At 38.3% G+C, this 202,992-nt stretch overlaps 7 protein-coding genes across 28 annotated transcripts; 4 read left to right on the forward strand and 3 right to left on the reverse strand.

The window, feature by feature from the left end:
• Positions 1-17,520: 17,520 nt before the first annotated feature.
• Positions 17,521-29,041, reverse strand: NDUFB3 (NADH:ubiquinone oxidoreductase subunit B3). The gene is made up of 3 exons (XM_026667904.2): positions 28,895-29,041; positions 21,587-21,712; positions 17,521-17,765 (listed from the first exon to the last, which is right to left on the reverse strand). Exons 2-3 carry the CDS (start codon positions 21,706-21,708, stop codon positions 17,609-17,611), a joined length of 279 nt encoding a protein of 92 aa, XP_026523689.1. The 5' UTR covers positions 21,709-21,712; positions 28,895-29,041; the 3' UTR covers positions 17,521-17,608.
• On the forward strand, positions 29,038-95,271 carry HYCC2 (hyccin PI4KA lipid kinase complex subunit 2). 17 transcript variants are annotated; one of them, XM_087949955.1, is made up of 17 exons: positions 29,038-29,363; positions 40,718-40,821; positions 41,731-41,776; positions 47,584-47,680; positions 48,247-48,371; positions 55,141-55,240; positions 56,867-56,944; positions 57,300-57,401; positions 61,393-61,572; positions 62,317-62,397; positions 63,959-64,074; positions 67,166-67,261; positions 71,755-71,871; positions 77,762-77,849; positions 81,255-81,414; positions 82,612-82,779; positions 87,417-95,271. In XM_087949955.1, the coding sequence occupies exons 7-17, from the start codon at positions 56,888-56,890 to the stop codon at positions 88,013-88,015; spliced, it is 1,764 nt and encodes a 587-aa protein (XP_087806081.1). In that variant the 5' UTR covers positions 29,038-29,363; positions 40,718-40,821; positions 41,731-41,776; positions 47,584-47,680; positions 48,247-48,371; positions 55,141-55,240; positions 56,867-56,887; the 3' UTR covers positions 88,016-95,271. The 17 variants fall into 17 exon arrangements, with proteins under 17 accessions (XP_087806081.1, XP_087806094.1, XP_087806006.1 ...); XM_087949888.1 differs by lacking the exon at positions 29,038-29,363 and adding an exon at positions 29,484-29,959; XM_087949968.1 differs by lacking the exon at positions 82,612-82,779.
• A 2,738-nt stretch (positions 95,272-98,009) lies between these two features.
• On the forward strand, positions 98,010-140,854 carry ORC2 (origin recognition complex subunit 2). Of its 2 annotated transcripts, XM_087950247.1 has the most exons (19): positions 98,010-98,152; positions 99,162-99,205; positions 100,073-100,134; positions 100,577-100,677; positions 101,229-101,366; positions 101,601-101,687; positions 102,879-102,971; positions 104,225-104,253; positions 104,735-104,792; positions 111,474-111,658; positions 112,607-112,705; positions 114,657-114,766; positions 116,651-116,783; positions 117,951-118,047; positions 118,803-118,949; positions 121,662-121,833; positions 137,664-137,725; positions 139,305-139,423; positions 140,155-140,854. In XM_087950247.1, the coding sequence occupies exons 4-19, from the start codon at positions 100,587-100,589 to the stop codon at positions 140,236-140,238; spliced, it is 1,704 nt and encodes a 567-aa protein (XP_087806373.1). In that variant the 5' UTR covers positions 98,010-98,152; positions 99,162-99,205; positions 100,073-100,134; positions 100,577-100,586; the 3' UTR covers positions 140,239-140,854. The 2 variants fall into 2 exon arrangements, with proteins under 2 accessions (XP_087806373.1, XP_026523695.1); XM_026667910.2 differs by lacking the exon at positions 99,162-99,205 and having other exon boundaries at positions 98,012-98,152.
• Positions 123,389-159,701, reverse strand: NIF3L1 (NGG1 interacting factor 3 like 1). Of its 2 annotated transcripts, none has more exons than XM_026667918.2 (8): positions 159,554-159,692; positions 154,430-154,873; positions 151,752-151,917; positions 150,204-150,330; positions 148,829-148,967; positions 147,986-148,069; positions 147,297-147,505; positions 123,389-123,407 (listed from the first exon to the last, which is right to left on the reverse strand). In XM_026667918.2, the coding sequence occupies exons 2-7, from the start codon at positions 154,863-154,865 to the stop codon at positions 147,321-147,323; spliced, it is 1,137 nt and encodes a 378-aa protein (XP_026523703.1). In that variant the 5' UTR covers positions 154,866-154,873; positions 159,554-159,692; the 3' UTR covers positions 123,389-123,407; positions 147,297-147,320. The 2 variants fall into 2 exon arrangements, with proteins under 2 accessions (XP_026523703.1, XP_026523699.1); XM_026667914.2 differs by lacking the exon at positions 123,389-123,407 and adding an exon at positions 144,622-145,059 and having other exon boundaries at positions 159,554-159,701.
• Positions 159,702-159,980: 279 nt separating this feature from the next.
• On the forward strand, positions 159,981-167,685 carry PPIL3 (peptidylprolyl isomerase like 3). 2 transcript variants are annotated; one of them, XM_026667920.2, is made up of 6 exons: positions 159,981-160,141; positions 160,905-160,979; positions 161,669-161,762; positions 162,607-162,674; positions 166,358-166,476; positions 167,078-167,685. In XM_026667920.2, the coding sequence occupies exons 1-6, from the start codon at positions 160,139-160,141 to the stop codon at positions 167,202-167,204; spliced, it is 486 nt and encodes a 161-aa protein (XP_026523705.1). In that variant the 5' UTR covers positions 159,981-160,138; the 3' UTR covers positions 167,205-167,685. The 2 variants fall into 2 exon arrangements, with proteins under 2 accessions (XP_026523705.1, XP_087806533.1); XM_087950407.1 differs by lacking the exon at positions 162,607-162,674.
• A 1,646-nt stretch (positions 167,686-169,331) lies between these two features.
• On the forward strand, positions 169,332-178,939 carry CLK1 (CDC like kinase 1). Its single transcript, XM_087950350.1, has 13 exons — positions 169,332-169,913; positions 172,642-172,787; positions 173,048-173,273; positions 174,262-174,352; positions 174,691-174,757; positions 175,400-175,516; positions 175,728-175,894; positions 176,044-176,138; positions 176,224-176,353; positions 176,999-177,081; positions 177,531-177,610; positions 178,475-178,565; positions 178,649-178,939. The coding sequence occupies exons 2-13, from the start codon at positions 172,642-172,644 to the stop codon at positions 178,793-178,795; spliced, it is 1,440 nt and encodes a 479-aa protein (XP_087806476.1). The 5' UTR covers positions 169,332-169,913; the 3' UTR covers positions 178,796-178,939.
• Positions 178,940-182,987: 4,048 nt separating this feature from the next.
• On the reverse strand, positions 182,988-199,396 carry BZW1 (basic leucine zipper and W2 domains 1). 3 transcript variants are annotated; one of them, XM_026667927.2, is made up of 12 exons: positions 199,283-199,396; positions 196,092-196,165; positions 193,984-194,160; positions 193,521-193,615; positions 191,473-191,538; positions 191,026-191,161; positions 189,930-190,039; positions 189,022-189,192; positions 187,386-187,532; positions 186,950-187,088; positions 183,518-183,640; positions 182,988-183,431 (listed from the first exon to the last, which is right to left on the reverse strand). In XM_026667927.2, exons 2-12 carry the CDS (start codon positions 196,153-196,155, stop codon positions 183,400-183,402), a joined length of 1,260 nt encoding a protein of 419 aa, XP_026523712.1. In that variant the 5' UTR covers positions 196,156-196,165; positions 199,283-199,396; the 3' UTR covers positions 182,988-183,399. The 3 variants fall into 3 exon arrangements, with proteins under 3 accessions (XP_026523712.1, XP_026523710.1, XP_087806507.1); XM_026667925.2 differs by having other exon boundaries at positions 199,279-199,396; XM_087950381.1 differs by having other exon boundaries at positions 198,902-199,396.
• Positions 199,397-202,992: the final 3,596 nt, after the last annotated feature.

Raw genomic sequence — 202,992 nt, forward strand, 5'->3', positions numbered from 1 at the left:
TAGGACAGGGACGGTAGGCACGTTGGTGCGCTTATGCACGCCCCCTACAGACCTCTTAGGAAAGGGGTGAGGTCAACAGTAGACAGTCTAAGGTTAAAGTTTTTGGGGTTTGGGGAAGAGACTACAGAGTCGGGTAGAGTATTCCAGACATTGACCACTATTGCTGAAGTCGTATTTCCTGCAATCAAGTTTGGTGCGGTTTACTTTGAGTTTGTATCTATTGTGTGCTCTTGTGTTGTTATGGTTGAAGCTGAAGTATTCATTGACAGGTAGGACATTGCAATGTATGATTTTATATACTATCTTCATTTATATATTATCTTCACAAGAAGATACCTCTTGTCCTGCTTTTCCTATCGTGCATACACAGAAGTTAACAATCTACAGTATTATCAATGTATTTTATTACAAACTTCTAAAAAAGATATTTAAAAGAAACAAAAATAAAAGTCGCAAATCAAAGGTTCTCTAGTCATATTGGTAGAGATAGGTGACATTTAATTCTGTTATTTATTTTATTCATTTTAGTTTGTTATAAAATATTTGCATTACATTACACTACACAGTACTTTCTAGATTAAGTAATCTTATTTCAAGTCTTCGGAATGTTCTATGTGTCATAATGAGTACTCATTTTCTCAATTATGAAACAAAATTCTGTCCATTCCATAAAATAACAGTTCCCCACCTTCCTTGTTTAAACATTTTAATTTTTAGACTTTTATTAGGCAGAATGGTGATCAGATTTTAACTTTATCAAACTATTTTTCAAGAAAGATTATATACTTCAATTGTTAATTTTTTGTTGTAATACATATCGATTTTACAGAAGACAATGTTGAAAAAGCACTACGTAATCTAAAACCATCTCTATCTATTGGACCGGATGGAATATGTGCCTACTTCTTAAAAAAGCTATCCACTGCCATAGCCAAACCTCTAAGCATAATCTTTGAAAAATCTTTCAGGACCAGCTCCTTGCCTAACCTATGGTCACAAGCCACAGTCATCCCCATCTTCAAAAAGGGAGACCCAAGCCTAGTTGAAAATTACAGACCAATCTCCTTATGCTGCGTCACCTGTAAAGTCATGGAATCAATTATTAACCAATCCATCATCCTCCACTTAGAGACAAACAACCTACTCTCCAATAAACAATTTGGTTTCAGAAAAAAACTATCCTGTAATCTGCAACTCTTACACTGCAAAAACATATGGACGACACAACTCGACCAGGGCAAAGCAATAGACGCAATCTACATAGACTTCTGTAAAGCCTTTGATTCAGTGGTACACGACAAACTACTCCTAAAAAATAAAATCCTATGGTATCTCTGGACAACTGAATAACTGGATAGAAGCATTCCTGGCAAACAGACAACAAATGGTCAAAATTGGGAGCGTCCTATCAAAGTTCATCAGTCTGGTACCTGTCAATAGTGGTGTCCCCCAAGGCAGTGTTCTAGGACCAACTCTCTTCATACTCTACATAAATGACCTCTGTGATCATATTAAGAGCAATTGCGTTCTTTTCGCTGATGATGTAAAGCTGTTCAATACCACAGACAATACTGCTACCCTACAAAAAGATCTTGACTATGTATCAGAATGGTCAAACAAATGGCAACTTCAAATCTCAACAAATAAATGCTCTGTCTTACATATTGGCAAAAAAAATCAGAAAATAAAATACAAGCTGAATAGTCAAGATCTTGTTGATGACCCAAGCTCTGTAAAGGACCTTGGAATACTCACCTCTAATGATCTAAGTGCTAGAGCCCACTGCAACTACATAGCCAAAAAGGCATTAAGAGTTGTTAACCTAATCCTACGTAGCTTTTTCTCTGGTAATATCACACTACTAACCAGAGCATACAAAACATTTGCTAGACCAATACTCGAATACAGTTCATCAGTCTGGAACCCACATTACATATCTGATATTAGCACAATTGAGAAAGTCCAGAAATATTTCACAAGAAGAGTTCTCCACTCCTCTACTCATTGTAGAATACCTTATGCCACCAGACTTGAAATTCTAGAACTAGAAAACCTTGAATTACGCCGTCTTCGGTCTGATTTAAGCATGGTATATAAAATCATACATTGCAATGTCCTACCTGTCAATGAATACTTCAGCTTCAACCATAACAACACAAGAGCACACAATAGATACAAACTCAAAGTTAACCGCACCAAACTTGATTGCAGGAAATACGACTTCAGCAATGGAGTGGTCAATGTCTGGAATACTCTACCCGACTCTGTAGTTTCTTCCCCAAACCCCAAAAACTTTAACCTTAGACTGTCTACTATTGACCTCACCCCTTTCCTAAGAGGTCTGTAGGGGGCGTGCATAAGCGCACCAACGTGCCTACCGTCCCTGTCCTATTGTTTCTCTTATTCTTCTTTTATTTTTCTTATATGTACCCATTTCATGTATTCACAACTATGTATACACTTATACTTATTATCTTGTAAACAATTGGCAAATCAAATAAATAAATAAAAAATAAATAAATAATTATTTCTGATGGCATAGCTTTTAATACATGGTAAACTGAAACAACTGCCTGAAAAAATATTTGATTATAATATACAACATGTTTCAGGAAAAAAGTACAGGTCCTCCACTAAACAATAATGCATTTAGTGACCATTCAAAGTTACAACTGCACTGAAAAAAAGTGACATGTCCATTTTTCACAATTGTCTAGCATCTCCTTGGTCACATGATCAAAAATCAGATGCTTGGCAACTGGTTCATTGTGGTGGTCTCCCATGGAAAGAATGAGACACAAGCGTGTGTACTCGGGATGGGAGCCCAGAATAATTTCTAGTGCTTCCTTTTATTGAGATTTTTGTACATAGTCAGCATAATTACATTGGAGATTAATAATTAGATATAGTACAGGCTTGTTTGCAGTTGTTTAAGCTGCCTCCTTGTTTGTATTTGTCTTTATTGTTCTCTTTTCTTTGCATTACCTTAGTGACCTTTAAACAGGCATGTATGTATAAAGCATTATATTAATCATTACTCAAGCCTAGGCCAAAGTTTATTCCCACATCTCCCCTGTTTTAGTTTTTTGATGATCGCGGATGCCTCGGTAGCTTTTCGCCATCTGCAACAGCAATTCTTCCGTAGGCTTCACCTGACACATTCCTAAAAGTCCAGGGAGACATTGAATACAACAGCATACAAAGAGAGAAAATATAATAAGCAATATCGCTCCAACAATTAGGTGATGAATCCATGAACCATCTGGCAACCAGGACCAAAGTGCAGACCACACGTCCAGTCCCTCACCCTCCGATTGTAATGGATTCTCCTTCAGGGTTTGTTCCATATGCTGTATAGTAGCTGTAATGTTTGGAGAATAATCAGAGATATACATGCAACAATGCATATGAATCACAGCGCAAACTCCCCCTTGCGCAGCCAAAATAGTGTCCACCGCATATCTGGTTTGCAGGACAAAGTCAAGGATTTTTCCTTGCTCTTCTTCAAGCAGCTTTAGCGTTTTAATGGTATCTTTAAACATAGTAACTGTCCAATTATTTAAACGATGCAAATCTCTATAGTTCATTATGACTCCTAAAGGAGGAATAGCTCCCCTTGATATCTGTGTCCAGTAGTCATGAGTCAAAACAGAGTTTACTTCCGTTGCAGAACGCGCATTGCGGATATGAGCAGTCCCCAATGATTTTTGAATGAAATGAGATGGGATTACTTTCCCAAAGGTGCAGACTCCTTTCCATCGTGCTGGCATGCGATCATAGGCCATCCGTTCACACAGCAACCATAAATTTGCTCCCAGGAGATGACCAACCTTATTTGGTTCAGCATAGATTAATTGTGCAAAGGATTCCATTAACATAGCCAAATAAGTGGAAGATGGTGCGTATTTCCCATTCGCACATTTGGGCAACCGGTTGCTGTCCTCCGTGGTGGGACAACATGTGGCAGGAATATATGGGCACCCATTTTCATTGATCAAAGATGTGATAGAAAATTTAGTGATGTTATGCACAAAGTAAGTGAGATTTTTTGTTTTCATGTCATCCGGATAAACCCGACTTCCATTGCTAATAACAATTGTTTTGTTGCAAAATGGATATGTTCCCAAGTAAGTCATATTCTCTACTGTCTCATTGTGGGTCCAGCAGATACCTGCCACCTCTTGGATTCGGCTTCCAAGGTATAAGGTATTTATGTTACTTGTAGTCCAACTGTTAGACCACGTCCCTGAAAAACCATAGCATTCTCCCTTATACCAGTCACCTTCGGCCAGAGGTACTGCAACCATTGGAAGTCCTGATGTTTTGTGAGTTGGCATGTGCATACATACCCAACAATCAGTTTTATTATGAAGGTTTGCTAGCTTCTCCATGTCCTGGATCAACGTGTTTTTTTTCCATTCCCCCAAATCCATCCCCTTGCCCCTTTGGCTGATGATAAGGACGCACACAGTGAGCAGGAACCCAAACAACTGTCCCCTCATCTTCAACGGCAGCGTATCCTCGGCCCCAAGTTATCAGCGGGACAGGTCCTGTCTACGTTGGATCTGGTAGTCTCCTATACCGAACTTTCGGTCTTGACGTACCTGCAGAAGGGGAGGAAGCAAAATGCCTACTGGTTGCCGTAACAGCAGGAGATCCTGTCATGTTTAAAAAATTTAAAGTATATAAAGTAATATTAAGAATGTTTTGTATGTAAGGCAAACCATATCCATCCACTTCCCCCGTTTTTGTTTTTATGTGAAGGAGTGTTATACGGACTAGAAGTTGGCTCAATGTGTCCTAATTGTAGTTGCTCAGCTACCAATTGATGTAAAGCTATAAGCTTTTCCTTTGGAAGTGGCCATTGGTCAATCCAAACTGGTTGAGAGGTTAACAATTGTAATTTTTCCATTATCCAATAACAATTTTTGTGCGAAATTGTGACAGCAAATCTCTACCCCACAAGTTTATGTGCAGGGGCAACACAAGAGGTTGAATCCTTGCAGTCTCGCCAGTTTCTCTATGCAATGCCTTCAACCAATGTACACTACTTCTTGCAAACTGCATACCACCTACCCCACGAACAGCCGGAGAGTCCTCAAGTGCCCATTCATTTGGCCACTCCTTTTGGCGTATCACAGAGACATCTGCTCCGGAATCTATAAGGCCAGAAAATGATTTTCCCTGAATTTCAATTGTCATTTTTGGTTGGTCTGTAGTCAAATTTTTTGTCAGCGCTAGCAATTCTGCAGCAACTGGAGAACTGGCCATTTCAGTGGACCCAAAACCGCCAGTTTGTGGGATCCCAATTAAAGGATTCATAGGAATGTATGGAAGCAATAACTGGGCAATAGATTCACCGGCCATTAATGATGTAGGAGTGTCAGTGTACAATTGTATCTTAATGACCCCTCTATAATCTTGATCAATAACTCCTGGAATAACAAAAAAAAACCTTTTTCTGATGCAGAAGACCTGGGAAGAACCAATCCCACTGTTTTTTCTGGCAGTGGCCCATGCAAATGAGTGTCCTCAATGTACACTTGATTAGGAAAAGTCACATTAATTGAGTTCAACATTTTTAAACCCAAACCTGCACTCCTAGCAATTGCAGGCGATGCTTTTGTGACAGCCTTGGGAGTGGGGCTAGCTGCACGCCCCAAATTTAGTTTCCCGGATTTTGGTTTTGATCAGAGCGACATTGATTTGCCCAATGAAACCCTTTTTTGCATTTTGGACAGACTGACTTCGGGCGAATGTTCCTATTTTTATTTTTGTTAAATGCCATTCCCCCCCCAGGGGCACGGCACTGAGCTTTAAAATGGCCAGGCTTCCCACAATTAAAACAATTTTCCGTAGGCTTCATCCCTTTTTGCAATGCCATAGCCAAAGTCTCCATGTTGTAAGCCTGAGAACCCACCACTGCACATGCCTTTAACAGATCAGCCAGAGTAACCTCACCTCTAGCCACCAAAGGCTGTAAGATACGCTTGCAGTCAGCGTTTGCATTTTCAACTGCCAATTTCAGCAAAAGTTCCTTTGCTGCTTCCTCATTAGAAATTTGCCTGGTAATAGCCAATTGTAGCCTTTCCACAAAATCGTTGTAAGACTCAGATCCTGTTTGCTTAATTTGAGAAAAAGACTGTGCCGGGGTTCCCACATCCTGGATGCGGGACAACACCCCAAGGACAGCTGCCATAACTACGGGAAGTGCGTGATCAGGCAAATTAGTAGCTTGATCAGCAGTGGATTCAAACAAGCCTGCCCCATAGATTTGGTCTGGCGTATACAGCCCCCCTGAATTCCGTCCCCTAGTGATAGCTTCTCTTTGATATTCTGAATCAAAAACCACATACTGAGTAGAACTCAATATCATTCTCATTAAATCTTTCCAGTCATTAGGAATCATGCGTGAGGTAGCCAAACTTGTCAGGAGCCCCTTTGTAAAAGGACTTTGAATACCATAATCTTTAACTGCTTTTTTAATTTCCCTAAGAACTGCCAAAGGAATCGGAACCCATTCAGCCTGCAGATTACCTTGAGCATTCATTTGCCTATTAACTGGAAATAAATTCATCTGGGGAATCTCATCAGGCTCTAATTTCCCTTCATTGAAAGCCTGATGCATCATTGCTTGAACTTTCCCCGTTTGTGATTGGATTTTCTCCTCTACAGGCGTTGTTGGGGGTGAGAAAACACACTCCAGACTTCCGGTTTGTCGGCTTCGTGAGCGGCAGGGATTTGCGAAGCTGCGCGATCCCTGCCGCGCTAGCCGTTTTTGGGGCTCCGATCCGGACGGGTACGGAGCTAGGCTGCCCTGCAGGGGCAGCTGAAGGTAGGGGGGATCCGGAGAGAGGTTTGGGGGTGTTGCAGACCCCCTCCCCGGCCGGCAGAACCCCCTTTTCCCAGGACGGTGCAGCGGCGGTCCATAATGGCCGCCACAAAGAAGCTGGCAGCTGGGTAACAATGCGCAGGAGGAAGTGGAGAAAGTGCTTGAAAGGAGAAAGTTTTTCTTGGTTCCTAGGACTCTAAGACATATTTAACAAAATTCCTGAAAAGTATGACTTTCTGAATGATACCTTCAAGAAGAGGAAAAAAGCGGCAGTTTGATGGTGCTGAAAGGATAGCTTACCCTCTTTTTCTACGGAATAAAAAGTGAATATTAAGAAACCTATTTTTTTTTTTTAGGTGAAAACTGGCTCTAAGTGATGAGTGGGAAAAGAGAGGACTAAAAAAAAAATATTTGTATGCTAAGACTTTGTTGGAGGAGATGCCTTAAGGATTGAAAGACTAAAATATATTGCAATAAGATTTTAAGAAATAGATTTGGACTTTCTTTTTTTCTGATTGATACTACCCTAGGAGGAGAGAGTGGGAACTCTGTCTTGGTTTGGACTGATTGATAACTTTGGGATTGTTTTATTTTTCCTTTGGAATATTTTGGTTGTTGTAAGAGAAAAGAAAAGAAAAGATTTATAATGGCTCCTTCTATTGAGGAACTGAGAAGGGACTATGAGCAAGCAAAAAAAAAATGGTAAAGCTGGTTTGAAAGAAGCCTGCCTTTTTTTGGAAATGGCGCTCATTAACTATCAACAAACATTGCAACAGATGAAGACAGCAGAAGAAGAAGAAGGAGAGGAAGCCATCTTTAATAAATCTCAGAACTCGACCAAGAGGGAAGGAAGAGGGAAAGGAAGAGAAATAAAGGACTTAAGATTTAAAAAAACATTTAAGAAAGGGAAAAATAAGGTGCAAAATCAATATAATGATGGTAAACAAAAGGGAAGAGGAATACGACAGAGAAGGGAAGCCAGTAAGGCAGAGGCTAGAAGAAGGGGGGTAGAAAGGTTTGTTGGGAGAAGAAAGAAAGGGAAAAGGTGGAGAAAAGCTACAAAGTTTTGAAATTAAATGGGAAAAAAGGAATCTTTTTTAGGGATAAAGGATAAGTATAATTTCTGCAAAGAGATTTTGCAAGGTACATAAGATGATATTGTAGTATTGTATTAGAAATAGAAAACTTAAATGGCTTAAGAGTTGATAAGAGATTAAAATGTTGAAATGTTAATAATGATTGGTTTTAAAATTTAATAATATGAGGGGAGATTTAGAATATTGAGCTTTAATTAAAGAGTTTAATAAGATTATGGTATTGATGTTATTATAAAATTTTTATTATAGTATTTGTCTTTAATATTTAGATTTATTGTTTAACTATGTATTTAATTATTCTGGATGTATTATTCAGTTAGAATGTACCAAGCAAAATCAGATTGGGTATTGGGTGTTATTTTAAAGATTAACTTGATTAATTTAGTGGGGAGATAGAAAGGCATCATACTCTGATTAGTGATTTCAGGAGAAATTTCCTTTTTTTTATAAGGAATGAGACAAAGGTACAATAAAGAATGGACAAAAGATACAAATATAATGACTCAAATTAAGATGATTAATTAAGATAGAATTAAAAAGAGTGAAATATGGGGAGAAGTTAATATAGAAGACTTAGAATGGTAAATAAAATAAGTAATGATATGTAATATGAGCATGAATACAGTTGAAGTCCATGAAGAAAGAGATACCTGGGTCAAAGTTACTTTCCAAAAAGATTTTTTTTTATGTTTTGTGTGTTGTCTATGTATGTTTTTTTTGGGGGGGAGAATTAATGAAACCTTGCAGAAATATAGAATGAGAATAATGGTAACTAAGTCAGAAAGAAATAGATGAAATAATAATAATAAAATGGAATAAGAGTAAAGAGAAATAAAGAGAAAATGGATAAGAGGTTTTCGGATGTTTATATGGAAATGGTTTAAAACAGAATTATAGTTCATCTGACTTGTTAAATTTATAATGGAAAAAGGTTTAAATATGTAATGGATAATGATGATTTGTGTGTTTTGAAAATTAATAAAACTTGTTTTTTTTAAAAAAAGAAAACACACTCCAGTTTTGAAGTCGGAGGGTGCAACACAACTCCTTCATAAGGAGGAGGTTCTGCTAAAGGTTTTAAAAGAGGTTGTTGCTGGGTCTCTAAAGCAGTCATAACAACCTTCCAATATATCAAAATTTCAGCTGTTGCCCGTGGCTCTTCATGAAGGATAGTTCCAATTTTCCTCCACGTGTCTAATTTTAAAGATCCCTTCTCTGAGTACCAGGGACATTGTCGCCAGATCTCTTGCAGCAGCTCTTTCACATTACCTTTTGAAAGAACTATTTGCTCCCCCCCAGAGGGTTTAAAGATAAAGAAGTTTGTCCTGACTAACTTCAGCAGCTCACTAACATGCCGTTCCTGTGGCTGAGAGAGTTTTCCCCCCATGTTCCCTGAAAAAAATCCTATTGTTCAGCAATAGTTAAGTACGTACTTTACCTATTCCAGGCGAGGAAACACGGAGGTCCGGACACGTACCACCTGCAGTGGATCACGTCGGGGTCACCACTTGTGGTGGTCTCCCATGGAAAGAATGAGACACAAGCGTGTGTACTCGGGATGGGAGCCCAGAATAATTTCTAGTGCTTCCTTTTATTGAGATTTTTGTACATAGTCAGCATAATTACATTGGAGATTAATAATTAGATATAGTACAGGCTTGTTTGCAGTTGTTTAAGCTGCCTCCTTGTTTGTATTTGTCCTTATTGTTCTCTTTTCTTTGCATTACCTTAGTGACCTTTAAACAGGCATGTATGTATAAAGCATTATATTAATCATTACTCAAGCCTAGGCCAAAGTTTATTCCCACAGTTCATATTTATGACAGTTGCAGTGTCCAAGAATCAAGTGATCACTGTGTGACATGCAAAGTCAATGGGGAAGCCAGATTCATGTAACAACCCTTTTACTAACTTAACAACTGCAGTGATTCACTTCACAATTGTGGCAAGAAAGGTTGTAAAATGGGGCAAAAATCAAATTTCACTTAACATCATACATTTTGGGTTCAGTTGTGGTCGTAAGTTAAAGACTACCCGAAGGAATACTGATTAAAAAAGGGAAATCCAAAACTAGCCTTCACCTGTTTTATTTTGCTCCACTTTAGCAGTTTTAAATTTGAAAGCCTTGTTATTACTTCACCGTTGCTCAAAATACTGATTTGGGTTTATGTTCACTCAGTTCTCTCACCACTATGCTACTAATGCTGACTGTAAAATGTTTACACAAATTGGAAATCCTCACAGAAGCAGGTTATAAGAATTGGTAAGGGAATCCTACTTTGGAAGTACTATGGTAAATTTTAATACTTTATATCTTTCTAAAGAGAAAATGATTCTTTAGTATGGCTAATATACTGTATTTTTCCTCAAGGCTTTAACAAAAGCCAAGATAATTAATATACACTATGCTTTATTAATAATCAACATGCAACTATCTGAAATAGCCAGCATCTAGACAAAGCATTGAATACAGAATTACAGAATATATCTTTTTTTCTATCATAGAAAACATTATTTTGTCATTTGCACTAAACAATTTCAGTTACCGGTGTGCAGTTAGTTCTTGCTTATTATTTTATGTTTTTGTTTAGGCTAAGGAGAAGACTGCTCCAACAATGGCAAATATTTATTCTTGAGAAAGGCAAGTATTAATTAGATGGCTAATGCCATTGTTTTCTCAGAAGATGGCAGATGACCAATGTGTTTTGGGAAAGCAGACTTGATCTCAGATGATAGTACATATTTCTAATTAATACAATCCTGTAATACTGTCAGCCAGTCTGGTAATGATGATGCCAAATCCTAAAACTTGGAAGGAATTTGAAAAGAACAGCAAAGATGATCCCCATTTTTCTTTAGAAAGAGACATTAGAGCAAGGAATCTGAAAGGAATCAAATACGTCAGTTTTGATGCTACTAACAGTTCTAATATTTTGTCAAATATCTAGTTTTTCTTAAATTTTTGGATCCCTGGACTTATTTGATAGTTTATCTTGTAATCCTGTCCAACTCTCTGATTCACTAGAGTTTTAACTTTGTATCAGCTTACCTTGTAGCCATGGTTATCTACTTCCTTGCTTCTCTATTCAATGTGACTTTTAATTGGAGATTGACTTTCACAACAAATTACTTAAGTCTTTGCAGAACAGCAAGTATGAAGACTTACCCTTACCAACGCCATGTTAGTTTCTTTTCAAAACACTTGTTTCTTTATTATCCAATTGTATGTTTCATAATACTTTTACTATTTTATCCAGAACAATTATTAAAGCTGACTGACCTATATCCTGGGTCCTTTCTAAAAGCTTTTTTAAAAAGTGAAAGTGTTTTTGGTTATTTTCAAATTCTAAGGGGTAGGTGTTAATCTTAAGAAAACCAGCATTTTCATTAGGTTTGGTAAATTTTATCAATTTATCTCTAGTTTCAGCATTTGGCAACAGTAACTCTAGCAACCAATGAGAAAAAATAATCCAAAATAACAAAAGATAGAATTGCATATATTAGAATCTATAGAAAATGTTTTGATAAGATCATGTTAATCAATAGAGTTACAAAATGGCTTTAAGAAACCTATCAATCAGGTCAATTTAGATATTTAGGACTTTAAACATTATTTGCCTTAAATCAGAATGGATACTATACAGGTAGTCCTTGACTTACTGTCACAACTGAGCCCAAAATTTCCATTGCTAAGCAAGGTTAAGTGAGTTTTGTCCCATTTACAAACTTTTTGCAGTTGTTAAGCAAATCACTATCGTTAAGCGAACTATTTGGTGGTTAAGCAAATCTGGCTTCCCCCTTTGACTTTGCTTGTAAAAAGCCAACTGGAAAGGTTACAAATGGTGATCACATGACCTTGGGACAGTGTAACTGTTATAAATACATGCCAGTTGCCTGAATATTTATGTGACCATGGGGATGCTGCAAAACCAGTCATAAGTCATTTCTTCAGTTCTATTGTAACTTTAGTCTCTAAACAGTTAAGTCAAGGACTACCTGTGTTATGTAGTGGCCATCTGATGTTAAGCTGCTTAAAATAATCTTGATCCATTTGCCTGATGGATCTGAGTGTTGTTTTGAATATGCCTCAGCATGTTACCCGATTTGTCCCCCCCCCCGTTCCTGTTTGCCCTAATTGGCTCCATTTTGCCAATGCCCCAATATGGGTAATCCCATGAGAACAAGCAACTGTCATTAAGCATCAGTCATAAAATGAAAAGTCACATGATGTGCCTAATTTATGGTGTCATTCCTTCAGTTCCTGCTGCAGTTATTAAGCAAATCATTACAGGCCGTTAAGTCTGATATGTGATCATAACTTCCTATTGGTTTTAGTGTTGACATCTCAGAAGCAAACTATGAAGATTGCAAATGATACTTACATGACTGTGGGATGCTACAACCTTTATACATTATGCATCAATTCCAGGAACCAATCTGGGTCGGTCACTGGGACCGGAGTCCGAAAGCTCAAAAGACAAAACCTCTTGTCCCGGTGACCTACCCACCTTGGTTCCTGCAACATTATCTGGGCACACGTATATTCGCCTTCATATGCACCAATTGCCAAGCACCCAAATTGTAATCATGTGATTGTAGGGTCACTACAACAGCTGCAACATTAAGGACTGGCGCATATGTCTCCTTTTCAGTGTTTTCAGTAAGCAAGGACTGTCTGTATTTTGGTCAAGGCTAGGAGGCCAAAGATCTAAGAATCACTTTTTCAATAAAACTGTTCCAGCATTTTTTCAGTGTGTTAAATGAATTTTAGCAAAATAATGACACTTCAAAGGGAAGGATATTGCATTAAATGGCAATTCCTTCTGCCAAATAAGCAGATATTTTAGTAATTTTCATTCTTACTTGGAGGAAAAGCCATTAACCTTATCAGCCATGAACAGTATCATGAATATCCCCGCATCCAACTTTTATAATTTTCTACAAATATTTGTCATACTTCAAATGACTCAAAATGCTTTACAGAGTAATAGGAACAAAACTATCAAATAATTACAAAAGCAGATTCATCAGTTGCACCAAAGGCCCTTGGGAACAATTAGTTCAAATGGCTTTGCAAAAGCCAAGCAAGTTACAGACTGCAACCATTTTATGTTTTTCTTTTATTGATCAATGTTTTTGTATTTAATTCCATACTAGAAGCTCCCCCCACAACTATGCATTTTCTTTACCCTTCCCATGTTTCCAATTTGTCCTGTCTCTGCCCTCTTCATCCTTGATCCTTCCAAAATAATATATTCAAACACTGGAAATTTATCATGCTGATCAAATATTAATCAATCACAGTATAGCCCAAACAGAAACAAGTTACATTTTTCAGTGGAAAATATTCTTAGCAGCAGCCTGACTTTCTCTGTTGCAGTTACTCTATCGTAATCCTAGTTAGCCATACAAATGAATGACAATAGGATGGAACAACTTTGACCTAAATGTTTTTACTGCATGATGCCTATGTCTCAGCAACAAAGGTAAGCATCGGGTAGTTTTCACATATGTTGGGTAAAAGAAGCCTAGAGTTGAAAAGGAAACTCTATCTCAGTTTGGCAAAAGCACTGAGGAATCTTTTCCATGATTAAAACTTGAGCAACGGACTCCCACCAGAAATGTGGATTTCTTCCGATATTTTCCCCATCCCCCACCACAATCCATTTTCTGATTAATACTCTTCAATCAGCAGACATGGCTTGAAGGCAAGTAGTCCTCAAGTAAGATTAATGCTGGTATGAATCTTCTTTTTTAAGACAAAAGTTAAAGGTTATTTTTTAAAGTTTAACTTTAAAAAAATAAACTCAGAGACAATTTCTCTGATAATAAATGTAAACAAATCAGTTAAAGCTTGAGAATTTGGTACAAACTGAAATTACCAGTTTGATAAACTCAGTCTAATGTTGGAAAGTCTGCCTCTTATTGTTGTTCAATACAATGAGATGCAAATATAATGGATAGATACAGTGCTCTGATATCATAACCCATTTCATTATATTGGTGTCAATGTTGGGCTGTTAGAATACTTGTGCCAGTAAAACAATCTAAATTTAATGCTAAACAATCTTTTTGCTTTTTTGTCTCCCTCCACAGTTTAGGAAGACAAAATAAAATGCATATGTTTTTCCTATCTGATACAATATTGATAATTTCCCAAATCCTGTAATGAGCATTTGGTTTTGGATTTTTACAGCAATTTATGCATTGCCTTAATAGTGAGATTGGCAGCATATAAATTCAATAAATAAATAATTTCCTAAATCTCTTACTTACCCAAATTATAAAAATGCTCTTCTACCACTCAGTGAAGTCAGAAGAGAAGAAAATCAATTCCTGATCAGTGGGGCAAATGCTGTCTCTCTTCCCATTTTTGGCTTAGCCATTTTTTATCATATCAAACCAACAAAATTTTTTTTCTCACACTCTTTGTCTCTCCCTCCTCAATCAGAAGTCTGAACCACTTTATTTTCAAAAATTAAGCTGAACCCCACAACTTGTTCAAGTGTTCCACCTAACATATCTGAGAATATGCACATTTTATTTCTTAATTGCAATTTTACTGTAGTAACAAAGCTAAAGTCTTGTCCTTTGCTATGGCAGATTTGAATTTGCATATTTTAGTTTTATTTTGATGCTCTTTCCATAGCTATACAATTCAATCCACTGCTTCCCCTACACTTATTTGAACTCTTCTATCTCTGCCACTGAGAACATTACATTCCCCCATAGTTAACCCCGTGTAACTATTGAGTACCAAGGAAGTTTGATTGTCTTGAATGCTATGACTGTTGGCTATTATTTATAATAATTACCATGTTTCTCCAACAATACGGCCTCCACCAATAGGAAGCCCCACCATGTTTTATTGGCATAAAATCAAATTAAGCCCCTCCCCCCAAATTAAGGCCCATATTAAAAATGCAAAATGGGGGGGGGGGGAATGGCAGCGGGGGGCTTGCCCTTAGGAAGTACTTTTGTTGCATGCCCGGATATGGTGCTGCCTGCGTTGGTGGGGCACTTCATATCGGGAGACCTTCCACCATTGCTTTCCCTTCTCCCTTGCTGCCACGGCGTTAGGCATTTGGCGCAGCCACGTGCGGCCAGTCAGGGCTCCTCCCTGCAACCGGAGCCCTGAGGAGACACTTGGCTTCAGGCGCTCCCATCTTCCCTTTGCTTTTGAAGGTAAAGCGAATTATTTTACAAAGCCTCCCCTGCCTGAGAGGGCAGCCCAACCCCACGTGGGGAGGCTAATCTCCCGGGGCCTCTTCGGTTCCTCCCCGACCTCCCTACACTGTGCGCCTCTGACGCGCCTTCAGCCCAGCGAGCTCTTCCACCTCAAAGAAAGGACAGGCGGGCGGCTGCGGAGCAGCAGCAGCGGGTCCGAGCCGCTCGCAGCGGAAACAGCCACCACCCTTAGCCCAACGCGGGAGAACGACCGAGGTTAGCGCCCGCCAGCCCGCCCTTCCCGCCTTTGGAGGCACCTGCACTGAGCGCTCCACGGCCAGCCTAGCCACGCCGCTTCCGACCAACTCCTCCGGGCGAGATTTGGGAACGAGGGGCAGGAGGAGGCACGCACGCACCCACGGCTCGCTTTCACGGGTCTACCCAGCCCGCACGGCTCTGGCGCGGCCCTGGTGGGCAGCGAGCACCTCCCCACCAGACCCTCCGCTCATCCCACCAGGCCGCGCCAGAGCCGTGCGGGCTGGGTAGACCCGTGAAAGCGAGCCGCAGGTGCGTGCATGCCTCCTCCTGCCCTCGTTCCCAAATCTCGGCCGGAGTCGGTCGGAAGCGGCGTGGCTAGGCTGGCCGCGGAGGCGCTCGGTGCAGGTGCCTCCAAAGGCGGGAAGGACGGGCTGGCGGGCGCTAACCTCGGTCGTTCTCCCCGCGTCGGGCTAAGGGTGGTGGCTGTTTCGCTGTGAGCGGCTCGGACCCGCTGCGGCTGTCCTGCAGCCGCCCGCCTGTCCTTTCTTTGAGGTGGAAGAGCTCGCTGGGCTGAAGGGACCGGCGCCAGAGGCGCACAGTGTAGGGAGGTCGGGAGGAACCGAAGAGGCCCCGGGAGATTAGCCTCCCACGTGGGGTTGGGCCCCTCTCAGGCAGGGGAGGCTTTGTAAAATAATTCGCTTTACCTTCGAAAGCAAAGGGAAGATGGGAGCGCCTGAAGCTAAGTGTCTCCTCAGGGCTCCGGTTGCAGGGAGGAGCCCTGACTGGCCACACGTGGGTGCACCAAACGCCGCGGTGTTGCTCTAACGCCGCGGCAGCAAGGGAGAAGGGGCAGCAAGGGAGAAGGGAAAGCAACAGTGGCCCGAACCCGAAGGTCTCCCGAACATCCAAGATGTCGCCGTCGCCGCCCACCCACCCGAGGATGCACGGGGATTAGTCACCTCGAAAAGACGGCCTAGCCGTTTTTTCGGGGGTCAAAAAAAAAATAAGGCCCGGCCTTATTATGTGAGAAACACGGTATTACTGGTAGTATATTATTTTGGACTTACCGAAAACCTAAGCCTATTTGATAACCTATAGCAGCTGGCTGGAGAATTCTGGGAGTTGAAGTCCACAAGTCTTAAAGTTGCTAAGTTTGGGGACCCCTGACCTATAGCATTGATGGTCTGGACAGAATTGGTTCTGAAGGTAGCCACGGTTCTTAACAGGCAATATCTCACAACATTCGTTGCCAATTTGTCAATGTCCAACTGAACTGTTGAATGGAGAAAGCATGAGCAGTTGGCTCTGTTGCTCCTAAACTTCCTCTTTACTCTCTCAATGCCAAATCAGGCTATTGGTTTCCAAGGGAGAGAGAGTGATGATGGATGAGATGTCAAATAAGTTAGGTTTGGAAGGATGTTATGATATAGCGAGGGCCATTTGAACTTTGATGGAGAGCAGGGATTCATCCTATGCAACCAAGATGCTGGAGGGAGGGAGCTAAAACGTAACCCTCAGAGACTCATGGTGAGAATTTTCATTTTTTTTTTCAAACCAATCAATTGGATCCATTCTGACTGTACTCCAGTTACCTGGTCCACATCTATAGAGGTTGCTTAGCTACATCTGGATTTTATTGTGCTGGATTTATTAATTGGCATATTGGTATTTAAACCACACTTTTGGTCTAGATCAGGGGTGTCAAACTTGCACACGCCCACCCTGGTTAAGCGAAGGGGAAAAAGTTGTGATACGTCATGTGATGTGATGCTGCGAGTTTGACACCCGTGGTCTAGATCAAATGGCTCTCTCTCGATCTAACTTGCTTCATAGTGGTATTAATGGGATAAAATTGAGGGAAGATGGATTTAACAACATCCATATATTTCACTCTTAAATGTGTGGAGAAAAAAAGATATGATATAAATGCAAATCTTAATAAAAGTTACGCATCCATTTATAAAAAGGGATGAGGTCATGATGCATGGGAATCTGTTTAACTTAGGCTTATGGTGCTCTCCTAGATGTTCTAGCAGAACAGAAAAATATTCGGACAAAAATAAACAAATGGCGGCCTTTCCATTCTCTTTAAGTAATAATGGACTATTTTGATATATATCTACGTTTCTTCCCATAATTGTGGAGGAAAGAGAGACTACACATATATTCTTCTTTGAGGAACTTTAATGTGCTCCATTCCATGAAACGTCAGACTATACAATGGACTCAAGACCCAGAAGACACAAACAAATCTTCAGTGATGTCCCTTATTTTTTTCTGGGGGGAAAAATGTATATTCAACTGCAAGTGCCACAACAAAAGCGGCAAAACCCCATTTGAATCCTTTGGCGATTGTGTCCAGGAAAGTGACTGGTTTTGCAAAGCCACCTGAGAATCTCCATGCTTCATTGCTAGAGAAAGAACAGACATAAGATGAAAAATTACACAATTTTGCAACTTTACCTTTTAGCCCACCAGTTTAACTTACATATACAGAATTAAGTATACCTGAAAATTGAGTAAATTATTGCAATTATATACCCTTCTTCTCTTTAGATTCATCATCACTTAGTCAAAAGGTATCTGCAGGTGTTTATTGTTTCCTGGAAAAACATGGGTTGGAGTATGTGCGAACAGACGAGAGAGGGAGAATTGCCCCAAAGAGCCTTCCGTCTTAGAATAAAGTATGTTCAAAGAAAAACTATACAGTATTCCTATTTTTCCTCTAAGAACGATCATTTGTTTTTTATTTAATTTATATTCCATCTTTATTATTTTTATACATAACTCAAGGCACAAACATACTTAATATTCCCTCCTCCTATTTTCCTCCCCATAGCAATCCTGTGAGGTGAACTGGGCAGAAAGAGAGTGACTGGGCCAAAGTCATCTGGCCAATTTTTTCATGTCTAAGGCAGGACTAGAGCTCACCATCTCCCAATTTCCAGCCTGATGTCTTCACCACTTAACCACATGTTCTCTAACACCTGATGCTACTATTTATAGCTTGGGGCCTCTAATCAGAATCCTCATAGCTATATTCACAAGCCTTCATATAATTTTCCATTACTTCAGCTGTAATCACCAATTCATTTAATAGAGCTCTTTAATGAGGCAGCTACCAGAAAAAAACATGTTTTGAAGCTACAATGATTATCTTGCAATTTACTCCTTTACTAGAGATTCACTCCAAATGTTTTCAGTTCAAAATTAATCTTCACAGAACCAAACAGAGTTGCATAGGAAATGGGATTTATGAAATCGGCACTTATAATTAGGCAACAACTAAAATTCTTATGTTCCAACCACTATTACTTTTTTTCAAATGAGCACTTCATTAATTATGAAAGTCATACAGGCAGTACACAACTTACAACCATTTGTTTAGTCACTGTTCCAAGTTACAATGGCACTGAAAAAAATGACTTATAACTGATCCTCATACTTAGGACCATTGCAGCTTTCCTATGGTCATGTGTTCAAAATTTGGGTGCTGGGAACTGGCATTTATTTATGATGGCTGCACCATCGGAATCATATGATCGTTATATACGACCTTGCAGCCAGCTTCTGACAAGCAAAGACAATGGGGGAAGCCAGATTCACTTAACAACCGCATAATTCACTTAACACCTGCAGTGATTTGTTTAACCACCATGGCAAATAAGTTTAGTTTACTTTATTGCCATTGCACTTCATACAAGGAAATCAAACACCATCTTCAGTGCACATCATGACCATGAAAATAAACACAAACACACATCCTTCACCCTTCACACATTGAACCGAAAACCCCCGACACCACACCAACACTGCACTATACAGCAGAATTCAAAAGAGCTACTACCCTGGAAAAAGTTGTTTTTCAGCCCATTTTTCCTTGTTTTTATTATTGTGTACCATCTGCCAGATGGTAATAGTTCAGAAAAAGGGTTCCCAGGATGAGACGGATCTTTGAGAATGTTTTGAACTTTCTTAAGGCAGCGGGAGCTATAAAGCTGTTCCAAAGAGGGGAGAGGGCAACCAATGATCTTCTGAACAATGACATTAACCCTCTGGAGTGCTTTCCTATCTGCCACTGTAAAATTGGTAAATCATACAGAGGTGCAGTAAGTTAAGATACTCTCTATGGTGCAGTGGTAGAAGGTCACCAGCAGTTTTTCATTCAGTTGTTTTCTGAGAAGTCTCAGGTAGTATAATCTCTGCTGGGCCCTTTTGACCAGTGCTGCAATGTGAGCACCCCAGGTCAGGTCCTCTTTTAGAATAACACCCAGAAACTTAAAACTGGCCACTTGCTCCATTTGGTCTCCATTGAGAAGCAAGGGCTGGATGTCTGATCTGTTCCTCCTATAGTCCACTATAAGCTCCTTGGTCTTATTGGTGTTGAGGACCAAGTTATTGTCTCCACACCACCAAGGTCATAAATATTGGATATGATTCACTTAACAATCCTCTTGCTTAGTAATGTGAATTCTGGTCTCAGTTGTGGTTGTAAGTTGTGGACAACCTGTACTGTCCTGAAAGTTCATGTGTATAGATAAAAATATCTACATTCAAAATCAAAGGCTTTTGAACAGCACGTAGTGTCATCTGCATCTGGGTTACATTTCATAAAGATAACAATGAAAAAAATACCTGAAAACTACAGTTCCAATTTTAAAAATCTAACATTAGTATTAATGAATACAAAAGATTGCAAAATAATGTGCAGTGTATATGTCAGAAAACCATTTAAAGGATAATTTTAAACCATTTAAAGCAGCGGTCGCCAATCGGTGGGCCATGAGAAAATTTTGGTGGCCCGCAGAGAAATCTCACTCCCAAAGCAATTAATCCAGGCTGCGCAGAAACACAAGGCTGCACCGCCCACACTGCCTGCGGGTACCCTCCTCGCCCACTCACTCCTTACCCGGCAAACTTGCCTGCTAAATTTCTATTTTTTCTTTTTCCGACCATCATCTGTTCTGCTGTGCCAGGAGATTTAGATTAGCTAGGAAGCAGAAAACGGTTGGATTTCTTGCTTTCTAGCTAGTCTTTAGATCTTCGGCTCTGCTTCCCTTAGGACTGAAGGTTTGCTTGCAAGCAAATTCAGTGCACTCAAGGCAAGCAAATTTGAGAGACTGAGCTAGCCGATGGCAGATAGATAGATCACTGAATGATTCTGTAAGCAACTCAATCTGCCTGCTTTGCCTGATTTTGGGTAAAAGTTGCTCTTTTTTTTATAAAAAAATCAATATTTACATACATGGTGTGTTGTGAGTTTGCTTAAAAGCAAATTTTATGTGACAGACTGAGCTAGCCGATGGCAGATAGATAGATCTCTGAATGAATCTGTGATTCTGTGAGCAACTCAATTTGCCTGCCTGCTTTGCCTGATTTTGAGTAAAAGTTGCTCTTTTTTAATAAAAAATTCAATATTTATATAAATATTTATAATATTTACATACAAGCCATGCCCAGCCAGTCACATGACCACCAAGCCACACCCACAAATTAGGCCATGCCCACAGAACCAGTTAGTGGTCCCTGGGATCTAAAGTTATGAGTTTGGTGGTCCCTGAGGTCCAAAAGGTTACCGACCCTTGATTTAAAGGAGCTTCTGTGGCACAGTGGTTAGAGTGCAGTCCTGCAAGCTACTTCTGCTGCAGCCATTGCCTACAATTTGGCAGTTCAAATCCCACCCAGGCTCCAGGTTGACTCAGCCTTCCATCCTTCTGAGGTGAGTAAAATGAGGACCCAGATTGTTGAGGGCAATATGCTGAGTCTGTAAACCGCTTAGAGAGAGCTGAGAAGCACTATAAAGCGGTATATAAGTCTAAGTGCTATTGCTATTGCTATAATGTATTTTCTAGCAGAGCCTTAGCAAAACAAAATTTATGTTGAATTCAAATTGGATCTTATTCAAAGTATGAACTGCACAATTTTAAGAAACTCTTTTTAAATTTAAGGATGTAAATTTTCTGAAGAACTGATTCGACTTAATATAAGGAAATCTAGTTCTCTTGTGCAAGAATGTCCTCACAAATCTTATTATCAGCCTTTACATTTCTATTCTAAAATTTCAGAGTCAATCTACTCTGTATTTCCAAATATAGGACAAAAAATGCTTAGAAAACAAAATGCTTAATGACTTATGTATCTAGAATGTGAACTTTATTTTTGTTTTGTTTCATAAAATGTGTTTTGTGATTGACTTGAACAAAGTAAGGATTTCATATATGCCAACTCTTACCGAAGCCATGGATCCTTGAGACCAAGTTTAGCCAACCTTTCCTGAACATTTTGCAAGGGGGTACCTTCTATTTTCCATTGCCTGTAATCAGGAAGCTCACTGTTCCCATGACCATGGCCCATAATCCTGAGAAAAGATTTGTAAAAGTAAAACTCACAAAATATACAGTGCTTGTTCATTTGGAATATTGCAAAATCAATATTGTGGAGTCTTTGGTGCTCTTTCAGCTTGGTTGTTTGCTTGGAAATTGTTCATTATCCAACTAGGTAAGTTGGCTAATGAGTGCAAGTGAGTGTGAGATTTCCTCCCCGTTTATAGCAGCTTGCCCTGCCATGTTGGCAGGGATATGCTTTTCACCTTGGTAGTCCCCTGATTAGGTTGTTTACTGCTTGAATGTTTGTCTGGTGTTTTGTTCCTGTTTATCTGGGTGCTAGCTATGAGGGAGGATATGCCTGTTCTTTTTGTTCTCTCTTTTGTATAGTATGTTAATATGGTTTATTTCAGTATGTTAATATGGTCTATTTCTCTTCTAGGTTTATTTCTATTTCAGGTGATGGCTGATTTGTCTGAATACCCAACTTTCAGGCATTTTTCTTTCTTTTTTTTAAATAAAGTTTTATTGAATTTTAACAAAACAAATAAAACATCTTATTTGAGTACAACATGGTTCAGGGGTATCACATTTCCACACAGACACAATTTCATATGCATATTCATCTTATGTATTCAACTTCATATCTTATTACTCTTTTTCCAACTTCTTACTATTTCTCCCTTTACTTCTCTTAATTTTTTTTATGGTCATCTCATTTTCTTCTTATTCAATTGTATTTCTTTTACCTAAATTTCTATATCTTTTTATTCATTGTACTTATACTTTTGTCTGTCTTGTTTACAATTTCATATGTTCTCTTCCAACATTCTTAAGAAGCAAAATTCCCCCTATGATTGCCAATCAAAGTGCAACAACTTTAAATCTTATTGTTATTATCATATGAAATCTCATTAAACACTGAATTTGTGCATTCTAAAATTATAACATTCAAATTTCTAATATCTATTTTATATCATGTAGATCTCATCATTCAGACTCTGCTTGGTACTTCCCCTTGAAAATGTAAAAAGAAAAATTCTAAAAACATAGCAAAAACAATATATATATATATAAACATTAGTAAACAAAATAGTTATTCAAAATCATTCTAGTACTGGTATGAACCTTGTAAATCTTTCATGTTTCTTTTCAATATCTATCAATCTTTTGAGAACAACTGAAACGTTTCCCTCCCTTCTTCATTATTACTTAACTGTTAATAAACATACCATTGGATAGTCATACAGTTTTATCTTATAACTTATTTACCATTAATAAGCAAAATAATTATTCAAATTCATTCTAATAACTGGTATGAATTTCCTTATCTTTCACATTTCTTTTCAAGATTTTATCAATCTTTAAAAACAATTGCAATGTTTCCCTCTCTTCTTTATTATTGCATTAATTATAAATAAACATACCATTACATAACAATAGTTTTATCTCATAGATTATTTATTTATTTCATATCTAACTCATTACAGTATTCTACTGTCACAACACTATCTTTTGTACCTTTGCAGAATCCTCACTTTTAACTTAATTTAAATATTGTCTGTTTTCTAGCTGAGCAAATACCTTTAATCCTAGTACGTTTCCCCTTTTTCTTTATTTCCTGCTTTTGTCCCTCATAAGTTCTTTCCCTTTCTATCTTTCCCCCCCTTTTCTCATCCCTTTTTTTATACCCTTCTCTAATTTTCCCTTCTGTAGTTTTCTTTTCTGCTTCTCCTTGCTGTTACACTACTTTTTCAGACTATTTTTCTTTTTGGCTGTTCCCTTTGATCTCAAACTTTTAACTCCTTTCTCCCTTTTCCCCCTTTTTTCCACACTTTGCATTATTTGATCATTGAAAATGGCTTCTTCTTTGTCCTGCCCTTCTTCTTACTCTTGAAGCTTTTCCTTTTGGTTTTCATAGTTCAGGATCTCCATTTCAAAAAATTCAAATGCGAAGCCAAAGGATCTTCCTCCCCTTTCTGCATCTTCTTTCTGTTTTTTAAGACTCATCTTCAACTCCTCTAGGAGTGATGGCATTTTAAACACTTTTGAACAACCACCTGATTGACTTTAAGTAAAAACAGAAAAAGAAAAAAAATGCCAAAAACTTTTTTTAAAAAATCACCAAATGATCCCAGACTGTTCCTTCTTGTTTCTTTCCTTTACTTTTCCTTTCCGTGGGTTACTGTATCTTTTAATAAGATTTCAGTTACAATGTATCCTCTGGAGTCTTTTCAAAGTTTCACTGTTAATCCTCTTTATTTTTCCAGGTGGCACTCCATTTTTCCATTATTCCAAGTCCCACCCTTTTGCCTCCACTCTTCTCCTTTTTAGGACTTCAAAATGACCAAGAAAAAATCTTTATTCTCCTTTTGACACTTAGATTTCAGCTTAAGGTTGCCTATCAGTGTCAAAATAGATTAATATAAATTTCTTTCCATACCATTTGTAATTGCCAATATAAAGGTAAAAAAAGGGTTTTTAACCTCCTTTTCTCTCTCCTTCGCCGCTTAAAGATCTTCTTTCAGAAGTATCCCTCTAGGTACTTTTAGATTCAGGGTACCTTGCTTAGATGTTCTCTGTTGTTTAGCCCGGTCTGTCCTGCTTTCCTCTTTGTCTTCCTCCTGCACAATCTTATCCAGTCGGGTTCTTTGAGGTGGCCATTTCTGACCACCGCTGCAACCGCCTTCGAGGAAGGGAGTTTAGACCAGCCAAGGAGGAGAGATGCGGCTCCCCTCCACTCGGCTAGCAATCTCCCCCATCTTCACCACCTCTACGGGGTGGCTTCAGCCCCGAATCCAAAGGATTGGGGCACTCCAACGGCGAGCACAGATCAAAACCGTGCATGATTGCGGATTTCGGTTTGTCACTGAAGAGACCCAAACCGGAAGTCCCAATTCCAGGCATTTTTCAATGTTCACTGTTTCCCAGTTGAAACTGTGGTTGAATCTGTAAGATTAAAGAGTTTTCATAAGTCTTATGACTGCCGTTCATGTTCATGAATGTGTTCTGTATGATGGCTGCTACAGTCATTACACTCCATGTTGTAGATGATTGTGTTTTTTCCCCACTTGGGCTACTGTTCTTTTGGTTTAATTAAGATATTTCAGAGGATTTTAGTTAGTCTGTGTGCTATAGTAATGGCATGTAGTTGTAGTATATTGGTTGTTTTGACGTAATGTAGAGTTTTCTTTTCCATAGCTTGTGTTGGATTGTGCTATAGTGGTTTGAATGGTCACACACTTTTTGATAAAGTTGTGTGATTATCTATTTTCTTGGGAGATATTCAGGCAACCTGTTTCCTTTTTCTAATTTTCTAGGTGTCCATATTTTTGTTGAATGTGTTGAACTGCTATGATTTCTAGATGCCGCATTACAACCTCTGCTATGATTATGATGATCTCATGGATATTCCTCTGGTTTGTTAGAATATCTGTCCATCGGAATGAAAGTAGGTAAGTGTGGCAGAAGTTGATGAGGTCCATGATTCTGGGCATTCTGATCTTAAATTTACTTGGCATATTTACACACAGTCAAAGGACATGTGTAAATGTTGTAAGCCACCCAGAGTTGATAGGTATGAGATAGGTGGCAAATAAATTCAATAGATAGATAGATGACAGACAGCTAGATAAACAAAAATTCAATAAAAAAGCAAGGAATAACAAAAAGACCACAACATATCCTCTGCAGCAGCCAACACCCAGATAAGCAGGGATTAACACCAGACAAACTATCAAGTAGAAAACAACACTCTTATCAAGGAACTCCAAGGAGAAAATTATACTTCCATCAACACTGGCAGGGCAAGCTACTATATATAAAAAAGGAAAAAAATCCCACACTCACTAGTACTGATAATAAAATGCATGCAAGCACACAATCAAGCTCAGAGAGCACCAAGGATTCTACAGTTCAAACCTGAACTACATATATTGTCTTCTATTGAAAATCAAAATTTTCTATCATGTACATGGAAATGTATTACCTAACTTCCTATGGACCAGAAAAACTGCTGTTCCACATTAATAATTATCTACTGTAGTTATAACAGTAAGAAACTACATCTAACAGCATTTCAGAAATATTGACAATTGACATACTTTTATTTTATCATAAGGAGTAAAAGAAGTGTTCTATTTGCACTAGCATATGCAATAATTTAATTCACTTAATAGCCTCCAGTAAGTGACAAGGAAAAGTAATGTTTCTGTTTCTCTCTTTTTTGCAGGCATAGTTTTTTTATTCACATTATCTGATTAATTTGTCTGAGGTCCAACTGTCTTTTTCACTGAAAAAAAATTGCATCCATTATATAAATAGCTTTTGTTTTTGGAAAACACTTTCCTCCAAGACAACCAATCAATCAATCAAAATCTTATTAAAGTTACTGACCAAAATGTTATAAGAATCACCAGACATAAAGAAAAGTGAAATAAAATTAAACAAATTCTACATTAAGATAAAACAAGCAAAATAAAAATTGATGTAACTAGGTTAAAGAGAAGAGGGATCTAAAATGGCTACTGAAACTTCCAGATTATAAAAGTGACTTTAAATCATTCATTGTTAAGCAATAACAATGAATGATTTAAGCAATAATAAGCAATAAAGTTCAGCTATGTAGCTGAACAAATCTTCTACCACTATGTAAGGAATCTTATTGTGACTGAGATGTCTGTTTTAAACATGAAAAAACAGTATGTGAAATTAGCAGAGGTTTTTTAAAAGAACAATTTAATATGCTCATAATTTCTTATCCTCAAAATGTGGCATATGTCAGAACTGAGCAGTATGAGCAACCAGGAATCTATCTCAGGAACTCTAAAATGATAAAAAAAAAAGATTGCTTGTCATTATTTCCCCTCTTCTCTTTCAGAACCACAACATTCTGAAGGAACTGGTAGATGTGATCTCAGAACCGCTGACTTTCAAAGATGGAGCACCAAGGAACTACTATATGACTGGAAAAGGGCTGATGTAGTTTCCATCTTCAAAAAAGGAAAAAAATGGGTTTAAGAAAATGACATACCTATCAGTCTGACATCAATACATTGGAAGATTCTGGAAAGGATAATCAAGCAATGAATCTGTGAACAAACAAAATCATAACCAAAAGCCAATGAGTTTGTCAAAAACAGATCATGCCAGAGAAACTGCATTCTTTGGCAATGTGACAAAATTAAGAGGACCAGAGAAATGCTGTGAATATAATTTACTTGGACTTCAGTAATCTATTGATAAAATAGACCACAACCTACTACTTTATTAAATTATGGGTTAGACAGCATCACTACCAAATTGATTTTTAACTAGATTCAACTTTTTTCTGGATTTTCAACTGCATTCAACATGTAGTCCGTAATGGAACTGCATCTACATGGAGAGAAGTATGCAGTAGGGTACCCCAAGGTGTTGTCTTAGGCACAGTACTCTTCAACATTTTCATTAATGATTTAGATGAGGGGATAGAAGGGGAACTCATCTAATTTACAGATGACAGACACCAAGCTGACAGGAATAGGCAACACTCTAGAAGATAAGCTCAAGATACAGAAGGATCTTGACAGACTTGAACACTGGGCCTTATCTAACAAAATAAAATTCACTGTGACAAAAGTAAAGTTTAGGCAAGAAAAACCAAATGATCAGTTATAGAATAGGTGGAACCTAGCTGAAAAGTAGTAACTGAGAGAGGGATATTGAAGTCCTACTGGACAATCACTTAAATATGAGCCAGCAGTGTGCTGCAGTTGACAAAAACGGTAACACATTCCTAGGCTGCATTAACAGAAGTATAAATCAAGATCAAGCAAAGTGTTAATAACACCTTATAATGCTTTGATAAAACCACACTTGGAATATTGCATCCAGTTTTGGTTGCCACTATATAAAAAAGATTTTGAGACTCTAAAAAAAGTGTAGAGAAGAGCAACAAAGATAATTAGAGGACCGGAAGCTTAAAATATATGAAGAATGCTGCAGGAATTGGGTATGTCAAGTTTAATGAAAAGAAGGACTAGTGTGACATGACAGCAGTATTCCAATATCTAAGATGCTGCCACAAAGAAGTTGTGGGACCTGAAGGCAGGACAAGCAATGGATAGAAACTAATCAAGCAAACGTAAAACTAAAGAAAAATTTCTTAACAGAACAATTAACCAGTGGAACAACTTGCCTCAAGAAGTTGTGGATGATTCAACACTGAAGGTTTTTAAGAAGAGATTGGACAACAATTTGTCTGAAATGTTATGGGACAAGTGGTTAGACTATTAGAAGACCTCCAGATCCCTTCCAACTCTGTTATTCTGTCTGTCACAAACAATCTTCTTTGACATGAGCTGTTTTTAAAGTGGCTACTACAGGAAGGAGATAGAAAATGGAACATTCTTCCCATGCCCTTTCACTGAATCACCTTTGGAACCATCTTTTCTCCATTTTCCTCTTTTGTTATATGGTAACCAATGTCATGCCACCCATTCCTCCACCATGGATGTTGAGAGCACTTGCAGAGTGTTTTGTCTGATCTCAGGCTTTTTACTTGTCATCCTCAGCTCTTATTGCATCACAATAGTTGGACCACTGTCATTGATATGCAAAGGTTAAAGGTTATGATACATCACAGCAGTGCAATTTCTTCTCATCACCCAATTTTGTGATAAAAAACATTCCTGTATCTTTGAATTCACAATGGATGTTTCTGTACAACATACTTGTTTCCAATGGCAATTAAAGTGTCCATTTTCATTACTATTTAAGACATATTAAGTCAACAAATCCTGAATTAAAAACAGCATTTAAAACAATTCAGAAACCACTGCTACATTTGTCAATATAAATTTATCTTAGATGCATACTTGTTTAAAAGGCGCCTGTCAATATGTATAACTTTACACCCCAGTACATTAATTACAGAGCAATATTACCTTGCCTTTCCTGCAAGGGTTGTCCCGTGGAGCCTTATCTGTCTGATCAATCTGGAAAATCGGTTTATTAAAAGCGCAATAGGCCTACAGTAATCTATTTTTCTTTTAACGATATAGTCAGTGGCCATTCAAGAAGAGAGGAAACTGCAGTTACCCATTGCTTCAAAGACGTCATGACTCTCGCCTCTTCGATGAAATTTTTTTCCTAACAGAAGCAGGTATTTATGGAAAGAAAATACCGAGATTTGGGATTGAGAAAAGAAAGGAACCTGCATCCAAAATAGCTCATACCTGATATTCAGCGAGCCTTCTTCACAATGTCAAGAAATCAAAGCGGAAACGGAAACTGGAACGGTTCGCTGCCGCTAATCTACCCGGAGAAAAGAAGCCGCTTGAGGAGGTTCCATAGGAAAGTTTTTTCCGCCTTTTACTTGTCTCCGCCCACTTCGCGCGGACTCCGACCGGCTATTCCCAGCCGGCGGTGAGACCTCTTTTCGTCCTTCCCCCTCCCCCACACGTGTTTTCCCACGGGCGCGCGCAATCGGAGGAAGCCAATGAAGGCTGTCATTGTTAGGGGCGGGCTGCTGTCCAATGGGCGGCCTCCTTCTTTTCTTGCCGTGCTTGCTTACGGGCCGGAGGCGGCTGGAGGGGGAGGGATTGGCGGTAGCGCCGGTACCAATGGTGGTGAGTTGCTGTGGGGAAGAGACGCTCCTGAGTTGGCGGCCGGCTTTCTGCCGCCGCGAGCAGAGGAAGGACGTCGGTAGGTAGTCGCCTCCCGCTCTCCCCTCGCTCTCGGTAGAAGGGACGGGGCAGCAACTCTCAGGCAGCCGGGAACTCTGCCGCTTCTTCGCTGGACTCGCGAGCTGCAGTGACAGCTGCCCTTTGCACCCTGGAAGCCTCCCCCGCCCGCCCCGGGCACTTGTCGCTTTTTCCAGGCGGGTTCGGGTTCCCCTCTTCGCCCTTCCTGCTTCCCTGCTCCTCCTGAGCGGTCATTGCGCTACCTTCCTCCTTCCTTCCTTCCGCGCCAGAGCCAGCAGATTGCCACTATCCTCTCCAGCTCTTCCACGCACTTCTTGGATGTGACGAAGCTTTTCGCCCTCTTTCTTCTCCTGCCAAGACCGGTTGCCTTCCTCTTTTCCGTATAACACCGGTAGCAAAGTCCCGGTCCAGCTCCCGCCGATCCTGCTGCTTTCCCTCGTTTCCGGATAAATTACAACCGTCTCATAACCGTTTTCTGTTCATAAAGTGACGTTGTATTTTCCTGAGAGGATGAGGCCCCTTTGCTTCTTTACAATCAGAGCTTTTGCGAAGGAGTAGCAAGCAATACGTTTTTCTTCTTTCTTCTCAAGATAAAACGTAAGCCACCTTTCCAGCTACAGTTTGTTTTGATCTGGTCTGAACTCGTCCCGGAGTTGTTTAGTAGTCTCCCTCTCTAACCTTCAATGAAGTCCCTTTAACTAACATTTCTTTCTACCCTGATTGCTTCTTGGCAGTTGTTGTCTTATGGTTGTTAATAATAAGATAAAGAATATAGTAAATAGATATATGAATAAATCTGACAAAGAGATGTTATGTAACATTTTAGCTACATTGCTTATACAAATATTCACTTAGTCAATTAACTCAGGTAAGCAAATGAACACATTTGCACATTATCTACATGTAAAAACACCCTCCCCGCAATATTTATTACTTCTGCTTCAGTTTCACAACTTAAACAGGTAAAGTAGAAAAACTATATATATCCACATTATTGTATTTAGTTTCCATAAAAGCATAGGTTTAATGGTGGGCTTTAAAAATGTCAATTTCTTTGTCAATTATGACATTTTAATAAATTCTTAGAAATGGGAAATTTATGATAATTAGAGATTAAGGAAAGAATAGAAAAACAGCAAGGTTAAATTAATACCATTTATTTTTATTTTTTTTATTTTTTCATATTTGATTGCTTCTTTAAAATAAGATTTGACAGATGGTTGACCTTTCTATTTCCTGGGATATGGTAACAAGCTTGATGACAGTAAAATTGTTTTTATTCTCCAGACTTCCTTTCACATAGGAGGAAAAGCCAATCAGTAGTATTTCCATGGACAAAAGTAGAGTTTCAACTATAAAATATTTAATTGAGCTTATTTATATGTCATACAAATGGTGTTAGACATACAGTTTAATGTTACTGTTAAATGTACATATCATTTGCCACCATTTCAGAAACACTTTACTTCTGCTTGGTAATAACTGATTTTAAAGATACTTTTATTTAGTGTTTATTTTGATTTTAGTACTTCATAAATGGAAGATCTGACTATTATACAAATTGATCTTGGGGAGTGCAAGTTATTTTTATTTCTTGAAGTTGGACGAATTATGGTAATCAAGATATTGTACACCAGCTTGATGTGTCTCTGGACTCTAGTAAGGTTGAGCAAAAATATAGTTTTCTTAGCACAATAGTGCTAAAGAGCATTTTTTTTTTTACAAAGAAGATTTTACTATAAATCCCACATGAATTTAAGTATAGAGGTTTTAAGTGGAAAGGAAGCTACAATTCAATGCTATCAAAATTATAAAAATTAAGTGTTATAAAGAAGTAGCTACAGTGATAGATGAGCAGCTTGCTGGGTGCTATTAAGTGACCGCACCTTATAAGCTAGTGCCCATCAAACATTTTCCTCCATGACACAGCATAGCCTCTGCTATACCTGTATTTTGCCTGTCCATATTTCAGTAGGGGGTGGGGGTTAGTATGTAACAGTATGGTATATGCTTTGAGAAGCTTGGGGCAAATTCACAAAACATAGTTATATATGTATAGTTGCACGTGTCCTTTTGGGTTATGAACTTTAGTCTAGAAACAATGAACTCTGTGTACCCAAAGAGGCTTTAAACTTACTTGTCCTCAGATGCTGCCCCTGCATATCACAAGACAAACAATTTGTGAAATTCCTTCCAAGCATGAAAATTAGATTGATTCTGTTTCTTACGTATAGTTGAAGCAAAATGTTTCATAATATGCTTTCTGCCCTTATGCCATCTGTTCATTATTTTAGTGTTCCTATTTGTATATAATGTCTTCTTGAAGAACAGTTAGAATTCATATTTAAACATTTTAATGATGAAAACTCTGAATATCTTTGAAGATTAACTGTTATAGTGTCCAAAGACCTGCTAATAAGGGAACATTTTAGAGGAGAACAGTTTTATTTGTCTTATTATAACAGAATAACAGAGTTGGAAGGCTTTGGAGTTCTTTTAGTCCAACCCTCTGCACAAGCAGGAGACTATACTATTTCAGACAGGTGGCTGTCCAGTCTCTTCTTAAAAGGCTCCAGTGATGGAACACCCACAACTTCTGAAGGCAAGCTGTTCCACTGGTTGATTGTTCTCACTGTCAAGGAAATTTCTCCTTAGTTCTAGGTTGGATCTCTCTTTGATTAGTTTCCATTCATTGTTTCTTTTCTTGCCTTTGGGTGCTTTGGAAAATAGGTTGACCTCTTCTTTGTGGCAGCCCTTCAAATATTGGAACACTGCTATCATATCTCCTCTGGTCCTTCTTTTCACTAGACTAACCATACCCAATTCATGCAACTGTTCTTCATATGTTTTAGTTTTCAGCCCCTAATCATCTTTGTTGCTCTTCTTTGCATTTTTTCCAAAGTCTCAACATTTTTTTAATAATGTGGTGACCAAAACTGGATGCAGTTAGATTGTGCATGAATCTAACATAGGAAGGTTATAAATCTTCCTTTGTTAGTTTTCAGTACCCAGCCAGATATGTAGTTCAACACATTGATAAGTAATAGGCTAGTAAAGGTTCTCAAAGTATCTGATAAAATTTGTTTTGTTAAATCATAATGCCTTTTTGAAAATGTAACTTTTATTTGTTCTACAGATCTGTCAGTAAAAAAGTTTATATTAGGAAGAAATTCTGCAATATATGAATAAGAAAGTAACTATCTTATATACATGGAGTAATTGAGAATACTCTCAAACTGCCATCTAATTAAAAGTACAATGAGAGCTTACATCCTGAAGAGCCCAATGTTGTGTAATAGCTAAGAGTGATCAATTAAAGTTTCTATCTATCAGTGGAGTCTGCTGTACAATACAGGTAGTTCTTGATTTTGACCACAATTGAGCCCAAAATTTCTGTTGTAAAGTGAGAAATTTATTAAGTGAGTTTTGCTCCATTTTATAACCTTCCTTGCCTCAGTTGTTAAGTGAATCACTGCAATTGATAAGCTAATAACCTGGTTGTTAATTGAATCTGGCTTCCCCATTGACTTTGTCAAAAGGTTGCAAAAGGTGATCACATGACCTTGGGACAAAGTGACAGTCATAAATATGAATCAGTTGCCATGACCATGGGGATGCTGCAAAGGTGGTAACTGTGAAAAATGATCATATGTCACTTTTTTCAGTGTCATTGTAACTTTGAACAGTCACTAAATGAACTGTTGCAAGCCAAGGACTACCTGTATTGAGCCAGTCATTCACTCTCAGGCCTGTTTTTTGTAGGAATAGAATGAAGGAAATCCTCATGTAAAAACTAATGTAACTCAACCCTTAAAATTTCAGACAAAAAGTGAAATATAAATGCAGTAAAAATGTGTATTTTTAAAGCTGCTGTTTCTGTTTTTTATTTAATTGGATTTTAAAGTTTAAAGCAGGCTTTTCTTATGCAGATGTCAATACGGTGAAACCTGGATTCAATAAATGAAATCTCCGTTGCATTTCATTTTATATCATTTTATAACTTTTGCGTAATGACATAAGCATGGGTAGGCTCAATTTAAAGGACTGACACTTTCCCTGCCTCATTAATTCACTTAAATGAAATGTTATTGTACAAAGTATTATATTTTGTTCTCAGACTTAACTTAATTGATCTTCACAAGCAAATTTTTGTTTTTTTCCATACTTCTGACATTTAATTTGCTATATACTTGAAGATTCATAGACCCAATAATTTTGTGGTCCATTTGTTCAGACTGAGAAAAAGAACATTCGGATCCTGAGGAAAAGATCTAAAGGACTTATCTATCTCAGAACTATCAAATTTGGACTCAATGAAGTAATGTGCTTGCAGAAATTTGCTTTTGGGATCAGTCCCCCAAATCAACAAACTTCAGTTCAATCTATATTTTTTACAAGAGATAGTTCAGATAGTTAAATTTTGTATGATCCTGTGCGCTGGTGCACATTAACTCCCAAAATAAATTCTTGACTCTTACTTTGTACAAATAACAAAAATATGTTTTGCCGAACTTCCAAATAGTGTTACAGTTATGAATAGCCAGTAACTATAATGTGTTAATTTTTAAGTTGTAGTTTTATTCATTTTTATTATAGAAAGCATTAGTATGATTTCCTGGGAAAGAAAAGTGGATATAATTGGGCATGACTATCTGGAGAAAACAACTGTAGTGGATGTTACTTCATCCCTAGTTAATTCCACTCATCATTTAGATATATTTCTTGATTGGACTTAGTGACAAAAACTGCCAGCCCCAGTTAGCTTTCTTACTCTTTTACTCTGATACAGTACTGTCAACAGTATTATTGAAGTTGTTATGTTTTTAAAATTACCACAGCTGGTAAGTGTAATTATCAGACACTGAATCACCAAACATGTGTATACCTTCCTGAAAAAAGATGTTTTGTTGTTTCTATTTTAATTGGACTCTGATTTTTTGACAGAGTAGTTGCTAGGAATTAAGGTATAATAAGTAAAGAGATACTGCTTTAAATGTACTGTTTAGGTTCTGTTTGAATAAATATTATGATAAAACAAACAGTTTAGAAATATTTTGGTTCCAATTTTCTTTTCTGTTCAATTTAAGTGTAACTATAGAATTAAGTTATATGACATACTTTGTTTATTCATCCTTTGCTATGCCTTCCTGCGTTTACCATTTTTCTTCTTACAGGTAGTCCTTGCTTAATGATTGGTTGCTTAGTGATCAGTCAGAGTTATGATGGATCTACTGAGAGGTACTTATGACCCAATTCTGGAGCTCTGATGGCAGCAGTAACTCCCCCACAGTCATATGATTTCATTTTGGGTGCTTAGCAATCAGCTCACTTTCATAGCCTGTTGCAGCATTCTGTGGTCATGAGACTTCTTCAATTTACAGTTTTTACATCACCCATAGGAATGAACAGACTTGATTTAGTTACCGCCATATCTGCTTTACAACTGTGGTGTTGGCTTGATGGCTGCTGCAAAAAAAGTCATAAAATTGGCTCAATCACATGTGTTGCTTGACTTACCACTGTCATGACTTATGACAGAAATTCCAGCCTCCATTACTGTTATAAATCAGGAATTACCTGTACTCCTTTGCTGTCCTCTATCATCATGTTTGTATTTTATAGGGAAACTCTACCCTTATATTTGGTTTTGACTTTTATGGTAAATTTATACTTCAGTGTTTTGTTGCTAGATGTGTATTCAATCTCGTTTGAATTTAATGTGATGGAATCTTTATCTTGTATAAGATGGTAGGTAACAAATTTGGCAGGAATGTATCATAGTCAATCAAATTATTTTTTCAGAAATTCTTTCAGCTAAACTAATGTTATGGCTGTACCTAGGCATCATTCTAACACTTATAGTTTTTACTAATTGTAAATAAAGTACTTTTTATAAGATTCTTAGAACTATAATTTATTACTTGCCGAATGTGACTCAACAGCATGATGTGACTTTAAAAAAGGGCTGTAAGTATTAGGTTATATCAGTAAAAACATTTTTCTAGGGCAAAGAAAATATTTATTGCATTGTACCAGTGCCCTGCTCTGATTAATCCTACTTTGAGTATTTTGCCCAAATCTGGAGATCATACTTTTAGGAGGATTTGGACAAACTGGAACAGCTTCAGAGAACTTGTCTAGAATAGTTAAAACTAACCTGTAAAGGGGATTGAGAGAATTGAATGGACTTAGTGTTATGATGGGGATGTGATAGCATTAATCAGGCATGCACCAACTGCTCATACATTAAGACTTGGTCACCACAGTAGACACATTGAAACAGTGGCTGATTTCTTAAATTGAATGGGAATTGAATCAGTGACCTGAATCCCCTCTTCCTACTTCATTCTATATTTAGGCTCTATACTACATTTTTGTATTTCTTTTCTAAAACCGACAGGAACTCCATTGCTATATAACTGTAACTCTTGTTGAAACTCAGCAACACATCTGAAAATGACAAAAAGTGTGTGGGGCGGGGGGAAGAGTTATAAAGTGCCTATCTTTTGTCATAGGAGAATTTAAGTTTCCTACTACTTTTGCTCAAAACAATTGACCTACAAATTTTAGCAGACTTTTTGATTAGAGATGTATCTAATTGCAAATGTTTGAACAATCCTAGTATTTAAGCCTCAGGATGCTAGCTATGCCTATGCTGTAAGACTGAATTTGTGTGAAGCTGACATTCTTAGACTGGGATACTATTGTTAACATACATTTGCCTGAATTTATGTAAAGGTTGTATCTAGATTCTAGACAATGAAGGGAAATGTCAGAGAGCTTCACATTATTTTTAACAACTTAAGTTGGCAGGCAACACATTTGTGCTGTTATGTAATTAAGAATAAAAATAAGTGACAAGGTTTGGAAATCTAAAGTTATTTGCCATCTTGCTTATAGTGATTGCGCAGCAGTATTGAAAGTGATTGGTAAACAGGGTTCACCATGTCCAGCTGCAAACATCTAGCTGATAAATATTAGAGGGCAGCAAAGAGGTTGAACTATTGTGGTTCTTTAGTGGGATTAACTATTAACTATTGTGGGTTCTTTAGTGGGTTTTTGCGGCTCATGTATGACAAAGTTATCTTTAAGTAAGTTGCATGACTGATGTTGTAAAGATGAAATATATGCAATACCTACTGCTATATCATGATCTTTTTGAGTTCAGATCTTTATTCTTTTTCCATTTAAAAAAATTAAGTTCCCTTTTCTCTAAAAAGAATAAAACTGGATAGTATGCATAGAAATCACTTAGTTGACACAGGGAGCAGGTATATTTATTCCACTGCCCTATTCCATTGGTGATTTCATTGTAGTGACGCATTATTGCTGCTACCCATTTGCTGCTTCCTGTCTTGTTGCAGTGATTGTGTTTGAACAAAAAAAAAAAGATTAGTTGCAGGGTGTAATAGTATATACTGTTCAGTTTCTCTTCTGCATTTGTCCTTTTGAAGGAACTGTACCAAAACAATTCGGGAAATTTTGAAGTTAGAGGTAAAGTCTACTGATGTGACTGGATTTTCAAATGATAGTGTAATGGCTTTTATAAGTACATTTTTTAAAAATTCAAAGTTTGTGTTTGAAAAGAAAAAAAATAAATCAAAATTCTTAGAAAATTTAACATGTTAACTTTGTGGAACAGTAACTAAAATATTTTGCCATTTTGGAGAATAGAATTAAAGAACAATGAGCTCTGTATAAATATATCAGATAATTTAATATTAAATCTATAGTTTTAATTACAACAGAAATACTTGTTTACTGCTTGTGCTGATGAGTACTGGACACTACTAGCTCATTTATGTATGATATGTTTACATAAGTGCAAAGGTGGTATAATTTTTTTTATTTTCATTTTCTTCTGCTTTGAGTCAGTCTTGACTCCTGAACAAGTTCCTGCAGTTTTCTTGGCAAGATTTCAGAAGTGATTTGCCAGTGCCTTCTTCCTAAGGCTGGGACAAAGTGTCTGATCCAAGGTTACTCAGATGGCTTTGTGTCAAAAGCAGAACTAGAACTCGGGGTCTGCTGGGTACCAACCAGGTGCCTTATTATTTATTTATTTATTGAATTTATATTGCTGCCTATTCGCCCATGGTGACTCGAGGTGGCTTACAGAATGTAAAACCATATGTAAAATAAAAAACAATAAAAACTAACAAAAATAATCAAATAAATTAATAAAGTATAATATAACAAAATATGGAAAGAAAATAAATAAAAAATCACCCCCCAACTCCCACCCCCCCGCCCCGACGATAGCAGATCACACGAGCCATTTGATGGGCTCCATCCCGCTCTGGGTTCCCCAGGCCCACTGGCAGAACCAGGTCTTCAGTGCCTTCTGGAAGAGTATTAGAGAGTGGGACATTCTAATCTCTGGGAGAATGATGTTCCAGAGAGAGGGAGCCACCGCAGAGAAGGCCCTTCTTCTGGGTTCCACCAGGTGTATCTCCCTCAGGGATGGGACCCACAGCATTTCCTGCCTCCCTGCTCATGCTTAACAAGAATGTTAAAAATAAAAAAAAAATGTAATTCTTTCAAATTAGCTAATAGAAGAAAAATATTGTGAAGTGGGTCAGACAAGTTCTACTCAATAAAGGACTTTTTTGAAATAAGCAGCTTTGTTAAATGTTGGTCATATTTATTTTGTGATGCTCTGGCTAATTTCTAAGGGATGTGGTGGCTCAGTGGATAAGACACTGAGCTTGTCGATCAGAAAGGTTGGTAGTTCAGAAGTTTGGATCCCTAGCACCGCGTAACGGAGTGAGCTCCCGTTACTTGTCCCAGCTTCTGCCAACCTAGCAGTTCGAAAGTAGAAAAATAGGGACCACTTGGTGGGAAGGTAATAGCGTTATGTGCACCTTCGGTGTGGAGACGCCTTCAGACAGCGCTGACTCTGTGTTTACTGGAGATGAGCACCGCCCCCTAGATCCGGAAACGACTAGCACGTATGTGCGAGGGGAATCTTTACCATTACCTTAAGATAGGAACACTAAAACCAAGAGTTTAGTTACAATTACTGTGTTAATGTGAAGTTCAGAAAGCTCTGGTTGTAGCAGAAATAACTAAAGGCATAATTTGTGTGCAGCTCATATAAAGCTAAACAAATTTTTCTGACCACTCAGTTAACATGTCCTATTCTTCCTCTATTCCATCTTCCCAAGACAATGCGAGTTTGACACCCTGTTCTAGGCTACAACATTACTTAGTTTTGTACAAAAAATTGCATTATTGGTTTCAGTTATGAAGAATACTATAATTATAGTATATAAATATTACATAGTATTGTATTTAGCTCTTCAGTAATTCAGTAGACTATTAAAGACAGAAGTTTATCCTTTAACAAGAAATGTTTTTTTTTCTGCAGGAGATTCTGGTAATCTGGCAAGTCGTACAAATGATGATTTGTTTCTGGTGCTTTTTATATACATTATTTAAAATGGCTATACAATTTGTTGTTAGTTGTGAAATCATGTCTGACCCATCGCGGCCCCATGGACAATGTTCCTCCAGGCCTTCCTGTCCTCTACCATCCTCTGGATGGTAAAACCCTAAAAAAGGAAAACCTCTGCAGAAAGTACTGAAAATATTTCCCTAGCTGTAGATCCTCAGTAATGAATGAAGTCTTTGGCTAATGCTTATGGTGCTTAGTGATGATGTAGTCCTGCGATCATTCAAAGGCAAACGTGGGAAGGATCTCTGTAAAAGATTCTCAGTTAGTGTAAAGACAGATATTATAACAAAGTTAAAGTGTTTGTATAGCATTTGATAAGTCTTCTGTTATTCCTGTATGTTTTGTTCAGTTTTTGCAATTAGTTTAGGCCCCTTTAAAAATTCAGCAGGTAATAATTCCTTTATGGTGGAAAGGGTCCACAGTTTGATTGTAAAATAACAATGGCAAACATGAACTCATAAAATTGACCTTTGAAGAAATTATGACTTTGAAGTTCTTTTAAAAAAAGGAAGACATCTTTAAAGAGGTTGATACTTTTGATTAAGTTTATTTTATGCCAGTATTTTAAAATAAATGTACTAATTTTTAAACTCTTTTAAGTACTGTAGAGTAAGTAGATGCATAAGTTGATCATGGTTTAAACAAAAGTAAAGCCTGTACCACACTTACATAAAGCATGATAGTTTATGAATTACCAACCACAATAGGCACATTACAGTTAACAAATACAAACAAATAAAAAACTCCTATAATTTAGTGTCATAAGTAAATCTGCATCTTATATCTTATAAGAAGAAACTATAGTAGTTCAAACTACTAACAGCTTCATTGTTTCACAACATGTAGTAGAAACAGCAGAAGTGCTATTAATGTACTAATTTTTATTATACTGCATCTCTATCGCAAAGTTCATTTTTGGAGGCTTAGGTTGCTATTTTATAGATACTTTAAACAAACCCTTTGTTTTATGTATAGCTCAAAAAGCTGTGAATTTCTTCCATACTTCTGAGAGAGAATGTGTAAGCTTTGATCTAGCATGGGAAATAACATAGCATTAAGGAAAGTGATAACTTACAACACTACTAATTTTTGAATACAGATAGTCCTCTACTTATGACCGCAATTGAACCCAACATTTATGTGGCTAAGTGAGAAATTTGTTAAGTGAGTTTGTCCCATTTTATGACTTTTCTTGTCACATTTGTTAAGTGAATCGCTGCAGTTCTTAAATTAGTAACACGGTTGTTAAGTGAATCTGGTTTCCCTGTTGACTTTGCTTGTCAGAAGATCGCAAAAGGAGATCACATCACTCTGGGACACTGCAACCATCATAAACATGAGTCAGGTGCCAAGCATCCGAATGTAAATCATCTGACCATTTGGATGCTGCAGTGATCATAAGTGTGAAAAATGGTCATAAGTCACTTTTGTTCAGTGCTGCTGTAACTTTGAACAGTCTCTAAATGAACTGTTGTAACTGAAGGACTACCTGTATATTTTGTCTTATTGATTTTGCTTTATAATTTCTATTTGCATTTCCCTATTTCTTCATATTGGATTATCCACTTCAACTAATGCACTTAAGGATTTTTTTTTAAAGCTAGCCATTATGCTGTCAATACTTGTGGACCACTATTCACTTTTTATTTTTACACAGCTTTTGGTGCCATGTTTTTCTTTAAGAGGTTTCTGGGGATTATGCCCAAATATTAATATAAAAGAAGCATTATGAAAAGGTGCATGCTGTTCTTGCAATAATAACAGAGTTTCGGATGTTTGCTTCACTTGCTTTGTAAGTTTTCACTGTCTAGCCAAAGTGGACATCTGTCATATCCGTCTGAAATGAAAGGTGAATTTGTTACTCTGACAGATATTTGACAGCTATTCTGCTTTCTTTATAGATTACTGCTTATGCTGGAGCATTTATTATTTGTGGACCACTATACTTCACTTGATTCATAACACAGATCTGGATACCTGGATATATAAAACACTTATTTTAGAGGTAATCTCAAAGAGATCAAACATATTATATATTTCATTGTGTTTTTCTTTCAGTTTTAAAATAATTTTATTAATAGTATATTATTTTTTATGCTGCAATGTTAGCTACCAACAGTCATGAAATATTTTGTTTACATTATTCATACATACATGCCCATTTCTCTTTAATAATGTACAGAATGGCAGGCTTTCAGACTACTATCTTATTTTACTTGATCTTCAATATTAAACATTATCTGGCTAAATCTATTTTCAAGACAAAAAAAGGCTACATCATGTTGACTATCTAACTTTAATAGCCTTGACATTATACCTTCATGCAGGGCTGGGATCCAACTGGTATAACTACCGGTTCTGTTGCTCTGCCTCGCTCGCGCATGCGCGAGTTGCGTGAGTGCAATTTACAACCTGCTGAGCTGCCTGGACAGCTGAGCAGTGCTGCATGAGGGTGCACAGTGGTTGGAAAAGCCCTTTTTTCCTGCTTTTTCAACTGCAGCTATGCTGCACAAAGCAGCTGTGGTTGAAAATGCAGGAAATAAAGGACAGGTAAGAGCCAGGGCGGGCAGGTGGGCCAAAACAACAGCAGACATAGAACCCGTTTTATGTCTGCTGCTCTTCAGAACAACTGGATCTACAGAGGTGGACAGAACCGGTAGAATCCCACCCCTGCCTTCATGATATTTTATATGAAATTATGCAGCTATTTTGCTTCAGTTTATAAGTTTAAATTTGATCAATATCTGGACAGAGAACATAATATCATATACTACAATTCTATGATGGGAAAATTGTAGTATATAAATATGTTACATTAAAACTGTAGCTATTTTACAGTAATCTGAAGAGCATAATTTTACATTCACTTAAATAAAACAGCAATTTTATTCTATTTCTTCCCCATTTCTGTTAGGAGTTTCCCATAGAACCCTTGTCTTGGACAGACTCTGCTTTGGCAGGTCAGCAGTGTATCCATTTCACAAATATGTGGGTAACATGATACTTGACAAGTTTAATGTTTGGCTTTGTTCCATTATTGTTGTCTGAAGAAGAGCATTTCACTGTTCCTCTTGCTTTTGGCGAATCCTAAATCATCATTTTCATATGACCTACTTTGAAACTGATACCTAGGTGAGTTCTGTATTATAAATGGGTTCAGAGAGTGTTCCAACATTTCTACAAAGAGAAATTGGAGTGTAGATTGTGCTTCTCTTTTGAACATGCTTGCAGTCAATGCTGTCTTTTGAAAAATGTCTAAGGCCTACTGTTGCTGAATTCAAATGCCACTGTGAAAAGTTAGATATGTCCATAAGTTCTTTAAAGAGCTGTATATAATGAATGGCTTCTATATGAAGAACTGAAGAATAAAAGGACATATATGACATGTAGAATTTCTGAATATATTTTTTTGAGAACCAGAATTTGTCATGGCCAATGCAAACAGATTTGAGGGCCTGTAACTAATGAAATTGAAGAATCATAAATCTGTAGCCTGAAATACAGTGGAAGATTTTTATGGCTTTTGGTGCAAGCCCTTTGCAGGGAGAGGACTACAAAAGGAGACTGAGGATTCAGTAGGAATCCTCTCTTTCTCTCTTTTCCCCATCTGCAGCTATGTGAAGCTTTAGGAGACTAACAAGTACAGTATACAATTTTAAGATATGAAAAGGAGTGGCTGGAATTGGTTATTTATATCAGTGTACGTGTCTGAAAAAGAAACTGTACTATGATGGGGAAATTGGAGAAAAACCATCCATTTTTAGGTCCTTTTTAAAATAATTTTCTCAACAGATTTTATGTAACTGAGTAAATGAACTTGGGTGTGTAAAAATCCTTCTATCTGGAAATGAGAATAAATCTGGGGTAAAAGTATAAGTGTGAGAATCATAAAGCCTGCTGAGGCAATATTCAGCTGAATGTAAGTAGAGCTGACTCTGTTCTAGGAACTGATGAAAGATGGATTGGTAATTTGTCTTGTTTTGCGTTGGTTGAGTTATCGCTTAGTAGATGAGAGTGCTTCAGGTTTGGTGTTGGGTGACTACATAATGTTTCTAGGGAAACTGGTGGTGGGAACATCTAAAAAAGGTAAAGAAATCTGTTCTGAAGATGAACACTTAAAATTATTCTTGGATTGCATTGGGTTAATCTGTAAGTTGTTTCTTTTCTTTTGTATTTTGCTATGCCATCATACCTTATTTATTTTGTTCTGCTTTCCAGCATTACTATGCTTATCAACATGCTTGTATTAAATCTGGATATTTAGTTGATATCTAATCATCTGTACCATAAAGTTGGAAATAGTACTGAATTTGAACGTTTCTATTTAACTCAATGTAGCTACATCAAGTCACTTTGCATGCTATTGGGAGTGAGTAAATGGATTCATAACATAGAGTTATATAAAACTGTTTACACATCACCAATGAATTCCAATTGTGAAAGAAGAGTACCTCAAAATAAAGTAGTGGCTTGTTAATTTGATATCATTATAATATTATTAATCATGAGTTCATCAGAAATACAGTCCCATTTTATATATTTGAAGCAGGAGATATTTATTTATTTGTTTGTCAAACATGTACAAGATAACAAGTATAAGTATGAACATAAGCAAGAACAAAGGAAGTAAATACAGATAATAAATAAGTAAATACAGATAAATAATTGCCTCGTTGCGATTCGTGTGGCGAAGTGTAAATACTTCTCCACACTAATTGCGTCTGCAGATAATTGCCCAGCGACCCTCTTTAAGGTGAGCCTTATCCTCCTGGGGAAGGAGGAGATTGAGGTTGACCTCAAGGGATGCACTGAGGAATTTGCGGATTTTCTGGAAGACAAAATCGCTCAACTTTGTTCCCAGTTAGATGCTGGCATGGTTGCTGGTCCGGTGGAAGCTTCTGAGGCAGGTTCTTTCCCTGTTATCTGGGAACGGTTTGACTCTGTTGCTCCTGAGTAAGTGGACAGGATCCTAGGGAGTATGTGCGCAAGCACCTTGGCAACTCTAGAAATATTTTATGAGTTGACATGAGCTCAGCAACCTAAAGCATAGAGGGCGACCCATCAAGGAACGCATTCATGAATTCAGAAGAATCAGTGGGAAGCTACCCCTTTTGCCTGAGTGGAAGTTTGACTCGAGACTCATGATTTAATTGGGGTAACTGCTGGAAGCCTGACACACCTGTGTTTTAGACCCATGTCCCACTTGGCTTGTGAAAGCTTCCCAGGAGGTGACAGGCAGGTGGACTCTGGGGGTGATTAAGGAGGGGACAGTGCCCCAGAACTTTAAGGAGGCTGTGGTCCACCCCCTTCTTAAGAAGCCATCGCTGGAATCCACCTGGTTGAATAATTTCTGACCTATCTCCAATATTCCCTTTTTGGGAAAGGTTGTTGAGAAGTTGGTCGCATAGCAGCTCCAGAGGTTTCTGGATGAAATGGATTATCTCGACCCCTACCAATCAGGATTCAGGCCTGGAGTTGGGACAGAAATGGCATTGGTTGCACTTTTAGATGATCTCTGGCGGGAGCGGGATGAGAGTAGTGCGTGCATCCTTGCTCTACTTGACCTTTTGGCAGCTTTCAACACCGTTGACCATGGGATTCTCCTGGGATGGCTTCGGAGGATGGGAGTGGGAGGCTTTGTGCTGTTCTGGTTCACTTCCTTCCTCTGCAACTGCTCTTAGTCAGTGTTGATAAGAGGGGAGAGATCCAGCCCTCGCCCACTGCTTTATGGTTTACGGGATTCCGCAGGGCTTGGTACTCTCTCCACTCCTGTTCAACATTTATATGAAGCCAATGGGTGAGATCATCCGACACCATGAACTGAGGTATCACCAATATGCTGATGATACTCAGCTGTATCTCTTGGGCCATGCTGAGTTAAGTGTTGCTGTGTCCTCCCTCTCACAGTGCCTGGAGGCTGTTAGGGGCTGGATGGGGAGCAACAGGTTGAAACTAAATTCTTGCAAGACTGAGTGGCTCTGGGTTTGGGGTTCGTTGGCTCAGGGAGAATTCCCATTTTTGGTCTTGGATGGGATGGCACTACCCCAAACAGACCCTGTTCATAATCTAGTGGTTTTCCTGGACTCACAATTCCTACATGAAGATGGCGGCCGTGGCCAGGAGGGCCTTTGCACAACTGTGGGTTGTGCACCAATTATGCCCTTTACTGGACCAACGGTCCCTACTCACAGTCATTCATGCCCTAGACACTTCCCGTCTTGACTATTGCAACATGCTCTACATGGGGCTGCCCTTGAAGAACATCTGGAAGCTCCAGTTGGTGCAAAATGCAGCAGCCTGCATGGTTTTGTTCAAACCCCGATGTGCAGTTTCACCTCACCTCTCCTGCGGGAACTGCATTGGTTGCCAATTTGCTTCCAGGTGCAATTCAAAGTGCTGGTTGTCACCTTTAAAGCCCTTCATGGCTTGGGACCAGGTTATCTGAGGGAACGTCTCTTGCCAGTCACATCTACCTGACCCATTAGAGCGGGGAGGCAGAGAATGCTGTTTGTCCTATCCCTGAGGGAGATACACCTTGTGGGACCCAGAAGAAGGGCCTTCTCTGTGGTGGCTCCCTCTCTCTGGAACATCATTCCCCCAGAGATTAGAATGTCCCACTCTCTAATACTCTTCCGGAAGGCCCTGAAGACCTGGTTCTGCCAGCTGGCCTGGGAACCCAGACCAGGATGGAGCCCATCAAATGGCTCATGTGATCTGCTGTCATCGGGCAGGGGGTGGGAGTTAGGGGTGATTATTTTTTTTCAGATTTTGTTCTATTGTACTTTATTAATTTATTTGATTCTTTTTGTTAGTTTTTATTTTTTATTTTAAATATGGTTTTGCATTCTGTAAGCCACCTCGAGTCACCATGGGCGAATAGACCGCAATATAAACTAACTAACTAACTAACTAACTAAATAAATAAATAAATAAATAAATAAATAAATAGAGAAAATAAGACAGGGATGAGCTCACTGGTGCGCTTATGCACGCCCCCTTTTAGTACCTCATAAGAATGGGGTGAGGTACACGGGAAAGCAGTTTGAGGTTGAAGCTGTGAGGGTTTGAGGCTTTAACAACGGAGTCAGATAGGGCGTTCCAGTGTTGACCACTCTGTTGCTGAAGTATTTTCTGCAATCGAATTTGGAGCGGTTTACCTTGAATTTATATTGGCTGTTTGCCCGTGTATTATTGTGATTGAAGCTGAAGAAGTCGTTGACAGGCAAGTTGGTATAGAAGACAATTTTGTGAACTATGCTTAGTTCGGACCACAGGCGGTGCAGTTCCAGATTGTCCAGGCCCAAAATTTCAAGCCTGGAGGCATTGGGAATTCTATTGTGAGTGGAGGAGTGGAGTACTTTTCTCGAGAAATACCTCTGAACCTGCTCAATTCTGTTAATGTCCAATATACAGTGCAGGTTCCAGGTGGACAAGCTGTATTCAAGAATTGGTCTGGCAAAGGTTTTGTATGCCCTAGTTAACAATTCAATGTTGCCGGAGAAAAAGCTTCGCAAACTAAGGTTAACAATTCTTAAAGCCTTTTTGGCAATGCTGTTACAGTGAGCTCTGGGGTTTGCGATAAGTACTCCTAGGTCCTTGACAGAGTGAGGGTCATCTACGAGATCGCTTCCGCCTAACTTGTATTTGGTGTTCTGATTTTTTTTGCCAATGTGTAGGACAGAGATATTTAGATGTTGTTGTATTTAATGTGAAATATGCTATTGCAAATCAATTAATAGGATCCTCTCCCCTCTTTTTTGTATAGAACAGTTTTTTCTAACTTGGAGCCTTCCAAATGTTTTCGGTTGCAACTCCCATCATCCCTAGCAATAGGGTGGAGTTCAGGTTAGGGAAAGCTGATGTAGATAATAATCAAACAGAAGCTTCTGTAATAGTTATTATCTTATATGAACAAGACATGATAGAATAGATATACTAATTATGGATCTCTGTAGTTATTTTAATTTCAATTACATTGTGTCATGCCCCTGTTGGAATCTGATTCCAAGGGAGAGGTGGAACAGCTGACAGGGAGTGGAAGTGTGATTCCGGTGGCTGTGGAGGAAACTGGGGAAGGGCACAGTCTGGCTGGGCATTCAGAGGAAGACCTAGGCCCACCCCTCTTCATCCTAGGGCACGCAGGGAGGAACGGATAAGGGAGCAACGTGGGTTATGGGGGAGAAAAAGGCCCTGATTCCCTTAATTAAATGCAGCTGGGAAAACAGGATAAAGTGCTCCTTTGCTGGAAGCAAAGCGTGAATTATTTTGGTTTGTCAAGTCTTATCTGAGTTCTGGCATCCTCCCAACTGTGTGTGCTTTGTTATCTTTTGAAGTCTTCAATTCCTTATCCTGTCCTATCTCATTAATTGCTGCAGCATGGTTTGTGTTGATTTTTATTTATAATTTATATGTACTTTGGGTTCTGACGGAATTTCTTCCCTTTAAAAACTGTTCTTAGGAGAGTTTTTTGTCCAGCAGATGATAATTGGACACTGGGGGCCAAGTTGGAGGTATTAAAGGAACTTTACCTATTTTTGTGACTTTATTGCTTTTGTTCCATGCCCTGGGTCATCATACATTGTGGCATTTCCCTTCTGTCCAGTAGCTGTTCAAATTTTTTAAAACAAAAAATTCTTGTTTTTAAAAATGTTTTAAAACAAAAAAATCTTACTTTAAAATAAAATGTTAGAGGCATTCAATATAAATTCTGTACATACGGGATGCTGCTTACAATTACCATTACCTTTTGTCATTTATTATTTATAAGACAGTATTCTATGTCTTGGAGTGACTGGTGACACAATGGGACCTATCATATTCAGACATCTTTTCCTGTACATATTTTGTGATATTTAAATGACAAGGTAAGAAGGCAAAGAATGACTATTCTAGCTGGACTTATTCACAGAGCTATATATCATTACAGTGTTCCATATTGCTTGCATAAATGAGAATGATGCTTTATCATATTGCTGTTCCTAAAATAGGATATATTAGGACAACCTTCTCCAATTTAGTACTTCCAGATGTTTTTAAACTTTTATAATCTCTTGATGAACAACGTTGTTTGCTGTGTTGTATGAAGATGATAGAAGTTGCAGTCCAGCATATCTGGTTGATTCTGATTGAGGAAATCAGCGTTTTTTTTCAATCTGTAAGATACCCATAAAAATCAATAGCTAATAAGAAGAAAAAGTCAACAGACCAGTTTTATTTTTAAAGCTTAACCTATATATTCATATATTGTATTATTGGTGGAAACTTCATATAAGAGAGAAAAATTGGCATTCATGTACAAAATGTATCCACATTGCTTTGAGCAGAACCCAGTAAATGAATGACTCATTATCTAGCTGTAGTATATTATTAGCTAAATGTTTTGATAGAGGCCCTTTATAGGTGGCAAATGAATGGGAACAATTTCAAACAGGTTCGGCTTTCAAATACATTGGAATTGTTTTTCATGCTGCTGGGTCATGGAAGCCCCAATTTTAATCACTAGAAGAGAAGGTCAAAAAACAGTAGCCATCAACCTACATTTTAAAAAGCTATAAGGTAATCATATATCTGATAAAGTAAAAGTACTTGAGGCTAGAGTAGTAACAGCTGTGTTATGGCTTCTAAATATGTGCATATGAGAATTTAGAACCACGAGAAGATGTTCAGTCAAGCTTCTCAAGGAACTTGTTTTGGTTCCTTGTTCTGCCTCAAATTAACGTTAGAATGATTCCAATTAAAATTAATATTTCGGTAGCCTATGTTACTTACTGGCTCAGACTAATTCAAACTGCCTTGTGTATTTGGCTCTTCAAAAATACATTCCAGCCGTTTTGATGGAAATTTCTTGGTGACCGTAAGCCATTGCGGCTTTCAATGGAATTTCATCAGACCTAAGTTTTTTCAAACAATGTACCTTACAAAACAATCTTAGCCAGATGCTATCATAGGTTATCCCAGTGAATTTGGGAAAAAGTATTGTACCTGCTCATTCTTATATAATGTTGCTCATAAGAACTCTAGAAAAGCTTTTACATTTGCCCATTGTAATGCCCTCCATTCTATCTTTTGGAAGGAAGATTCTGTAAGATGTCTAAAGAACAATTATGTCTTTGTGATGAGGTGGAAATTGAAACTTGTGTTTCTGCACTTCATTTTTTATAGGGACCTGCAATATTTCCCCATTGATAATGTAATATCTAAGCAGGTTTATCATAGTGCCACCATGACAGCATTTCTTTTTGTATTTGCTAATATATCAACAGTATAAACAGCTTCACTAATGTAATTTCAGTTTACACAACTATTGTTTTGTAAGCGGATAACCTGTGAATAGGGACATATTAGATTAAAGAGATTTTCATTTTCTGCCCGATAAAGAATATGTTGGATGTTTTAAAAATTAAATTATCCTCAGTTATTTGTTAATACAAACTAGCCTCATAAATTAAAAGGGAAAACTTACTTTCTTTTGATTATTAGTTTTTAATGCTACAGATGTGGAGGTTTTATTTCCCATTATACTTTTATTTTCCATTCATCTCAGTTATGAAAATTTTTGAGAGATTTAATTTTCCATTATTTTTCAGTAGAAACTACATTTATATATCACTGATATAAATTTTGAAATAATTTAATACAGTCTATAACTAAATATAAATACCGTGTTTCTCCAACAATACGGCCTCCACCAATAGGAAGCCCCACCATGTTTTATTGGCATAAAATCAAATTAAGCCCCTCCCCCCAAATTAAGCCCCATATTAAACATGCGAAATGGGGGGGGGAGAGCGGGGGGGGGGGGCTTGCCGTTAGTAAGTACTTTTGTTGCATGCCCGGATATGGTGCTGCCTGCGTTGGTGGGGCACTTCATATTGGGAGACCTTCCACCGTTGCTTCTCCCTTCTCCCTTGCTGCCCCTTCTCCCTTGCTGCCGCGGCGTTTGGCGCAGCCACGTGCGGCCAGTCAGGGCTCCTCCCTGCAACCGGAGCCCTGAGGAGACACTTGGCTTCAGGCGCTCCGTCTTCCCTTTGCTTTCGAAGGTAAAGTGAATTATTTTACAAAGCCTCCCTGCCCGAGAGGGCAGCCCAACCCACGTGGAGAGGCTAATTTCCGGGGCCTCTTCCGTTCCTCCCGACCTCCCTACGCTGCGCGCCTCTGACGCGCCGCTCCCTTTAGCCCAGCGAGCTCTTCCACCTCAAAGAAAGGCCAGGCGGGTGGCTGCGGAGCAGCAGCAGCGGGTCTGAGCTGCTCGCAGCGGAAACAGCCACCACCCGTAGCCCGACGCGGGAGAACGAGCGAGGTTAGCGGCCGCCAGCCCGGGCGAGATTTGGGAACGAGGGGCAGGAGGAGGCACGCACACACCCGCGGCTCACTTTCCCAGCTTTGCCCAGCCCTTACAGCTCTGGCGCGGCCCTGGCGGGCAGCGAGCGCCTCCCCGCCGGACCCTCCGCTCATCCTGCCAGGGCCGCGCCATAGCCGTAAGGGCTGGGCAAAGCTGGGAAAGTGAGCGCGGTGTGTGCACGCTCCTCCTGCCCCTCGTTCCCAAATCTCACCCGGGCTGGCGGCGCTAACCTCGCCGTTCTCCCAGCGTCGGCTACGGGTGGTGGCTGTTTCGCTGCGAGCAGCTCAGACTCCGCTGCTGCTGCTCCGCAGCCACCCGCCTGGCCTTTCTTTGAGGTGGAAGAGCTCGCTGGGCTGAAGGAGCGGCGCGTCAGAGGCGCGCAGTGTAGGGAGGTCGGGAGGAACGGAAGAGGCCCCGGGAGATTAGCCTCCCACGTGGTGGGCTGCCCTCTCGGGCAGGGGAGACTTTGTAAAATAATTCGCTTTACCTTCAAAGCAAAGGGAAGACGGGAGCGCCAGCCAAGTGTCTCCTCAGGGCTCCGGTTGCAGGGAGGAGCCCTGACTGGCCGCACGTGGCTGCGCCAAATGCCACGGCAGCAAGGGAGAAGGGAAAGCAACGGTGGGCCGAACCCGAAGGTCTCCCGAATATCCAAGCTGTCGCCGCCCGCCCACCCACCCGAGGATGCAAGGGGGAGAATTAAGTCACCTCGAAAAGACGTCCTAGCCGTTTTTGGGTCAAAAAAAAAGGCCCGGCCTTATTATGTGAGAAACACGGTAATACAAATATAGTACATAGTATATATTATCTTTCTTGAATAAGTGCACAAATTTATCTTCAGTGCTAAATTTTCAAGTAAATAAAAGCTTTAAGGCAGTGATTATCAATGTTTCACACCTCTATTAAGCTATAAGATACATTGTTCTGCCTTGAATATTTCATGAAAACCTGCATAAAGCCCATAGGTGCAAATAATGTCCATTGAACAGAGTAGAATTTATAAAAAACATAGACTGAGCTTATGTTTGCTTAAAGTCCGTTTACTTAAATGTATCCTTGCATCATACTAAAAGATCACTTGTTTGTATGCAGTTGTATTGACAATCAGCATGTATTTATGATGGTTGTAGTCAGTGGTGATATTCTACCAGTTCTGCCCAGTTCTGGTGAGCCAGTAGCCGTGATGAGCAGTGGAGACGGAACCGGTTCTCTCCACCGCTCTGCTGTTGGGCCCACCCGGGCTCCCATACACACCTTTATCCACTGAATTTGAAGCGCAGCTGCTTTGCGTGGCACAGCAGAGTGCTGCGCAGCAGCTGCTGGAGCGACTGGGATCGTGCAGGCTTGCAGGAGGCGAGTTAGAATGCCACTGCGCCTGTGCAAAGTGCACATTTGGCGTGTGCGTGCATGCAAAGGGTGTGCATGCGCAAAGCGCACCCACCAAGGCATGCCCACCGAAGCGGTGGCAAAAATAATTGAATCCCACCACTGGTTGTAGTGTCCTGGGATCGTGTGATCACCATTTGCGATCTTCCCAGATGGCTTCTGACAAGCAAAGTCAATGGGGGAGGCAAGATTCACTTAACAACTCTAGTAAATTTGCTTAATAACCATGGCAAAAGAGGTCGTAAAATTGGGCTTGACTCACTTAACCGTTGTTAGTCACAGACATTCTCGTCCCAATTGTGATCATAAGTTGAGAACTACCTGTACATGCCAACTGGTATTTAGTTGTACTTTTATACTAACATGGAAAAATTTAAATGGCAATTTGACACTGATTGTAAAATATATTTTTTCACTGTGTTTGGAATAGGAAATTAAAATGTACTTCTTAGCTTTATGACAAATCAATATTCTGTGTTATCTTAGGTGTTCAGTAATGGGATTTCAGTCTCTAATGAATGCTACACCTCAACATCATTGGAATATAGGCCTCTTCTCTAAAGCACAGTTGAGTACAAATGTTACCAAGTGCTGATGCTTCCGTAGTATATGTGCTGGTTGAGAACAGAAGAGTACTACTAGTTCTAGCTTCACTGAAGCTGTAAGGGATGCTGATAAAATATAAAGTTAAGCAGAATGATATGAAATGAAACTCTTGAGATAGCCTGTTAGTATTCATGCTTCTGAGCATGGGTTTATTGTTTCACATCCAATAAAATATTTATCATTTTGTTAAATGATCCCCCCCCCACACCGTAATATGGGGAACTTGCTTCTGTAAATTCCTGTTAATGGATCCTATGTTTTAAATAGATAGAATAGAATAGAATTCTTTATTGACCAAGTGTGATTGGACACACAAGGAATTTGTCTTTGGTGCATATGCTCTCAGTGTACATAAAGGAAAAAAAGGATTGATATGTCGGAAGGATATTTTAAAAACAAAACAAAAGAGGAAGGGAGGATACTCTTCTTAGAAAAGTATTTTATTCTTGGAAAACAAACATTGTACTTGTTTTTACACTACAGTTTTTACACTGCATAAGGTCATTTTGGATGTTACAGTAAATTTTGATTATTGTTACAGGAGCAAGAGTTAGCAAATCTCAGATGACACACGCCTTATGGCATAGCTATAAAGAGAATATTACAAGTTTTTGTTCCTTTATTATCAATTACAGTTTAGTATAGTGATTGGATTTGATAAATTGGAGTTGATTAGGCAGCTTAAAACATGAAGCTGGTTCATTTCACCAAACTTTCCTTAAAATTAACCAAAATTTAGGGTTTGTTTGTAACTCTGAATTATAGCTAGAAAAAAAAAGAATTAGTTTTTCTTTAATGTGTGAAATCATTCATTCTCAGAATTGAGTACGAGCTTTGTATTTTATTATTACAATAAGTATGTTTTTTAACTGGTACATTCAAAGACTGAGGGTAGGGAGAACAACAGCCTTGGGCCTGTTGGTTCCCCTTGGATCAATGTCTCATTTATTTATTTATTTATTTATTTATTTATTCATTCATTCATTCATTCATTCATTCATTCATTCATTCATTCATTCATTTATTATTTATTTATTTATTTATTTATTTATTTATTTATTTATTTGATTTGTCAATCACTTACAAGATACAGGTATAAGAATAAACATAGTTTTGAATACATGAGATGGATACTTATAAGAAAAATAAAAAGAAACAATAGGACAGGGACGGTAGGCACGATTGGTGCACTTATGCACGCCCCCTACAGGCCTCTTAGGAAGGGGATGAGGTCAATATTAGACAGTTTAAGGTTAAAGTTTTTGGGGTTTGGGGAAGAGAGTCAGGTAGAGTATTCCAGACATTGAACACTCTGCCGCTGAAGTCATATTTTCTGCAATCAAGTTTTAATCTTGAGTTTGTATCTGTTGTGTGCTCTTGCATTGTTATGACTGAAGCTGAAGTATTCATTTGCAGGTAGGACATTGCGATGTATGATTTTATATACTATATTTAGATCGGACCGAAGGCGACATAGTTCTAGGTTTTCTAGGTCTAGAATTTCAAGTTTGGTGGCATAAGGTATTCTGCAATGAGTAGAGGAGCGGAGAACTCTTGTGAAATATTTCTGGATTTTCTCAATTGTGTTAATATCAGATACATGATATGGGTTACAGACTGATGAACTGTATTCAAGTACAGGTCTAGCAAATGTTTTGTATGCTCTAGTTAGTAGTGTGATATTACCAGAGAAGAAGCTACATAGGATTAGATTAACAACTCTTAATGCCTTTTTGGCTATGTAGTTACAGTGGGCTCTAGCACTTAGATCATTAGAGATGAGTACTCCAAGGTCCTTGACAGAGTTTGGATTCTCAACAAGGTCTTGACTATTTAGCTTGTATTTTATTTTCTGATTTTTTTGCCAATATGTAAGACAGAACATTTATTTGTTGAGATTTGAAGTTGCCATTTGATTCACCATTCTGATACATAGTCAAGGTCTTTTTGGAGAGTAGTAGTATTGTCTGCGGTGTTGAATAGCTTTACATCATCAGCGAAGAGAACACAGTTGCTCTTAATATGATCACAGAGGTCATTTATGTAGAGTATGAAGAGAGTAGGTCCTAGAACACTGCCTTGGGAGAGACCACTGTTGACAGTGCCTTTCACAAAACCTAAACTTGTAGATAAAGCCCTAATAGAGGCTGTAGAAAAGGAATAATACAGAAAGGAGGAGCATGAGAGAAATAGGAATTGTTGTCCTATTATATATCTTCTCCTCCAAAGTCAGATGTTATTGGAAAGTCAGATGTTATAGCACCACTGTTTTTGCCAGTTACCTCTTCAAATTCAGTGACTTGGAAGATGGGCAGAGAGTGGGTGAAACACACAAGGTCTCTTCTCCAGTGCTTGCTATTGAGCATTCTTTTGTTCCGTGGCCACAAAAGGTATTTAAAGGGTGAAGAAATGGTTGAAAACCACTGAGTTGAAGAGTTCTATTATTATATTATATTTATTATATTATATTATGTTGTGTTATGTTATGTTATGTTATATATATTTATTATATTATATTATATTTATTATATTATATTATATTATATTATATTATATTATATTATATTATATTATATTATATTATATTATATTATATTATATTATATTATATTATATTATATTATATTATATTATTATATTTATTATATTATATTATATTATATTATATTATATTATTATATTATATTATTATATTATATTATATTATATTATATTATATTATATTATATTATATTATATTATATTATATTATATTATATTATATTATATTAATTATATTATATTATATTATATTTATTATATTATATTATATTTATTATATTATATTATATTTATTATATTATATTATATTATATTTATTATATTATATTATATTATAATATATGCTTTAACTTCAAGTCTGTAGAATTTGAAAGCCAAAAGTATAGCAGCATAGTTTTGTTTATATTTTGTATTTTTAAAAATGTGTTTGTCTCATGTTTTTGTTTTTGACAGTTTCCATGATTTGATGAAGCACTATCAGATGTATTCCAGACTGGGAAATGGCAGCATTCACCCACCAGTTCAATTAGAAAACTAATTTATCCAAATAGAGGTAGATTGTAACATCTTGTTTACTGTTAAAATGTATTTTAAAGGGGAGCTAAATGATGACAACTTAGTACCAATAGAAGAAAATATATATAGCTTGAGGTTGAATTGTGGACTCCTTGATTCTTTCTAAGGTTGGGTTTTTCCCTGCAGATATTTCCCAATGAGGCAACATCTTCGGTACTAGAAGGGTTTGATGGGGTGATTGTTTTCTCCTTGGTAGTTCCTTGATTAGGCAGTTATTCATTGATTGATTGATTGTCTAATTTGGTAGGTCCTTGATTAAGGAATTGTTAATCTCGAGGATTAATACCAGACAAATAATCAGTCACTAAACAATATCTTAAATAACTAAGCTCAAGAAGCACCAAGGACTCCACAATGGCAATCTATTTGTGATAAGGCAAGTACTCTCCAACTTTCTTTTCTTAAAATGTATTCAAAACTAGGTGATCATATATTATTTGATTCCTCTCTACTGGATTTGACTAGCCAATGACATTAGATTATTGAATTAATAGCATTTAAGTTTTGCACGTAATTTATTGAGATGTTATTGCTAAGTGATGAGATGTATGCATAGACATTTATGGATCCAGGAGATTTGAGGGGAAATTGGCTTAGGGAAGTTAGATTAGGAGAAAGGGAAATTTTTCAATACCATACACTGCCATCATCATTTAACAGATCTTCATGTTAACTCCCTACAGCCAACAATATAGTCTCAAACAAAAAGGAAATGCCATGCAGTCTTTCAGTTATTACCAAACGAGAAGTTTACAAATATTGAGTTAGGCAAAGAGAAGTTTATCTTGCTAAAACTTTTATCTATTTGTGTAGCCTATTGCCTTAAATCTACTATTGTTTGATATTCTGGCAAGCAAAATAACAAGGAAAAAAACTACTAAAATGTTATTTTAAAAAGAGGATTTAAAATAAAGAAAATAAATAGAATGCAAATACAGTAGTTTATCAGGACAGAGCTGAGCAGCCTTTTCCAGTTACATTTACAGATACAGTACGTAAACAGAATGTTCTCTGGTGTTAATGCACTAATATTAATCTTTAGCATTCTATTTTAACCTCTAGCAATTATTTTTCATTTACATTACTGTTGAATTAATTTAAAGGCTCAGTTTCCAACAATTGTTCCACTTGTTCTAATCTTTTAAACTCATTCTAAGCTTATCTAACATTTACTTCTGCAAAAACTCAGAACATTTACATAACATAATTACAAAACTTTATAATTTGGTTCAAATTAAATATTGGATTGACTGGTGGTTAAATATAAAAATAAAATAAACAATGGATTTGAGAAGTCAGTATTATGACTTGAAACAGAACATTCTTATATTGTTTAATTTCCTTTCTAGTCTTTCTACATGTGTATTTTTCATTCTCATTATTTATTTAATAGATGTTTTATAATTGCTCATCAGCAAATAAAGTTTCTTGAATTCAAATGATACTACATTTATGAAACCTTTGTACCATCCTTTGTATGAATCCATTATACCATAGCCAGATTTATTATTAGAAGGGATGATGAACATATGGATTTTCAGAGATAAAATTACATAATTGAGACACTAACACTGTTCCCTTTTAATATTCTTCCTCCTCAAAGGTAATAAAAAATAGAAGTCTTATGAAAATGCTTGGATCAGAACGTGGTGTGGTAGAGGAATGGCTATCAGAATTCAAGGTGAGAATTTTAAAAGGTGAATATGTTTTAATAACTTCTATATTTGGCTGCTAAATCTGAAGAAATTTTGTGTGATATCACTGTCTCCCCTCCACCCAATTTTTCTTTTGCAATTGTTTGCTGAGGATTTATAGATAATATTTTCTTTCCTAGCTTACAGTGGTGATCCAGAATAGATAATAACACTAAGCCAAAATATGGATTGTTTGTTTTTGTTTTTTGTTTAGTGTAATGTATGAATCTCATCAATGTGATTTAGGTCACTATAGCTTGTTCAGTGAATGATAATGATAAGAAAATTCAAGCCAGTCTTGATGTGGAACACGTTCTTCTTGCTTCTGTTTTTTTTTCTTAGGCATTACCTGAAATGCAGATTTCCAATTATGCAGCAACACTTCATCGGAAGAAAATATTAGTGCCAGCTCTTTATAAAGTTATTCAAGATCCAAATAATGAGGTATGAAACAATCAAATCACTGTTAAAAGGGCAACAATATGTACATTATGTGTACAAGAGCTGCAGTGGCACAGTGGTTAGAATACAGTACTGCAGGCTACTACTGCTGCCTGCCAGCTGTCTGCAATTTGGCAGTTGGAATCTCAGCAGCTGCAAGGTTGACTCGGCCTTCCATTGTTCCGAGGTGGGTAAAATGAGGACCCAGACTGTTGGGGGCAATTTACTGACTCTGTAAACTGCTTAGAGAGGCTGTAAAAGCATTGTGAAGTGGTATATAACTAGTGCTATTGCTATTGCTGTTAATACAGTTCATATAGAAACTCCTTATGTATTGTTTCTTTGACAAATTAGTATGAATAACAGTTTGCTTCTATCTATTCTGTGTTGTTCTATTTCATTTGTCTTCATCAGGAAAATGTTTTCAAGTTAAACACTATATATTTGAAATATTATATTACACTCAAGATTTGCTGCTTGAATAAGATGGAGTAAAATATTAAATTTTTTGCATTGTAGAAAGTTTGTTGCAGATGGGACTATTGTGCTGGAGCTGATTATTAAATTTTCTGGATTCTCGAGAGCAGAGCACAGCTACAAATGCTGGCATGCTGATCAGCCATTTGCCAACTAGCTGCATGACAATGGCAATGGAGCTATCAGAGTTAATTGTTAAACATTTCCCACTTTAGTGCTCACTTGAACAAAGACTTTACTTGTATCTTCAGGTTAAATAAGCATGATTACCTTTTGTTTCTTAGTTGGTTATTTGAAAGAGAGCCTACGTGATAAAGAGTTTAGGGTGATGAAGTAGGATCAGAAAGTCCCAGACTTCTAGTCCATGCTAAGCCCTGGAAACTCACCGCATGTTTGTTAGGTAGTTGCTCTCTCTTAGCCCAAGCTATTTCAGAAATGCTATAAATGCCATCTGAGCACCTGGGAGAAGGGTAAGATAAAGGAAAGAAACTCGATAGGAAGATTATTAAAATGAATATATTTTTGTTTTTCTAAGAGATTAAATACAATATGAACCAACAGTTGAAATATTTTTTCCAAGGGGTGTTTGGAAATAAGAAAGATTAGAAAAATTGTATGATTGGATGGAAATATCTCATTAGATTATGGAACCTGCAAGAATATTATTTCAGAATAACTGCGGAAAATATGCCCTTGGCCCTTGGCACATTTTAAAAGACAAAATGCAACTTCTCCCTCCTAAGCATGTTTTTAAAATGCTCAGAGAGGGGAGGGTCTCAGTCCTATGCTGCCTGGTTATATGTGGTCCTGATTGAGTTTCTGGCACTGGACCAGGCCATGATCAGGATTCAGGTCCTGGGGCTCCCCTTTTGCTCTTAACAGTGGGTCCTGCAATAGTTCTAACCATCTATAGGGAATATCCAAGGCAATCTGGCAATAACTGAGATGCTTTTGTCTAGCCTTTTCTTGGTCTTCTATTTCCAAGGCTGTTTCTTTATGGGTTCCTTTTGTTGGATGGCATCGCTATGTCCTTAGTATCCCATACATCCTATTGGAACATTGGCCTGTCTCTTTTCATAAAGTATTATCTTCCTGTGAAAAATATAAGAGGTGGAATACCCAAGCTACCTAGAGCAGACATGTAATTATAACATTACATGATCCAAGTTCTTAAGAGTTCATGTGTGACTCATAGGAATCTTGTACTAACAAGTTAAACTTTTCTACAGCAGTCAATCTGATCTTTGTTCCATTGCTTTTTGGTGGGATGATTAACAAGATTTCTATGTTAAAACTCAGTTGAACTTGTGTCTTTGAAAGCAGACTTTTAAAATCTCTTTTAGCTTTTAAAATGAGCTAAGTATTGTACTATTTGGTTTTGTTGTATTTCTTAAGAAAATAAATGTGTGTGATGTGATCTGTTAGAATCTCTACAAGGTTGGAAGAAAGAAACACAATGTAAGTACAGTCAGAAATAAAAATAGATGTATTAGAAAAGATAGTTTAATTTCAAGTATGTTTACTGAACTGAGTTACAGAGATCATACTTTCTTTTGCTTCTTGTAAGACTTTGTAGATCTTAGCTTTCAGTCTATTTCCTTTTTTATTGGACTTTTAAAAGTGATTTTATAAAATAACATGGTAAAAACAATTTAATAAATAATTTGATAAAAATAAAATGCTAACAAGTAATAAACAAAGGGTCAAAATCTTTTCTGACAAAACTGTAGGCTGGCTGTTCTAGGCAATTTGAAGAGATATAATTTGAAGGGATACAATTGCAGCTTGAGGCTGGTAACAATATGATCAGGGAATACAGTACTGTATCTATTTTGAATGAGTGGGATAAATTGCATCCCAGAGTATAAAAAAAAAAACACGTGGTAGTGTTCCAGACAAGTACTGTTTATTGTCTTTGAGAAATCCTGGAGTATCAATAAAATGCCAAAGTACCAGGAGAAAACTTTTTTTTCTATCTTCAGAAGATTCCAACTCTTACAAGCTAGTTAATCAGATACTAATACCTAGGAATATTCCATAGTATATCATAAAGCAGTATATCTCTACACAATACAGTTTTAATTGGAAGATTTTTTTCCAGAAAGTTCTATTAAGTTAACACCTCATTTTTATTGGATTATGTATGTCATAAATGGTGGGAATACCATGAATAACTTAATTCTGGGTAATAATACGTTAAAGTATCCCTTAACATTCAGATAAATAATATAATAATATAATATTTAGGTTATATGGCAAGACAGTAAATTTTCTTTTCTTTTTTATTATATAATCATTAATAGTGTAGAAGAAACAAAATCAGAATACTTGTGATGGTTCAGAGAAGTAAGATGAAGAGACTGAAATTTAATAGAGACAGATGCAGAGTTATTTAATTAATGGAAATACTTGGCTTGATAATAATATTCTGAAGGCTTAGCATTATAGCTTACTATAAACTATATAGGTAGAAGCAAACTATATAAATGGTATAATGAGTCTGTCAGGTCCAAAGCCAAAAATGATACAGTGAAATCTAATCGAGTCAGTCCTTTATTGTGTACATCTAATGGACAATCTTGCAAAACTAAAGCTATAACCTCCTAATCTAGTAGATATATCCTAAGAGATTCTAAGGTATAGTTACCCTAAATTTTTTCTTTCCTTCATCATCCAATTGGGAATGTGCAGTCTCTTAATCTGAGCCTCTCTTTAATTAAATTTACTCCCTTCTTCCTGGGAAACCTCTATGTTGCCCAAACTCCTATCCATTGATTCTCCATGTGCACATTCCATCATAGAGACAAACAGTGTGGCATGACTGTAAAAGAAAGGAAACCACCATTTTAGATGGCTTCAACAGAAGTATAGGTTCAAAAGCACTGAAAACAGTGGTTCTATTCTCTTTTACATTGGCCAGATCTTGCTTTGATACTGTAATCATTCCTATTTACACTTTTAGGCACACTGAAAGAGATCAGAAAAAGGAATGATGAAGATGATGATGACAATGATAGTGAGAAATTAAATTTCCAGAAATTAAGTCTTCTAAGTGGGATGGAGGGAAATGCTGTGTTTAGCTTTGAGAAGACAAGACGTGAGGTTATAGGATATGCTAGAATAGTTCAGATACCTGAAAGGATGTAATTTCAGGTATCTGAACTATTCTGGTCAAGATTTGTCATTCCATAGTTGAAGACATCAAATGAAAAACTTCTTAAAAGAAGTTTATTTGAGGTGAAAGTTTAGCAAAACATGCTCATAAGAGCAGTTCAACAGTGAATTCACTTACTAAGATCTAAGATTGTTGGTAAACCATCTTTCATTAGATATGTTCAGATGAAAACAACATGGCTCTCTGTGTGGGAAACTTTAATTTAGATTCCTACACTTACTAATGGTTGAATTTGATGTCCTAAATGATACTTCCCATCGCTATGATTCTTTTGGCAATGTGTCATAGTTAACATTGATTGATATCAGTGTGTAAACCACAACAATCATTTGTCTCCTCCAGTTTCTGGAACCTGTCTGCCACCAACTCTTTGAACTTTACCGTAGTTCTGAGATTCGTCTCAAAAGATTCACCTTGCAGTTCTTGCCAGAACTCATCTGGGTTTATTTGCGTCTTACTGTCAGCAAAGATAGGCAGAGCAATGGTTGCATCGAAGCCCTACTTCTAGGAATTTACAACTTGGTAAGTAAGACTACAATGAAAATGTACTGACCTTCTGAATTGATGCAGCTCAAAAGTTGGACAGGCCATAGGCCACAGTCAGCATAAAGAATCCTGTAAAATAACATAGCCACTATTTGACAGCAGCCTACAAAAGACAAGAGTGTAATTTCTTGTTGATTTCAGCATTAAGCAAAATAGGAAGATGATAAGGCTAGGCTTCAGACTTCTTAGGACTAAAATGAAATTGAACCTTCCTTCTGAGCATTACTGCCTGAAAAATCCCAGGCCTTTGCATGATATCTTCTTCAGCAAGTTTATTTGCCTCTCTGTGAGAATTTTTAATATCTCACGGACAGTTCTCTTTTCTGACAGTTGTTTGGATTGCTAGACTGGTGGTTCTGATGAGTTTCCAAAGAATATTACTCTGCCTGTTAACTTATCAATTTCTGTATGTTATTTGTATGTTATCATTTCTTTAAGTCACATTATTTATTTTTTAAAATGTAAAGACAAAATAAAGTGCTTGAATAAACGGAATAATAGAGTTTGCAAGACTTTTGAGCAAAAGCAAAAAGGTTCTTGTCAATGAAGTTGTGGAAAGCCCTCTGCTCTACAAATTGTAGCCTGGTCTGTTGCTAAAACAAAGTCTTCATCTTTCATTAAAAGATTATTCTTTTACTTCATGGATGTTTATTTTGCTGGTATTAAAATGACATAATTATATATATTAACTTGTCTTTCCCAAATGTTTTTATATTATAGGAAATTGCTGACAAAGATGGGAATAATAAAATTTTATCTTTTACTATCCCTTCCTTATCAAAACCTTCAATTTACCATGAGGTAGGAATACAATCATATTCCTAGACTTCTGATAAGAAAGTACCGTGTTTCTCCAACAATACGGCCTCCACCAATAGGAAGGCCCAGGTTTTATCGGCATAAAATCAAATTAAGCCCCTCCCCCCAAATTAAGGCTTATATTAAACATGCGAAATGGGGGGGAATGATGGGGGGGGGGCTTGCCGTTAGGAAATAGTTTTGTTGCATACCCGGATATGGTGCTGCCTGCGTTGACTTTGGCATTGGTGGGGCACTTCGTACCAGGAGACCTTCCTCCACCATTGCTTTCCTTTCTCCCTTGCTGCCGCGGCGTTTAGAACAACGCTGCGGCGTTTGGCACAGCCAGGCGCAGCCAGCCAGGGAGGCAAGGCGACGGCCTGCGCCGCATCCTCCGAGCTGAGCCCCGCCGAGTCAGCGCCTCTGCCTGATGCCCGTTCCGCTGCAGTGTTTGGAGTTGCTGGCGCATTTGGAGATTCGTGGGGACGGGGATGGGCTGGGTGAGGGGTGGAAAGGATGGGCGGCTTCGGGCTCTCTCCGCCGGCCAGGGAAGCAGCGCTGCCATCACCTCACCTCCCTGTCTACGGATGGGTGGGCACTATCACTGCTTTGGGCAGCCTCTCCCGGTGGCCCCTTCGGGTTCGCGCTGGAGGGACTTGGGAAGGAAGCCAAGGTCAGGTCGGCCTGGCTCTTTTGCTTGGCAGGTGGGCGCGCACCTGTGGCTCGCTTTCCTGGCTCTGCCCAGCCCGCACGGCTCTGGCATGGCCCTGGCGGGATGAGCAGAGGGTCCGGCGGGGAGGCGCTCGCTGCCTTGATGAGAGCTCTGCTGCCGGGAAGGAGGGCCCGCCTGTCAGCTGCGCTGGGCGCTGCAGGTGAAGCTCTTCGCACTCTGCCCGGCACCAGGCAGGGATGGCGGCTGGGCGCTTCTCCCGAGGTGGGCCAATCCTGCGCTGCGGCCCCGGGAGATTCGCCTCCCCACATGGGGTTGGACTGCCCTCTCGGGCAGGGGAGTCTTTGTTGTAGTAGGGCGTCATTTTTAAAATAATTGGTTTTACCTTCGAAGGCAAAGGGAAGGCGGTGACAGGAGCGCCTGAAGCCGAGTGTCTCTGCCAGGCTCCGGTTGCAGGGAGGAGCCCTGGCTGGCTGCACGTGGCTGCGCCAAACACCACGGCGTTGCTCTAAACACCGCAGCAGCAAGGGAGAAGGGAAAGCAACAGTGGCAGAAGGTCTCCCGATACGAAGTGCCCCACCAATGCCTAGGTCAACATCCAAGCTGTCGCTGCCCGCCCACCTGAGGATGCAAGGGGGGGGGAATTAAGTCACCCCCGAAAAGACGGCTTAGCCGTTTTTTCGGGGGTCAAAAAAAAAAAAGGCCCGGCCTTATTTTGTGAGAAACACGGTAGGTTGAATCTAATAGTTGTTTCTAAAAGAAAGCTGTTATCTGATATTAAATTGGAGTTTCTAAACTTTGTATAATAATTAGACCTTCCTTCTTGTTAGACTTTATTTTTGGGATCTTGAAATTATCCCTAAATAATATTGTCACTATTTTATAATTCCCAAGCCATCTACAATTGGATCCATGGCTTTGACTGAGGGAGCCCTGTGTCAGCATGACCTCATCAGAGTAGTTTATAGTGACCTTCACCCTCAAAGAGAAACATTCACTGCACAAAACAGGTAAGCAAGTGATGTAGTAGGTCCTACCATAACAATCCAAATATCTTAAAAGAAAAATGCTCCTTGACTTTGAAATGTGAGATAATTGAATAGAGCAGAAAATATTAGATTCGTCTGTTAGGTAGATTCTAATGGGTGCCTTCCAATATATAAGTTTTGAAAGACTCTTTAATAATCTAGAGCTATAGGCACTTTTGAAATAGTCATGTTTTTGTTAAACTAAGGTTTCTGGTTTGTATATCATTGTGAATTCATTAACTCAACTCAAATTGTATTTTTTTTTTTGTATTTGTATAAAGGAATTGGAGACTATTTGTGTTTTTACTTTAATACTTTTTGCAATTTTAGTTATGTCCAGAGACAGATAACAGAAAAATATTGATTGCAAATGGTAAGGCAGGACAGAGAAGTAAAAAGATAGTGAAGTAAAATAAATCAACAAAAGATAAGCTGAAGAGTTAAAATATAGAACATTTAATATGTAGTACCAGAGAACTCTAAACCATTAACCTCCTGATAGCACTAACATTTATAAGAACCTGAATACCATCCTAAATACTTCAGGAGGCACATCAGCTAAATGAAAGCAAGTTTTCAGTACATCAGTTTATACAGTGGGGGGATTATTACGTTTGTGCACCAAACAATGTAAAAAGAACAGGGGAATTAATTAAATGTTAGTAATGAACTCAATATCCCTCATTTGACAGAGGCATAGTATGCCTTGAACTAAGGATTTTCCCCCTGTATTACCACAGAATGTAGAGAATTAAATCAACCCAAAGCTCTTTAATCAGAATCATTAGAATATTCAGTTCTGCACATCCCAGTTTAAAAAGGACGTTGATTAAACTGCAGCATATCCAGTGAAGAACTGGCAAGAAGGTGAAAGAATTGAAAACCAAGAAGAACTGTTAAAAGACCTAGGTACATGTTTAGTTTGCAGAAGAGAAGTTGAGAGGAAACATGATAGCTGTTTTTAAATATCTGAAAGGTTGATACATTGTATGGGGTTTGGACTTGTTCTGGGTTGTTCAAGAAGATATGATTATATCTAATATAGTATGAAAGTTTTAGGATGTAGATACAGATTAGACATTAAGAAAACATTTTGAGAGTAAGAGCTGTAAGCTGAAACATAGTATTCCACCTGGGCCAGCTCCATAACTGAAAGAAAAAGTGCCTAATCACTTTGAAGATTGATATGAAAAGCACACCATTTCAATTTTCTATTGGTTGTAATTAGTTTAGATTAAATAAAACCCTGTGAGGTTATGCTCTCTGGTCTGTTTTAGTGCTTTATTTCCAAGCTGAGAGAAAGTCATCCAAGATTTTTTTGTCTTAGAGTTAAGTGATGGTAAATCTTTCCACCAGACACCGTAAGGGTCATGTGTCTACCACTTGAATTGTGGAGAGAATAGTTATTTCATCAGCATAGGAGAACTGAGATTAAATTATGCAGAGAATTCAATGGAATTCATTGAATTCAGCTATGGTTCCTTCCTTTTTGACGCAAAGAGACAACTGAAGTGCATCTGACTTGCATTAATGTTTTTATGTAATTTCATAATCAGAAGCAGTAATCTTTGATCAGTAGAGAAGATTGCCGGGTTCACCTAAACTCTATTCTCAGAGATTGAATCAAATGAAGAGAGACAGTATATAGGGTGTCTCTTGGCTGACTCATTATCTTTCCATTAAGTGCTATAACTGTATACAGTGACTGAATGTGGATTGTCCTCAGTGGTGGTATTCAAAAAGTTTTATCACTGGTTCGGTGGGTGTGGCTTGGGTGCGCTTTGTGCGCGTGCACACACTTTGCCTGCACGTGCATGCCAAATGCACACTTTGCACAGGCGCGGAGGCTTTCCAATTCACCTCCTGCAAGCCTGCATTCTCCCGATCGCTTCAGCAGCTGCTGCGCAGCACTCTGCTGTGCCGTGCAAAGCAGCTGCACTTCAAAAGCAGAGGATAAAGGTGAGTATGGGAGCCCAGATGGGCAGGTGGGCCCAACAGCAGAGCGACGGAGAGAACCAGTTTGGTCTCCGCTGCTCATCGGCGCTACTGGCTCGGCAGAACTGGGCCAAACCAGTAGAATACCACCACTGATAATCCTAGCCTAGGCTAAATCCTGCTTGTTTATCAGCCAAAACCTACTTCTGGATCAACCAGTCCAACAACTTCAAGTTCAGGTGTCCTGTGTACAGTTTGCTAACTATACCTAAGAGACTAAATGACTGATTACCCAGATCAGAATTACTGGTTTCTTAAAAATAGTTACTAGTTGTAATCTTGATCTTTTGGGGTTTGACAAGCATGATTGATATGAGTGAATAAGGAAGTGTCAGGATTTATATTTAATAGGCACCTATTCTAGACCATACAAACCAAGAGAGATTAGGTTTTAGTAGTTTGCTTCATGACATTGGAAATTTACCAGTATGGCAGTCAGCATACTTGGGAGCCCACTTACTAGTAAAGTCCACAAGCACACAGAAGCTTGCCTGTAATCATTCTAACTCCCAGATAGTGAGTTGGAAAGCAAATCACACACTGCTTTGTTCACAGGGAAGGTCTAAAGTCAAAGTATTTCAGAAAGAAAGGGTTTTGAGGCATAAGTACAATGAGCCCAGATTGAATTTTTTGTTCCCAACAGAGGTTTGCTACTTAGTGATTACTCTCGTGTAACTTGGAATCCTCATTTTCTAATTGTTACACAGCTGTTCCACTGTAAGGACACCTCCTTACGGTGTCTGGTGGAAAGATGACTGCCGGCAGTAAGCCTCACATATTTGTTTGCCAGTTCCCAATGCTGACATTTATTTGGCACATCTGGAGCATACACCTTGACAATCCTCCAAGTCTGCTATGACTCTCAGCAAAGATCAGGTTCCATCCTGCTGCCTTGTTTATTTGAAAATATTTTGTGGTTGAACATTTAATTGTGCTATTGTATCTTCCAAGACTACTACATCAAATCTAGACAAAGTGAACTCAAAAGAGAACTATTTTGTTACTTTTTAAAACCCATCAGCCAAATGGTTGCAATAGAATATTAACTATTTCAATCTGTTCCACTTTGTCTCTCTAGGTTTGAAGTGTTGAGCTTTCTTATGCTGTGTTATAATTCTGCTATTGTATATATGCCTGCTTCTTCCTATCAGTCGCTTTGCAAGATGGGTTCTAGGTAAGAAATTATGCACTTTGTATCATTCAGGGGAATGTTTTTTAAATGATAATAAAAAGAAAAACATATGGGTTTTATGTACCTGTGAGACAATATTTGAATATTGATTATTTGCCATAATTTGATCCTGCTTTTTTATTTGAGTATGTTAATGTAATGAGTTGTTTTATTACAGATATAGAAATTTAGATTCTTCACATTGTCTAAATTAGATTTTAAAAAAATTCTCCTAATTTACTGGAGGAAGAAAAAAGGATCATGGCTTCTCATATGTATGGAACAGAGCTGGATTTTATGGGTATCATTCAAGAGATACATATGTTTGTAACTTGGACCTTCAGGCTGGTTGCAGATGTACAGTGAAATATGGTTAATCAGATGTAGTAGTGGAGGGTGACGTATAAAACATACTTTTTAAAACAAGATGATCCCAAATAACAAGACATGGATCATGATGATCATGATGCAAGTTGTGTCTTTTTGTATTAGTGCCACAACATTGAAGATATGTATGTACAAAATAGAGTTTGTACTTTCAACATCATGATGCAGGTTTTATCAATTAACCTTCCACTAAGGAGGGATTGAACCATGGAACCAACTTTCCTTATGGGGATTGGACCATGTATATTGTTTTATATACTTTTCATTGTGATTTTTTTTTCTATGTGATGCTTATGTGAATTAAGATAAACAGGAGAAAAGTCCAAGTCCCATTCTGAAAAACCATTTTTAATGAAGATTATCCAAAATGGATCTTATGGAGCATCATTTTTTCCCTTTTTAACCTGACTAGCAATAGAAATAACTAATAGGTAGCCTGTTTACTAAGCCTGACTCCAAATCAGGGGTCCCCAACCCTCAGGCCGCAGACTGCTACTGGTCCATGGCCTGTTGGGAACTGGGCTGCTCAAGTGGTGAGCGAACATGCAAAGCTTTATTTGTGCATGTGTGGGGTTAGGTTGCGCGCATAAAACCAGCCCCGCCAACAGTGATCCATGGAGGCAAAAAGGTTAGGGACTACTACTTTAAAGGATCTAAATAAATTTATGACAAGAACAGAAACAATATGAAAAAGGCCTATAAACTCATGTTTTTATTGTTATTAGTTTATTTGCTGTTTCATTTCACTTTTTATATTCTTTTCCAACTAATATGAATCAATAATTACCTTCTAGTTCTGCAATATCTGTGCCAACCGCATACTGGATCCGTGCCTTTAATTCATCCATTCTAAAAATCCAATAAGGGTTGCATTACAGGTGGAATATCCTCAGAAGAAAAAGACACTTCAGCGCCATGGTGCTGAAAATCTTTTCAGAGGAAAATTGATGTTTCAGTCCAAAACGTGCATTCTTACAGCTCTTCTCCCTTTAGAATCCTTTACGTGGGCAAATTTTAATTTCTTTGTTTTTAAAAGGATATTATTGATCTTGACCTTGCCTTTGACTGGATTTCAATTTTTTCTTGCTGCAGTTAAATGTTAAGTGGACATTGATGGTTGTTACCTGGATACTTTCCATAAGTGTGATTAGATGTAATTTGATTGATGTTGATACTGAACTGTAGAAATAATTTCAGAGAATTTCAGTGGGAATAGATCGGCAGCTTTTACAAAAATCAAGTTTGTGATGATAGGAAGTTTTCAGGCAAAATAAGAAATATTGTGAGTAATAATAGTTATTTTCTACTATATCATTAGTAATCGAATATAGTACTGCAGACTACTTCTGCTGACTGCTGGCTGCTTGCAGTTTGGCAGTTTGAATCTCACCAGGCTCAAGGTTGACTCAGCCTTCCATCCTTCCGAGGTGGGTAAAATGAGGACCCAGATTGTTGGGGGCAATAGGCTGACTCTGTAAAACCATTTAGAGAGGACTGTAAATCACTATGAAGCAGTATATACAGGGGTAGGATTCTACCGGTTTGGGCCGGTTCGCGTGAACCGGATGTTAATCTTACATCCAGTTTGGCAAACCGGTAGTTCTGAAGAACAGCTGGCCCTGCCCACCCCACCCTGCCCTGCAGTCCCTACGAGGCCCGTTTGGCTCCCAGGTAAGTGTAGGGTAGCCTCCTGGGAGCCAAAATGGGGCATTGGAGGGGTCCGGTGCTGCTCCCCCACCCTGTTTTTGCTCCCAAGAGACTCCAGGGAGGCTTGCTAGGCCCAAAATGCTTCCCCCCACCCTGCTTATGCTCCTAGGAGGCTCCAGGGAGGCTTGTAGGCCCCATTTTGGGCCAAGGAGGCCTCCCTGCAGCCTCCTGGGAGCATCCAGCCATCCAATATGCCTGAATTCAGTGTTTAGCCAAAAGAACATTTGGAGCTAATACAGTATTGATTACTGCCTTGGGAATATTCCATGTAATCAAAACTATGCAGTCTCCTAAAACTGTTGGAGCCAATCTTCTTTCTTTCTTCCATATCCTCCTCTTCAAAACTAGTAAGTTGCTCTGCTTTTTCATGCCAGGCGTAGTGTGGTAAGTTTAGAGTGGGTTTTGTAGAGAACAGCTTATCTTTAGATCTCATTCATTTGCTCAATTTCAGAGCATACATTACACAATTTCCAAAGCATAATTCAGACTATTCAGCAGTTTGCCTAGCTACTGCTTCATTACGTCTATTGCTGTCACAACCTTTATAAAGCCCAATGGCCTTTTAAATTTGACAAGCAAAAAACATAGTAAATATTTCTCACAAATATTTTCCCTCTTCCACTTTGTGGCTCGATATTTAACATACAAAATTATATGCTGTGTTACTATTCAGGCAGTTTGCAACTTGTGTTTTTTGTTGTTGGAAGGCAACTCTTAAAATTTGAAGATGGTGGTAAATTCTTGGTAATAAAATGGCAAGTAGAAAGGCTCACTTCTACTTGCCATTTAGAAAATATTAGAAAGAATGAGAAGGTTAAGCTTTGTTTTGTTTCCAATCTCCTTTTCTTGACTTGGTCTTCATAAAAAGTAGCTTTGGAATTGAAGCCATATGTGTTAAAACAAAATTCTTTCTGTTTAAGTACAAGTATGCAAAAAGTTTCAAGATTAATCCAAGATGTTTAATGGCTTTAAATATCTGGGTGTTGTACTAGGGTTTAAGTCAGAGCTCTTCAAACTTCCCAACTTTAAGACTTGTGGACTTCAACTCCCAGAATTCTCCAGCCAGCATAGCTTTCTTTCTTTCTTTCTTTCTTTCTTTCTTTCTTTCTTTCTTTCTTTCTTTCTTTCTTTCTTTCTTTCTTTCTTTCTTTCTTTCTTTCTTTCTTTCTTTCTTTCTTTCTTTCTCTTAAAAGGAAGAAGAAAAAGAAAGAGGGAAGGATGGGAGAAAGAAAGGGAGGGAAGGGAAAAAGGGAAGGGAAAGGAATGTGAATGATATGGATGGATGGATGGATAGATGGAGGGAGGGAGGTAAAGAAAAAGGAGAGGAAGGAAGGACCACAAACCTGGCACTAGATGCAGCTTCAGAGGATGCTTTGAAACAGCACAGCAATCCAGGGACCTCAGAGGTCATCTAGTCCAACCCCGCACCAAGAGCATTGTTAAAGTGAGTTTCTATCTTTTGACCCACCCAGTCACGTGACCACCAAGCCACACTCAGCCGATCATGTGACCACCAAGCCATACTCAGCCACCATATGACCACCAAGCCACGCCCAGCCAGTCACATAACCACCAAGCCACACCCACAAATTAGACCACGCCCACAGAACCGGTTGTTAAGAAATTTGAATCCTACCCCTGGATATATAAATCTAAGTGCTACTGGTAGTGCTATTATCCCATGATATTGTAACCATCTTTCATTGTGGTTTTATGTAGAGAAAGGATTGTTTTAATGGTGTGTCTTAATTGTTTATGTAGATATTACAGAATTAAATATATTAAAACATTTGCAGGTTGTTCCTGACTTAACAACCACATGAGACCAGAATTTATGTTGTTAAACAAGATTGTTGTTGTTGAATCATGCTCAATTTTATGAACTATTTTGCCACAGCTGTTAAGCAAATTACTGCAGTTGTTAAGTGAATCATTCAGTCAGTAAGTGAATTCAGCTTTTCCTATTGACTTTGCTTATCAGAAGCTGGCTGGAAAGATTGCCAACAGCAATTATATGATCCCAGCATGCTCCAGCCATCGTAAATATATGCCTCTTGCCAAGCACCCAAATTTTGATCACCTGACTGTGGGAATGCTGCATTGGTTGTCAGTATGAGGTCTGGTTGTAAGTCACCATGCAGCAGTGAATGGGTGCTAAACAAGAGTTACCTATACTGCATTGCATCACAAATACTTTGGTTTTTAATTTAAGTGAGTAATTTTCTCACAACAGTATATACTACCCACTACTATAAAAACACATAAATAAACTAAAAATGAATATTATTACTGAAATACCTTGGTTTGTAGTTTAGAATTTTGTATGCAAAATTTAAAATAAGAAAATGTGTTTACTCAAAAGATAAAGATGTAATTTTTAGAAATGTGTTTATATTTTGCAGGCTCTGTGTGAGTGGATTTCCACGACAGAATGAAAAATGCTGGAAGGAAGATGGCTGCAGAGTAGTATTGGATCCTGACTTCATGGTTCAGTTACTCACTGGAATCTATTATGCTATGTATGTATCTAAATTTTGGGTGTAACAGTTCTTGTTTTTGAGCAAATTATTAATATTTTTGCAGGAATAAAATATAACATAAATTATTAACCCTTAACCACAGACCTACTGTTTCGGCTATGCTATTACAGACATGAGGTCATAATGACTGCTCTAGCTGCTAGCTGTAGTCCAGGTAATTGCACTACAATATTGGATTTGTGGTTCTGGATCTATTGCTTCCAAAAGGTGCAGAAGACCATTTGAATTTGTTCTTGCCATATAAATTATTGCATGACATGGATTGTAGCTGGTCATCAATTTTATCGGGAGCTTTATCATCGCTGATGTCAGAACTGGCCCACTGGGTTCCTCATCGTCCATTATAAAATTTCCATTGCAATCTGATTCCACTTCACTCAGATCACTTTCTGCTTTTTCATACCACGTTAGAGCAGTTTCTTCGAAGTTTGGATCAGCAAATCACACTCTTTTTGGCAGAAAATGTGGCCCCAGCTTTATAAAAAAAATGTTAACAAAGATCTGCAGTTAAAATGACAGCAACTCAAATTCAAACGCCACTACAGAAAACACCAAATAACTCACGCAAGCGTGCTGCTGCATACACTCTTAATGGTGGGAAAACAAAAACTATTCGCAACTGGAACAGTCCATTTGTAAAAATAGGGGTTTTCTGAACATTTTGGGAAACTGTTGCAGTCACTATCACCGTGGGTCTGTGGTTATGTGTTAAAGTATTAACAGTGGACACTGGACTTCTGTCAGGCAATGTTTCTGCTTTATTAGTTAGCTGTAGTTTGAAAATACCGTATTTCATTGGCCTAAATACAAGTGAGCATACATATATTTTGTCTTGTTTAAAAAACAGCAGTGAATGGAAAAGAACCACTTGAATAACCCTCTAGCAGAGTACTTAACATGTTTTTCATTTTTTTCTTTCTAATAGTTGTACTATGTTCTGCTGTGAAAAATAGTAAGTTACATTTGCCATGAAGTTGATTTTTAACTCTGGAAAGCTTCTACTTGATTATTACCAGTTGCATGTTTCCTAGATTGAAGGGTCTTACTCATGATCACTCCTATCCTGGCCATCTCACATTTGAACTACTGTAATGCTCTTTACATAAAGCTGCCCATGAAGAGTATCCAGAAAATTCAATTGGTGCAAAATGCAGCGAACATACATTATATTTCTGCTTCACAAGCTGCATTAGTTACCAGTTTATTTCCAGGTCCAATTCAAGGTGTTGATGTTGATCTTTAAAGCCTTTCATGGCATGGTATTTGAGCCTCTTCCCCAGTTTAATTTACCTGCCATCTCTCCAGATCCAACAGAGAGGGCATACCAATAGCACTTCACAGTGCTTCACAACCCTCTCTAAGTGGTTTTACAGAGTCAGCATATTGTGCCCAACAATCTGGGTCCTTATTTTACTGACTTCAGAAGTATGGACGGCTCAGCTAAAATGCCGGGCTCATGGAGGGAGGCACTGATTTCGCTGATTCCAAAGGAGGATTTGGATCCCCGATTTATACAAAATTACAGACCAATTTCTTTGTTAAACACTGATTACAAACCATTAGCTACCATCATAGCAAACAGATTAAAAAGAATATTGAATGAGTATATACATAAAGATCAGAATGGATTTCTCCCTAACAGACAAATTAGGAACAATTTAAGAATAGTGTTAGATGTCTTGGAATATTATGAAGCCCACCCGGATAAACAAGTAGCCCTTGTGTTTCTGGACGCTCAGAAGGCCTTCGATAATTTAAATTGGCAATTTCTAATCCAACAAATCTATAATATGAATTTAGGCACTAAAGTGTTTAAAATGCCATCACTCTTGGAGGAGTTGAAGATGAGTCTTAAAAAACAGAAAGAAGATGCAGAAAGGGGAGGAAGATCCTTTGGCTTCGGATTTGAATTTTTTGAAATGGAGATCCTGAACTATGAAAAGCAAAAGGAAAAGCTTCAAGAGCAAGAAGGGCGGGACAAAGAAGAAGCCATTTTCAATGATCAAATAATGCAAAGTGTGGTAATAAGGGGAAAAAGGGGGAAAGGAGTTAAAAGTTTGAGATCAAAGGGAACAGCCAAAAGAAAAATAGTCTGAAAATTTATGTTGTTTATGCTGTTTATGTATATAACAGCAAGGAGAAGCAGAAAAGAAAACTACAGAAGGGAAAATTAGAGAAGGGTATAAAACAAAGGATGAGAAAAGGGGGGGAAAGATAGAAAGGGAAAGAACTTATGAGGGACAAAAGCAGGAAATAAAGAAAAAGGGGAAACTGTACTAGGATTAAAGGTATTTGCTCAGCTAGAAAACAGAGACAATAGTTAAATTAAGTTAAAAGTGAGGATTCTGCAAAGGTACAAAAGATAGTGTTGTGACAGTAGAATACTGTAATGAGTTAGACATGAAATAAGTAAATAATCTATGAGATAAAACTATTGTTATGTAATGGTATGTTTATTTATAATTAATGCAATAATAAAGAAGAGAGGGAAACATTGCAATTGTTTTTAAAGATTGATAAAATCTTGAAAAGAAATGTGAAAGATTTATAAGGAAATTTATTCCAGTTATTAGAATGAATTTGAATAATTATTTTGCTTATTAATGGTAAATAATTTATAAAACTGTATGACTATCCAATGGTATGCTTATTAACAGTTAAGTAATAATGAAGAAGGGAGGGAAACATTTCAGTTGTTCTCAAAGATTGATAGATATTGAAAAGAAACGTGAAAGATTTACAAGGTTCATACCAGTACTAGAATGATTTTGAATAACTATTTTGTTTACTAATGTTTATATATATATATTGTTTTTGCTATGTTTTTAGAATTTTTCTTTTTACATTTTCAAGGGGAAGTACCAAGCAGAGTCTGAATGATGAGATCTACATGATATAAAATAGATATTAGAAATTTGAATGTTATAATTTTAGAATGCACAAATTCAATGTTTAATGAGATTTCATATGATAACAATAAGATTTAAAGGTGTTGCACATCGATTGGCAATCATAGGGGGAATTTTGCTTCTTAAGAATGTTGGAAGAGAACATATGAAATTGTAAACAAGACAGACGAAAGTATAAGTATAATGAATAAAAAGATATAGAAATTTAGGTAAAAGAAATAAATTGAATAAGAAGAAAATGAGATAACCATAAAAGAAAATTAAGAGAAGTAAAGGGAGAAATAGTAAGAAGTTGGAAAAAGAGTAATAAGATATGAAGTTGAATACATAAGATGAATATGCATATGAAATTGTGTCTGTGTGGAAATGTGATAACCTGGAACCATGCTGTACTCAAATAAGATGTTTGTTTTATTTGTTTTGTTAAAACTCAATAAAACTTTATTAAAAAAAAGAAAAGAAAATAACTATGATAAATTATTACAAGTAAAGAAAGATCTAGGGATAACCAATACAGTTATAATCCAATAGTAATAGCAGAAAAATATATCATTTATTAATTAATAGGTAATTGATAAGGGATAAGGAATACTTGCCAATGATTACTTACTACTGTTTACTATGAGCTATCAATCTTAATATCAAATGTAACAGAAAGAGATATGTTTATTGTTCTATTTATATTCTTTTTATTAGTACATATTTGTATGTTTGTGTTTTAATCTTTTGTAAATAAAGTCTATTTTAAAACTAAAAAAAAAAGATCTAGGGATATGGGTTAAACTGCAACTCTCATTATTAGGGAGGATTGCTACTATCAAAATGTCTATTCTCCCTAAATTCATCTATTTATTTCAGACAATATCAATTAAAATACATAAAAACTACTTTGTGGAACTTAATAGGCCAATTGCAAATTTTATTTGGCAAGGGGAAAAAACGAGAATAAACCTAAAAGCAATGCAGGATATGAAGAGCAGGGGAGGTAATATTACTATGCAGATTCCTTAGTATGGCTGAAAGAATGGGTGAATCTATCTAATAAAAGAATACTTGTTTTAGAAGGCCATGATTTACAGAGAGGGTGGCACGCTTTCCTATGGGATATGGGGAAAACTAAACAAAAATATTTTCATAGACATTTAATTAGAGATTCTTTATTGGCCAGTTGAAATAAAATAAGGAAAAAAGGTCCCGATCTGGATTTCAACAATGGAGGTGAATAATTTGGATATTAATGAGATGTTAAAGTACAAAGACTTATTGGATATTCAAGGGAATTTGAAATTATGGCAAGACCTTCAGGAACAAGGGTTATGAATTGACCGGTGGGCATATCTCCAAGTCCAGAATAGATATAGACAGGATATGAAGGATTTCGGAATCTATAATAAACCACAACAATTAGATAAAATTCTATTAGGCCCAGACAAAAAAACAAAAAAACAGAATTTTATAACTATTTATTAGAGATAGAGTTAGAGGAAGAAATAGTTAAAGGTAATATGATAGCTTGGAGCAGGAAAATGTTTTATAGATGGCATCTACCCCCTTCGAGATTAGCGAAGATGTTTCTCAACATGAGCCCTAAATGCTGGAAGTGCAAAAAGAAAGAGGGAACATTCTACCACATGTGGTGGTCTTGCACAGAATCCCAAAAATATTGGCTGAGAATAAAAAAATGGATGGAGGAAATTACGACTGAGCAGATTGAACTTAAACCAGAATTCTTTCTACTAGGGATACTCAACAGACAATTCCCAGAAAAAGTTAAATATATAATATTACATATATTGACGGCAGCTAGATTAGCCTTCGCACAATGCTGGAAACAATCCTATATGCCACCAGAGGAAATGATCATTCAGAAAATATCAAGTTGTGCAGAAATGGATAAATTAACTCTTAACACTAAAAAATAATGAAGTATCACAGTACTATATGAGTTGGAACTGTTGGTATGAGTGGATAGACCGAAGATAGATTATATTTTTATTTTTATTTATTTATTTATTTGATTTGCCAATTGTTTACAAGATAATAAGTATAAGTGTATACATAGTTGTGAATACATGAAATGGGTACATATAAGAAAAATAAAAGAAGAATAAGAGAAACAATAGGACAGGGACAGTAGGCACGTTGGTGTGCTTATGCACGCCCCCTATATAATAATAATAATAATAATAATAATAATAATAATAATAATAATAATAATAATAATAATAAATAAATAAAAATTGTACATGAGGAGGAGCGACAATAGTAGTAATTAGATATTCACACTAAAGACTAATTGCAAATATGGCACAAAATAATGAGATAAATAAGGAACCACAAACTGTTGATGATGTAATTTTTTTTAAGCATTTGCCCTTTTTTCCTTTTTGTTTTTCTTCCCCTCCCTAAATTGTGTGTGTGTTATTTGTATATTTTAACTGCAAAATTTTATAAAGTTTATTAAAAAAAAAAAAAGAATTGAAGGCTGAGTCAACCTGGAGCCGGTAATACTTGAACTACCAAACTGCTGGCACCCGGCAGTCAGCAGAATCAGCCTGCAGTACTGCATTTTGAATTCACTGCGCCATTATGACATGTTATGGGTTCCGTCATCTAGGGATCTGCATTTGGTAGGCCCTAGGAATCAGGCCTTTTTTGTTGTGTGTCCAAGATGTGGAATCTTTCCCCCCCCCGAGGTGACGTTGGCCACATCATTTCTGAACTTTTGAAGGTTCCTTAAGATCTGGTTATGCCTGCAGAACTGGGGACTCCAGGGGATGGGTGAACTGGTGAGGTGGTTCAGTTATTATTAACATCTGCCTGCTATGTCAAAAATGTTAGTAATGAAATTATCCTGACTGAAATGTACAGATAGAGCAAGGAAGAATTGTACCCATGAGTTAGGTATTTATGATCACAAAAATAATGCACTGTGTTATTTCCTTTGCATCCATATATAGCTACAATGGACAATGGGAACTTGGTCAGGAAGCCCTGGATGATATAATATATCGAGCTCAGCTTGAACTCTATTCTCAGCCACTGCTGGTAAGGAGATAGGCTGTAATCTGTTCAATGAGATTTAAATTGTGCATATAATTGTAATATTAATAGTTACCTTTGAATGAATTATGTAATATTCTAAAATCTTCCAAAGGAACCTTCAGCAGAATAGTTTGTGCACATTGTAACAAAATCTCCTGATAAATTTACACTTTGATTTCATCCACTAGGCTACAATCCAGAGTTCCTCAGTCTGTTATAAAGCAAAGATTAGCAGAATATTGGTTAACAGGAATAATTAGAGTCATATTACTTGCAATCTTTGTTTGACTCTACTTGCAGTGTGCTTATTAAAAATGCTTTTTGGGAATCATGCAGGTGTACACTTGTATATTGTTTATGTATACAGTAGTCCTTAACTATTCGTTTAGGATCGTTTGAATCAATGGCACTGAAAAAAGTGACTTATGACTGTTTTTCACACTTACAATCGTTGCAGCATCCTCATGGTCACATGATCAAAATTTGGATTCTTGGCAACCGCTTCATATTTATGACTGTTGTGACTGTTGTGATCCCCTTTTGCAACTTTCTAACAAGAAAAGTCAATAGGGAAACCAATTCACTTAACAACCATATTACTAACTTAACAACTGCAATGATTCACTTAAAAACTGGGGCAAGAAAGTTGTAAAATGGAGCAGAACTCACTTAACAACTGTCTCGCTTAGCAGAAATTTTGGGTTCAATTATGGTTGTAAGTTGACGGTTACCTGTATGCTTGTTTATCTGCATTTTGCATGTCTGTTGAGAAGACTTTTACAGAATTATTTGACAAGCATATGGCTAGATGGTAACAGTCTAGAAGCTGTGGTACAACTTGAATTGAGCTTCTCTCTGAACTTGAACAGCTTGATAATTATTTTAAGAAGTGGCATAATCTTCCTTTTCCCCTTCGTCTTTTATGAATGTAGGTCACTGGCCTTTTACTAGATACATAAACAAAATCCTGAAAATAGAAAATGTCCACTTTCCTATATCATTTGTTTTTCTTTACTCACAATCATGTCCAGCAGATTGGTTTCTGTCTATTTAAGGAGACACTGAAAGAGCTAAAGTCTTCTCCTGGCAAGCTACTTCGTCCCAGTAATCATCCCCTTCATGAGCGCTCAGTTTATCTTTCTCTTCTAGATTGGTGGTGGGTAGAGGAATAGATTTGTTTTGGGATTACCAAGAAGTGATCATTGTAATATAAAAAGCAGAGGTTAAGTTCCTGAACATACTTTATGAAAACAAAACATAGGGTGTGAACTTCATACAATTTGGAAGAAAATATGTGTGTACTTTGCCCAGATTTAATTAAATGTTAAAATTTTTTGCAAGGGAATCACCTTGCCAAATGAGATGGCATTTTTTAAATCTTCCCTTTAGATTAGGTTAAATGCTTGTTTGATGAATTATTGCTGACTAGATAATAGTATCCTTCTGAAGACAACAATTTGAATTTTATTTTGTTACTAAATATTCCTTTAGTAAATAACTAAATGCTTTACTAAATCGATTTTTAATAAAAAATAAATTCTGCTGATAAGGTTCCTGTAATAGGAATGTTATCAGCCTAAAGACTGAATTCATTTGAATTCAGCTTTTGTTTTTGACTAAACTGAAAAAGCTGGGGCAAACAATAATCCAATGGAAAGTCCTTTTTTATTTATTCATATTGTAATAATATAATAATTGGATTATTATTAATATATAATAATAATGATTTTTTTCTTTCCAACCTTTTAAAAAGTTTATATTTGCTGTACTTCTCTCCATTCTATTCTGCATTTTATTTAAATCTTTCCTGCATACGGCTCCCAGAAAATCAAAAGCATTGCCTTTCATTTTTAATGAACCCTACATAGTTTATTATGGTAGACATTATGGTAGACATAGAGTTACCACCTAGCATGACCCTAAAAAGTGCTTTTAACCACTGAAAAGAATACATTTTTGTGATCATTTGTGCTAGAATTGGTATAAAATTGTTTTTTCAGTTAACATCAGAGGTGGTATTCAGCAGGTTCTGACCAGTTCTGGAGAACCGGTAGTGGAAATTTTGAATAGTTCGGAGAACCGGCAAATACCAGCTCTGACAGGAGATTTTACAGTATCCTTCTCCTACCACACCCACCAAGCCACGCCCACAGAACCAGTAGTAAAAAAAATTGAATCCCACCACTGGGTAGCATCTCTTAGATAAAACATAGTTAATATTTTTCTACTCATCTGATTTGACTGATGAAAATGGGAGAGTAAATAAAATAATATCCTGTTGTGAGGTTAACAAATCATGATTGGCAGCAAGAAGGGTGCATGTCAAGGAAGTCTGGGGAAATGGAAGGCCAGCTTCTCCATGTCTAATCCTTGAGTTGTGGCACTATTTGTGATTTTCCTAAATAGTGAGAAAACTATACTATTGATGTTCAGCAGTTATAACACTGAAAGTACAATAATGTCATTACCCAGAAGATCATTGGTTGCCCTCTCCCCTCTTTGGAAGAGCTTTATAGCTCCCGCTGCCTTAAGAAAGTTCAAAACATTCTCAAAGATCCATCTCATCCTGGGAACCCTTTTTTTGAACTATTACCATCTTGCAGATGATACAGAATAATAAAACAAGCACAAATAGGCTGAAAAACAGCTTCTGTCCCAGGGCAGTAGCTCTTTTGAATTCTGCTGTATAGTGCAGTGTTGGTGTGGTGTCGGGGGTTTTCGGTTCAATGTGTGAAAGGTGAAGGATGTGTTTTTGTATTTATTTTCATGGTCATGATGTGCACTGAAGATGGTGTTTGATTTCATTGTACGAGTGCAATGACAATAAAGAAAACTAAATTAAAAAGAGACTTTGATAATGGCTTTACATACATATCTAGAATTTTACAGTAGCAGAAGGGTTGGTTATAGCAAAATTAATACAGTACACTATTTGTCAACTCCATAGGTAAAATTTGAGAAAAGTAACACATATTTGGCAAAAGATAGGAGAGAGTATATATCCTGACATGGAACTGCAAAACTTAAAAATACAATGATTTATGTTAATAAACAAAGACTGTAGTTATTTAATATAAATCCTAAAATTTGGTTATTATTATTTTTTTCTTTAGTCCTTGTTTAATTTCTTTTTTGATTGCCAACTTACTGTAGCATGAGGAATAGAAGAATCTGGGGGTGGAGTTCAAAGAGGGTTCAGCCTAGAATCTCTATGTAGCCACAAGTGAGCTAAGTTCAACCCCCTTTGAATTCTGTTGACCTTATCTAACTCCTAGCAGGTGTTAACCCTTAGCTGAAAATATTCCTGTGCGTAGGCAGGAGCAGCAATATATCAGTTTAATTGGACCCTCACTTGTGGACTTGATATTTTGTCCCTGACACTTACACAGCATTTTACTGTTGTAATAGGTTGCAAATGCAATGAAGAATTCATTACCTTTTGATGCTCCTGATGTATCACAAGGAGGACAGAAGGTTTTGAAAGTAGAGGTTACTCCAACAGTGCCAAGAATTTCTCGGACAGCTATTACAACAGCTTCAATCCGCCGACATCGCTGGAGAAGAGAAGGTAAGTCTTTATAATGCAAAGTGGAAATTGTAATATGGTATCATTCCCCTCCACTGGCAAATGCTAGCTTCTAAGCCTGAATTTGATCATTACATTTCAGGTATATAGACGTACAGAAAATAATTATCTATGTATGTCAACTCTGTGTATGTCAGCTCAAACATGTAATTGTGACTGCATACTACAATGAAGCAAGAATTCTTCCTATTTTATATTTTGTGAAATCTAAACAAGCTTAAGTGATTTAAGTGGTATATTATGGTATGAAAATTAATAGTAATTACTATCTACTTTCAGTGGGTTGGATCTTTCTGCTTTTTAAAAAATTGTTGGAAGGTAATTATTTTGATGGTGTGACTGTATTTATAATTTTTGGGCAAATCCAACTAGACAGTAACACTAAAAATTTAGACTTTTTTTCCTTTTTCAAACTATTTCACAATTTACAATCTATATCTGTCTTTTGGGGATGTGTGTGTGTGTTTTAAATAATGGTATAGTATGTATATATAAACTTTCAAAATTCCAACAAAAGCTAGATAATATTGAAAATGTTATCTTTGTGTTTTTCATTAAATAATAACTGGTATTTTAATATACTTACTAATATTTTCAGGACCTGTGCTCTGCAAAGCTAATGATAAATCTCAAGTATTTTATGTGTAAGATAATTTAAGAATCTTTTAGTTTTCATAGGGAGCAACTTCAAATCTTTTAAATTCACTCCTGCCAACAAAAAGAAAAGCAAATGTTAAACTGGAAACAAATCTCAATTTCTGTTATAATAGTTTGTCCTGGGAGGTATGGTTTGATTTTTTTACCAATTATATTGGTAAATATATAGTAGACTGCAAAAACATAAAATTTGAACTTTTATTAAACTTTAAATTCCTTTTAAATATTTATGTACGTAGTACTGATTCACTTTTGTTTTCATTTTGAATTCTTCCTGATAAAAACAGTTAATCCCATTTTTACAAATCCTTCATCATGTACAGCTTCACTGCAGAAGTGTTGCATTCATGTCTTCTTGCATTCGGCACATCATATCCACTTATTTTTATGATGCTGTTCAACTTTCTTTGAGAAAAATACAGGTGTGGTTTTCTGTATTCCGTGTACACCTTCATTTCCCTGCCTGGGTTATGATTAGGAAAAGAGTAGAAAGACACTAAAATATTATATGTTGAATCCCAGATGGCTTTGACTTCTCAAATGATGCTGACATGAGCATTCCCGGATCTCCGATCCTGCACGGCTCCACAGACCTAGGGATCAAACGCAAGCAAGAGGGGGACGTACTGATGCTCAGGACCCCTGAGCATGGCTCACCGGAGCCCAACTTGACACCAGCCACAAAAGAGGGTAGGACAGAGATAAGGTGGCATAAGTCAGTAAAGCCATTGCTTGGGGAGGAGGATCCTGGATCTTTCTTCCGAAGCAGAATTCCCTTTTGCTTTAGAGTATATTCCATTGACCACAGGTATACTTTCTTCTCTTTCCTTCTTTCTGCGCATATCCCTTTATGCCTAGCTTTAGGCCTGGAGCTATTTATTCTAACATTTTGGACTTTGACTATCTGTATAATATCTAGCTTAGCATGGTTAAAATAATGTGATAACTTTGGATCATTTTGTAATGCAACGTGTGGATGATCTTGGGGGTATGAGGGAAAGATTCTGCTTAGAGAATGATCAGACAAGAGAGGCAGGAATTTTGTACCTTCAGATTTGCAAGATTGATGTCAACTCTTCTGAGTAAACCAGACAGGAAACCTGACTAGATGATTAAAATGTACTTTATTTTAAGATTACTTTAATAGAATCTTGCAAGTCTGAATGTACAGACTTTCCTCTGTTACTTTTAACCCTCTGATCAGTTAGGGCAGGTCTTCCTAAGTTTCTTCCTCTGACAGTTAAGCGTCTCTTGTTTGGCAATCTCTTTCTCTGATATCTCAAGATCATCCACTCATTCTTTTGCATCCTGGAACACCCTGCTAGTGAGCATGTTAAGTTTGCTAAATGTATACATATATACATTTGTAGCTATTTATATATATAGCTTATATATATATATATATATATAGCTTATATATATATATATATATATATATATATATATATATATATATATATATATATATATACAATAAAAATGTGTCAAGTAAAAATACTGATGCTGTTTTCACCACCTGGAGTGCTTTACAGCATATAAAATAATACTTTAACTGTAATTTAGTATTAGAAGGGGAGGGAGGAGCATTTCTTTTACTATTTTATATACCAAACTTCCGGTTCAATGGATGGTTTAATAACCTGTTCAGTGGATTGAAGTGGAATTAAATTGCCATTGTGATATTTATAAGATTGTGTCTCAAAGTAGGTAGTATAAACCTGAAGAGAGAAAAAAAATCTTATAGCCCTGTATAGTGGTATTCTTCATGTTAACTCTTTACTAAGGGATTCTCATTTTACTCAGTGCACGTCCTTAACCTACTGTCCCCTTGGTGCTGATGCAGAAGTATTCAGATAGCAATGCATTCTAAGTTATAGTTACAAATTTATTCTTTGCTAATCTGCATATCTCACTAATTTATTTCTATAGTGCTTCTTTTCTGTCTTTAGCGTAGTTTTTTTGGCATTGCTGATATTTTAAGACTTTAATAACATTTGCAAATTATGTGCTGTACATGCTTCACAGTTGCTTCAAGGAAAACTATGTAGGAGATGACCAAGCTGAGCCCGAGGGAGGGGTCAAGTACGTCATCATCAATCTTGAGTCCCTTCTCGCCCACAAGAGATCTAAATCCAGCCCACCTTGAATTCCATTGACTCTTATCTACTGCCAATTTTCCTTTGACTGTTAGTAGTTCAGAGTCTTGTAGAAAGCGTGCATTAAACCTGTATTCTTTTGAACTGTCTTGGCTCCTGATTTCTTGCACCTGATAAGCTAAATAGCAAAACAAAAAAGCAAACAAACCCTTTAGCGTTAGAATTAGGATTTCTTATTTATTGCATCTGAATCCATCATGTGCAATCAGAGTTCACAATATATGAAGAGGGGAGGCATTATTGGGAAACTATGGAAGCATGAAATTCAGAATTTACTCCTAGAACTGAGTGAATCTGAGCATGGCCAGTAAATGAGCCCTAACCACAATTTTTCTCCCACTGGTTTTATTTTATTGTACTAACCACATGTTGCATGTGCATGGGACCAGAACAAGGTACAGAAATTCTCACACAAATTCTCAAATCTTCTTTTCAAAGAGTTGCTTTGATGCCTTAGTACTTCTTTCTTTAATATGTTAGATATATTTAGATTAGGTGTTGTTGCCTAAATGTTTTCTAGATAAATAAAGTGAGCATAACTTACACAAAAAAGTATTTTAAAAATCATATTTTTTTGTGAACAAATATTTTTTTGGGGGTGATCTGGGATAGGAAAAGATTGGTTTTCTCTTAATCATAAAAAGAAATCATAGTTTGTTAAATTACTCTCTTTTGGTGATCTTGCTGATTTTACATGAAATTGATAAATATTGCTTCTTTTTAAAATTGGGTAAACAAAATGACACAATCTTATATTTCTTATGCTGGTCTATGATCATAATAAAATTGTTTTCATTTGAACTGTCTTATTTATCCTTGATTTTAAATATTCCAAGTATATAATAAATAATCAGTCTGTTTTGCAATATGCTTGGGTCAGTTTATGTAAATATTCTTTATAAGTTAATAAAAAGTAGAAGTATAATGCTGACAGGATTAATGTGCACGTACTCCTCTTACATTGATTATTTAAGAGAAGCTTTGAATATGAATAATAATGTTGGGAACATTGATGAATCATGTACCTGCAGAGGGCAGAGCTAGCATTGATTTAAAAAATATTTTTTAAAAAATGGTTGAAATATCCTTTTGAGATTATATTTTAGTTCTTTCTCTGACAAGCTTTATTGCCTAGAAGGACTTTGGTTCAGAATATACTTGAACTTTTTGTGAGAAAAATAACCTTTTCCCCAAATGACTATGTTCCCATTGAAGTCAAAAGAGTATATTTATAATCATTAGTAAATCTGTATATTGCTCAAATTGAACTTCTGAATACTTGATCACTTGAGAGATCCTACCTTGCATGTTATTTTCCTCCTTTTTCACTTTCAAGCACTGCTGAGTTGCCTTGGCCTCTGCATGGTGGTGGCATTCAGAAAATTTACACCGAGCCTCTCTGACTCTTTTCTTCGAACGGAAGGGATAATTTTATTAATTATACTAAATAATAATGTTGCAAGCATCATTGACAAACAACAATATTTCTTCCACTTTATGTCATTTTATCCTTGCAAACTTGATTGTAAGGCTTGAGATGTATCCATGGAAGTTGACTCGGAAACACCTCTGGATATTATGTTCCCTCCATTAAAGTAAGGAGGGGTTAAGAGAGGTGGTGGTGGGAAGGCAGCAGCTACTGCTGCTCAATCAAAAGCACTTTCACTTAGCTTTGCATGGTGGTCAAATAAAAGAAAGTCTAAAAGGCACATTTGCTTTCAGGACATTCTTTTATTTCAAATGGCTTTTTAACTTTTTGTGTGAAGAATACCATATGCAAAGTGGCTTGTTTTTTAAATATAATATTTTACAAGGCTCAGAGGTTTTTTTTAAATTTAAGGAGCCTTCTTATTTTACAGGGAACTGTTTTATTAATGTTTGAAATGTTAAAATGATGAAGTAAAAGAACATTGCTGAGAAAATGGGAAAAAATCCTTTCAGTCTGTAAAACTGACATTCTCTCAGCTGTCAGATTTAATTCTACATATTTACATTTGTCAATATGATTACTTTGCAGAAATTTTTGAAATGGGAGAGAAATTATGTTTGTCAGGATAATTGTAAGCTAAGGATTACTGTACAAAACAGAACAATATTAAGTTAGAACAATGGTGTCTAAATAATTGATTGGAAGACAGAATGCTCTGAGAGGCTGGTTAAGCACTTGGTTAGCTAAAGATAAATAATATTTTACAGTTACAGATATGGAGACTTGCTTCTGCTTTGTAAATAATCTGTTCTCTTCTTTATATTTCCACATTGTGCTAATTCCATGATAATGTGTCAGTATTTGAAACTGTCCAGAAAGAAAAAAAATAAAAACTATGTATATTTATTACATTTATATGCCATCCATTTTGGATCCAGTGCAACTTTGATAGGCAAAAACATTCTTACAAACCTCACAGTGACACATGCACCCACTGTTAAATACACACACACATAAAATAATACTCAGATGATGACATTCAGGAATACTTGCATGCATCAAAATCTCCATTTCATAGAACCCCTACAAATACTGAAGTAGAACTGCACCTTTGGCATTTAGAATAGGCAGAGGTACAATTTGAGTTAGAGTGAAAAAATAAAGTCAAACAAACCAAAAGTGGCAAAGAACCCATTATTTTCTATTTAAATGAATTCTGACTTAATTTTATATACCAGCACAACCATTCTAGGTTAATCTTTAGCACTGAGGATGGCAGGAAGATTTCCATAAGAATTTACTTCTGGAAGAATGTGCTTTTGGTTACATTCATTAAAAACAATCATAAACATTCCTCAGAAGTAAAAGTTCTCTAGTATTTAATATGCTTATTAATAAGTGCAGCTAGGATCATAGCCATGTATAAATTTATTGCAGTATTATAATTTACGTATTAGTAGATATGTAGTAAAACATGAGTGGTTTATGACTTTTTGAGAAAGGTTAATCTTATGGACATCTTTTAGAAAGTTAATCCATTTAAGCATTGTTAATAAATTCATTCTGTTCCAGACTGCAGTATAAAAACAATTATAATAAAAACACTGTAACTTGAAGTTTAGATTTCTCCAAAATGTTTGCAGCATAATTTTGCTTTAAAAAACCTATGTGCAATCCTATCCACTTTTAAAATTGAATCATAGTATTGTAATTTCTTCATCTGGGGTCTTTGGTATTTTCAGATGCTGAAGGAGTCAGTGGACGAGAAGAGTCTGTGAACTTCAATGATGCTGATGAAGGGTTTTCCTCTGGGGCATCACTTAGCAGCCAGCCACCAGGGACCAAACCTTCATCCACATCTCAGAGGGGCAGCTTAAGGAAAGGAGTTGCTGGGCTTTTGGCCAAGGATAAGGAGATCATCTTGGCTACCAAATCCACAGACAGCCCTCGAGAATCTGCCCGTAGGCAGTACCTGCACCAGTCAGTTGACCTCAGTACAGATGCAATTGAAATTACTCCCACAAAGAAACACTTGAGTTTGCCTGCTGGGCAGGTGGTACCAAAAGCCAGCAGTGTAAGCCTGATCCGAACTGCAAGTGCTTCTTCCAGTAAATCATTTGACTATGTGAATGGTAGTCAGACAAGTTCCAATGTTGGCATTGGCGGTGATGGTGTTACTAACTTAGCAGCTGGCAACTCCAATCGTTTTTCAACCATTAGTCTACAAGAGGACCGGTTAAGTCAAGCTGGAAATGGTAAAGATGTCCACTCACCAGGAGCTCCTCTGACTAAGCAGTCCCGATCCCCAAGTTTCAATATGCAACTAATATCCCAAGTTTAACTTTTTTTTTTTACCTTCTTATATTTTTTCAATTTGTCCAATTCTTTTTTGAGCAACATCTACAATCTTCATCCTATTGTTTGAAAATCCTGGCTTTGGTGATCTTGTTCGATTCATTTAGATACTATACTATATTTTGTACTGAAACAGCAATAAAACCTCATGTTTTCGCCCCCTCTCCCATAAATGTCATTGTGAAACAGTATAAAATATACTTTATGCCTTTTCCAAGCCTTTGGTTCTCCTTGGGTGATGTGCAATCCATTATAGGCAGATCAGTTCCCATTTCAACACTGTGAGTCTTGAGAAGATTGGAGGAAATGGAGAATATGATCCCTATCAAAACGAAGCTTCGGCTTTCCTGAGAAATAATAAACGGGTTAGTTTTCTCAGTCTAAAGTTCTGCAAAGACTAATGAATTGTGATTTTTTTTGTCTCTTGGAACCAAGAGTGCCTCAGAGATTCTAGTAGGACTTTGGACCTCTGAGTTAGTGCAATCAATTCTGTGGGAGAGGAATATTGTCATTGCTTCTGATGGCGGTTGAAATGCACTTTGTCATGAACATTAGAGTAGTCTTCCTCTTCCATCCATCCACTCTCGCCCTCCCAAGCTTAATGTTCAGCTACCGAGACATGTATATGTGACCAGGAAACTGCTGCTTCAGAATGAATGGGCTGTAAGTAGACAGCATAGGTTACAGTGCAGTTTTAAGGCCTGTGGAGCCATGTTTACATGTCTTCCTCACCCAGGAAACAGGGTTGTTTCTCTACATGGTAGAAATTTGATATATAAAATACATTTAAAACAAGATTAAGAAAATGGGACATGGGCTGTCCCAAGTATGACTACTCATCAATGCTCCTTTAAAAGTTACTTTTGTAAATTGATAATCTTTGGAACCTACAAGAACAATTGAAGTTTAGGCGAGGGAGTTTTTCAGGGTGCTTGCTGTGGAATGACTAAATTTTATCACTGAACAGACTCAGAAGCTTCAAAAAGGACAAGTGTTCTCCAGCGGGAAATGCCAAGAACAGAGGCAATGGCTGCTGAAAATACTGAGGCATCAGTTATCCTTAAAATCATTTCTCAAGCAGTGGGGTTTTTTGGCAGCTTTCTCTTTCCAAAGGAAACAATTCACTGCCTATATTTTGATCAATCCATTGCAGTCATATTTCATATAGTTAATGTAATGCGGGTGTATGTGGGGGAGCTAAAGATATTATCTCCTCCACTTTAATCTGGGAATGCATACTGTTGAATTTAACCTTGAATGCATGTGGTGTGTCAGCAATACGTGATATCTGTGCTGTAGATCACTGCTTTAAATTGCATTTCTTATTCTAAAGAAAGGGTTCATCATGTTTTGAAGAGTAATGTATACATGAAAAGCAAAAGGGGGCTGTTTTGCCTTCTTATATTTTTGCTGAACTTTGACCTGGAATTCTGTTGACAGTTAATGAAAGGAACAGATATAAGTTATATTCCTCTTCCCCCAAGTAACCTTTTGAATTAATTATAGGTTGAAGAGATTCAAAATAATAATACTTTATTTTCAAAAGGGTCAGAGGTTAAAATGTTCAGATTACTAAGTGCCATTATTCTGCTAAAGAAAAATTTAAGTTTAGTTGATAATTTCCAATTCTACTCTCTTTTGTCTTTCTTCCTTGACTTTTGATTTGAATCTGGAGTTTGTCAGAAGAATTGTAGCTAAAGTAATCCTCATTTTAAATTATTAGTATTACACTAAGTTGTAGTTACTTTGTATAGACACTCATTAAAGCAAAGCTAATGTCAAATTTAATTCCAATATTACTGAAACTCAGGAATGTTTCCAAGTGATTCACTGTAATTATTGAATATTCAGAATAATTTTGAATAATATGTATAATGTAGGTTAGACTTCTTGAGCTCTGAAGCCATCCATTACAGAAAACTTCAAAAAGTTTCTTTGTTCTGTAGAAAAAGTGAAAAGGGGCCTAGGTGTATGTCTTTATTTTTCTAGAGAACTAATATGATTCCCATATAATTCAGCAGTCTTTTTTAATAATAGAAATTATGACCATTATACAGAGAACTGCATGAATAGTTTTATAGCTAGGGACTTTGGGCTTTCAAGTGTTAAATAGTAGTTTATTGTGCAACATATTAAACTATGTTTGCATCCTTCTGATTTAATGGTGTGAAGATCACCAAAATGATTATGACCAAGGTGACAGGATTTTTTTAAAAAAACCATTGGTTACAAGCCTGTGGTTACACTTAGAGTAGCTTTTTAAGAACCAGATCCATGTATTCTACATAGCAAAAACATAGTTAAAAAGAAATATTGCTGTAATTAAGACCAGTTAATTAGACCAATTTGTTCTTTTTGAAAGAAATTTAACATGTTAAGCTTTTTTTATTTAAAAAAATCTGTATGTGGTTGTATACACATAATATGCAGAAAGCCTAATTTACATATTGATGATTGGTAGCCTGCTATCAAACTGGAATGTGTTTAATTGTGCAAATCTTCATCTTAAAGAGGTTATAGTTTATTTTTTTAAATATTGAATAAAATATATATTGTATCTTCTCAACGTATTAAAATTACAATGTGTACATATGTTGGGGTAATGACTTCCTTATAGAATTAGTAAAGTGATTGTTTTCTTATGTGCAGTACAATTTTCTGTATTTAGTTCTTTTGCTTTTAGTTATCATTTGACACATTATAACATATATGGGTTTTTAATTTTAGTTTGTTTTGTACATTGTTCAAATTCTGTTCCTATTTTAATATGCAACTTTCCCATACTGTGGACTCAAGTATGAAGCTTACCTTGTTTCTGTGTCTTTATGATGGAGAAAACACTGCTTCATATCTTTTCTTAAATATGTGTCTTACTTGAGAATATTAATTAGTCCTCTTAATAGGTCATGCTAGTACTGCTTCAACATTTGTTGATGTATTTGCTGCTAAACTGTCCCAAAGTTTTTGCTAAAAGCACTGTATTGATGTGTATTTGAAGGTTCAGACTCAGTGGGGATGTAACATCTTCCTTTGTTTGTTATTCGTGGTGAGATTGTTTCTTTCCTCTTAGCATCTTGGGTTTGCTTACTCTTGCCCCCCTCCCCCCAATCTGGATTGAATTGCACACTAGCTTTTATGATGTTGACCATGAACTATCCAAAAGTGTGTAAACTTGCCATGTATGCTTACCAAATATATAGACACTCAGTCACCACCTTTCATGTGTTACTCAGAAAGTATTCTGTGGTTCACAAGCTCATTGTAATCTAGAGAGAGTGAGAGTTAAAATACTCAATTATGAAAAGGAAGATGGGAAAGAATTAAAAAATGGTGGCACCTGAGTGAAGATACAACAGATCAATGCTTGGTGTAGCTTGTAAAATTCATTGATATGGAAATGAAATAGAATTAGATTGGCACAGAAGTCAGAACTTTCCATTGAACCTTGTAATTTACCATTACAAACTTTTTACTGGATTATAGGCAACAGTAATACTCAGAAGGATATGACAGATATTTGTATTTAAATATTGTTATACGTATATCCTGTTATATAATAGCTTCTGTAAAGTAGAAATGGCAGTTCTTACAATATTTTGTTCCAGTTTCACAGTGGAAAAGAACAAAGCATCTTTATATTTTGTGCATGTGTTGACCGAAATGCCTGTATAAAAATCTGAAAACATGATTACAAGATCTATGAACGAAACTGGGTAGGACAGTAGTCTGAAATAATATTTTTACTTGCCTTCTTCTCTGGAGAAATATGTAATCATTACCATATTGTAAAGACTATCCTGCCATTACTTTTGCTCTAGTTTTACATGTAAGAAGAGGAAAGGTATAGTTACATGGTTATTAACAAATGTTTGATTATTTTAGTTACACCATTTGACCTTGCTTGTTTTTTTTCATAATATAGACAATAATATGAGAATAAGATTAATCATCTCATTGATTACAAAACTATTTCAAACATTGCTAATGTGCAATTTATGGGCAGCTCTTTCAATGAATTCTTAATAAGTCTTTCATGTAAAAGTATGCATCATTCGATACCAGAATGATGAATTTGTATCACAGTGAGACGTTGCTTAAAATATAGTGTTTTTCAAACATATAAAGTATCTGATTCATAAACTGGGTGTCTTGTGTCTTGATGCTCTTTGTAGATTTAAAGTAGGCAAGTTCATATATTTTACAACTGAAATAAGGAAATCATAATATTTTCAGACTTTTGATTTGCACTATTTTATGGAAGTAGTTTTCTTTCTGTTGGGGAATGGATATGTGCATGTATATATGTGTGTATATATATGTGTGTATACCCACCCACATACATACATGCATATACATATATACATACACAGATGTGTACAATTTGTCAGTTGTTGACAATCAATTGCTGTTGTTTGCAAGATGTAATTATAATAGTAATGTAATATTCTGAAACATATATGTATATATTTCCAAATGTTTGTTTAATATTTTTTCATTATTATCAGTATTTATCTTCAGGGAATAGATTTTCATCATCTTGTTACAAATACATTTTGAAGGAGTAATTTGAGTGCTGGTAGTACCATCCAAATGCCACAGATTATTTTTTTAATTAGTACAAAAATTGCAGCTTTTAACAAATAATTAAGAAGATGAAATTGACAATTTTATTTTAGACTTTAAAGAACATAGGGGAAAAGACAAATCAATCTAAATACTATTTGCATGAATTATTTTAAAATTTGTTTTATAAATTTCTGGATAATTGCACATCATGCATTATAATTTTATTGCTTAAAATAAAACAAAGCTTCATATTCAACCAATTAAAATTAATAATTGCCAAATACTAGTAATTTGATTCATTGCTTAATACTAAATGCAATGTATAAATTCAATATTGGGACATTAGTAGTATACATGCAAAACCACTTAGATGAATCCAAAGTTGGTTCAGTCCAACTGTTGAACACTAATTTTTTTAACACAACAAAGTAGACATGTCTGTGACAAAAGTTTTTATTCATGGTTCATTAGGAATTAAACTTATTTCCTGTTGTTAGTGTTTCTGCATTATACCCATTATAATTATTCACATTCATTTGTACTGTTAAATCTTTTTAATATTGCATTCATTGATAATAATGAATGATAATATTGCATCCAAATATTCACGGAATCATTCAAATAAAAACCTTTAATTTCTTTTTAATTAAAGGTTTGATTCTCTTTCATTTAATTCTCTTTTATTTTTAATTTCTCAAATATGCTTTAGCAAAAATACATAATACCACTATTAACCTGAATATCCATCTTAATTTTATGCTAATACATCAAATACTATTTTGAATAAAAAATTAATTCTCCCTTTTAGTTTTCCCCAAATATTTTTGTATTGTGCTTTTGTAAAAAACCTTCACTTTATGTGCAGTAAGATTTTTAAAATAGTTTGCACTTAAAACATATAACTGCTTAATTTTGTGGAAAATAATATATTCAAACTCAAATCCCCTCAAAAAGCAAGTGGGATTTTAAAAATTGGTTATTTGTATGTATTTGTACACCCATTTCCATTATATGTAAAATTTAAATACAATAAAATATACAAGGGGTACAAGTTAGGATATCCTTTCTTAAATCTGTCAGAATTGTCAAGGCTGCAGTATTGAATTGCATAAACTGCCATATATGATTAGAGCACAACTTTTTAAAAAAACCATTGAATTGTTTTTGTAAATATATTCAAGCCTATAGTAAGTATAGTAAACTTGAAAATATATATTCAAAATTGGTTTGCTGTTCTTCCCAGAAATAAAATTTCAAATGTATAGTCATACCATAATTTGTAATAAGGAGCATCAATTTTATGCTGAGACATTTAATTTGCAAAGTAATAAATATTAGTGAGTACAAAAACATTTCTGTATAATTTTGAATTCTACTAATTTTAAAAGCCGATTACACTAAATATTAGAGAATTAAAATTTGCAGCATCCATTGGTACTAGAAAACAGAAACAGAATATTTTGGTGCTTTACTTCAAATGGGACCAAGATTATTTCTGGCATTAACAATATAATATCAATTCATGCAGTTAATCGTTTATCATGTTTAACCCAACCCAATGTCTTTATTCTACAAATAAAATACTTGAAATTAGTAGATAGTGGGGGAAAAAGCCTATTTAATTTACACTGGCTTATCAACGTTGATTTTGTTTTTACTTGAATTTTTACTTCCAATCAACATACATGGTTACTCATCTGTAATGTTTCTGTTTAAACAATTACAATAGGCATTCTGAAATATATTCATGAGTGTTTCAAATTTTACACAACTTAAATAGCCTTCATTTTGAAATTACTTTTTACAGTATTATCATTAGTATTTAGTATTAGTATTTCTGAATGTATTGTTTATAATTGGAAAGTAGAAGTAGAAACTTGAAATCAGCCTGTTTTTTGCAAGGTCATCTCAGACAAGATGATTAGCTTAACTTGGTCACATTAAAACATTACTCCTGGATTTGAATAAATTCTGACAAGCTACTGATGGTGAATGGAGATGTTAATTTTTAATGTTTGTAAACAGATATCCTGACTTACAATGTTTGATTCTAGCTTGTTTGACAATAGTTACATAAGCTCAACTTTCAAAAGCATTGTTTTCCCTTCACACCTTCCATCTGACCAATTATTATCTGTCATACAAAGGTTTATTATTAAACCGAGATTTCTGAAGGATTTACTGTTCTGGCATTATGTAACCTATTTTACCTCATTTACAAAAACCATAGCTAGCAAATAGCCCACTTATTTTATAGAAAATCTGTTTGATGAAAGGAGTTGATTTATGTTAATATTCCACCAGTATATTGGTATGATATTTGAAACAAATTAAAATTTGGTGCTGGTGAAATGTTAAACAAAATGAGTATGTAATATAAATGCAGTCTTTGTGGCCCTAACTTGGGACCTGTGAAAAACTATTAACAGAGCTCAGATGACATGTTTTTGAAGATCATTATACTGGTGCATGTAAGCCATTATTGTAACAGTCTTACTGAATCTGGTTAATGTTGAACTGTGTTAAGTGTTGAATTTGTAAATAACTGCCACAGATAGATAATATTTTGAATCATTGTAAATACAGGTGTATAAAATTAAAACTAATCTGGCAACACAGAATATATATGTATTTATAAAAGGTGTTTAAATAAATATTGTGCTGTTTCTGGAAAAATGGTCACATTGTCATATTTTCCCCAGTATACTTTTACATGAGCAGTATATGTTCTTCTCATAAAACATGTTTCTTCTGGGTAGGTATTTTATATAACAATCCAGAATACTTGTTTTGCACTGAAGTTAAGTTCTAAAAACTGGCTGATCATTAGTATTACTTGGCACAGATCATCAGTAGGTTTACATGTTACAAGCTGCAGTATTTTAATCTGTAAGGCATTGGAAGATTGTATATTGGTTCTCTTCCAAATGCTCCCATGTCTTGGGAATATAAAGACTAGAAGATTGTCAGCGCAACTACTGATTTGATTGTTAAAACTTTCACATTGGCTTCTATTCCATTCCATTCCACTCCATTCCAATACACAAACTCTTCAGATAGTATTTAATATACATCCTTAAACTGTTATAGTGGTAGAAATATTTACAGGTTTAGAACCATCTAAAATGTCACAATACAGAAAATGATATTATTTCCAAAAGTGTAGGGTGAGTATTGAAATGACTCTATGATAACTTCCAATCGGCCAGTGACTGGCCAGAAATTAATACCACCCTAAACCATTTAGGAGTAGGAAAAATAACCTTTCAGATGTTGACCGACATCTATTTTCTCCTGAACATTAGCCATACTGCATCTGAAGTCCAACATTACATGAAGTAGCTTAGGTTCCTCATTCTTGATTGGAGTCCATTGTACATTAAAAGATTTACTTGTTCTTCAGATACATTTCTTAGAATATTAGAAGTGTTTATTAAGTAATTACCAGGTTTTCAACTTTAATAAGTTGGTTTTATAGGCTGCAGACTGAAATTTGTGTTCTTAAGGCAGCCTGATGAAGACAGCCTAACATCATGTATTTGGTTTTGCCAAAACTATGGAAGTAAATGGGATCAGCAATAATTTAATGAAAAATAATGTCACTTTTGAAGAAATTCTTAAACTTAATTGTCCAACTCTATATTTTTTCTTCATACTGCTCCACAAGATACTACTGTTCTTCATCAATTTAAGATGTGATATTTCAGATTCGATGCATTGCCATTATCGTTGATCCAACATTGTATAATTTATCCAAATTAGTATTCTTCAGTGACTATAGTTACTTTGATTGGTATTCTTGGGCATTCCCTAGAGGTATGGTTTAATTTTGATTTATACACCTTAAAAATAAGCATAAAATAATTGTTGAACAGAATTTTATATTACTTTCATAACAATGCCACTTGTTCATATTGTGTAGGTACATTTATTGTTAATGTATAGTTTGGGCAACACAAATATGTAGGTTTGGATGATTTTCCTCAAATACATGAACTTAACACATTAGCTTAATTTTATTCTTTCTAATCTAGTTTCAGAATTTGTGCGGAAAACAGGTTTTAAGTCATATTTATACACAGGGGTGGGTTTCTACCGGTTCTGTCCACCTCTGTAGAACCAGTAGCTCTGAAGAGCAGCAGACATAGAACCGATTCTATGTCTGCGGATGTTTTTGCCCACCCGGGATCTTACCTGACCTTTATTTCCTGATTTTTTCAACTTCAGCTGCCCTGCGAGGCACAGCTGCAGTTAAAAAAGCAGGAGAAAAGGGCTTTTTGAAAGGCTGCTTCTCTGCTCGCAGCATCCTGATGACGATTTGACCGAACTGGTAGTTAACCCTGTCGGATCCCACCCGTTTATGCAGAAACATTGTAAATTCAAAACGGTTCACAAATTTTTAAGCACCTCTGCAGCTATCTTTTTTTTAAAAATGGCATAATTTGTCCTCAGGTTATTTGTAGAATTTGAAAGAAGCTTCATCTTTTTAAATAATAATAATCTTCTGCTAAATCACAAAATTGCAATTTTTCCCATGATTCCTGATGACTACAGATATATCCCTATCATTTCTTTGGTCACAATATGTGTATCCATTGCTATTGTTAACCATGGCAAGTGTTTGTTTTCTTCTTTTTATGACCATCTGTTTTCCCAGTGATTTCCCCTACAAGCATTTTGAGATAGGCAAATGGCAAGTTCGGTTTGTTCATCACAATCTATGGAGTGTGAAATAAGATGGCCTCGAGAAGCGTGCATCATCCAAAACACATTGAGATGCTGAAAATCTGGATTAATTCCATTCTTTCTTTACATTCCAGGCCTATCTGCTTCCTTTACTCCGTTGACTATAACCTCCAGACGCACAAAAAAGCTGTTTGTTTTAATCCAGCCTAATTTATTGGGGGAGGAGGGAGACTTTCAATGTATTTTTCTAAAAGGTGTTTGGAATCTCGGAGAAATTGGGTCGAAATTCCAGGTAGAAGTCCAAATCCTGGCAGCAGATCGGAGCTTAAACGGAAGGCGATTCAGCGCTTGTTTGTTTCAGGGTTTATTTACAGCCCTTGTATCCTATTTCGCTTTCAAGGATGGATCTGGGATACAGCTAAAACGAAGAATCCAGACTTGAGAAAGACGAATAAAGTAGCTGCATCACCCGACGCCCAGAGCTGCTTTCATATTCGTTGAACTTAGGTGGCTCAAATGCCCACGCAGCTTCTCGCGCCCGACTTCGCAGGGGCCAGAAAACAGATCGAGGGCTTCCACCTCCTCGCGCTCTCTTCCCTTCCCGGTGATTTTTTTTTAAAATAAATATTGTTAGTTTAAGAGCAGAATTGGGAGACGTCACCGCCGCGTATCTCGTCGCATTCCGGGGAGGAGTCCTTGCCCATTGGCCGTAGAGAGGGGCCAATCCCGAATCCGCGGAAGGAAGCCGAAGCTTCAACAGAAGGCTGGCTAGCTAGCTCCGCCCGTTGCCCCGCGATACCCTGAGAAAGAGGTTGGGTCGTAGCTCTGGTAGTTGGCGGGAAACTCGCGTTTATTCTGGTGCTGTGATCTGGTGAGCAGCGAGGGGGCTGGGTGGAGCGATCGACCGACCGAGTCAGGGCGGGGAGACAATTCGGAGCTCCACCGTCGGCTGAAGGGAAAGATGATTCAGCGTTGAGGGCGCGTGGTTGGGACTTCCGCGCGCGGGAGGTTGGGGAGCGAGCAAGCGAGCGCAAACGTCGCTTCCAAATAAATGCCCCGAAGATCAGTTGCCTCAGTTAAAGCAGGGCTCTGTAACCTTGGCAACTTTAAGCCTAGCGGACTTCAACTCCCAGAATTCCCCAGCCAGCTTACTGGGAGTTGAAGTCCGCCAGGCTTAACGTTGCCACGGTTGGAGAGCCCTGTATTCCAGAGTCGGAAAGCTAGATCGGTGAAAAGTGAGCTTTGGTTAAAATAGAAGGCGGCGGTTCTTGTCTAAGGAAGTGCGCTTTTTTCCTCGTTTGTCAAGCGAGTCCTTGTTCTGTGTGGTTTGGTGGCAATGAACAGAATACTGACTCTGCTAACTTAAAATAGAGAGAGTAGCCCGTTCAAGTGGAGCTCTTTCCTCCTCCGACCCGGCAACCGTGCGTGAAGGTGTTTACGGTTTGGTGTAGCTAGCAGCGTCAAGCAACTCGCAACGATGCGATCCGACATGACCGATAACGGGGCATGTTGGGAATTGTAGTTCGAATACGCGGGCAGTTGCAGGCTGCTCGTGTTAAATTGTTTTTCAGATTGCCTCTTCTTTTTTTAGGCCATACGTAATGCCTTTATTCAGATTAAATTCTTTTTATTTCTACCGGGGTACTATGACTGGGCTTGCTTAATTGAACACAACTTGTTGAAAAGTGGGATACCCACAATCCTGCTTTCTCTTCTTGGAAGTAAATCCCATTTAACACAGCAAGGTTTAGTTTTGAATAGATATTGTAGAGGATTGTATTACAGACAGTCCTCTCGATTTACAACTATTCGTTTAGTGACTGTTCAAAGTTGCAATGGCACTGAAAAAAGTGACTTATGACCGGTTTTCACACTTGCAGCATCCCTATTGTCACGTGATCAAAATTCAGAAACTTGGCAACAGGTATGTATTTATGATGGGGGTCATGTGATCACCTTTTGCAACCTTTTGACAAGCAAAGTCAATGGAGAAGCTGGATTCACTTAACAACCGTGGTACTGATTTAAAAACTGCATGGAATCACTCAACAACTGTGGCAAGAAAGGTTATAAAATAGGGGAAAAAATCACTTAATAGCTGTCTTGCTTAGCAGCAGAAATTTTGGGCTCAGTTGTGATTGTAAATCAAGGACTGGCTGTGATGGCTTTAGCACCATATTCTATTTCTTTAGTAAGAAATATAACTGCCTACCCTTGTTCCTTTCCAAGTAAATGTGCTTCAATCGATAACATTGGTTTGCATTCTTTTTACATTGATGTGCAAGCCAGTCGGAAGTTTTGTATTAACATTTGAACAAAATTTTGTAAGTTTGTGTATTGTATTGTAATTCCTAAATCGTTGCCATTTCATCTATAAAGTACCATGTAATTATAGACATTGTCTTTCTCTTATAGATATATATCTTTCTCTTTAGTGGTAGGCTATAATGTCAGATTGTTTTAACAATAGAATATGCTTACATATTCTGCATTTATCCTTAGCTGTCTCTATTTTGCAAGTATTTAATTGTGCAAAAACTTTAGGTGGAAAGGAAGAATCACTAGAGAGTTCTGCAAAAAGAAGTGTATATATAATTAATCTAATCCAATCATATCAATCTGTTATTGATATCAAATTACTGGAAAATATATAGATAAAATATAAAATAAGTTTACAAGCATTGCGTACCTTAGATAAGGAAACTCAATCCCTACTTTCAGTGCTGTGGCAAATCAGCCTTTTTGATCATTTGACGATATCTATTAATTGCTTCCCCCCTGTTTCCTCCAGATTACACAGGATGACAAATTGGGCCCTACCACCACAGGCTTACTATCTTAGTCTTCCCATATGTAAGTGAATCAAGTCATTATCCATTGTACTACACAAATTGTTTTATTGTGTTTTTAACTGCTGAAATTTAACTAGTTTTGAAACTGAGTTTTGTATATTTTGAGGTGCCAAATCTAAGTCTTGCCTTACTCCATTGGCATGTTATGAGGATATTATCTAGAATTCTACATGAGTGCCTTCTTGGATAGCAATATCCATCAAGGAAATTATCCAATGACTTGTTTAAACATATTTATTTTCTCTATTTGTGTTGAGGACCAAGCAAGCTTTTATAAAAATCCAAGCAAGCTTTTATACTACTTCTGGTAGTAATAATAATATATAATTTTTCCTGACTTAATATGCATTCTAGATTTAGGTGCTATTCATAATAATAAATTAAACTTATATGAGATTTGTACTTTGATAGGAATGTGTCAACTTATTTTCTTTTTGGCTTAGATATCTTGATATGAGTAATCCAAACATAAAGAGGATTAATGTCCTAGAGGTTAAATTTGTGGCTGATGAAGATGTTCTGAGGCATATCTCTGAGGATGCAGGTATCCTTAGTTGCTTTATTATTATTAGAATAAGGTGTCTAATTCTTAATTTTCCAAAAATATTAATAATTTTTGTTGTGCTTATATAATTACATCATTTAAAAGCAGTGGCTTTTTCTGTACTTGGAGAAATTAATTACCACGATCCTCTGAAAATATGATGTGAGAGCAAGATAATGCTGCTGAAGTATTTAGCAATCTTACAAATAGTAAATTAACTTGGATGAAATCTGTTTTGCCGTTAATGTCATCAGTATCGACAACATTATAACAAAAATACAACTTCACAACAGCACATTATCTTTTAGTGTAGATATATACTTTGCCTTCAGGAAGTTTTGACAACTGACTTTTCTTGTAATATCAACATTGTAATATTACTTCTTAAAGTAATTGTTTTGTTTTCTTTACATTCTTTTCAAAAATTATACAGTTTTATTTTTCTGGAATGTATAACTTCCTTGAAAATGATCGGTTTTCATAGACCTACGAAAATTATTTATTGTAACTGTTCATATATTTTTTCTTAAGCAGTCTTATTGCCTTTTCAGGTCTCAAAGTTCGTAAGTTAAGTGTTCCGCATACACTTGAGATTAAACAATGGATGAAAAATCTGGAGAATAGCTCCGATGATGAAGCCCAGGATATTTTAAAAGAACAGGATTATGTGACAGCCTTAGATGTCCAAGGTACTTTGGGAAACACAACATTTTCACAGCCATCATTATGTGGATATTTACTTCATATTATGCATGAAAATATTCAATATTTTGTACATAATTCCACCAAGAAATAAGACATATTAATTCTTAAAAATAAATGTTTATATTGCTAATTAGATTTAATCGGTTGTTGGTATAAATCTTTTATCAGTTCCCTTGAAAGCATTCTTCTAAGGGTTAATTGATATGTATACTTTTTAGAGTCAATGAGAAATGGTTCCAGTGCAAGCGGTGGTGATGTCTTTCCATTCCAAACTCCAAAACGCTCTAATAGGATGGCAGAGAGAGGCATGTATTGTGTTTCATGTTCTGTTTCTTTTACATACTGTACATAGGTACTTGTATACATCTGGATGACTTGCTTTCTCATGGATTCCTTTAAAAAAAACAATCTAAATCTGCTCTGAACACACAATCCAAGTCTGTCAGTCCTATGAGTAACAGATTCCATGGATATGTATAAAATACATGTAATTACTCCTGTAGTGTTCACCAGTTTTGTTGGACTGATGCGATTTCATAGCTCTACTTCACAACACTAGTCTTTTGTTAGTTTATATTGGAGAGCAACCATTTCATTCTGGAAGAGGGATCAAATGAGGGATTAGCACAGACTCTTTACATAAACACAAAAATGCCTTTGAATCTTATCTAGTCTTTCTCAGGTGAGTCTATCTGTCTGCAAAGAGTTCTGTGAAATTGGCATAGAACAATAAAGCACCTAGCTTGAACTCTACATGCGGGTCTGGTCGTTTGTGCCTGACAGCTTGATAGCTTGCTTCTAAAACTTTGCAAAATTCTAAATTTAGCATGTATCACAACATAGTTAATATTGAAACATTTTAAAATAAAAAGCTAAACCTGTGCATGCTGGTCATTATTTTATTTTTTTAAGCTGCCCAATAACCAAAAAATGCTGTGGGTAATTTACAATAAAAAACCAGGAAATTCTATCCAAGTTAAAACTTGTATGATAAAATCAAATAAAATAGCACAAAATTAACAAGATAAAAGCACAAGATAAATTAAGCAGCAGCACAAGTTAAAGCCAATTATATAGTTTTTGAAAAGATCTTCATTTGATGTCAGAGATATGTTAATGTGGATACCAATTCAGCGTCTTTGGGGAGAAAAATCCATAAATGGGTGACACCCCAGAAGAGGTGTTTGTAAAAGAATTATTTTGTTACTACTCCTAAAAGGTTTCTACAAGGTAAAGGACTGTTTAGGGAACCAAAGACTTTGAAAATCAAGATCAGTAAAATGTGTATAAATAAATAAATTGGTAGGTAACAAGTAGCAATATCCTTGCTGCCCTGGATATTTCTTGTGTTAGAATCATATTATTTATTGTTGCTATGGCAATAATTTTAGATACTGAATACATTTGTACATGGTACAGAGTCTATGCTGTCCTTTTGTGTATTTAAGTACTATTTGCAAGTTGCTTTAATTGGAGTTTTTTTTTAACTTTTAAAGTTTCTGAGCTAATTCAGAATTCAGCAAAGAATACAAAGCAAAACAGTTTGAAGAAGCTTGAGGAGAAAACAAACACTCCAAAAATCAGCAGTAGTAAGTTCTGTTAATAGTTTTTAAAATGTTAAATATTTGATTAAAATAGGGAATTACACAATTTGCTTTAAAAAAAGTCATTCTAATGAAATGAGGTAGACAAAAATATGTATTTTATGTTGCATGTATTTGTTGCTTAGCTGTTACAGAATTTGTCTTACAATTGTTCTAAAATGGAAAATAAATTGATTGCTGAGTAGAGAAGTACTATCCCTTAATGAATGAATGGCAAAATAAGGGTGTAATTTCCATCTGATCATGTCTCATATAATCATTTATTAAACTTGTATGCTGCCTGATTCTCAACAATTCTGGGTGTTGAGTAAAATACTAAGTATTGATATAAATTCAGTTTTGGTTATCAAGCCAGTATGATTTTGTGTCTATGAACATGGTGAACTTTTGCTACACTAAATCCTTTCATTGCATTAATGATTTAATCATCAATTGCTTTATTTTGCTCCGTCTGCTGTAGATTGTTGGGTATTATGGTGAGTGACCATAATAAAGATGTGTATGTATGTACGTGAGTGCCCAAATTCATTATGAATATTTAACAAAAATTGGGGAAATGTTCATAATAACTGCTTAAAAGGGCATTTGGGAATTCTGCATATATGATTATATACTTCCTACTATACTAATTATTCTATATTACTAAATGATTATCGATATGCTGATACCAAAGACTCCAGATTTTAGTCTCATTTCCATTATGTGGTTTCCAATTGCAGAGTGGTAATAGATTGCAGTGTTCATAATTAGATAACTATGGAACAAATGTTGAAGAAATGGCATAGATTAATAACCTCCTATCAGAAGAAGCTAGTATCAAATTCTACAGATATGCTTATTCTTATACTCCCAAATTCCTTTGTGAACTAGCAGCATATAAACCTAAATTTATTGAAACATTTACAAGGCTGGGTTATCTACAGTTCAGATAAACTATTAGTAGCATAGAATTTATATGGGGAAGACATTGGCAATAGACTTACTTATCAAGGCAAAAAACTCCAATAGTAAAAAATTACTATTGACAATTTTAGTTATAAAAAACACATGGTTTGGTTCTTACTTATTTACATGCACAGTGGGGACATATGTGTACATACTACATTTTAAATTAGGCTGAATCTCTGGCTTTAGCTGAAATATACACTAAAAAAATAACTGTGATGCACTTGAAACTGTGCCAAAACCTATGATATTTATATGTAATCATAATCTGTGATTCAATTTCTAATTTTCAGAATGTTCTTCAAGCAAAGATCAGGAAGACGTGAGTGAAATTTTTGGCTGTTAAAAATATCAATTGTGATTGATGTAAACTTGGAAAATTGAGCTGCTTATGCTGACAATGTATTATTTTCTATCTGAATAAATATATTTTCAAATAGTTTAAGTATGTATTCCAGAGTATAGACTTAAGATATCTTTCTGAAAATTATATACATCCCCTCTCCCATTTGCTACTACTGCCATCGCCACTGCCAGTCTGTAGAACCAAAAGGTTGGGGAACCACACTACCAAGGAAATCAGTTACATATGTGATTTCCATTCCGATGAACTGATAGTATTATATATAAACAGCATCCATATATTTGAAAAAAATTGATCAGTCTTTTGACTGAGAAAGGAAACTTTGCCCTTAAGAAGCATTTTTTTTTGCATGTAGATGGTTATTTTGTTAGGAAATAGAATATTTAGATGTGAGATGTTGTTTGAGAATGGGATTTAATATACTTGCTATTCCTTACAGACTAATAGAAATGATTTATTATCAAAATTATCTTACCGGACTCGGAAAAGAATGACAGGTAAGAAATACCATGTTTCTCAGAAAACACAACCCACCCCAACAATAAACCCAATCCTAATTTTGGGGGTGGGTGGGCCTAATATTACTTCTATCCCAAAAATAAGCCCTGGGGATGGACATGGCTGGCACGAGTGGCGGCACAGGCATGGGGGGGCAAGTGTCCGGCTGCAGAGAGGGGCGAAAGTCATTCTGCGCTGAAGCAGAGGCATTCTGAGCCTTCAGCATATCCCAGGATTGCAACGCCAAAGATTCGGAATGGAGCCTTCTGCGTTGCAATCCTGGGATACACTGAAGGCTCGGAGTGGAGCCATTTTCGTGAAAGGCAGGAAAATGGGGAGGGGAATTTTCCTGCCTGTTATCCATGCCTCTTAGAGCAGGACCCTGCAAGGCTTGTTGTGGCATTGCACTCATGAATGGCAGCACCTCCGTGAGCTTTATCGCACTGGTGCAGCTGGCATCCTACCATGAGCAACTGCGCCAATGTATCCAAACTCGCAGCGGTGCCGCCACTCGCATGCACAATGGCACAGCAATCCTTGCAGGGTCCTGTTCGAAGAGGCTACACCGATGTGACGAACCTCACAGCCGCTGCTCGCACGCACACTACAAAAAGCCTTGCAGGGTCCTGGGATATGCTGAAGACTCGGAGTGGAGCCGTTTTTGCGAAAGGCAGGAAAATAGGGAGGGAGAGGGAGCTTGAGGAATAGATGACAGGCAGGAAAAAAAACCCTCCCCATTTCCCTTCTGTTTGCCAAAAACCCTCCATTCCGAATGCTGAAGTTTTGGAACTGAGGCTTTTTGGTGAACAGGGAGGAAAATGGGGAGGGAGAATTTTCCTGCCTGCCATTCTTCCCTCATTCTGTGCTAAGCTTGTGGAATAGCTCCATTTGACTGCTACAGAAGCAGCCTGGTAGAGAGACAAGGGAGCAGATGGGGCGCTTTCAACTGCTAAAGAAGGGGCCCGTTGGAGAGGCAAGGCACGTGGGGCGTTCCTTTGGATAGAAGCAGCCCAGTGGCTGGGCGAGGCGCGTGCGGGAAAAATTAAAGACACCCCTCGAACAGACGACCTAGGTGTTTTTTCGGGAGTCTAAAAAAATAAGGCCCTGTCTTATTTTCTCAGAAACACGGTAGTAGTTGTAGCTAATATTTGTGACATTATGAGATATTTCTCCTATAATTTGCTTTCCAGTTCCAGTCTTTTGAGATTTCTAGTGAAGAAGCTTTCCACAGTCCTGGCTTAATGTTTTATTACTAAATCTAAAATATGAATACTGGTGGTCTCATGAGAAAATTAATGTGTTCTATTCTGCAATATCATACATCAAGGCTGGCTGTAAGAACAGCCTATGACAGTCATAGCTAAAATGTAGTTTACAACTGCATTGAGTTCCATGAAAACTAGGCCAAAAGTATATAAAATATAGCCACAAACTCACATGTGAGGAACAGAAGTAAAAACAGCTGAGAACACAAGAGCTCTGTTGAATCAAATTAAAAATCTATCTTGTCTAGCATTCTGTTCTTCTCTCCTCTCCACAAATTGATGAGAAGTCAATGGCCTTATTGTACTCTTGTTTTCCTAGCAAGTGCTACATGGGTTACAACCACTTGTTAAGCGACTGTTCAAAGTTACAACAGTGTGGAATGCGGAGAACTTATAACTGGTCCTGAAAGTTGTGGCCATTGCAATGTCCCCGCAGTAATAGGGTCATGATTTGGGTACTTGGCAACTGCTTTGCCATTATGACAATTGCAGTGTTCTCCAATCATATGATTGACATTTGCAATCTTCCTTGTTGGCTTCCCAAATGTAAGTGGGGAAACCAGCAGGAAGTTACAAGTTGCTTAAGTTCCCATTGCTTTATTGCCCACCTGCATAGTGTAATGTCCACCTGCAACACTAGGCCATCAATAATTCTTACCTGGACTACCAGCTGATGTCGCGATGAGACCAGAAGCAGTGAATGGAGGTCTCCGTTCCTGTGCTGGCTTCTCACCGTTTGTGGGCTCTGAACAGAGTTGATAGCCTCCTTGTAAGGGTGGTGAAGCAAAGGAGAGGCACCCAGTGAGGTTCCGGGGGAGAACGCAACTCCCCCATAGAAACCCCGAGCTTGCTCTCTACACCATGATGGAGAGAAGAGCGACCAAGATGGCCTCTACAGAGTTGGGACAGCCAAAGAACATCTAAGTGCAGTTTTGGAGTGGAGACTGGGAACAGTGTTCAGAGAAGGGTAAGAAGAATTCGTTTTATTTTTGCCTACTCAAAAAAGACTATAACAGAAGATTAAAGAACTGAGTTAGCGGCAATTTGGAAGAGGGAAGAAGAAATGGGAAATGGAAAGAGCTTAAACTTTTAAAATCTTAAAAGCAGTAAATTTGGAATTGGTGATGGGACAGGATTTGGCATTGGAGGGCATTAATTTGAATGCTGGAAATAATTGTTCTAAAAGAAATATTTCATTTTTTTAAACAAAAATTGTGAAGCTAATTTAAAGAAACGGGAAAAGAGTGGCAGTGAAACTGAACTAAAAGCGCCACTTGCTGATGAAAGAAAAATCCTGCAGATCCCTTCAAACTAACAATTTAATCAAAAGAAGAAGTTAAAAAGGAATAAAAGAAAGACACTAAGATTCCTGGAAGTTGAAATATATTATAATTAAAGAGCACGGAATATAAGAGGACATTACCCTTGGAATTATTGCTGACTTGGACTGATCAGCTGGAAAGAAAGATCTGAGAATATTGATATTAAAAAGACTGGTTCAAATAAAATAAAATTTATTGGATACTGGACAATTGGATTAATAAGCAATACAAAGATGAGTGACTTATGTAAAGAAATAAAGATGGACCTTCGAGCCATGAATGAGTTGTGGGAAAGAATGTTGGATTTATGTACAAAAATACAGAATACAGAGAAAAATTTGGAAATGGAGACAGTAGTAGTAGTAGGAGGAGGAGAATGAGAAAGGAGGAGGAGCCAGAAGAAAGAGAAACCAGTGAAATGGAACAAAAAGAACAACAAATAATGCAAAAGAAGAAAAAAGAAATTGAATTTGAGATGTTTATGATAGATGCAATAAATGGGGGGGGGGGGGAATACTGAGATTGGAATGCTGATAAATGAAATGGCTAGGAAATAACAAAGGAGATCAGAAGTGGGTGGGGATAAACTTCGAGAAATGGGAGAAAAAATATCAAATTGATTAAGAATAGTGGAAGGATTAAGGGGAAAAGACAAAAGATGACAGAAAATGGCAAAGAAACAATATAAAGGAAGGACTTAGAGACAATGGTTAGAAATGGAAAAGAAGGGGACTCCACATGAGGTATTTTAGTGGTAAAATATATAAAATAGATTTTGAGGAGTTTGGACTAAGAACTAGAATAAGAATCAAAATTGAATAGACATGACAATAATTTATAATAGATTAACCAAGCAAGACAGATAAATGTTTATGGAAGATAAAAGTGATTAATATTTAAGATACGAAAAGGAATACTATGTGGAATAGACATAATTATATAGTACGATAATATTTTAAATGAATTATATATTTTGTTTTTTTTACATATAGTAGAGAGATTATAATGTTGATACTATTGGGTATAAGAAAATATATTTGTGTAAAAATGAGATGTTAGAGGGAAGGGAATACATAGAAAATAAAATATATGCAATAGTAGCAAATGTAATACTGGGGGGGACATAAATTGGGGATAATATAAATGAAGATGAAATATTGAATGGTCAATGTATGGTATGAGTAGATTAAATTGTAAACATGAAGAGCATAAGAAATACATGATTTTTTTAAACAAATTTTATTCAGTTTTTCACATTAAAAACAAAAATCTCTTTTTAGTGGACAACATATTTCCAGGTCACCACCTTTACATACAAATATGACAGCAATTGTACATTCATATATGCATACTTAATTCTATTATTACCTTTTCCATTCCAAATTTTCAGTAAGGAGAGAAACAAACACATTAATTCTAGCCTCTTTCATTAATCTCAATCGAAACATGTTTTTGTTTCATTTCAGTTATTTCAAATATAATCCTTTAATATTTATTTTAAAAATAAAGATAAACAATATGTGTTTGCCTAATAATAATAATGATAATAATAATAATAAAGTTACCAATGTCTCTCCTTGCTTTTAATAGTCTATATTAACTTATTAATTTAGTTGGTTCTTTAGTCTGTCATATTCCCTTTCCATTACACATTCTTTTTATAAATTCTAGATTAATACAAATTTTAACACTAAAAAAAACAACAAGTATAGGTTTCCCCCCTTTTACCGTTTTGAGTGTGACACCTCAATGATTAAAATATACCTTTATTTCCTCATCTTGATTCCCAATAAACCATTATTTTTAAGAAGTTACAATAATAATCATTACATCTTTTCATTTGGATTCCGCAGCATATTTCCCCCCCTTGATTTTTAATAAGAGTTATCAGTATCTATATTACCCTATTTTCTAAATATTTTTAATTGCAGAAATATTCTTATTACCCCTTGTCACCCTGCAGAATCCCCTTTTTAATTCATCAACCATTATCTCTGAAAAAACAATTTCTTTTCAACATTTTACTATTTCCGTATTTCTTTATTTCATGCACCTGTTTCTTACTGCTTCTCCTCCCCCTCTTTTCCCCATATCTTTTCTCATTCCAGTTTATATCCCTCTCTTTCTTAATATCTTCCTTTCCCCTTTTCTGCTGGGTCTTTCTGCCTTTCCTGACTTCACAGGTATTCCCCCTTTTGATTGCCTTCTTAAATTTCAACCTTTTAACCTTCCTTCTTTCCCCACTTCTTTGTAGTGTTCTTTGTGTTAATTGTCTATTTAAAATATCTTCTTGAATCGACTCCTCCTCCTCTGAAGCTCTTTCTTCTTGTTCTTCAATTGCCATTTCCATGTTTTCTAACACAGAGCAAAGTGATTCGCCTCTTTCCTGTAGTAATTCTCTCATATTTTCAAGTTCCATTTTTAATTCCCAAAGAGATATCATCATTACACACTCTTATATTTTATGATCGTTAAAGTCCACAAAAAAAAACTTTTACTTTCCTTCTTTCTTCTTTCAATTTTCTAAAGTTCTCAGTTATTCCAGCCGAGGGTCTATACCAAAAACATCAATCAATCCCACAGTCAGTCTTTCCTTGCTTTTTTCTTTATTCTGGTTCTGCTTTCACTTTCTAAGATTCTTACTTTGTTTCAATATTTCTTTAATGTTATATCCACACAAGTTCATTCAGAAACAGGATGCTTTCCCTTTTGTTTGAGCTCAAGTTTTTGTCAAAAGGTGGCACTCTCCATTATACAAAGTCTTCACCTTTCCCCCCTATTTTTTGATTTAGGGTTTTTCGAACCTCAATATTCCAGCACAGTCCAGTCTCCAATTTGTGAATTTTATTATTATTATTTTTTGACAATCTTAAGTCCAGCTTTATTTTATGCCTGTTTATTGCCAAAATATTTTAGTCCAATTTAGTTAAATCTTTAGTTCCAGCTTCTTCCTTTCCCGGTTCGAAGCCCCGCTTAGCTGTCAAAAATATTTTCTTTCCCCCCCCCCTGTCCCTTTGTAATTTCGCTGCTCACTTTTCTTAAAAAATCCATGTTACCTTAATCCCAGGGTACTTTTGTTTAGTTGTATTGCCCACTTGTCCCAGTTCAGATGTTATCCACCTCTTTCTTCCCTCTGCACAAATCTTAATCCATCTGAGTCCTCCTCTTTGGGGTGGCCATTTTAAACCACCGCTGCAGTCATCTTCGGGGGGAAAAAGACCAAGCCCAGGGGGGGAGATTCGGCTCCCCTCAACCTGGCTTGCGGCTTCCCCTTAGTCTGCCGCCCCTCCCAGGCAGCTTCAGCCCCTAATTTTAATAATCGGGGCTCTCCAACAAAAGAGCACGGACCATAGCCGCAGAGAGTCGCGATCTACGGTCCGTCAGCGAGGAGGCTCCGCCTTCTTCCCCCAAGAAATACATGATTAAGGAAGTTAGAGATTGATTAGAATGTTTTTAATGAATTAAATATTTTGTTATCTACCTATGCAAAGTGATGAGGATATATTATATTTTTGGCTAAAGAAAATAAGATGGAAAATATACTTGTGCAAAAATTAGAAGAGACACAGAAAATAAAATATATGTAATAATATTGGAAAGGGGATTTAATAGGGGATAATACAAATTAAGAGGAAACTTTGATTAATGAAATGATATGAATAGATTAAACTGTAAATATGTTGAATATAAATATACGATCAAGGAAGATAGATTGATTGGCTGATATAAACTATGAGAATATAAAGAAGAAAATTTGGTAAGAGGTAATGATGTGATGTTAGAAAGCTGTATCAGTGACTATGGATATGACTGATTTAAAATGTAAAATACCTTAAAAAATAAAAAACTTTTTCAAAAAAAAATTCTTGCCTGTCAGCTTGCTTGCCTGAGACTCCTGCCTCTTCCCATGTTATGATCATGTGAAGTCCTCATTTAATGACCCACACAATCTTGGGGTTATGATGGTAAGCTAAGCAATGTGGGTACGTGATGTCACGTTTTACGACTGCATCACTTAGCAATGGAAATTCTGGTCCCAGTTCCATCCTAATCCAAGAACTACCTGCATTCTTATTTTTTTTTTCCCTTTTAGCCTTAAACATGTGCTCTGATAGTGAAAGTGATTATTCTGCTTCAAATTCTGAAGAAGAGGAGGGTGGTGCTTGCTTGGTATCTGCTGATGAAGCTGTTCTTCCAAAAACCCCAATCAGATCCCAAACCTCTTCTGTTCCACCTAGCAAGGAAGCATCTGCTAAGAAGCTGAAGAGATGCATTTCTGTAAGCATGCTCAGTTTGTTTCCAGGGTACAATGAGTACAATATAATGTCTTTTAGAAGCAGTTTTCTCTGTGCTCAAAAATAAATCAAACACATTTTTCCTCTGAGTAGTTTTGAAAAAGTGTTCTGTTGCAGTTTTAATTTATCTAGCTTTAAATTCTGGAGTCAAATTTGCTAAATGCTCTCCACAAAGTTTCGTTTAGTGTAAGTTCTTGGTTTTCCTTCCTAATTATATCCCTAAGTGAAATAAGTTGTATCCTTATAGCAAAGTAATTTCTACTCTGCAGGATTACCTTTTCTGTAGTATATATAAAAATGTTTAACAAAAGCTAAATGTAAAGACGTGGGAAAAGGGTAAATCAATAAAGATGGAATGGAAAGAAGTTTGCTGTTTTATATTTCTATAAGTAAAAATATAACATGCAAAATATTTGTTTTTAATTACTGTATATACTTGCAGATAAGCCAAGAATTTTAGGTTTCAAAATACATCCAAAAATTGGTTTTAGCTTACCTGGAGATGGACTTATGCACAAGTATATATGCTAATACTTTTTTAAAAATACCTGTATAAACTTGTAGATAAGCCTATTTGTGGATAAGCGAATCTTTAATTTTTTTAACCAAAATAGCATGAAAAATGCATCACCTGTGGATAAGTTAGTTGTAAAAATTAAAACACAAAAATGTTGAAGATCAGCATATCTTCAGGTAGCACACTTTTATGATATTTTGGTTAAAAAAAAACATTGGTCAGCTTACTTAAGGATGGGTTTATCCATGAGTATATGGGACGCTATTAAACATTAGAGGGAATTTAGATTGATTTCAATATCCTGTTTTCTATAGTAAAGTTTTGCACTTTGTTAATCAGTTGTCAGCCATCAATTTATTCCTCAATTAATGTTGCCAGAAGATAATAATTAATTATTCTTCTGTTTGTTATCAGAGCAATTTGGTAGAAGAGTATTTTGAAGCACACAGCAGTTCTAAAGTTTTAACCTCTGATCGAACACTGCAGAAGTTGGAGAAAAAAAAAATGGATCAGGTACAGTATGTACTGAGAAAGAGATTTATCAGGATTCACACAATATTCCAAACCACCAGTCATAGTTTACATACTGCATAATGTTGTATCCTTTGTGTAGTTAAGTTGTCACTTTGTTTGACCTTGAAAAGCTAAACAATGGACTTGGTTAGTACTTAGATGGAAAAATCCCAGGGCTATAAACTAGATTTGAAATTTTAAAAAAAATTCTGAAAGAACTGGTGGCAAATAACTTGTACATGGTTTGCCAGAGAAAGTACATATACTGTAATTATGATTTCTATAGGAACTGAAAAAAATTCTTTTTAAAAATTTATTACTTACTGCAAATTCTGGCTCATGAAATTTCTGAAAATATCTGTGTTGTAATCAAGCAGCTTTTTCTTTTCTTTTCTTTGAGTTGAGTTGAGTTGAGTTGAGTTGATTTTGACTTGATAACTGCCTGGATGAGTTTTCTTGGCAACTTTTTAAGAAGTGATTTACTATTACCTTCTTCTTAGGCTGAAAGAAAGTGACTAGCCATGAAAAGCCAGCTAGGTGATCTTGGTCAGTCAGTCTATCTCAGCCCAACTCACTTCACAAGGTTGTTGGTTTGAGGAAGGAATGTTGGCTATATTTGCTACCTTGAGTTATATGTAAAAGTAATAAAAGAGGATATAAATAAATATCTCAAAGGCAAGACTAGAATTCACAGTCTCTCAGTTTCTAACCTGCTTTAAATACTACTCTAAACTGGTTCTCAATCAAGCAGCTTACAAGCTTCTGATGCAGTAAAACTTTAAAAAAAATATCAGTATCATTATCTAAACACGAGATATTCCTTCAATTTTTTTATACTAATGTTCCCAATCTTACTGTTCTTTAGATCAGAATTCATCAATTTAATCCAGTCCCTTCCTTCATCATACCATTCCAGAATTCTCTGAACCATGCTGTTCTGGGGCAATTCAACAGACTCCAGAAGAAAACACTCTAGGTTAAAAAGTGTCCCAGACATTCTGTTCCCAAATCTATGAGTTTTGCCCAATGCTATATATAAATTTCAATTATTTGGACTCCCTATTTGGCATAGGGATTTCTGAGAATTCAGAAAATTGTGTGCCTGCATCATTGCAACTACGTAGTGTTCAGTGTTTTTTCCTAAGCTTACCAGGAAAGTACACATTTGAATCAAAGATGCAGTCAGCATACCCACTTTGAAACACATTGTTCTCCACTAGCATCTGCTTAACTCAAAGACACATATTTTGCTGGAATCACAGGAATAATGTATGAGTCCAGCATGCAACTTTTCTAAACATACATGCCTGCCTCTCACGTGAAACACCTTTATGTCTTTAAAAGGCTGTATATTCCTTTTTGTATGTTTATCACATTTATATTTTGCTGTAATTCTAAAAAACCGAATAACAAATAAAAATTAAAAATACAACAAACAATCAAAAATAGACATTCCAGAGAGCATCAGCTCCCAAATGCTCCATTTTCAAAAACTCCCAGAAGACAACTTGAGAACAGCCCATTCAAGAGGGGTGGTTTGATGAAAAAATACTCCCGACCCTCCCAAAATATAGGACAACCACCCTTTTCCCAGCATGCAATATGCTGACTGTAAACTGCTTAGAGAGCACTGTGAAGCAGTATATAAGTCTAAGTGGTGTTGCTATTGCTATGATGAAAATGGTTGAGCCAATTCTGGTGGAGGGATGCAGTCATAAAAGTAACTCTGCACCAAGTCATAAAGCACTTCATAGGTTAAAGCAGTTTCAATTGCATTCTATTAGTCTTTAGCCCTTTTTGAACCGGGTGATGGAGAAGGAATTGGAAAATTCTGATAATGGAGATCATTCTGTTCAAAGCCTTTTCATCAGTTAAGAACTTTTTCATTATATCATCAATTAGAAATTTACTGATGAGTCCTTTTTTTCTGCAATGAATCTAAATGGTCTAGGAATCTCTACGAAATCTCTTGAACAATGTACCTGTTGCTTTTGCTGCTGAACGGGAAAAGTTAATGAAACAATATGAATCCCTCTTCTACAAATGGATGTTGCAGCTGCAGTAAGTATCCCTTATATTTTAGGAGTTTGCAATCCAGCGAATAAATTGAAATAAATCCCCATAGCTATGCTTTGAAATCATTATATTTTTCTATTTGTGCACACAATCACCTGGACTCTCAGTGGCTTACAACAAATATATATAATAACCATACACTAAAACGGGTGTCCAACCTTGGCAACTTTAAGCCTGGAGGACTTCAACTCCCAGAATTCTGGGAGTTGAAGTCCTCCAGGCTTAAAGTTGCCAAGGTTGGACACCCCTGCACTAAAATGTCCATGGTAAAAATTAAAATTCAGAAAGTCACAAAAGCAGATATAAGCAAAATTCTCCAAAATCATTAATAGTTATTCCAATAATTTAGTAGCATCACCCTGAGCCTTCACAGAACTTTCAGAGCAATTCTATTTTTTAATAGCTTCTATGGAATCTTTGGTGTTCTCTGAGCTTAGTTGTTTGTTTGCAGAGGTTTCATCACCCTACTAGGTAACATCATCAGTGTGAATGAGTTTGCTCTCTGTTTATAGACATTAGTGCAAAAAGAATAGTCATTCCTTGGTGGAGATTTATCAACATGCAAATTTCTCCCGTTTGCATGCTTTCTGAAAAGTTTGATGTCTGTATTTCAGCCATGAGCTGCATATATTCTCTTCTGTTGGGACCACATAGGGCATCAAATGCTTCAGAAAGCACACACATGGGAGAAATTTGCATGCAGGCAAACTTCTACCAAGGAATGACTATTCTTTCTGTATGAATGCCCATAAACGGGAGAAAAACCCATACACACTCACACTGGTGATGTTATCTAGTCAGGATGAAACTTCTGAGAGCAAACAACCAGCCTCAGCATCAAGGACTGCACAGTTCAACCCTGAGCTACGTATAGTCTATTAATAGCTTATAGAAAATGCCTACAGGTAATCAACTCAAAGATAACAACAGCAGAGAAAATAGTGATTTATGACCAGTTTTCATACTTATGGCCTTTGTAGCATCCCCATGGTCACATGACAAAAATCCAGGCACTTAGCAACTGACTCATATTTATGACAGTTGCAGTGTCCCAGGGTCCTGTGATCACCTTTTGTGATCTGGCAAAGTCAGTGGGGAAGCTGGATTGCTTAACAATGTTACTAACTGCAGTAATTCACTTAACATTTGAGGCAGAAAAGGTAAAATGGGGCAAAACTCCCTTAAACAACTGTCCTGCTAGCAGTGAAAATTTTGGGCTCAATTGTGGTTGTAAGTAGATAACTCCCTGTAACAATGCTGAGTTTAATATTCACTGAGAGACTTCTCCAAATTCAAAAAAGTAAATGGAATGAAATAGATTCAATGCTGAGCAAACTCTCCTCATATTCTGTATTGATTAAATATAGAAAATGTATCCATCCGAGGTCAGTAAAACCCAGATTGTTGGTGGCAATAGGCTGACTCTGTAAACCACTTAGAGAGGGCTGCAAAGCAGTGTGAAGTGGTATATAAGCCTAAGTGCTATTGCTATTCAAAATACTGAATTTTTTTCCCTATTAAAGACAAGCTTTTGCTATTAAGAAAATACATAATTAAGATAGAAAATCAGGATTGACAATTAGCAGAAAACTTGCATATCTTTGTTCCTAGGTAAAGAATTGACAGTTTGTCTGATTAGAAAAAACTTGTATATAACTGATAGCCAAACTGAAATCCTAGATATATTTTTTTCAAAGAAAAATCTTCAGTTGTTGAGTGGTGCTCAGAAGTAAACACAACAAATTTTGCATCCCTCTCCATTTTTAAAACAATAAGTTCTTGTGATCAGCCTAAACATTTTCAGTACATCATATTGCACTGCACTTTGTTTTGTCATATTTAAGGATTTTTTTTCTTTATTTCTTACAGTCTTGGGTTCAATATTGTGCTATACGGATTAGGTTCAAAAAGAGATCTGTTGGAGAATTTCCGTGTTTCTCTTCTTCAGGATTCTGTACACCTTGTTGTAAATGGATTCTTCCCCAACATCAGCATAAAATCAGTAAGCAAAAACATGGCTGGCTTTGATCAGTTAACAAAAGCTTTAATACAAAATGCAGTAGTATAGAGAGAAGGGTTTTACAGGTAGTCCTTGTTTCATTTAGTGTCGGTTTCACATTTATGATGGTGATGAAAAAGTAATTGTACAGCCAATTCTCACATTTATGACTTTCTCAAGTCTGTAAAGAAAGGGAAAGCTGAAATAAGTTCATAAGCATTGTTGCAGTTTCATTCAGCAACTGTTTCACTTAATGACTGAGTTGCTGTAGTGTAGCTAATAGTGGTCACTGAATGAAGACTAACTGTACATTTCTCAAATTACTTATCTTTTCTGCACTTAATCCTAGAATATGATGGCTGAATTCTGACAACACAGCTAAATTACATTTTGCTGTTTGTAATTTACAGTGTTTTGTGATCCAGCCAGTTGTGGTTTGTTTAGTAAACAATAGTTAAACCATGGCTTAGAATATTATGACATAGCTAGTCAAACTGCATTGTGGACTTAGTTTGAGTGCAACTTTTTAATGTATAGATTCCACTTGCAAGGAAAAGTGAAATATTAGGAGCAAACTGGATTAATTTGAAACACAGGAACTACTTGTCTATGGAGGTTCTCAATCATTCAGGTCATTGTTGCCCAACAGGTGATTTTCCAAAACACAACTAGACTTTGTTGGTTTTTTCCTTGAAAATTGTTCCTTCAGAATTGAAGAATCTTCTTGGATGAGAAGCAAAACATTTTCAAAGAAAAAGCCAAGAAAGTCCAGTTGCCTTTTAGAAAAGTACCTTTTGGACAGGAACTACTTGTTCTTATTGTCCATGGAGTCAGCCCTAACTCTTGATGATTAACAAGTCCCTGCACTTTTCTTAACAACATTTTTGGATGTAGTTTTGCTAGGACCTTCTTCCCAGAACCCCAAACGGACTCTCATAAATACTGCAGCCTATGAAGTCTTCTTTTGCTTATTACCTTTTTATATGAAAAGTATTTCTATGTTTTGCGAGAGTTTCTACTATAATTTCACTTTCAGTACAGGAATGTTATAATTTATTCAAGTAGATATAATGGTCAAAAGTTTGTTTTTAGTTCAGATTTAATTCTTCTGAGAATCTTTAAAAACAAAGTGTTAAAAGAAGATGGTGGCCTACCATTTTTCTGTGTCAGATTTTGAATTCTATAACAGAAGAGGTGTTGAATCACATGGGTACCTTTCGTAGCCCCCAGGACCAGGTGGACTTCATCCTAAAAAGTTTTAAAGAAGGTAAACTATATGGACCGTCATTCTACAAGGTTACCTCCCTTAAACATTCTTAATATATTGTGACTAATGATCTGAGGTGATTTAAATTGCATTTAATAGAGAAAATTTAGAATTTGTGAGACTTGGTTCAGTAGGTTTTGAAATAATGCAGTTTGCTGCTTTGGAAGGACAGATTTTCTGGTAATAGATTTTGAATCCCCAAGCTCCTCCCCCCCTTTCCCCCCAATGATAGGAATCATGCAGCAAAAATCTTTACAGCATTTCTAGTATCCTTGGATTTCTGTCTCAGAACTTTTCTGGAAAACTTTTATTTCAAAAAGTAGCATTTTTTTCCATGTAAGCATAAATTGTTCCAGACACAAATCCTGTAACCATTATTTATATATTTTATTTTTGATCTTTGACTATTGGTATTTCTTTTTTTTTCTTTTATAATTTTTTAAATTTTTTAAATTATATATAAGTATTGAATACATGAACAATGTGGCATCTGGGTTTTGTTAATTTTGATACAAAATAATAGTGATACTATTGATAATCTTAATTACCTTAATCATACTCACGTCATTATAATAACATTATAAATATAACATTTTTAAAAGTTAACATTTTAGTATTTGCTCCACCGTGTCATTCCACCAATCATTCATTTAATTATTCAATATTTTAATACACAATACTAATAACCATGATAATATTGTTTAAGTGTACATATTATAATCATCTTTCAACTTCTATCCCCCTTTGTTTGCCAGATGTTTCCTCGGAACTATATCTTCTCATTCACAACTTGGACAGTAAGATGTTAAGAGGAGATAAAAATCAGCAAATCCTAGGACAATTGTCTTCGCTTTCCAATGTCTACCTCATAGCATCTATTGATCATATTAATGCACCTCTCAGTAGGTTACTGGGTTTTTCAAACAGTGTATGTTGTATGTAAATTCATCATAAATGCTAGACATTAGTAACAGGTCCCCTTGTGGTACAAGTGTAATTCATCTTAGGGCTGTTTTTTATTCTGCGTATTACCAGTGGTGGAATTATGATTATTTATATTTAAATTTCTTAAGAGACTATGATTTATTTTGTACTGGTAACGCAGAATCTCAGAACAGTTCAATGGTAGTTTATTTTAGCAGGGTGTTTTTATAAAGTCTTTTTATAAATAAGTTTTAAAGACATGGCTTCCCTACAAGGTGACAATACTAAACTTAGGAGTCTGCTGTACTTTTGCAGAAACATTTGGACTTATTTAAGTAGTTTTAATCTATCCCTGCCTAGTTGGTGTTCAGAAGCATCCGTAGAATGAGCTAGTTCAGTCTGCCACCTCAACATGGCAACAGGGAATAGACGGCCAGTTTAGTCTCACAAACTGTTAGCCAACAGCTACGATAATCTCCTTCTTGTTTCTCTTAACTTGTTTTGTTTTACTTTGTACTTTCCTTTTGGGCAGAGCAGCTGCACAATATATTCATCTTGAAAAAAGGAAAAATTCCTAAAAATGTAAAATACAGCATAAAAATTGTAACACAACATAAACCATATCTAAACAATCAAAATATAACTTCCACAGATTTCATGCCCTTTGTTGATTTGAAAGATACCTATTCTGATATATACCATGCACAACAGTGCATGAAGTTTACCTATCCAAATCCATAAGTGTATGTAATACTAATTTTTCTATAGGAAAGGTTTTTCTGAAGATAGTAGGGAGTTTCAGCAAATGATGGCTACCTGGCAGGATGGCAAACACTGTCAAAAGTTTGCAGCTCAGGATTTCCTATCAGAAACAGATGGTATGACATCCATTTGCTAAAGCTTAGGGCAGTGCAAATGGCTTTATAAAGCATTTTTCCACCAAATGAAGTATGCTTATTTAGCATCTTCAGACATGAATTATCAGACATCAAAATCCTTTCATAAGCAGGTGAGAAACCTTATACACAACATACACAAAGAGCATAGAAGTAGATCACACTAACAGTGTTTTGCTATTTTCAATCCTGCTTCCAAGATACGATGTTAGGTTACTGTCAGGGAGAGCCAAGGCAGTGAATAGAGGGAATTGTCCTATCACAAGGCTTGCAATACACTTTATCCTATATTTATTTCTGAGCCTGTTGGATGGTATGGAAAATCATGATGCAAAAGATAATAGTAATTCCAGTGACTTTCTATTTACTTTGAATACATTGATTTTCAAGTTCTTCAGCTACTGAATAGATCACCCAGTCATTTCAATCATTCACACATAAATTTTCATCAAAACATACAGTAGAAGGCAAACTGTGATTCCCATCAATTCTATTGAAACCTATCATTTTGATCTCTGTAGATTTTGGAGAAGCACTATTACCTAGCCTTTTGATCATTTTTTCCCTCCTCAGAACCTTTCTCTGTAAGCACCAGACTTACCTGAAAGTATAGACTTTCGAATCTCTTGAGAGTACTGTAGATTTATTGTAGAAAATATAATGTAGCCATTAAAAGAGAATTTCAGCAACAAATGTATATCAAATGCAAGCTTTATTTATAGTAAATATTGAAATGATAGACCCTTTCTAATTTGCATCATGTAATGGATCCAAAGCTACTCCTGTATTTATTCAGGTGGCATCTACATTGTTGTTTTCCAATCATGCTCATTTAATTAAGATTCATAGGACAGTGGCTTGGTGTTCCATTTTTCTATATGTTAAACATTCTTCTGCATTTCTCTGGAGATTCTCAGTCATCCAGATCATGGCTGTCTGAAAGGTGCTTTTTCAAAAGACAACTGGACTGTTTTTTTTTCTTTAAGGAAGATGTTTTGCTTCTCATTCAAGAAGCTTCAGAACTGAGTCAGAACTGAAGAAGCTTCTTGGATGAAAAGCGAAACATCTTCCTCAAGGAACAAAACAGTCCAATTGCCTTTTGAAAAAACACTGTTGAGATTTTTCTGAATGGTTATCCTTAGACATTTTTCCTCCAGTTTTTCCTATGGCTGTATCATGGAAGAAACTGAGTGGACTAATAGGTGGATCCTGTAAGACTTGGTCTAGTCAAAGTTCTTGTCCTAGTTCACTCTCTTGATGCCAGACATTTAGAAGGACCCTTCACAAAGAAAATCCAGGATCATTTTTTAAATAAAAATAAGAACTGGAAATAATTTCAGCTGATGCTATAACTGATGTTTATTAGAGATGTATGACATCTATGAAAGCCTTGGTCATAGTTCCAGAAAGCTTTAAACTGTAATAGAATAATATGATGGAATAAGGTTATCTTTAATAAGTTAATTATATTCATATTAAATTACATTTTTTCTTCTTGTTTATAATACATTCGCCAGTTTGCCACCCAAAAGCCAGATGAGTCCCTTAAACATACTTCTTCATTAAAAATATGTGCTCTTTTCTAATTAGTATGAGATCTTATTCAAACAGCAATCTGTCATAAAAAGGATTTAGTTCATGTAACACTTTGGAATTACTCTACCACTTTTATGCTGGCATATCATAAAAGCTGCTATGGAAAGCCATTTCCACACTTAGAGTTCTCAAAGTTTTATGGAATGTATTTTCTACTCTTAATATTTTCTTTTTGATATTTGTCTTCTACATTCATAGTGTGGGATCAAGCAAAACAAAGCATGTATAATTGGTTGTGGTACGAAATGACCACCTTCAGCCCTTATGCAGAAGAAACAGCCTATGAAAATTCGCTCTTGGTACAGCATTCGGGATCTTTGGCATTGAGCTCCCTTACACATGTTCTCTGCAGTCTTACTTCTAATGCAAGGTAAGAGATACTGTAGGTTTGTGAGAAACAGGAGAGATTCTTCCCAATGACCAGAAAAAAAACCCTAACATGTAAGACTAATACTATAAGTATATTTCTTTTTTCTTTTTTTCAATATAGTTTTTTTTATTAATTTATAATATGACATACAAAAGTCAATATTAGGGAAATTAGGGAAGGAAAAAAAAGAAGTGGATAGTGGGGGAAAGCAAAGGAAAAAGGAAAAAAAGGCATTGACTTCTGATTCCTTTGGTGCAGTAAAATAAGGAATTGACATCTACCCTCAACTTTGTATTTTTTCATAATAATACAAACTAGCAATTTCTATAAGAAAAAATCTAATCGGTAAAACCCAAAATCAAAGTTTCTTTTTTTTCTTTAATCAAAACAGTCAATTTAGCCATCTCTGCTAACTCCATCAGTTTTTGCAGCCATTTATCCATTGTGGGGATCGAGGTGATCTTCCATTTCTATGTGTAAAGTAGTCTTACTGCCGTCAATGTATATAATGTTAAGAGATCTGAATTTTTTTCCAAGTCTTGTTCGATTAAACCCAAAAGAAAAGTCTCTAGTTTTCTTTCTATATTCACTTTAAGAATTTTCTGTATTAAGATATGAATCCTCCAATAGTTCTTTGCTTTATCACAGCACCATAAATGATAAAAAGTCCCTTCTTTCCATTTCCATTTCCAACATTCAGTTGAAATACCTTTATACATTCTTGGCAATTTATCTGGAGTTAAATACCAATGATACATCATCTTATAGAAATTTTCTTTTAAATTATAGTTTAATATAAACCGTAAGCCTTTATTCCACATATTCTCCCACTGTTCAAGCATTACATTATATCCAAAATTCCTTGCCCATTGAATCGTACAGTGCTTTACTTGTTCATTTTCCAGATTTAAATTCAATAACACTTCATAGACTTTAGCAATATGTTTATCATTACCACATAGTAAGAGTTTCCAATTCCTTTTTAACAAAGTTAATCCCATGATTCTTTTTATCTAATTTAAATCTTTCTTTCAGTTGTAAATATGTAAACCAGTGGCAGACATGTCCTTCTAATTATAAATCCTCTTTAGATTTGAGGGTAGGGTCCCCTAAACTAAAAGATATTATTTTACCGTAAGTCCACCAGTTTGGCCTCGTCTCCATTTCTTTTCTTAAAAAAAGCTTGCTGTGGGGAAACCCAGAGGCACCTTCCTGGAAAACCGTGTTTTATATTTATTTCAAACTTTCAAAATAGCACGTCTGACAAAAATGGTGGTGGAAGTCAACATTTACTTTAACTTCGTCATATCATAAGTAACCATGCCAACCAAATGTTAATTAATGGCCTTCTAAGTCCAGTAGCCTCTTATTCTGAAGGTTCACCCATTCTTTTAACCAGACCAAACAGCAGGCGTCAAAATACAATTTCAAATCTGGTAGACCCAGACCCCCTCTTTCCTTAGCATCTTGCAGTAGTCTGTTTCTAATTCTTGTTTTTTCCTTTACCATATAAATTTTGATATATCCCTCTGCCATTGTTTAAATGGAATATAAGTTGCAAGTATTAGTAGTATCTGAAACAAAAAAGCATCTTTGTAAGACATTCATCTTAATTACAGAGATTCTGCCCAATAGTAATAACTACAATTTATCCAACTTAATAGGTCTTTTTAAATGTCATTCCAGAGAGGTACATAATTGTTTGGAACAGTTTTGTATTTGTGTTTCTTAACATAACCCCCAAATATTTCACCTTTTTCTCAACCCTAAAACCATTTTTAATCAATGTATCCCCATCTTGTGTGGTCATATTCTTAATATTGATGTTTTCTGCTTATTTATTTTGAAACCTACTGAAGACCCAAACTCCTTTAATTTCCTTATCAAATATTCTATGTTGTTTTTTGGGTCTTGCAGAAATATCACAAGTCATCAGCAAAAGCCCTCAGCTTATAAACTTTCTTTTTAATATTTATACCTCTTATTTTCTCATCTTGCCTGACATCTCTATTCAAAACTTCCAACACCAGGATAAACAGCAAAGAAGATAAAGGACATCCTTGTCTTGTACCCTTTCAGATTTCGCATGCGTTAGTTAAGTCACCTTAAAAAACAATTTTTGCTTGTTGTGATGTATAAACAGCTTTGACCACTTGGATAAAATTCCCACCAAAATCCATTTCTTCCAGGACTTTAAACATAAAGGCTCAATTTAAGTTGTCAAAGGCCTTCTCTTCATCTAAGAATATTAAATCTGCCTGTTGTTCATTATGATATTGTAAGTATTCTCTAATATTCAAGACAGTTCTCACATTATTCCTTAACTCTTTTTGGCAGAAATCCAGATTGATCATCATGAATATATACCTGTAAAACTTTTTTTAACTTTCTGCCAAAACTGTAGTAAATAATTTATAATCCTTATTTAATAGTGAAAATGGTCTATAATTCTTCATCATCATGACACCCTGACCCTCCTTCAGGAGCAACACAATATTAGCTTCTTTCCAGGTTGGGTGTATCCTTCCCCCCCTGTAAAATATCATTCATTATATCCTTTACTGGCTGAAGTTCATCTTCAAAACATTTATAATACTGACTTGTAAGCCCATCTGAGCCAGGAGCTTTACCTGTTTACATTTTTCTTATAGCTTCTGATATTCAAAGATAGTTATTGGGTCACTCATAAAGTTGTCTCTGAGTTTGTAAAAGTTTCGGCAAGTGTTGTCTTAACAAATACTCATCTATTTTTGACTTATCTAACTCCTGCATTTTATACAAGTTAGAGTAAAAGTTATGAAACAGTTTTTTAATTTGCTGATTATCAATTATTATATTATTACCTTCACAATTTTTTTCAATCATTCTATTCTCCCTTTCTTTTCTTAGTCTATATATATATGCCAACCATCTTCCTGGTTTATTTGTAAACTCAAAATGTCTTTGCTTCACATAATTTTATTTTATTTCTACTTCTTGAACTGTTAGCATAGACAGTTGTTGGTGTAACAAATTTTTTTAATGCAAAATTTTAGAGTCCATAGGTGCCTTTTGCAATTCGATTTCTTTCTGTCTAATTGTGTCCAATATCTTTTGCATCTTTTCCAAAGATTTTTTTCTTCTCTAGACAACTGTATAAAGTAACCCCTCATAACTGCTTTACTAGCCTCCCAGACAATTGCTAAATTTGTCCCTTATAATTCTTTTAAGTATTGCACTGGGGATGGGAAAAAACCTTAATGGTGTATTCCCAGTGTGTGATAGGGAACTTGTAGCCCTCCAAATATGCTGAACAGGTTGAAGGATGTGTGATGCTCTTGAATTCCTGTGAAGCAATGTTTTGTAATATTTTTCATAAGATTGCTGAGATAGAACTCAAATCTTTGATTTTGCTTTATTGCATTTTTCTGCTTCCTTTAACAAATGAGGTGTCAGACTGTGCTCCTTCTAAATCCCAAGAAAGAAATACTCAGACTCCATGGTGTAGAGCAGAATTTATCTTTTACTGGAAAATGAATGGTAGCAACAGAATCAATTCCGAAACTAAAATATTGGCGGGTAAAATGCATATACAAAGGGATAGAATTGCTCCCCCCCTCCAGAGATCAAATGATTCTTCCAATTAAAACTTCTGAATAGGATCATGTGGTCATCTCTAGGTGATGATGAGGCTACTGTCAGTGACCTTGACATATTTTGATAAAAGTTCGCAGTTGCGCATAAAAAAGGACAGAGGTTAGTGAGAAATGGAAAGTTACAACAAAGAATCCCCCCTCCCTTTCTTTACCCAGCAAAGGAATGCAAAACACCTCCTGCCTTCTTCCCTTCCAAGATTCCCCCCTCCCACCGTTTAATGACAGCCGAAAGAGAAGTAAAGAGCATAGCCACAAATAAGCCATAATTAGGGGCGAAGATATCTTGATAGATAGGGATGAATATCTCTTGAGGCTGACATGAGGTATTTAAAAATAGACATCATTTCTGTGTTTCTTATGTGCACATGCATACAAATAAATGGCTAAATTTAGATAAATAAAAAAGGGTTTTTTTTCTCTGGAGAGACTAAAACCAGCTGATAAAAAGTGGCAGCTACACTGATGCATGGAATAGCAAGAGTTACTCGAGTGTTTAGTGGAATCACTAAAGAAAATATAAAATTAAGAATATATAAATGATATGAGGTGTATGGATTTTTCCTATAACATTTTTTCTCAGTTTATTCCTAGTTTTCAGACCGAAATCATTTTTTAAATTTATTTTATTTTTTAAACAAAATTACAAATCTCTATTTACATTAACAGCATTGTGTTAATAATTTGCCTTTATACCTATAGATCAATTCTTATTTCTATATTCTACCCATTTATACCATCTATCCCAAACTGCATAATAGTCTGACTTGTCCTTGCCCTTTAATTCCGCTGTGAATTTATCCATTTCCGCACAGTGCATTATTTTTTGTATCAGTTTCTCTTTGGATGGTATCTTTTCTGTTTTCCAGCCCTGTGCGAAGGCTATCCCACCACCGTTATAATGTGTATAATGATGTATTGATAGACTTGCTAAATTTTGCCTTAATTATTCCTAATAAAACTATTTCCAGTTTAAATTCTGATTGTTGTTCTGTAATTTCTAGCAGCCATCTTTGTATCCTCATCTATTTTATTTTTTTTTTGCTTCTGGGCATTGCCACCACATATGAAAAAATGTTCGCTCTTTTTTTTTTTACATTTCCAACAATCTGATTTTATATTTGGATATATTTTAGCCACTCTTGCTGAGGCTAAATGCCATCTATAAAACATTTTGTACTGATTTTCTTTAAATGCTGTTCACAATGTTAATTTGCAATTATTAATCCACATTCTTTCCCAGTCTTCTAATTTTATATTATGACCTACATTTCCTGCCCAGACAATCATTGTTCCCTTCACTATCTCTTCTACTTTCACTTCCAACAAATAACTACCGTATTTGCCGGCGTATAAGACGACTTTTTTGCCCTGAAAAACATGCCTCCAATTGGGGGGGTCGTCTTATATGCCGGGTCGCCTTATACGCGGCAAATAGTAATTGGGAAGCACTGCGGCTGCCCGCGGCTGAGGCACTTTTGCGCACCGTGGAAACGAATCCCGTGAAGCCGAAAGGAGCAGCCAGCCTTCTCCCAGCTCCCAAGGAAACGAGGCTCGCACCGCCCGAGCTCCGCTGAGGTATCCGGCTGGGGCTGTCAGGAGTTGTTACCGCTGGCGCGGCTCGCGGCTCCAATCCGCGTTGCCTCGGGAAGGGAAAGGCAAAACCAGGAGCCGCTGCTGCCATTGCAAAGCGCCGCCGCGGCTCTTCCTTTTTGCCTTTCCCTTCCCGAGGCAACGCGGGACTGGAGCCGCGCGGAGCCGCGCCAGTGGTAACAACTTCTGACAGCCCCAGCTGTCGTGCGGAAGAGGGGGCGAGTATATAACAAACTATATTTTGAGTGGAAATGTTGGGGGGTCGTCTTATACGCCGGGTCGTCTTATACGCCGGCATATACGGTATACATTCTTGCTATGAATTTTTCCTCTTTGCCTGTCAAAATTTGATCTAGCTGTTGTAGAACTTTTTCAATCCTGAATTCTTCTAAATCCTTTTATAAATTTTGTCTGAATTTGTAGATATGACCACCAACCTATAATTATATCCTGCTCTTTTAATTCTTCAGTTGTTTTTAGGTTTCCCTGGTTATCTAATAATTCTTCATATCTAATCATTTTCTTTGTATCCCTTGTATTTGGATATAATATTGCTTCCATAGGTGAAACCCAACTCAGTAATTTCATATAATGTTTTCTTTTCACTTTTACCCATATTTGTATTAGTGATTCCCTTATCAAATGTCAGTTGCTAAAATTCTTTTATTTTTTAAATTTATCCACTCCTTTACCCACATCAGAACTACCGCCTGGTAATAAAATTCCATTTTGGAAATCCAAGGCCGCCTCTTCTTCTACTATCCTGTAGCATCTTTAAACTTATCCAGCCATATAAATTTCGTAACTGTCAGCCTCAAGATATATTCACCCCTAATTATCAAGATATCTTCACCCCTAATTATTTGTTGCTATGCTCTTTTCCTCTCTTTCGGCTGTCATGAAACGGTGGGAGGGGGGGAATCTTGGAGGGGAAGAAGGCAGGAGGTGTTTTGCATTCCTTTGCTGGGTTAAGAAAGGGAGGGGGGATTCTTTGTTTTAACTTTCCATTTCTTCGCTAGCCTCTGTCCTTTTTTCTGCGCAGCTGCGAACTTTTATCAAAATATGTCAAGGTCACTGACAGCCTCATCATCACCTCATCATGACCACATGATCCTATTCAGAAGTTTTAATTGGAAGAATCATTTGATCTTTGGAGGGGGGGAGCAATTCTATCCCTTTGTATATGCATTTTACCCGCCAATATCTCAGTTTCGGAATTGATTCTGTTGCTACCATTCAATTTCCAGTAAAAGAATAATTCTGCTCTACACCATGGAGTCTGAGTATTTCTTTCTTGGGATTTAGAAGGAGCACAGTCTGACATTATTCCGAAACTCAGACATCAACCCACCCGGAGAAAACAGCAACTTTTCTTCCGAGGGGGTTTCATCTCATGTCGTCTCCAGCCAGCGATGAAGAGGACCAGGGAGCTGTGGGGGGGCAGCCAATGCTGCTACCAGAGATACCGGCTGCTGACCTGCTGGCCGACCTGACTCTGGAAGAAACCCCAGCTGAGATGCCCAGATGGTCGTTGGGGGTTGGTTGGAGAGATCGGACGACCCCCTCCTCCCAGAATCACTGTAAGACGAAGGGGTGCGAAGGAACGGCTGTGGCAGGAGGGGGAGGAGATGGAATGCAAGCTGGATCAAGGCAGCAGATTCCTTATGGATGTTTCTGAAAAGCCCGGCACGGCTCCAAGGTATGAGGGGAAGAGGGAGCGAAGTCAGCCCGGGAAAGTCGAGCTACCCCCACCCCCTAGCCCAGCCTACGCCGGCGCAGCCACCGCGGCTGCCTGGGAGCCCCAGCAATAGGTGTGCTTCCTGGAAGACGCCCCTGCCTCCCTTAGATGTGAAATTTGGAGGAAATCCCAGAGACTTGGGGTTTTTCCTGGTACAAGTTGGAAGCTATATGGCAGAATTTGAAAGGGAGTTCAATTCTGAAGCAGCCAAAGTGAGATGTGTTACCATGACCCTGGAAGGGATGGCAGCAGACTGGGTGGTGACTTTGTTCAATGATAACTCCCCCCAACTGCGAAACCTCGATGTTTTCATGACTGCATTGAGGAGAAGATTTGAGGACCCCCTGGCAGAGAGAAGGGCTAGAATCAAAATGAAAACCCTAACCCAAGGGGGAGATCGGTTGCAGATTACACCCAGGAGTTCAGGCAGTTGGTCTCCTGTCTCCGAGGCTGGCCCCAAGAGGCCCTGGTGGAAACCTACAAAGACGGCTTAAATGAAGATGTATACCACATGTGCATCTCCCGGAGGGACCCACGTGATTTGCAGTCGTGGTACTTGCTGGCGGAAGAGGTGGATATTGATCTGGCTCGAAGCAGACGCAGAGGAGGCCCCGGCTGGAGAAAACTACTTCCCCCACGTCTCCAAGAGACCTCCACGCCCCAAAGAGGAGGGATGGCGGCAAGAGCCAAGACCACAGCCTGCTTCCGTTGCGGGAAGGGGGGCCACCGGATGGCGGAGTGCCGAGTCAAGTTGGTCCCACCGAAGACGCAGGGTCTAGGGAGGAAGCCCGAAAACCCCTCAACCAAGCCCCGCGAGACCGGACTGAAGGCGAGGGAGGTTATAGAGGTCGCCCTTCTGGCGGGAGAGGAGCTGGGACCTCCAACCTTACTCGACGAGAACGAGACCGATTCGGAGGATGACGCCTCGGTAAGTCCTACCCAGGGGCCCATGACCATCCCAATAAAGTTAAGGAAGCCTACATCGGGGACTGAGGGAGAGATGTTGGCCTTGTTGGACTCGGGGTGCACGAGGTGTGTAATTAACATGAAAGTAGTTAAAAACATGGGCATCGGACTGAGAACTTTAAGAACGCCCATAGCTTTCTGTCAATTGGATGGATCTGTGGCGGGAGGTTGCCCGGCGAGCTTTATAACGGAACCCTTAGAGATGACCATGGGAACTCACCGCGAGATCTTATGCTTTATTGTGGCCCCTGGGATGGAACAGCCTTTAATATTGGGATTACCTTGGCTTCGGAAGTGGAACCCCCAGGTGAACTGGAGAGAGGGGTGGATACGCATCCGCACCGATCGGCCACCGGAAGGGGAGGAGCCCCACCCTCGGGAGGGGGAGGAGAAGTCCCATCCGAAGCCCCAAGTTCCGGCCGAGGTAGCTTCCGCAGGTGTCGAACGAGCGGATGGGGAGGAGAAAATCCCGAAGGAGTACTGGGACTTAAGAGAAGTGTTTAGCGAAGAGGCCTCTGACGAGCTCCCTCCCCATCGATCAACCGATTGCAGCATTGAATTTCTACCGGGGGTAACGCTCCCGAAACCGAAGCTGTATTCGATGACACCGGGGGAGTTGGAAGAACTGAGAGCGTTCATCGACAAGAACCTGAAACGTGGTTTCATCACGCCTGCCAGACCTCGAGTGGCGGCCCCCGTAATGTTCCGCGAGAAGAAAGACGGCTCAAAACGTCTGGTGGTTGACTACCGAAATTTAAACACTGTGTCGGTGGAGAACGTGTACCCCCTCCCCCTTATGAAGGACATGCTAGCCCACCTGGCGAAGGTGAAGATTTTCACAAAGTTGGACTTGAGGGAGGCATACTACAGGATCCGAATTAAGAAAGGCGACGAGTGGAAGACTGCGTTCAACTGCCCGATGGGTTGTTTCCAGTTCAACGTTCTTCCTTTCGGCCTACAGGGGGCGCCTGCTGTTTTCATGCAAATGATAAATCAAGTGCTTCACGAACATCTATACAAGGGGGTTCTGGTCTACCTTGATGATATTCTCATCTACACGGAAAATAAAGACGAACATGACGCTCGGTGCTGCACAAGCTGAGGGCAGCCAAACTGTACGCAAGTGTGAGTTCCATCAAGAAAAAATCGACTACTTGGGATATCGTATCTCTCCCGAGGGCATCGAGATGGATCCAGAGAAAGTGCGAGCTGTATTGGATTGGGCCCCACCGAGAACCCGGAAGCAACTTCAAAGTTTTCTTGGGTTTGCCAACTTCTATCGGCAATTCATCCCGTCTTTTGCAAAAATAGCTATGCCCATCACCAACCTCCTGAAAACAAAGGGGGAAGCGAAACCAAAACCCAGCCAACCGTTGAACTGGTCCATGGAATGCCAAGCCGCATTCAAAAGCTTAAAAGACTTTTCGCTGCAGAACCAGTATTGAAACACCCGACATGGACGCCCCTTTCGTGATCCAAGCTGATGCAAGCGATGTGGCGGTGGGGCGGTCTTACTTCAATTAAATGAGAAGGGGACACTACAGCCGTGCGCTTATATCTCCCGTAAATTGACTGACACTGAAAGGAGATGGGCCGTCTGGGAGAAGGAAGCGTTTGCAGTCCGTTGGGCTCTACTAGCCTGGAGACATTTTTTGGAAGGAGCGAAACATCCATTTGAGGTATGGACGGACCATAAAAATCTGGAAGCTTTAAAAACTCCTCGAAAGCTATCTCCTAAGCAGGTTAGGTGGGCTCAGTTTTTCAAGCGATTCAATTTCTCGTTGAAGTATATCCCAGGGGGAAATTTTTTTATGGCGGATGCTTTGTCTAGAATGCCTCAATACAACAGTATCCGAAAAGAAGTGGTAAGACCAATCGTGTCCACTACACAGTTGGCTGCTCCCGTAGTTACCAGAGCACAAAAAAGGGACCAGGAGAGAGATCTGTCTACTGACCTGATGGAACGATTTAAGGAGGCTTTGAAAACAGATGAGTGGTTCCTAGCAAATGTGAATAATTGCACCGTTCGAGATGGTCTAGCCTGGATAGGTGCAAAATTGTATGTACCTCAAATCCTGAGAAGCCAAGTTTTACAACAAACTCATGATTCTAAAGTGGCTGGTCATTTTGGGTTTGTGAAGACTACATTTGGTGAAGCGGCAGTTCTGGTGGCCTTCGCTGAAAAAGGACATTGAGACTTATGTGGCGAGCTGTCCAGTTTGTGCTTCAGCAAAGAGGCCTCCTGGTAAACCACCAGGTTTGTTGCAGAATGTGGCCAGGCCAACTGCTCCTTGGAAGGAAATTTCCATGGACTTTATAGTAGATCTACCCGAGAGTGTTGGACACACTGTCATTTGGGTAGTGACTGATTTGTTCTCCAAACAAGCCCATTTCATCCCTTGCTCCAAGATTCCTTCAGCGAAATCATTGGCCAGAATGTTCATTATACATGTCTACAGGTTGCACGGCGTTCCTGAGCGTGTAGTTTCTGATCGGGGGGTCCAATTTACCTCGAACTTTTGGAGGGAAATCTTGAAGTTGATAGGCTCCACCCAGAGCTTAAGCTCCGCCCATCATCCCCAAACTAATGGGGCCTGTGAGAGGACAAACGGGGTGTTAGAACAATACCTCAGATGTTATATAAACTATCAGCAAGACAATTGGGTGGACTTACTGCCTTTTGCGGAGGTGGCGTATAATAACTCTGTACACAGTAGTATGGGGTTTACTCCTTTCAAAGTAGCCACGGGACAAGATTTTGTGCCCATACCTGAACTGCCTCGAGAAAAACCCAATGTCTAAATTGGCCGGTCGCTCGCAAAGCTTTGGATGAGGCGCACCAATCTCATAAGAAATTTGCTGACAGAAAGCGAGCCCCACAGATGTTGTATAAGGTGGGCGATAAAGTTTTCCTCTCAACCAAATACTTGCAGACTACCCAGAAATCGAAGAAGTTGGGTCCTAAGTATGTGGGACCTTTTCCCATTGAGAGGATTGTAAATCCGGTGACTGTTCAACTGACTTTACCAAAGACTCTTCGTCGTATTCATCCAGTTTTTCACGTCAGTTTGTTGAAACCAGAACATACCAGTACCTTGAGACCGACCCAGTCTGATCCCCCCGTACCTCTGTTGATCGAGGGGGAACAACATTTCGAGATTAAAGAAATTCTAGACTCTAGGAAATGGAGGGGTCGTGTCCAATATCTTGTAGCGTGGAAACATTTTCCTCCATCCTATGCTGAATGGGTTAATGAGAAAGACATTAGGGCCCCTGAACTGCTTAAGAAATTTTATGCCAAATATCCTGATAAACCATAGAAATGTACGCCAATGTTAATATATGATTGTTTTTTCTTACAGGGACTAATGTCCTTCTTCTAGGGGGTCCGAATGTCAGCCTCAAGATATATTCACCTCTAACTATCAAGATATCTTCACCCCTAATTATTGCTTATTTGTTGCTATGCTCTTTTCCTCTCTTTCGGCTGTCATGAAACGGTGGGAGGGGGGGAATCTTGGAGGGGAAGAAGGCAGGAGGTGTTTTGCATTCCTTTGCTGGGTTAAGAAAGGGAGGGGGGATTCTTTGTTTTAACTTTCCATTTCTTCGCTAGCCTCTGTCCTTTTTTCTGCGCAGCTGCGAACTTTTATCAAAATATGTCAAGGTCACTGACAGTAGCCTCATCATCACCTGGAGATGACCACATGATCCTATTCAGAAGTTTTAATTGGAAGAATCATTTGATCTTTGGAGGGGGGGAGCAATTCTATCCCTTTGTATATGCATTTTACCCGCCAATATCTCAGTTTCGGAATTGATTCTGTTGCTACCATTCAATTTCCAGTAAAAGAATAATTCTGCTCTATACCATGGAGTCTGAGTATTTCTTTCTTGGGATTTAGAAGGAGCACAGTCTGACAGTAACTATCTTATTCAGTTCCTTGAAAAATTTCTTGTCTAATTTTATAGGAATTGTCTGGAAATAATATAATAGTTTCGGTAAGACATTCATTTTTATTGTTGTTATCCTTCCTAGTAGAGATAATTGTAATTTTTCCCAATTTGTTAAATCTTTCTTTATCTGTTGGATTAATTTTTTATAGTTGTCCTCTTTTATAGAGGAACATCTCCCCGTTAGCCAGATTCTCAAATATTTGATCTTTTTTTACAATTTGCAATCCCATGTTTCCTTCTAGCTTTTTTCTTCCTGTCAAATTTTTGGCTAATATTTTTGTCTTTTTCTTTGTTAATTTTTAATCCTGCTACCGCCCCATATCTCTGTAATTCTTTAACAAATTATCCCCTGTCTCAATTGGTTCTTCAATAAAGAACACCAAGTCATCCGCAAATGTCTGTACCTTATATTCCTCTCTTTTGATCCTCAATCCTCCTATTTCCAAATGTTGTCTGATCTGGGTTAAAAGCACCTCTAGCGTTACGATAAAAAGTAGAGGTGACATTGGACATCCATGCTGCACTCCTTTCATTATTTTAAAACTCTCAGTGCTCTCTCCATTTATTTTCTAAATCACCCTTTTGGTATATTGTACCTATCATTTTTCTAAATTTTGTTCCAAATCCCATATCCCTTCACCTGTTGAATTAAAAACTGCCAATTAAGATTGTCAAATGCTTTCTGTGCATCCAAGATCAATGCTGCTTGCTTTTCCCGGTGGGCCTCATAATATTCTAGTACATTTAACACTGTTCTTGTATTGTTTTTTATCTGTCTGGAAGGTAGAAAACCATTCTGGTCTGAATGTATAATTTCATTCAATACTATTTTCAACCTTTCAGATATTATTGTAGCAAAAATTTTATAATCTGCGTTCAATAATGAGATTGTCATATAATTTTTAATTTGTTTGTGATCCATATCTTCTTCGGGGATTAACGAAATATATTCCTCAGTCCATGATTCGGGTAATTTAGCATGAACCAATACATCATTATACAAATCTAACATCACCATTATGTGGTCTGCCCATACATTTATCATAATCTCTATTGTTTCTAGCTCATTTCCTACTTCTACATTCATCCATGCCATATCTAATCGGGACCGTGACTTATGCAGATTCAAATAGAAAGTATATTCCTTTTTTCCCGGATTTAATCTCTTCTACTGATCCAACAAATTTAATTCCTGTATCATATCAAAGAAGGATGTTGGCAGAGTTTTCCTTGTCTTCTTATTTTTTTGTACTGCTAATATAGTCTCTTTTTATACAAATCCTGTGCCTTATCCAAATTGTCTATCCTAATCCTCTTCTCCTGCCATGATACCAACATCTCTTCTGGAATTAACCACCGAAACATTATATTTCCTCCTAATCAGTTGCATGCAAGAAATTAATAATCTCTTCTCTGTTCTCTTACTTTCTTTGAGATCTGTTTTAAGGTTTCTATCTCTTTATCTTTATATATTAGAGGTTCATCCCTTGTTATCTTGTATATTATGTCCCTTACTTTTTTTCTAGCCAATCTAACGTGGACTTCTCGTGGTAGTCTATTATGTCTTGCGTAACTAGTACGAATTCTGTAGGCTTCATCGATTTCTAACAGGATCTTGTCTGTCTCTGTAGCGCTTGTGCAATTAGCTCTGCCATGATGGTACTCAGATCTTCCTCTTTGCTTTCCATAACATTCTGGAACCTCAAGAAGAACGCTGCACAATCCATCTCCAAATGAATAATTTGTTCCTCTAATTCCTTGTTCATTGTCATTTTTTTTTTGTCCACTAATTCCAATTTCTGTTCTGATCTACCACCTGTAATTTTTGTTCATTCTTCTTGATGGTTTGTTGTATCTACTTTGGCTTCTAAATTATTAAAGTCCCCTTTCATTTTCACATGGTCTTTGACATATTCTCCTGCATCTTCATTATGGTTTCTTGAATTGCCAACAGTGTTGTCTGTATTGATTGTATATTAGATGTTGCGCTTCGTTTTTCCCTCAGTCGTCTTTTGGCCAGTTGGAGATGAAACTGTCAATGATGGATTAGATGTTGTCTTCTTTGCTGTTTTCAAAGTTGTTATGGCACTTGTCATATTTCTAAGACTTCTGTTTACTTCAGCCCACACTACCATCCACTTTATATTTTATTTATTTATTTAAGAGTTAGTTTATATTACTCTTTTCTCTACAATTTCTCTATTATTTTAATCTTCTTCCATTTTGTAACTTAGCCCAACCTCTCATTATTTAAATACTTAAATCTTTCAATGTCATTATATCTCTGCTTATCACATACAAATACCACCAATATTTACTTCTCAATCCAACTTCCTCTTGAAACTCTTACCTAATATATAATATATTACTTAATTCCTTTTGGGTTGTATATTAAGCATTATTATTCTATTGAATAATAATTATCTTAGGTAATAATTCATTAATAGTTCAATCAATAAAATAATGATTCAACAGTAATTTTTCTATTACAATCTTATCAATCTAATTTAATTAATCAATATCTCTATTAGAAAGAAATATAATTGCAAATAAAAACTTAAATATATACAAATATGAATATAGTATAAATATTTCAATAGAAATATATAACTGTATTTATAACTTTATATGAGAAATATATAGCTTTTGTAATTACAATAAGCAAACAATATATTTAAATCTATATTTTTTCCAAAGTCTCTTAACTTCTCTTAATTTAAGCTTAATAGGTAGTCCAATGGTCTTATTTAGTCATTCACTGTGAGCACCATCAAACACTTGTATTTCAATATAGTTCTATTATCAATATAGTTCTATAGTTCAATTATCTCAGGTGTTCCTCTCTCCTCCTTCGAATCTCAGCTTTCCTTTCCACTTTCCTTCTGCTACTTTCTATTCCTTCTATCACTCTTACTCTTCTAACTTTCAAACTGGATCTCCAGTTCCTTCTTCCAATCTCCTAATGTCCGTCCAGTTGTTCCTCTTTCACCACCTCGTCGTTCTCGCCGTTTCCTTCCTTTTTGTTTCACTACCAAGGGTCTCAACTTTCTTCCTTTCGATCTCCTTCCTTCCTTCTGATTCCTCCTCTGCATGCCCACTCGTCTTTCCTCACTTCCTCCTGAATCCTTCACTCAAAGTTCTGCGTCCTCTCTTTCTCAGCCTTTTCCATCTGTGTTAATTTGCTGATTCACTGCTCATTCTGCCAAATCACCGCCAATTCTTCAGGGATTCCCCCCCCACTGGAGCTTCTTTTTTCAGTAAATATTCAGGACTTACTTTTATGGCAAATCACCACCATTGCGCCTCTGGGATTTTCAATCAGGTATAATGACATGATCTGTTAATAGTATCTTTGCTTCCTTATCATCTGTAACTAGTCACGGCCTCGGGTCTGCCATATTTGTATGACAGGCACTTTCACTTCGGGTTTGAGGAGTTTACTTTCGTGGCGGCGGGTGATTGCCTTTCCTTGCCATTGTCCAGGCTTCTCTATTTCGCGCGGCTGTCCAGGCTCTCCGTGTCCCTGAAGGGTCCCCAAAAGCGAAAAATCGGGGTCTGGGAATGGAGAACGTTCTCCTTTCCCCCTTTTGCCAAGACGTCACCATCAGAAGTCCTTTTCGGACCGAATTATTCCACTGACCAGGTTGTTAAGTGAAATGGTTGCTATGTGAACACACAACTTTGACACTGTGAAGATTATTGATTGCTGTCTCATTCAGAATTTTTTTCTCTTATATAGCTCCGCCATTGTTACTTTCACTCTGGTGTCTGTCAGGTGTATGAAATTTGGTTGTAAAAGTGCATATTGGTTGTAAAATTAATTTTTTTATTGCTGTCATATTTGCAAATGTTTTCCAATTGTGGTTAGTCACTAAACAAGGATGTGATTGTGGATGGATGGTTCTTGCTGTATTTAACTATATTAACATGGTTGTCTCTCTTTCCAGGGGTATCTTTAGGCTCTTGGTAGAGTACCAATTGGAAAATAAGGATAATCCCTCCTATTTAGGTAAACATGCAACATTTGTAATTTATTTCCTGGAATTCAAACTAGAGTGATGTTCTCAAGACAAGAGTTTGATAGAGAATTTTGACACTGAACATTATCTGTTAATAAATGGCTGAAACTTAATGTGTTTTTTTTCTAATTGCAATATGGTATAGCTTTAAACTAAAGAGGTCCGTAGGCTAGGATATATAGTGGAAAATATCTAAGAGCAGTCTGAGGCCTTGTAGTCATAACTAATTCTGGGCTTGAGCTAATGGATCTCATTTTTTTTTTAGGTTATAAGGTTTTTCTAAGCACATCCTCATAAAAAACTTAAAATTTAAATGGTGAAGATGACTGTCACTATGCAGAGTTCCCTTTTAAATTTTGCTCACATTAGGTTACTCAAACAACTTTTTGGGGTTGGAATATAGTTTTCCTTTTTTCATTATGTTTCACTTCTTCAATTCACCAAACAGCCAAGTCATACTGTCTTGGTTTCTGCGGTCTTCTAAGCCTTTGACCATATATTAATTAGTGTATAAATGTAGGAAAATTCCAGTGCTGTTTCTCATTGATAGATTCTGATGCATATGGTTTTTATGTGTGAAAATAATAAATTACTTTATGATAACCTTTTGGTCAAATATCTACATATCTGTGAAAATGAATATCATATAATGGCGGAACTCATGCAAAATCTAAATGATGTGAACATTTATAAGGTTCAAGTTATAGATAATTCTAAACCATAAATATGTTCTTATGTTAAGCCAAGAACAAACTATATTATAGCTTAGATTAATGTGGGCAGCCAACCACTGGATTAGTGCAGACATAACCTCACATTATGATATAGCTTACAATATTTTTCATATTTCTGACCGAGCAATAAATTCCATTATATCCAAATCACAATATAGAGTAAATGGGCTTTGCAATTCTTGTTTGTTAATTGCTGACTTTACAAACCTTTGTTTGATTTGATGATAAAATCAGAATATAAAAAAGAATGAACATGCACAAATTGACATTGTATATGCAGACAGATCAGAACAGAATGGGACAACTCACCGCAGACAGTTCAACAAATGTAATTAATTTCAACGGAACCATGGCCAATAATAATAAAATAAAATCAATCCAGAAATACAGGAGTTAAAATAATTTCAACAAAAATGTGGTCACCAATAATAAAAGTAAGTGCATGAAAAAGTGCATAATACAATGTTGAATTGTCCCATGTCAAGTTGGCCATGGCAAGTTGTCCTATGGTGAGTTGGCTGTGGCGAGTTTTTCTAGACCTGATCAGAACTGTGTGTTGAGATATGCACGGAATATACTCTGAGCTTGAACACTGGTGGCTTGCTTTGTCTTTGTCATTTTTTTATTGTAGTTGTAAACTAATTTTATGTACAATAGTTAATACGTGCATTTCTTATTGAAAGTTTTAGAAAAAGAATATCCTCATCACTAGCAATCAGATTCTACAGATTAGACTAGATTATGTTTCTTTGTACTGAAATGAGAATTGTCCATTTGAACAAGAATTAATTTTTTTATGCTTGATATTAAACCTCTTTTCCTTCTCTTTTACTAGGTCTTTCTTTCCAAGATTTGTATCAGCGCTGTCGGGAGGCATTCTTGGTCAATAGTGACCTCACTCTTAGAGCTCAGCTCACAGAATTCAGGGATCACAAACTCATTCAGACTAAGAGGGTAAGTCAGGAAAATCTTTGTGTCCGTTGTAAACTTACATCTTATTTAACCATTTTTTAAGAAAGAATCCAGATTGAATTATTATGGCTACATTGATAAATGCTAGAAGAATATCACATGTTAGGTGTTCCTAATGAAGATAAAATGCCATATTTTTTGCCATTAGGCTATTGATAGAAGCCAAATAATGTTCTCACTCATACAGACAATGATACACAATGATAAGTTTACTCCTGCAAAATATTGCATTATGTACTAGAGCAGAGTTCCCCAACCTTTCTGGGTTGGTGGCCCTGGGGGAAAGGGCAGCGCCTTTATATGTGCATGTGTGTGCATGAATGGGATTGAGAGTGTGATGCAAACATTGCTGCAAGTGCCCACGTGATGCTTGGGCGACGCAAGTACCTACATGCTGCTGCAACGCTAGTGTGAGTGGGGGGTTTGCTCTCATGGCAAAGCTAGAGCCCACACAACACGCCATCACTAGTTACCGCACAATGCAGTGCAAGTTGGGTGCACTCGCGGCATCACTAGCACCCACACAATACCACAAAGCTAATGCAAGTGGGGGGTGGGTGCATATGCGCACACTGGTCAACCATTCATGTGGCCCGGTGGCCAAGAAGCCACAGTCCAGTAGTGGGCCACGGCCCGTAAGTTGGAGACCCCTGTACTAAGGGAATAAGTTTAAAAAAATTATATTTCTAAACTAATTCTCAATTTATTTTCAGGGTGCTGATGGAGTGGAATATTTATTAATTCCTATGGATGCTGGAATATTGGTTGACTTTTTGCAAAAAGATAATGATGTTTGAAGGCTCATCCTTTCAAGGGCAATTCTATTAAGAATTGTTGAATTTTATCCTGTGGCCATTTTGCAGATCTCAGGAGTCTAATCTACCTGTAAATAATGGAATGTGATGCCGTATAAACCAAGCCAATTTCTAGCTGCTCAGGTTTCTCCCTTTGCCAGTTTATATTATTATAGACCAAGAAAAGGTCATCCACTGATATTACTGTGCCTTCTGTTCATAAATCTTCTGGAAATAAGGATTGAACTGGAGAACTTGTGTTTGACAATACACACGATTGGCTATTAATAGCTGAATTCAGCTATTGCCTGGTATATTTTTAATACTTCATAGGCAGACCATTACTGATCTTCAAATGTGTGTCATGTGGGATGGAAGGATTGGATTAGGAAACTGGTTGGACTTGAGCAAAATAAACAATTGATAACTAGAGATGTGGATATCTTTATGAAAAATTTAGCCTTAATTGGGAACAAAAGATTCCCCCTATTTAAGCCATTTTTAAGTGTGACAGCTGTGAGTTTTTGTCAATAAGAACAACTGCAAATAAGCATTTAACCTGTTTTTTCTTACCTAATGATTTTTTAAAAGCTGTCTGAATAAAAATAAACATGCATTATGTCCTTTTGTATGGTTCTTTTATGCCATGTAACTATTTCTTTGTCTTAGAGAACTGCTCTTTAAATACTGAGAGAGCTTTAACTTGAAAATACTGTTTCTGGACTCTACCAGAATATCTCTTTTCCCATACCACTCCTGAAGTAAATTTGGCTTCAGAGTTTTATGTTATATTGATATAGTTGACATAGGAAATGTTTAGTTGATGTTAATGGATGACAAATGGATTCAAATCTGGTGATAAAAATGCATATCATTATACAGAAAGTACAATTAGAAACTAGGGTAACCAGCAAAATTGACCTCAGAGAAGGAAAAGAGGACAAGGATAGTGTGTTGGAGTGAGTAAAATGACTGAGGCAGTCTAAATATGAATGGACAGAAAGAGAATGGTGCTAATTGGAAACTCTACATAAGCTTTCCTCCAACTTGATACTCTCAAAATGTAAAACAAAAATCTAAACATTCAAATGTACTTTTTTTCTATTTGTGGCTCCGAGAGTCCAGATAGATAGGGTTAAATCAGATCCTGCCCTGTTGGACTGAGTCTGCATTAAAACTGAAGCTCCACCTTGCGCTGTGGCCATGCCCCAGTTTTCGACTCAGTCCTGCCAGGACAGGACGTGAGTTGCTGAGGCTCTACTTGAATTGCAAGTGGAGGCTTTTTCCATAACAAAAGTTTTAAAGAGCAGCAGAGGCTTTTGGAGGACTGCAGCCAAGGAATGAAGCTTTTAGCCTCCAGGCTTGGCTATCGCCTTCAGGGCAGCTGCCCCAATACGCGGAGCTGCAAACACATGGAGCAGCTCCAGGTGATTGGCCTGATAAGGGCTATCCGCTGTTGTGCACGGTACCACAGCAGCAGCAAGGAGGACCAGCACTGTTTTCGCTTTCGGTTTCTATTTGATTGCCTTGGCTGCAAAGCGTAGCAGCAAGCAGCAGCAGCTAAAAGGGGCAATTGGCCCAGAGGAGGCTTTGCAGCAGCACAAAGCAGCCACTTGATTGGGCAATTGGCCTGATCCCAGGTGGGAAGGGCAGCAGTTGGTGCTGAAGAGTGGTGAGGACTGGATCGACCCCAGCTGAGGGTGCAGATCGACCATGTTGCCAGGGCTGTGATTCCAGCTACAGAACTGAGGTGATTGCATAGGTGCCAGTAGACCTGTATGCAGGTCTATTATTAAATTGTGGTGACCATCAGCGTGTGGCTGCAGCCCAGCAATAGACCTATCTAGGCTTGCTTCGCAGGTTCAGAGGTAAGAGGACCTTTTTTATTCTGCATGGGGCCTTACTGGCAAGGGGAAGCTGTAAATGTGTTATTAACTCCTCATCCCCTTCCCCACCAGGATCCATCCTCCCTCTGGCTGTATTTCTTAATCCCAATCTCCCAGTGGGGTGGCAGATAAAGATCAGGAAGGTGGTCACAGTCCCTCTACTTCTAGAGGTAAATCTAGGGACAGGCAGAAGAGAAAGGCCCCTGAACCCAAGAAACCTTCCAGGGCAGAGGAGCAGGATGCCTTGAGAAGGCAGAAAGCTCTAGAAAAGCAGGTGGAGAAAAGCCAGCGTGCTGCTGGTGGGAGGAGCCGGAGATCACCAGACTAGAGGAGTCAGATTCTTCTGCTCTGCCTCCAGTTTTACAAATGGAGCCTGGGCCTTCTACCTCCACTAGTGGATCTTGCCTGGTCTAACTTAGCTGTAATTGCGGATCCACACCCAATAGAGGGAGTTTCAGATTACGAAGGAGATCCCAAGCAGTTTGCCAGGATGAAACTAGGGCACCTCCTCCAAAGAGAGCCAGACCAGGGGTGGCAGCAACTTATATGCCCACAGCTGCTGGCTTGCGCAGTTCTGAAGAGGCTGAAGCAGCATTACCTGCGCACATGGAGGCAATTATCTCTAGGCAGGTATTGTGGAAGGCCTCCAAGCTATGAGGAGGCCTGAATTGGTGGTATAACAACATTCAGACCTAGAACAGTCCATTCAGGAGAGAAGCAGAGAATCCTTAAGAGACAGGGCTTCCCCTGACCCCTCCATACATAGCTTTACACATAAAACACCAGAGGAAGACGAGGGAATCTGATTTCTCGGCAGACGAAGAAATGGCTCCGGAGAGACCTTCCTTCTCCAGTCTCTTTGATTCACAAAAGTTCAGAGCCTTATTGAGGCCAGGAAGACAGCCCAATTGGGACCAAAAGCAGATGTCGGGAAAGTGGAAGAAGAAACTGCTTCTCCAGACCAATATTTTGATGAATCAACAGTTTGGCCTGAATTGGTTCCAGTGCCTAGATTATTTTTGAATATTATCAAGAAACAGCTGGAATCCCTGGGGACATCTGCCATGTTATCGGCCAGCGAATGCTGCTACTTTAATATGGGGCCTGAACTTACCAGCTCATTACCTTAGTGGACGGTCCAGTTGCAGCCTTGATTCCTTCCTCATCAAACCTTGCTGATCCAGAGGAGGCATTGAAGGTGGAGGACAAGAGGATAGAACAATCCCTCTAACGTACCCACCTGGCGGCTGCCTGGGCGGTCAAGGCTGCTTTGGCTGCTTCATTCTTTATGAGATCTTCCTTATGTTGGCTGCACCAACTGCAAGGTCCCCGCCACAGATGTCTGAGTGTACCGAGACATCCATAAACTTGTGGCAGCGGCTGAATTTACTGTGGATACCACTTTAAACAATGCCAGATTTGCTTCAAAGGCCAGTGCCACTTCTGTAGCAGCCCACAGAATGGTCTGGCTTAAAAACTGGCAGGCCGATGGGTGGCAGAAGTGGAAGGTGGCATCTGCCTTCATCAAGGGGATAAATTGGGGAGGTCTTAGAGGCCCATCTGGTGGAGACCAGAGATAAAAAGAAATACCTTCCTTCTCTGGCAAGGCAGTACAGAGCAGTACCATACACCCACAGGTCATCTTTCAGAGCTGAGGGCAGCACCAGGGCTCAAGGGCCTCAGAGTCAGTCCTTCAACTCCCAGGAAAGAGCGGCCAGAGATAGGCCCCAATTTTCAGGCAAGCAGCCCTTTCGTGGGGGAGGAAGTCGCTTTTTCCGGCATTCCCACTAAATACAGCAGTAGTTCTCCCATTGGGGGTAGGTTATCCAATTTTGTGGCCCAATGGGAGGCTACTACATCCAACGCTTAGGTCTTAAAGACCATCAGACATGGCCTTTTCCTAGAATTTAGGTCACAACCCCCCAGATTTTATGTGCCTTGCAAGGAGGCTTCCCGTAGGAAACTAATGGAACAGGCCATCCAATACCTACTGGATATTAGAGCCATCCAGTCAGTTCCAGTTAATCAACAGGGTAAGGGATTCTACTCCCAGCTGTTTGTTGTTCCCAAGGCTTCTGGGGGGTGGAGAGCCATTCTGGATTTAAAAAGGCTCAATAATTTTTTGTTGTACAAGCATTTCTGGATGCATTCTATTTTGCAGAGCATCAGGGAGGGTAACTTCCTCACCTCAACTGATTTAACAGAGGCTTATCTATACATCATAATTTGTCAGACACACAGGGAATATTTATGCTTCAGCTACAAGGGGGAGTCACTTCCAATATAGGGCTATGCCTTTTGATTTATCCTCTGCACCCAGGATGTTTACTAAGGTCTTGGCTGCCTTGGCAGCTCGCTTGAGAACCATCCCAGTAAGGGTATAGTGTTACCTGGATGACATTTTAATCCAATCATCCTCCCATGACTGGGCCTTAAAGGATCTCCAAGCGACAGTCTCACTGTTACAAGACCATGGCTTTTCAATTAACAAGAAAAATCATTTCTCACCATTTACATGTTTATTGCATCTTGGAGCTAAGATTGACAGTGTCTTGTAAGGTATTCCTCTCACAGGAATGCAAAGACAGTTTACAAAACATGGTGGGGGAGGTCGTGAGAGCGGATAAGCCCCCCTTGGCACTTCTCTCTCAACTCTTAGAGAAGATGATTTCTTGCATCTCCATCGTGCCTTGGGCTAGACTACACTCCAGAAAGCTTCAGTGGTTTCTGTTGCCCAACCAAAAGGCGGGTAGAAGTCACTCATCTCTCAAGGTCTCAGTCCCTGGGTCTGTCAAGCGGTCCTTGTCATGGTGGTTTTCTCAGGCTTTGAATGCAGGTCAATTATTCAGAGGGCCGTCCCGAACAGTAATCACTATTGATGCCAGTCTCTCTGGCTGGAGGGCGCATTTATAGTCACAGTTGGCCCAAAGCCAGTGGTCTGTTTTGGAGAGGGGAAAGAACATTAATTGGTTAGAATTGAGAGCGGTTCAATGGACTCTCAAGAAATTTAGAAACACCATACAACACACACATCCTAATTTTAACAGATGTAGTCATCAACAGGCAGGGTGGCACCAGATCTAGGACTTTAATGTTAGAGGCTGAATGTTTGAGTCATTGAGCGGAGAGGAATCTCCTGTCAATCAGGGCAGAACACATCTCTGGGGTGGAAACTGTGCAAGTGGACTGGCTTAGCGGGGCCAAGATTTCCCCTTCAGAGTGGAGTATTCCCCCCTTTTATTTCAGGAGCTGTCACAACGGTTTGGACTACCAGTGGTGGACCTGTTCGCATATCCAACCAATACCAAACTCCCAAGGTTTTTCACCAGGTTCGCAACCCAGGGGGCAGAACGGACCAATGCCCTCAGGAGCAGGTGGCCTCAGGGTCTCCTGTATGCCTTTCTTCCTCTTCCGCTGCTGCCAGCGGTAGTCAGAAAGATACTGGAGGAGGAGGCAGAGGTTATACTTCTGGCTCCTTACTGGCCCAGACGCCCTTGGTTTGTGATTCTGGTGAATCTCTTGACCACCCAACCATGGATAATCCCTCCTCACAAGGTGTCCCTACACCAAGGAGAAATAACCCACCCAGAGCCTCAGTGGTTCTATCTGACCGCTTGGAGGTTGAGCAGAGCACTCTGAGGAGACAAAATATATTGGGCCACCTGTACCATTCTAGCGGCTAGGAGGCCTTCAACCAACCACATCTATCAAGCCACATGGAAGGTCTTCTGCCAGTGGTGCATCAAGAATAGAATTTCCCCCACTTCGACTTCAGTAGCCAACATTCTGGATTTTTTACAAGAGGGTCTTGACGAAGGGCTCTCGGCACTCTACGCAGACAAGTGGCCGCCCTTTCTTCAGTATTGTACATACACAGGAAGGGGTCCTTGTCTCACAACCAAATCATCTGGAGGTTTTTAAAAGGGGCCACCAACCTTAGACCTCCTGTGGTTCACAGATTCCCCACTTGGGATCTTCCTAAGGTGCTAAGGGCCTTCATGGCCGAACCTTTTGAACCGCTCAGGTCCATTAGTTTAAACTTCCTATCTCTCAAAGTAGCATTTCTAGTAGCCATCACTTCGGCTAGAAGGATCTCAGAGATGGCAGCCCTTTCAGTTACGAAAGATTTGTGTGTCTTCCATCCAGATAGAGTGGTTTTGCGGTTAGACCCATCTTTCACCCCTAAGATTAATTCTAGGTTCTACAGGGCTCAAGAGCTTATTCTCCCAAATTTCTGCCCCAATCCTACCCATAATTTGGAACGGGCATGGCACCCCCTGGATGTCCATAGAGCCTTAAAGATATACATCCAGAGGACACGTTCTATCTGGAAGTCGGAGGCACTTTTTGTGTCCTTCCAGTCGGGCACAAAGGGGTTTAAAGTGTCTCCATCGACAGTGAGAGATAGATTAGGGCTTGCATTGCTAAGGCTTATCAGAGCAGGTCTCTCCTGGTGCCTCGAGGGGTGACAGCTCACTCTATTAGAAGTGCGGCAACAACTGCAGCATGGGCTACTCAAGCACCCATTGAAGAGATTTGTAGAGCGGCTACATGGTCTTCACCATCACCCTTCATTCGGCATTACCACTTGGATGCTTTTGCATCAGCCAATGCAGCTTTTGGCAGGAGGGTTCTACACAGCGTGCTCGAACGCCAATGTGAGTAGGACCAGACTCATGCTCTCCCAGGGACCGGCCAGCTTTGGTACATCCCTATCTATCTGGACTCTCAGAGCCACAGATAGGAAAATGAACATTGGCTTACCTGAATGTTTGTTTTCTTCTGTGGCACAGAGAGTCCAGCCCCACCCTGGTTTGACTGGTCTGGGTGGGGGTTGGGGGAGCAATAATGTATGTTCTTCCAGAATCACGTCCAGTCGGCCAAGTGCTTTGTCGAAAGCTGGAGCATGGCCATGGTGCAGGGCGGAGCTTCAGGTTTAACACAGACTCAGTCCAACAGGGCAGGAACTGATTTAACCCTATCTACCTGGACTCTCTATGCCACAGAAGAAAACGAACATTCAGGTAAGCCAATGTTCATTCTCAGCTACAATAAAGTCATTTTGCTTTTTTCAACCAGTCATTTACTCATTTTGTTAACATTTTATTGTTATCATTAACTTTTTAGGAATCAAAGCATATTTTTGCCAGTATTTTTGTTAGGATATACACTTACATTATTTCTCAAAGTTTGCTTCTTTTACACAACTTGAAGGGGGTCTCTATCTCTTTCAGAAACGATGATATTGATCTTATTCATAAAATACACAGCCAACATTTGTTGCAGTTTTAACAAAAAGCCTCGTTCAGTGTTACTGTGCTCGCACAAAATTACAGAGATCCCTCTGGAAACAGCACCAAGTACCTCATGGTGGGACATCTCTCCTATAATGCAATGAGAACGGTCTTTTGGGATGGAGCATTTGAGCAAGGTTTATTTGTTTACAATTTTTAAGTAAAACTATCCCCAGAGCCTGCCAGTCTTATGAAGTAGGTAAAACACTTTAAATGAATGATTTATGTTCTTAAATATGCAAAAATATCTGAAATACAGGCACATGCAGCAAAATGCCCAAAAGGCTTTCAGGAAATTTTTTCCAGATCCAGATCTCTGTATGCAAGTTATTGCATTACTGTAGTTAAGTTTATAAAAAATTGGGTTACTTCCAGCAAACCAGGTTCTTCATATTTCAAATAAATAGTGGATAAAGGATATTGCAGAAAGGGGGATATTAATATTTTATTTAGGCAAACTTAGCTAGTGAATAGTTCTACAATGCTAATAGAAAATTGTATTTCTCATCTACAAGAAAATCGGTTTTAGCAGACATCTATTTCAAAATCCTGTTTTAAAAAGCTTCTCACCAGTAACATAGAGATCACTTTCTGTGTCTTGTAAAATACTTGCTCCTGAACCAGCACAAAGAGCAACCACCTTCACTGAGGATTCTACAAAAAGAACAATTAGCATAGTTTAGGACTGCACGTTTTGTGGTTAGTTTTGGTTTGTTGTTTTTCCTGAGATGATGCAGAGTGGATGGGTAATGAATTAAAGATTGCAGGTTAGAATACATGACTGGACCAATAGTTGTTTCCCTAGGCCTTTAGTAATCCTGCAAATCCTTTGGTGTTCCTTATAGACAGGTTCATTCATCTTCAGTTAAAAAGAGAACTGCTAGTCAGAGCAATTCTAATTTAGATAGGACAATTGCTCTGTGTTAAGTAAAAGTAGGCAATATAAGATAGCATCTTAGAGTGCAGTTGCAACACAATGTGATCAAATAAGATTTTGAAGTATAATGATGGATGTGGATTGCTTTTTTTCACATTCTATGAAGAGGAACTCTTATTGTTTTTAGTCTAAAGATGTCCTTTCCAAACATTTTAAATATGCTAAATTTTCAAATAAAGTTCCCTTCCCCACAACCCAAGTTATTTAAATAACTGGCCTGGCTGAACCAGACTAATTTTATTTAATTCCATAGCAGAGCACTAATACTTTACCCTAAAACAATCAGTGGGAAATACTGTTCGATGTTTTTATAAGTGGCTCTTCTGAATGTATTAGTCAAACAAATCACTTCAAAATAGATGCATCTTGATTTTGCCCTAATAAGCACCATCTCACAAAATAAAGCACCATGAATGGTTTAGGTACCAAGTAGCAAAAGTCCACTGCCAACATAAAATGAGAAAGTAAATATATACCCAGTGATTTCCCTGCTCCAAGAGCTAGACGAATATGAGACAATTTTAAGTGACTTTTCAATCGTTCAATCAAAACAGAAACAGAGGCTGGTTCGTGCAATGTGCATAAACGTCCCATTCCAGTATCAGCAAGCAGAGGCTGAAAAGAAGCCAAAAATTGAAATGGTTACAATGAGGGTGCTCTGGCAGTTATCCTGCTGTAATAACAAAGGCAGGTTTAAATAAACCTGTTTTCCTAAGTACAAGATATATTAAAGCATCATAACACATTTCACGATTTGTCCTTGACATGCACCTATGAGTTGAATATAGCTGTCAATCTTTTGCAAATTTAATTGGGATCGAGCCCCTTTTGAAAGAGACTAAACATGTTTAGGTTGGATTGTAACATGTAAATGATATTAAATTTGAGAATATCAAGGTCAGCTTGTGATTCACAACTATCCCATATGCACCAAATTACTCAATGATTATGCTTGTCCTATTTCCAGATCTGACAAATGACATACAAGTAGTCTTGATTTATAACCATTTGTTTGGTGACCAAAGTTCCAATGGCACTGAAAAAAGTGACTTATGACTTTTTTCACACTTACAACTGTTGTATCATCCCCATGGTCACGTGATAAAAATTTGGGCACTTGGCATCTGGCAAAGTCAATGGGGGACGCCAGATTTGCCTCACTTGATTCACTTAACAACTGTAGTGATTCACTTAACTGTGGCAAAAAGATTGTAAAATGAAGCAAAACTCTTTTAACAACTGCCTTGCTTAGCAATGAAAATCTTGAGCTCAGTTGTGATAATAAGTCAAAGTCTATTTGTACTTAATACCCAAAGTCTCAGAAAAGAATGGACAAGCATTTCAGCACTCCAGTTGCTGCTTACGCAAATGGTAAAATAAAGATGGGAAAATGGATTTTTTTTTTGGAGCTATGAAGCTTATTTAATTATATGCTTAAAGAAAAGATGGGAAGAGAATGCAAAAATTGAAGATGGCTCTATTAGATGTTGAAATCATTTGAGCCTGTACCTTATGTTCTCTCAGGAATGGCTGGGATGGAGAAATAATAAGTGGCTGGTCCCCCTTTTTCAAAACACAGTATACTATTGATACAGTCACAGTATCTCTTAGCAATCTTCTCTTATTGGTACTTTCTTCAAACTTCCTGAATATACTAGGAAACTGCAGCAGTATCTTCAAAGAATCCCTTTTATTTCTACTGGAAACAGAACATCTCTTTGCTAAATTATTTCTTTCACTTTCTTGCTAAGCAACCTTCCTCCATCACATCACTATATCTTCATTTATTCTTTTTGCAGCTATGCACACTCTCTGTGAAAATAAACTTTGATTTGCTCATCTGTGGTTTACCTTCTCTAGTGATATGATTTCAGTTGTTTGATACAGCAGGCTCTTCTGGGAAAGCAAGGCCACCACTTGCAACAAAGCGAGCCGAGAACAGTTCAAGCTGACACGTGTTTGTTCTTCTCCTTCAATCCTTGGAAATTTGGAACAGAAATATTAATAAAAAACCTTACAATACACTGCAAAAATGAATATATAAATGTTACCTCCAGTTCTCTCACGAGTGGATCACAATATACATTGCTTTTAGTAATTATACACAAGCCAAACCACTCCCACCATTCACAACCTTTGGCAGGTAAGTTTAAGCAGGACTTATGCCATCTGTCAAGTCACCTGGCAGCTATATGAAAATGCTGGTTGATACCATTCATAGATTTGAACAAGGATAGGACACTATCTAAGGCAGATAATGCTGCTGTCATTTCCATCTATTTGTGTCTTCAGCTCACATGGAGGGGGAAGAGTGGGCCACTTTTGTGTGGAGAAAGGCCATGTTCTTGGAGATGAATGTGTGATAAGTATGGGAGTGGGTCTAATTCAAAAGCATGGCCCTTAGAGACTATGGAGCTCCTTCCTGGGTTCTCAGGTGTTTGATTATCTGTCCCCTTCTACCTCAGCACCAAGATCACAGACAGGAAACTAGACATTTTATCAGCGAGAGCCAGTTTGGTACTACACTGTTTAAGGAAGCGGGCCAGAAGTTAGGAGATTGCAAGTTCTAGGCATGAAAACCAGCTGGGTACTTTGGACTAGTCATTCTCTCTCTGCCTAACCCACTTCACAGAGTTGTTGTGGGGGAAATACAAGGAGGAAAGAATATTATGTATGTTTTCTGCCTTGAGTTATTTATAAAAAAAATAAATGCAGTAATCAATGAAAACTGTGACCCACCACCCAAAAACGTAGGACCAAAGTATATCATTGTGCTTTTTATAATTCTGGTTGCAAATTTAATGCTTGGCATTGTTGACTAATTGTTGGAGACCCACTCCTATCAGATCAGACAATATTTGGCTAGAAAAGTTAAAGTCTGGCATGAGAAGAGGTTGCTTCTTTGTTTATGGCATGGAAGGATAAGCTCATGCTTATAATTTAATATGCATCTTATTACTTATAGTGGTCTTAAAAATGCTCCTAGCTTTCAATTAACTTACTTGTCTTGAAATGTAATACAAAGTAGCATGTCTCATCAGATGTACATCTAATACTTAGGAAAAACACTGGTTTCTTGGAATATGGTCTTAAAGTAAAAATATGTTATTACGTAGAAATCAAAACTTGTTAGTTTGATATTTCTGAAATAGGCTAAAGTTACCTGATTAAGTTAGAATATTTTTGCAAGCTGTTTAAGCTATTATCAAATATTTTCTGTATAACTCAAAGAGGGAGGATATAAAGTACAGTGCCTTTTAGCACAATAAAATAATACATACTACTTACTTTCTATACATTCTCAAAAATGTTGTCTGGTCATAGATAAAGAACCTGCTCTTTTATCATATTAAAATTTGTCAGTCAACGAAAATAACCTAGGCTGGTCTCCAGCAATACCTGGCAGGTTGAGTTGCGATGAGTGACACCTCTGGCATTGCATGGACTTGGGATAAAACTGTTTCCAGACTTTCAGCAGAGGATACAGTGAATTCAACCCGGAAAGGCCCACCTACAGGGTAAGTGGAAGCTGTAGCCGGTTTCAAAGGAACAGCAGTGCAAGCCCCTGAGGAAAAGCAGAACAAATTAAATACATTGCACAATATTCTTGTTCAGGGTTTTACCTTGCCAAACATCAAATTACATGCCTTCCATAACATTGTTCCCAGTATATTGTTGTTAACTTACGGAAAGTTGAGGTTTATTGCAATGTACCAGTATTATCATAACATATAAGAATATTCTAATTCTTCATATTATAATGGCTGCTGAAGGATATAATGAATGCTAAATACAGCAATTAATTATAGACCTTAAACCAGTGATCCCCAACCTTTTTTATGCCGCGGCCCGGTACCGGCATCAGCTGGGCGCCGCCATCTTTTTGATGAAAAAGTGCTTCCGGTGATCTCACCGGAAGCACTTTTTCATCAAAAAGATGGCGGCGCCAGCACTCGGTGAGCTTTTCCAGGTAGAAATGGCTTTCACCCAGAAAAGCTCACGGCGCTTAACACCGCCATCTTTTTTGATGAAAAGTGCTTCCGGTGAGCTTTCTACCCGGAAAAGCTCACCGGAAGCACTTTTTCATCAAAAAAAGATGGCGGCGCCCAGCAACCAGCGGCCCGGTAGGACTTGTTCCGCGGACCGGTGGTTGGGGACCCCTGCCTTAAACTACTGCAGAGCGTAAAAATTATTAAACTACCATTGTTTTTAAATCACTTGCAAGGAAATGGCAGAGGAGGGGCAGAGATCTTTAATTCCAGATCATCCATGTTTATGATTTATATAGATCACATAGTAGGCTTTGGACTTTTGGCCATTTATATGTTCATACTATTTGTGCACAGAATATTGAGATGTTAGTACCCTCTTTGGATTGCCCTACTTCATGAATTTGAAGTAGTAGAATTAAAAGAGTAATATCACATCAGTCCTTTGAAAAGGTGTCAATTAGATGATTATCATATATGTTTTCCATTTTGAAGCACCAGCCCTTTACAGAATATGTTTTCTTAGGGCAAAATCATAATTTTAAGAAATTATTTAAAGCTACATTCAAGCTCATTGTTCCTTAAGGGAGAGAAATATAAGGCAATTCAGTGTCCTAGTAACTATGTGTATAGAGCCGTGATGGCGAAGGCACACAGAGCCATTTGTGTGGGCAGGTGAGCCCAAGGCAAACTTACCTCACTGCGCATGCGCACACCTCTCAGCTGATTTTTGGGCCTTTTTCAGCCTCCCAGAGGCTTGAGGGAAGCCTCTGCAGGCTTTGGAGGCCAAAACACAGGCCTATTTCACAGGCCTATGTATTTCCAGAAATACCACAAGTGACAAAACGGGCCCATTTTTCGGCCTCTAAAGGCTGCAGAGGCTTCCCTTGAGCCTTTGGGAGGCCGAAAAAGGCCCAAAAATCAGCTGGGAGGCGCATGCATATGCAGTGCAGGTAAGGGGGCGGCAGGGGGATCGCACGTGCATGGGGCGTGAGGGGGGGGGCGTGCGCATTGCCTTCTGGGTGCTGGCAGCACAGGAGCCAAAAAAGGTTAGCCACCATATAGTAAGAGTATAGAATATAGAAGAAGGCGTTGACAAAGATATGCAGGAGCTATTGGCTAAGCTAAAGAAGCTAAAGAGCTTTTTAATTCCAGAATGTCCAGGTATCATTTGGAGATAGTTAAGACAGACATATTCTAATTCACTTGAGTGTAATAAAGAGTATGGCTGTGAAAGTTGGACCATAAGGAAGGCTGAGCGCCAAAGAATTGAGGCCTTTGACTTATGGTGCTGGAGAAAACTCCTGCGAATCCCTTGGACTGCACGGCCATCAAACTGGTTAATCCTAGAAGAAATCAACCCTGATAGCTCTTTAGAAGGTCAGATCCTGAAGATGAAACTCAAATACTTTGGCCACCTAATGAAAAGAAGGACTCACTGGAGAAGAGCCTAATGCTGGGAAAAAATGAGGGCAAAAGAAGAACGAGACGGAAGAGAATGAGGTGGCTGGCTGGAGTCACTGAAGCAATAGGCGTGAGCTTAAATCGACTCCAGAAGACAGTAGAGGACAGGAAGGCCTGGAGGAACGTTGTCCATGGGGTCGCGATGGCTCGGACATGACTTCGCGACTAACAACAACAATAAGAAAGAGGTGAGACACAGCACAATTCTGCTTAAATCAATAAAAGCTCTTTTAGCTTTTCTATGGAGTTGATTTCATGGCCTGGTCTACATGGTAGGATTGATAGTATGGAGAGAGGAGAGAGGAGCTCTCTACAAATGATAGTATACTTCAGTCTAGTGTTTTGTCATTGTTTAAAATAATATCCATTACTTGTCTTTTTTTCCCTAAGAAAGAACAAAGATTTTAGTTATCTAACAGTCCTGCTGACACATTTCAACAGAAATTTATAATGTAAAATCTTGGCAAGAATACAAACATAACATTTTAAAACATGAACATAAGCCAAACACGAAGTTGATAATAACATTTTAAAACATAAAATGTTATTATCTACTTTATGTTTGGCTTGTGCTTATAGATTCTTATTTTACATATAGTGTCATTATTAACAAGAATGCCTCACCCAGTCCTGTAGCAAGCCAGTCATTGACTCCATTAGGTATAGCATCATATGTCGTGTGAGGAGAATAAACGCCAACTCTATTTTCCAAGGCTCGGATTACCAAACGCTCCTTCCATGTTTTCCATGTTATACGTTTCAGTGGGTGGAAAATGGGTGGGTGATAAGAAAGAATGAGATTTGCTTTCTTCTCTAGGACTTCCTGCATCACATCCTCAGTTAAATCATTGGTGAGAAAAAGGGTATTGACAATATGAGGAGGACTTGGCTCAATCAAGAGCCCCACATTATCCCAACTTTCAGCCAGGGAAAGCGAAGCAAAATCGTTTAAGGAGGTAACAAGGTCTTTCAGATCCATGACGAAGCGCAAAGGCTGAACAATCAAGGAGGGTGTTTGCAAAAAAGGTCGTGTAATCAGCTTCAAACAGGCCAGCGACATTCAGATTTCTAGAAAACCCAAAAGCAAAAACATTGCCAAAAGGAAAAGAAAGCACAATCTAATAAAAGAGAATATCAGTGGCTCAGGACTGAAATATGGAGTTCTATTGCTCTCTGAGCTTGGTTGTTTGCTTACAGAGAGAGGTTCACCTGACTCAGAAACATTATCAGTGCAAGTGAATATGGAGTTAGCAAGAGCTAACATGTTAATAAAAGCACAGATGTGGGATTTGTTGCATGTTTACATGTAGCAGCTTGCCCTGCCAGGTTTTTTTTTTGGGGTGTGTGTGTTGTAATTTCCTCCTTAAGGGTTCCTTACAGTATGGTTTTGCCTGTTTGTCTAGTGTTGATCCCTGCTTATCTGAATGTAGGCTATTGGAGGGGATGTGTTCTTATTTCCTTCTTAGGTTTTTTATTATCGCCTTTGAATGTTATGTAAATGTGGTTCATCTCTATGTGTCTATTAATCGCTATTAATCTGAATGCCAAGCTTCCAGGAATTCCCTAGCAGGTTTGGATTTGGCTTGGTCTATCAAGCTGTGAAAGTAAGGAGCTTTTGTCACACAACATACGGATGAACTCAACTCCAGTTTCAACTGTGAAACTATTAGCATCTTGAACCTAGGAAGGAAATAAGAAGAGTAGAACACATCCTCTGCAACAGCCCTCATATAGGTAAGCGGGAATCAACACCAGACAAGAGGAAACTACACTCCCACCAAAACTGGCAGTACCAGCTACTACATGTACCGTATTTTTCGGAGTATAAGACACACCCACTTTTTGGGGGGGGGTGTGTGTGCGTTTTATACTCCAAAAAATACAGTAAATACATTCCTAGGCAATTTTCAAGCACAGTATATTCTTGGAAAGTCTTACTTCAAGAAGGGAGAATGGATAATATCTTTGATTTCTGGCCTTAAAAAAGAATGAAAAAACCCCACCCAAATTTCTATTTTCCTCACATTTTGTTGTGTGGTTCAATCTTGTGCATTGACAATCTTGTGCCTTCAATGGTGCTGTCAACTATTCAGTGCTATCAGGTAGCAGAGACAGAGGAGCAAGCTCCCTAAGAAGGTGGGCCAAAAGTAGCGTCCAAGGAAGAAATAATCAATGACCCCCCCATTTATACGTAGGCAAACAGGAGATTGTTCTCTTTAATCTCAGGATGTTTCCTACCATTCCCATCTGACCTTTTCCTTACTTTTCCTGTGCAGGTGAGCACTTACTTGCTTATTAACTAGCAATTACCCATAGAGGGCCCAAGATACTTACTAAATTAAAAAAAATGTTGAGAATTTGCTTTTACAAAATGGTTGGATTCCCAGTTAGTTTTCCTTAAAAATGTTTAAAATGGGGAGGTAACAAGACCAGCTGTAGTTCCATGTAACTAGATTACAGCAGATGCACTATAACTTCCTAAAATAATAAATGAATTTGCATGACTTTCTCACAACTCATGATTTCACTGGTTGGACAAGAAATATTTTATTCCACATTTACTTCATATAATTCAAGATGGGCACATATAATTCTCCTCCCTATTTTCCTACTTTTGATAATTAAATGTTCATATGCACACCTCCAGACTTTTAGTTTGATGGGCTTATGCAGTCAAAGCAGGAAACGCTGCTGGATAAAGCCACAATGCAATTTGTTTGGCTTTGAATTAACTCATCATGTGAACCTTGGTGTTTGAAAATCCTAACTGATGGTTTAGCGTTATGAATGAATCCAGATGTGTCATCTTTAACAAAATAAACACAAAATTCATCTTAGGTTTGTCCAAGATAAAAACAGGATTGTTAATCATATTACCGCAATATCATCATACTGTCAACTCATAAAATATTTCTCTGGTCTTTTTAGAGTTGCCAACAGAAAAGGAGGGGGGGAGCAGTGCGGCAGCTTGCAAAACCGAAACTGCATTCCATAAATGTTTTCAAAGATAGTAACTAGGTGACCGAAGTTTCTGCCGCAGAAAATTCTAACTGGAGAGCATAATTGATGACTCTTGGCTATGGATGTGTCCTGTTGGAGAATATGAATTACAATACACCCAGGGAGTGGGGGGAAAAACCAGCAATCCAATTGGGTGGACCTCCTGCTTTTCGTGGAGGTCACGTACAATAATGCTGTTCACAGTAGCATGGGTCTAACCCCCTTCAAAGTAGTGAGTGGTATGGACTTTGCCTGAGTATCTAAGGAATCCCCCCTCCTCAGTCAGCCTGATCGATTGGGTGTCAACTCTGAAAGCAACTTGGGAGAATGTCAAAAAAGTGCTGGCAAAAGCGGCACAGAGCTATAAGAGATAGGCAGACAAACACCGAGCCCCGCAATGGCCATTCCAGATGGGGGAGAAGGTCTACCTCTCCACCAAATACCTAAGGTTAAGACTCCCTAGCAAGAAATTGGGACCAAAGTTCATGGGACCATTCCCCATAGTAAAGGTCATCAGCCCAGTCACGGTGCAACTGAAGTTGCCCCGATTGTTAGGGAAAATACACCTGGTATTCCATAGTAGTCCTTAAAACCCGTGGTGGGATCGACCCTGAGGCCTCTACCTTGTGAACCCCCAGATTCCGTGGTCATAGGAGGCCAAACCCATTATAAGGTGCAGCGAATCCTCAATTCGAGGTGGGACAGGAGACAATTCCAATTGTAATCAAGTGGAACCGGATACCCCTTATCAGAGGCATCTTGGGTAAAGAGTAGGAATGTCCCAGCCGATCGCCTTGTGATGAGGTTCCATGCGGAAAACCCAACCAAGCCTTGGGGAGTGGGTGGGGGGTGTTTCACAATCCTAAGTCCCATACCTGTAATAAATTTGTTTTCTTTCTGTGTTGTACAGATCATCTTCAAGAAGTGAGGGGAGCCGAATGTCAACTCATAAAATATTTCTCTGGTCTTTTTAGAGTTGCCAACAGAAAGGGGGGGGGGGGGCAGTGCAGCAGCTTGGAAAACTAAAACTGCATTCCATAAATGTTTTCAAAGATAGTAACTAGATGACCAAAGTTTCTGCAGCACAAAACTCTAACTGGAGAGCATGATTGAGGACTCTTGGCTATGGATGTGTCCCATTGGAGAATATAAATTACGATACACCCAGTGGGTGGGGGGGAAAACCAGGGTCAAGGGTGACAATGAATTATGTGTCTCAGAGTCAGCTACACCCAGGCAGTGTTGGCATGTTAACTCCCAATAAATCCTTTTTAAGTTTTGGAAGTTTGGTTCGAGACTCAAGATTTAAATGGGGATAACTGCCGGAATCCTGATACATACATTCAGAAAGAAAAATCCTACATTCCCCAATGGAGCAGTAAAGTTTGATTTCCGAAGAGCAAGCTTTTTAAAACAATAAAACCGGCTTAGAAAGTTATGAGTCATGAAGGCAGGGGTGGGTTTCTACCGGTTCTGTCCACCTCTGTAGAACCGGTAGCTCTGAAGAGCAGCAGACATAGAACCAGTTCTATGTCTGCTGATGTTGTTGCTCACCCGCCCACCTGGGATCTTACCTGATCTTTATTTCCTGATTTTTTCAACTTCAGCTGCGGAACAAGGCACAGCTGAAAAATGTAGAGTTGTAATCGCAGGAATGTTCCAATCTCGGATGGCAAACCTCAGATAAAGAATGTTTTCAAGCAAATACAACTCAGGTAAACAAAGTCACTAATCTAAAGGAGGATTAGAGAGAGGAAGTAAACATATGTTAGACTTTAACTAACTAGTGATTTAGTTAGTGATAATTAATCTTTAATCTTTATCACTTTAACTAGTGATAATTAATTGTATGGATTACTGTGCTAAACAGAAACGAAAGTTAAGCAGTAACCAAAGTTAACCAATGATGGAGGATAATTAAAAATGTGTATAAATGCAAGACTAGACTCCAATAAAGATCATCATGATTCAGTTGTTCATGATCAAACAACTTGACTGCCTCGTCATTACAACAGAAAAAAACAAGAAAAGAGGGCTGTGTCAAAGGCTGCTTCTGGGCAGCAGCGTGCTAATGACGTGCTAATGACGATTGACAGGCGCGAGGCTCACAGTGGGCAGGGAAGCTCGTAAATCCCGAACCGGTTGTTAACCCTGTCGTATCCCACCCCTGCATGAAGGTCACATCTCCAGAATTATTCAGATCTTTCAAAACAGCTATTGTTCATCTAAGATGAAAATATCAGATCAGGAAAGCTGCAGTCAAATCCACGAGAACGATAGAAATGTGAACATGTTATTCGAAACAAAGTCTGTTTTAAAGATGGATATCTTGTCCAACAGAGAATTAACTCAACTGTAAACCTTGGCAAAATAAATGTGATAACCATTATTCCTTCTGCCTTGCTTCCCCCCTCCCCTTTTCAATATTCATCTATTATCACTGATATGCATTGGTTTTGTGAACGAATTCCTGAGATAAAGCATGAGAAACGTCAAAAAATACGAAGTAACAGTCCTCTTTCCTGGGCAACCACCGAGAGAAAAGCAGGGAGGAAAAAAAAAACCTTTCTCAACTCCTTACTATATTAAACCCTGTCGTATTTTAATTCGTGGAAGGATTGCACGACTCAAACCAATGGGTATTTCCTCCCAGCTAAGCTTTCCTAGTTTTGAGAGCCCCCTCAATCAAGAACAAGAATTTGCAATCGCCACCACAGCCCCGCGCGTCACTTGCAGCTGCCTTCTTACCCAAACAGCCAAGCTTTCGTCAGATTCTTGAAACGAATCGCGTCATTCTCCCCGTCCTGGAAAAACACTACTGCGTGTGAACCACGTCCTCAACTCGCGTCTTGCACGCGCGCATTTAGGCAAGCCGGCGGTGGGCGGCCGGTCAGAGAGACCCAAGCACCTCCTTCCCCACCACCGCGGAGGTGGAACCCTGCGCTTCGCGGGAGGAAGGCCGAGTGCGGCGGCGGATCCGCAGGCGGGGCCTAAATGCAAGAATGCAAGATACTATGGGAAGGCGTTGGGCGTGCATTTGGCCTTGCGCGCCTTCCTCGCGGGTCCGAAGACCTGGCCTGGCGAGTTGAGAGGCGGTCGGAATTCTCCTCGCTTTTGCCCCGTCGGGGTGTCTCGCGAAAATATCGCCCCTTCTGCTGCAGCCGTCTGACTGGAGCAGCGAGGAAATTCCCAAAGCCTTTTTAGCCTGAGAAACCGCTCTGCTCCACCTGGATTTCTTTGCCATGTGCTGTTTCTCCGCTGGTTTCAGAAGTGCTGCTTTTCGGGACTCCTTCTGACACGGACGCATTGTTTTCTACCCGCTAACCGGCAAAGATGGTGAGGTTTGCGGCTTCAAGACCTTCCGTACCGCGTATAAGGTGTACGCGGGGCTCCAGATCTCACGGAACAGCCTTCCATTTACCAAATACTATTGCTTCGCGCCCATATACAAGTTCACTATAGAATCGACTTGGTATTTTTGGACATAGGGAGTTTTGAAAGACGGATCCCTTGGCCAGATCTTGGGTGAAACGTTTCCCAGAGGCGTTTTGACTAGACCTCATCAGCAATCCAACATCCATATTCTTTGGGCTTTTAACACCGAAATCAATGAATACCCATGCCTTGTGATCTCTGTGGAGAAAGATCAAACACCTGCCTGCTTGAAGATCAGTATAAAACTTGATTTATATCTTATGGGTGTTGGATCTCCAATTAGCCTTGCTGAGAAGATGATGATGAAAAATTATAATAATTGTAGTACTGACTTGCCTGGATGATTTTAGCCCTACCACTCTATAAACATGACTAAAGCTGAGTCCAACCTATTGTACACACCCATTCTGGGCCTGACATTTAAAATGCAGAAAATTGATGGTAGTATATTCTCTACAAAAGAACTATGAACTGGTATTTAAGTCCAACAAGGTACTCTTAAGAATTTGTTGGACTGGAACTCTGTTATCCCTTAGAAATTAATTAATGAGAGGCACATATGCACTGTATTTCCTTTTACAGTCAATTATTTTAATTGGATTGCTGTAGTACATTTGACTTTTGTCTGCTGCAAAAAAATAATATAGTTCAATTCCTTCTGCAGGCTGTCACATTGCACACTGATGTTGGAGATGTTAAAATTGAGTTATTCTGTGAACGAACACCAAAAGCTTGTCAAGTAAGTCATGAAAATAAAAAATAACATTGAATTGAGGAACAATTCAGATTTTATAAATAAAATGCTCAGTATAAGAGAATTTATAAGACAACAAACTATGGTAGATATGCTTTGTTGATCTTCCTTAAGCTCATTCCAACCCTATATTTCTTTAATCTGATGCAGCTAAGATCAGAATTCTTAGGTCCAATTTATTGGCCATGCTTGCTTGGAAATTTTAGGAACTACAATTTCCAAAGATTTAGAAGGTACTAACCATTTTCATGTCTTAATAGGCATTCTCCTGCAATTTATAAAGTTAACTGCCTAATCCTTTTATATCTATACATTCAGTTTTGACTAAATAAAACCAGATAAACTTACTATTTCTGACGTTTTACAGCTCTGCATTGAGCATTTTCATCCATTTTAGTTCATACCTTTTACTTGCATTCTATTAACTATGATGTATTTAAATGACATAGCTGTCAAAATATGTTTTAGAACTGATTTGTTTGACTTCTCACTAACAGTGAGGGCTTAGCTGCAGAAGAGAGAAGGAAACATGAAAGGCATATTCAGATTTCACTGAGCCCTATTTAAGCACGGCATTTGGTCATGGCTGTTATGGCTACGGAAGTCTTTGGAATGAGTATAAATATTTTGTATCATGGTTTGTTTCTTAACTGACTTTCTGCTTCTTTTCTTAGAATTTTCTGGCTCTCTGTGCTAGTAACTACTACAATGGCTGTACTTTTCATCGAAATATCAAAGGCTTTATGGTTCAGACAGGAGACCCAACTGGTAATACCCTTTATGAAAATTAAATATATTATGCCATTCTCTTGAAGCAAGACTACTTTACTGTTAAGAAAAGCATTTTATTACAAATATGAACATGATAATTATAATTTTATGTATTTACTATGTAAATTTTGCAAACTGATTTGCCTAAGTTGGTTTTTTTAATACCCAGATGAGCAGAGATTAATATCTATATTAACATCAGACCAACAATAAGCAGGCAATATTCCAATCAAGGAAGGGCTAAGCAAGCTAACCCCAACACCACCAACAGCCAACAGCCAACAGAGGGAGCCACTAGAATATAAACAAACAAAGCAAACCCCACTTCCTGCCCAATTGATAATGGGTAATGAAATGTCTGCAAGAAAACACCCAAGAAAAAACTATGGTTCAGGGAGCACCAAAAACCCCTCTGTAATTTTTTTAAAACTTGAATTTAAAAAAGTAAGCAGGGGCGGGGAAAACCCTTCTATTGTATAGGTAAGTATATTCAGCAGATCTAAAAAAAAATAAACCCACACAAACATTTTGAAATTATAAACTACTGGGATTTAAGAGTTCTTTTAAACTTAGGCGTGCCTGCAGTTTGAGCAGCTAGCATCTGTTTTTTAGAAACTCCACCCGAAATGTGAGAAGAAAACTCCATCTTATTTATTACTTTTTTGGGGTGTGTGTGGAAGGGAATTGGGTGAGATACACCTTTTGGGCTAGAGAGGAAGATACCTGGATTTATGGAGATATTTGTGCTATTCACTTTGTGCCTTGATTTTGGAGCCCACTTGATCCATGTATCTGTTTCTTCCCCTTTTTCCCTGGACCCATCTCTTTCTGATTATATCAGGTTCTGGGAAAGGAGGAATCAGTATTTGGGGCAGGAAGTTTGAAGATGAATACAGTGAATACTTGAAGGTGATTTTCTTGACATTGCAGTTCCTTGTTCAAGTTGTACATTTTGTTTTTAAAAATTACCTAAGAATAACTACGAACTTAACTATGGAAGATCACATTGATTACTTGATTCCAGAGGTGGTATTCAACCGGTTCGCACCTATTTGGGTGAACTGGTAGCAATTATTTGGCGTGGGTCGCCGAACCGGTAGTGACCCCTGGCTGGCCACGCCACTGACCCGGTCTCCCAGTCGCTCACTTGCCCCGGTCGCTCTCTTAGCTTTCCCTACCATGTGGTGGCTGTGGCGCAGCTCGGGTGGATGTCCCAGGGCTGCTACACATGCGCACTGCATGTGCAACCACTACACATGCAGTGTAGTGCTCCTCCTGGAGCACATTTTCTTCCTTCTCCTGACAGACGCGCCTCTTTCAGCCCGGCCCAGCCAGCAGGTGGGTGAGTGGATATTCCAGGGGTCCTCTCCTCACTTGTCATGAGATGCCTGCAGCTGCTGTGTGCTTTATTTGGTGCGGCTGCAGTCTAGCAGCCGCTCTGAAAAAAAAACACCCTGTTCTATTTGCCGGGCTCGGCAAGTCTAAGCAGCCGGCACATAGAACAGGGAGGGGCCGGACCATTGGAGAAGCGGAGCCGAGCCGGAGATCAGTAGCCACCTCTTTTGCAGCACAGAAATCCTCCCCGAATGGGCCAGCTGGTCGTCTCCTTCTCTGCCATACAGAACAAATAGGCAGAGAAGGGGACGACTAGCCAACCGATTTGGGGAGGATTTCTGTGCTGAAAAGGCGACTGGAGACCGAAAAAAAGTCGCCTCCAGCAGCCGCCCCTTTGGCCAGCTGATCTCCTCCTCGGCCATATAACACAAACAGGTAGAGAAAGAGAACACTAGCCAGCCAATTTCTTTTGTCCCCCTGGACTGCCGCCACCCATATCCTCCTTCTCCCCGGGTGGGGGGGGGAAAGGAACAACACGAGGTAGTGAGGGCAGGGGGGGAAAGGGCGGAGGGGGGGAACTTGCCTGGCCACCGGGTTGCTTCTTTCCACTCCTTTTGTCTTCCGCTTTTGGCTGCACACAAGGAAAGCAGCAGAAGTTTTTTTCTCTCTCCCTCAAACTCCACCAGAAATGAGTCTTTGGGACCCTGCAAGGCATCCTGCTCCAGGAGGCTGCGCCGGCAAAGACTCATTTCTGGTGGAGTTTGGGGGGAGAGAAAGAAAGCTTCTGCTGCTTTCCTTGCATGCAGCCTGAGAACGGAGCTCAAAGCAGGCTAGGAATGGGGCTGCCTTGGAGGGGGTGGGGGTGTGAGGGATCTGTGTGTGTGAGAGAGAGAGAGAGAGAAAGAATCACCAGCCCTCCAAGGTGAGTTCAGCTCTCTCTCTCTCCCTCCTTCTCCCTCCCACCAATGTCAGCAAGCCACATCAGTCAAAATTCACATTAACGACCCCTGCTTTAAAGTTCTCCAAGGATTCCCCATGGACGCTGCAATGAGTTAAAATGCCTAAAGCGAGGAGTGCGATCTGACAGGGGGTGGGGGAATTCACTCCAGCCTTGGAGAAATTTAAAGGAGCTGCTTCAAAATGCATGTCTGTTAAGCTACAAAAGTGCTCCGTGTGTGTGTGTGTGTGTGTGAGAGAGAGAGAGAGAGAGAGAGAGTGAGAAAGAAAGAAAAAATAGGAAGAGAGAGAGAGAAAACTCTCTACTATTATTTTTAATTGTTCCATTATTTATCATGTGTTAATATTTTACACTGTCCCTACACCTAGAGTGATTTTTCTGCCTTTCTTTTGCCCAGGGCTACCACATATTTTTCAGGGTTTACATGCATTCAATGTCAATAGTCCAGAGCATAAAATACACATGTGTTTAACAAGAGTTGAAAGGGACCTTGGAGGTCTTCTGGTCCAACCCCCCTAGCTCAGGCAAGAAAACTGACAATGCCAAACTCTGAGTAGAAATCCTGGGAAAGGTGTCAGAAGAATACTTAGAAGGGACCTTGGGATGAAACCTATACCATTTCAGAGAAATGGCTGTCCAGTCTTTTCTCAAAAACTTCCAGTGATTGAGCACCCAGAACTTCTGGAGCCAGGCAGTTCCACTGGTTAATTGTTCTCACTGTCTGGAAGTTTCTCCTTAGTTTTAGGTTGCTTCTCTCTGTTCAGTTTCCATCCATTGCTTCTTTGCATTCTGCTTCTTTGGAAAATACATTGTCCCCCTTTTTTTGTGGCAGCCCCTTAAAAGCCTGTTGCCTATCACACTCTTGAGTAAAGTATGTGAGCCATTTTCTCCTTTCAGTGGTCCATGAAAGTACATCTATAGTATGCAGATAATAAAGTCAAAAAAGGTGAACAACATTTTTACAGAACTATAGATAAGTTGAGGCTGGGTGACAAGAAATGGTGGGGAGGGGAGGGGCCAGGTGAGGCACCCCTTGATGTGAGTGACATGACCACCAAGCCAAACCCACCCAGTCACATGACCACCAAGCCACGCCCACCAAATAAACCACACCCACAGAACTGGTAAAAAAAAAATTGAATTCTACCACTACTTGATTCCCATTCCCTCTGGGAAAGGAGGATATTTGGAGATGGTGTAAGTTTGGGGCACGAGCAGGGGTGGGACTCTACCGGTTCGGAGCAGTTCTATAGAACGGTTATGATTTCCCAGTTCGGAGAACTGGCAAATCGTGCCAACGTTGCTGACTGCGTTCTTCCACGCCCAATCACTCCTTAAGTTTTCCCCATCCCGACAATCAGCTGTTCCGATGATTAGCTGTGCCCCTCGCTGTCTTACTGCTTCACCAGGCTTCCCTGAGGCCCAGGGGGCAAAAAGGGGCATGGGGGAAGGGTGGGGTGGGGGGTGCTGCGCCCTCCCACGTTCCATTTTTTGCCTTCCTGGGCCCTAGGAAAGCCTGTCGGGAGCAAAAACTCCCCCCCAGAAGGCTTCCAGGAGGTCCAAAAACAGAGCGCAGGTCTTCCCAAAAACAGAGCCCCCCCCCCGCGCTCCGTTTTTTGCCTTCCTGGGCCCCAGGGAAGCTTTCTGGGAGCAAAAATGCCCCCCCCCCCGAAGGCTTCCCTGAGGCCTAGGAGGCAAAAAAATGGGGAGGTGAAAAAAGCCACGCCCACCCAGTCACATGGTCACGCCCACAGAACCGGTTGTTAAAAAATTTGAATCCCACCTCGGGCACGAGCGCAACTAGGAAATAGGACTGGTAATGCTTTAGGCAGACCCAACAGTCTTTTCCCTAGAGGAGTCATAATGCAAAATCTAAGTTTTATATAATTATACTTTGCTTTAGGGTTTCTATCCATCCATCAACAAATCCATACCTTTTACTTACCTGGGATGGCCAGAACAAAAGGAAACATTGTCAAAGTTATTGCAGAAACATATATTGGGTTTTTTTAATGAATTTTTGGAACATGTGCACTGACAAATTACTCAGAGGGTGTTGTAGTAGAAAACAGTAAAGAGTCTTATAGTCTCAAGTTTGGGAAAGGCTGAATTTAGCAAATCAGCCCAGAGATATGTCAATGTTTAGTTTTGTTTTATTCTGCAAACTACCTTAAGACAAAACTACCTTAATTCATGTTTAGTTTTATTCTGCAAACTACCTTAAGACAAAACAGAAAACTTAGAAATAAAAAAATATTTACCAGAGTACTTATGTTCTAATTTCCTGATTCACTTTTAGCACAGTGTCCGTGGTGTTGTTTCCATGGCAAACAATGGTCCGAATACAAATGGTTCTCAGTTCTTTATCACTTATGGTAAACAGCCACATCTCGACATGAAATATACTGTCTTTGGGAAGTAAGTAATGAAATACAAAATTATATACCATAGAGGTCCAATAGGGTGGAGACTGCATGATTTAGGGAACAAAAATTTTATCTCAGATATCTCCTTTACTACTTGTTAAGCAATCTGTCCCACCTGACCTTAGCTTTTTTTTAATGTATTTTTAAAAATGAAAAGCTGGCATGCCCAAACCAAAGCAACAACTATTCCGAACTAGGGTGTTTTCCAGATATACATGCAACTCCCAGAAATCACAGCAATGGCCATGTTCACCAGAGATTTTAGAAACATAACTCTACTATATAACAGTTATTTACAATAATCCCTGTGCGTCACATAGACTTTCTCGGAAAACTAAACTCATGGGTGACTACATGCCAGTGTTTTCCTTGGAAGTCTGTGAGTAGAGAATTTTAGATGGTAGCACAGCATGATAGAAAGTCATCTCACCATTCTGCCTTCTCTTTCAGACTTTTTGTCATCAGCCACAGGCATCATGGCAGCCTATTTGTAAATGAGCATGTATCCCCATAACAGCTTTTAACAAAGATGAGCGAAGATACATGCCTTTCTATGCAAGGAAATTCTCATTATTTTTTATTTCTCTGTGCAGAGTAATCGATGGCTTGGATACACTTGATGAGCTGGAGAAGCTGCCTGTAAATGAAAAGACATTCCGCCCCTTGAATGATGTCCATATTAAAGATGTGACAATTCATGCTAACCCTTTTGCTCAATAGCTGCAATGGACCAACTTTTTTTTTATTTGAACATTTCACAGGAGAGAAATTCCAGAGCTTGCTATTCAAACTGTTTAAAACCAAACATTTTTCTGTTTGTCCTATGATCCAGACAGTATACCTGGTTTGACTACAGTCTTCTCTTTTAACATTCACTTTTGTTAGTATTTCTAAAAATGTCATCTTTATTGGATTTATATATTGCTGAAGCATATTGATTCATAGCTGCATACAATTTCAAATTACAACAAATTTAGGCAGTATACACACACAATGCTACATTTTAACCCCACTCTTCAAAAATGTTCAGGATCTCTATTTTTGCAATTATCATATATAGCAAATCAAGCAAGGAGAATATGTTACTGAAGGTAAAATGAATTTCATTATTTTTATCAGGATTCTAGGCATGCACAAAACTATTTGTGTACATGGATTCTGGTGCTTTGTGTGCACATAAACATTGTTTTGGTTTCAAATATTTCTGGGTCAAAGTATTTTGAGTGCTCCTTTTTAATTATTATTGGGAATTTTCCATTGTAACTTTTAGCTATTTTTGAAATATCTGGAGAGAGAGAGAGGTGATTGTAGTTAAAAAAGCAGGAATTCCCCCACCCAGTTTTTTTCTTAAATCAGCTCCTTTTAAAATGTTTTCCAATGACTTATGGTGGCCTAGATTTATTTATTAAATTTATGTATCACCTGATTCCCAAAATTCTGGCTCACAAGTAAAAACATTGTTTTAAAATACAAGAACAAAAATAAAAAACAATTCAAACAAGAATGAAATAAAAACTCTATTCAATCCAAAGGGGTTTCATGCACCTCACTAAAGAACTAGAGCTGGGAACATCCAGGTTTTAGAGGAACCTCATTCCAGAGTTGATTTACTGTACTTCTTGCTACAAAAGCAGGTATGCTGTGGGCCGAGAACAGCTACTGATGCTTGAAGATCTGAAATACACTCTGCAACTACTGCAAGGTCCAGATTAGGCACAGGAAATACACTGGACAGTTATCATATTGGGTATCTCCTTGATTTATGACCAGTTGCTTAGCAATCAAAATTATGTGCCGTGTAAAGCTACTAAACAACCAGATTTTGAAGTTATGATGGTTGCAAACCTGCTCCCCCCCCCCTTCATGATTGCATTTTAGGTGCTTGGCACCTTTACAGCAGTTTGCAGTGTCCTGTAGCCATGTGACTGATTTGGCAAAAAAAAGTAAAATGGATTTGCTTCACCACAAAAAATGCCAAAAATTGGGTCTGATCACATGATGTCTCAACTTACAATTACAAAGTTGCCAATATGTCACTCCTAATGAATTCTTCGAATCTTTTTGAAGTTTGGCTCAAGGCTCATGATTTAATTAGGGCAATCACTGGAATCCTGACAATAATTCTGGGCTCAATTACAGCTGTAACTCAAAAACTACTTGCACTTTGGCATCATCCAGATCTTTCCATGCCTCAAGGTACCCATTCTCTGTTCTCAGAGCAAGATAGGCAAACGAGGCGGTTCAAACTTATCCAATGTAACACAAGCTGTCACATGAAATTATGACCTGGATGTTCAACCAGCTTCAGATATTTGGTGATATAGATGTATGGTCCTTTCTCTAGTGGGGATACAATGACAGTGTAGTGCTATGCTATAGTCTCAGCACTTCCAATGAAGTAGGGCAGAAGTACAAATGGATGCTGCTTCATGCTCATGTCCTGGAAGTAACGTATACTACAGATAAAAAAGCCATCAGTGTGAATCTCAATATGCCTTCAGTGATAATGGATAAAGAGCCCAACCTGCATTCTGTCAAGCAGAGTTTGTTGGCAATGACTGCATGGCTCCAAACTGTATGGGTGGAATGGTCTTGGCCTGAAAGGGATCACAACTACAATCATCTCAGGTTCTCAGTGTTGGATGAATCCCATAAGCTCAGTAGTCACATCCATGAAAGACGGGATTTTTAGAGCAGCACCAGATTGAATTCTACCCACTGCCAAAGTTCTTAATCCTCAGGATGCCTCCACCTGACAGAACTCCAGTCACCTGTTGTTCAAGAACCAGTAGCGAGGGAGCTGCAATGCTTTTGGCCACGCGTGTTCTTGAGAATGCCTTACGATCAAAGCAGTTTTGCATGTGAGCGTTTCCTCATGACAAATTTAAGCGCAGAGCCATATTGGGAAGGTTCTGCCCGTAATTCTTTTCTTAGAAGAGCCCTCGGATGAGCTGCAAGATAAATTGGATAATGCAAACAGGAGTAGCAGAACCACGAGGACGGAGATCTAGGATTCGTTCGGGCTCAGAATTTTCTGGAACTTGTCTATAAAATAACATGCAAGGATGCGGTTTTCAGGATGAAAAAAAGAAAAGTATGTTTTTAGACCGGATCGTCATAATCGGTACTCTGACTGCGAAGCATCCAGTCACCTTCCACTCCAACTGCACATCTGCAATGCCAAAACTACTCACACAATGCTGATTTGCGCACGCGCTAAGGTTATTGCTTTTTATAATAAACATCTGATTGTTGGCTCGTGACGCAGAGGGCGGGATTATGTTTGCGCGTACGCGTTCTTTACAAGCCTTTTTTTCTAGAACATTCTTGCCCGGCGCCATTTTGTTACGGCGAGGATCTTGTAATGGCGGCTAGGCAGTGAAGAACTGTAAGGTGTTTATAGACCGGAGACCGGTTCCGAGCGGAAAAGTAAGTTTGGGTGATATCAAAACCCCAAAGTCAGGGGTATTCGGCGTGAGATAATGTCTTCTCGTAACATAGAAGTGAGTGGGATCGTTTGTTGAATGTGCAGGAGACGCGGGGACCTCTTTTTTTTTTTTTCTTCGTGGTGTGCAAGCCGAGCAGCTGTCGGTAGCTTCTGCCTCTTCGTTAAGGCTAAGGTCCGCCGGCTGTCGAGGTCCGGCTACGGTCTTGAGGGCCTGAAAGAAAAAACAGTCCCGGTTGTAGTTATGTGTCGCCCTTGCTTCGCCTTAACGAGAAGAGGCAGAATTTTTTTTTTAACCCACAGAGAGAGAGAAAGAGCACTGTCACTGTAAAATGGATTTGCCTTTTTATTGCCTGCTGACTGCGCCTACACAATTGCGTAGTCTTCAAAAGGTTTTCTGATCCTTAATGTTCCCTACTTGTGATGTACGATTATTGTAAGCTGTATGCGATGTTGAGGGTGAGGTAATGGACGAGTAGGAAAACGATTTTAATCAGGAGAATATCTCAATTTTGCTGCTGTTCTTGAAGATTCGGCGGTTGATAGTTCAAGGTAAAGAAATCCGGAAATGTGGAAGAAGAAAGCTTTAAGTTTGGGGTTTTTTATTCTTATAAATACAAGGTAAGAAGAGATGGCATGGAAAGACACTAAAATTGTTACCAAAGCACAAGGGACTAAGAATAGCAACAAAACTAAAATGCAGTTGAAATTACAGGGAAAAAATGGCTGCTAGTAAAAGATATACCGTCTGAAAGAGGAAAGAGACGGAGGCTGCTAAATCATTCCAAGGAAAATAATGCAGAGCTTTTACTACCATAGCCAAATAAGTTCTATATTTAAATTTATTATCAATATTTCTTGCCATTCTGAGAGATTGATTTTAAGGGGTGGACCGGCTTCTGAGGGTGAAATCTATGTTCTGCCAAGCTGTTTGTTAACAACAATGTAGCAGGGAGATTTTGGAGACATGACCTTTTTGAGAATAGTAATTGAGAGTGTTGTCTCTTAATATTTCACTGATATCAACAGCAAAATTATCTCTGTGGAATTAGATTCCACATATTAGGCTTTTTTTTTTTAAGTGACTCTTCTCATGACATGTTTGACTTGTTCATTTAATATCTGGGTTTTACCAGATATTAAATCTTTAATGAATTTAATAAACTAAGTTCACCAGTCAGCGTCAAAAAACTAACCAGTTTACCCACATTGAAGATAGTGTTTTACATTTATATTGTTATTTCTTGTATAGAACTAGATTTTGAGAAATACTTTTGAAAAATGTATTCAGAACTTTTGCTTTTCATGTTCAGCTTGATAGTGGAGTAATAGGAAGTATATGGAAATTTTCATTTCAGTCCATGTGTTTAATATTTTAGAATCTGCTCCAAAGTTGCTTCTTTCAAGTTTGGTATTTATTTCATTTCTTTTGTTAATTACATTATGGCCCTATCTTCTTCAATTAGGTTTCTTAAAACTATTGGACTAGAAGTCCTATTGTTACATTTGTGATTGTGATAATTGTAGTCACTTGAATCAAGAAGTCATAATTCTTAAGTCTAATTTTGGTAACCCTGATGACACCCATATAATTTTCAAGTTTTATGTAATATTGAATAAAATATACAGGTAGTCCTTGACTTACAACAATTCACTTAGTGACTGTTCAAAGTTACAATGGCACTGAGAAATGGGTCGTATTACCATTTTTCACAGTTACAACCTTTGCAGTATCCCCTTGGTCATGTGATCAAAATTCAGATGCTTGGCAACTGGTTCAGTTATGATATCCCAAGGCCACGTGATCCCCTTTTGTGCCCTTCTGACAAAGTCAATGGGGAAGTCACATTCACTTAACCATGTGACAAACTTAACTATGGTGATTCACTTAACAACTGGCAAGGAAGGTCATAAAATTGGAAAAATTCACTTAACAATGTTTCACTTAACACAAATTTTGGGTTCAATTATCCTAAAGACTCACTACCTGTATTACAGTGCATTATCAAATATATCAAAAGCATAGGTAAAAGTAATGTAAAGATATCCCTTGTACACATGTTCCCCTTGCCAAAGAGCCAGCGCTGTCCGAAGACGTCTCTGTGGTCATGTGGCCGGCATGACTAAACGGCAAAGGCGCATGGAATGCTGTTACCTTCCCACCAAAGTGGTCCCTATTTTTCTACTTGCATTTTTACATGCTTTCTAACTTCTAGGTTGGCAAAAGCTGGAACAAGTAACAGAAGCTCACTCATTATGTAGTGCTAGGGATTCGAATCAACAAGCTCAGTGTCTTAGCCACTGAGCCACCACATCCCTTCTATATTAATTGGAATATATATTAAATATTAATTGGAACTGGTATTTAGTAGACAACACAGTGTTTAAAAGTATATACATTTTTGAGAAGGATTTCATTTTTCTCAAGCTTGTATGTATATCATTTGCTATTGGACCTTTCGAAAGAGCTTTTCAATCTGGGTTTTTACACATTCTGCTTTATGAATGTGCTAAGAATCAGAGACTGATATGGAAATAAAGGTTTTTCTCATTGTGTATTTTACTGAGTTCAATATTTTGTCAACTGAGAAGATCAGGAGAGTTTTTTTAATTTCTAAGAAAAATAGGGATGGATTAATTGGAAGTTATCCCAAAACTTTTTTTCTAAAGCATATTGATATATCTGATAATATAATATGTACTTTATTTCAGATGAGGTATTCTAGACACAGTCAATATGGTAGCTGTGATGAAAAACAATGTTGCGATCCCCAAAACCAGCAGAAAAGAAAAAGACAATCACATGGCACATATGAATACAAACGCTGCAAATATGATCAAACTCTAATGTATGATAGGTAAGTTTCTTTCTCAGTTCTCATGCAGCTAAAATGTAAGTAATATTAGATTTTATCACGTGATTTATGGTAACATTTTATAGGAGTTAAAATCCAAAATACAAGAACAATTCTTGATTCCCTATATCTGAAATGCTGGTTTATTAAATATTAAAATGACCTCATGTTTAATAAACAGTTGTGTGTGTTCTTAAAATTGGAGGTATCTGCAATGTGCAGTTTTGCATTACAAGGTGTTTTATGAATTTTTTCCACTCTAGCGTTTATAAAGATACCAGCTCCGTCCAGGAAAGAGGCGAAGATCATGAACGCTGCTATGTTGAAGAGTACAGAAGCAACTATAGTCAGTTGTCTGAAACCAGGCACCATTGCAGGGTCCATGAGAATGACTGTCACAACCATAGTAGCAAGTCATCTGGTCAGAGTGGCAGAAGCAGTTACAAAAGAAAATGCAAGACTGATAATAAATCATATCATACAGACACGGTATGTATAATTTAAAACACCTGGAACATGGATATAGGTATTCTTTTAAATAATTACAAATGTGTGAGGATACATTCTAGCAAAATTGTTTTTTTCTACTAGATATATTCCAAAATGGGAATACTTTGTAGCAACTGAAGACCTATTTTTCAATGGTGATTGTTATCTTTTATAACATTTTACTTTTAAAATACCTGATTAAATTATACTGAAATGGTGTTACATTGTGTTTACGTATAAGGATAATTGATGAGAAAACACGACTGTGCTATTCTAAGACCTCTTAGGTTTCATTGGTGGTGTTGAAATAAGTCCCTTTATGCAGATCTGCGCCATTAGTCAAAGGATAAAATTTGCCTCTTTATTAATGGAATGATTGATAGACTTGATCTACATTGTTTTCACCCATGGCTTATCATCTGACATGCATCTGTCAAAGTAGACGTTGAATCTCTATTGAATTATAATTACTGGATAAATAGAAATTAGGGCTGCTTAGTGCTGTTTAATTAGAAATACTAGAGGTTTTGTGATGAATTTTGATTGCCCTAATTAGGTGAAATATGCAAAATGTATTTTACACTTGTTGAGATTATTTACCCAAAGATTACTTTATAGGTCAGTACATGCCAACACTTGATGTATGGCAGCATTAAACTGAAGAATATTTATTTGCAATTTTAAAATACTTAATTCTTCTAGTGAACCGTATTTTAAAAGCATATATATATTATTTGTTGTTACCTTGCCACTTGAAGTACCTTATCTGAAAATCTGTTCCTTGCCATGTTTTTTTCCTGTAACCTAAACTATGTGCCCTGTGAAATTCTGGGGAATTTGAAATTGTTCCTGCCAACCGTTTGTGGCCTGGCTCGTATCTGAATGCCTGAATATCTCCATGCTGAATGAATTTCGTATTCTGCCCTGAATTCACTCGGGTATATTGATTGGCTGGATGATGTTGGTGCCGCACACTTGCCGTTACCAGAGGAGTCACCGAAGGAAAAGATCCAGGAGTGTAGAGGATGATGAGGAGGGTCACCTGATCTGTCAGAGTGGAGACGTACTAAATGCAAGATGTATAGAATATTTTTCACAACTTACTTTCAAGATAGAATAATTTCTTTTAGATAAGTCAGGAAATTTTTTTGGAAGTCCTTTACTTTGCGTTTCTTTTGTTACGTGTTTTGTTTTTTTCTTTTGGGGGGTTCATTTTATATAGAGTTAAACGTAATTGAAACTTCCTGTATAGTAAACAGAGCTGATATAGAACAAGATAGACGTAACTGTCTTGGAGACTTGACCAATTAAATATTTAAAGTCTAGTTATACTTTTTACATAGCGGCAGAGCATGGTGTATTGAATAATAAAAATATGTCATTACTTATATAACTGAATACCTCCCATCTGTTTTAGATGAAATTATCACTACTCTTGGTGAAGGTGCTTTTGGAAAAGTAGTAAAGTGTATTGACCACAAAACGTAAGTTTTTTTTATGATGCTACTCAGAGTTTTCTAAATCTCAGATTATACATAATGTCATTTCTGTTTTCCCTTTCCTTGTGATTGGAAGTTTCTTGTGACAGCTGGGGGGAAAAGGTATTGATTTTGAAAGTCTAAAATATATAAGGTCTAAATATCTGAGATATCTGACTATCTTTTCTGTTAAGGTGATCAGGGAATACTCTTTTGAAGATGCCCCCTTATGAGAGGCTTGTTTTCCTGATCTATTATGGTAGTGGGGGGAAGGGTTCTTCCATGAAAATTCTTAGCATACCTGTAGTCAGTGGTTTCCCAGGAATCTGTAAACATGTAAACAGCAATGTAATAAAAATGGATGAATTGCAGTTACTTTGAAAAACATAGATTTAAAAAAAAGTTTGTTTTCAACAGCTTTGCCTGAAATGCACAATTTGTCATTTTATTTAATTTTAAGAATCTTATTGATATTCAGGAAATGTGCATATATTTTAATATATAATGTTCTAAAAAATTAAGGTAACTGGAGATACTTTTACATTTTAATTTTGTAAGAACTGTATTATAAAGCAATTTTTCATTCATTGAAAGAAGACTTCATTATTCCTGTGACTCTTAGTGACACTTCAAAATTTTGTCTTTTAGGGGAGATAAACATGTAGCAGTGAAAATCGTAAAAAATGTTGACAGATACTCAGAAGCAGCTCGGTCAGAAATACAAGTGTTGAAGCACTTAAATATGTCAGATCCTAATAGTACATTGTAAGTGTATGATACAGTTAAAATGGAATGTGACAATGTCTTTTTTTCTTTCTTTCTTTCCTCCCTCTCTCCCTCCGAAAGTGATTATATTCTCTTACATACTAGTTTCTCTGTAATCAACAATTTACTTTCAATTGTACTTATAAATTGCTCAGTTAATTTCATGTTCTTATTTAATGATGCCTTCTGAGTAACCTTACTGCATTTACAGTCACTGTGTCAAGATGTTGGAGTGGTTTGATCATCATGGCCATATTTGCATTGTATTTGAACTGCTAGGACTCAGTACCTATGACTTCCTTAAAGAAAATCGTTTTCTGCCTTTCTGTCTGGACCATATCAGAAAAATAGCTCATCAGATTTGCAAATCTGTAAATTGTAAGTACACATTAAACTCTCTCTTTAGCAATTTCAAGGCGAATAAATGGAAATATTCTTTAATTAAAATAGTTTTAGGCTGTAAACATTGATATTTAAAGAGGTCTTAAGCTAAAACACAACTGTTTTACAATTTGGATTCTTTACAGTTTTGCATTCAAACAAGCTGACCCATACAGATTTGAAGCCTGAAAACATACTATTTGTGAATTCTGATTATACAGAAGAATATAACCCTAAACTGGTAAATTTTATCATTTAATACTTAATAATTGCTTTCATAACTGATTCTTACTACTTATGCCTAATAATCCTATGCTACATTTCAGAGACATGGTGAACGCACATTGAAACATCCAGAGATCAAAGTTGTAGATTTTGGAAGTGCAACATATGATTATGAACATCATAGTACACTTGTATCTACAAGGCATTACAGAGCTCCTGAAGTCATATTAGGTGAGATAATATGCATATACTAGTACAAACAATTGCAGTGTACATAACATGTGTTATGGTATGTTGCAAACTTTAAATAGTTTAGAATATACTCTACTTGCTAAAGTCCCTCAAGTTGCTTGAGATGGAGGAATCCATGACCATATAAATACACTATGGTCAGTTCATGGAGTGAAAAACCAGTCAAAACCCGTCTTGATACAGCAATAGTTGAGGGTTGAACATGTGAAGGATATATTATATAGGTTATAAATATATACTACATTGTGGGAGAGCAACGAAAGGTGTGTGTGTGTGTGTGTGTGATTGGAGAATGCAGGCCTGTGACATTTGCTGCTCTGGGATAGCGGTAGCTGGAAGGAGGGAAAGGCTATGATGGTTGGGGGTAGGAGGGCAATGTTGCCTTCTATGCTGGGAACTCTGAGTGGAGGGGAATGACAAAAAAATAGTCACCTATGTATATTGTGTTTTCAGCCAAAACCAACAGCTAAAGCAGTTGCTGCCTCAATTTTTTTCAGAAGCTTTCCACATCTCAAGAATGCCCTTAATTCATTAATATCAGAAGTATTTATAGTTTGAAAGTCTTTATAGTATTTATAGTCTGCAATTCATACATACAATTCATTTTATATATTTTTGCCACAGCTTTGGGATGGTCACAACCATGTGATGTTTGGAGTATTGGCTGTATTCTTATTGAATATTACCTTGGATTTACAATATTTCCGGTACGTGACTACAGAGGCATATGTTATAGAGGTAGTGACAATTATTAGAAAGAGTTTTTTTACACTTCTAAATATTTACACTTCTAAAGTATTGTGATTAATAATTCAAAATAAGAATTGAAGTCAACGGGAAACGTGTAATTTCAGCATAGATAAAAGCAAATTTCAAACTATGGGAACCCAAGGTGTCATATCAAAACCTGGATTTGTCTAGAAGACAAATTATCAATTCCATCATGCGCTTCAGATGCTACATTTCTTTTGAAATGCTGTCATGTGAAATACATTGCCTATAGAACACTTCAATAAGAGTATTAAAAACATAATTTTAGTTTTTGCAAAAAATATTTTCCCTGTCCCTTTCAAACATACTTTGCAGTACATTGTTTTGTATTCACTGTTTCGGTTTTCTAAAATTTTCAAGGTTTGTTTTTTGTGGTTTTTTAAAGACACATGATAGCAAAGAACATCTGGCTATGATGGAGAAGATACTAGGACCATTACCAACTCATATGGTTCAAAAAACAAGGTAAAGAAATGTTTTTTTCCCTCAATATTTTTCCTTCTGCTGAGTACCACCAGTGTTCATATGCTTCTCCTTAACGATTAGCTTACATTAAAAAAAACACTAGTAATCTGAAGCAATAAAGGTATTTTAAACCTGGCATAGGTTCTCTTTAGTAGATACCTTGAGGTAAATTGTATGACTCTCTAGGAATACATTGTAAAATTTAGAATTGTGTAAAATTAGTTAGATACAATGCTCATTATTTGCATTTTATCATATAGACATTATGTGGCAGAATGTCTCATATTGTGGTCCTAATTATAATTGTATACTTCGGAGCTATTTCTTTTGTTTGATCATGTGTTGGTGCTGGTTCTTATCTGTAAGATACTATTCTGCCTTTAATTTTTTATGATGAAATAAAAGTACATTTTTATTGTGATAACTAATGGGATGGTGTACTATTCTGTTAATTTCAGAGGAAAATTAAATTTGTCTTTTTTATGTGACTAGTGGTATTGTGCAAAGCATTCAAGAGGTTTGTGTTTGTATATTCATTGTATTGGAATTGCTGGGGAAAACATTGTCCATACAAAATAACAAGAGACAGCCTTTGAAACAACCATTGAAGCCTTTCAAAAGATGCTTTTAGAATAGATGCTTCACTTGCACTAACATGCTTTTGAAGCAATTTTTGAATGGTGCGCACTATTTGATACAAATGTGAATGAAGGTAGGAAATGTGCAAATAACCTTTAAAAAAATAAAAATATTTGGTTTATGATCCGAGTTATGCTGAAGCAGTTACAAGGAAGGTGTTATGCTAGATTTGTCATTGCTAAAGCTGCCTTTAAATAATTTCATTCTTAACTTCATTTATAACAGAAAACGCAAATACTTCCGGCATGATGGTTTGGATTGGGATGAATTAAGTTCTGCTGGCAGATATGTTTCAAGGCGTTGCAAGCCACTGAAGGTTAGATAATCTGCTGCTTGACTAAGCTTCTTCTACTCCATTTTCTCAGAAGTGCTAATTAGTTTTTTTCCCCCCACCCACAGGAATTCATGCAGTGTCACAATTCTGATCATGAGAATCTATTTGATCTTATTCAGAAAATGTTGGAATATGACCCTGCCAGACGAATCACACTTAATGAAGCTTTGGCGCATCCTTTCTTTTTTCCATTAAGAAAGAAGATGAAATGAGATTTTTAAAAATTCTGCCATTGAAAAGATGTTTCACATATTTAAAATGTTTTACATATTTATTTTGTAATTCTGTAAATTTATTTTTTGATATTGTCCTGCTTAGTCTGTTAAAATAGCTCAAAATAAAACATTTAGCAACAATTAGTGTTCAGTTGTTTTCTTAATATTGTGTGTGAGCTGTGGTTACATGGGTGATTAAAGTTTCACTCTGAATTTTCTTTTGGAGCTAGGAAAGAAATATGAACTATAAGGACCTTCCCATCTCAGTAGCAAATGGTTTGTTCAGTTTAATTAGATTTCAGTAAGCTTGTTCCCGATTATATGCAATGATTGCATGAATAGGCTTGGTTAGCTCTTTTTGAAAGCCTTAGCTGCACTGACTCATGTACCATACTCTATACCAGGGGTTCCCAACCTGGAGTGCTTGCACCCCCTGGGGGTGCGAGACGATATTCCAGGGGGTGCGAGAAAAGTCCAGGTAAATAATAGGATATTGGCTATATGTTGGCGTTTTTATTTTATTACATATACTAAACTCAAAAATGATTGAGTTTGAAATGTTCATTTTTGATATTCTGAATGTTGCTCAGAATATTTTATCCCAGTGGTCGCCAGCCGGAAATTTTCTCATGGGCCATGAGAAAATTTTGGTGGTCTGCAGAGAAAAGTTCACCCCCAGATGACCCCCCAAAGCAATTAATCCAGGCTGCAGGGGAACACAAGGCTGCACTGCCCACATGGCCCGCAACACGAGGTAGTGAGGGGGGAACTTGCCTGGCCACTGGGTTGCTTCTTCCGCTTCTGCTTTTGGCTGCATGCAAAGAAAGCAGCAGAAGTCTTTCTCCCACACTCTGCCAGAAATGAGACTTTGGGACCCTGCAAGACATCCTGCTCCAAGAGGCTGCACCCGTGAAGGCTCATTTCTGACAGTTTGGGGGGAGGGAAAGTAAGCCTTGCTTTCCTTGCATGAAGCCTGAGAACGGAGCTCAAAAGCAGGCTAGGAACGTGGCTACCTTGGAAGGGGGTGGGGATGTGTGTGAGAGAAAGAAAATCCCCCCAAAACGGAGCTCAAAAGCAGGCTAGGAATGTGGCTGCCTTGGAGGGTGTGTGTATGAGAGAGAACATCACCAGCCCTCCGAGGTTAGATCAGATCTCTCCCTGTCCCTCACACCATCAGCCAGCCACATCAGTCAAAATTCACATTAGTGGTCCACAGCAGTGGTCCCCAACCTTTTTTGTACCAGGGACTAGTTTCACGCAGGAACACTTTTTCAAGGACCGGTTAGGGTTTTTAAATTATTTTTATTTTTTATTTTATTTACTATTACACTATCAACTCACCAAAATTAACCAATGTTGGAGGATAACTAAAAATGTGTATAAATGCAAGACTAGACTCCAATAAAGTCGTCATGATTCAGTTGATCATGATCAAACAAAAATATGTTTTCTCCAAAAGCGTTTTGTAAGGTAATAATCTGCAATTCAGATTTTACATTTAGGATGGGTTTGATCTCCCATATGGTCTTCAGCTTTCCACAATCTCAACAATTGTAAGGTGTGTGGGGAATTCAGAGAGTCCAAGTCCACACATTTTAAAGTTGTTGAGGTTCAGAAATCCAGGCATATAAGGAATTTTGGGGATTCATTCCAAATACCTGGAGAGCCCACTTCTTTCCGGATCTCTCGCCTCACTTTGCTGCAACCCCTTGGCAAGCAGAGCATTGTCTAGAATTCTTCCAGCTGAAATAAGACTTTCAATTACCTGGGAATAAATCCATATTAAACCAGTCAAACTTTTAGTAGATATTCACTGTATAGCTTGGCTAAAGCAACATTCTGCCCTGTGTGTTTTAGGGCAGGGGTCCCCAACCACCGGGCCGCGGACCGGTACCGGGCCGTGGAGCACTCTTTACCGGGCCACAAAGAAAAAAAAATTAAAAAAAATGGCGGCTTTCTTCGCCTTCGGTGAATGCTGCTGGGATCGGGGATCAAGGACACAAATGAAAGAAGGGGAGGAGGAAGCAAGCGAAGCCTGTCCTGCTCTCTGGCTCAGCTCTCTCAGTCGCTTTCTGCGCTCCTCCACCAGCCCAGGAAGAAACTGCTTCAAAGAAGCCGGGGGTGGCTTTTCCTGTCGCCGCAGCTTCCCAGCGCCCGTTCACCCCACCCGCCCGCCCGCTCGCTCGCGGTTCAATCCACAGTGCTCCGTTCTGCCTGCCTGCCTGTCTGGTTGTTTGGGAGCAGCTTCGGCTGAGAATAATAACTATTCGCCTCTTTTTATCAGCGAAGCTGCTCCGAAGCGAAGAAGGCAGGCAGGCAGGCAGGTAGAACGGAGCACTGTGGATTGAACTGCGAGCGGGCGGGCGGGCGGTGGGGTGAACGGGCGCTCGGGAAGCTGTGGCGACAGGAAAAGCCACCCCGGCTTCTTGGGCTGCTGGAGGAGCGATAGAGTGACTGAGAGAGGAACGAGGCAGACACCTGAGGGAGGGAGGGAGGGAGACACCTGAGGGATGGGGCTGAGGAGGCAGGGCTGAGGCGCTCCCTGAACTTGGTGGTTTGCTGGCAGACGTTTTATTACCCGACTAGGTAACAACATCAGATGTTACCTAGTCAGGTAATGAAACGTCTGCAAGCAAACTACCAAACTCGGATTCTCCCCCCTCCCCCGGTCCTTGAAAAATGTTTCTGCTTGAAACCGGTCCCTGGTACAAAAAGGTTGGGGACCACTGTTTTAGGGTTCTCGTCTCTCGCTCTTCTCTTCTCTCCCGGTTGTTTTGGGTGGCGACTGCCTTCACCTCCGTCCAGCACCTTTCGTTGCGCACCTTCGTCCTCCCCCGGCTGACCGCTCCGCCGCCGCCGAGCCATGGCCCCGGCGCCCCTCCGGCACCCCGGACAAGCGCAGGGCTGTTTTCAGGAGCTCCCGCGAGGGGTCCGGATTGGGATCCGAGCCCCTTCATTCCACCCCACTCCAGCTTTTGGCTCACATGCCTCTCTTGCTTTCACTCTCGCTCCCTTTTCCCAGGAGGAAAGAGGCGCTTCGTGGTGGAGCCGCTGAGGCAAGCTTTCTCCCCACCCCGCGTTCCTTTCTCCCTCAGGCCAACTGGCGCTGCTGAGGGCAAACTTCCCTCGCCCGTAGGCTGCTGCGAGATTTCCCCCCAGGGACGAGGTCAGACCCGCCATTTAGCCCCAAATTGGGGCTGGTGGGGGCAGAACCGAATGAAAACCGGTATTCGGCCAAAATTCCGATTTCACAGCCAAGCAACTTTCGTACAGCCAAATTTCCGGCCAAATATATTTGGCCGGAGACATCATTTTTTTCACAGCCAAACAGAAATACGGTCAGATTTCTCGTGTTTGGTCGGAAAAACGGCCAGATGGCAACCCTGTTCAACATCTCCTTTTTCTCCAGCCACGCATGGCGTGGAGCTGACGTTTTTGGTCGAGGCTGAGGGATGGCGTCAAAACCAGCACTTGATCCAGCACGTCGAAACAAGATGGCGCCCAAGCAAAGTAGGCGGCCCGGTCCAAAATGATCCACGGACCGGTACCGGTCTGGGGACCGGTGGTTGGGGACCCCTGGTCCACAGAATTTAAAATGAGTTTGGTGGTCCCTGAGGTCCAAAAGTTTGGCAACCTATTTTACCCTACTAAGTTATTTCCATTGTTTTCTGTAAGAATTTTAAATAGTTCCTGTATTTGTTGCTCTTCAACAATCTTTATGCACATGAAAGAACTCTATGCCTTTTACAAACCAACGGTAACCTGCTCTAACATAGACACTTTGCAAATACAATTCTCAACAATAATCATGATGGGGAGTCGAAAGATTTTTATTATGAGTGCAGTTTTCTGCATAGTTAAAGAATTAAAAATTATCACTAGCATTTTTCAGCCGTTTCAAATTTAATGCCAATGGAATGAATATTTTCAGTTTTGTGCATGGCCCCTTGCAGATCATTTCTGCATAGTACTCAATTGCAAGATTTAATCTCAAATTATTTGTGTTTTCATTAAGAACAAGAAATATTGTTATTCCACTGAGAAAAAATAATCTGTAAAAAGACACTTTAAGGGCCGTCTAAAAAGTGCAAGAGTATCAAAACCAAGAAGCTGAAAGGAAAGAAGGCAGTGGTGTAGGAGAATCCATTCTTAGTCTAGTTCTCTTTCAAACAAAATCAAACAAATATGGTTTGTAGATTTTGGATACTTGTACAGTTTAATCTGCAAACAGAATTTTATAACAAATTTAATTTTCCATGTCTACTGTAAACCTTTATAGAAAACCCAGGGATAAAATGAATTTAAGTTGTGGAAGGCCTTAAATTATGTTACAGTAGAAAATACAGGAGGTAGAATGTAACTAAAAGGATTAATGCAATGTTAGAAGAATTAAATCTAGAGCTCCTGTAAGCTGCTAACACATGGTTTTAAAAACCTAATTTCAGTGTTTTCTAAGGACCCTAGAAAACACAAACAAATTTGCTATGAGAGCCCTTATATCATGCTTGATAAAGGGAGGTAGGATGTAAGAATCAAAAGGACACAAAACATGACACTTTATCTACAGCTCCTGTTTGCTTTACTGTTGACATTTTGACAATTTAGTCACCTTCTTCAGTTTCAGACTCCGATTCTGAAAGACAAACAAACAATTTCAGCTTGAGTACAATATTTAGGATATCTAATAATTAATAGTTTAATAAGTGTAGGACTACTTGCCTTCCTCTGCATTTTTGAGCCATTCTACGAACTTTTTCATTTGTTCCAGAAAGACACTCTTTCCTTTGGCAAGGTGTGCATCTTTATACCATTTCAAGATGGGTTCTTCACTGAGTACCTCAGCTGTGGAAAACAAAACAGGGCTGTCAGGCAACACATCCCACAAACAATGAATGGAGGATTAGTCTTTGCCTTCTAGGTCAGGCAAGACTTTCTACAGCAATCCAGTGACTCCTTGAGAGGAAAAAAACAACAACAGGTCGTCTTCTTCAAGACTCACTCCCCCCAAAGATAGTCAATTATCACAAGTTCTGTATTAAAAGGAACTTCAGGATCCCTTCATAAGAGTTGCTAAAACAAACTCCATGCAGCTGAAACAAAACAAATTAAGTGCCTTACTCTTAAAAATATAACGGCTTTATGAATCATCTGAAAAATATAATTTCAAAAGTAACTTATGGCATCTGATGGAAAAGAATCTTAAGAATGGCTAAATCAGGAGGGACTTCTTTTATTTTCTGCTGGGTCTTCAATAAACTCCGCTGGAATAAATTATAATGAATGTAGGCATTTAACCACACTTAAGTGTTCTCCAATTCCCATTATTTTCCACAGTCCTCAATAAGTGGCTTTCATTGCCTCATAACTTTCTTCTTCAGAATACTTCTGAATGTCATTTTGCACACTGCAAATCATTCCAAACATTCAGAAATGTACCATTAGTCCAAAGTCATTCAATTACTGCATAGCAATGTGCAAAACATGCCATCCTAGGCATAGAATAGTTAAGTGATCTCTAAAATGTTTCAGTTTCCTCACCAAGTGTTGCAATCTGGGTATTCTGAAGCTGTTTCATTTCTGGAAATAAAATGGCTTGTCTTGTTCCACACACAGTCCAAGAAGCTCGTTTCTAGCGTCAATTTGAATTCCAATCTACCATCAATTCCACCTACTTTTGGTATAACTATCCCCAATTAAATTCTCTAATGAGGGCTGTAATTATAGATAACATGGGAAGCAGTTTGAATACTTAACATAATGAGGACCCAGATTATTGGGGGCAATATGCTGATTGTAAACAGCTTAGAGGGTTGTAAAACACTATAAAGCGGTATATAAGTAAGTGATATTGCTATTCTGATTTTATACTCTATTATAGTGATTCTAAGACCAATTTAAATTTCTCCCAAGTTTTTGTTAGCAGCAAATTGTTTTCACTGGATATATAATTATATTAAGGATAGATATGTTAATTTCTGTTATTTCATTTTAACTTTTTTAAAAAAATCAAGATTCATTAAGATAAGTGGTGAACAATTCACCAGCTATATACAAAGTTTTCCCATTTTGCTTCTGTAGAAAATGCAATTAATTTAACTAAAGAAACAAAAGTGCTATCTTTTACACTTCTCCCATCCCCAAAGATGGGCAAACCTTTATTTAGGTTTAACAAACTAAATAAAAAGCCTCCATTTCCCCCAGCAACTCCTGAAAATTCTAATCCCATACGCTTCCAAATTATCATACCCTTAATGCCCCATCCCAGATGCTGTGCAACATTGCCAGATTACCTTTACCTACAAGTATGCCTTGGCTTAAATCCATTCATTTAACGACAGGTTCAAAGTTATGGAGGTTTTGAAACAATGGATTTACAACTGGACCTTCAAGTTCCAGCCATCGCAACATCCTCATAATCACATAATTGCGATCTAAGTGCTTAGGTCACAATCACAGTGTTGCAGCAAGCTGAGCTTCTCACAAGTAATGGGAAAGCTGGCAGGGAAGATCACAAATCACCCCAGTAAAGTTGCTCCCATCATCTTGTCTTCCAAGAAACTTGCTACAGATATCTCATACTCTTTATAACCCCACTGCCTTCAGAAAACCTTCCCAATGCCCCTGCCAGCCCTACCTGGCTACCTTTTCTAGTGGGCTGACTGTGGCACCACCATGCCCCGTGGCATCTGTGTACCTCCTGGTGCATTTTACCTAGGACTCCTACCATTTCACACTTAAAGACCTATACATCCTGGGATTAAGATGACTGTATAACTAGGTTGCTTATTGATGGCAATACCAGTCCTATTGTAATCATACCTTGAGGACTATCTGTATTCTTAAAAATTCTTTCAAAACCAGCAGTACATCAGGAAAAAACTTATGTAAATGTATCCAACAATAATATAACCCCAAAGTTTGAACAGAATAGGGCTGAATTGGGGGAGAGTGAAAGAAATAAAGCTCAAAATGGGCTGGATCCAATTCAGTTTTATGGAGGAAAAAGGTCCTCAGTATACCCTACAATAGTAGTAATCACGCTCCTCCATTTTAAACCTCGCTCACATTGTCACTTGAAAATGAGCTTCTATTAAGGCATTGGAAAGAATTTGAGAATGCATGCTCTGCATGCTTTGTCTATCTTGTTTTAAACTGGAAAGAGGAATAGGCATGCCAGCAGATTACAACCCCTCCCATTTTCAGGCAGACCAAAAGCATAAGGGGAGGGGATTTTACTTTGCATCAGATTAACCTTTTCAGACTAATTGTAAAAAAAGGAGGGACACTTTAAATAGTCTGGCAAGAGAGGATGGAACCTTTCATCAACATCCAGAGGACTGCCTACAAGCCTTTGTTTTATAAGGTGCTCTATAAGAATATACTACTTGGTGCCGTGGAGGCTTGGTTTTCAAGACAAGATTCCTAAATATAGAAAGTAGAACCCAGCATACCCCCGCCTTCTACAAACAGGATTTCTTTCAGAGGCATTTGCTGAATCTAGAGGGAACTCTAGTGTCATTCTCTTCTTCTAAAGCTCCCCTATCCTCCCCAAAGGATTTGTGACCTTGTGGAACAGTTTTTAGAAAAAGGAGAAATAAAAGAGATGTGCTCTTTTTTCTCTCCACAGCAGAATATCCTTAGGAGTGAAGATCTGCTCCCCGGAATTCTGGATTAATTCAAAACATATATTTGGGGTGGGGGTGGGGGGAATCTCCATTCTGCTGGGAAATGCATTGTAATCAGCATGTAGCCTGGCATTCTTTGAGTAAAACACAGACATTCTTTGAGCATTGGACAATTGTGAGGAAGTGCTCTAAGGAAAAGTCACTTTCACAGAATTTTATTTATTTCACAGAATCCCTGACTAGTTTTGTTCTGTGCATTAACACTTAGCACCAAAGTGAGTCATTAATCCCTAGAGCAAAACATAAATATCTGATAATTATTGCAAATAAGAGGCTGTATTGCTTATGAATTATTTAATCTCTACAGCTTTCCAAAAACTTAAATTCCAGTAAACTTTAAAAACTTTACTGGAATAAGAGGCTCCAAATGTATTCCTGCATATAGGCCTAGTTAATTAGCACCAGAAACCAAGATTATACGTTAACTTCCTCTGCTTTCAAAAGAGACAGATTTGTTATATATTACCTTTGTAGAAGAGCACCACTATTTTCGGGAAGGCTTTCATGAAATGGATGTTGTCGTAACAGTACTCTTGAATCTTTAGCAACAGAGTCAGTTCAGACTGACCTTGGGTTGTAAAGGCAGCAAGAAGAGGGCTGTATTGCTGAGAAGACAGGAGAGATTTTGTCATAAATAATTTCCTAACTTGCATTTAAACATTTGCTTAAGATGCCTTTTCTAATTCTTATAAAGAAAAAATGATATTGTCCAGAAACATTAAAATATTTGGAGTAGTTTCTTAATAGCATTAGGTCTACTTTTTAAAACCAGGATTATTCTGGGGAAAAAAATACTTCAGGAAAACCTCAGACAAAACATCCTCAGAAAGATAAATGGATGATAGATACCTGCAACAGACCGAAAAAATATTTAAAAGCTAATCCTATAAACGAGCTTATACCTTCAAGTGCTTGATGGCTTGTTCTGCGACGAGCTCCTCTTTTTTGTTCCATTCCACAGTGCTCATTACACTAGACCAGATGATGCCAATTACAGTCTGCTCTGATATGTTGTTTTTCTTCATTTCTTCCTTGACATACGGTATGATCTAGGCAATCAGGATTTGCACATTAGCTTTGTCCAGACATTTCTCTGGATAAAATGAACTCAAATGGAACTCTAACTAAATCTATGCAAGAATCCAAATCAAACAAGGTCTTGAACACTAACCACTGTACTCAAGCCCTTATCTTAAATAAGATAATTCATGAATCTGACAATGTTTTGAGCCTACTTTGGTTCACCATACAAATATTGAAATGGTGGGCTTGCCATTATTCTTTATTTAGATTTAACTTTGTGGCAGAATAACAATTTTATTTAAAAACATACAAATTTAGTAGTATGCTTAATGTAAAAAACACCACTTATAACATATTTTGAACTGCTATTGAACATCACACTGAAATATCAGACTCAAGGCTGAAAGAGTATTTTTTCTGAAATAAATTTTCTCTGCACTGCTCAAAGCATGTTAACAGTAGGGAATAATTGCTAGATGTTACATAGAAAGTTCAGAACATTAATTTTAAATACATGCATAGTCAAATGACTTCCCTCCATTTCCATAAAAGAATTGTTAAAACTGAAAACATGGACAGCAACCATAGAGCTGAGACATACTGTTAACAAAAAAATTGCGTTTAATTGTTAAGCAAGGCAGTTGCTAAGTGAGTTACATCCCATTTTACAACCTTTTTGCCACAGTTGTTAAGTGAATGACTGCAGTGGTTAAATGAATCATATAGTCATTAAACAAATCTAATTTCCCCCATGGACTTTGTTGGAACTGACTAGGAAGGTTACAAATGGTGGTCACATGACTCAGGGCACTGCAACTGTAAATGCATGCCGGTTGCTAAGTGCCTGAATTTTGATGATGTGATCATGGTGATGCTGCAATGGTCATAAATGTGAAAAACAGTCATGTCACTTTTTTCAGCACTGGATTCAGCACTTCGGTCACTAAACGAATAGTTGTTAAATCAAGGACACCTGTACAATTATGCATAACATGCATACAAATATTTATGATGAACTATTCTTTCATTAAATTTCTAAAGTAAATGTCTGCAGGAGAAATATAGTGACAGTGATCTTCTAACGTAAAAAGATCCTTTGGAGCTGTTCTCACATCCCTTTGACTATATCCATCCAGTTTTCTGAAATTAGTTTGCCATCATTACCTTCTTTTAGGATATGTGTTCAATTTTTCAGTCTAACTAACAGCCCCAAGAATTTCTAGTAGATCTTTGTTCAAAGTTTAACCAAGTCTCATCTTAGTTAGTTTCTGAGATCAGTCAACACTGACTTAGGTTTTTCTTAGCATTTTTCAACAAAGCACAATGTTTTACACTGAGGAAGTTAAATAAGATAATTCATGAATCTTAAGAATTTAACTTACCAAAACTATTATTGTCCTATTATACCTAATGTGTACCATTAAGGACTCAGTTAAAAAGGCTATTTCCATAATTCTGGTATTCCATTAAGTTCTTACAGAATTCATCTATTGCTTGCCAGCTAACCATACTTACATCCTTAAAGGTATCTCCTCGTGACATCTGCTCTTGAAGTTCTTTCTGTAATTCTTTACGAGCCCCTATGCACTGCTGATTCCGAACATATTCAGAAAGTTCCTTCAATCCTGCATCAGTGAAGTATTTTGTAAAATGTTCAAGACTTTGCTTGTTGGCTGGAAAGAGCTCCTGAAACATATGGTTTGTTTTTTTTGCAAATATTAAAAAACTATACATGGATGTGCTTAGCACAATGATTATGAGGAGTCATATATTTTAGTTTTTATTACCATACATTTTCCTATCAGGTTCCCCTGAGGATCATACTATGTTAAAACACTGAATTCAAATCAAGATTTACCAAATATAATAAAATGCCAAACCAGAGTGAATTATAATGAAGATATCAAATTCAGAAGATTTTTAAAAGTTAAATATGCAATAGTGCCGTGGTGGCGAACCTATGGCACGCGAGCCAGAAGTGGCACGCAGAGCCATTACTGCCAACACGTGAGCCCTCGCTCAGAAAAGGTCTACTGCACATGCACTGCACGCCAGCTGATTGTCGGGTATCTGGCGTGCATGCATGGGGGGGGGGGGCACGGGAGACACACATGCATGCGCAGAAGTGCGCATGGATCATGCGGATCACGTGTGCGGGCATGCCCCCCCCCCCCACATTGCCTTCTGGGTGATAGCACGCAAGCGTGAGTGCACAAGCGCATGTGCAATTATTGGCACAGGAGCCCAAAATGATTAGCCACCAGTGCAATAGTGAATTCAACTATTAGATGTGCTTCAGGCATCTATGTGCAGAACAGTCACTGACTGGGAATCCCTACACGCTAAAAATTATGTTCTTGCTATGCACTACTCTCTGCTTAAGCAACAGATGTTTCACTTTGACTATAAAACTATCCACTTACCATCAGCCTATTATCCATATTGACCTTACGAAGGCTAGCAGCAACTGCATTGATATCTTTTTCATTTATCCATGATTTGAACAATTTTACTGCAAAGGCTGCTGAAACACCTGCACAGAAAAGCGCACAATTACTTTTTAAGACTTCACAGTGGGAATGGATATGACCGTCTCCTTATAGAGGCTTTCCAAGTTTTTTATCCAGACAATAATACATTTAGATCATGTAACCTCCCTCTTCATACACTATAACTTACAATAGACTTTTCAAGAGGAAAATGTCAAAGTGAGTCTCAATAACGTTAACAACTGAGCAATATTTTTCAACAGTTTTTGCTACCCTATTACTGAAAGACATACTGCCTGCAGGAGCTGAAGATCTTAAAAAAGTATAATTTATTTATTTTTCATATTTCTGAATTGCCCACCTCCCTCAGAGAGGGGTTCAACAATTGCATAATACTATGTATCACAATGAAACTTGACAAATTTCTATGGTGACAAAACAAATACAATGCTCCTTGGCCTCAAATGCTATTTATTTTTATTTTGTTCTTGTCATATAACAGTAGCTTATGTTTAAACTTTAGAAGCAACTTTAGTTTTAAACTGAATACACAATATCTATGAACACACAGTCATGTGTCTGTAATAAAGGCTGCCCATTATGATCATAAGTCATGATGGAAGTAAAGCAGGTCATCATGTGATCGACTCAATTTTACCTTTTTTTTTCTGATAGTCACTAAGCAAATCACCTTAAGTGAATTCGCAGTTGAGAAAGTAAGTCCATTGTTTGCTATGGAGATTTTGCAAAAACTGGAAATAAATGCTGATTTCCCACAAAAACGTCACAAATTTGGTCATATGAACGAGACACTGCAAAATGGCCATAAATGTGGGCCAGTTGCTGAATCCTGGTCATTTTAGCGGGGGATAATCCATCAGAACCAGTCATAAATACCTTTGAGGGGTCTACTGGAACCTCAAACGGTAGCTAAGCGACTGGTCATAAGACAAAGGACTAACTGTACTATGAAAATAGCATGTGAACAACAAGGAAGAAACTGCATCAAAGGCAAGATTTCTTTAATTACCTTCTTTAACAAGATTCTCATTATACAGGCTGTTGAGAATTGATGCATTAAGTGTCCCATTGGCCAGAAGTATACCCGTTAGCATGGCCAGTTTGTTCCGCTCTGACTCTGAAAAACCTTTCAAGAAGAGCAGCAACTGCAAGAGGAAATACAGTAACAAACATTTTGAAACAAATGAGATACTGAAGCCATACTACAGTATTAAAAGGATTTTATGTGAGTCATCAAAAACTATCACTTTTTCACATTACACTGCTCAAAAGACGTTTGTAATTACTTTCTCTCAATGTGTACGCATGCAGTAAAATTGTTATACAGTGAATAAAACTTTTCTCCCCTTTTCCCCCAGCTAGCAAATGACCTGCAGAAGCAGACAAGTCTAGTACTACATAATAAAATCCATTATTTTTGGCAAGATAAGGTAAAAATCTAGTTTTCACAGAGTACCTTTTTAACTTCATCCTCAAAGCCTTTTTCCAGGTATTTGTATCGCCTGATCAGCTTGTTAAAGACCTATAAAATAGATAGAGAGCAAGTTTGGTGAGGTGGTTAAAGCAACAGGTTAGAAAACAGGAGAGTGAGAGTTCTAATTCTGCCTTGAAAGTTGGCTGGGTGACTTTGAGCTAGTCATTCTCTCAGCTAAACACACCTCACAGGGTTGTTCTGGTGGGGAAAATAGGAGAAGAAAGCAGTGTGTTCATTGCCTTGAGTTAATTATAATAGTAATTTATAAAAATAATAAAAGTAGAATAAAATAAATGAAAATGATCAGGATTAAGAAATAAAATGCTCAATTCCGGTAAGTCGTTTATATAGTTTTAGTATACTGATGTATCATACTATAGAACAGGGGTGGGCAAACTACGGCCCGCGGGACACATCCGGCCCGTTGGTCATTTTAATACGGCCCGCCTCTGGAAAAAAAAAAATCCCCTCTGAAAAAAAAATTGGGGCCAGCCAAGAGACCCCGCGCCGCGCGCCAAAAAATTGCACACACAACACGGAGCGGGGCAGCTGCTTCCCTGCTAGCGGGGCCAAGGCCACCACCCGGGGAACGCCCACTGCTTTCCCAAGCCAGGGCTGGGCGGTGGCGTATTGCCCTGCACCGCGTGGCCCCCGCCTGGCAGCGTGCTTCTCAGCTGGTCTCCTCCTCCTCAGCCATACAGAACAAACAGGCAGAGAAGGAGGAGACCAGCCGGCTGGTTGGGGGAAGCTTTCTGCGCCGAAAGAGGCAGCTACTAATCTCCGGCTTTGCTCCGCTTCTCCAATGGTCCGGCACCACCCTGTTCTTCTTGTGCTGCGAAAGAGGCGGCTAATGATCTCCGGCTCCGCTCTGCTTCTCCAACATCTGGCGCCACCCTGTTCTGTGTCAGGCCCAGCAAGTCCGGCGCACAGAACAGGGCGGTGCCGTATGTTGGAGAAGCAGAGCGGAGCCGGAGATCATTAGCTGCCTCTTTGGCAGCACAAGAAGCCTCCCCCAACTGACCAGCTGCTCTCCTCCTTCTCTGTCTGTTTGTTTTGTATGGCCGAGGAGGAAGAGACCAGCCGGCTGGTTGGGGGAAGCTTTCTGCGCCGAAAGAGGCAGCTACTAATCTCCGGCTTTGCTCCGCTTCTCCAATGGTCCGGCACCACCCTGTTCTTCTTGTGCTGCAAAAGAGGCGGCTAATGATCTCCGGCTCCGCTCTGCTTCTCCAACATCCGGCGCCACCCTGTTCTGTGTCAGGCCCAGCAAGTCCGAGCAGCCGGCGCACAGAACAGGGCAGCGCCGGATGTTGGAGAAGCAGAGTGGAGCCGGAGATCATTAGCCGCCTCTTTCGCAGCACAAGAAGAACAGGGTGGTGCCGGACCATTGGAGAAGCGGAGCAAAGCCGGAGATTAGTAGCCGCCTCTTTCGCAGCACAAGAAGCCTCCCCCAACTGGCCAGGTGCTCTCCTCCTTCTCTGCCTCCTTCTCTGCCTCTCCCCTCTTGCTCCTCACAGTTGCCCTGAGCTGGTGCGGTTCTTTACTTGGGCAGCCAGACACCCGCAGCAGCGCCTGCAGCAGCAACAGGCAGTTCTGCCCGGGCTCTGCTCAGGTGTCCGGCTGGGGCTGTCAGGAGTTGCTACCGCCGGCGCAGCTCCGCGCGGCTCCAGTCCCGCGTTGCCTTGGGAAGGGAAAGGCAAAACCAGGAGCCGCTGAGCCTGAACCTCCGGTGCCGCTGCTGCTGTTGCAAAGCACCGCCGCGGCTCTTCCTTTTTGCCTTTCCCTTCCCGAGGCAACGTGGGACTGGAGCCGCGTGGAGCCGTGCCGGCAGTAGCAACTCCTGACTCAGGGGGCCTCCGAGGGGAGGGGAAGGAGGAGAAGAAGGGGGGGAAGGGGGGGCGATTCCCAAAAAATCTTGTGCTGACCCGGCCCGTCTGTCAAATTTTAAAAGTGAATGCGGCCCCCCGAGCCAAAAAGTTTGCCCACCCCTGCTATAGAAAGATAGAATCAAGAAAATAATAAAACACACAAACCTGAGCAAATGCTTGCATTGTTTCTAGGTCTTCTTGTGCAGCAAATACACAGACATCTGTGTGCATCATGTCATCTGCCAAGGTACCACCTGGGGCTGTTAAAAATTGATTATTTTAATTATAAGAAAAACTTAATAGAAATTGTTTTTCTATTTTCTACAAGATATTTGTTGAAACAGTCAAAATTTAAACAACCCATATTACACCCAATACTACAGATCACTTTCAAATTTTATATGTGTAAAAGCAATTCTGAAAAACAAATTAGAATTTCATAGTGGATCCATGTGATCATAAATTGACCAGTCAATAAAGAAACTTGTTTTTTTTTCTTTTTTCCCTCTACCCTACACTTTTCTCTTCCCCCTTTCCTCCCCTATTTTATCTTCATCTTTCTTTGTATTTTTGTATTTTATGATTTGTTAAATAAAATAAAAAATTTGAACAAAATAAAGATACTTGCCCAGCATTCCACCAGCCACCAGAATATCAAAGAGTGTCTCTGCATAGCGACGATAATCAAGTTTTGCTCCAGAAGCATCAAGGAATTTTGCTACTGCTTCCAAATCACTGCCAGTTTCATTTAAACCTTGAATAATACAGTCCTGAAACTGAGTGGGGTCAAACCTCTCTTTTTCATCTGCAATAAAAAGTAATACTGTAAATGTATCTGAAAAGAAAATCAGGGTAATTGGAGTTATTGATTTCATGCTGAGAATCAGATCAGCCAAAAGGAAAGTCAAGGATCCCATTAAATTCAAACATGTTAGGCAAAGAGTTTAAAGTTCTATGCAAACATTTCAGTTGCTAACTACATTGATTCAGAGTAATACATAGTCAAAGTACCATCTGTTGAATTCACTAGGGGTTATTCTCAGATAATGTGCCCAAAATATATTACTAAAGAGAAACACCTTTTAAAATATAATTGTTACATTTGTAAATTCAAATCTAAGTAATCTAAAGAAAAATGAAAACAAAACCAGAAATGGTTTACATTAAATTTCTCCTCAAATTCTGCTGACAGGCACTAAGGCAATACAGTTTTCCTTTATAAACATAATATCATGTAAAGGAAGTATTAGGAATATAAGTCACCTAACAGGTATTTGGGTTAGAAATATATAAACCAGGATAAACATTTTAGTACTATATCTTTAAGGGAATGCAAGAGCATGCAATTGGGTGTGGTTTCTCAAACAGCCATAAGATGGAGCCAGAAACCTGGGTTGTTTAGTCTTAGTCTCAGAAGAGTGTGTCTGAGTGAGTTTCTCTGTTTCCTTCTGTTGGAAAGTATTGCCGTTGCTCCATTTCTTCTAATTGACTGCTATTTCTGGATTTAATGTAAATCTGATACTGAACTGTTTCTTCACACTGGACTTTGATATTTGGATTATCCCTGGATTGAAAAACTGACTGATTTACCTGTGAATGACTTTTGGACTGCTTACCTTGAACTTTGCTTAAACCTTTCTGGAAGTAAAAACCTACATTTACTGTACAGTGTATCTGTGTGCTCTGTGTGTATTATTCCAACATTACTCTCTATACGTCTCCCTGTATGTGCTCATTCTCCTAACGGGGAATTACCTCAACAGGAAGGTCCGTATTTTTTTAAATATGATAAAAATCAGGATTGTTCTCTGGTTCTAGAGCCCAATCTCTCTCACATAGCAGTTTCATATATAAAATTAATAAAATTAAGTATTGTATGCTTTATTACTAGTTAGTTCTCAACTTACAACCATTTGCTTAGTAACCAAAGTATGAAAAGTGCTGAAAAAAGTGATTTATGACCAGTTTTCACACTTAACAATTGTTGCAGCAGTCCTATGGTCACGTGATCCAAACTCAGGCACTTGGCAACTGACATCTATTTACGAGAGTTGCACTGTGGCTCATGTGATCACCATTTGTGACCTTCCCAGCCAGCTTCCAACAAGCAAAGTCCATGGAGGAAGCTGAATTTGCTTAACAACTGCACAATTCACTTAACAACTGCAATGATTCACTTATCTGTGGCAAAAAAAGGTCATAAAATGGAGTGCAACATTTAACTGCCTTGCATAGCAACAGAAATTTGGGGCTCCATTGTGGTCATAAGTCAAGGACTATTTGTACCTGAAGCATAAAATGAAAAAATACAGTATGACCCTAGTTAAACCTTCCTTCAGACTGCCCAATCAACCTTTTTGAAGAAGTAAAAATGCACATTTCCTCAAATACAGATTCCATTAACTCAACAGTCTTGTGTGAATTTAATACAGAAAATATAATTGTCAGACTGATTAAAAAATCAGTGACTAGGAATAAGACTCAGGATCTGATTCATGAACTTTAAGATTTTAGATGGACTATATTAATAATCATTTCAATAGTTAGTAATAAGGAAAAAAATCAGAGATGTTGATTCTATGTTTATTACTATGTAAACATGTTTTCAACAGGTCTTGAATAAGATTCATTAATAAAACCATCAAAAGTACATATTACAAATCAATCTTTACAGGGATGTGGTAATTTGTAATTGATAAAAATAAATTGATTACACAGGCATATGATTATGCTTACCTCTTTTCCTAGTTTTAAAACGCTGGCCTGATAGCGTTGGCTTTTGCTGCTTTTGATTATTCATAAAAGACACCCTGTGATAAGCAACAAATTGAAGATATATTGGTTAAGAAAGTAATCCTTAAGGATTTAGAAAGATTTTTGTCAACACATTTACTAGCTAAACACATCAGAGTACACAGGTTTTTCCCATTCCCAAAACTGCCATGTCTACAATGCCACTAAAAATGAGTCTTAAACCACATATTTATATTTAAATCTGGAACGTTAACCAGAAACAAGTTTTGTTAACTACAAAATAGTGATTTATAGAATACATAGTTACCAAGGTGGCAAGTTTATTATTGCATAACAAGTAAGAACAATCACATGTAATCTTATCTCAAGTTAATTCCTATTGCATTTAAAGAGAACATTAGGAAGATCAAATTCCTACTACAACCGAGGGGGGAAAAGCAACTGTTTTTCTTTATAATATGTTATTTTTCTGGAGAACTGCAATGTTCACAGCAGGAATTAAAAGGCATTCTTTGCATTGGTAGACTTCTGATTAAGAAGAGTCTGTAAAGATACCTTGATAGTCAGTTTGTATCTTGTCTTGGAAGGCTTACTTGTAGCATAGTTCAGAGCAGCTGTATATCTTTTCTATTGTGAGATTGGATAGTCCAAGTACCAAGTATACTTTTTAACTGCCCTGTCTTAAGACAGCTTCCTCAAGACTCCTTCACTGAGTCATCACATAGGAAGATGTTTTAAAATTCACTTCTCTATTATAAACTGTTCTAGTTCAGTCTGTTCTAATTAATTCTATTATTGTAAGTGTTATAAGTAGGAATAGGAACAAACAGAAACCAGGCACTATTGCCTTCTGTTACTGTTGCTGTAACTAGTGAAGGGGGCTGTATCATCACTATGAGGACAGAATGGTGAAAACCTGTCTGGTTCACACAAATACTATGACTTGCATAATTGCAACAGGCCAAAGTTGTTATTTTTCTTGTGAAGACTAGTAGGAGCATTTGCTCACTAGATTATGGGATTATCTGTATCTCCAATTAAATATTATAGCAATTTTGAAACAAGTTCCCTTGCTGCCATTTTGCCTGTAAATCCTATTTTCCTTCTATATATTTTTAGATTAAAGCAGAAAGCAGGGAATAATAATATGTAAATTGCTGTTTAAGGCTGACAGGCAGTTAAAGGGGAATGACTCAACTTGATGGATGAATCAAACTGTATCCCTCAGGAATATACTTTGCATGACATTCCCTTCTCTCTTTTCAGACTACTTCTACCTACAGCTGTCCCAATTTCAAAGCTGTGACATAATTGCAGGAACTCTCAAAATCACAATTGAAATCATACTGGAAATTCAAATTCAGTGAACCAGTAATTAAACAAATTTCATTGATTGAAGCCAGAACAAATCTCCTTACTGAAAGCCTCAAAATTAATTAAGGGATAAGTTATGCTTTGAAAAAAAAAAAAAAGGTTCTGTCTTTCTGATTTTACCAGTGCTCTGTATCAACATAAAATAAGAACAAGCTGGATTGTCAGTATTTACACTAAACCAATAGTAAGGCAAAGTTAATAATAACCTACAACAGTCTTTCAGAAACTAGTTCCATTCATGTATATTAGGACTATAATCTCAATATAAATTCTGGAAAACTAAATATATATAAAAAGTAGCTAATAAGGAAAGACTGCAACACAGAATATCCTGTTAAAAGTCTATCTCCTTTCTAACAAGCAAAAAGGGGAGCCTCCATTCAATTTACATTAATGTAAATACACAACTATAATACACTAAATATTGAACATTAATAAGTAGTACAAAAACAGTGAGAGAAGATAATAATCACATGCAGGCAAAAAGAAAAAAGAAACAATGTTTCTTCAGAGTTCCACAAGCTAGGCTGGAATTAAAATAACAAATTAAGATTCCTTAGACAAGGATGGGAAAAGGAGAGCAAAAAGGGTAGTGAAATTATCTGCCCCATTTCCACTGTTCCTGGCAATGTTGGTTCCACAGGATGTGGCCTGCCTATACGGTAATAGGTACTGTATTTCTCCTTAAAATTGGAATAATGTTACATTCGGAAGTAGGGCTACTTCTTGGTAGTCTTGAGAAAGCAAAACAATAGTAGAACAGTGCAGAACTAGAATGATTTCCCCAAAAATGGAAAAAAACATTCCTATTTTCCCCCTATAAATGGGTATTAAATGTCTGTGTGCACAAGCGTGTGCTGTGTCCATTTGAATACTTTATCCTAGTTTACTGAGCCTCCAGTAAAGAGTTTGGGAAACAAAGCCATTTCTTACAAGGCCCATTCTGAACTCTTGGGGGAAATATTAAATACAGTATTTATTTTTCCTTGTCTTTTTTAGTCTATTATTAAAGAAAAAATGTAATCCTAAAAAGCACGATCCTCAAAACCCTACTTAGAGGGCCATCTTTCATATATACACCCAGGGGGAAAAACGGTTAATAATAATCGGGTTAAAGGAGAGACAAATATTTATATTTCTCGCCTTCTCTGATCAAGTTACTACCAGGCTCCTCCTCCAGGTACGCCCAGGGAGCCTCGGGATCCCTGGCAACCTTCCTTCTCACTACGTTACAGCCCACTCCACAGAAGAGCAGCCCGGGAACATGGTGTGGCGCTTCTTCTTTTCCTTTTCTACCGAACGTAGCTGTCTAGGATAGAAAGGGGGGGGGAAAGCACCCTTCCCCCCCCCCCCCCTCCGTCCTCCTTTCATCTCCCACAGCGCCTCCTCGTTCTTTTCCTTCTCTTCGTTCTACCCACCGAGCCCTCCGGGCGGAGGCGGCCGCTACTGCAGGAGGTGGAAGCGATGGCCGAGGGAAGGGCGGATGTCTCTCACAAGCACCGCCACGGCTAGGCTAGAGTCCCGCTTGTTCCTCCCGGCCACCACCGCCGCCGCTGCCGCCGCCGCCGCCTCGGGTCTCTCTCTCCCTCTCTTTTTCTCTCCCGCGACGGCGGCAGCGGCGACGTCACCAACCAACAGAGGCCGCCGCTTTGTTACCCGACAGGTCAGGCCAGGCCGCGCCAGAGGACGTAGGGGAGGGGGGAGGAAAGAGGGCCGACCAGCGCGGCCGTTACTATCCAGGCGCGCGTTCCGAACGTCCCCCACGCCCGCCTCCCCACTCCGTCTCGAGCCTCACCGACTTTTAAGGCAGGAAAGGAACGTCCAAGGAGCACGAGCTTTACCAGCGACGCGAGGAGGACGGAGGGGGTGGTTTGAGGCAGTTGTATCTTCAGGCTCCTCCCCCTCAACCTCTCGCGAGAAGCAGAAATGACGCGAGAACTTACTGTGAAGGCTCCCCTCCCGGGAAAAAAAAACCCCTTCGTGCCTTCGTCACTTATGGCGGGGGGTGATACCCAAGCGCGACCAACAGCCGCGCTTCATTTGTTACTTTTCCGCCATGGAAAAGGACAAGGGGAGGCCTACAGCAGATCTGTCGTTGTTATTTGTTTGGACAAATAACTGCAGTTTTCTTGGCAAGGTTTCGGGAATGGCTTGCTCTTTCTTGGTTCCTAGGACTGGGGAAGCGGTGGGGGACTGGCCCAAGGTCACCCAGCTCGCTTTGTCCCTCAGGCGGAAGCAGAACTCACTGTCTCCCGGGATCTCGTCCGATACCACTGTGTGAATCTGACTATAAGAAATCCAATTTTCTACAAAAGGGTCGGCGGACACAGTTCCCAGCCAACGTGGCCGGTGTAAATTGGAAAGCGCCTGGTTGGCTAAGGCCACCTAATAACAACCTAGACGTAACTGAGAGTCCAGTCTGTCCCCCGGGGCTTTCCTGCATGCTGGCACGCCCAGAAGTTAGCACCAGGCGCCCCATGAGAAAAGGATCGGGCTGCTCTTTTCATCAGCTGAGATCTGCCTTTCCTTCTCAGGAAAACGATCTGTTCACAAGTTTTCTGCTAAGAAGAGCGCTATATAGGGAATAGCATCTTAAGTTGCACAGCTGTCCTGGAAAGAAATGGGTAGAGTCCATCAAGTCTATAAAAGTTGATATCCACTCTGCAAACCCACAATGGCCATGCTGTAATAAATGCTGTAAGGATGCTGCAATGTGGATTTTTTTTGTATACCTTGCTCCCTTCCAAACAGTGTACTCGAGAATTTACTTGAGAAGTAAATTTAGCAGTATATGTGGCTATGTAGCCATACACGTCTTCATGCAGTGGCACAAATTATTACTAATAAAATATTAACAAAGTTCTTATTAACAAGGGGGAGGTGTCAAGTTATGATCAGGATTCAAATTCTGTGATTCATTATGTGGTATTAAGTATTAGACACATAAGAAGACGTCTAGAGTGGCGCTAACGGAAGATGGGATGAACTCGATCAAACACAGGTAAGAGCTATTAAGGCCTACCTCAGGGCGATTCATGTGGCAAAGTGTAAATACTTTTCTACACTAATTGCGTCTGCAGATAATTGCCCAGTGACCCTCTTTAAGGTGAGCTGTCTCCTGGGGAAGGAGGAGATTGAGGTCCACCTGAAGGGGCGCACTGAGAAATTTTCTGGAAGACAAAATCGCTCTACTTCATTCCCAGTTAGATGCCGGTGTGGTTGCTGGTCTGGTGGAAGCTCCTGAGGCAGGTTCTTGCCCTGTTATCTGGGAACAGTTTGACCCTGTTGCTCCTGAGGAAGTGGACAGGATCCTAGGGAATATGCCCACAAACACCTGTGTTTTATTTAGACCCATGTCCCTCCTGGCTTGTGAAAGCTTCCCAGGAAGTGACGGGTGGGCTCTGGGGGTGATTAATGCTTCCCTACGGGTGGGGGACGGACAGTGCTCCAGCACTTTAAGGAGGCTGTGGTCCACCCTCTTCTTAAGAAGCCATCTCTTGATTCCACCCAGTTGAATAATTTCCAACCTCTCTCCAATCTTCTCTTTTGGGGGAAAGTTGTTGAGAAGGTGGTCGTGCAGCAGTTCCAGAGGTTTCTGGATGAAACGGATTATCTCCTCCCAGTCGGGATTCAGGCAAGGATTTGGGCAGAAATGGCATTGGTCACACTTGGATGGCCTCTGATGGGAGCAGGATGGGGGTAGTGCATCCATCCTTGCTCTAATTGATCTCTCAGCGGCTTTCAATACCACTGACTATGGGATTCTCCTGGGGCGGCTTTGGGGGAATGGGAGTAGGAGGCCTTGTACTGTCCTGGTTCACTTCCTCGGTGACCGCTCTCAGTCAGTTTTGATAGAGGAGAGATCCAGTCCTCGCCCACTGCTTTATGGGATTCCCCAAGGTTCAGTACTCTCTCCACTTCTGTTCAACATTTATATGAAACCGCTGGGTGAGATCATCCATCATCGTGGACTGAGGTATCACCAATATGCTGATGATACCCAGCTGTATGTCTTGGCATGTGCTGTGTCCTCCCTCTCGTAGTGCCTGGAGGCTGTTAGGGGCTGGATGGGGAGCAATGGGTTGAAACTAAACCCTTGCAAGACCAAGTGGCTCTGGGTCTGGAGTTCGTTGGCTCAGGGAGAATTGCCACCTTTGGTCTTGGATGGGGTGGCACTACCCCAAACAGAACCTGTGTATAATCTAGTGGTTTTCCTGGATTCATGACTCCTACTCGAAGAGCAGGTGGCAGTCGTGGCCAGGATGGCCTTCACGCAACTGCAGGTTGTGCACCAGTTACGCCCTTTCCTGGACCAACGGTTCCTACTCAGTCACTCATGCCCTAGTCATTTCCCGTCTTGATTATTGCAACGCGCTTTACATGGGCTACCCTTGAAGAACATCCGGAAGATCCAGTTGGTGCAAAATGCAGGTCTACATGGTTTTGTGCAGACCCCGGTGTGCACCTGTTTCACCTCTCCTGCGAGACCTGCATTGGTTGCCGATTTGCTTCCGGGTGCAATTCAAGGTTCTGGTTGTCACCTTTAAAGACCTTCATGGCTTGGGACCAGATTATCTGAGGGAACGTCTCTTGCTAGTCATATTTATCCAACCCATTAGAGCAGGGAGTCTAACCCTAACCCTAACCCTGAGGGAGATACACCTGGTAGAACCCAGAAGAAGGGCCTTCTCTGTGGTGGCTTCCTCTCTGTGGAACATCATTACCCCAGAGATTAGAATGGCCCCCTCTCTAATACTCTTCTGGAAGGCACTGAAGACCTGGCTCTGCCAGCGGGCCTGGGGAACCCAGAGCAGGATGGAGCCCATCAAATGGCTTGTGTGATCTGCTGTCATCGGAGTGGGAGTTGGGGGTGCTTTTTATTTATTTTGTCCCAGATTTTATTCTATTGTATGTTATTAATTTATTTGATTCTTTGTGTTAGTTTTTATTGGTTTTTATTTTAAATATGGTTTTACATTCTGCAAGCTGCCTCAAGTCCCAATGAGCAAATAGGTGGCAATATAAATTCAATAAATAAATAAATTAGGTTGTTCGTCCACTTGACTTAAGCTGCACTGTAGAAAAAAATATAAGTGAAAAATGGCACATCTTTCAACAAAAAATAAACAGAAGGCAGATAGCTTTGCCAATTTGGCAGCTTAACTCTTTATGGCAGAGGGAGCAAATGTTAGAAAAACAAAAGTGGCCAATATTTATCTCTGCTTTAAATGTTTTAAGTTTTTCAATGAAGTACTCCCCCCCTCCACAAGCCAGAGCTATCTTGAATCTCTAAAGACCTATGCAAGGGTCCTCTTCAGCTCAGCATTCAATGCCATCATTCCAGATACTTTTTCTAACTAAACTAAATCAGCTAGCTGTACCTAATCACACTTGTAAATGGATCATAAGCTTCCTGACAGGAAGCTGCAGGTGAAGCTAGGCAAAATCACATTAGATACCTGTACAATTAGCACAGGGCCCCCCCCAAGGCTGTGTGCTCTCTCCACTT

Source organism: Notechis scutatus, chromosome 1 (genome assembly GCF_049901735.1).
Source record: "Notechis scutatus isolate UNSWTSFEM ecotype Mainland chromosome 1, rNotScu1.2, whole genome shotgun sequence".
Classification (NCBI taxonomy): Eukaryota; Metazoa; Chordata; class Lepidosauria; order Squamata; family Elapidae; genus Notechis; species Notechis scutatus.

What these genes read in the sequence shown, in the direction of transcription:
- NIF3L1 (XM_026667918.2), bottom strand. Translation starts at nt 154,865, where the DNA reads ATGTCGCTGGCCTGTTTGAAGCTGATTACACGACCTTTTTTGCAAACA. An exon ending in ATCGCAACTCAACCTGCCAG is followed by an intron (nt 150,331 to 151,751) that starts GTATTGCTGGAG and finishes CAAATTTCCAAG; the next exon opens with GATTGAAGGAGAAGAACAAA. An exon ending in AAATCATATCACTAGAGAAG is followed by an intron (nt 148,968 to 150,203) that starts GTAAACCACAGA and finishes GCTTCTTTTCAG; the next exon opens with CCTCTGCTTGCTGATACTGG.
- PPIL3 (XM_026667920.2), top strand. An exon ending in TCAGACAGGAGACCCAACTG is followed by an intron (nt 161,763 to 162,606) that starts GTAATACCCTTT and finishes TGATTATATCAG; the next exon opens with GTTCTGGGAAAGGAGGAATC. An exon ending in AAATATACTGTCTTTGGGAA is followed by an intron (nt 166,477 to 167,077) that starts GTAAGTAATGAA and finishes TTCTCTGTGCAG; the next exon opens with AGTAATCGATGGCTTGGATA.
- ORC2 (XM_087950247.1), top strand. Translation starts at nt 100,587, where the DNA reads ATGAGTAATCCAAACATAAAGAGGATTAATGTCCTAGAGGTTAAATTT. An exon ending in GACTCGGAAAAGAATGACAG is followed by an intron (nt 104,793 to 111,473) that starts GTAAGAAATACC and finishes TTTCCCTTTTAG; the next exon opens with CCTTAAACATGTGCTCTGAT. An exon ending in AGAAAAAAAAAATGGATCAG is followed by an intron (nt 112,706 to 114,656) that starts GTACAGTATGTA and finishes TAAATGGTCTAG; the next exon opens with GAATCTCTACGAAATCTCTT.
- HYCC2 (XM_087949955.1), top strand. Translation starts at nt 56,888, where the DNA reads ATGAAAATGCTTGGATCAGAACGTGGTGTGGTAGAGGAATGGCTATCA. An exon ending in ACTGGAATCTATTATGCTAT is followed by an intron (nt 71,872 to 77,761) that starts GTATGTATCTAA and finishes ATCCATATATAG; the next exon opens with CTACAATGGACAATGGGAAC. An exon ending in ACATCGCTGGAGAAGAGAAG is followed by an intron (nt 81,415 to 82,611) that starts GTAAGTCTTTAT and finishes GTTGAATCCCAG; the next exon opens with ATGGCTTTGACTTCTCAAAT.
- NDUFB3 (XM_026667904.2), bottom strand. Translation starts at nt 21,708, where the DNA reads ATGGGCCATGGTCATGGGAACAGTGAGCTTCCTGATTACAGGCAATGG. An exon ending in CTCAAGGATCCATGGCTTCG is followed by an intron (nt 17,766 to 21,586) that starts GTAAGAGTTGGC and finishes TTCTTTCTCTAG; the next exon opens with CAATGAAGCATGGAGATTCT.
- CLK1 (XM_087950350.1), top strand. Translation starts at nt 172,642, where the DNA reads ATGAGGTATTCTAGACACAGTCAATATGGTAGCTGTGATGAAAAACAA. An exon ending in CAAACTCTAATGTATGATAG is followed by an intron (nt 172,788 to 173,047) that starts GTAAGTTTCTTT and finishes TTTCCACTCTAG; the next exon opens with CGTTTATAAAGATACCAGCT. An exon ending in GATTTGCAAATCTGTAAATT is followed by an intron (nt 175,895 to 176,043) that starts GTAAGTACACAT and finishes GATTCTTTACAG; the next exon opens with TTTTGCATTCAAACAAGCTG.
- BZW1 (XM_026667927.2), bottom strand. Translation starts at nt 196,155, where the DNA reads ATGAATAATCAAAAGCAGCAAAAGCCAACGCTATCAGGCCAGCGTTTT. An exon ending in GGTGGCTGGTGGAATGCTGG is followed by an intron (nt 193,616 to 193,983) that starts GCAAGTATCTTT and finishes AATTTTTAACAG; the next exon opens with CCCCAGGTGGTACCTTGGCA. An exon ending in GCTCAAAAATGCAGAGGAAG is followed by an intron (nt 183,432 to 183,517) that starts GCAAGTAGTCCT and finishes TTTGTCTTTCAG; the next exon opens with AATCGGAGTCTGAAACTGAA.